Source organism: Strigops habroptila, chromosome 4 (assembly GCF_004027225.2).
Source record: "Strigops habroptila isolate Jane chromosome 4, bStrHab1.2.pri, whole genome shotgun sequence".
Lineage (NCBI taxonomy): Eukaryota > Metazoa > Chordata > Aves > Psittaciformes > Psittacidae > Strigops > Strigops habroptila.
The window spans coordinates 24244155-24532512 of NC_046358.1; the positions used below are offsets into that span (position 1 = coordinate 24244155).

General features: G+C 41.1%; 3 protein-coding genes and 1 long non-coding RNA gene across 16 annotated transcripts; 2 read left to right on the forward strand and 2 right to left on the reverse strand.

The window, feature by feature from the left end:
* Positions 1 to 776: 776 nt before the first annotated feature.
* On the forward strand, positions 777 to 2850 carry LOC115607296. Its single transcript, XR_003991172.1, has 2 exons — positions 777 to 1165; positions 1412 to 2850. It is a non-coding gene; the product is annotated as an uncharacterized LOC115607296 (long non-coding RNA).
* Positions 2851 to 4402: 1552 nt separating this feature from the next.
* Positions 4403 to 23369, forward strand: DEGS2 (delta 4-desaturase, sphingolipid 2). Its single transcript, XM_030482040.1, has 3 exons — positions 4403 to 4553; positions 13877 to 14619; positions 21097 to 23369. The coding sequence occupies exons 1-3, from the start codon at positions 4472 to 4474 to the stop codon at positions 21238 to 21240; spliced, it is 969 nt and encodes a 322-aa protein (XP_030337900.1). The 5' UTR covers positions 4403 to 4471; the 3' UTR covers positions 21241 to 23369.
* A 1787-nt stretch (positions 23370 to 25156) lies between these two features.
* On the reverse strand, positions 25157 to 176053 carry EVL (Enah/Vasp-like). 6 transcript variants are annotated; one of them, XM_030482036.1, is made up of 14 exons: positions 175631 to 175996; positions 96413 to 96581; positions 88785 to 88962; positions 45235 to 45298; positions 41630 to 41691; positions 37349 to 37578; positions 36575 to 36696; positions 33306 to 33366; positions 31207 to 31273; positions 29814 to 29880; positions 29644 to 29706; positions 27238 to 27304; positions 26802 to 26859; positions 25157 to 25765 (listed from the first exon to the last, which is right to left on the reverse strand). In XM_030482036.1, the coding sequence occupies exons 1-14, from the start codon at positions 175633 to 175635 to the stop codon at positions 25728 to 25730; spliced, it is 1251 nt and encodes a 416-aa protein (XP_030337896.1). In that variant the 5' UTR covers positions 175636 to 175996; the 3' UTR covers positions 25157 to 25727. The 6 variants fall into 6 exon arrangements, with proteins under 6 accessions (XP_030337896.1, XP_030337897.1, XP_030337894.1 ...); XM_030482037.1 differs by lacking the exon at positions 175631 to 175996 and adding an exon at positions 151172 to 151339; XM_030482034.1 differs by lacking the exon at positions 175631 to 175996 and adding an exon at positions 150704 to 150941.
* A 9476-nt stretch (positions 176054 to 185529) lies between these two features.
* EML1 (EMAP like 1) lies at positions 185530 to 278479 on the reverse strand. Of its 8 annotated transcripts, XM_030481667.1 has the most exons (25): positions 278033 to 278256; positions 242294 to 242476; positions 239315 to 239377; positions 236696 to 236828; positions 230987 to 231034; positions 227566 to 227700; positions 221640 to 221668; positions 220169 to 220195; positions 216856 to 216985; positions 212490 to 212639; positions 210888 to 210957; positions 208892 to 209002; positions 205238 to 205333; positions 204580 to 204714; positions 202998 to 203097; positions 200693 to 200847; positions 199370 to 199495; positions 198870 to 199001; positions 195866 to 195933; positions 194213 to 194301; positions 193626 to 193723; positions 193414 to 193501; positions 193119 to 193214; positions 187405 to 187535; positions 185530 to 187094 (listed from the first exon to the last, which is right to left on the reverse strand). In XM_030481667.1, the coding sequence occupies exons 1-25, from the start codon at positions 278097 to 278099 to the stop codon at positions 186969 to 186971; spliced, it is 2586 nt and encodes an 861-aa protein (XP_030337527.1). In that variant the 5' UTR covers positions 278100 to 278256; the 3' UTR covers positions 185530 to 186968. The 8 variants fall into 8 exon arrangements, with proteins under 8 accessions (XP_030337527.1, XP_030337520.1, XP_030337522.1 ...); XM_030481660.1 differs by lacking the exon at positions 239315 to 239377 and having other exon boundaries at positions 278033 to 278479; XM_030481662.1 differs by lacking the exons at positions 230987 to 231034; positions 239315 to 239377 and having other exon boundaries at positions 278033 to 278479.
* Between the last annotated feature and the right edge of the window lie 9879 nt (positions 278480 to 288358).

Genomic DNA, 288358 nt, shown 5'->3' on the forward strand with positions numbered 1-288358 from the left:
CTCAGAAGTGGTCCTTCTGAACACATTCGGTATTTGGTCTTACAGTGTCATTAATTACAGAAGGCCTGCATCTGCTAAACTTCGGTTGGACAGGCCTTTGATCAACCTGGTATAGTGGAAGGTGTCTCTCTCCATGGCAGGGAGTTGGAACTAGATGATCTTTAAGGTCCCTTCCAACCCAAACCATTCTATGATTCTATGATTTTAAAATTCCTTAAGCATGTATTCCTAAAGGAAGTGAGAACACCTGAGTGTGACCAACTCACATCTATCACTCCCGTGAGGTTAGCCCTTCCTCAGTTATAGTCTCCCATTTTGCTGGTTTCCATTGCATCCACAGGACAACGAGACTTGCTGGAATAAAAGATAACGCATAGCTGTTGCAAACGAAGCACACACAGCTTTACTACTCACTGCCCGGATGCCGTTTCTAGGCGATTCACCTCCAGGACCCCGCACACGCAGCACCTCCGGGTGGTCGCAGGGAAGGATGCCCTTGTGCGAGGCGCGGAGTGAGGGCAGGGCAGGGCAGGGCAGGGCAGCTCGTCGCCTGCTGCCTTCGCAGCGGGGCTCCGCCGGAGCTGGGCGCGCCCGGGCCCGCCGAGCCGCTGCAGTGGCGGCGCGGGGCCGGCAGGGGGCGGCCTGCACTCGCGGGAGCCGTTGGGCGGAGCATTGGCCGCGCCCCGTTAGCGGCGGTCCCGCCCGTGGGAGGGTGTCTCCAGGCCCGGCACACAGCGGTGGCTACAGCGCGGGGCCGGGCCGTGCGGAGGGCGGGCGGTGTGCGCAGCGCAGCGCGGGGCTGGGTGACAGCGAGGGAGGGCAGGGGTGGGCTGGTGGCGTAGGGAGCTGTTTATGCCTTGGAGCCTCACCTTTCAGTCCGGGAGCTCCCGGGCAGAGACGCCGTGAAGCAGCCTGCATCCAGCAGGGTTCGTTGAGCGCAGGGCAAATGCGGCTGTTGTGAGAACTGGAATGAAAGCTCCGTATTGCTAAAGGCCGGGTTACACGTAACAGGACTAAATGTATCTAACAGTTTACACTGGCAACAGGAAAACCTCCTCCTCCCCGTAAGATTCTGTTGCACCACCTCCGCAATACCTTTGCTCTGGTGTGGCATTAACCCAGCGGAAAAAGAAAAGCAGAATGGGCCAGGGAAGGGCTGGCAGAGGTAAGAAGGAAAACAGAAGATAGGCCTTGTTGGCAAATTATTTCCCCTGAGTGAACTCCGGTGGGAATGTGTGTTGATGACATGGCTCATTGACAAACTCTACTGCCTATGAAAATTTGACTTTGTGCAGTAGAGTACATCATGTTGTAAACCTTGTCGCTAGTTACATCAAGGCAGAGCATGACAATTCAAAATGACTGCAGGATGTTTTCTAAACAACTGAATATACAGCTATGTTTTCTGCAGGTGATCAACTATGAAGGCCGGTGCAACTTACACAGGCAGAGAAGAAACTAGCTAATGCAGGAACTGAAAATACAAGCTCATCCTCGGACATGGAGCTCTCTATTCAGAGGAGGAAATACTTATTCAGAGAAAAAATTGCTAGACAACTTTGTTTTACTTCCAGAACATCAACTTTAACAAAGTTTAATCTCTGGCAACCAGAAGAAGAGGAGTTAAGGCCTGCACGCCAGTGCAGAATTAAGATACCTCAAACACCAAGCCTGCTTTTTGGGCTGGCAGTAGCCACTGGGAAATGTGCAGGTGTTCCTGCCATGTTTACTGCATCACCTGTTCTTTTATATAAGCGGAAGGAGGAAGTTGCTGGGTTGCGTAGCAGAAATACATTCCTACTGGAAGCCAGCTGGTGGAAAGCCACCTTTGGGTGGAGAAGTGTGAGTCTGCCTGGCCATGTGGAAAAGAGGACCAGTAGTCTTGCTTCAGAGCTCCATATCATAGGTCATGTCCTCAGTGGAGCAAAGGATTTTTGTCTTTTTTTACCCTGGAAATTGCCAGCTGGGATGCTGGAGGTGTGTGTGATGTGTACTTGAAACAAGGTAAATGAGATATTTGATGGTACCTTGCATAGAGTCAGCAGTTGTGCTCCTTCTGTTGAGTGTGTTAGGAATTTCGGGTAGGCTTCCCAACAGTTAGACACCCTGAACAAGCACAGGAAATTGCTGAAGAAGGGAAGGCTAGAGCTGGGAGAACCTGACTGTATGAAGCACATTCAAATTGCCATAAAGTGTAGTGAGTATATGAATCTGTAGAGTTCACAGTCAGTATTCATCAAAAGGGCAATTATTGCCAGGTGACATTAAAATGCCCCTTCCTTTTCCTTTGTGAATGATTGTAAGCCTGTTTGCACTTTACTAGGGTGCTATAAAACTAAGAATGCTAAATGGTCAGAGCTGAGTGATAGTTCTTCCAACTCTAGAAGAGCCAGCATTTCTCATTTGTCTGGCATCCACAATTACTCTGAAATTAGTATAATTTGTTTGGCTTATTATAGAAAAGCATGAAATTCTATTCTCAAAAAGAGATGGCAACTCACTGGAGACAGAAAAGCTTTCTCTTCTTCTGATGTGGTTGGGCTGAGGCTATAGTAATAAGCTACATGAAGACAATGCCATTGCCTGCAAAGGAGATACTTAACTTTCCATGCCTAACTTACCATATGCAATAGCACTAGCCTATTGGATAAACTTTTGAGGATGAAGTCATGTTTGTTTTCTTTGCAACTGCATGGACTGCCCCACTAATTTGCCTTTTTAGTCACCTTGAACACTCCTGAGCAGGAAGTGACAGAAAGGTGTCATCACGTTCGCGTTGTCTTTGGCTTCTCCTCCGATACTGTCAACAAGCCAAAATATTTGAGCCAATTAAAGGTTTAGGCTGAGATACCCTAATTCATTCCTTTTAGAGACATGTAATAACCTTAACTTGGGTTAACAGTCCATTAACTGGGTTGGGCCGTGCAACTTTATGGGAAAACACCGACCTTGTGCTGGAGCAGAGGTGAAGAAACCATTGCACAGGTCAGAGAGCTGACCTGTAAAAGCAAAGTGGTTAAACTCCTGCTCTGGATAAAGCTGTTTACCTTTACCCATATTCCTTCCACTCAACCTGCTTTGGACCTTTAAGCATTCAAGGGTTTACATTTAGATCACTTCAGGGGAAAAAGAATAAATAATAAAATGAAAGAATCCTCCTAAATCTTTCTAGGAGTCAAGGGGCATTCAAGGGGCTTGGGGGTTGGTTGTTTGGTTAGTGGGTTTTAACCCATATCATTTCATGCGACTGTGCCACCAAGAAATCTTAACTATCTAAACTAGACTAAAGTGTGAGGTGATAGTATGACCAGTGTTTGCAGGCAAAAGTTATTGCTGGAAAATATTCACATTTGTAAGTCTGCATTGTTGCCCCTTTTAACTTCCAGATGCAACAGGCATTGGTATAGGTAAGAGGGTATGGAGGGGGCTAGAGAGATTCATAACAAACCAGTATGAAACAAAATTGTCTTCAGAGTGAGGAGCTGGTCCAAATGGGATGTTGTCGGTGGAAGGAATAATGATAGGGATAGTGAACACTGAAGATGGACAGTGGGTCAGGTATGGGCTTGCAAAAGAGCATAGTGGGAACAAGAGGAACATTTTAATTTTGGATTGGGTGTGTGGAGAAACATCACCATGTAACTCCTCTCTGTGAATCAGAGAGGCTAAAGAGGTTAGAAAGCTTGCCTTGGTTTTTAAAGTTAGCGAGTCCTTTGCCTGGCTTTGTTACCAGGGGATTTCCTGCTACTTCAGCCACGACGGTGCTGGACCTGGGAAATGGGCCACAGACTCCCAGGAGCGAAGCGTGACCCAGCCAACGGCTGGATGCTACTGGGACAGCTCACACAGGATTTGTCAGAGGGCCAAGGAAACGTGTGTCAGGCGTTGGTCATTTTTGCACCGTCCCAGGTCTTCCACACCTGGGAGGAGCTGACATGACTGGTCTTCGCCCTAAGTCATGTTCTGCTTAAGGCTGTGGCACTGGATTTATGGCACTTGGACTACCCTTGTTTTCCAAACGCCTTGCCTGGAAGTGCCTGGGGACGAGCCTGCACTGCTGGTGATCCCCGGCTCTCCGAGGCTGCCATGGGAGGGAATAGCTGCAGTAGCTATGTTGAGGCTCAATGGGCACCACGGTGTTAGCAGAAGCATGATGGGGTTCCTGCTGCCCTGCAAACCAGCGCCTACCCCGCACTCCTCGTTCGACTGCTTTCGGGACCCCCAAGGCACGGAGAACCTCGGTTGAGCATCCTCTGCCCCCAGAGCCAGTCCTGAGGCAGCCCCGATCCACGCACGCCCGAGTGGAGCCGCGCACCTGCCCCCGCGGCCGCCCCGTCGCGGCACAACTCCGGTGCCCGCCGGAGGCGAGAGGCAGCCGGCGGGGCGGAGGCAGGCGGCGGGCGGAGCCGCTCCTCCGCTGGGCGCGGAGCTATAAGGGCAGCGCGGAGCGGCGCGGAGGGCAGCTGGAGCCATGGGGAACCGTGTCACTCGCGACGACTTCGAGTGGGTCTACACGGAGCAGCCCCACACGCAGCGCAGGAAGGAGATCTTGGGTACGTCGAGGGGCTGGCGGCCGGGCTAGATTGCAGCCCTGGACGGGGAGGGGCGGGCGGAGCCGGGGGTCCAGCAGGGGTTCTTCCAGGTCGGTGCTGAGGGCGGCTTCGGGGCACTGGCTGGGCTGCGGAGAGGGGGGGTTGCAGCCCGGTGGGCTCGGAGGGGTGCTTTCCCCGGGGGTGCTACTCTCCCAAGCTCTCCCGGCGCCGCCTCACCTTACGGAGGCAGCGGAGCGGCACGGCGGGGGCGCCGGCGGCTGGACGGCGTCCTGCTGCGCCCCGCTGGCGCACGGCGGGGTGACACTGCGGGGCGACACTGCGGGGCGACACACTGCACCTGCGGCCGGGGCTGCGACCACCCTCCCCGCGCCTCGCCCCGGGCTGCCGGCCCCGCTCCCGGGTCTGCTCGGAGGGCGGCTGGGAGGCGCCCCGCAGGCAGGGTTACCCGGTGTCTTGGTAGTGCAATAAAACAAATGAAGACGTGGGTGAGTTTTTGCTACAGAAAGTCCCTGCTACTTGTCGGGGACGAGGTACTCTTGTATTTCCACGTTGTACACACAGTGATTAACTGTGCACATGAGTATGCAGGTTTGGGAGGTTTTCACTGTTGGGTTGGGGGTTTGTACTTTTCTGAAGATCATTTCTGAGAAGAACATTCAGAATGTTGCAGAGCATTGTTGCACATCTCCTGAAAATTCATTTTTGACATTTTATTAATAAAGATTTCTTTTTCTGTTTTTATTTGGGTTGTTTGCTTGGGCTTTGTCTTTCCTCTAATGAGTAGGATAAACTTCTAGAAGATCTTTTATAAAGGAAGGCACCAGAGCTTGTGGCTGAGGTGCTGCACAGGGTCTATGATAATTAGGTGTAGTTTTTTACCTCTCCACAATCTAATAGATTAACCCAGGATTAATCTAAGTTACAAAAATATTTCTGACATGGTGGTGGAATCTCCTGGTCTGTGTTTGAGTTACATCCAGGAAAATAATAATTATTTTACTATGCAATCATGATAGAGAGTCAAATGATGTAATTATATAAAATGGTGCTTCTTGGCATCATGCTACTCATCCTTCCAGTCAAGGGAACTATGTTTTGGTGAGCTACGGGTAGGGGTGTGTGTGGTGGGTCTCTCTCCTTGCTAATCTTTTGCTTTCCTGATCTTCTTGTAAAGTGGAGACTGCAAAACATGATGAAGTTGTACTGTAAAGAGGGACTGGAGTGGTTGGACTCCCTTACCCTTGCTGCAGCAAACTCTTTTTAGGACCTTTCAACTGCATACTTGCAGAGGTTTTGCACCCACTCTCTTTGGGTTCAGAACGAGCAATTGGAGCCAAGGTCCATCTCCTTCCTCACAGCCCCCGTCCCAGCTGTGGGAGCAGAAGGAAAGGCATAAAGAAATACAACATGGAAAGAGACATGGACGATGTGGGCGAGCAATCTGTATCTATGTCTGACAAGGCAGAATGGATCATCAAACTAGTGTCATGAGTACCAAATTGTTATGAGAAGTTATTGAAATGATCATAATATCCCATATGATGTTGGTATAATGGTCATCACTGTATTATACAAAGCCTGATGGTCAGCAAAGCCGTGGTATCTAGAGTATGAATTTGCTAAGGTGTTTAGTGTCTGTTGAGCTGGAGTGCACTGTAAGAATCTTACATACATATGAACAAGTATCTACAAATGTCCATGTGTGGTATATGTTTTTGTATATAGCAATGCCTTGGGGACAACATTCCATGCTGATAAAGGAAGTATTTCCCTCCCAATAGGTTAATGATTTAGTTGCTAGGCAGTGAAACTTGTTTTCTGTTTAGGCTGCAGCTTTTTGAAATGTTGTCGTCTCTCAGGCATGGCTACTTGATTTAAATGCTAATTGAAATTATCCATTAGGAAAAAAATATGGGCAAACACATAAGGCAGTTTCTTTCTACATAAGTGGTTTTTTCTTGAGCAAAGTTGAATGTTTCTACAGAGCAGCTGAGAGATAATAATTGTCCATCATGGAGTTGTGTGTCCTGGCTTGAGAGTTTGTAGCCCAGGTGTCTATAAGACTTTTGTAATTGGTCACAATATGTTCGAATGATAACTTTGAGACCAGTCCCCCTACCACGGCCAGGAACATCTTTCACTAGCTCAGATTGCTCAAAGGCCCGTCCAACCTGGCTTTGAACACTTCCAGGGTTGGGGCATCCACAACTTCTCTGTGAAACCTGTTCCAGGTGGGCAGCAGAGCTGTGAGCAGTGTATGTCAACTGGGCTGGCTGGCAGCTAGCTTATGGCAGGACATTGTGCACTAGATGAACCTATTAGGGATGTGATTCCTAATGGCAATAATTGTATCAGCAGACAGATCGACATTTTGTGCAAGGGAGAGGTGATACTTTCTTTCTTATCTCTTTGTAGTATCTTCCTCTTAGACTCTAGGTATGAAAATGTAGCTTGTGCTTGGTACTGTCTGGGTGCCAACTGCTTCTAAGTTACAGTGGAGATCTCTTGCCAAGCTGGCACTTCGCCCCCGATCATCTTATTCATGTTCCTGAACATGTTATTCATGCTTTTCAGTTTATGAAATGGAATTGTTTTGTTGCTGTTCTCTCACCCTCTTGTTTATGAAAAGCCTATTACTGTCTTGTGTCAGGGCTGAGATTTGTGCAGTTAGCAGTTAGCTGTGTTAGGGAAAAACCTGGTGAAAACTAATCTGATGGAAGAAAGTTTTTTCATCTGGATCTGCTTAGCCTTGCTGTATAGTTATACAAATGCTGTTAGAAGGAGTACAACAGAGAGAAGATAACTACTTCTAGTGTAGAATAAGTAATAGTAGAAATAGGGTTTCTACTTTAGTGGCAATAAGGGTCTGTTGGATTGAAACAGTTGGAGAACTGTGGACTTGCACAGTGTGAACTGTCTGTGTTTTTTTGGTCTTGAGAGAAGATGAAAAAATCATTGCTCAGATGCTGGAAACACCATAAGCACACAATGAGTGGTCATTTCACCTGCAAACAGTTTTCCAAATGCAAGCAATGGAAAGAATTAGATCTTATTTATGCTGTGGGTTGGATCTACCTTCCTAAAATTGCTGTAGGTTTGTCAGAAAATGTCTTGCCTCACAGGATCCTTAGGGAAGCACTTGTTTGCTGCTGAGGATGAGGGCTGAATCAGTGTTGTGAAAAGAGCATCCAAATATGATCTAACACCCAAGAATAATTATTAATTATATAATTGGTTCTTCGGCAAGTTATTTTGGAGTGGAGATGGTGCAAGCGTTTTATATGAGCTTTATCCTGTAGAGAAAGGCTGAGATGTTAGCCTATGGGGAGAGGAGGTAGAACAACTAAAGAAGCCCGAATATATTTTATTTTAGCATTTAGCTGATGTGAGTATAATAGCTTCCAGCTCTTCTCACTTAACTAAAAATTAGTCTGCTGTTTCTACCAGCTGACTCTTCTGTTGCCTGTTTAAGCATTACATTTATGAAAGTTCTGATAAATTGAACATACTGAAATGGTCAAGATGTGTATCTCCTTAGCTTAAATAAAAGCTCTGAATTACAGATGCTTCTGGTGAAGAAACTATGAGTTTGTTTCCCCTTTGTGTTGCAGTAGGTGGCCACAGTGCTGCTTTTGATGTGCATGTTTTCTGATGAGCGCATTCAGAATAGCTGCTATCTCATTGCTCACGCCAATTCCCTGTGGGGGTCACCTCTAAACTAAATCATATGAGTAGAAAGTTACTGTTTTAGGCACCTGTGGTCTTCTGCTGAAAACATACCGAATGCAGTTGAGGGCTTCAGCTTACACCATGCTGCAGGTTTTTGTTTCAGAGGGAGCTGGAAGCCCTCTTTCTAGCATTCCTACATCCCTTTACTCTGAAACAGCTAATAAACAGTGTAAACAAACAGGTCATAGCTGGTGTCATAGTGATGTGCTGACACCATCCATCTCTTTTGTCACCAGCAATGTGGCGCCACTGCAGTGCATTGCCTCTGGTGGCCACTTCTGAGTGATCCAGCTCCCTTGGGCCAGCTAGCACAAAGTGATTTAGGAGCTTGTGGGTGGCAAATACAAGATTAAGACCCTTGTCCTTTCACAGTGGATATATAAAACTTCAGTATGGTTAGTTGGGCCAAAAAGGTTTCTTAATAGTTTGCATAATGGAGTGGGCAGGATAATAGTTTGCATAATGGAGCTTTGCACAATGTGCAAAGCCAGAATCTTTTGTCATGCACATTGCCCTTTGTGTGTGTCCTACCTATGTCCTGGCTTACATATGGTTTGAATTAATCATAGAATAGTTTGGGTTGGAAGGGACCTTTAAAGGTCATCTAGTCCAACCCTCCCTGCAGTAAGCAAGGACATCTTCAACTAGATCAGAGCTCAGAACCCTGTCCAACCTGACCTTGGATATTTCCAGGGATGGGGCATCTACCACCTCTCTGGACAACCTGTCCCAGTGTTTCGTCACCCTCGTAAAAAACTTTCTTCCTTATATCTAGTCTAATCTAGCCATATTGCTACAGGACCTACTAAAAAATTTGGCCCCATCTTTCGTATAAGCCCCCTTTAAGTATATTAAAGGGCTGCAATAAGGTCTCCCTGGACCCTTCTCTTCTCTGGGCTGAACAACACCAACTCAGCTTGTCTTCCTAAGGAGAGGTGTTCCATCCCACTGATCATTTTTATGGCCCTTTTCTGGACCTGCTCCAACAGGTCCATATCTTTCCTGTGCTGAGGACGCAGGTGTGCTGTGCTGTTTATGAGCATGTTTGTGAGCTGAGCTGCTAAAAGGCAAAAGACTGTCATGTCAGCAAACTGACTTCTTTTGTTTTGTTTATTTTGGTACAAATACCAGCTCCAGCACAGGGCATGGCACAGTAAAGCTAACATCTTGTGCCTGGTGTCTCTTATTTGTTCTGGCAGGGACTTAGAGTTGATAGAACATAGTCCAGGGCAGCAGCATCACAAGATTCCCCACACCCCTTTCTCTTTAACAGGCCTAACATTCTTATACTGAGTACTATCTCCACTTTGACTATACTTGTATACTGCATTTGTGGTCAAAATAAAGGAAGATGAATAAATTAAATTTCTTCTCTTGGTACTACTAGATTCTCATGGATGTGGGCAGGGCTGCAGCTCCTTTAAATCTTCTTTACCCTTGTGTTTGTGGACAGCTCCTGCTCTTGCCCACATCCAAATCCCATGAATGTCAAAATGTGAGTGCTAAGTGTGTGGTGTCACATCAATGAGAAATTGTATCTGGTGCCATTGCTGGGGTCTAACTGGGTCTCTTCTCAGTCATCCCAGAAGCACTGTCAATAGGAATAGAGGATCAGTGAGGGTTCAGAACAAGATATTTTCTGTCTCCTGAGGAAGAGGAACACCAGGACCTAGCAACTGACAGCTTCTCAAGGAACCATTACTTCAGCCTTAGCTGAGGATCACTGTAGGGCTATGGTGAGCGCTCCTGAATCTCCAGAGAGGAGCACCAAGGTAAAAAATATGTAGTCAGAGTAATCTGTCAGTAGTGTTTCAAAGGGAGGCATGCCTCTAGAAAGGTGACTGGTGCTTACACGCAACAGTGGAGTGATCTCTCTGAAATGTTAATTCAGTAAATGAGTTGTTTCAGAATCATGAGCGATTTTGAAAATATAATCGCAGCATTTTTTGTCTCTTGACTGCTGTTCTTTCATCCACACTGTTGTATAAGTGCGAAATGCTGTCTTTCATTGTCATGGTACAGATTGCAGCTGCTCTGAGGTTATGGCGTAGAGACCATGGAGCTGGCTGGGCAGAGTTACTAACTATGTCTACCTGCTGTACTAAAGTGCCTGCACTGCTTTTGCAGTGTGCTGACCTTGGAGACAGAAAAGTCATGCTTCTTCACTGCTGTACATCTACACCAGTATCCCCACCCTCTCAATGGCACGATGGCTGAGTCAGGACAACTAGAGGCAGTGCATGTGGATACGCTATCTGCCAGACTGAGCTAATAGACTTTCTCAATAACCTGGAGGCTGGAAAATGTGCTGTGGAGGTAACAGAGTAGCTGGAGCTGTTCTGGTTCCGCCCCACCCCCCTCTATTCCTGTGCCCCTTCATGCCATGATTGCACGTAATGAAGAGCTCACTAGATTACATTTTATGCCCATCATCATGTATTAGCCTTGACCCAGTGCTTGTTGGGAAGCAGGGGACTCTGGCCGTATAGATCATCATTTTGTAATGGAAAAGTGCTCAGGAAGACCAACATGGAAGCAATTCAGGAAAGAGCAGCATGATGAAAATCTCTGCTCATATGCCTCACAGTGTGAAACTTTAGTAATTTCAAGAGTGAAGAGTAGGTGTTTGTTTACTTATCAAAGTGCAGGGTGTAGGAAACAAAGGTGGTCTTTATTGTGTGGCTGCCACAGGTCTGATAGTCCTTTATGGCTCCTGGTTCAGCACTGCACAATAGTCCTGTCTCTTCTTCTCTGTCGCCTTTGGGATGAGCAGATGGCTGATGTCTGGTTTGAGCAGCACCTGCAGACACTTGTCTCAGCAGCCTTGCAGGGTTGTCCAGGTTCTTCAACTGCAAGTGCTCTATCTTGTTTTACTAGCATTGCTTCAGCTAACTGCAAGGCATGAACATAAGGGAAAAATGAGATGCATACTGATGTCACATTTTTGTGTCAGCATGTTATATATAAACCACAGTCATGAGGATCACTTAATCTGATATTAAATATGTCTTGCTGAAGAGTACATGGCCTCAAGTTTTGAAAGGGTCAGCGTTCAACATTTTGCATGTGAAGTGCTCCTGAACCAAAAGGTCTGCCTACCAGCAGGCTACTCTACCAGTGGGGCTTTTAGCCTCCAGTGAGCCGAGCAGCCCCAGCTCTCCTAGCTCTCTGAGGTTCCCCCACGCCATGGAAACAGGAAGGTTTTATCAGTATTGATGATAAACAGACACAGTATTGTGGTTTAACCAGTATGCAAAAATTTACTGTTGGAGAGGAGTTAATCATGTGTTGAATTTAATATTAAACCCTGTCAAGTTACTTAATAGCTGTCACCTGTGATAAATGCAGCTTACCTGCATTGCTGCTTGCACACTGTTGCTGCCAGTTGGCAGTTATTAATCTGAAACCTTTTAAATCTAATCTGCTGTCCTTGTTAGCTGCCACAGAGAGAACTAGGTTGAAAACTTGCATTTCCCTCAAACTACGATATAAAGCATCTCTTAGTCATTTCCCCATCCCATTAAAACTATTTTTTTCCCCTCTTTTTTTGGTTAAAGCAGCCTCAATTTGACCAGGCTGAGGAACAGATTTGGTTAGTTTACATTTCTTCATCCCTTCTGGTGACTGCAGTAATTTATCTCCACCAACTGCATGACTGAAAAAATGAGGTGGCTTGATTTATTAAAGGGTTTTCAGGTTTTGGACAGATGCCCCTGCATCTGCCCCTGGATAAGCAGGATATTAAGCTACATAAAATTGTATTTCTGTAGCAGGTTTTCTAGCCAGGCCATTATATCAAGTTATTCTCTAGAGTGGATATACTAACACTTCGTGTAAAATTTTGGTACCTGTCTAGGTACCAGAGAACAATTTCTACTATGTTAGCATTTCTAGTGTGAAAACCATAGCTTCAAAAACTGTGAAAACAGGGACAAAACCAAAACAGCAAAACAAAAACCCTGGGCTTTCCAGAGATTTTATTAAAAAGCTTTCCCACTACTTAGGAAAATATCTTTCTTGCCTGAATACTCCTCATGGTGATTTTTGGCCCTTGTCCTCACAGGAGGAAAAGTTGAGAATATCTCTTTTCACATCATCTTCCACAGCATTCATCTCATCTTTATTGCGTGTAACCTCTGTCAAGCTGGGCTTGAAGTGGACCAAAAGGCTCAAAAGTTGTTGGAAGCATGAGCAGAGCATTACCACATCAACCTACTTCCTTAAGTAGTGCTTAATCTCTCTGGACTTCTGCAGACTTGTCAGGGTTTACTTCTATAAACAACCTTCTCTGGGTCAGGCACTCAGTACCTGCCACTGCCTGCAAGGTCACATGAAGTTATGTGTATTGTCTCCAGCGTTTGTTTATAAAATATACAGCTGCATAGATGAAAATCGTTATAATCCAATTTTATTGCATTGATACTATACTGTGACAGTCAGATGATATTTTCTATCATAAAATTCATAAAAATTTTCTAGTCATAAAATTGGTCCTTCATATTTACAGGGACACACTGTATAACCTCAGATTTCAGAATGAGTGACTTGTCCTACAGTCTTATCTGTGTAAGCTGTAATTACTGAGAAATGCAGTGTATGAGTTAAAGGAGGAAGGCTAATAGGGTGGCTAAAGGCCATAAAACAGTAGAAAAATTCATGTGCAAGTTAATACTGGAAGTGAGAAGTATGGGTTCGTAAAGAAGAGACCCAAAGCGATGAACAGCACCTGGAAGAGAAACTGTACTTCTGTGTATTTTCTTTTTCTTAAAAGGCCAAATGAATGGCCAGTAGAACCAAAGATCAGTAAACTGGTCCCGGCCTGACACAAGTCAAGCCAAGCCATGTCTCTCTGATGCTGTATTGTAGTGTTTGTGAAGCTGCATGGAGCTGTTGTGCTCTGCTGGACTTTCATGTGTAGTTTTGGTATGTGACTTGGGAACAGGCTAATGAATGGGAATAGAGAAAAATGTACTATGTCTTACAAATTCATGATAATTTTACTGACTATCTTGTGATATTACCATGTGTAAAGAGTTGTACATGTAAGCACTGGTGAACACTCAAATACTTAGGAATTTTTTTTTTTAATGCCCCATTTGTCATCTAACCACAGAGCAAAACCTGACAAGCCTGTTGTTCAGCCCTATTTCCTCCGCTGCACATCTGAAGCAACAGTGTGAAAAGGGCCACAAAGAAAGCAGTTGTATCCCTTTGTGGAAAATAGCATCTGGGCTGGGCAAAATACGAAAGGAAATTAAAAACTTACAGAAGGTTTTTATTAGAGCTTAAATCTGGTGGGTTTTGGCACATATTGACCATCAGGGTAATTTTTTTTATGTGTCTCTCTCTCTCTGTTTATATTTATCAATATCAACCACAATTGGACATGATGCTGGAAGTGGGAATGGAGCCCACGTATTAGTAAGGTTTTCACTGTATGGCAACCCCACTTTGGAATAGCCATTTGATAAAACTACTGAGGCCCTATAAAACTAGGGCCTCAAACATAGGGTGATGAAAATAGAGAGCCCAGTGGTGATTATGTATACCTGACTGTGTTCTAATGACATATTCATCTTTGTATTTCTGTTTAGCAAAGTATCCAGAAATCAAGACTCTGATGGGACCAGATCCTCATTTAAAGTGGATTGTATCTGGAATGGTTTTCCTGCAGTTTCTAGCATGCTACCTGGTGAAAGATTTATCTTGGAAATGGATTTTCTTCTGGGCTTATGCTTTTGGGGGTTGTATCAACCACTCACTGACCCTAGCCATCCATGATATTTCACACAACGTTGCCTTTGGGAACAAGCAGACCAAGTGGAACCGATGGTTTGCAGTCTTTGCCAACTTGCCTATTGGTGTCCCTTATTCTGCTTCCTTCAAGAAATACCACATCGACCATCATCGGTACCTTGGTGGGGACAGCCTGGATGTGGACATTCCCACAGACTTTGAAGGCTGGTTCTTCTGTACGCCGCTTCGGAAACTACTTTGGCTTTTCTTCCAGCCTCTGTTCTACAGTCTGAGACCACTATATGTGAACCCCAAAGCAATTACACAGATGGAAATTTTTAACGCTCTTGCCCAGTTTTCTATAGACCTTATAATTTATTACCTTTGGGGGCTCAAGCCTATTATTTATTTAATAGCAGGTTCAATTCTTTGCATGGGTTTACATCCCATTTCTGGGCACTTCATAGCAGAACACTACATGTTCTTAAAAGGGTATGAGACATACTCTTATTATGGACCTCTGAACTGGCTCACCTTTAATGTAGGCTACCACATGGAGCATCATGACTTCCCCAGCATTCCCGGATGCAGATTGCCAATGGTGAGTATGGCGTGAGCACAAGTGAATTGGATTTTTATAAAAGCTGCTAAACTGTCTCAAAGAAATCATCAAATCATAGAAATGGATCAGTTTTAAAAAGAAAAAAATACTTTATTTTTCATTTTTTTCTGATTCTTCCATTTCAAGCAGGAGATTGAGAGAAATGACTGCCAAACTGCTGTAATATTTAGTTTAGTTTATGGAAACAAGAACATCTGAGCCTTAGAGGGCTTGAGGAATACTTATTGCTTGATAAAACCCTCCAACAATGCTCTAGATTTCTTCATTTTCTTACCTTAGCCACCAGCTTTCATCTCTTGGAAAGTTTAGAGGCCTACCTAAAGGAAGGCAGGTGGCAATTACTACTTGAAATTTGTCTAATGATCAATTTGCTAATTATATTGCTTGATTAACATCAAACAAAAGTCTTTCTATATTTGAGATGGCATAAGTATTGAGGCATGTTCCAGCCTGACACAAATAGCACTAGAAAATAAAGCCCAGCTCTATATGACTTGTTTTAGCTCTGCTGCCCCACCCACAGAAACTGAGGATGCCGGATCTGTCATTGGGAAAGTGCTGTGGCTTTCCTCTTTTGAAAGTCAAGCCACTTTTTGTTTATGTTTTATCAGTTGTGGGAATCAAATTTGCAAAGCCCAGGTGTCTAGGAATGGTTTTCAATCTGCCTCCAGGTATGTAGCTGCTCTTCTGGCTTTTAATACGAGGGTTCCTCAGCAGGTGCTCTCAGTGTTAGAGGTACGTGACTTCAAAGTATTACTCCTACATACAAATCTTCTGGCATAGTAGGAAGGAAGCATCTTCTGTCGCTGTTCTGATGCAGAGTTGGGGGCTACATCCTCATGAGGCGGAGGTAGAGATGAGGAGTCTGAAGTTCAGGAGCTGTGACCTCCCACTCCTGTGTAACATGTACAACTTTTATGATGGTATATCCAGGCAACCTTGATTTATGGTTTAATGTTCTCCGTCACAGAAACATTGTCTGAGAGGAGATTCAAAACAAGAAGAGATTCATGGTGTAGAAGAGTGTGGGGAGCCTCTATCTAGCCTGTAGTTCTGTTTTAGCACACCTCCTTTACTGCTGGAAGTCTGTCCTGGAGAAGTTGGCCATTCCTGGCAGGGCTCAGAGCAGCTGGTAAAGCAGCCCATGTTCACACGTGAAGTTCTCCTGCCAGGCACTCCCATTGCTGATACACCTGATAGCTCAGTTAGGAAGTGCATGAGCTTAGCTTTAGTTTGAAATGTTCAAACTTGTTAGATAGGCTTAGATACTTAGATTACTGAAATGTAAATAGAAGAAAAGGTTAGCTCTGTATCTTACACAAGGGAGGTGAGTGACTAATTGAACTTGCTGGGACTGTTGCTCCAGACCTGATTGAGACCTGAAAAGCTCTTCCCCGCCCACCCCACAAATAGTTCAGCCTAATTCCTTGAGGCAGTGTAGCAGCTGGAAGTGTCTGCCTCCTGTCTAAAGAGGAAAGAGTTATTAGTTGAATTTGATGGGCTCATGTTCATGTGTTTCTCGCTCTTGGGCAACTGAGACTTGCACTGCTGGTGGAGGAGATATCAGGCTTGTCAATCATTGTTGCCTGACTGAACTATATGGAAAACTTTGAGTCTTTCATGAGTGATCAATCACAAGTGAGAATGTATTAGGAAGTGAAAATCCTTTGGCAAACAGTTACTGTAGAAAATCCTTTGTCCGTTAAAACAAGTTGGTTATTCTTTGCTACAAATTGAGAATAAAAATTCTCTGTCTTTTTGGTGGAAAGAGATAAGGGAACAGATTCTCTTGAGAGCTTTAAAGTTTGAACTCCGTAACAGGTAGGAGTAAAAACCTCCTCTTGCTTTCCTCTGCTTAACCTCCGAGCAAATTCCTCACTCAACAGAAGTCTAGTTTTTTCAGATGTAGTCTGTTATGCACTTCAACTTCTAATAGCTGAATTGTGTAATATGGATGACCTTTCAACATACATATTTTAATTTTTAATAATTGCAAGTAGAAAGTGGAATAAAGAGCTTTAGTTCCTGCAGGATTGAGAGCAGGGTAAAAAGACCATCAGAGAATAACTGGATCTTGGAAACTAACTGCCTCTTCCACTTGTTTATCAGAAAAGTAAATTCAGTTTTGTCCTTTGTTACAGGTGTGTCATTCAGAATGTTCTGAGTAATGTGTTTGCCACTGGAAAGACCTTTACCCTAGGAGTGTGACAGATTTGAAAGAGGAAGAGTTAGGCTGTGCTGTAAGCTTATAGATATGAAGGATGAGTGACATAAGGGTGCAGTAGGAACTTGTCCCACTAGTATAATAGAGATTACGCAAAAGACCATGAACTTTAACATTACAATGAAGGACCTGCTGTAAAAAAAAACACCAACCTACAGTCATAGGACTGGTTCAGTCTTTTCATGAAGACTTATAACTATAAAACATTGCATTGATTATGAAATGAGTAAAAGATCCATTCTTCGTTATCTGGAGGATTGAATATACTTATGGAGAGAGAGGACAGGAGAAGGAGAAACTCAGTACTTGTCCTACAAACTGCAATAAAAACTGCAGTATTACCAGAGGCAAACTAGTTACTCATTAAGCTTGTGGGAAAAGGAGAAGACATGGTATGAAACCAGATTTATTAGACAGACAAGACTGGAAAACATGGTAGATGTGCTGGTTTTGAATTGCAGATTGCATTAACCCTGTGATAGCCAGGAGGGCTAGCTTGAGTGCTCCCCTGATGGTCAAGGACTATAGAGTGAGCTTGTCATGTGCCTTCTAGTATTCTAAACATACTTTTTCGGTCTTGTCATAAGGTTATGTATAGCCCTAGGACAAAGGGTCTATAGCAGCTGTGGTGACATATTAGGTTGCATTTAACTTTTTTGCCTACCAGATACAATGGAGTTGGATTGGGGACCTGTTCTGTGCTCTACAAGCACAAAACCAGAAGCAAAGTTTCAGTCTAAAAGATGTGATTTCTTACCTACCACCTTGATCTGTTTGAAGAGGAGCCTCAAGATACCACATGCCAAGTGCCTGATAAGCTTCTTGCAGATTTTGTGATCTCGTTATCCTTCCGTGACAACTGACTTCCATCCACAAACTAGCAATGAGTGAAGACTTACAGCTGAGATCTGTAAGGAGGAAGGGAGGAACTGAAGCAAATGGACCCTCTCCAATGCAATATGGAGAGCTTGAGGGGGAAGTCAGGAGCAGGATTTAGGAATACTTTGTCACAGTGCAATCCTCTTTGAGACCATCTATAATCTGGCTGCAAAGTTTTCAATACAGAAACTGCAGTTTTTGTACTGCACCCAGAATGCAACATGGAGGATGACTCTTTCAGCCTCAAACATACTTAATAGATTTGGTTAAATGTTGTATTTAAAAGGGAATCTGCATTTAAACACGATTACTTTCTGCCACCCCCAGATTTTATGGTAGGTATGGAGGAGACAATAATTTGTTTTACATATGGAGATGCTGAAAGAAATTATAATAGATGAGCTGGTTTTGTTATGAAACTTTTGCATAGCTCCATTGTGAAACAGAAACCATTTTAAATATTCTTTCCTGCCATGTGATAGCAAAATGGGAACATACACCTGACAAACTTCCTTGTCTTTTCCATAAGAAAACTCTTCAGAAGTCCTCCCTCTAACTATATTAGTTAAATTTTCCCTTTTACCAATTCCTTTGTCACAAATATTTTACTGCAGTTTACCTTCTCCTTTCCATCATAGAATCATAGAATTATAGAATAGGTAGGGTTGGAAAGGACCTTAAGATCACCTAGTTCCAACCCCCCTGCCATGGGCAGGGACACTTCACACTAAAACGTATCACCCAAGGCTCTGTCCAACCTGGCCTTGAACACCGACAGGGATGGAGCATCCACAACTTCCTTGGGCAACCCGTTCCAGTGCTTCACCATCATTTCAGTACATCCCATACAACTGCCCTGTCCAGAGCACAGGGACCTTCTCAATGGTGGAAGTGTGGACTGCCTTCCTGCACAAGGAGCTGCTAGGCATAAAGCCAAGTAAAGCAAAGAACTGCTTCATGTAGGTGTGAATCACTATCCCACGGCTAATCTAGGGTGACACACTCCAGTGCAAGTCCCTGATTATCTCTTGTGGTTTCCATACTGACCTTCTCAGTCAGAATGAGCTGCCACCATACCCTGCAGGAAGGTGCTAAACAGACATACTTGGTGAACAAGCAACTCCTCCACCAGCTGATGCTTCAGCAGGCTGCCTGCTTCTAGAATATGATGTGTATGATCTTCAAAATTCACTGCTGGGTATTTTTATTAATCATCTGAAGTATCAAATAACACTTGTATTCTAGGTGCCAGTTTTAAATCTGTAATATAACTGCAGAATATGTGTATGGAATATATTTAAGTGCAACTTTCCAGACCTGCATGTTGTGTCTACCTGAGCTCTTCAGCACTATGCCCAGACTATACTGCTGCTCATGTTTGCTGAAAATGCAGGATCTATTGGGTTGAACATAGATGGGCTGTTTATTGGCCTCTTCTCGGAGTCCTTTATTTCCTGCTTCATCAATGGGGTAATTTTTAGTTAGCCTTTAGTGCCAGAGGGCACAGCCACTTCCTGAGACATTGTTCCTAGGAGATGAATTGGTTTCTGTTAATCTCCAGCCCTCTACTTCCATGTGCAAGGGGCAATACAGAAAGACTTTCTGAAGCCCTCATAGTCATCAGTCTAACTCGATCAAGACCTCTGCTGATAACATAACTAGCTGAGAAAATGTGTCTGGCTTAGAGCATTGTTTCTGTGAGCAAGAAATACATGGGGGGTCTGGAGAAGAAGGGAAGGGTGGACTTGCTAAATGAACTTGGCTAGTATGGATGAGGGCTAAACTACTGTTGCAAGTCGAAATTCAGGCAGAACTTCGAAAATGGAGGTAGGAGGGAAGGTCTGTAAGCAGCAGTGTGCTAGGGAACGACCATGTCAGAGCTGGAGTGAAGCTTTTGGGGCTTGGGTGTCTGAAACCTGCTTTGTGTTTGCAGCAGGCCTCGTTAGTGGCTCTCATTCAAGGAAGTTGAGGGAGCTTACAGAGCAACGCTTTAAAGCAGGATATAGGGAATTATTAGGAAGTCAGAGGTATTCAGTGAAAGGCAGAATACAACCAGACCTGAACTGAATCTTCCACCTCCAACACAGCACCACCATGCCACGAGCACAGGGAGTGCTTAGGGGCTGAGGTAACGAGGTAAAAGATCTTCATGAAACTTGTACGTTACCCAACCTACCTCACAAGGAAGTGTCTGCTAGGAAGCTGAATTACTGAGGTAACTAACAGTGAGGTGTACTGGCTTATAATTTAACTTCTGCTGGGATTCTTATCTTTTTATAGTTAAAATGCTGTGTGAAGATTCCACTGTTACAGCTCAGATGCTGACGAGACCCTCCCCCTGGATGACTATTTCTGTGTAACCCTTTTGCTCTTCACTGGAAGCCCACACTATGCTCAGCATAGCTGGCTTTAAAATTCTGCAGGATTTTTAAAGAGAGGAGTCATGCCATCCAGCAAGACAAACTATTTAGAATAGAGCTGTTTGTCTGGGAGGTGGAACTGCAATAAAACCATGCCCAAGCAGTTTATGTGCAAGTGTACAATAGTTAGCAGACTTCGCTGCTTTGTGTGTTCAAAAAGCAGAGCATCTAGCTAGAGCAAGGACTGCTGATAACTTGGGAATCCTCATAGTTCCCTGAACCTGCCAGGTTTGAAGCCTTTTTGTCCTCTGGTTCCAGCCTTACTCCCGCTACAAGCGCCACCCCCAATGATGCACAATGCTTCTCTGATGGCAACAGTCTTAAGGCTTGGGGATTTGTAAGAGGAATGAAATTTTATTAGACTTGTGACCTAATAATGAATCTTGCAGCATTTTTAACACCAGACTGAGGAGGACAGACCACCCCTACCATTTTCTCTGCCTGTTGGAGGAACCCATCTCTCAGGTTTGCATCATGGTAGCAGAATGGAGGAAAAAAGCCCCAAAGTGTAGGCAAGGCTGTGTCTGGTATTTTCTCAATTGGAATTTCTCTCCTACCCAGAATCCTCAGAAGACAAGTATTACGAGTGGTGAACAGGGCTTTAAATACAGCGTGTTGGAGTCTCAGCAATTTATAAGGTGGATTAGGCATCTTATTGTGGAGACCACCACCGAAATGAGACAAAATAGTTCTGACTGAAGGCAGTGATCCATCGTCTTTCAAATTCTGACATTGTGAGGCAAAGTTTACATCAGAAATCTGCTAAAAAGTATCTAAATGTGTTTAAGTACATCTCATTTGGCTGCACTTCAGAAGCTCACAAGCAATAACAAGTAACTTCAGCTTATGGCTGTGCTATCAGATCTAAATGTGAAGACTGAAACACACCTGACACTGCAGCTAAATAGCTCTTTCTCTCTCTTCTTCTTCCAGGTGAAGAAGATTGCAGCAGAATATTACGATAACCTTCCATATCACCAGTCCTGGATTCGAGTTCTGTGGGACTTTGTTTTTGATGACACTATTGGTCCTTATTCAAGGGTTAAGAGACTATGCAAGCTGGCAGAAGAAAGCTAATGGACTAGCTCTGCCTGCTGCATTGGTGTTTTGTTTGTTCATTTGAATAACTTCTCTGCAAAAGTAGGAGGATGTTTGTGTGTGCTGAATTAGCATTGGTGTGTGCTCCTTAGACCAAGAGGATGAGTGTGAAAATGAAGCAATTGGATGCACTATTTTAGGCTATTGATACTTTTTAATAGAGGATATCTGTGTATGTAACCTTGACAAAATAGATCAGAGTAAGCTATGATTATGTGAAACTTTGGCCTAGGCTTAGAATTAACTTCCTGGGCCACATGTGCCTATGCCTGAGTTTTGGCCTTATCGAATGCATGTATGTGTGAGCATGAGTGTGTGTAGTTTTGGACTGGTTTCTCTTCATGCCAGATAAGATGTAGATGCTCTGTGTGCACAGGACTGTGGAAGCACAGTAGTAAATGTGATGGAGGACTGTCACACAGTAGTAAATGATACTTTCTGGAGAATACAAGAGTGCCTTTAGTTCAATGTCTTATCTAGTCTAGTATCTTCTGGTAATTGCTGGTAGCAGAGATTTTGTATATGCAATGGAGTATGTGTATATTTTTGTACATTTGTATCATTATTTTAGTAGTTGCTGTTTGACCTTTATTCCAGGACTTTGTCTGAACCTTTTCTGAATGCATGTCTATTCTTTCTTTGGATATAACTCATTGTAGCTAACTGGCAGAGCTGAACTGTGGTGTGGAGAAACCCTTCCTTTAGTCTTCTGCTGGCTGCCTGATCAGCAGTATGGAAGTGCACATGGAGAAACTGGTCAGTCCTTTCTCACTCACCTTTTCAACAGTATTCAAAACTTTGTGTTTCTCATCCGTTTCCCCACTGTAAGTCTGTTTGGGAATGGAAGGGTTCTAGTTTTAATTGCTGCTTGCCAAGGTTGTTAACATTCCTGATCACCTTTCTTGGTCTTCTCTATATTCTATCCCTTTCTGTGCATAGGAGTTAGGAGTATGTGTCAGTGAAGACATGGAGACATTATGGTGGTATTTGTTCCTAACTGCTTTCAGGATAATTATGTGTTTTTTCCTCTGTCATTCAAGGCACACTGACTTGACATTTGGGAAGCATGTGATTCTCCAGCTCTTTAAAAGTTGCCAGTGATGATGTTAAAGAGATATACTTGGAGCTAGGGTTGTTTTTGTTTCTCTCCTTACATGTCTAACTTTGTGCTATTGACATCAGCCTTCACCTGTCATTTCCACCCACTGGAATAGTTAAATTGTCCTGCCTGAACTCTCCAACTATCAACTTCTGCTATAATCAATAATTCTGTATCACCAAAAACCTTAATCACCATATCTTTCTCCAAGCAGAACAGTATCTTGGGGGTCAGGAGTTCAGATGCCATCTAATAACTTTGCTCCATCCTGGAAAGATGACAATTTACTTCTATCCTCAGTAAATGGTTAAAAGAGTGGTCTGTAAAGGCCTTCTTATACTCTAACCCTCTAACAATCTAACTTTTATGTTTTCTCCTGGAAATCCATGTCTGTAACAAAGAATTATTAGACCTGGGAAGCCTGATTTCCTTAATATGCATAATTTCATTCTTTCATCCTACAGCACTGGATCCAGTAAGTCAGTCTGTTTGCTACCACCTGGCATACCAGGCAGCTGAGCTAGTCCGCTGCAATTTCTGTTCCTCCTCCTCCATTTCCCCTTTCTCCATTTTTCTCATCTGTCTCATGAATCTGGTGAATACACAGGTTTGCTTAGCAGTGCACGATCCTTTGTGATGCAAGGCTGGAATACCAGTTCATTCAGATACTGTTTTGGTCTGTGGGTTGTGCTTCTGGAAGAGGAAGAACGGGTCCTCTTCTGACACTTCGGACTTAACTGGTTCTTCAGTGAAGAACATACTTAAGATGTTACATCTTAATTATTAAAGCCTCTTTTCTCCCAAAGGAAGAGGCTTTGGTGTGGGAACCTCCAATAACTTTGTTGTATCAGTGCTCATGTCAGGGAGCTTCAGGCTTTTATTAATTCACTTCAGTGCTGCTGGCACTTCATGATCATGTGCTCAACTTCATGTGTCCTTCCTGAACTCTCTTGGCTGACTTAGCAAGTTAATATAAAAACCATAATAAAGATTATACTATCTTCCTCAACCTGACTATTGTCCTTCTCCTTTATGGCAAGTGACCTTTCTATAGTTCTTTACTCAGCTGTTTCATGATGCACTGATGTATGCGGTCTATAGATTACTAGCCTAGCGTGACACAGAGGCTATGCTGTAAACATGAGTTACCAACTTGGCAACTGTTTCTTATCCTGCCTCCCATCAATATTTCCATTATGGTCCCAGCTTGCTTCGCCTGGGTAGCTCCTGCTCTGTACTTTCCACCTCAGTGGGAATTTGAAGTGCCTGGAAGGCTGGTGCGGGCAGATGTACAGCGCAAGCTGAGTTTCAGTGTGTGTGGGTGCTGCTGGAGAAGGCTGTGATCCTGGCCTCTCCATGGGCACTTGTCCTGGCCACTACCAGTAATGTTGGCAGAAGGGTTTTTTTGATAACCACAGGGCATGTGGGTCTGGGTTAAAAGTACATTAGGGCTATGTATAGGTTTATTCTCTTCACTTAATAATAAATGCAGATCCTGTTAACTGTGTGGCCACATTAATGCTCTAGCAAGAGGAGACAGGGGTAACAAATTGCTGTATTGGAGTCAGGAGTGGAGGTTAATGCCCCCTTTGATTTCTGCTGTGTAAAATGCCTATGGCCTGCCCTTTTGTAGCGGCTCAACAAGCCCAGCATGAAGGGACACCCTTCTCCACAGAGGCAACAGACAACCTGACTTAGTGTCTGGGAGGGGAAATCCTCTGGCATTGCCACTACTGCAAATAAGCTATTCTGGGCACCCCTGTCCCCATAAGCTGGGAATCAGCAAAGCACTAGTGCTGCCAGGACTGCTCTCCTGCTCCTATCAGCTGAGCTCCCCCTTCCACTCGGGCACACCTTGCTCCTACAGCTATTAAGTGTCCCTGTGCAAACTTCAGCTTATTATGTCTTAATTATATGAGGCCTGCAAAGGCAGAAGCAGAATGTAAGAAAAACTCATTTACAGCAAGCGGCTGATGTTAACAGAGAGTACACCATACCCAGGGTGTACACTCAGCCCGAATTACAACATGGTTATTACTGACCTTAGGCATAATGCCACATTCCAAGGGAGAATGTGAACCATGCCAGGCCCCAACTTCCTAAAGCTTAATTAAGATTATGGGAGAGTTTCACAGAATGGTTGTGATTATCTGAGCGGCAGCGATTTTGAAAAGTACTCGACATTGTCAGGTATGCCATTAAATGGGTTTATAATTAAGAAACACATGAGCTACTGTATGAGATTTATGGAACAGACAATTATAATCTTTGCTATTACTGATGCTTGCCTGTGTTCTTCATACTGGAAAGGCTCCTTCTTGTGCTTCTGGGGTTGTTATATTGTGGTGCACATCAATGTCTGCCAGTTTTAATTCCTATGTGGAATCTTACCCCACTGCTTAACCTGTCTCTCACCTTCTGCTGGCATTAAACGGCTAACAGCCAACAGTCTGCAACTCACTGTTGCATTAAATTCAGACTTCTCCTGTATTTAATCTACAATAGACCCACATTGTGAAAACCAGACTGTCTTCTAAAAGGCAGACTGGCTTAATTCGAAGCGTGCTGAAGAGCAATCCCATGCTCCCCAAGCCAAAGCAAGTAACATTTTACAGCTAACTGCAAAGCACACCACACACTGCTTCTTCTCCTGGGTTTGCTCAGGCTCTCTCCTTGTGCTTTGTGTCTCAGTCACCTTCCTCTTGTCATCAACCCAAGTGACGTAAAAGTACATTGTACAAAAGTACGTAAAAGTACAGGAGCTCAATGTATGAATGACACAAAGAAAGGCAGGGCCATGTGGACAATAAACAGTTTATTACCAATATGAACACAGATACTGTGATGCACTGACGTACCATTTTTTTTATATTGTGATAACTCTGAGACAAAGAACTTGTTGGCTGACAACTAACATGTCTCTGTTTCTTCTCATGATGCCTCAATACATTTCTGTTGGCAAAGGATCTTCATTTACATTGCAGACTACTAGTAAAATTACTTTGAAGTCATCTATCAAAAGCAAATGGTTCACGTGTGTTCTTATCTACTACTAAAAAGAAAGGTAATACATTTAAATAAGCAAATACAAAATACAAAAAAGGCTGACAAATCCAATGTGCAGTGTCAGATGAAATCTAAAAAATCCAGAAATTTAAAATTTAATATTCTTTAGATTAAGACTTTTAAAATGAAGCGAATCCAAGGCAGCAGCAAGCTTCAAAGTGTGCTGAGTCTGCTAATAAAAAGGGTATAAGAACAAAGACAGTGCCGGTGTCCTCTCTCACCATCTTGCATGACCTTGGTACACTTAGAAATGATCCGATCTTCCTAGCATTCTTAGTACCGTCCAAATGCTTTGCAATCATTATGTTGTACTGATTCTACTCAACTCCTGCCGTATGGCTAGAAAACCAAATCAAAAGGTTAATGGATAATGTCATACCCAGTGTGATGGAAAATGCTAAGTATAGAGGTCGCAGAAAGTACACGCTGGTAAAAGGATGAGTGGAGGGTAAAAGGATGAGTAAGGGTAAGCAGCTGTTTGCTTGCAAACTGCAGTACTGGTGTAAGAAGTTGCATCTGTGGTTTATGTGAATGTCTTATTTTGCACTGGAATGAACTAGGGAGGCTCTGAGGGCCATGCTACTAGGACAGTAGCAAGGGTCTCCTCAACTGCAAACTGCCCCGAGGTTTTATGAGCACACAGGTCTAGGGCAAGGGGACAGGGCATGGATTTTAGCTGTTTTACAGTCTCCTCTCTTTCCCCTTCTGTGTGAATCTAAGATGGGGAGTGCAGGGTGTGGAAACACATCTTCATATGACCTAATGTGGGCTTCAGATAGGGATTTTGCAGTGCATTTCAATAATGGCCCTAAAAAATACATTTAGTTATATATTGCAGAGCAATTTGTAAAACAGTACTGATACATTTAGTACAGTTGTACTTTTCAGAGAATTATGAAAATACACAGCTATTTGGAAAGCTGGAATTGAATGAAGGTCTGAAATAGCTCTTCAAGAATAGGAAACCTACAGAAGATACTCAGGACAGATTTTCAGTTTGGTACCTTTGTCCCCTCCTCATCCCAACCTGTGTGGCTGGCTAGTTACAAGCGATGTCACGCTCCCTGATTGTGATAAATTGACATGCTACGGGAAGGCCCTCTCTCACCCTCTCACCTGTGAGAAACACCAGCCAGTGAATTTCTCACAGGCTGGGGGTGAAAATGCTCATCAACACCATAAAAATAAAGGATGTAAACACGGTGTCACGATCAGAGCTCACTTAAAGTAGATGCTTGTTCTTCAAACGTGTATATAAATCAGAGCTGCTCACAGAAGTCTGAAAACACCAGGGAACTCTCTGCAGTTCCTATCATCTTATCTATGGGAAATTAGTCATAAAGATGAGAAAAATAATAATTTTTCTCTTTCTTACCATCAATTATCTCCTCTTTCACTTTGTGTAACTCTCTTACAACTTCCTCCAATATTTCCTGATGAGACAAAACACAAGTCAGCTGCTCAGAATTTCCTTCTAACTGGTGGAAGAAAATGCAAGTTTAACATGGTTGTGCTTGTCCCCCGCCTCCTCTGATGATCAGAGCCTAGCGCTACTACCAGCTACGTCTGCACTCCCAGGCCAAGGATGCAGAAGATAACTGGCATATTTATTTGCACATTTTTGTACAGATATCTTGAAGAAATAGCAGTGAGATTGTGCTCTCTTGCTGCTCACCATCTAGCCCTCCTCTAAGCACCTAGTTGTAGAGGAAATCAGAAGACTGAACAGCTGTTTTGCTTGTACAGCGCATGCATGGGGGAAAATGGGTAGCTCGCCAAACCTCTGAGATGCGAAAGACCTTTTCACTCACCTGTTTCATTCGATCAAAATCTAAGGCATCCATAGCCACATCATTGCTGCTGCTCACTGGCTTCATCCTGGAGAAAGGAGAAAAGAGCATTAAAAAAGCCCATCAGTTCCTTGCAGTGGACATTAAGCTACACCTGCCTGACAGTGTCGATGAAATTCACCCCAGAGCAAGAGCACCCGTGTTCAATTGCTGAACCAGAGGCTCCCTACTGTGCCACTCAGGAGTGTTCGGCAGCTGGAGAGCAGCACTGCTCCTGTTTGCACAGCCTGACCCTCAAAGATGCTGCTTTCTCCTATCGCAGACATACTGGAAGGAGTGCAAAGACTGCACTGAAACTTAATTTACTGGGTGTTTTTTGATGTCGGGTGTCTCAATGATATCAGACTAGAAAATGCTGAGATGTCTTCAGGGGTAAAGCCTGTTTAACAGTGTGTTTTATTACAGCATTTGAAATCTGCAAGCTAGATGTCTGGTTTTCTCTCACAGTCTATTTTCTGTACAGCAATCCTGTCTTGGCCACCTAGACTTTAATTGGTGTTAAAGTAATAGCAGAAAACAAGTTAGAAAAATATTACAGGAAAAGTAATAACCCAGTAATCCTTTCCTTGGAAGGCCTGACTGAGTCAAGTGGAGATTGTTAACAGCACTATGTAGCACCGGTACTTTTTCTAGAGTCAGAAACAAAAGTAATCTGCCCTTAATAGCTAGTACACTTCAGTGTTATTGGTCTTCCAGGATGTTATTAAGTCAGTGGGCTGAACTCTGATGATGGCTGATAAAATAAATGAAGGAAGCAGAAGCTGCTTGACTTTCTCTTTTAATCAGTAACTCTAAAATATTTCAAAAATTAACTATGCTAACTGTAAAACATAGAAAAAGCTCCAAAAAACTTCACCATCATCTTTGGGCCCAAACTTGGGGCTGGTGGAGATTCTACCACTCCTGAGGGTATGCTTGGTCTAGCAACCCTTCCTCAGGAAATCTTAACAGGTCTCCTACCATCTCACACCTAAGCTGGCAGTTAAGACAGATACAAATGCCATCAAACTGAACAGGAATGGAAACAGGTCACTGCTGAGAGAGAGCTTTTGAAACCTGCCCTGCTTCCCCCACAGAAGTCATCTGAGCAAGCAAAGACTGTACGCCACTCCAGATGTTAAACTAAGAAAGGATTTTTTCCCACTGAACTACTCCTCCTCCCAGGATGGGACTGCATTATGGAAGCTAGCTGGTGAAAACTTGATGGCTGTTTTTAAATAGCCCATGTTTCATTCCCAATTGAAAGAAGGAATGGTCTTTCTATATTGAAACTTCATTTATTTCCTAGAACTAACATGCCTCATTCGTTTTAGGACAGCTGGAGAGACTATATTTTGTTCTCTTAACATTGATGCATCCCTCTGAATGTTTGGGCAGGGCATGTTCCAGCATCTTTAACACAACAGCAAGTACATGCAGATAGTTGCCATTGGCAACTTTCTCTCTGCAGACTATCAATTAGCACTGTCATATACATACTAGTGTAAACTAGAGGACACCTCTTCCAGTAAATGCTAAACATACATAAGCCTGTGTTCTACCTCCTTATTCAGCTTATCCATCCATTTCTGTGTCCACTATTGCAGTAACACTGGGTCATCCCAGATCAGCACTGGAAGAAAGTCTCTTTAGCTGTCCAACGTCAAACTTTATCTCATTCTTTGTGGTGATAAGAACATGGGCAGTGATACTGCAGTTTGGCTGTTCACATCGATGGGACATTTGGAGTGCTACTTTAGACTTCTTGGCTTTTGACACCTGCCAGCTTTTGTACCCTATATTTCTGAATGCCTTTTCTGTGGCTGGACTTTTTTACAGCCTGATGTTATTAATTTACTGCACCAAGCTTTGCTGTTCTTTCTTATGCACCCACTGCAGTTGCATAGATGCAGCTTCATCCTTATATACTTCCCTTCATCCTTAATAACTTCCCTTCTCCCAGCTGCAAGCTCCTCAGTTATTTCTGCCTTTGCTTTTGAATTTCTGCAAAAGTTGGACATTGAAGATCTCTTCTATTGGCAGGGTCATCCTGAACCTGCTGTACGAAGATGCTCCAAAACCTGCCTTCCACATGGCACAGTGCACTGCCAAGCTCATGCCTCTGCTTCATGAGCATGGATGCTTTAAGCACTTGCTTAAGTATGATTAATGTCTGTGATGCCTGTGCACACCCGAGCAGGGGGCTGTTTCCATAGAAGAAGCCTTTGACACGACACATTCTACCTTCACACTTTGTGCAGTGACAGACAAAGCAGAATGTAAGAGAATGAGTAAAAGACGTCACAGAAGACAAACATTAGTGCTGAATGATGGGATTAGCCAAAGGACAAGCCAAGATGGTTAAGAAGCCAGGCTGTTAGCCAGTACCTAGAAGACACGTGGGATTGTGTGGGGCTCTTAGCTTCACAGCTCTTCACCACTGATGGATTTCTACAGCAATGGAATGAAACGAGACATGAGTTGCGCACGTGCCACGGGACAGCGTGACCATCCCGATTGCTAGCCAGCCAGCCACAGGGACACCCCAAGCAGCTCACCTAGAAAGTAATGAAGATACAGGCTTTTCAACAGAATTGCTCCTTTCCCATGGCTTCTTCCCAGAGTCTGGAAAACAATAATGAAAAGTTACTGTTAATTATTTTTTCTCTAAAGATAAAAATATCCTGCAGTTGATTATCTTACACAGCTGCTTTCATTCAGCCAGGATGAGTGACTTAGAAAGATCCAGGAAAGCAGGATTGATGGAGTGAATGAATATTGAATGAATATAAGCAGTTGCCTATATTACAGAGAAAGCATTGGCAGAAATCTGCTTAGTGATCTCTTTAATTAGGGACTGGATAATTAAACAATATTAAAAAGACATGGAACTGGATCAGTATGAGGAAACACATAAATAATTTCTATTAAGAAATACAGGCTAATTGCTACAAGGCTTATTTTATTCAGTACAATACCTATTTATATTTTAAGTTAAAAAGTCTTAGATTTTTTTTGTCTGCATAGTTGGCAGAAAATATGGGTGTATCTAAAAAAAGACAGTGAGACCCCCACTATTCAAATCTCCATAGAAAATTTATTTAATGTTGTCTAGACTTCTGACTTGCAGAACATTCCTAAAAGCTGCACTATGCAAACTATTACTGAAAACGCTTACTGTCATTTCAATCTCCTCTAAAATAAAGTGAACTGTTTCAGAGACTTCAATAACATGCAACTTTATGCACAAGGGTTTGCTCCTCTGTGAGGTCCTAAAAAATTCCTTAAAAAAATTATGTCACTCTCAGGAAATGTCTAGATATCATTCCTCATTTAGATGCACCTTTCTCCTGGCTTCTTCACCTTCCCTTGCAAAGCACACAAATAGTGGCTTTGTTCCAAAAGGAAGCTGGTACGGTTAAATACTCATTCCCTTGGGAGAGGTTTCTTTTAGCACGTATGAAAGCCAAGGCTGATGCAAGAATGAATCTGACTGGCTTGCAGCTTATCTACTCAGAGACAGTCATTTCAACTCATCATAGGAAAAACATATTTTGGGGGCTCCTTAATTTCACCTAGCAACTCTCAGGATCAGGCTTACTGCAACAAGCTACCAAGACCCATACCCCAACTGTACCAACCAGGACAGCTACACTACGAAAAAGAAAATAATACAGCTTTTTTACTCTTAGAAGATTTCGATGCACAATGTTGAAGACACAGATCCTCAGCTACATGACTGGACCCCATTAACTAAACTGGCTGTACTGGCATTTTCTTGGCTGTGAAGCATATAAAATCACCATTTCTTGCTGAGTAGAGTTTTGAAAACAATAAGTATTTGAGAATTTTTCTCACAGTTGCATTCAGAAGTAGGATGATGAACTCAGAGTCTGGAAGTGGTGGAAAAGACTAGATTAAGAAGATAACTACAACAGCTTGATTTAATACCTGATGAATTTTGCTGCTGCTGGGTGGAACCTCGTGTACTGGGTGAAGGAGAGGTGCTAGCATCATCCTACAAAGAGAAAAAGAGGACATTACTGAATTCTGGAGATGAAGCAGAATCCTCTTCTGCTCTGTAGACCAGCTGCAGCACAGGTGGTACAAAAGCAAGTTTCCTCCAGGCATGTCTAACAGGCACTGCTGCCAAGGTATGGGCTCAAGTCCATTCAACCTTCCTCTCCCTTTAGTGTGGCAAAATACATACTTTTTAATTTTTGCTAATATGGACATCTTTCCATGATTCCACTGAATCACCCGCATCCCTGTGCACCAAACCAGGCTGAATTACCACTCTGAAGTTCTGGCTGCTGCTGTCTAAATGCAAATCACCTATTTCCCAAATTTAGAAACTCTCTGTGGTACGGGAACTGAGCTATTTGAAGGAACAGTACGTCAGGTCCCAGCCTTTTAGCCCAGGAGAGTCACTGGTATTAGCAAGAATAGCCCAGGTAGTAACAAAATGTATCTAAGTAATTAAATACTCCTCCTAAGTAGAAGATTAAACACTACATCACATATTTGAACTCTTTTTTCTGGGTTTTATATGACAGATCATAAAACATTCACCCATATATTTGATACATCAATATTATTTGGCAACCCTCAAAACACACTCAGGAAAAGCATTATTGTGCATTGTAAAATGGAATTGCACTCAGTTTGACAGAAAATGCCCCACCACAAAGCGTACTCAAGATACACATCAAACAGATGTTCTCTAAAACACATTTCTAAACAGTTTGCTGCTATCAAAAAGTTTGATTTAGGATGTAAACTAATGCAGAGCTTCAGGGAGAGAGTAGATGGGACAGAAAGACAGCAGAGGCTGAACAGTTAGAAGCTAAATGGTGCCTTTCATCTCCGAGTGTATGGTTCAAAACCAGCTTTGGGGCAAAATTAAGAGCAATGGTTGCATAGCGGGTTCAACAGGCAAATTCCATGCTTGAAGCATCCCTTGAGGAACAAGCAAAAATAGTTGCTTTTCTCCTTAAACACCGCAAAGTGCTTATCCCTGCTCTTGCTACGAACCTTTCAGACGGGGGTGAGACCTACATTTTCCAAGTGGATTTCCTACTGAGCAGCTGTTACTTTGTCTTTGGAGGCAGTATCTCTATATAGGTGATATGAGGCACACGATGCTTTATGAACTTGCAGCCATGGCAGAGAGCCTTCAGGAGGATGCTGGTTAGCAACAGGAATGCTGTATGAACAGCAGCCCAGAAAAGCACCACATGGGAAGGGACACAGTGTAAATCCTGGCGTCTCTTGAAACTGGAAAGATCTCCCATGCTTTACCAGTTCAGCGGGTAAAAAAAAGTTTTAATCTGCATGTTGAACTCAAAATTGGTGCATCAAGTTCAGCGTAAAGACTGAGTAAAATCAAACCTCTTAATTGCTTTTGTGGACAACATACAAACAGAACAGTTAAAAGAGAGATGAATCAATGTTCCACAAAGCTGTTCAAATTCTGTCTCATTTTAGTGTAGGTATCATGAACACATATTTTAACCTTTGAATGGTCTAATGGTTAATGCACTATTTCCCCTTCACCCCCCGAGACATGTTGTATATGCACTCTGGGGTCTGAAGCAAGTTGATCCTGGCTTTGCATGGAGGTTGGCAATCCAAAGTTACACTACACAGTTGATGATCCACTTCGGCTTAGCTGAAGCTGCAAATTTAAAGTAAGAATCGTGAACTTTATCTCAAGTTGACTTGCCAGAAGGTTCAGTGCATCTTCTGATGGGGCAAGAATCTACCATACCCTACAACACTTGGATCAGACCATGAGAAAGTGCCTATTAACCTAGTTTGAACAATACCTCACCTATGAATAAGGCAGCAGTTCTTGTTTATAGGGTGCTGTTCCCAGGAAAGGTGGAAGCATTTACATTTATCTTTTGACTGAATGTGCAAATCTATTCCCGGATCAGCACTGCTTGTCACTGCCTGCCACACACAGCGAATGAGCACAGGACTTTGGCTTACAAGGCAGCACATCAACATATTTGCAAGAGCAGAACAATGAAGAGTCTTTCACTTACATTTTGGCTTTCCTCTTCCTTTTTGTCAGCTGGCTTGTCTGACTGCGATGCTGCTTTCCTCCTTTGCAAAGGAACATGAGATAGGACATACAGTCAATCCTCTAGAAACATATCTTCCATGTGGGAAGGCTGATTCAGGCTCTGGTGGGAGTTATTATTTGCTTAGTTCATGCAAGGGAATGTGACAAAGGCTGGATGTGTTTCGTTGCATAGGATTAGGGTGGAGGGGAGGAATCCAAACCTTGGTGACACAACTCAGGGAGGGGGCAAAATTATGAGGTGGTGTTTAACAGAGGAACACAGGGTGCAGAGCATAAGGAAATGTGTTGAACTGGAGGAAGGGAGCACAGCTGGCTATGGAACTGGGTGAGAAAGGGATGGCTTCTCTGTAGGGCTTAGGAGGTGGTGGCTTCTGTGTCCTACACAGGAGGAAGAACCCAAACCACCAGGCTTTTCTGAGGACCAACCCAACCCTCCCCCAGGTGGCTCAGGTGGGTATTGCAGAGATGATACTATGTTCTCAGCCAGCTCCAGTATCATTTTGCTACCTGTCCTATATCCCCCCATCCCTATTCTCACCCAGAGAAAGGGCTATGGCAGTGATCCCATGTGATCACTGGGATGACAGTCAGAAAAACCCTTCAACGCACATCCATCCCCACTGGAAAAGATCAGGCACCATTTCTGCTCAGCCAAGACGCCTGCTCCCTTCAGGTTGGGAAAGCTCTGGCTGAAAACCAAAAGTCAGGAAACGAGTGCGCCAGCCTGGGTTTTCAAGTGCGTTTGGTGAGTGATGGGAGATTATTGCTGTCTCAAATACAATTCAAAGGCAGCAGAGCTCCTAAGCCCCATGGTCCCAGCACTGGCAGCGTTGGTGGTGCCTACAGTAGTTGAGTGAGGACCTGAGACCCTTGCACTGTCCTGCTTACTGAGGAGAGGCAAAACCTTCTGAGAAGCAGTGGCAAAGAGCTGCAGTCCATCCACTGGATCAATTGGACACGAGAATAAAGATGTTGGTTGTTAACCTTTGCAGAATACATGGTAAAACTTCTTGGGTGTTACCCATACTGGCTGAAGAAAACCAAATTCTTGATTTTCAAGCCCTGTTTAGGGTCTAAAGAGTACTCAAGTGTGCCAGGCACTGATTCTCTAGACATACAATTTCCCATTTTAGACGATTAGGGGAACTGCAGCTCTAGTCTCCACATGAACTTTGGTTGTGATGATCCTTATCCACCTGTGAACACTATCCTTAACAGATGTTTTTAAAACACCAAAACACCAATATGAAACGCTTTTCATTTAGTCTTGCTTCTGAAGTGGACAAAATTAATCTCACAGAAAAAAAAAGTAAAATCCCAATGGCACTTAGAAAGGATTCTGGGCTTCAAAACACTGGTACAAGTTTGCCAAAGGAGTTTTTTTTCATATCACTGCAAAAGAAAAGCCTCCCTGGATACACAAATTGGACGCTTTTATGTCAATTTGATAGAAAACTAGGAGCAAAACACATGCATGTGTTTGTAGGACACAGTGCTCTGTGGGAATTATCTCCAGATATTCAACTGCATTAATAATTTTATTGGATCAGTAATAATTTTTATATTCTTTTCCTAATATTTACTTGAGTCTTCTGAGGAAAAAACTTACAATGATTACAAACTTTAGTGAGGGAAATACTTGCCCGGGTGAGAGACCAGTGTTAGATTTATGTCCTGCAAGAAACTTAACTGGGCTAGAAAATGTAGTTTGTGAGAGAGTTCATTATTCTGCTTGCACTTCAGTCCTAAAGCAAACGGCTGTTCTCACAGGGGCCACTAATACTAGAGTGCAGTATTTTATACCACCTGATCTCTCAGAAGCGTTTTCCTCCATTACTTACCCAGCACTGGACACATTCCCTGCTCCTGAGCATGTGGTTTTCTGCTCAGAAAAGGGCCCCTGAAATCCCAGCCTCATCACTCAGTAATTTCTGTACTGAACATGCTCAATTTAAAGAAACCATCTTTTTACCTTCTGCCTGCCAGCTCGGTAAGAGCAACCTGAAACACAGTGCTAGGTTCTTCCCTTCTCTATGTCATCACAAATAAAAAGGGCTTTGCAGCCAAAAGAAATCCTCTCAGTATCAGTTTAACAGCATGTGCCCAGATTGCACCCATGGCTGAAAATTCATTACAATTCCATGGCTTTGTGAAGCAAAACTTAGGAGACAATTCTGTTGCTGTCAATGCCCTGTGAAAGGATTTGCAGCTTAATTATTTACAGAGTAGAGGCAGAACAGTACTCATGGTAGTGCAGGTGCTTTTGTTAAGATACTGAGACGATTTGACCCTGAATACCTGAAGATACCAGATCCCACTGTCAAAAGCCACACTGGAGTACATGTTAGACTAGAACCACAGAAATTAGCAGGATTTTTATATCCAAGCATATGAGATGTCTATTTAGCTTGTTTGCTTGAACAGGAGTTACCCCAGCATCTAGTCACCGAACCTTACTTTGCTTACAGACATCACTCAGTTCAGCAAAGTCAATCTTGATATGTAGCACTATACAACTGTACCTACTCTTCATTATTTTACTTATCGTTTTCTTTCACTATTCATATGTTTAAAAAAAAAATAGAGCTAAAAAGGAAACATCTAATACTAGGAGCTTGGGAGTCTGACAGAACATTATTGATGGAATTGAGGGAAAACAGAAAGAAAAAATAATTGGAATAATTGAGTGTCTTTTAACAGCGGTAGCTCGATATATCATGACTCGCGTTAGCTGAGAATAACTTGGCTAGCCTGTCTGAAATGCACTGAGAATCAATAACAATTCACCTGCCAAGATGTTGCCCTTTTATTGCACTTCTTTTCATGTTTTTAGGTTCAACATCCTGAATGTGCTGTATAAAGAGTAATTTATTTAAGCTCCTTTCATAGTTTACTCTATCTGAATACAGTAACTTTGAAATAGATCTGGTAAAATGGCAAAAGTCCAGAGGATATATTTGTCACCATCTCTGAAGGCTACCACACTGCAGGATTTGTTATAGCTGCTAAACTCTGCCAGCTATCATTGCTGCAACACCTACAGTTTCATATATATATATATATATGTACAGTTTCACCAGGCAATGCTGGTAACTAGCATCTATGCAGGACCAGTCAAATTGCAAAGAAGCACCAAAGTGACCCATTGCTAACCAAAACTGACAGCATCTTGTTCCGCAGCTTGCTGCAGACCTCATGCTAGTGCTTACTTGAAGTCTAAATACAAACCTTTTTGCCAGCAATTTATTCATTTCTTCCATTAGTCCTCCTCCGCCTCCTCCACTACTTGTTCGATTGGCATCGCTCTTAGAGACCCCACTGGGGCTGGACCCTCCTGAACCATCTTCTGGCTTAAGACAGAAATCAACATTGGAATTAATGAAAAGTTTCACTGGAATTAATGAAAAGTTTCATTTACAACCACACCCTTAATGATTAGTTTTCCTAATTATTAGGAAAATTGATCACCATCACAGCCCAAAACCAGAGATAGGGTGTGCTTTGCCTGGGAGTGAAGACCTTACTAAGACCAGGAGCTGTCTGAGTGAGGCAAATATATGGGCAAATGACGAAAAACTCCAGAGTGCTCTTTGTTCATGATCACGTTTATGCATGGTTATGCAACCTCTACCTAAGTGGACACCTACTGATGTGCGGCCTCAACAGTCTACTCTGGTTTTGGTAATCATGATGTAGTTTTAATCACTTATGACTGAAAACACTAACAGATAGTGCAATGGTGGCACTAGAAATCCTGGCAAACTGAGAACTTGCAGTGATTTGACAATTAATATTTCCTGAGGAGTAGAAATTCCACCAAACATCTCCTGCTCAGCTTTATTTGCACTACAAATTCACATTTAGAAGTTCACCTAAGGGGGGGCAGCTGAAGCGTGTTTCACCATGTTTCACACTGGATCTGCAGACCATTACACCAAGCTGCACCAGGCTTTCCTGCAGCAGAGAAGAGCCCCTGGGGGAGTCCCGGTGCCACCTCCTTACCCGTTGTACTCTCCTTAGTTTGGCACCAGCCAGAGCCGCTGCGAGCCCTGACACTGACCCATCTTCAGTGCCAACCCCTTGCCCGGCGCCTGCCGGCAGCGGGGGAGGTGGGGGGGGCGCAGCTCCCATGGGTGGTGGAGGGACTGGGGGGGGTGGCGGAGGTGGGGGCCCCCCGGACGAAGTGGGGATCACAGCAGCGCCACTGGGATGACCAGGAGGAAGTGCTGGGCCTGAAATGCAGAGAATATGAATTACGCTCGAGGTACAATCTCCTCCAGCCTGTACACAAGGTCATGTTTCTGCTCCCAGGGCATGACCTGGCTGCATGATGAGTGATCTATGCAAGGAAGCACCAAGAATGCAGAAGAATGGGAAACGGTGGTTGCATCAGTGGTCAATCAGCTACAATTGTGTCCTCCTGCAAGACCCTGTCACATAAACTAGCTTTCTCCCTCCTCTTCTCCCTGGCTGAGCTACTGTTTTATTCTGTGCTGAAATCAAAACACAGACAACACTTCCCAATTCATAAGTGACATCTCCTGCTTGTCTCATAGCTTTCTACGTGGAGATAATAAACTACATCAACCGATTCCATGGACTTTGGTTAACACCAGTTTTTCACCAGAATCGTGGACTACAGCAACACATCCTCCTTTCTGTTAACATTAGGTGTATGGCCTCAGCCAGTCTTGCAAAATAACAGGGAAGATCCAGCTCCAAGAAACCTGAGGTTCAGCAAAGCTCCTCAAGCAGCAGCCTGTTGGAGGGGCTGGTGGTGGGTAACTCCGGTGCACTGTTTTGCCTGCCTCTAACGGGTCAATTGAACAAATACACCTGCGCAAGGGTATTTCTCCACGTTACGTTCTCTCAGAACAGGCTGCTCCTGATACGTAATCACAGGTTCAGTTGTTCAGTAAGTGTTATTTTGAAAGATAGGCAGGTGTTGACTGAGAAACATTTGGAAACTGTATTTAACATCAACAGCCTGTTTTTCTCTTATCTAGGTTTTCTTACAATACTGCCTTATTTCTGTGGTTATTTCTGCTATTATTTCACACTCCCAATTCCATTCTTGAACTGAACCATAGCTGCTATTAGAAATACTTTAAACATTTCAACCCCTCTTTGGCTCATAAACATAATAGCTAGTAATTCATTGTGGGCACAGTTAATTGTAATTGCAAAACTACACCCACCTAATTAGAAGACAGCCTGAGGCAAAAATTGAACTGAGTCAAAATAATGGACTGATGTGAGCTTAAAATAACTTTATTGAACTAAGTAGATTTCAAGGGCTTGTATCAGCTGAAGGACTGAGCCTCTAGTGGTTGCAGTAGTATTTTTAGCAGAAAGTGAAAGGCAATGTCTCAGTTTTCTTCCTTTTCTAGGCACATCATTTAAGCATTATATGTGGCTATAGACAGGAATGGATTCGAGCCAAAAAACATATGATCTGAACTGCAAATAGGCATTACTTGTAACTGTTCTAACTCCACAGGATTTAGATGAGCACTAGAAATCAAGACCATATGCAAAGTGGCAGACCCAAGTTCTTGATCTGCCTGCCGTGAAAAAGGCTGGAATAGTTACAATGACAAGCCCTCTACTATAAATGCAGTTTTTACCAGGAAGTTACACAAGCACAGGGGATTCTATAACAAAATCATGTTACATCTTTTGCTAGTAACAGAAATACCACTGAAGAAAAAGAATAAAAATCACAACCTCTACCAGTACTGATACATGGACAAGTCTACTGCAGACCTGGCCTCCAGCTTCAGAAGAGCCCATCCACTACATTTGGACCAGCTGAACATAGGTTTTGTATGAAGTGCACTGCAAAATGCAATTTGACTCTGCTGAATAATAAAAATCTCCTTCGGGGCTAATACAGTAAGAATATGCATTGCAAGATCCCAGCTACAGGGCCCTGGTCCTGTAATTCTTTTCTGCCTTCCTTTTAGCTCAGAGGGTCCCTGGACCAGTCCTGAGTGGTTTTGGTACTTTACACCTTTCAGAAATCACATAAAGCAGAAGTAGCCTTTGGTCTCTCAGCTCTTTTTCTAGTGGTCACAGGCAGTGCCAATGGGGCTTTTTAAATAGCTGAAAGCTAAGGCTTTGTACAGGTCACAACTCATTCAAAATCAGTACTTACTCAAGTGGGCAATGGCTGATGAAGTCATGTAAGGAGGGGTCCTCCTGGGCATAGTCACCTCAGACACAGCAGCGTAAGGGGGAGGCAATGGAAGACAGTGTGACACGGGCTGATACCACTGCTGTGGAGGACGTGTTGATGGTTGGAAGGATGGGGAGGGAGCCTGGACAAAGCAGCTGGGGGGGCTGGTGATGGTGGGCAGTAGGGAAGAGGGTGCAGCTCCTAGGTGTGGAAAGAAGGGCCCGTCCACGCTTTTCACCTGGGTCCCAGAGGGGCCTAAAGCAATTTGTTCTTCAGGATGGCCTTTCAGAGGTATATTTGCCAAGGTCTCTTGGCTTGCTTTATCTGTGGGTCCCTTGACCTTCTCAGGCAGGGCAGGAATCAAAGGCAGGATGGTGGGACCTCGTGGCTGCAGGACATCGCCCCTCTGCACAGGTAGTGCATTTGTGGCAGAGGAAGCAGAAGACCAAGGAGAGCATGAAAGAGAAAGGCGCCTGAGAGGCTGGCGAGAGGCAAAGGGGAAGTGGGAAGGATGGGGAGGTGGTGGAGACAGTGAGGTTCGCCTGATGCCTGGCATTACAGTCCTGAGGTTTGGGCAGGCTGGAGGGGGGGAACCTGGGCTTATTGGCAGCTCGGAGGCTGAGTGCCTGTGCAGGAGCTGCGGTGTTTCTTTGGCTCTCCACAGGGGTCTGAAAGAGGATGGACTAGTGGGCTCACGGACAGCGGGTGCCGAAGAGACAGCGCTGGCATGAGGTGGTGGTGGGGTCACAGCACCAGAGGCAGGAGCACCGCAGTTACTGCAGGTGGGAGGAGGTGACTGGGGCTCTGAGGGGGGAGAGCACACGCTTATCTGACAGGTGAAAACTAAAAGAACAGAAAAGACAAATGAAAAGAATAAGATGGATAGGCAGCAGGAACGAAACCAAGGCAAAGCGGAACGGAGAAAAGGAACCGTGAAGTAAACGCAAACAGAAACTCAAACAAAGCAAAGAGGAGATGGTGCAGGCACCAGCTTGGGGGTTTCCAATCCTCAGCAGAACTGAGCCTGTGTGGAACAGGTCCCTGGCAGAACGGGATGGGTTGCGTGCTCCAGTGCCAGTGAGGCTCCTCCAACTCCCATGTGAATCTGAGTCAGGATCACGAGCATCACCCTTGCATCAGGGGAGCTGCAAGGGGCATGCTGAACACAGCAGTGGCCACCTTGTAGCCAGGGAGGGAACAGCCAGAAGCCCCTGGGAGCCACATCCTGCTCATCACAGATGCTGAGGCAAGATTTTGGCTATGTTCCCTAAGCAGAATAGTACTCAGTAACCTCTGTCGAAACAGAGGCCAACAACTTCTGTTGCTGACTAAGGTATGTGGGTATGTCTGAACTAGTTTCAAGCCAAAACCTAAAAAGTTGTAACAGCTGAGGGAAAACACTGCACTTATGTGGCCAGATTAACTGAAAAAAATTCCCCAAAACAAAAGCCCAAATACAAGATGGCCATCTTGGCTTGCTTGCTCTGCCTTCTTTCAGAGAGGCAAAGCCATACTTTGTTGTTATAATCTATTTCTGTCATCTCTCAGCTTAGTGCAACTTAATATGCTACAGAAGATTTCCATAAGCTCATTAAATATATATATTTTTTCCATTAAGCTCACAGAAGACTCCTCACTTCATGACCACAAAATCCCCACCAGCGAGCATCTATAGTTATACTTTCCTCTGTGCTGTAGTCTGCTGCGTGCTGCAGAGTGATGGGGAGCGCCTGACCTAGCACATCCAGCACATCAACTGCTGCGTGCTGACATCCCCTGGAAAGATGGAGTCAGCTATTGTGGTGGCTGTGTTACCTACTCTCCTCATGGGTGTAGAAGCAGCACAGCCCTTGGTATGCCTAAAATCCCCCTCAGCTGTACAAGTTTTGTCAAGTGAAAAACCTGCCAAGCTCCACCCGATGCCCTGTACATGAGCCTCTGTAAAACCATGCCCAAATGTAAGTCTCTAGCTGAAAATGATTTAAAATCTAATCATAGCTATAACCACTTGTAGCAGTCTAGCTCTTGTACAGCACCGCACAAAACCAACTACATCTAGAGGAGACAAGCAAGAAGAGACTATATCTGCTTGGTTTGATACGTGCCTGTGGTAGAGGTTCTTCTTTCCAGAGATTCCTGGCGCTGTTGCTGTTGCTCCATCACTTGTCTAAAACAGCAATGAAAAAACCCTCAGTTATTATGTATTCTTTATAATTTTGAGGGAAAGCTTTATACACTGACAAGCACTCAAACCGTATGTCTCGGGTGGTGTGAGCCAGTCCCTCACAGAGATGCTGATCCCTTGAGATGGAGGTGGGTTTGATTTCACTTGCCGTGGCTGCAGCGGTGCCACTGCACGCGTTGGGGAAGTATAACCAGGACATTGCCCTGCACCTGCTGGACACGATAGGGGTCAGTCGATCCATTTAAGATAACTCTTCAATGTGCTCTGTGCGAGGAGCAGTCAGTGCCCAAGGCCAGGAGAGCACAGCAGCCATGCGTGTTGTTAACTTGAAGTGCATGAGCATTGCAAGGAAAGCGTAAGGGGCATCTTGCATAAAATGACAGAGTCCTGCGTCTTTCATGATCAAGAGCCCAAAGGGCTTACAGTAAGAATGAAAACATAAGAAAGGTGTTAGGCGCCAATTGTACAACACTGGCTGCACATCCAAGCCCTATGCTGGTGTTGCCAGCCTGGCTGCCAGCCTGACACCCCCTGCCCCAGCACAACCTCCCCTGGACCACAACCACCCTGTTTCCTCCACAAGTGAAAAGCTGATCACATCATTGCAGTGCTGCTTTTTGGGCACCTTATTTCGCAGGAGCTACTAGCTCCTGTACTCCCCAGGCCTGGCGTCCCACAGGGAAACACACTGCCAAGCCTTTTCGCTGGCTCCGCTTCCCAGAGATGTGCAGTTCCCAGGGTCTATCAGCAGAGGTCTTCTGTCGCACGCTGCAACACTTCTGCAGAAGGAGCTGTACCTGACCCCTGCCACAAACCCTCCTTGTCATTTCTCTTGTTAAAAAGATTGATAGCTAAAACCTAGAATATTTGCCAGGCTTTTTGTCATGTGCATGGATGACAAAAGTGCATGGATGGACCACAGGTTTCAACAACACTAAACCAACTCTGACATTACCTTGCTGAAGCACTTGGTATTAGGGTTTCTTACTATTTTCTTCCATGGTTTCTAGGGTAAGCTTGCCTTGAATATATTTGATCCAGCCTTAACTGCATAGAAATTTCTTTCTTCTGCAACAGCTTTACTTCATGGTCTGTATAGTAAGGCAAGCTTAACTCTAAGCAACATTTTATTTTCACTCCTTACATAGTATTTTAGACAGATCTGTTTTAGTTTTTTTTACTTGTCTCACCCTCAGTCTGCAATTTTTAAAAAAATCTATCTTATTTACACACCAAGAGCAGCTTTTTAAAACAAAAAAAGTCCAGAAATATAAAGTTATATTAGGTAGGAAAAAAGAATGTCTTAATTTGCAAAACAAATTTCCCATATTTCAATTCTAATTCAATAGATGGGAAAGGAAAATCCATGATTTCACCGTGGAGGGATCAATCCTAAACTAGTTTTATGTTTAGGACACGCAATCCATCAAATGCAGGCAATTTCTACAAAACTATTCTAAGCATCTGAGAAAATTATTATATGTGTAAAGGGAGCACAGTTTTGAGAACAGTCTTAGTTGGCCAATTCAACTGGTTTCATTCCAGCTTTGACACTTTAAACCAAATAAATAGAAATCTTTACTTCAATACATATCCTGACTCTTATTTGAAAGTTATGGACTGAACACATGCAACAGCATCAACTGCACTGCTAAAATTTCAATTGTAAACACATGTACTAAGAATTTCCTAAGCATACCATCCCCTACCTTAGCTTGGCATTTATTAGTGAAATTTGATGATGAAAAACAACTTGACGTACAAATTTTCCATCTGAGACCTGACAGACTTGGAAAACCCCAGCCTGACAGGAAAGAAATGTGGGTAAGACATCTCCAAGTCATTACAGCTGCTGTAGAGCAGATATAGATGCAAGGTGCTCCCCAAAATAAGGGTGATCCACTGCCATCTGAAGTCATTGGGGTTCATGCCAGTCCTGTCTGCCCTTGGGCAGAAGCAGTTTATATGTGCCTCCCACTAAAGGAAAAAGGAGAAGTCCTAAAGTTTAGCACCAAAGAAGTGCTGAAAGGAGAAGTTCCTGCACTCTTAGGAAGTCAAATTTATTCCAGTGGAACTAAATAAAGCCTGCCATTGGCACAAGGCTGCTCAAGAAATATGCAAGGAGTAAAGTACAAGAGGGGACAAATTGCACTCTGACTTAAATATAAATATATTCTTCTAACATTTGTGTAAAGGTCTCTAAAACCCCTGTTAAACAGACAAATTTGCAGGGTAGTTACCATAACTTAATTTCCTTGCCTGCTTATAAAATGTTCAAAAAAAGCTAGGCCTAAAATTAGGTCTGCTCTCTGCTTATAGAAGGCATCAGCATAATTAAAGCTGAAAATCCTCTAGTGCAGAAGCAGTGCATCTACTGGCATAGCTTATTCCAGTCCAGTGGAGCAAAAGAGGCTTTCCCAGAACCATGTGCCCTGTAGCAGTCAGACAATACCTATGTAGAAGGCTTTTACTGCCTCTAAACAAAAAATAATTTTTATTTCTTTTTTTTTTTTTTTTTTTTTTACTAGTGTAGTTAAGCTGCTCACACTTTAAATGTACAGACCAGACACCTAAATTTGGGGTCTGAGCTACATATGGTCTGAAGAATCAGTGATTTCTACTGGTTAAATGAAGAGCTGGATGAGGCCTTTCAGCCAGGCAGCAGGGACAGGCAGCATCCCCCCACCTCTGGGTGAGCAGGGGCTCTCCTCTGACCTTTGTGATGGCTCTGCTGCCCTGAAGTAAATCTTACAAATCTCGAATGAAATATTATTATCCGTTGACCCATTTAATAGCCATATGTAAATCCCTACGAAACCTTAGTCTTGGGATACTGCTGCACCAGGTATTTCTATTGCTGCCACAGGAATCTGGCCTGAATCAGCAAAGCTGCCATGAGATGGGCCTCATAATTTCGTTATGGAGACTCCTGCCCACCGCCCCTTTGATGTCAAGAAGAACACTCTTAGCAGCTAGAGAAAGGGACATATGTGATAATGGCACTAAGTCTGATGTAAGTGTAAAGGTGAAGGGTATGACTTTACACTTTCATTTATTATTTTTGTTTAGAGCAAAACATTCATAAAAGGAACAGCATATGGTATAGGAAGTAACCACACACAAAATGTGCCTAAGCTATTACTCAGAGTGCATATAGTTCTTGCTCCTTGGGCAATATGACTGTCAACCACCAGCAGATGATCCAGAACAGGATAAGGTTAGGCTTTCTTAATGTGCTTGAGAAACACACACTCTACAAATATCTTTTAAATGTGTTTTGTCTTTAACTCTGAACATCACTTGCTTTTGAGCAAAGAGTTTACCTAGAGCTTCAGTTCACCTCACCTTTAAAAGCCAATACAGAATCATTAGCAATAATTGCAGAAAACATAGAATCAGCTTAAAATAGATACACGTAAAAAGAACAGTGCTTACTGGTGAGCAATAACTGCATGTTCATCCAAGTTACAAACTAGAACTCTATTGTTTAGAGTTCTCAAACTAGAATGCAATTGTTTAACCCACCTTCTCTGTGCTTCCATCTCATCTGGAGATGGCCCATTCTGGACCTGGCGCTGGGCAGCTGGACCTACAGAAAAAATGAAAGAATGCTATTAGGAGAGCAAATGCAGCTGACTTTTCCAAAAAGCAGTGCCACTCAAGAGTAATTGCTTCTCCACCTTACCATGAGAGAAACACCTCAAGAATTATTATCCTCTTTTTGATTTTTTTTTAATTAATTTTTTCCTATTACACAAATCATCGCCTCCTATAAATTTTTAGTCCCACTGGGAGAATCCGATTGCTAAACATGTGAGCAGATTTGCCCAGAAACTTGGCATAATAGAAGCCGTACTAACCCCTATGTAGAAGGCTACGTACTAACCCCTTGGAGATGGTGAAGACCCACAGTGTTGCAAGAGATGCCCTGTGGAAAGACAGTCCATCGCACTGGGATGCATTTCTAGCTTCTGCAGGGTTCAGATCTAGTTCAGATCCCTGGTTTATTCTGTGCTTGCACAGTGATTCAGCCACAGTACTGAGTTTATGAGCATACATGCTAACTAGTGCTGCTTTGATGCTGAGCTGGCTGATGCTGACGCTACCTGATGGAAGGTGTAAGGAAATGCAAAATTAAACAAGCATTGTACAAAGGCGGCTTTTCTTTTTACAATGCTGTCAGTCTTCTGCTTCTGCAGGATCCACATCAAACCCAACTATGCATGTCACCCTTTAAGTCACATCTCCTCTCTTGACTCTGATCATTTAATCCCTGTTCTTGGACATTTAATCAAGCATACTGACACTACGTGCTATTTTCAGAAAGAAATATTTATTCTGAAAATAACAATAATTCTTGGTAACATAAGATACAGCAATCTTGCATTTGGAGGAAGGAGGATTGTTCCATTGATTTGACAAGGTGGGTTTCAAGTGGGACGAAATAGATGAGAGTTCAATTAAATGCAACTGCAATTTTCCTGATAAAAAGCACTGAGAAATAGATCACTTATATGCTTGAAAGTATTATGTCTACTTTATTTCTTTCATTTTCAAATGTAAAGTTTCATGCTTTTAAGACTTATCCAACAAGAATTAAACACAAACCCAAATATGTCACTCACAAATCATTAAGGATATTTCTCTCCAATTTCTTTATATATTTCTGCCAGGCAGAATGTCATCTGAAAACAAATTTAGAAAGTATGACTGCGTGAAAACTGGCAAGATGGCAGAAATTCCAGAGCTGACTGATCCTGAAGAAATTATGCATATTTTTGAAATGTGTTTAAGGACTAACATTTGCAGAAAGGGAACACAGCATATTCTGAAAGTAGGGCCCACGTATTCCAGTTTTGGGTACCCCAAAAATGGAGCCAGTGACAACCACTGAGTCAAAAGTTCTGACATTTAAAAATACCTTTGGATTGGGTATGAAGTAAAGACAGTTCACTTCTTTTATGTCTCATGACTGACAACTTAATATCATTTGCCACAGGCCTTCAGCAAACTGTTTAGACAGAAATGCCACATTTTGTAAAGATCACAAGAAACGATGAAGGGGGGAGGTTGTTTTTTTTGGAAGCAAGCCTCAGGAAAGAAACTTTGCAGGTGTTCGAGAAGCACAGAGCAGGAGGCTCACATGTTTAAGGTGTTTAAGTTTAAGGCGTAACCAGGATGTCGTGTTACTACGTGAATGCTTGTACTGTGCATCTTCACCACTGAAGCGAAAGAAGGCCAGAGCTACCCCTGAGGAGCAGTTAACAGCGTCAATTTAAAAAACTTGTGAGTTCAGTAGGAAGACAGGTAAGGAATTGGTCCAGACTCCCCATAGTTATTAGTGTCACCGGTTTGGACCCTGGCTCTGGTGTGTGCAGGTAACACACACGTTCACATACACATACCTGTGAGATACTTCAATAAACAGACTTCTGGGTGAAGGATGTTCAAGGCTTAAGTCAGTTACACTTGCCTCACTGGGCAACAAATTCCACCACGAAAAGCCTTAGCCATGCTCATCACTGCATATGATTTCATCACAAAAGATTTCCTTTGTACAAAGACTCAGAGTATCATACAGAAGATGGCACCCTGCTTGGAAAGAGGGCTAAAAGTAGGCACCAACCTGAAAGGCCAGAGGATGACGCTGCAGAAACAACAATTATTCCCTGGCTATAAATCATGTCAAAGAGTATAGGACGCTCTAATGATGCCATCTTAATCCAGTACTTTGGCATGAGTCTTCTCTTGGGGCCAAATGCCAAAAAAAAATAAGGCAGTGTGGCCAGTTTGACTAACACTAGACACGCAAAAGGAATCAAAGACCAGACTATCAACACCACACAGAAAAATCCAACTTCTTTTTCTTGTGGGCACTATCATGAATTGGATACATAGGTTGAAAACCAAACAAATTCAACCAAAAAAAAAAGGAAAGAAGCTACTTAAGACCTGACTCAGTAAATAATTGAAATTCAAAAACACTTTGCATAAGTAGTGAAAAATTTGCAGATATTTTTATTTGCACATTAATTTAAAAAGCCAGACAACTTTTCAGATGCACAGGGTACATGAATGTACCCCCAAAATGCCTTAACTCTCTCATCAGTATCTTAAGCATGTGTAAGAGACTGAACCGAAATCAAACTCCACCATCCATTGTCTCAAAGATTGGTATGAGAAGCTGCGGTCCACTATCTTGAAGATGGGTGGGTGGAGCTAAGACTCCACTGTCCATTATCTCAAGGATTGGTGTGAGGAATGGCTGTCCATTATCTCAAGGGTTGCCACAGACATGTGCAGTTGAAGAGCTGGCTGCAAGACCAGCAAAACTGGTCCACCATGAGCATGCAGTACGTAACATCAAGAACAGAAGTACTCCCCCCAACACATAAATAAAAGGGGAAACAGGTAATCGCCGTGTGGGACACCCTCCACCAATGACAACTACGGACCCTGGGGAACTCCTACCACCGAAGACAATGACTATGAACCCTCGGGATGCCACTGGATCCACAGGATCTACTGGATCTACGCTCTGAATGATTGCTTAATTTCTGTCATTTGTTCCAATCTGTCCTATCACTATCTCTTTTTTATAATAATTTCTTTTTCTATAATAATTGTCATTTTATAATAAACAAACTGATCAATTGCGGTACTTGACCTCGTTTGCATCTTAATTTCACTCTGGGGATCATGAACGAAATGGGTCTGACACTGGGTCTTCTCCAGTCGGACCCTGACATGTAACAAGTTTTCTGAGTAATGACCAATTCCTCTTTTACAGGTTTAGATTTCTTACTTAAATCAACACACTGCAGTAAACTGCATTCATTTATTTAAATCTTTTCCAAACTCATTTTACTTCTATTTCACTAGTGACCAGTAGCGAGAAGTAAACTGTCTTCACTTCCTACCCCATCCTAAGGTATTTTTAATGTCTTCTTTTGCACATTAGTTTTGTTTAACACAATTTTCTTCTCAAGTACTTTAGCAGGGAAGTACATTGAAAAGGTTGAGAGGCAGAAAAAGGCAAGCATGAACAGAAGAGGAGGATTGAAGCTGTAACAGGCAGCTTGTCCTCTCTCCTGTGTAAAACAAGCAGCAGTGGAGTAAAAGTTGGTAAGATAATGCTACCTGAGGAAAAGCCTAGACCAGCTGCAGAGGCCAACCTCAGCCTGTGGGAACAGGGATACCTGTTTGTATTGATTGGAAATGGTTGGAAAAGAGTTTGAGGCAAGTTGCATGTGTATACAGGGTGTCCAGGGCAGTCACACCCAAGTGGATTTACAGCTCTTCTTGCCACCAGTGAGGAAACACACCAGTTCTGTTTGGCACTGGTTGTTTTACTTGAGTTACTCATGACTATAAGAAATAATTCCTTCCAGTACCCTGCTTGTGATTTTATTCAAATGAATACTTTTTCTATAGTAACATGAAACCTTAACTTGCAAACCCTAAAGAAAAAGGTTAGACGCTCTCTGTTTTGGCCTGCCCTGATTTTGCTGGAGGGTGGGAAATAAATCTAAAAGTCCAACCCAAGCTTTCAGGTCTGTTCATTGCCAGAAACATAAATTCTGCTAGACTTCCCTCCCATCCCAATCCTGACTTCTGAGCAGACCCAGGCACACTATCATCTGATGTGAATTCTGCAAACAACTTCAATCTCTGTAACGGTGGAGCTTCTTGTTTCTCTCATCCTTGAATTCACTTTTAGCATGCTTGGCCAAAGCTCATACTGATACTGAAAGGCAGGGTTTATTTTTATGCTTGGTTCTCTATGTGTATCCTCTGCAGTGCACATACAGCAGATACCTGTTTGACGGAGAGTTTTTTAAATGTGAGTGGATTTCTAGGTTTAACTCCTCTCCACATTTTTAGATATTTCTCAGACCTGAGCAGACATGAACAGTAAGTGCTCTTGGTGTTGGCATCCTTGCTTAAAGATGCTTCTCTAGTTCCCCTGTGAGCTGCTTCGGACCCTGACAGCCTTTGGGAACATTCTCAAAGAGAAAAGTGCTTCTCAGCACAATAACCAGGAGAGTCAGTTTGCTACTGACCCCTTTGCAGCTTCACAGGTATTGCAATCTACATTTTAGCAACTAATTAATGCAGGAGATATGCTGTGAATGTCTGTGTTTCCTCGCTTCCTTGCTTTGTAATAATTAACCACGTTTTTACATAAGCATCTTGTGATTCAGCTCAAGGCAGATTTTGGGAGCACACAGGCATTTTCCATGTTTGCTTTTTCCTCCTCCTGCTCTGCCACCCCAGCACTGGCTCTGCCAAAGCTGTCACCGAGGGAAAACCCATGCTCCGGTTTCCACTCTGGTGTAGCTGTGGCAGGAAGGCACAAGCAAGCAGGAACAATGTCATCATTTCTCTCCTGCTGAGGCAGCCCCAAGCAGCCTTTCTTTTTCCTCTTTTACTTATGCTACAACAGCAAGCACCAGTGTCTGCATGCACTCAAGAAAATGGCAAAGCTAGGCCCATTTCCATGAGGCACCAGGATTTTGTGCTCCTTCAATACAGAAGGTCCAATCTAGCCCATTTACAGATCTTTTATTCATTTTAGACACTGGATGCAGACCATAGGTAGGGTTTCTGCAATCCCTATAGCCTCCATGGTGCTTATGGACCAGACTGATGAATTTGGTGGCTAAGGAAAGGGTCCCAAGTCAGAGCCGAATAAGAAATGTATTTGAGCTTTAAATTCATGAGACGGAAAATTTTTATTCTACGTATGAACAGAACATGATGATTTTGTGTGAATGAAAAAAACTCCAGAGCAGACCATGGGATCAAAAGAGGTGAGAGACACACAGACAGCTCTCCTTCATTGCTTGATGGTTTCAGCATGTACTTGGATTGCAGGAGATTCAGGTTCAGGCACCAGGTCTGACCCCTTGTCATTTATATCCCAGGAACATGACAGAAGAAAATAATAGCATGTGAAAAGCATTTCTGACCAATGCTAATCCCAGTGTCCTTGTTCAGGTACCGCTTGGGCCATGGTTCCCCATGCCAGGGCATTGGGGATGAGCCCTGGCCAGGCAGCTGCCAGCTCCTGGGGCCAACCTGCAAACCCACACCAAGACTTGGCTGGGTGGTGCATTTTGCTGTCTTCACCATAACCTCTCCCCTTCACCACCACAAACTTGGGGGTGTTCCTTGGTACCGGCTGTGCTGCTGCCTGATCCCCCCCAAGCACCCCACAGCACCCACAGCCTTGCAATGTGTATGTGTGGTCAAGTGGGCTCCAGCCAGAGGGAGGGAAGTTATCTGCCCCTCCTTCACCATCACTTCCCTCTGTCCATAGCCTGGCTGTAATTTTAGCTCTCTTGCCGTTGTTGTTGGGAAATCACGCTGCTGCTGCCAAGACTCTGTCAGCACTTTGAACATCTGCCTCTGCCTCGAGGACCCCAACCTGCTCTTGGCCCCTTCGATCTGTCCTGGTGGGGACTGCACGTGCCAGAGACATCCTGGCATGGCCACATCCCACAATCAGTGCCCACAAAAGGAGCCAGCGCAGGAACCGGGTGCAACACAGCTGTGCTAGTGACACTGCGCTCCAACTCATTAGTAGAGACAATTACCCTGGACAAAGCACCAACCTAATTAGCCTAGATAAGCACATAGATACGCCTACACTACTTCTGGGGCCCAAGCTAGTACAACCAGAGTTAGATGACATGCAGGTCATGTAGACCTAAATTTCCACCGTGAGTTAAAGGACTTGGAAGAGGGATCGCCCTGCTCGCTGCGCCCCATCACTGCAGCTGGGCAGAGCCATGGGCCCCTCATGTGTCCTGCCACTGCGTTTCCATGCTAGGGGTTTGGACTCTACATGTCCTGCAGAGCGACTATAGGATCCTGTTGGATCATTCAATTCGTGGTAAGCAAAACCATCCCGGCAGAGAGAGAGAGGGAGCACACCCACTGAAGGGAGGGTCTGGGTGCAGTGCCACAAAGCCTCCTTTCAGGCAGTGTTTGCCTCATTCCTATTAAACATTAACTTGAACTAGAAAGAGTTTCAGAGTGTGTTATTCATAGGCTGGGTGCCTCCACAACATTTGTAACAGAGTACCTTAAATACCTTCTATAACATCATTTACACATGGACCAAACCTTTCCTCTGAGAACTGCAAAGAACTTTATCAGTCTTAATTAAGCTTCACCAATGCCGTAAGGCAGAAGTTAAGTGGCTCAATTACACCCAGACCATGTCTGCACACGTAAAATTTGTTTGCATCAATTTACCTACAGGTGAGATTTGCTACTGACACAGTTAAACCTATGCAAAAGGTCACCTAAGGCACTCTTATTCTGATGCAGACTAAATTTGGTTTGACCTATGGCAACAAGAGTGCACTGAAATGAGCATTTCCAGCTCTGTGCCAGAAAACTTCTCTACCTCCCTCCCTTGTCCCTTGGTGACCAACAGTGCTGCAAGTCTGTGGCAGTGCAAAGTAAACCACATCCTCTTAAAACTATCCCCTGCAATGTTTTATATAACCTCATTTTACCTTATACTACACTAGACAAGGAGCATTGTGTATCCAGGAAGCAACTCTTAGCAGAATTGTAGAACCCCCCATCTTAGCAGCTCTTAAAAGCACCATTCCCATTTTGTTTCACCTTTTACCTGTAAGATTACATTACTCTAACATGAAACAGGCCCTCCTTAAACTGAAATAAGGGTGTGAGCACAGGGGGTCTGTATGAATTCTGCTCACTTAAACTAAAAACTGATTTAACATTCACCACTAAAACTGTCTGATGTAGATAAGATTTAAGGACAGTGACAGAGCTGGAAAAACAAGCCTGGTATTTAACCTGGGAGTGCCCTACCCTATCATTAGTTCGTGTACATAGGTACAAGTGTGTGCACTGTGCACAGTCCCTTTTTTATCTTTTTAAGGAAAACCAACAAATGGAATTGCAGGGGTCCGTACATACACAGGCACACAGCTGTGCATGTGCACTGAGATGCAGAGAGGAGTTACTAAATAGAAAGGTCATGCAAAGATCCAGTGCTGCAAGATGATTAGAAATAATCTTCGAATCACTAGAAGTGCTACTGAACACATGAACATGAAACCAGTGTGCCTTTCACTCAACTGCTAAAGCTGTTAATTCAGTTATTTTGCATAAAATATGATAGCAATTGTTTGATCCTGGCTGTTTATCCATCATGGCACTGGCACAGCATTTGATAATTTTTCATGCTGGTGTCTTGGTTGAGCTGGAGGAGAAAAACTTATTTCTTTTAATTCTGAATGCAATAAAGATGAGACGATGCTAAAGCAGTTCCTGCAGTAAACAACTGCACTCTGACAGCAGGGATCATATTTAATATGTAAAGGATGTGGCTCTGGTGCATTTATCTCACCATCAGTGCCTCAGCTCAGGAGCACAGCTTGGTTTACTTCTCACATAAAAGATAGCATAACCAGCTCTAAAAGAAATTTAAAAATATATATAGGTGACTGTGCAAAAAGGAAGCCTTCCACAATGAAGTGGATCCAGGGCTGTCGGGGGTCAGAATGCAACCTGGCATGGCAGGACTGCATCCCCATGGTTAGAGCATGCAACAGGAGTGGGATGTCCATGTGTCTGGTCTGGACTCCCTGTATTTTATCCAGTGACTGATTAACATAAAAAATAAGAATTGCAGGAGAACTAGGAATTATTTTCCTATCAGCAACTCAGCCCTAACAGGAAGACAAAAACTGCACGCTGATCTAGAATAGCATGAACTCGTTGGGGTGGGGGGATGTGGGAAATGAAAGCTGCAGTTCCCTCTGGGCAGGGCAAGTGGCTGAACCCTGGTCCCCCACTTCCCAGGGAAGTGCTTCAAGCACAAGACCTTCAGGATGGCAACAAAGCAGAAGGTGATGCCTACACAGCTAACTGGATAGGGCCCCAGCGCTGCAGAGCCCAGTGAATGTGTCAGGGCAGAACCAGACCCTGTGCAGCGCCAGCTTTCCAAGAAACAGGGAGTATGGCCAGCAAGATGAGCACAGGAAATCTGCGTAGGGCAGGCGAAGGTGGAACTGGAGTATCCCAGAGGGATTCTGTTTGCCACGCTGAGCTCTGAGCAAGAAAGAACTAATGCAGCAACTGCTCAGTTATGCACTAACGAAATAGAGGCAGATAAGGCAGCCACCTGCCGTGCAGCACCGAGGGGGGACTACCAGCACCTCTCTCCTTTGCAGGGGCTGACGCTGGTGCTCTGCTGCATTTAGAGAAACAGCCTTGTTTCCACAGGCAGTTTCATGATAAGTAAGCATCTTCTTTAGTTGATGACCAATTGCTTTTGTTCTGGGAACTGCCTAATGGCTCTGAGAAAAATGGTATGTGCATGGAATGCTATGGGAATAGTTCTTTTTTATTTAATATTTTTTAAGGAAAAAAAGTTCTTGCTGTATTTCTAAGGGTGTGATTCCAGTGTAGCTGGCTTTATAAACACATACAGGGAAGGCGACGGGACAAGATGTCAACCAGTGCCATTAAGTGAAAAAAATAACCCATATGATTCAGGACCATAAGACTAGCTACAAAAAAAAAAAAAAGTATTAAATAAACCCCACAGTTACTAGTATTAAATAAACAAGCCCACAAGCACTTCAGTTCTCTTTTTTCCAGTCCTTTTTTGATTGATTTTTAGAATGTGCATCAAGCCTACTTTCCTGCACACTCACGTTTGAAACTCTTCAATAAAGGTTAAGATTAACTCATAATCTTGTGCCTTTAGGCAGCAATGGAGCTTCAAGGAAAATGGCAAATATCATCAGACTTTTGTTAAAATTGAAGCACTGGCCATACTGAGAAGCTGTCACCTCCCTACCACTGCATCGCGATCTAGTTAATGCCAGAGCCTAGGCAGTAGATGCTCTGAAGGAGCCGAGGGTGTAAATCGATACATACCATTTAAAATATAGCTTATATTGCAAAGATATTTTCCTGAATTTGGTTTTAATGAGGACATGAATTGTTTCACTCCAGTGACAGTTTGCCAGGCACTGTCCCAGCAAAGAAGGGACCACTGGCCATGCTGGCCTTGTGCTCTGCAGTAAGAAAATCACTGAGCTAAGAAAGCACTTTCCCATTGACATCTCGAGCCCCATGCAACTGTTACATGAAATATAAACTGGGTATCTTCCTTTATTAAGTGTGATCATGTGTGTATTTGCATGAATACATGCATACACTGGTTTATACCCACTTCATACTTACAATTCCTTACCTCAAATAAAAAGCAGGAATTCAAGCCTTTTTGGGGACAAATTGAATTCCTTAAGATCTCTGAAGCTACAGGGAAAAAGGGCATGTACAGGAGTTCAATCAGCTATTTATATACTTGGCTGGTCAAACATCATTTCTAGTTTTGTTTAACAATAAGACTTTTAACACATTAAATCAGAAAAATATAGCTACATAGTGTAGCCTGGTGCAGCACCTGAGATGCTTAGAGCACCACAGCCCAACTCCACATACAACCTTGCAAGTTTTTAAATGTTTCCTTCCTTTTCCACTCTCTGGTGAGACAGTAAACTCCTCAGGTCAGCCTTCTCCACAACAAGGAGAACAGCAGGGCCCATATGTGCACCAAAGCAACATGTACACATAGAAACTACCACATCACAATCACACAGTTTGCACCTAGTTAATGGTTACGATCCATTTTACCGAGATTTAAACCCAACACTGCTGTAAGATAACTAGGATGGGCACATGTACCTCGGCAGAGTGCTGGAAGGCAAAGGACTTTTGTAGAAAACATAACTAAATGAAGATATATTTGGGGATTTATGGGAAAAAAACCAAACCCAAACCCCATGAAAAACCATCATTAGAAATGGGCAGTACTCCTTGATAATAAACTCACAAGTCTAATAAATTCAATGGATAAACAACAATAACAAAAAATCAAATACAGCACCTGATCCCATTCATGCTTACACTGAAAGCCAAGGAAGTAAAAGTCCCAGTAAGCAGGAAGGTCCATAGTAAATCTACCCATTCTCCTTCAGCCTAATCGCCCAACCCTACACAACCCTGCAAATCTGCATTTCCAGAAAAGCTAATCGTGCTTGAATTTCACAGGCAGGTGATTATGGAGGAAAAAAAAAACCCCAGGTAAATATCCAGATAGCTACAGCAGGTATAAAATGCTGCCCTTGTTCATATCTATTTTTTTTAAACAAGTATCTATTCTGTGAGTACAGACGCTATTCATTAGTAAGTAAAGACAGAAGCAATCCAACACACTGATTCAGAAGTCATCATCCCATATTCTTGCTGTAATGACTTTCCCTGATTTAACAGCCCTGACTAATGCTAGTGCCATCTGAACCTAATGGGTCATTTCATAGAATCATAGTGAGCATCCTACTGCCCTCCTGCTGGAATCAAAAGCAAGAGAAAGACAATCCATCAATGAGCTACAACTGCAAACGATTTCCCAGCACAACTGGATAGCACATAGAACATTCCATGCAAAGCACCCTGGTGCAAACATCCCTTCCCCCTTCCCAGGACAGCTCCTGGCATGCAAAGGACGGGGCATGCAAGGCAGCAGGGAGGTTCCATCACCTACAAGACATTCGGCACAGGATGATGCAGTCACAGTGGCAGAGGCAGAAGCAGTGCCAAATCCATTCCCTGCTGACCATAGTATGGCAACAGCCTCCTCAGCACACTCCTCCCTGCACCTTCCTCATACCCAGCACTTACCAACCACCCTGCTGCAGACCAGGTTTCACCAGGTGTAATCTATCCACTGCTGCAGCAGCAAAGTGGGCCCGGCCACTTAAATATTTAATTGGATTCTCTTCCTCACCTATCACAACGCTTCAGGGTGTCTGAAGCCAGACTTCATTGTCTGGACTTTCACATAATACCGTACAAGTCATAAAGAAATTACATTTTCTGCCTCCTGCTCCAATCAGACCACCATATGTTTGCCTACATGCAAGTAATTACAATAAATGCAAAGTGTGAATAAGCAGAAAGTTAGCCTGACTGCAAATGAACATGCAAGATCAAGTTCAGTGGTGGTGTAGTTGCTGAAGTCAACGGGTTTACACCAGCAATGAATGCTGAGCACTAGTCTGAAAATTTAAGTGTGAACATGCTGTATTCAGAAATAGTATGTGTGGCTTAAAATCCCCATCTACTGGCTTCTAGTTATTTTAATCATCCCAGCATTCCTGATCTCCTGTGATCCCAACACTTTTCTCCCATTCTAGTTTGTCTGCTAACCACTTTTCTCTTCTATATGTAAGTACGGCAGGTCTTGCAGAGGCAATCAGGTTTAAGTTAATGAACTGTTTGTATGAAGAGGCTGGCTAAACAGTATTTATCCCTGTCACCTTTGCCTTATCACTAGTCCTTTGATCCATTTACTTCCCTTCTCCTTGAATTATTCTGTCTACAGTGGACTTCACACAGCCCAATCCTTCACACTCCCCAAGCAAAGTCATAGCTAGTTTAAGCAGATGTATCTCAGCAGCTCTCAGTGATACTACTCTGATTTAGACCGATTAATGTTTTGACCCACTGAACTCAGCAGGTAGGTCTTTTATCTAATATCTAATTTCTAGAATACACTGAATAAAAACTATAAGGCTCTTCCTATGGGTAGGGCAGGTGAAACCCCAGGTGGAGACAGGTTCATAACTACCTTGCAATATATCAGAACCATTCCTATCCTCAAACAACACATATTCAGCATAACTGAGTAGTTGCTCTCTCCCTGTACCTTGCCTCCTACAACATACTCAGAGTATTATTTGAGTGATATGTAGATATTCTAATAGCAAAGCTACTTATCATATGTTTTCTAATGCTTTTGCTATGAATTATTTATGTCCCATTTTAAGTCTACAATATTGATACCTCTTAGGTATGCTCCAGTATCAGATGCAGCAAAACAAATATTAACTATTCAATATTTGAGGCAGCAAAAGCTCTGCTAACAGCAAACTATCTTTTCTACTATGGCACACAGATGGTCTCAGTTCTACCTGCATATGCTCATTTTTTTCTGCTTGCTGGCTTATAAAGCTATTAGAGGCACATCAGAAAACAGGAATATTACATTCAAACCTGAGTGTAAATTCAGGCTCCCATAACCATAAATGCCAATGGTCTTCTGTAATTACTTTCTGAGGGTTTAAAAAAAATCCAGAAATACATTTAAATAAACAAATTGGCATAAAAATGGTAAAATTGTAGACTATGTTTTATCATCAGGATAGAGAAAAAGGTATGATCAAACCATTGCATTCTTAGTTTTGAGGACACTCCAAATCCTCTTTGTTCTCCTGTGCTTTCCTACTATATGTCACAATGAAGAGAAGCATCTAGCTAGTGTAAAATGTCCGCTCTGATCTCTGAAGCACTGACTTACCCTGCACCACCTCTAGAATCATCTGCTCTTTCAAAAGAAAATAGTACTACACAATGTAGGCAATTAGAAACAATATACCAAACTAATCTGTGAATCTGTAAACCCAGAGACATACAACTTCACTCCGTCATAAGAACGCATCTAACTCTTACAGTTACTTAGTTGGCCAAAACTATCTGATACCCCGTATTTTCTTTATTATTGTTTTACACACCTCCTACACAAAGATTGTGGTGTCTAAGGAGTTAAATATGCTCACGACTAATATAAAGCTGAAAAATATCCTTTGAGGCCAAACAGCATCTCAGTGAATCTCAGAGTGATCTAATACAGATTAACAAATTCCTGAAGATCCTTGTGCAGATTTACCACTGGCACAGGAAACACCCTGCCAACAAAGTCTGCCATGCAACAGGAAAATGCATGAGTGGGTAGGCTTACTTCTCCCTCTGCTTAACCCTAAAATTAACACAGTATTTTTATATAGCCCATTCAAACACAGAAACTGGCAGGAGAGCCAGTGTCACCAGGTGATTGAATGGCACAGCACGGCTTTAGATGATCTGCAAGGAAAGTATATATGGACAGGTTCCCCTAGGTACTCCACCATCACTTTTGACTCTAAAATGAAGACTGGGATCCACAATCACATCAGCCACAAAGTGACCCCTCAGAAGTGGGAAACAGCAGCATGGCCCACAGGAAAAATAACTAAAGAACCTGAGAAAGCAGCTGCCCCAGGAAGTATGATGTGTGCCACCACCTCTGCTTTCTACTTTGGACAAAGTTATGACTTTCTGGACACTCTCAGTGTTGGTCTAAGTTTGGGAAAAAATAATCCAGGTGTGGCTGAAAACACTGTGACCAAAAGTTTTTATAACACCTGTACTGGTATTCCTAAGCTGTGGCATATGTGCCACCAGCTATATGGAAGTCACTTCAAAGTGATACTCTGCTGTGCAGCATGTGGTACTGGGCATAAAAGCCCGCAAAACCTAATTTCTTACTATCATAATTTGACTCCTGTCTTCCCAAACATTTCAGCCAGCTTGCCTATGGCAGGACAGATGATCCATGAATGAGCAGCACTTGCAGATGTTGTGCACCTAAAGAGATTTTAAGTAACAACTCAATTGACCATCTAGTAGTCCTGCATAAAAACCAACAACCCTATTTTGAGCATGAACCAATACTAACTGGCAAAACCAGAAGGCAAACACTCCCTCAGCTAACTGTTCCTGTAATCCTTGAATCAGCAAATCAATCGTGCAAATTGCATTTTGACAAATATAAATCACTACTGAGTCTATAACAAAGGCTGACAAATCATCACCACTGAGTCTATAACAAAGGCTGACAAATCTTGATGCCCAGCGCTTACCTGGTGCAGCAGTCCTCTGAAAGGAGATGTGCTAGAAAAACGCTTATTTTTTCAAACAGAAGTTGGAAAAGTGTAATTCCACAATCTGCAGCAGTAAGAATAAAGGACAACTCTGATCCTGCAAGTGGTAGCAGGCAGGCAGGTGGCTCTCCTACATGAAGCCTTTTGCAGGAAGACTGTAATTATCTGTTTGAGCACCTACTGATTGTATCTGGAGACTGTGCATATAGAAGCCAATGTGCAGCTGATACAACTTGTGTCGTTCTACTTTCTGTACATTTTGACCTTAATTGAAAAGTTTGCTTTCCTTTTTTATTCCAAATATCTATTATCCATGCTTGGGGAGGCACTGAACGGCACATTTACACAGCTAAGAACTCAGAGGCTGTGCCAAAACTGAAGTAATACTGGGAAATGAACTGAGCGCTTGGTTTCCTTATTTTAGTAGTGTTTTTATCCACTGCCTCTCTGAGAAGGTCTGTACTCTAGAGAGCTCTGAAAACACTCAAGAAGGAGAACAATGAACTACTGTAAAATGCCATCATCATGCCATTGCCCAGATCACTGTAGTCCTGAAGAATGGAAACCAGATTCTTTTATTGAGCATCAGTGTCAAATATTTTGTTCTATCTATAGAAGCCAATTACACTGAATCAGGCTTAACTTGTCTTTCTCTACTCTTAACATCCATTTCCATTGTAACTTCCAAAGGACTCCTGGGTGCCATGCCAAGGAGAGCTCAAGTGTCTCCCACCAGTACATAGTCTACAGACACCACATTCACACACCCTAGCAATCTGCTTGGAGTAAGACTGTATGGAGCAGATTTAAGACTTGGGAGAAAGCACCCTACTCATCTTCACACTTTGTCTCTTTGGAGCTGCTCCCTGCACAGAGACCTTGGCTAAGTCTATACTGATGGATCCTCTCCCGAATTTCAGTATCTGCAATACCGGCACAAGGGAGTGAGACTGACCTAGGAATTCAGCATGTAACCTTCATTTCTTACACGGACAGCCCAGATTCAGCTGCCTGAACCAAGACTCATCTATGGGAGTGAGAAGACCCACCTGGCACAGCATCTATTTCAAAACTAGAACCTAATATATATTTCCAGGTACAAGCAATTTTAAATAGGATGCAAGACTGAAAGTTTCTGCAAGAAATAGAGAGCAAGAAGCATTCCAGGTAGATGCGAGTCTCACAGACTGTGTCCAGAAAACCCCCATCAACTCAAGTAAAGATTACAGCCACCAGAAATTTATCTGCATTGGAGCATCTTGTACTGGTGCCATTCTCTAATAATATCCTATGATTAAACTATATCAGTGTTTGTGGTACTAAACTGAACTATTTTTAAAAGACATGCTTGCACTTTACATATATTTTCTTTGCAGGGTACTGCTAGGGGCAAAATAGCTGCACAGGAAAGATGAAGGCTGGTAAGTCATTTCTGGTGACAGTTGCCCCACTTGCAAGTTATTTAAGCTGCAGCCTATCAGTAGCCCATAGCATGGTAACAATTAAATGGTAACTAGTAACATGCCTGTATTACAATATATTGCCTTCTAAATTGTCTTCTGCAAAAAAATCGCATTAATTTAACTGATTGGGAATTTTGAAGTCTATGCTACACTGCTATTAAGATCATTTGGTATAAAGGAAATACATGGTTTTGATACTTCTCAGAGGGCCTAACTTCAATTAATTTAAACTTGCAAATTGATTATGATTCACTTGAAAATGTTCAGAAAGTGCATTCTGTTCCCTGAGAATAAGAACAGGCATTTTGCAGGAGACTATGATGTATATTTCATATAATGCAGAAACCTGATATGCAAGAAAAAGCCCCAAACTCCCGTAAAGAGGCTAGCAAGCACAATTAAAAAATGTTTCAGCTTTGAAAACTTCTGGTTGCGTCACCAGCCTCCTAAAACCTCCTCAGCTATCAGTGCCAATCTGAAAGAGGAATGAATCCTCCCTGGCAGCGTGTCTCTCTGCTGATTACAGGAGGAGCCTGGGTGAGACTCCACGCCAGACTTCCAGTCACATAAATATAGCTGGGATGAGTCTAATCCTAAGAGACTAAGCCACAGACTCTACCAAAATACCCATAGATTCAGGGAGGGTTTAGAAAACAGAATGTCACTGCATTGTGGCTCACCATCCTGTGCACCGCTGGTGACTCACTGTTGGGTGTGCCAAAGCAAGCCTTGTGGGGGGCATGGTGTGCAAACGTTCCTCCTAGTGAGTAATAAATACCTGTTTGGCTCTGTTTTGCCATCCACACAATGGGATCACTTCTCCTAAACGAAACAGGCTTCCCTCCTCCCTGTTCATCCCCCCAAATGAGGAGTGGAGGTTTATTAATCACTGGGCTTGGGAGACCAACTTTCTGCCCTATTATCTGGCTTTCCTTATTGAAAAGAGGCTGACAAAGTTCATGGTTGTGAGACATCTCTGAAAATGTCTCACAGGCACATCTTTCCTGCCAGCACAGGGAAAAAAGACTTCCCAGAATGAAAGTTAAAAATAGCTGGTTTGCCTTAAAGGGCGTATTCACTTTGAAACACGGAAAACAAGTCTTAGCTGCCACCTCTAATATGACAGGCATCTTTAGCAGCTGGCTCTCTCTCAAAATACCTATTGCCCTGCTCTGTCTTCTTCTCCCTAAATTTTTACCATTTTGAATTGTAGGTGATTTTTACTACATTATGAGAAGCTTGGGGGAAGAGGGGGTGGATACTCCCTTCTAATTAAAACCAATCTTAATCACACCAAAAAGGCTCTTCAAGGTTATTTCTTGAAATCTAACAGAGCCCTGCCTTTCTTCCCACATTTCTTACAGCAGTGTTGTTTCAGATTCCCAGCATACTCCCATAGCCCCACTCTGCGCTGATCTCCCATGTGGAGGGCACATTGGCCACATCCTGCCCAGTGCTGAGATGACTGGACAGTCCGGTTTGGAAACTGCGTATCAGCATCAGCGAGGCAGGTGCCTGAGCTCAGTGCTCTCAGAGGCAAGGTGTATCCTTTCAGACACGGTATTTTATCAGTGATGGTAATGAGCCAGTTGGGAAAACTTAACTGGGGATGCGGTAGATTCTCATGCAGTTATTAAATCAAGACCGTGGCTTCCTAAAGTAAGCCTTTCTAGCACAAACAGAACATTACCTTCTTGGTAAAGAATTTATGGTCAGAACAGCATAGATTTGAACACAGAGGTTACAGTAGATGGCCTTAATGATCTCTTCTGACTCAAAAATCTAGGACTCTAGCATCATCTTATACCACTTTCTTTGCACCAAAGATCTCCTTGACTCTTCTGGGAATCCACTGAAGCTAAAAAGCCTGCCCAGCTGAGAAAAATACCATGGTATTTCCAGCTGCTTTCCCCAGAATTTTACAGTAATCCTTCCCCTGGCTCTGAGCAAGCCTTGCCACTTTTCTTATGAGCAGCTTGAGCAAGGATCATGGTTAGGTTGCTCCTCTATGGCTCCCTATGGGCTCCCCCCTCCCCATGTGTCCCCTCTCAGGTATGGCCAAGCCACTGAAGGAATCCAGAAGCTTCCCTTGCCTTCCCTAACATGCGTGTAAGAATTTCTTTGCATGTCTGGAAGCTGGCACCACAATTCATATTGAAGAAGCAGCTGACACGACCAAGCAGAGCCTCCCAGGCCTGCAAACAGCTTGCAGATTTAAGTGGTAGCCTAAATAAGAACCACTCTTGAATGTCATTCATAACAAAGCCGAAAAAACTAGCAACATCCCGCACTTTTCTCACATGCAGAAGTGCCAAGCAGGAGACAGCTCTTGCTATCTGGCTGCCAAGGACAGGACCTGGTTGAATACTCCCTCCCCACCCCCAGCACAGACTCATCTGAGCAACCGAGAAACGTGAGCAATTCTGCATCGTGCTGATGAAGTTCTTAATCTACATGTCACCCAAGCTGAACTGCAAAACACGGCTGCCTGCCCTAGTTATCAAATGACCTGAAATTCAGCACGATCATCTGCCGTAACAGCTGGTTCATTGACGATGAGAGAAACTCCTGCCTGGCTGCTGAACCAGAGCCAGCGCCAGGAGCCCAGGGACCCGGCATGCACATCCTCCAACACTGAGATGCTGCTCCCATCCCCCTGCATGGCATGGCCTCAAAATGTCTTGTGTTCTTCAAATTCTGCATGCTGACTTCTTCCTCTACATATTTATTTCTCACCTGTATCATTAAAAAGAGATTTCAGAGACCTGCCACTTCAAAGTGGGGGAAAATAATGAAACATCCTTCCCTAAGAATTAACGTGAAGGCGAAGCTGGATCTTGTCAGTTTTCTTTCTTTCTGCCTAGGGCGCTACGTAAAAAATAAACAGCACTAACAATTTTACTTCTTCTAAGTAGCAACTTATACAGGAACGTAGTACGAAACACTAAAATGATTGTCAAGAGTTAAGTATCCAAAACAGGCAAAGTTATGGAGCTAAATAACTTTGACAGATGTTATGAATTCTTTTTTAGGAATGACTCATGTTCAAACACAGTGATACTTTCTGAAGTTGCTTTGAGGTACGCCAAGTTATATTTTTCTATTCAATAGACAAAAAAATCTAATGACCTATTAGTATATTTTTACAGTTTTATTACTGTGAAAGGTATTATTAGTGATATTTATTACTCCTTAGTAGTGTAATGAGCAGAATTAGATGTTTGGACTATATCTTAAGATAGTTGCTTTTGCACTTCTTCCCCAAATAGGAATGAAGAATGAAAGCTGCACATACTAGCAGCCTTCCAATATCTGAATGGGGCCTACAAGGGTGCCAGAGAGGGACTCGTCATCAGAGACAGTAGCAATAAGACAAGGGGTAATGGGTTTAAACAGGGTAAGTTCAGGTTAGATACAAGGAAGAAGTTGTTTACTGTGAGGGTGGCGAGGCACTGGAATGGGTTGCCCAAAGAAGTGGTAAATGCTCCATCCCTGGCAGTGTTCAAGGCCAGGTTGGACAGAGCCTTGGGCAACATGGTCTAGTGTGAGGTGTCCCTGCCCATGGCAGCGGGTTGGAACTAGATGATCTTAAGGTCCTTTCCAACCCTAACCATTCAATGATTCTATGATGACGTTATTGAAAAACAGCGTTTCACGTGGAACTCAGTGGTACTCCCCTTTGAACCCAATGGACATGATTTCCTGCTGAATCGGACCTAGATGATGATGTTTTCTGTGCTGATGTGTCCTCTTGGGTAAAGAGCATTTTCCTGTTCCCTAGCTGAAATGAGAAATGAGGACTGCACATGTTCTGAATGTACTGTGTCTCAGCCCTTGAAAGTCTAGTAGTTTCACATTGCTAATGTTGTGCCTCAGCAGCATCTGCCCTTTGATTTTCACACACGTAGCTGGTTGTAGCTGTTGCTACAGTCCATATGTGCATAAGCAAGACCAAAGTTTGAGCTGAACATATGCCTTATTCTCTGTGTCTACTTCAAGGTAGGTTTCAGAATCTTTTCTTTAGCAGAGAGAACATACTGTGAGTGAGAATATAACCATGAATGTTGATTAGGGATATACAAAAAATCTGAAATCATATGATACCAAGACTTTAGCTAAAGTATGCATGAACAAAGAAAGCAATATTAAATGTATGTTTGTATTTTTCTTGTTCTGCAGTCTTGCCTGCACATAATCTTGAAAAACAAATAGAAACCCCACACTAAGCAGCATCAGACCTAATTGTAGTGCAATCAGACCTAATTATAGTGCAACACGTTTCTCCAATGAATTTCGGATTTTATATTTTCTCCTACAAATAGTGTTACCATGCTACTCAGTAAAAGCAGATTATTAATATATATGGGTAATTTATATTAAGACAATTATTTGGCTTAATATTCTGGTTGGAAAAAAGATTATGAAAATAAACATTTTTATCCATATTAATAAATCTTTTACTTGTGGGCTACTGTCAATGATGCCTTGGTTTTATTTTTAGATACTGTTTACTAGGTGATGACAAATACGTGCATGGAGTTACTCCCTGTCCTGGACTGATCCTAATCTAGGCAAGCAAGTCTTGATCTTCTAATAGAGGATTCCCATTTGCAATGCAGGGACACCCTCTGGCCATACTCCCATTAGGCAAGATCTGCCATCAGCCAGATGGGGAGGAGTGATGCCAAGTTCTGAGCCTTGTGGTGTCCTGAGCCTTTATCTGTGAGACAGGCACAAACACAAAATACACAAAGTGAAACCCAAAGCACAGGAGTCTTCCCACTTGGGGTGTTTGTGCTGCTCTGCAACCATAGGGAAATCCCTGCCTCTATGAATATCCTTGCTTTCATCTCATGGAAGAAAGCAATGGTGAAGACATTCCACAGTCATGTGCTTGTCTGATTTGGGACAATAGGCTTGAAGTGGTAGGTGAAGACCTAATTCTGCAAAGTGCTGAGTTCTGCAGAAGAGGAGCCAGCACCCAGGCTCTCCTGGCATTGCAAGGAGGCAAGAGAGCATGAAGTCAGCACCTTACTGTATAAATCCCTCCACAAGTACTCCTTGCCATTCATCTTAATCCTACCCAGAACTGTTTTAATATCTGGAGGATGTGTCACGAAAGCCTTTCCTTAAGCCCCTCTGTCATTCATTAGCTGTGCTCGAGCAGAAGCTGGAACACTGGTATTAGATAATTTAAAGTGTCCTGAAGGTTTATATCACTTTTTCACCTTTTTGGGGTATTTGTTAGACAATTCTTTCCATGGCTGAAGTCAGATCAGTTTAATTTGTCTTACGACTGTTAAAAAAAAAAAAAAAAAAAAAAAAAAAAAGCCCCTTTTTTTTTTTTTTGGCTGGTAATAGTAATAAAATTAAATTTATCATAAAGCTTTCTGCAGCAAAATCTTACTCAGTCTCTACGTGACATGCAATCTCAAAGTGTTGCTCTGTGAACTACAGACAGGCTACTTGGGAAATGCCAGATGAGGTATCTGGCTTTCAGCTCTATCGCAATGGACAGCTAATTAAATGCTTTGCTAATAATAGTATCCTATGTTTGAGGAGATAAGATAATTACTTGTTGAATTTCAGTGGAGTTCTGAAGACATGTCTGCATATTCCTGATAGCTAACCCAACTTTTGTTTTACAATACAGTTTGCTGTCATTCCTCTTTCTCTGGTTCAGATGTATCTTTCATAAACATAAAATGTCACTGGTGGAAAGAAATAAAGGAATCTGGTGCTTCTTAGCTAAAACTCCATTACTACACAAAAAATAACCATCAAGTCAATACAACAGCAGACTCTCATCACACAAAACCCCCAAGGGAAGTCAATGGAAAACCTTTTACTGATGTAAGGAGAAACAAGACAACACCTAAGATATTGTTGTAATTATAATATTATGTTTGCAATTCGCACGTAATCTATGGTCCCCACAATACTGACAAGTTCATTACTTTCAACATATAATTATCAACACTTTGACAGTGAGCAGGGAAACTAGAAGGCTCTTTGGTTCCCAGGTTCTTTGGGAAACACAAGACACTCCACACTCACAGCTGTGATTTGGAGCTATGGTGCATAGCCTACATTAAAAGAAATACTTCTTGTTCATGGAACAATAATGCCATTTGTTTCATCTCCTTAGGGCATGCCTACCCAACACAGCAGGGCCATGCCAAGGTGGCACGGCAACCCAGGCAAGCTACCTAGGTGCAGGGTAAGGGCACTACCCCACTGGGTGTGCTTCCATTCCCACACCAATTTCTGCACTGGGCCAGGGAGATGCTGACTCCTACCATGTTTCACAAGACTGAGCTTAATGTAGAAACATTTGTGTTTTGCTACTCTCGCCCTGACAAGATATTTTAAATACGGGCCTGGAAGGAGGACAGCTGAGATGAAAGGCAATATAACTCTTCTGCACCTAACTGGCCTTGAGTCAACTCTGCACCTCTAACACTGAGTCCAGCTCTGGACCCTAATACAAGAGAACCATTGACATAGTGCCATGATCCAGTGGAGGGTGATGAAGATGGCTGGGGGATGCAAATGGCACATGCAAAGGGGCCAGGAGTGTTGTCTTGTTCAGCTCAGAGAAGGGAAAGTTGAGGAACAATCTCACTGCTGGTGCACATGCTTAGGTGGCGCATGACAGCAAAGGCACAGCCCTGGAACAAGGGCCTGGCCATGTGAAGTCCCCATCCTTGGCAATGCTCACTGGGAAAAGGCCTTGAGCAACCTCATCAAATTCTGAATTTAGCCTTGCTTTAAGCAGTCGCTTGGAGTAGATGATCTCCAGAGATTCCTAAATAGCTGTCTGAAGACACTGAGGAAATTAAGGAAGTAAGTATCACTGGTCTCCGCAGCATATGGAGAGCAAATAAAGGAACTTCATCTGAACATGTTTTTTATTGCAAAATGAGTTATCTCCCGATGCCCTGGGGTCCACTAAGCAGCTTTTAGATCTTAATTAAGGTAGCTACTTCAAAGATAATTCAGCATTTAATACATGAGTATATTTAATATTCTCCTAAATGATTTCCTGAAGTTAAGCTCTCCTGTTATGGATGACCTCATACGAAACAAGGGACCAAAAAGTAGGATGCTGACTTAGTATTAAAATTCCTAAAAGACACAATACTATTCTATATGCTACAACAAAGTAGTCCAAGCCACAAGATCTATGTTCATTTAATAATAAATAATTTCATGAGACTGTGACAACTCAGAATCTTTGACCGGGAACACTGTTTGCAAACTTCAGAATTCCCAAATGAGGTTAAGTGAGCTAAATGATGACAGTTCCTCCAATGCTACTCTAAATCTTTCTGTGTCAAAGAAGAGTTCTTCTAAGTTATGATTGCTCTTGTAATTAAAAGGGGGTTCTAGTACAGATAAGGGCCTGTGCTGCAAAACAGCACTCATATTTGGAAAGGAAAAGAAAAACACAGAGCTAAAATTGATAGTGGTAAGAAAAGGGAAAGAGATACTGAAAAAACCAGAACAGCAAGTGGCTTAATGAAACTTGACTTTGAGCTGCATAAAGAAACACATCTACAGCTTCTTGCAGCATTTGGGAAAATGCCCTGAGCACATGCAATGCAGCGGTTACCATGGCAATTTACACACAGTCATATGTGAGGCAGATCCTGTAGCTGTTTTCCAGTTTAAACTCCCAACTAAAAATATAGGACTAGGCACAAACAAGCAAATCTCTTGTCCATGTTGGTGAGAGATTATTCACGTGTGTACCTCCACAGATGCCAACTCACAACCTGTGGTGAGTGACCACCCTCCGTATGCGGAGGGGTTTGCAGTCTGGAGTAGCTGGTTGCTCTATATCTCTACTCTGACAATTAAAAACCAAGTGTGTGTGTGTATGGAGTACTGCATAGCAAACCTCCTTTCTGTAAGGGATGTGGCTGAATACAACACACGGATGCTCTTTCTTTCTACCCCTGCCACCTTTTTGCATGGAATCCTATTTCATGGCAATGTGCAGCAGCTCCTGTAAACCTTCGTATTGCACCATGTCTCCAGCACTGCTCATTGCACCTGCAACTTAGCATTGGAGAATCAGCTGTAATGCTTTGTGCCTGCTTGGATGCCCAGCATGCCCAGCCTTGCCCAAGCCCTTCCTGTCCAAAATTAGGTAAGAGGGGGGCAGAGTAAGGGAAGCTGGGGAGCAGCTGCAAGACTGAAATGGCAGAAGAACCTTCCTGTCCTGTGCCTCTCCCCTTGCGTATCCTCACCAGCTGACTGGGCAACACTGCTCCCTGTTTGAAGATGAACTGAAGAGGCAAGCACGTGTCAAGCTCACGGAGGTGATACAGGCTGCAGGGCCAAGAACGGTGAGAGTCAAGGAAGGAGGCATCCATCACTGTGACTGGCAGGTGATGCTCCACTGATTTGGGTTGCCTGGGAGCCTGCCTGGATGTGCAGCTGGCAGTGCTGGAGTCCAGGTATCCCAGCCGTGAACACCCCAAACAGCCCTGCAATAGCTTGAGAGGGGATGCATGCAAAGACTGTGACCCAGGGACAGCACAAGAAGAAAGAGTCAATACATCTGGACATGCTCTGAAAGGATGAAAAGACTAAAAAAAAGATGTTATTCTCAGGTCTATGTCCAGAGGAAAATTAAGAAGCAAAATGGTTAGGGCTCTCAGCTGCCAGGGCCGTTAACAGACAGAGACAACAGGATAGGTGAGGGATTGGGTGCTGCAGATGGGAACTGCGGCTGTGAAGGATCTCAATGTCTCTCAAGGGCATCCTTCCTTGTGGTCTTTCATTCTGACAGATAAACACGCTGTGTGCAGCTATAATGCTGGTGTGTGATATCTTGAGGAATAAACAAAGGTATGTTCGACTGAAGATGGGAACAAGAAGAAACAACAAATGACAAGGAAATGCAGAATCAAAAGCTCCCCTGATGACAAAGGTCTCTATCCACTAGAGATCACACTCTCCTCTGTAACACCGCACAATGGCTGAGGCCATGATTTCACTCTTAATGAAACACTTCTATAAACTGCTTCTTACCTGTGATAATGCAATTATGCCCTGAACGGCAGAGCTTGTGGCAACAGCGTGCTGTATGGCCTTTCTGGAGATGAGATCTCCTGGCCCAAATCCTTCCTGCCTCAAGGGTTTAGGAAACTTGGGAAAAAAGTTGGCAGCATAGTGAGTCCTCTCAAAACTCCCAATGCCAACACTCTCCTCTTCCGCACTGTGATACTACACCACCATTTGGAATCCTACCACAACAAGTAGGCGAACACATGCTTAAACAGAAATCTGAACTGTTGCATTTGACAACTAAGCAAACACTCAGCTGCAGTCCTGAAACTGGGCTGGAGGGAATACATAGAAGTGATGCATTTTAACAGCAGACCTGGAAGCATCATTATATTGTGCTTCCACTTTAACAATTGAAAATAATTAATTTTCAGAATATAGATGTCTGAAAGACTATATGTTGCTTCTGTGCCAAAGCACAAGATGTTTTGTCAGACTTTCTCTACCTGCCATCATTTACTGTCCTAAAAAAGGCACAAATTAAAGAGGAAAATATTTCTCATTCCTTGGTCTCTTTTCAGTTCATAAGGAATCTTTCAATATCATTTAGAAAATGAAATTATACTCTTTCCCCCCTCAGACTGGGAATTTTAAATCAAACAAACTTCAGCAGAATAATAAATCTATTTCTTATTTTTTCTAAAACATCTAGTGCTTTTAGGATGATTGAACTAAAAGCGGGGAAACCAAAGCCTATCCTCTTCTCGTTGACAAGGTTTGATTTGGAGAGGCTGAATACATTTCTGCTTCCTGACCAGCTGATATGCTTTACTCATGGTTTCCATTTAAAAAGAAAAAAGAAAAAAGAAAAAAGAAAAGAGAAAAGAGAGGAGAGGAGAGGAGAGGAGAGGAGAGGAGAGGAAAGGAAAGGAAAGGAAAGGAAAGGAAAGGAAAGGAAAGGAAAGGAAAGGAAAGGAAAGGAAAGGAAAGGAAAGGAAAGGAAAGGAAAGGAAAGGAAAGGAAAGGAAAGGAAAGGAAAGGAAAGGAAAGGAAAGGAAAGGAAAGGAAAGGAAAGGAAAAAGAAAAGAAAAATCTACAACAATGGGCAATCAGGAAAATCCACAAGACAGGCTCTTTGGCTTCAATTCAGAGACCAACAGAGACAGCTTTTTGGATACACAGCCTGGACCAGCTGGAACCAGTGGACAGCCAGTACTTGTAGGCTCTCAAAAAGGCAAACAGAGTTTGCTTTTGAAGGACATGAAGATTTTTTAACTCCCAGAGACAGCACAGAGCACTGAGCTGCTCAGGACTTCTCATATAGCTGCATATCAGTCACTTGCTCACTCCTGAACTGGACTTCTGTCTTGAATGGAATTAGAACAAGAGAACAAAGGAAGAAAAAAACCCAAGAAAAGTGCCTCATCCTCCTGCTAGTCCCCTCAGCAGTTACTCGCTCCATCCTGTCAGACATTATACACACGTAACCAATACACTACACATACATGACTGAGCTTGCTTTAAATGGTGTCACAAACACATCCTCACTTCTGCAGAAAGCACGAGGAGAGAAAATGCTACTAGAGCCCACAGCAGGCCTGCTGCCAGCTTGCTACAAAAATATCACGATATTCTAATAAACCAACTATTAAAGCTAACTTGTCCTGTTAAACTTGCAATATGCACTTGTTCTAAGCTGGCACTATAAATCACTACCAATTCTCATTGTTGAGATATTCTATCCCTTCTGCTTGGATCTTCTCAGAAAAAAAAAGAAAAAAAAATAAAGAAAGAAGCAAAAATACCACACTTTACAGCTGGAAAATATAACAAAATATAGGTATAATTACACATTTGCCTTCTGTTACGCTGAAATTAATTCTATAATGGCTCTGTGAATCTCTTCACAAAGCTCAACTGCAAGCGAAAGGTGAAGGTGAGCAGAGGTCAGCTGAATTAGCAAGCAGAGAAAGCTGCTCACTCAAGCCACATTAAAACAGGCCATTCAGAAAAAAACATGCATGCTATGATCATTTCATGTATTACACTCACTCTTCAATAGGAATAGAGACAGCGTTTTATAAACCTGTTAGTCTCAACAGATTTGGCTTCCACCAAATGTGAAAATCAGAAGATACTACACAAAGGCAATGCATGGTACAAACCTGTAATTTCTTTGAAATAAAAATCTGTGTGAATATGGAACATTATTCACATACACAATGCAAAGCCTATTTTTATATCCATTCCAAATACAAAAGGATATTAATGAATGGGAGCAGGCACTTTCATCTGATAATATGTCACTGCAATTCAACATAGAAATCCATCAGAAAAGCGCGTACCTCTCATAACTGCATTTAATTCACAGAGGGAATAGCACAGGACCTTAATCTGACATGCAAATGAACATAAATCCTTAAATAATACTCTTTCTACATAGTCATCATTGTAAACTTGTCCTCATCTTCACTACCCCAAAACAAAGATCTATTCTGAGAAGACAAAGCCCTGCCAATAACTCCTGAAAGTCAGCTAATGAAAGACTTTCATGAAAGACAGTCATGACAAACGGCTTCTTTCCTTAATCTCTGCAAGGCATTTCAAGCCCACAAGGTGCAGCTGTTATTCCTCTTTTAGAGACAGTTTCATACCAAGGACTCCTGGCTATTAGATTGTTTGTCCATTTGACTGATTCGGGGGATTTAATTCTTTTCCAAGAATTACAAGTGTACAAGCCGTGTACACTGAGCCCTATAAAAATGTACCACCTGATTCCTAGCAGCGGAAGCATCTCCTTTAAGGAGAACTGTATATACCATGAAAAAATACCACCCCAAAACAGCAGTTTCATTTTTTCCTTTTTTTAATGCTGTGCACAAAGAAGCCAGCTCAGATGCTGTGCTTCATCCTACCAACAAGTTGAATCTGGGGTTTGCTCTCTTTTAAATAAAAAGCCATTGACAACATGACCACAACACTTAAGTAAAAGCACTGGAAGTCCATTCTCTATGAGTGACAAGGAGAAAAAAAAGGCTGATTTAAATTTGCCCGGGCCAACCACCTCTGTTGACAAACCCATTGCAGAGGACAAACTCTGAACAACTCGGGTTGTGATGGCAGAAACCTAGAGGCTACAGTTCATCCTTAAATGCTTACATTAATAGGAACTTGCATGAAGGGAAAAACATGCTTAAACTGAAAAAATGGAAGAAAATGACTTCAGTATGCACTGAGCTCAGTGAGAAGGCTGAAATGTGGTGAGGAAAGCCCAGGTAAAAACATTTCAAAATCTCTGACCAAGGTTAAGTTGAAAATAACCCAAATCCACTTAATATTAAAGTATATATGAAACAGAAAACAGAGACATCGTTATCTCTTTCGCAGTGCTGCAGAACAAGGAAAATGAAACCCATAAATCAGCTGATTAGAACAACTGCTTATAAGGAACACAGGAGGAAACAGCCCCAGAAACGATGCCTTAAAATAATGCGTTTCCATCCATTCTGCACCCAGAAATAGGAAGGCCAGTAACAGGGACAACCCAGGGCAGGCACATGCGGGCATGGCCAGAAGGCAAGGGCAAGGACTACTGGCTTTTACAGCTTTCTATTCCTTATATCCACACTCCTTCAGATTTTATGTATATATTTGCTTAATTTTATATTAGCAACATATTTTATGTATATAGTATTTTATATTTTATATTGCAAGTTTCTCCTCAAAGCCACCAATGAAAAAAGACGCCATTTCAGAACCATTTAGACAGATAAAAAAACCAAACACCCTGCTATATCTGTTTCTCATGTAATTTGAGAAAATGCTGGTTTAATTTATGTAGTGTGAAAGCTGACAATATGTTTTGCAGTTTTGTTTAAATAGCTAATGTTCTCACATTAGCTGCAAATGAATATTATTGCTAAAAATAACCTGTTAATAAAAATAATGTGAAATCCAGCAATCCAAGATACTGCTGACCAGGAATCATTACTGCATTGCTGTTTCTAGTGTAGCAGTGAAAAAGGAATTTACTGTAAAATTTTGGGATTTAATTTAAAAATTTAACTTAAAGACAATTTGTGAATTTGCATAGAATTGTGCAGGGTTTGATTTTGAGTAAAAGATATTCCTTTTCTTTAAAAATATCACAATCTTTCATTTCAGCTTTAAAAAAAACCAAAACAACAAAACAGGTCTTTTCATGTTTTTGTAATTTACCTTGAATTTGAGCTTTAAAATGGAAACACAAAATAATGATTAGCTTGAATTTCTCGTTCTTTTGAATCAGAAAGCTGGGATTTTGTTATTGCTTTCAAGATAACCATTATTTGCATTTGAAAAGAAAAGTGAAGCAAAAGGTAATTTCAGAATGAAAAATATGTACTTTATCTTCTTAGGAAGGTCAAAAGTTCCATTTTGATTTTACTAAAATAAAAAGTACAAATAGATATAACATGTTTCTAGGGAAAAGTTTTGGTTTCCGTTAAGAGAACCTTGAAAACCACTGAGAACAATTTTCCCAGCACTGATGAAATGATGACTTAAGCACCCACCTCATGCCTGGTGTAGACCTTTTGGTGAGTTCCTCAGGCTTGATGTGCCTCAAGAATGCTCCAGAAGAAATACACAAATTTGCTGCTGTAGCTGTAATTTAACTTCAAAAGCTGAAGAGAAACTAGAATGAACATAAGCTGTGGCACTGAAATGCATGAGAAAACCTGCCTACGAAACAGACTTCGGAGCAGCGCTTGCATACTCAGCCCCCACTTTTGGGCCCAATACACTGATGCTGACCTTCACAGTATGGTCAAAATACATCTGTGCGCTGCTGAGGTTTTTGCATAGTTTCTTAATGTATCACTGTAAAAATAGTCTCCTTGTGTATTAAGGGTTGCTGACCAACCCGTCTGCCCCCAACTCTTAACAGCTGAATTCGGTTGTCACCTGCCTACAACTTTCTGCACCATTTGCAGTGTCAGGGAAAACATTATTTAAAAATACAGCGGTGTTGAACGATCTAACTGCAAAATAATCGTATCTAAGACAAGAAATATATACTGCACGACCCTAGCTGGGCAATTTCTGGACACGCCAGTAAACTCTGATAAGCAAGAAGAATGCGGTTTGGGGGTGCACTCTCAGGCTGATGAGACAATGAAAAGCCACCCAGAGGCAATTTCATCTGCAAGAAAATCATTGCAAGAACAGTCAAAAAAATACAGTTACTCTGGACTTACAGGAATGTTACAGCAGATAGCAAAAAAAGGAATCAAATGCCAGCTCGCCTGAAGAGCAATACATCTATGTTTATTGTTCAATCTTAAGCCTGGAAGTCTAAATATTAGATTTAGAGTGATCAGAAAGGTCAGAGAACTGAAGAATGAAATAACAGAAAGCATGAGGCATTCTTCCCTTTGGATTCTCCTTTGTTACACTTTTCAAACCCTTCTTCCTTTCACAAACCAAGGGTAAATTCCTCACTTATCTCAAAGAATCAGGACTTTTGCTGCCAACTCCTACAGGGACCAAGCTTTTTCCCAGTGCTTCCTGCCTCTGCTGCATATCCAGAAACCTCTCCACACTTTGGCCACGTGTCTCCAGAGTGCTGCAGGGAGCAGTTCACATGCTGCCATTGCCCTTTGGCTCCCTACATCCACCCACCCCTCTGTCCCTGTGCAAGGGTCCCCCTCCTGTGGTGTTGTGCATGCCAGCCTTTGCATTACGTGTGCCACCCTTGTTAGTCATCATCAGCACTTAGTGATTTGGCAGGCTCTGGAGGACACTGAAAGGCTTGTTTCTTTTTGTCTGAGTTCAGTTAGCCTTGCTGTTTTGCTGATTCAAAGTGTTTTCTTTTGCATCTAGCAAGGATCCCGTAAGATTTGCTGGCAAAGCATTCTGAGAAGTGAAATTGAAATGTATGTATTTGTAAATGATGCAGGGGCATCAGATCTAAATGCGCAAAAAGCACTCAGATCTAAATGTGCAGAGTCATTTCTATTGTGGATGACAATACCGATTGCCTATGGTATACCAGAAAAAGAAAAAACAAATATCTGTAAACTAGAATGGCTTAGAACTGAACATCCATTAAAGTTCAGGTCAATCCATATTCAAATGGATTTTTGCCAATATCCAACCTTCTGAACATCCTCCTGCCCTGTCCACAAAACACCAAGCTGGCATGTGGGTAGCTGCAGTCCTGCTCGTCTCTGCCATGCTGCAGAAAATGCTCCGTTTCTTTACAAGAACAAGCAAATTACATTTAGTGAGTTCAAGCAGTCAAAAGGTGACAATCTCAATTACTTGGGATCATGTGTTCATTTTTAAAGGTGTGAGAAAAGCCAAGGTATTCCTCCCAGTGAACACCCAAGTAGGCTGTATGTACAAACACCATCAACTTGCATGTATCACCTGCTGCAAAGACGCTACCACACCGTATGTCGACTTTTGTGTTGCAATGGCTACATCGACAGCACTGAGAGAAGCCACACAACCAGCTATATGTGTACTAAGCCTGCTCCTTCCCAGAATGATACCTCTGGGCTTCGTACCCTGGGAAGGGTACCAGCTTCCACCAGCTTCTACCAGCTTCCACTTCTTGTAAGTTTGAGTGAGAGGCTGAATTTACCGTCTGAAGCCTACGACCACAGAAGACAAAAGTCTGAGGAAGTGTGGAGCAAGACCTTTGCCTGCATTGGCCAGGAAGAAGGATTTTGGAAACATTAACTTACCATAGCTAGCTTTGGGGATCCAGGCCCTTTTGAAAATAGCAACAGTTCCCTAATGTCTATATGGCTGGCTCCCTCCCACCTCACCATTCCTAACCTCCACACTCTTTCAGGAGAAACAAGATATGAATGTCAGATTGAGACATCCTACACCTCTTCCAGTTCTCCCAGCATATGTCTCTAGCTGTCAAACCTTTAGATGGCAACTTTCTCAACATGGCCAATGCATATATTGTTAGTTCAAATACTAATACAACAACAGATTTATCCCTAACAATGTTTTATTTGCAATTATTCATTGCATTCCTTCCAGAAAGCCATTTACAATAGTTAAACTAATTTGCTCAGACAACATTATACAAGAGAGCACTTGCAGATGACAAATCACAGCTCATTGCAAACAACTGATTCTAAAATTTCTGCTTTACAAAAGACACTGAGATTGTCTCTCTTGCACTGTCTCCTGAGCAGTACTTTAGAAGCCCACAGCCTCCATCTGCGATGCAGTTTTACAGCTGCGCTTCTGTTTAACTCCTGCAGTTGACAGTGGGGGCATGTTTTTGAAAAGCACCACTAAGCCAGCTGCCTCCCAGCTTCCCCACAGCAGCATTCTGCCAATTTGCAGAGCACCACTAGAAAATGAGAAGAATTAAATTTGTAATTCCTTTCGCTCCTTCTCATGTCCTTCGAATCTGGTGTAAGATCAGAATGAAAAGGACTTCCATACATTGAATTATGCATGGTCTTAGAGTCAAATAAAGTTATATTCCCATTGTAAAAGAGTAATAGCTCCACTGATTATGTATTAAAATATAATCCCCTCGGTATCTATTGCCTGGATGGTTGTGGTACATCAGGCCTCTGTAATCACCGGCCTCAAATTCACTCCTACACAGAGCTGAAACAATCTACCTTTCCCATAATCTGGGTTTTTGCAAAGTACAAAATTTGGCTAATTGTATCGCTGGGATAGGATGCCATTAGTACTGCAATAGTCCCTTCATGGATGCCTCTGTCAATGCATATTCCCCTCTTTTACTGGACCTTCAGATGAGAAGCAGCGGTGGATCAGGGTGCTCAGTGCCTACCTGCAGACCAGAGGCGAATAGCCTTTGGGGCTTGTCATTGCTTAAGGTAAGGGAAGATATTAGTATATATTCTTGTTTATGGAAATGCTGAAGCTTTTCTGCTGTCTCCATAAAGGAGGAAGGGAGACAGACATAAAAAAGAAAGAAAGGACTCAGAGGAATGCACTGGAGATGGGAGCAAAAAGCACTGAGGTATCCCTCACAGGGTATCAGATCTACTGACTACGAAATATCAGCTCTCTGGCCCATGTATAAGGATTAGTTTCCAGCCAACATCGTTTAGTCTGGAAGCCACGGGTGCTTTCTCAGAGGATTCAGAAGCGTTTGGATAAACCACAGATACCTGCAGCACATACACAGAGGGTGTTCACTGCTTCAGAGACAAGCAAAGAAATGGAGCACTGCTTTGCAGACGCACAGAGGAGGATGCTTCTTCACATGTCCAAGCGAGGGTAAAAGCACAGGCATTGAGCATGTACTTGTGCCAACAAAGGCAATGCTGCTGGAAGGCCACCATCCACCCCACAACCCTTGGATCTCACTAACCAGAACTGGGAGCAGAGGGACCAGTCCTGAATTTTATTTTGATCGGGCACTAAGCTGTCACCTCAGTGAGATTCTGGGAAAATTAAGAAAAGCACAAGATGGGTCTGTTATGAAAGAGTTACTCAATGTTGGAAAACTGGGCTTATTTACGCACTCGATTCTCTCCCTTAGCATAGACTATAGGCTTGCATCAAAATAGCGCAAAACCAGTACAGTAAGTAATTATTGTTAATTTCCTTCCATTTAGAGAATAAATAAATGTAATTTTCTCCCTCACATTGCTGTGCCTGCAGGATCTACCCTTATTACTGAGCTACGTAGCACAGACGAAGATGTACAGAGTTTTCAGCCGCTGCACTAACCAGCAGAGGGAGTCCCTGGAAACCAGCAGTGGACGGAATGGAATTAAAACTGATGTTTTCTATAGAGCACTCTGGAATACTAATCAAGATCAACAGATAAAGCAATCCATGAAAATCAGACTGACGGTGATTGCTCTGCAGGGTTTGTCTTTTTTATCGGTAGAATTGGAGCAGATTTTGAAATGCACCTTCAAGGCCTGAATCACACTGCCTTCTCCTTGCTGTGCAGCTGAGCACGTACAAGTGAAAAGGCTAGGTGCTTTGTGAACTGAAATCATCTATTAGCAGATTACTTCCTTCCTGAACTGCAGGACGACCCAAGATTGTTCCATTTTATCACAGTTGTGGACTGCTCCCTGCTGTGTCACAGGGACTGTGCGGCTTGTAGAGCTACCAGCCAGCAGCACAGGACTATATCCACACTCACTAGGCAAGCTGTCCTTGCTCCACGGAGTGGAAAGGAATCTATACAATTATTGTAAACTAGATGCCTAGCATCTAAATGGCTGAAGTTCAATTAAATGAATCCTATTTTCAGCTGCACTGCTTCATTAGGATTAACTGGAGAAATTACAATAGTCATTGCCATAAGGGTCTGAGATGCTGCTTGTAGAATGCCACACAACCTAGAGCTTTTGGGTCCCTGGCTGTGGAAAAGTAAGATGCTGGATGACCGCATGGAGTCATCTAAGCAGGCAATTAATAGACTTTGTGTGAGCTCCTGGGGATTACCAGCCAGCAGCAGAAGCTGCTCTACATGCTTTGCTGGCAGCAGCATATGGCGATTCACTCGGTAGGTTGGAATTAAGCAGTAGACTTTCCCCTCAGCTGAGCCTGCCTCTGGAGAGGGCTGCAGAGCTGTGTCCTCCCTCCTCAGCTGCACCACTGGCTGTGCCCGCTCAGCTCTCTGGTCCTAAACACTGTGTATTTTGACCAGGGACACGTTTTTAGCGAATGTTGTTCATACAGTGTCCTATGGCACATAATGAAAGCAGAGTTTAAAAACAAAATTCAAAACACTATCAATTTTACTTTGATTACATGTTAAAAATCCTCCCAACCCAGCAACTTATTCCTGACTTCTATCTATATACGTGTGAATTCCTTGCCGAGTTCACTCGTGGTATAAATTTGCATGTACAAAGACCTTTGGTTTGCAGAGCTCAGGCAGTTGGAGAAGTGATAATCTGATGTGCATTGCTCGTGTGAACACACAAATAAGGACACGCACAATACACGTATTCCTGTGGGTTCTCACTAACTTTCCCAGGGAAATCCATGCAGCATCATGAAAAATACAGCTTATACGCATTATTTTCCATGTCCCTAATTTATTATTATTAAACTAGAGGTTTAATTATTATTGCCATTACAAATTAATTATAGCATAATTAGGAGTAATTAATCCATTAATTAGAAAGTTTGGAAGAGTATCATAGCAAAATTTTCATGAACCAAAGAAGGGTTCTTAGCAGCAATCCTTTACAGTCAGCGATGAAAAAGAGAAGAAAAACAGGCTGAATTTTGCCTAGAGCTGCTGTGATAGAGACACTTAAAATATGTAACCGACTGTCCCAGGAGCATCTGTTACTGTTCCTTGGCCGCACACAGAGCCCAGCTCAGGTACAAAACCCTGTACTACAGATGCCCACCTTTCTACTATCGTTAATAGGATGATTGCGGTCACACAATTACGACTTGTTTGGAGTGGGATCACAGCTAGGGGAGTGTATGAATTATTGCGTAGAGACAAACTATTATAAGGTCTGGCTCTTAGCTAGGATCCTGGGAAGTCTACTACATAAAAAAAGGAACCAAGTTTATTGCCAGTTCAGCAATTAATAACCCAAACCTATCTTAATCCCTACACATTTGGGTATCTCATCTCAAGTTAATCACTGGTATAAATTAGCTAGTACCCAAAAATTAGCACAGGGTACCCATGAATAGTATAAGTAAGGGGGAGGGCTAAGACTAAAATTAGATATCATTGTCATTACCGGAAGGCACCATTTCTGTAAGATGATTTAAAATGAATACAACATGCATTCCTGCATTATGTATATTTGGATACTTATTAACGCAGTAGAAAGCTGCAGATGTCACTTTCCATACGATCTCTTAGAAGTTTCTACAGTTTACGTTTCAGAAAATAAAGTGTATTTGGAGGAGCACAGCGCCATCATAAAAATCAATCCGGTTTAGCTGATTCAGGTTAGAAGTGCCTATCAGTAGTTATCACTCTTTGCACATCTGGATCTGTGTAACTATCATCACAGCACAACACCTGGTCATTTTTTTCTTTTAAGAATGAGGGAATCCCTTACAGAATTTAAAATAGTGGATTTATTTTCAATATTCTTTCTCCTCTTTTCTCCTAGTGAGAAAAACTGTACAGAATGCTCTTTCAACTTATTCTATGACATTATATATTATGAACTATACCAATACTTAACTTTAAGAATGGTGTGAATCAATCTGAAGAGTGGGGTGAGATGTCCATGTATGTACAGAGGTACTAACAGAGCATTGTTCTGTGTGGAATTACAGCACCTCTAACTCATGTATGGTCTGAAAAGGAAGACAAACTGTCTTACAAAAAAACAATTCTTGTTCTGACACAAATGAAGTCATGTTATTTTAGAGACTACCCCAAGACACCAAAAATCAAAGCACTTTCAGAATGGCAGAAAAGGAACATAAGATGGAAAGAAGGTTTGTTAAAAAATCAAATCTCTTCCAAGAAGCAATTTCTCTTTCACTGGAAGAAATCAGATGCCCAATCAATAAATAAATGTCCCATAGACTATTACTGTTGAGCAAAACAAAATATACTGCGACTCAACACGCCGAAGTATGACATTGGAAAAGGTAAAGGGAAAAATACTGTTCTCCTCACAAAAAGCCATTTGCTTTCCATATGCTTCAGATTTCTGAAGAGCTGTGGCAGAGACTGTGGGCTCATGCAGGATGTAAGAAGGCACGCTGGGGTGTAAACGCACCCCTTTGCTCATTGCCTGCACAGGTCAAAGGAGCAGAGTCAGGCACAGTTTCAGAAAAAGAGGGTTTGAGGGCAACAGTGCTAGGGAATCTCCCTAGCAGAGGTCTTCACTCTCAGTATGCACAAGACTCTCTTAAATCTCTCAACAGTTTTCTCCTCACACAGTTTCCTTCCTGAAGCGGTTTTCATTTAGTGGAGAAGAATTCAGCAAAGCAAAAAACATCAGCGAGAGACTCAAGAGCTATTTGATTTGTTATGCTCTTCAAAGAACAGAGGCACCTTTTGTTGTTCCAGACATGCGACAGCAGCTCCAGCGCTGCTGCTGCTACTCTAAGCAGGGGTATAATAGAAAAATCAGAAAAATGGCTAAGATGCGTACAAGCAACATGCCATGGGTTTTTATTTGCATAACACTGGGAGAGCACTTCACTGCCCTGGAAAAATTTCTGCCGTGGATCCTGTCCATTGGAGGAATTGAAAAACTGATTAGAAAAAAATGATGCCTACTTCTATAGAGCAGAATAATTAAATAACGGTTTGAGGCTTCCTGACAGACGAATAATAGGAACGATATTTACAGTTCTAACACTGAAAGGAGTCTGTAATCCCAGTTTATCTATTCACGAGTGAAGCAATTCACCTCCTGTGCTCCAGTCAGCTGGTGCCAAGCTAATGCGGAAGATTAACCAGTTTTACTGCTGCTTCTGGCTGGGACAGCTTCTTCCAGTTCTGGTTTTAAATATGCTTCTCTTAATGTGAACTCAACTTATGAAGTGTGCCCAGGTTCTTAGAAATGTCATATATCCACCTCAGGAAACCCAGGTTAACCTGAGAAGAGGGCACTGAGCCGTTTTGCAGGCAGGGGAGGTTTGCAAGAAAAGAGCCCATAATTCCAGGAGGAGAAGTGTTGGTTGATTTGGAAACACGGGCAGTGGGCTTCTTTGAGGACTGTCTTCCTCACCAGCATAGTAAGAGCCTTGGGAGCATGACACAACAAGCGATACTATGGCCTGAGCTGATGTTTTTCAGCTGGGGTCACAAGGGACTTATTCCCTCAGAGGGTCAGGCAGAGGGGGATGCACTGAGCACGTGGCAGGGATTCACACCTAGTTTGCTGAGTAACAGCTCATCTCTGTCTAGTTCACAAGAAATTTATTCCTACAGTAAGCAATATACTAAAAGATTATTTATAAGTCAAGTGGATTTTTTCTAGAACAGTTCCAGTGATAAAGCAATGCAGCAGATGAACAGAAAAAACTCATAATCTCACTTGAATTTTCCCTCCCTCTTCATTGACTTACAAAGCGCAGTAAGTTAGATCAGAAACTGCCCTATCTGCAGAGCATTTCTGAGCAACCAAAGTTTATATAGAAACTGGAGTAGGCATGAGGCTGGAAAAACTGTGAAATTCATTTCTCTAAACCTTTCTCTGGTGCTTTTGGAACATGTCAGTTGGGAAAGATTTATTCCCCTGGGAAAGCTGCTCTGTTTTCTAAAGAGGCAAAAGCTTTTTGTACTTTTAACATGCACCCAATTAACCATTGCCTGTGGGTGGCTATTTTGGCTAGCACTAGGTGTCTGACCACATGGATCATATTTATACTAGTAAGTTTAAACATTTGTTATTTACAAGTTCTCAGCCTGCATTATAAATAGGAGCAACTTCTGGGATGATTTGGTTAAAAGACCTGCAGCAGAATGACATGCTTACAGTCCTGCATTGCCTACACAGTATGAAGTTACACAAGCCTTTAAATACTGTTAGCACACTTAGAAGTACAACATGCACAGAATATACCACCTCAGTGGTTTATAATCTGCACCAACACACCTGATAGCGTGGGAAATGAGTCCGCAGCACAGTATGTGAAGCGCCTTGCATGCAGCACAGATCTCTTTACACCAGCACAGTTTTGGAACCAGCTGGCTGCAAGTGGGCATTGTGTTCTGTGGTGGGTCCTGTCCATTATTGATGAGTTATTTTATGTATTATGCAGTACTGTAATGAAGATGCAGTCTTTTGTCTTTCCACATTGTGTCCTCTGTGGTGCTGGGAAGTCTTGGGGCAATATCATCAAATAAAACAGTCGCTGCATTGTCGAAGATGAATGCAGCTGACTGACTTTCCCAGCAGTTACACTTTAGTGCCACTGAAATACAGAGAGATGGAAAAATTCTAAAGAAAAATGAACTGAACATAACATCCCAAAATTATAAAAAAAATTGTGTAGACTATAATCTGAAATCCAGTGCACCATACACAGCCTGCACTGACACAAACCTTGCAAACACTTAGGGCATCTAACTTGGAGAGCTAATGTATGCTATATGCTGCCAGTTTATCTGCTGTTTGATGAATCAATGCTTTATTCTTCTATTTCTCCCCTTATTTTGGAGGGCTCAAAGTGCTTTCCAAGGAATTTCCTCCCAGCAATACAGAAATGCAGTCATTTCTGGATGAGAGTAAGAGCAGAATGTCTGAAGGAATGGAAAAAGATCTCAAACTCTGAAGAACTTAATCAAATCCTTCTATGGGAAAGAGGTCTGGAGAAATACATGTCAAATAATTCACAGTGGTGGAAAAGCCAGCAGATCTGCTAATCAGAAGAAGAGGAGTGAGAAGCAATCCTTCTGAGTGCCAGAACGACATCCCTGTAGTTAAAGCTGGGTCTGTGAAGCCCTGTGTCAGAAAGCACAGGGCTGAACTCTGCACCCTCTATGACCTACATGTCTGTATTACGTGGTCTGTAAGCCAGAAAAAGAAAATGGCTATCTTACAAGCAAAAAAAAAAAAAAAAAAAAAAAAAAAAAAAAAAAAAAAATCACTATTCATTTTCTTCGAACCTCTCTCCTACTATTTCATCCTTGCCTCCAACTTCTCCCTTCTTAGTCAGACAGCTGACCTCTTTAACTAACTCTGCAGCAATAAGGCTTTCTAGCATGTAGTATTTACATTTTAAATTATGGGGTTTTTTGCATTGCAAGTCAACAATAACTATCCAAGTCCCCAGGGCAAAGACATTAAAAGAAAAGCAAAAGTCCATGATATGTTATATTCACTATGCCATAAACAGCATTTACTAGTAGGTTGTATAGATCAGACTCTCACATCTTCTCCAAGAGATACCAAGCCTGTAAGCCATGGAAGCCCAAGATGCCCTCAGAGCTCACCATGCCAAGCCATGAAGCCAAACCACTGCCTCCTTCTGTGGCACGGAACCATACAAGTGCTGTCAGGGCCCGGCAGGGAAGCAAGGACAGTGTTTGAAGTGAGCAAATAAGGAAGGGAAGAAATGAACCCATTCCTTTGCCTGTCCCTAGCAATCCGGGAAGCAAGAAAGGAGAGAAAATAGTCTCAATCTCCCCGTCAGGGAAGTGTAACCACTTACTGGCAGACACACAGTGTGTATAGGCTCTGTTAAGCCCCACAGAAAGAGTTACCTTCATCACAGGCACCAACAGCTTTTCTACAGAATTATGCCAGGGAAGAACTTACCCACTTTACCTTACTGATTTCCTCACCTTATGTCCTACTTCAATAACCATGCTGTGCTGCCACAGGTCATTGCATTCGCTCAATCTAAGAGGATATAAGCCCTGAAGAACATGAACCTTGTCTGCTTACCAAACATCAAACAGCCTGCGGGCAGGATCTGTGCAAAATGCCTTTCCTGCAGTATCAAGAAAGAGTGATGCTCTGTCCCTAGTGTAACCTGGCTGCTGGTGACAAGGTAAGCTGGTGACAATCCTTGCATCAGGTAACTTACACCGATAAAAAGTCTGGCTTCACAAAGTGGACACGCGTGAAAGAAAAGCAATTTAATGGTGAAGTCATTTGTCATATTAATGCTCTTACTAAATGACACACACCATTAAAGAACCATAAGCAAGAGACTGGTAATGAGCAAGTCAATGTTATCATTTGCTCTCATATTACAGGCTGGCTCAGGACCAATTCTTCATTTTTTCTTGCAAAGGAGAACAGATTAAAGAGACTTATAAGGAAATCAAAGTTATTTGGCATATAAACAAGCTGGTAGGTAAACAATTGTGATTCAGTGAGGCAAGTGTCAACCTTCAAAGGAAGGATGGTGCACATTTGTACTATTATTTCTTGTTAGTCTTTTTTTATCTCATTTCAGAATACTCCTAACATGATCATTAACATCATTACAAAGCACAAGACTGAGCTGAGTATGTGTTTAGCTCCTGCACTGCAGGGCTTGCTTCACCCCACTCTGAGGATGCACACTGGGAGAGGCTCCCATCACAGCACTGAGAACTTGGCCACATGTCATATGGCCAGCCCTCCCCATGGGTAAGAGTATGAGTTCATCCACTGCAGAAATACAACTACACACCAAGTTGAGACTACGGCTTTTTTCCCAGCTTTCTCAAACTTTGGGATATCAGACTCCTGGGAAGAATCCCTCCCCAGGGATCCCCATGATCTTGACACGCAACACAGGTTAACACAGGCTGGATATAGGATGTGATTCAGCCATTTAACCGTAGGCATTTAACAAAACACTCAGTTTAGTTTTCACTAGTGCCCCATGTAATCAGCACAGAAAGATCAGCACCTTCAGTGAATGATCTCGGATATTGTAGTTTCTTGTGAGGAAGTGGGACAGTGACAGTAATTCTCAATGCTAGTTCATAACTGTATATTCATTTGAAGTGACTCATTCATTTGAAAGTCAGCATGGCCTTAAAATTATTTCCAGCTCCCCAAAACATGGACTGCTATAATTTCTTTTAAACTAATTCAGCTTAACACACCATTCAAAAACCCCCACCACTGCTCTGCAACCGAGACTAGTTATTTTCCCAAATGTTACAGAACCCTGACTCCACATCTGCTGAAGGTATGATGCAGTCTCAGATATTCTGCTGTAGCCTACCATGATTAATTTTAGTCTATGCAAGTGGGTGGTAGAATGAAAGGAGAAGCAGCCATGGAAGCCAGAATCTGTATCCAACTATGGGAAGATTTGCAGTACCTAAACACAGTAATATCTCAGCAGGGAATATATGAAACAAGTAAACATTAGAAATATCACATCCCAAATAGTGCGTGTAGCACATCCCAGTCTGTAGAGCTAGCAGATAGATAGGGTATTCTGTACTATGAATGTGCCAGAGGGAACCTCTATTTAACTCTCTGAGTTTGATTGAAGGTATTATTAGTGTGTAAGCTGTTCTGTGTGTACAAAAGCACTCCTTAAAGCCCCCATCCATGTGCATAAGCACATGAGCAACTTTAATACATGGGTGCGTAGATATAATAAATACTTTCTTCCCTAATGATTTTTCCATGCGAAAAAGCAAACCCTAATGCACCATGTAGGCAGCAGAATGGATGAAGTATGCAGGCAGTGGCAGTGCCTGAAAAAATATACGTGTATGTGTGTTTGTGTGAATTCCTATTTGCATTAATTCATGGCCACAAAAGCTTATGGGCTGTATGAGCCTAGAAGAGCAGATCTTCTAGGCTCTTCTGAAAAAACATTTTATACCTTATATCCGTTACGTATTTTTGCTGTCAACTCGCATGCTGAGATCATTGCAATAACCGGGAAATTTATGAGGATATAAAGGTTCTCAATATGATCTATTCTCAATGTGTAGCTAATATAATTTTAAAGATAAATATTTATGTAAATAAATTTTATTGTTTTATACAATTGATAAATATTAATATTTTGTGAATTTGTTTTATTGAATTAGAGGGTTTTTTAAAAAAAACCACAAAAGCCAAAATTCCCTTTAAAGCAAATTTCAGTTTTTCACAAGCTCAGCTATTAAGACTGAGACAACTTTCAATCTTTGAAACTTTTAATACTTTATGTATGAGAGAAAAGAGGTTGTTAAAGACTGAATGTTCATATGACCCTTTTTTTTTTCTAGAAAGAAAGTAGAAAATTTTTTCATCTGTGCCCCACTTCACTTTTGTCTATGTGACAACTACAAGCTTTAAATGCAAGCTCTTCAGCATAGGCTGGATCTTATGTCTGTAAAGCATCTAACATACTTGCTGTGTAAATGAATAAAAGAATACCCCAAAAATGCAAATTATCATTTGCTTTATATTCATAACAAAATCTAATAGGATTTTCAAGTACTCAAAAATACTTTCTTAAAAATACCTGTTGTTTTTTACTGGAGTAGGTAACATAACTAAAGTATCCACTTTAAGATAGTTTCTTTCATTTTTAGCCTAACAGCAAAAAATTCTTATTTTGACACTTCAAAGGGAAAACAGGGCTGTGGTGTGTATTTTACTGGAAAAAAGACATCACACAGGATTCTGTTCCCAGCCCAGGAGCTGCAGAGAGGTCACAGGTGTATAACTGAGGACAGAACTTCATCCAGATACTGCAGACCAGAAACTGGTTTCCACTGAGAAACGAGGACTTTATTCTGGGCCCTCCTCAAGCTACTGCAATGACAATTTCATAGAACAGTAAATTTCACCACAAACTTCAACTACAGTCAATATAGTACTTAGGAACAACATCAGTCAATGTCCAGGGGCCAAACCTTTGCATTTTACCTTATGAAATAACTGAGATGCTGCACACTCCTCTTTTTGAATGTCAGCTCACAAGAGCCAATGGCTATAGCTAACACTGAACACACTGGAAATATCAGCTCTGAGTCCTACCCTATAAAATGTTGCTAATTTAACTCTAGGTTCTGTTTATTGAAAGCTGTATTCTGCCATCTTACATGTAACACAATGCACACGCAGATACGCATAAATCAGTGGGCTACCTGCCTGCTGAGGCATTCCCAAGTAACTATTGATTTCCTATCATGAGTTAAGGCAACCATGAAAAATTGGAAGGGAGGTGCAAAACCTGAACACATGTACAATTCATACCACAGCAAATGCTGATCTAAAGGCTGTCTACCAGAGACGAACTTTTTTATTATAACGTGTTTTATAATGGCATACTATGCAAGACAACTGTGCCACGTGATTGGTAACAAGCACTGCAAAATGTCACAGATTAATAAAGAGCATAGTGGATGCTAACTTACCTCCATCTTGTGAGTTCATGATATTCAGAGCAAATAGCATTGCATTGGAGAAAGTGGTGGCCTCTTCTTTGCTTGCAAAATTCAAGCCATAGACCTGCCGTGCGTCGCGCCATTGATGAAAGGTAGGTGTTGCTTGATTGTACTTCAATCCTTTCACAATTGAGTAATTAATCACTACCTGTGATTTGAAACAGAGGAGCGAAAATTAAAAATAGTTCTGTCTTCAGTGGAGAAAAACCCCAACCCTTTGGTAAAGGTTAATTAAATTGGTAGAGGCAATTCGTATGGTAGCTCCTACACAGCTGTATGGTAAGGCAGACTGTGTTTCGATGACAGAAGACCACATCTGGGGGTGAGATTTACAACGGTTCAATTCAGCCTCAGGGATTTGCAAGCTAGTTTTGCAAAATCTATTACCTGACTGTGTTTTCTACAGCATCTCTGCAAGATACAGCTGTGCGAATACTGCAGACATATGTCAGCAGCCAGTGTCAGCAGCTGTTGCCTTCTTTTGGAGGATGATCATGCACAATTGTCAGAAAAAGAGCCAGAGAGAGCTCTTGGCACTAACCCTGCCATACAGCAGATAAACGTTTGACTCATTGCACCAGCTCTGCTTTTCTCCTCTCAAGTGTCTGATCACCACCAACTTCTTATGATGAGAGATTTTTTTTTCTCAAATCAGATAGACCATGACAAAACTAGACAACAAAATATTTCCTCTCCCACCTCTTCCCTTGGTGTACACGCTATTAATTCCAGGTAAGAGGTGACTGAGATAGAAGGATGCTTCTGCACATTTTGATTTAATCTGATAAATACAATGCCCTGTTTATCCTTGGCAAGGCACATGGGACACCTGAGATCTGACCAGAAACCCCCAATGCAGGAAGCCTAAGCTGCTCTAGCTGAAGGTGGAGAGGCAGAAGTGTCCACTGCACCACTAAGAAGCCAGAAGGACCCACAGCAGAGACAGCACCCCTGAGATACCCCTCTATGGACTGACAATGGCACTCTGTCGTGATGCAAATTTAAGAAACAAAATGCCAACAGAAGGGATCATAATTATTCTCATAAACAGGCACAGAGCACTTGAAAATAGAGAAGAAATAGGAAATGGAGGCTACCTCTTCTTCAGCCAACACAGGCTGGGGGCAGAAGGGAACCAGGGACAGAGAAATTTAAAATTATGAGCAGGGACAGTCTCAAGTTCATTAGTCAAACACAGCAAATCTGGTTTTCAATATTCGAGATTGTCTCTACAAATGGAGTTATTTTGACGGGAGTTTTACCAAAGCCAGAACAATCCCACAATTTCTGGTCCTTGCTGAAAGCCAATCAATCAAAATCTAACTAGTCTGTATGGCTCATTTGTAAACTAGACAGCCTGGACAGTGATATTAGGAGGAGGAAGTAGAGGTAGGCAGGAGAAGGAAGAGGGACCTTGGTGCACACTGTCAGGGAGCTCATTCTTACTGCAAATCTCACCATCCTGGACTTGGTAAGATGGGAGCAAAAACTGAAGACAAGGGAATGTGAGCCAGTAATGAATGAATAAATGCTATACACAGTATTTACGGTTACAGGTGGATACCACACACCAGAAAACTTACCAGTACATCTCTTTTGCAGTTTGATTAACCAATACTTTGGAAAGTTTTCTGTTAGTACTATTACTGCATCCAAAAAACTCCAACATATGTATTTAGATTAACAATATTTTTGCTAGATGACTGATAACTCTTCTCAATTATAAAAGCTAGTTTTAAAACTAATTTTGAAGATGAATGACTCCTAGCTCTGAGTTTTGACTTTCCAGTGGATTGCTAATTTAAACTGGCAGAAAAGCATTAGACAAACACCTAACACAAAAGGAGCAAATTGTTCATCACACATTCCTATTTTTGAAGGATGATGTCTCATTGATATAGTTAATATGTTTGATAACTATACTAGATTAACATATAAAAAATATAGAAACCAGCAATGAAGCCACTACACTAGCAGATAATTACAGATTATTTCTATAATGCATTTACTTACTTACCTGACCCAGCATTAAACAGTGACAGCAGATAGTCTTTGAATATTTGGTCTAGCTTTAGGTATAAATTATCCTGATGGTTATTGAACATCCAAGTATCTGGTCCAAGTGTTGCTCTCAAACCAATTAAATTCCCATGTAAATGAACTGGGCAGCAATCAGACCTACACTGGGGTTTTTTGCAACGTTTCATAGAGAGATTCCTGACCTGTGATCCAAAGGGAAGATGCAGACCAGTCTATATTTGGTACGCAGGTTCCTAAACAGTTGGTCCCCGAAAGCGGGAACCACATCGCCAGCATGCTGCATGGAAAGCCACCCACACCAACCAGAACGATGTGGAAACCACCTTGCTCTGATCACTGAGCAAAGCCGTGAACTCACTCTTACAGCTGTCAGCTTAGATAGCCCTTTTCTCTTGAAAAATGGTGACATCACCCCCATTCTAACACTGAGCACTGGGAGAGCCTGGATCGATGTTGTTCACAATCAAAAGATCTTTGGAGTATCAAGTAGACTCATGCCTGGATTACCAACCCAACAGTTTTAACATATACCGATTTTTAAGTCTTCCAATCATTTCTGAGTAGCTTAAGCAAGGGAAGGCACGGCTAGTATCTTTGAGGAAATGTTTAGAAAGACTGCGAGCTTCTACCAGGCTTCGCAAAGTAAGTATTTCTCACCTACTAAAAGAATCTTCTGTTTCAAAGGACAGCACTGTTAAAGTCCAAAGAGCACAAGAAGGTGTAGTGTAGTTTTATAATGAAAAACAAAAATTGTAAAAATCTATGCCAAAAACTTTTTGACAGCAGTCAGCTAAACTGTTCAAAATTTGCTTTCCCAGAACACCAACTCAAGGAACTGAGAGAATCCACTCTCTTCTGAGGGTTTGATCCCTTCAGTTTAATAGAGACAGAATTTGAATATTGACCTTCAATAATCATCAGGATGCCTACACATGTAATATCTTGTTTTCAAACTCAAAACAGAGAGTTTAAAAACAGGAAATAAAACATAACATAGCCAGAATCTCATGTTATCTCCTTTGGCCAATGCTTCTAGAACACAGGAAAAAGAGGAGGGCTGCTTCTGCTGTTGTTAAGAATGAATGCACAACAGTATCTCGTACAGATGGTGTGGAGACTCTGCAAGGCACATGATGATAAATAAGCGCTTCAGAACAGTAATTAAAATAAAGAAGGTCTCCCTATTTGGATCATAGGAGGTTTTTTACAGGTGTTTCTAAGGGATCTTTACTCTAAAGCTTATATGTTAGCACGATAGCATCTGCCATGCTGAGCAGACGAACAATTCATCTGTTAATATTCAGCCGTAGTCTGTAATAGATGAATTGGAGAAACTTACTGGAAATCTTGCAGAAATAAGTAATGGATTTGTCTACAACAAACACTTCTTCTTATAATCTTCACCCAGAGTTTGTCTTAAAAGAGGAAACATGACATTTTATGTGCCTATTTTTTTCTTTTCCAACCCCTTTTAGTATTTTCTATCCTGAAACACAGTATTCTCACTACCCATAGAAATGTCTGCGTTGTTTTGAAACCTGTTAAGTTCTGGATTTCAATGATCTTGTATGGCAAGGAGTTTTACAGACCAGTTGTGCATAGTATTAATATTTTGACACCTTTCAACATTCCCATCAATATAATGCTAAAAAAACATTTGCTTCACTTCTCCCCAGTACTATCCTTCACCCTTTCATCTCAGTTTCAAACACAGGCTCTCTGGGGCCAGCAGGGAATTTTGGGATCTATTAAAAAGCTCAAAACCAAGAAGCCCTTCACTTTGACTGCAGTCCGTAGACTGCTGAGTTGGAAACTGTCAGCAGCAATGATGGTGGTGGTTGACAGGACTCACAAGAATGGGGCTAGAAGGGATCAAGTGGGCCTCAGGTCTGTATCTGAGGTGTAACCACAACCAAGATCACAGGAAGAGCTCTCACACAAGTCTTACCACCCATACTCTTGTTTATTGAACCGGAACAAGACATTTGCCTGTTTCTCCAGAGCATGCAATGGTTCAGAAGTTTCTTGTAAGCTTGGGGCCTGCTGCATTGCCAGGGGTCAGACTCCTCTCATGGGGAGCAGTATTATGGCTCCTAAAACAGGGAAGATATGGTGTAGCAGCTAAAACCTGCTACAGTTGATACCAGAGTCTTTATTTCTGTAAGCAGGCCCAAACCTGACCAACTTCTGATAAGTCACAGCAGTGATTAATTGGTTCTTTATTTTTCAAAAAACGTGGTTTAGTTTATATCTCAAGAATGCTGTCCCTGTTTCAATTTTGGCTTCAGCTCAAATGTAAAATGTCCTACCTTCCCCAAGGCCTTGTTTTTACATTCGCTTCTTAGCCATATCAGTACACCAAACCCTCGGGAGGAGGTATGATTCACTTTTGACTTGCACCCTCTTCCCCGCCTATTTGTTCAGCACCTGCCTTTCGGTGATGAGATCATGCTGAGCTGAAGTCACTTGATGTAAAACCATAATTTTAAACCCTCAGTTGATCAGGACTCTGAACTGGGGAGGTACTGCTTGTCAGTTAAGCCATAAAGATGGGCCACTTGCATGTTTTTAGTTTTGTGAACTTCTTGCATGATGACTGAAGCTTCACCTTTACAACAGGCAAGGACAGCTGGCAAGTTGCAACATGAGGGTGAATCACTTGCGACTGTTGGGCTTCGAGAAAACAAAGGCTGCAAGGAAACATCAAAGCTCATGATATGAAATGATTGTAGCACTGATCTGGCCTTAGCTTCAAACCAGTTCTGGCCTCTATGGCTACTTCAAAGATTCAAAAGTCTATTTCTGGTTTTCTGAAGATTACCATTCATGTCAGCATGAGTCTATGCAAATGTGCACATTTGTGCAGAGCAGAAAAGGGAATTCATGTATCACTGGTCTGTGACGGAGCTGCTGTTGCATGCAAGCACACGATGAGCATGTCACCCGCATACATAGGGAGAACAAGAGGTCAGGTGACCACTTCCTGGTGGTGAGAATGATGCTCAAATTCTAGCACTCTGAAAACCAGATTTCTTTGCAGTGAACTTTTTAGACACTGTCAGCTAGAGATGAAGAGAAACACAGATAAAGTAAGCAGAATGCGAAGACAGTATCATAAACTCCAACACGTGCACCAAAAAAGGGCTAGAAAACATAAAGGCAGCTAGACAAAGACAACAAAAGGAGTCTACAGAAAAAGATATGTGGGGGGGGGGGGGGGGGGAAGAGATGAAAGTTAAAGAGTGGGGTATAATATAAACTAACAAAAATTAAAAGGGAGTCATTAAAGGCAGGCAAGGGTGAAGTCATGAAGATTACTCTAGTCTGCACCTCGCCAAACAATATGAACAGTATGTAATAACTTAAAATTGTTCCTTTGTGGTATTGTTGTGTTACGTATTTTAAACCAGTTGCTCAACTCTTGAAAATCTGTGTAGCTTCATTATAGGCCAAATCACATATGATTGGTCCTTTTCAGAAAAATACAGCTTTCCTGGCAAAGCAACAGCTTTGACTGAAACCTCATTTTCAGTGTGATTTAGCACAACCTGAGAGCAAGCATGAAATAGCTTGCACAGAGAATTATTTTAACTTAAATTCATTTTTGTTCTCATTAAATGCAAATGCTTAGCAAGCTTATGATTCTATGTGAGACTCATATAAAATATATTACGTTCTGATTCTTGAGACTTTCAGAATGTTCCTTTTAATACTACTATGCTATGCTGTCTTGAATTCATGATACTGGGGTTTTTTTGTAATCATATTTAAGGTGTATACTTTCTCTTAGACAGTTTTAAGTGACTATGATAAACTGTTCGAGGCAGGAATTTTAGTCTTTAAAGTCTAGAAAAACAGAAATTCCTTCTGAATTGAGATGATTTTTAGATGGCATGCAGCCTCTTCATAAGTAGGAATGCTTGCAAGCAAATGTAATGTTACAGTTAATGCAAAACATGTTTAAAGTACAGATGCAGATTTGATTTTTTAATATATACCACTTTTAAAATTGTATACGTTGATGAAGACAGACCTTTGGTACATAGTATCCCTTACATATATATGTGGACTTCATGACTTTTGCTTGTTTTACACTGGCTAGTCAGACCCATCTTAGATTGTAGTCACATGAAAATCATTTACATTCACCTGCTGGCTATGTAAAATGAACAGCTAGCCTGTTACAAAGCAGTACTGGCTTTCACAACTCACTAAGCAGCCCCTGTATTTCATTTATTGTTCAAAATATTTTCTATTTTTGAAATGGGACTACATTAATATACTGTCTCTACTGAGAAGGATAAAAGCAGTTGCAAAAGATATGGCAGACGTTTCAAAAGTGCACTGCAAGGATCTGAAAACCAATGTGCTCAGAATCCCCACCTATTTCTATTCTGCTTTTCCTTTCTCAAAATGATGACTCTGTATAGGGACAGCATAGCAGTCATTAACACTTCTAGTAAGCAACCTAACTTATATAGTTGGCCCAAGTACCATTACAGCTGTGGGACATCATCTGCATTTCCATGAGCCGATAAGTCAATTCAACACCTGTGGCAGATGAGAGGTGGTAGTGCCCTGGCTCCAGCGCTCTGGCTTGGCTCGGCTTGCCCTGCCCCTGCGTGTCTCACACTGATGGCAGTGCTCATCACACCTTCCCAGGAAACGACACCACTCTCTGAACCAACAGGAAATCAGCTGCCCGTTGTTTTCTGATTCTTCTACCAGGTTGAGGGCTCAAGGTGAGCACAAAAGGCAGGCAGCCTGGGCAGGCTGGGCTGTCACCACTGTACGGGCCCCAAGCCAACATAAAGAGGGAGTCCCTGACTCCAACATTTATGCTCTAAAATGCAAATGGCACTATGTATAGTGCTGCTACTCCACTGTAATTCAGTGTCTAAGCACGTCTTTTGATTACAGAGCTTCTGATGGCACGTACTGCCCAGCAAACCTGCAAGCCAGGCTGCCCAGAGCCATGCCATGGCAGCCCCAGGCTGAGCGCAGTGCTTTGGTGGCTGAGGGGGGCCTGATCCCAGTTCTGATAATCTAAATCCCATATAACTCCTTTAATGCCTAATGAGGCCTCGCAGACTTAGGCTGCCATAAATCAGATCACAGTGTGCACCTAGGATTTTAAAATGCATTACAAGGAACTAATTGCTTATCACAGCAATGTAACAATCACACTTTATGAGACTGCAGTGCAGAACAATTGTTTTTTTCTTTTATGGTACAAAAACAGAGCAGAAAGTAAGTTACATGGAGTTGAGAGCAAAACCTGCAGAATGAAATAAGACTCATTTCACAAGCAAAAATGGAGGGGGAATAGAATTAAAATCTCTGGCATATACTAAAAGTTCTGTTTACAAAAAAGCACCAGTAAATTGTGATACATTCTATGTGCAAAAAACTATACAAAATCCGAGTAAGTGCTGTAAACAGACTCATAGGCACCTTGCAGGGAACAGGAAATGTTGCTAGACTTCATTAAGCACAAAACTGATGGTATGAAATGAGATCAAAGGTTAATTTACAGGAAACTCAATACGGTTACTCACTTGTTGATCTTGCAGTTTAACTCCAACTACCCTGAAGGTGTTAGTGGCCGTGTTGTGGTATATGTTGATTCTGCTGAATCCCTGCTGTCCAGGTTTGATTGGCACCCATTTCTTACTGGTATCGTCATAGACCATAACTGAAGCTCGGGCTTGGCAAATACTCTGTTCACTGGAGAGCAAAAATAACAAAATCAGGAAAAAAAAAAGCAGTGAATTTGCTGTATACTACTGAAAACATCTAAAGGAAAAGAAACCAACAGAAATTGACACAACTGCTTACAACATATGTTTCATAAGAGATCTGCTAATCCTTTGAGTGCAATCTCTCTGCTAAAGCTGGCTTTTATGTGTTCATAGACTTAAAAACCCTCCAGTATGCTGCTGTTTTGAACTGATAATCTATTTTATATAAAAATATTAGGCCCTGAGGAATAACCTGTATCACATAAACATTATGAAAACTGTCCAACAGTACGAATGCTCCATTTATTTTATGTGCCTACTGGCAAGTGAAGCCTTCTGCATTTGCATGAAAACTTAGCAATATTTTACAGCTTACTGGAAAAATAAACACGACATCCACAGCTGAGTTACACATTTAAAACTGGAAGCAAGCAGACCTTGAACCAAAAGCCATGTTAGGTAAACTGAAGAAATCAATTATGTTAATCCAGCTAACGCCTAATACCCAGACACACTGACGCACTTAGAAGTCCCGGAATACACGGTGCAAAACACACAGGAACTCTTTTTTCCTTTACCCCAGTAGCAAAGAAAGTGGGAAAGGGGTATCCACAAATGCCTGCATTATTTTGTATAGCATTAATAACTGTTTTTCTTCTGTTGACTCACAGAAATTCATCAGTTCTTCACCTCTTGCTTGCGTATTCGTGACTAACACACCTATACTTGATTCATGCTAAAACACACCCTGCATGTGCAAGAAATGCCACTGGCAAATACTGTTGAGCTGACATGTCAATATGGATCAGGATTTCAAATTTCCACTCTCCTGACTTCCCAGCCACTTTTCTTATACTAGAGGATACAGGAGTTCCTTATACATAGAAAAAATGAATCCTCCAAACTTTGGAGATTTGAGGTCTTCCAATATAACAGAGATTTTCACCAAGGAAATAGCGCATCTTAGGGCTAAATAAAACTGTTAAGATTTATGACCTGCAAAAATCATGACCATCCTATTAACTTTAGACCTATATATTTACATACACCTGCCTTCCTTAGCCCAAGCCGTATTAAATCATTTTCAGCAATGCAATGTCAAGCGGTAATCCGCTTTGCACAAAAATCCCTTTTTTCCCCTCTCTTGCATATACACCTTTGTTTTGGTTTTGCCTCAGTAATGCCTCACTAACATACAAAGAAATGAATTAGAAGCTCCTGGTTGGTGCTAAACTGTTGTCCTGGCTGCACTGCCGCCATGCCAAATTATACCACTTGTAATTTATACCAACTGCTGCAAACCCAAACCCACCCAACCTCATCACTGTCATCATTTTAATGAAAGGGAGCACATTACTGTCAGTATTAAGAGGATCTGGGTAGATTACAGCAGCAATTTACAATATTTTCTGATTTGTGGGTCTCAAAAAAAATTTCCAAGGCAGATGCATTCCCCATTTTACAAACTAAAGCCTACTGACTCTGTCTTGTTTTTTCAGTCACTTCGCATAGCCTCCAGGCAGCCCACAGACCTCCTCCAGGCTGTGGGTAAGAGCCTGAAAACTCTTCACAGTGTTTACTGAGGGAGCAACTATGCTGACAATCATCTCCCTAAAGAAGAAGGTAAGAAAATTCAGAATAAATTGTATTTTTATCACATAGCATGGAAACTGCTAGATTCTGGTACTGGAACAATATACCCAGATCAGAAAGACTAAACATTATTTTATTATAGTCTTCAGAATTTGTAAAAGCAAGCTCATCCACTGGTTGCTGTTGCTTTGTTACACAAGATAACTGGAGAACAGCTGTGCCTTTGCTGATGTACTTACCCAGAAAATACCTCTCCCTCCCTTTTTTAAGGTAAACTAATGTCTTGTGGCAGCTTCTACATATCTGAAATTAGCAGCTGAGGGATTTGACCTCACTCCAATCTGCCTAATCCTCCAACTGGTGCAAGAACCACAGACTGGCAGCAGCAGCAGCACTGCCTGCATCCTCCAGACATGCCCAGGGATGCTCAGTCAGCCTTGGATTCACAGATGGGGAGGATAGGAGAGACATGCACCATCAAAAAGGCAAGTACATGGGATTAGCTTGTCATGTGGAAGTGCAATGGTCAAAAATAATCTCTGGTGTGGTCCTGTGGCCGGATGGTGCCCACCTGCCTGTGCTATCAGGTGTCTCATGCCACCTCCAGCACCAGAGCTGGAGGAGGGATCAGCTGCCGAGGCCACAGCAACCCCCTGCCCAGCAAGCGTAAAGGCTCCCAGGAAACATAGTTACTTGGAGAGTCACACTTGGTCAGCGTGACACCACATCCTTCTCCTCAAGCCTTGCTGGTTACTAAGCCTCACTGTACTGAAGCAACCAAGAGCATATCACTGGTGTCATCAGAGCAAGCCTGGAACTCAATGTTGTCTCCATTTCAGATTAATTTTGGAACCCACAATTACCATGGGCTCCTTAATTAGTCAAAATTAATTAAATTATCCTTACTTACAACAAAGAGAATGCACCTAACCATACAGACATTATGGGCTTATTGTGATGTTATTCATAATGCCATATCCAGATTCCAGTAGATCCAGCAACTTCGCCTTCAAACTTCGCTGTCACTAAAAACTGCAGCAAAGAACCCCCTTACAACCCCATGGTTGAAATATGGATATAGACCCCAGCAGTAATATTTAATGCATGACAACCAATTGTTACTGTAACACAAAGCAACACATCATGCTCCATCCCTGCTCTCCCTGCAGTCAATGGAAGTTTTTCATCATTCATTTAAATGGAAACAGGATTAAGCCTGTTACTTGGCCTCCAGTAAAATAACAGAAAGGAAAACACAACAAGTACAGTACAAGGGGAGTCCTTTCCTGCAAAGCACTTTATCAATCTTTCAAAACCTAAAATGCTCCCAGAAACCCATTGCTAGCTTGCTGTCTCACCCTAAATGGAGGTGTAACTGTATGTCTGAAGACTATTTACTCGTCCTACCCACAAAAAGGACAACTGTTGCACTGCCACTTCAAGGGACTTCCCTGAAAACAGCCCAGAAAAGCTTCCTCTTGCGAAGGTCAGGGAGGATCTCTCTCTGACTCTCTGTGGAGTCTACAATTTTAAATGTAATCCAGCAAGAGTGGTTTCAGGAAGATCCAGCAAAATTGTCTGTTATTTTTGGGACCATACACCATTGATACTTATGCCAACTCCATACAACAGGTAATAAATATGGGGTTTAGTCAAACTATTGTTCATAGCCACATGCCTTCATGAGAAGAGTTTGGCAGGTATTAGCGTTCATACACAAAATCATTATTGTAGACTTCTAGAAGTTGCTTTATTTTCCTAAGAATACACAAAAGTTACTGAAAAATAGATGTGTGTTGGAGAAGATCCATCAAGTTCCACATACCATGCCAAATATTACTAACTCCCTTGCTTCTTTGTTATGTTACATTAACATGCAAGTGGTCAGGCTCATCCACTGAATTTCCACTACAGGCAATTATGTGTAAAAAAGATAAAAATTGCATTTCAAAGGGAACTTAATTACATCATTGCTCAGGTTTGTGCATAACATCCACTCCGACATACTACACTTTGCTCTAGGGCAGATTTAAGACATTTAAATGTGGAGGGAAAGGGGTTCTTCCTAGCGATGCCTTACTTACGATTCCTAACACCCACCCTTATTTATTCTGAAAGCAGTTTTTCCTTAGCGCTTTACATCTGTGGGATGGCAAACCTCTGCACCAGGACCACTTGTGTGCCTGAAGTTAAAGCAAATCTGCTTAACTTCCTATCTGATAGAAGCAGGCTGCACTGGGAAATCCTTCGTTCACAGCTGGCACCTAAAACAGAGCATTCATTGTTGAGATTTATAGAATATTGTTTCAATATTACAAAACTATAAATTAAAAAAGAGAAGTGTTTGCACGTAATACTGTTTGCTTCATTTTGTGTAACCCATTTTGACAGTCTCTTCTGTTCAGGATCTGTCTTCACAAATTAGCAGCTTAGCTGATCTGGAGTTAATCCTTCTTGGAAGGGTCAGCTTTGACCCTTCTTGCCCAGCCCTGGTGAGAGTGGGCAGACAAGCATATGCTGGCCACACAGATTTGTTTTATCCTCCTTGTATTGCCAGCTACAGCACTAGCAGGACTTCCAGCCCCAAATGAGTCACATCAAGCTTAAAGGTTCCAGTTGAGATACAGAGACTGCTGCATTTGGGAGAGCAGTCAGGGGCAGCAGCAAGGCTGCACTTCAAGACAATGCTGCAATGAAGATGGCTTCATCCAGAAATGTCTCTTCTCTTCCATCTTTGTAGAACCTGAAAAATGCAGTTATTTCTTTCTGGTTTTTAGTACATTTCTCATTACCAAGCTCTAATAGCCAAAACGGAGCCACCAAGGAGTATAGAAAAGATAACACAGGGAGTCTTAGGGAAAATACCTGTATTTTTGAGGAATTATCATGACGCTTGATGGGGTTGCTTGGCTGACTGCAAGTAATTAAGAGGAAAAAACATAGTGGGGCATGAAATGACAGAAATGATTGTGGAGGCTGGAAGTGGGGAAGCCATGGTTTAGGGCTAACTAATCAACTTCAGAGTTGAATGCCAAATTCTGTGGGCTCTACTCAGGCATGCCAGCTGGACCAGGAGACTTCCACTACCCTTTGTATTTACAGACACAACCATTTCCTTGGGGCAGACATTCACTTAGCATTGTGAAAGCTCCCCTGATAGAAATCAAGCTATCATGCTTTGAACCTATTATAGATTTACTTTGTTTCAAGCTGCTCATGATTCTCTCACCTTCAAACAAGCTGTTTTCCGGTATTCTTAGCTGTTTTTACATTTACCTTATTTTTTATTTCCATCTCCCACTCATCCACCCCTCCAATCTTTAAATGATTAATAACTATATTTTTTGGGGGACTTATCTAGTAATCCTTATTGGTGTCATAAGTTGATAATAACATAATACAATTATTAAAGTATAATAATATTCACACAGAACATGTGAGGTAATTCACAAACCATTTAACACATCTCACTCTACTTGTCCACTGAGTCTGCCTACAGAAAGTCACAGTTGTGACTTTTTTAAACCACACAGTTGTGTGGTTAAACCTGGTGTGCAAGAAATAGGTGCTGATGCTGATTTACGAAGCTGACAGAATTCTCTCAATGTCAGCTTAAACAGCTAACATAAATACAAAAGCTGGAATAGAGAGATGTGTGGTCTGTGCTAACCTCGAAATGAGTAAGCTGTAAGTCATGTTCCTGGAGCATTTAAAGAGTACTGCAAACTCTAATGGGCTAATTTGCTAAACGTTTTCATCAGTTTCACTACAGTAAATACAATAATGGCTAGGATGCGGGGAAAGTGTTTCAGGAGTAGTCTTAATAGAAACAGGTAGACATTTCTCTCTGACAACTGGATTTACAGAACAAAAAAGCCCGGGAGACCCTCTGAACACAAGTCAGTCAGGTCACCCAGGCTTGTATAGATCGTATCTGAGATTCAAGCTCATTATAGATAAAACCTGATGTAGTGCAGTGGCTCTCCAGCTTTCCCACCAGATTCATGGCCAGCTTTCCTCATGACCCCACTTCTCTTTGGGAGTGTCATTTCTCCAACACATCATCAGTCATACTTGTGACTCCTTCTGGGACCTCCTTTTTCAAAGTCTACTTCCCTCTCCAAGCAAACTGCAGGACAGTCGGTGTCACCATCGTTCACTCTACCTCTGCCCCAGAGCACTGAAGAACTTACACCCTCAGCAACTCAGCAAAACCTCATAGTGAAACAACAGCACCCAGCCACTTGATCACTCTAAAGTACAGCAGAAGCCCATAGGGACTTTACATCCAGATAGGAGCTTTTAACCCTCAGTGACATGCAGACTCCTGAACATTGTCTCACAGACATACAGAAAAATAGCAGTCACATTTTCGTATATAATATGTAGGTGCCACAATGACTACCTCCATTTGCTTTTCTGAGTCCCATTTCCTGGGACCCTTGAAAAACCAACCCATGGAACCAGTGGTCACAAGTCCTCAGTTTGCACTCATTCCTAGTTGCCTGCCTGTGCTGCCCTTGCCCCAATTAGCCTGAAGTGAAGCTCAGTTCCCAAGGGAGCTGCTATTTTTTTTTGTCTCCTGCTCATCTTGCATGTACACATTGCAGACCTGCCTTTGGTGCTGGGCTTTGGCTGCACTACCAGTGGGAGATGAGTGTTTTGCACTGAGCATCTGCTGCAGGTGACTGGTCATCACCCTTCTCCACTGTTAAACTCCAGCATCCAAACAGTTTAATACTAAATAATTACAAGAAAATAGTACAAATACAAAGCCTCCTTCATAAGCAGCTCTCAAAAAAGACTGATGCTGTTAAATAAATTCATGACACACCTGCAAGATAAATACATATTTTACAGAGCAGGAAATGGAAATACTGGTACCTACAGCATTAAGAGGAGCAATATGAACACCAGTTCACCTCCAAAAGGAAGAGTATCTATGAGTTACTCTTCTTTCTGCTAATAATGAGACATTCATTTTGAATTCTCCCTTATTACACTGGCATACCCAGTGGGAATTCCCATGTCCAGTATCTGTTGTAGACATCTATTGCAGATATTTCAGTTGCAAACCTGAAAAGAGACAATTTGTGCAGCACCCAGGTCTCACACTAAACCAGGACTTTGGGAGATGACTTGCTAAATTTGGGAACATGCATGCAATCCTGGCATGTCCAGAGAAACTTGCATAACCTTCTGTCACCTCTCAGTGCTCTTGAGCATGGGAGAAATGAGTAGAAATACAAAAATCAAGTATGCAAAACGATAGCGCAGGGAAAGAGATGTTCCACCTGGGCCTGAGTGTCAGTCCAGAACAGCTCTGACCTCAGCACCACCAGTGAAAGTCCACAGAGAGCCCTGACCTCTTGGTGTCCGCTGTGGCATGTAAATAGCACATCTGCCAATTAGCGGAGATTTAGGGCCAGCAGGGTGGCCGCAGATTGATGCCCTTGTAAGCCAGCACATCTGCTTAGGTTATGTTGCTGAGATTTTGAAACTAGGCAATGGAGTTAATTTTAACCCATCACTTTTCTGGTAGGTTTTGCAAACTGAACCGTAAGAATGCAAATGATTGTAAGGGGAACTCCAGCCATCAGTATCTCAACTCAATACATTAAAAACATGCTATAAGGGAACTACTTTGCAAAAGGCACTTCATGGAGGAAGTGTAGTGGTTCTGAGAAGGCTCCCAGAGCCATGCCATGCTCCAGAAAACATTCCCTTCAGCTCCACCTGCTCCAATAAGGTAGGGTCACTGCTGTCTCCTAATGGAGAAACTCCACTGCTCCAGTAATGCTTTGATTCACACAACATTTCTTTCTGCAGTGAAGTGTGGTTCACTTTCAGATTTTGCATACCACCTTGAAGATATACTTTGGGAGTTCCTAAAAATAAAACCCAAGTAAATATTTAGAATTTCCTAAAAATTAATCTAGCAAATGGCCTGGGGAAAGACCATCAACCTAATTAATCAAAACCAGTAAAAAAGCAACTTGACTAGATCAGGTTGCTACTAATATAAGCTATTTCCCCTCACCCTTAAATTACAGAAATAAAACCAAGAAGTAACTAATCTTCTAAAATACACATTATGCAAAACCAGAAACTGAACTGTCAAGTGAAAATACATGACTTAGGGCTCTCACTCATGGGCTAGCCATACCCATATTTCAAGAGAACAGTACCTTAAACAAAGGTTTTGAAAGATCATAATCATAAGTAATAATCAGGAGAGGCAGACTCGTACATGAATACAGGAAATCAACATAAACGTCTTTCATTAAAGCTGGATTTGCTTTGCTTTGGTTTCCCTTCAATCCCAGAAGAAATGCAAATAAACCTGGACAATTCCCCTGGAGCTGACGGAGGCAGACCAGGAATGAAAGAGGATCACTCTGTCAAGTCAACCTTTCCCTCACTGCTAGGGGATGCATATTAATGTAGCATTGCCACAAAAGCTTAATTACCATTTTACACAGTTATAAATTATCCTATGAGGCCATAACCAAAACACAGACCTTCTGTATTTATGACATACATCCTCTCCTTCCCATCCAGTCACATTAACAGTGGTCAACAAATTCCCTGCCACCCTGCTCAGTCCCCCGATACTTACGTGCCTGCCATTTGAGGAAGACCTGATCAGGTAATCCTGCAGGAGTATGTGCTCAAAGCCAGCACGTGTGGTTAAATCAAAATAGGCTATTTCACCTGATTACTGAGCAGAAGACAAATTTGGCAGGGATACAAACCAGGAGTCTCTATGAAGGCTTATAACCAAAACAGGAAAGGGAAGCGCTACTGAGAGAGCAGAAGGGCAGGAAGTAATGCTTGTGCAGCAGGGGCGGGGAAGGGACTTTAAAGAAGAAATGTATTCTTTCTTACAGCTGATTTACCAAGTAAAAGTCCAAACAATATAGATTAAGATTAGATGCACTGCCTTTGCCTCATTGGCGGCATGGATATTAAAAACATTTCGCTTATTTTCTCAAGGCACAGGTTCACTGTCCAAGAGAAACCAAAAGCAAACAAATCCCAGACAGAAAAAATCGCTATTATTCATTTATTGCATGGGCGTTTGCATGGTGCAGAACCAAACCCAGGGGCCCCGGTGGTACCGAGGGCCCCGTCCTGCCTTGCAGCCAACCTGGCACTGCCCAACAGCTGGCTGGGGGCCACTTCCAGCCCAAAAACTTGAATTGGTGCCTCACAGTACCCAGGATACTGCATGCTGACTTTCATCTCTCATGAGATGAGACGGGAGCTGCCTTACACCTGGATAACTCAAGGCCCAGCCAGAGCAAAAGCTTTTTTTTTGTTGCTCTTCAGTCCTAACATCCTACTTGGGGCATCACCATAAATACAGAAACTAAGAAACACATCTTCACGGAAGGAGGTCATAGCCATAAGCAGGAGGATACCTTATCTTACAGCTTCTGCTGTAGAAGATGTGCCATCCACTGCTATCTTTCAGACAATTCTGTCTACCATCTGTCTTTTTTAATGGACTGCCTTGCAAAACTTAAGCCTCCTTGAGCATTTTGTGCTCACAGGAGACCCCTGAGAGACTACAAACCTTTGTATCAATCCTGCCATGAGCTGCCCACACAGGTGCTTGCATGCATCTACATTCTCTATAACAAGGAGGTCGGGTTGTCCCTGCAATAATGCTTCCATCTCCTTTGCTATCTCTACAGGCTCTTGTTTGCTTGCTTTGCTACTCCATTAACTGGGTATTGCCATTTAGCTGTGACAGAAAGATGGCCTAGTGACACAAATTGAAACATTGCAAATTTGCATCCTTCACCTTAATAGCACTTTTTAAAGACATTAGTTAAGAAAACACTTCTCCCATGCTGCTACTTGAGGCACTCCATGATGTGACCCAAGGAAGGTAGTGCAGGATCAGCATGTGGAAGGAGGAAGGAGGGTTTGCACCCACTTCTGTGTCTCTGCAGCATTTTGCTGAGCCACTTTGTGCCCACCCGGACATTGCACAAACCAGAAACAGGCACGTTACCTAATCTGAACAGAGTTTCCCTAATCGCAATGCAAATTAACCACCTCCCTTTTCTAAACCCTTGCACAAAATCTTATCTTTCTCACCTACTTTGATGCCTTTTGCCCATCTGCCCGAACTTGACCTGGAGCAGGGGCACACAGAGTGTTGACACCAGGTAACCTCCCAGAGCACCCCACAAACTGCAGAGCTGCTCAGCTCTTGAAGGCCTGATGGAAACACAGCAAGGACCTGTGGCTTTACCACGGAGGCAGCATGTAGCATCCCATGCGCACAGGCTGTCCCTGGGACTCAGCACTGAAGGCTCTGAAGTCGCCACTAATGAGAGCAAAACCTGAAGAGCCCAGAGAAGACCAGTCCTCAGGATATCACACAATCCCTCACGTCCTTGCAGTGGTTTCAGAGTGCAACATACATGTGAATTTCCATTTAATATAGCAAGAAGAGAGGAGTGTACGAAATAGGCTGAATTTGGCAAGGCACACCAGCTACATAAACACTTCAGCTCAGTTTCTGCTGGGGAGAAAGGGCTGCAAATGACACTCTACCTGAGCAGAGGAGCAGAGTGCTTTTCATGTTTGCTGGTTTTCCTGTTACAAAAGATTGCTTTCATGGTCCGACTGAACGACATGCAGAAACTTTTGGTGAAATGGCAGCTAGTAAAAACATGGGTGTTAAAATCTGCTTGATCTCAGAGTTGCTAGTCCATCACTTGTTCAGCTGCAGCTTCTGATTCCTCTGCAGTAAATCTCTGTATGACTGAAGGGTTTCAGTTTTCAACTGATGGGGGAAGTTTAAAACCCAACAAGAAATAAAGTTCTCACTGACATTTAAGTAATGCTTATTCTGTTGTGCCTTTTTTTTTAATGTCTTTTTTTCTTTTTCTTCTGTTTAATGAAGCATTTTATTATAATTTCAACTTGCCAAGTGGCAGTTCCTCTGTATAGCTCATACACTGCTTAGACTATTACTGTAAAGTTTGTCTGTGTACATAGTACTTTACTGCATGTCTTAGAAAACAAGGACATAACCTGAAAAATGCATCTCCAAATACTTGTCGACTCAAATCACTAATTGCCCAGATCAGCTCCAATGTTCTAGGCAGACAGATGCAGGAAAATGGACTAAGGAAAGATCTGAGCAGCCTTTTTATTTCTCTGATTTCATGTGTCTGGGATAGACATGGTCACCGATTTTGGGCAAGGAGACAGCACTTTCTTGTCAGAATAGTTTTCCTGCTAAACCAAGCAGATATGATTCTTCTTACACATACAAGTACCAGCTACAATAATATCAGCTAGAATAATCTGGGTTTAAAGATTCAGTTCTCCTGGAAATAAATACACATTTGAAAACTCCCAACCTCCCCCCAGCTCCTGCTAGCACTGTGCATGCCTGAAGCACAGCAAAGAGCAGGTCACTACTGACACATCCAATGTCACGCTGGGAAACAGTGACAGTGAGTGGGACAAAGCCCAGCGCTGTCTCTCAGTGCCCCCGTCATAAGCCAAATTAATTTCATTAAGTGCTACAGCATACATTCCAGCAGAAGTGCTTCTAATCACCTCTTTGCATTGCTAAAATGCCTCCATTGCTCTGGACTAGAAAGGGAGCACTTAGAAGGAAACAGCACTCTGGGACAAATGATAAATAAGACTCAGTAGCTGATTTTTATCCAGTCCTCACAAAGGACCATATGTTGGATAAACAGATTATTTCAGTCATGTGTTGAGATCTGTGTGAGAAGATCAGGATTCCTGAACACAGAAGCAAGGCTTTAGTTGCAAGTATGTGAATATTCCCATAGGTTTCCGAGCAGCACGTCTGCTCGCCACATACTAGGCTTTCATTTTCCAAAGACATCCAAGTACTGCATTTGCTTTTTTTTTTTTGAGAGTTTCATTGCCAGATGAAACATGATTTGTGTACGACACTAACATTACATATTTTAAATCCTTAGAGCTATAAGCTGAACCCGGAAAGGTGAGCATCTCAGCCACAAAAATGACTCATCTCCAAATACAATGATTTGGAGATGCACTGTAGAATGTGTTGTGTGTACTCTAAAAAGACTATTACAGACATAGTACAAAAATAATACTGTAACCACCTAAGAGCTATTTGAAGGCCGACATGATTAAAACATTCTTTTCTTAATAAGCATATATTTCACACCTTAAATTAACTTTTATACATGTATATCTCTTGGTTTTAATTCACTGTTACTCCCCAAAGGCATCTTATTATATTGCACAAAATTACAAATTTGAATATGGCAAAGTCTTTCATTTAATGACCTCATGATTAAGAAATCTGAAAGTTCACACTGAAACTGTACACTCGGATTTCATAAATTACAAGGCAATTGTATGAATATATGCACAAATGCTACATAAAAGCATAAAATATGCGGTTCAGATTTGTAAATATATTCAGATTTGCAAAACTAATTTCACAGCTGTTAATAGCCTCTGAATATAAGACATTTCTGTATACACTGAGATTTGCAACTGCTAAACATGCTGATGAGACAAAAAAAATCCCTTGCCCTCAGAAGTTTAACCCTGTACATTAATATATGCTATTCCTTTCTCAAATCTATTTTTTTTTTTTTCATGCTCTCCACTCATTTTAAAGGAGCAGGAGAGATACTGGAGAGTAGAATACACTTATTTAGTACTACAAGAGTTAAAAATGTGAATGAGGTAAGGTGCTAACTGCCACTTTGACAGCAAAACAATTATTCGTGTGTTGAGCATATTTTACACAAGAGTCTTCCTGATACTATTAATTTAGGATGCAATCCCACCACTGCTGAGGTCCAAGGAAGTTTTGCATGGACTTAAGAGGGACAAGACTTAACCCTTGGTATAGATCCATTCAAGTAGTGATAAACCAATATATGGCAGGAAAAAAAATAGATATTTATACCCAATCTTTTAAAGGGCTTGAGTTATGCAAGATTTGGGGAGTCCTATCTGTTCTTATCAGGAAGACCCTGACTCTCAGCTCATGCAGTGCCCTTTTCTAAGATGATTTCATCTCCACCCCTCACTCTGCAGAGGGAACAGTCAGGACTCACCTGCTTTCAAGGGGACTCTTTTAGCTGATGCAAACAGCTTAGGTCTTGCATTAAGGAAATAACTGTATTGCAAAGAATTAACTCTGTGGCTGCCTTCAATTTTCCTCCCTATAAATTGTGATGAGCAATGGGCAGTAAGCCCAGACCCCACGTTAAGCAGCACGGAACAAGTTATAGACCATATGGAGAGAAATAAACTGCCACTTCATACACAGGATATCTGTAATGCTTTTTTGCTTGAGTCAGCTAATTGCACATCCGCAAATCAGCACATTTATAACAAATGGAGCGTTATGATATCATAGGAAATTTATTTAATATGATCAAAGTTTGCCAGAAAAGTTCCCCTGAAAGTATGAAAGTACTTAACAGTCCTGAGTGCCTGGGACATTTTACGGTCTGTATTAAACAAACACTTCCATGTTGTTTCATGACAGCCAGTGGTACAAAGGACTGTATCTTCTAAGCCTCCATGTATCTTCTAATCTCACTGCAGCCACCAGCACAGGCATCTCCCTGCAGCAGGCAGAAGGTATCTCCTTGCTCATAGAAGCAGCCACACCTGCTCTAGAAGCAGGTAAAGATCAGTTACTGCTCCCATCAGTCTCAGATGAAGCTATGATCTCCTGTCTTTTCCAAAGGCTGTGAATTATAGTATAGACTGTTATAAACCCTCTTCTGTACTGCAAATTTTAAGAGGTGGACTTAGCTTTTCCACATATTTTTATTTTTATGTTAAAGCAAAGCAATGACCTTGATCTGAAGAGCTATTAACAATGATCTGAGTGTCAATACAAACTTAGTGGGGTTATCAGCTGAAAAACATTTTCGTGTTTATGCCACCAAACATATGCTATCGCCCAACATCGTTCCACAGCAGATGTATTTTCATTTTCAGCTTTCGTTTTTCCTTATACTTTAGTAAACAGATTATCACAAGTGGTTTCAGCAGCTGTAGGCAGTGGTGATTTGAACTGCATACATTATTTTTGTTGCTCCTAATTTATGGGGAGGTCACATAAATTTCTGGGATTTGAATGTGAAACAAGAAATACCAACTTTACCATAGTCTTAAAGAGAGGTTAGGAGGTTCTCACTCCAAACCAGCACTTGTTCAGTTCTAGTACTAACCTTTATTATTTAATGCTATCCACCAGTAAGTAATGTAATTGAAACGTCATGTTTTACTGAACAGATAAGATACTTGCATCGTGAGATACCTCTATAGCATGCTGTGGGCACTGTAACCCAGTGGAAGTATTTTTATCATAAGTCTTTTAGAGGTTCATGGATGGGTGAGGTACAGCCTAGCAGGTGTGAAGATAAGGAGAGGTTTTCCAGTGTAAGGGATGCTGGAGTGAAGAGAAGGCATGTAAAAACAGCTTAAGAGATTGGAGGGCAAGAAACTCACAAAAAATTATCAGAACTTACATTTAACTGCATTTTTATTACTTGAAGTTCTCTGAAGACATATGCCTCCCTGATGTTCAGGTTGCCACACTGAGAACATTTGATATTCATTGGGAAAGCACTTTTCAGGACAGTAACACCATCCCTTAAAAGTCAGGGCTCAAAGCACAACAGCAAAGTGAAGGCCGTGCTGTGCAGGATGGCTGCAGAAGCTGGTGATCTCTACTGCTTAGGGAAGAAAGATGCGCTAGGATGGCATTTGTTAAGACTACAGGAGGACAAGAGACTGCTTCACACCATGATGAAAAATGGCCTTGTGTCTACCCTTGTTTCTGATATTTGTGCTTCTTGGAATAGGACAGGTTGGAAACAGTAGTCTGAAGGGAAACTTCAACTTGCAGAAGGATCCCTGAAGGTGGAATGGGTACAGCCAGCAGTTTGTCATGTCAACTCACCACATCCTTCACCACCATGCAACACACTGTGGTGAGCACACACAGGGAAGCTGTCTCTTATAACAACAGTAGAGCATCCATATTCCTTCCGCCTTTACCTTGTCTTATAGTAGATAAATAGTAGCTCTTACAATACTCCCTTGTAACATTTAACAGGATGTTGAGCTAGTTTTATGTGACTTGATACCTGCTCTATCCTTGCTGAAGTTGGTGGGAAAATTCAGCTCCAGCAGAAATTTATCTTTCGTATCATCTGTGTATTTGCAGGTATGCTTCAGCAAGGAAGAATAACAGATTATGCCTGGGCACAAAAAACAGTGTGCAACTAAGTCATAGTATGGTTTTTGATTAAGTATCTTCATTCTGATAAAAAGTGAACATTGCAGGTCTGATCATTTGTAGATTTACAGCATGGAAAAGGTACAGCCCTCTTCAAGGTGGGCATAAACCAGCAGCAAATGTAAATAAACTGTACTAAAAAAATCTGTATATTAACACGCTGTAATCAGAGTGTGTCCCTAATTTCACAAGAATGATTTTCAGACTATTTTAGTAAAAATAAACACTAGGAAAGCCAGTGAACAGAGATGTACAGTAAGAAAATTCCTTGTCCAAAACTACTGACAATACTTAACAAACAAAAATCATCCTGGCAGCCCCTTCCTTCCCAGCTTCCCTCCTTCCATTATTTCTTGGCAAAGATTTGTCCCCGTTGCCTGGCAGATAAAAATATTTTATGAAAGCCAAAATTGAAACAGGATCCCTGAGCACATTTGTGCACCAGACTTGTTTGTGTGCAATGTTTGTCAAATAATGGCAGAAGTATTCCTGCTTTCCCATGATTTTTCCCTTTTCCCCCTAGCAACCTTCCTTACTTCTTCTAAAATGATGTTCTTGACTTTGATATGTCCCCTGTGACATTCCCATCCTGCAGATACACCGTACAGCAACACTTCTCAGGGGTTACGTTCCTACTAAATGGCCAGCTACACAACACATATAGGTTGGCAGCAAGTGGCTGGTCAACTAGACCATGTGCTGCCTTTACCTCAGGATGAGCTTCAGTTTGAATCATTCTCTTCTCCACTCACTTGCTGAGTATCACAAACCAGTGAGACTTTTATTCCTTTGTCAAACTAGACTGACGCTTCTGAGTCTGCTGCTCAGCTACTGGGACAGTGGTAGAGAGATCAAAAAGGATGTAACAGACATAAAATTGAAGCTACTGCATAAGCCTTATTTCCTTCAGAGAGCAATCTAAAGAGAGGTTGGTAGTAAGGGCCTCCCAAAGAATTGCTGATCACCCCCGCCTATGCTCTCAGCTCCTACACCTGCAGCCAACAACTGCCAAAGCCTCCACAATGGCATGCACAGTCCCTTTTAAAATCAGCTTCAGGCTATTGCCAAATACAATATAATTTCACTGCTGATGTTTATGTGTAATAGTATCCAAGACTAAATTTCTACTAAAAGCACTTCAGGCAGTAAATTTAGGCATTTTGGCTACACGTAGCCTGCTGATCATTTCATTAAATCTTATGAAAGCAATCCCCTGTAACGAACATGTTACAGGATGTAACAAATCCCCTGTAATGAAAACGTGGGGTTTTTTGACCCCACACTCCTATCAGAAAAAACTTCATGCACCCCAATATATATTTCTTTATAAATTATATTCAGGTACTACTGAAGTTTTAGTATCTTCTTCCCATACTCCAGTGGATTGTCTCATGCACACCTCACTTTGAGACCATTGCATGGTAAGACAACAAATAATACAGACCCTTACCTCAGCCCTAAGAGAAAGCAGGTCTAGAAAAATGTCAAGACTTTGTGAAGCAGGATTCTCTATTTCTACTGAGCCACAGTGTCCAGCAAAGTGAAATACAACATGACTGGAAATTAAAAAATTAAGGCGAAGCAATTATCTGTAAAAGTTCCAAAATTGTAAACTAGAAATTTAAAGTCCTTCTGCCAATCAGGAAAGGTATAACAATCTAAAAGAAGGGGGATGGAATGATTTTTCCTCAAGTTAATGCTGATTAAGAAAAATAAAGAACCAAATCATCTTTGAATAACCACGAGACATGGAAGACTCGCTTATTCTGTAGTGCTGAGCTGTAAAAAAAGACCGCATAAATTCCTTTGACTGCAAATTTACACTCGCTACGTTGCAGCAAACACAGTTACATCTTATAAGGGTGAAAGTTCATTATAGTTCCTATATTCTCTGTCTTGTCCTCTCCTTTGTTATTGGGAATTACACGCTTTTTCAAAAGTAGTATAACTTTCTAGTTCTCTGACATTTTTTTACTGCCTAACACATGCAATATTTTTACCAGCACTCCAGACAGAGATGCCAAAAGATAACCCTTCCAGCTTAATATAGAAGTTCAGCCCTTGAGCCAATATACAGACTGGGAGTGTTTGTTCAACAGCCTTTGTGTCAAGATGTGCTTTTCATAATAGCACCCTGGTTTTATTATAACAGCACTGAAGCATTTAGAACTGTTCTTTTGCATAACTGATACAATGTTTTGAAAAAAAAAATAAAGAGAACAAAAAATTACTCACAAGTCAACAGGATACAGAAAGGAGAGGTGGATACAGAGAGCAGGAAAGTTTCAAAAGTAATTCAACTCTCCTTTCCTGCCAATACCTTCCTGAACTTTCCAAAGCTCCATCATCTCCCAAGATAACAAATTCAGGAGGGCTGAGATGAGGTGGTGGAGGATTTATAAGAAGGAGCAACATACTACCTGCAGTATATCTTCCACCTGGCCAGTGCTAAGGTAGCCCAGCCTCTACAGTAATGCTAACAGCCATGGCCAGGTGGGGTCAAAAGGCAAATTCCTCTTTCAGGTGCAGCAACCATTTCTCATCCCCAACAAGAATATGGAAATCAGCATCCAAAGCTGTACTATGATTAAATTGTTAATAAAAAACCCCAAAACAAAAACCAAAAAACTAAAACCAAACCAAAACACACAAGACTTTTTGAAATATTTAATAAATTGCCATAACCTCCAACATCTTCCCTCTACATCCATGCTGCCGCCTTTCTACACGCTGAAAAGCTTACCAAAACCAGAATTGATGCAGAAACCTTCAGCTAGTTCACAGCAGGATCTCTCACAGTGAACTTATAATTGCTGTGTTATTAGCTGAGCAACGTTTCAGCATTATTTGGTCTGCTGAAACCAACTCCCCAAAGTGCAAACATAATACAAATCAGGCAAAGCTCTGAATCATCTCTTGGGCTGCATATTCAGTTTAGGCAGTTACAGCTTAATGGATAAAACACTGACCTCTGAGACCCCTATTCAAATCCAGCTTGTGTTCCCGTGATGGGCACTGGAACTGGGTTAGGGAGCATAGTTTCAAAGAATCATTTTCCTCAGTACTGTCTGCATTTTTTGCCACAAGCCTTTCTCTTCAATATTTCTGCCTGTCCTTGCCTGTCTCATCTCTTTCTGCCTAGGCTGACTGGCTTCTAACACCCAGAGAATGGTCCTTATTTACTTAATAATACAACCACAGCTGGAACTCAGACCGTGAATTTGGGGAATGCTCCTCTGAAATACGTGATGTGTGAAAACAAAACTGCCCTGCCTCACTGATGGTTATGGTAACCTGCGCAGGGAATGGTTTCCAGCTTGTAGCTTGATGTTACACAGCTAGTGGACTCCTTAGTATCTGTCTGGTTTTCCATCTTTCCCCCATATTTCTCCTGGATAGCAGCATTTTGCTCTTCAGGACTCCTTCCGCCTGCCCCAGAACAAGAGAAAAGGCTAAACAGAATAGAACAACATCTATTAATTGATGTGCCATATGCCTCATTGCGCTCAGTCTCTCACTTTCACTGCCAGTTAGTTAAGTCCACACCATTTTAAGAAAATAAGGATAAGAATAAGAATAAGGAATACGAATAAGAACAAGAACAAGAACAAGAATAAGAATAAGAATAAGAATAAGAATAAGAATAAGAATAGGAGTAAGACCTGCTGATACATGAGGTTTTCTATGTCTTGGTTTCTGTGCAGGCTCTGTTGGTCTGTGACATGCCTGAGGCAGGTATTGCCAAGCCCTTGCCATGCACATTGCCATACTCACTGCTGTCATGCTCAGTGCCTGGCTCTGTCTTTGGAGTCTTAAGGAACTGCATGGAGTAGCGTGAAAGCCATTACTACAGGGTGAGGGAGAGAAAGAAATGCCTCCTGCTGAGCAGGGGTACCAGCAAATAATCAGGGTACAAACGGTGTGTGAGCTGTGGAAACCCGTATTTCCAAAACAACAAAGCTCCCCAGCTCATTCCTAAAGGTACTGGCCAATGTGGTAGCCATCTGTGACCCTCTCTGAGCCTCCTTTGTTCAGGAGTGCAGAGAGCATCACTTAACCAAGAGCCAGAAGAGCCCACAGGCCATACTTGTACTGAGCCAATATAAGCCAAAGTATACAAACTAAGAAACTAGTTATACTTATGCATGATCTCCATGTAAAACTTATTTTACACACAAACAAAAGAAAAAATTATTTCATCCTTTTCATTTGCAGTATTTTGATGCACATATAAGGACAATCTTATTCTAAAAGAAAAAAAAAAGGAAATAGTATACCTTAGTCCTTCAACTTATATTCGATAAGAAGTGGAAAACCTAACTAAAAGACATAAATTGATACATCTGTCCTACAGTAATGAAAACAAATTAAGCCTGATTCAGTTATTTCAGTTCTGTTTGTTTTTTAGTGATAAGACTGGGATTTCTTAAAGTACGCTAGATACCACTCTAAAATCCAAGGGAGACTTGGCACCTGGCATCCTCTGCCTGAGCTTCTTTATAGGAGCAGTATTTATAATACTGGAAAAGTGTTGAATAGTTTAATTTCAGCCTACTGAAGAGCAGCCCCCAGGTCATAGATCTGCTGCAGTTAACTTGGCAGAAGCAGCACTGTCTCTTCAGAGAAGGGCATCATAAATTTGGAGTACAGCTTCTCTCTGGGAGGATGAAGAGCTTTCATTTTCTATATTACAATGGTCACTGAGCAAATGCAGAAAAAACCAAACCAAACCAAACAAAAAATTTCAAGGAGCCATGGTAGTAAAGCACAGGTGACAAATGGAAGACCACCCCTCTGTAGAAGCCCCAGCTCCCGCGAGGCAGCATGCCAGCATGATGCTGAGGGGGCATAGCAGAAAGGGAGAAGAGACTTTTTTGACTGAGACACTGCAAGCAATTGCAGGTTCTCACGTACCAGTTCCGTGTGTGATGAGTCCAGGAGAAAGGAAACACAAGTCATTGTGCCAAATGCTAATAAGAGCATAGAACAGAGAAACCAGGCCCAAACCATCCATTGTCTGTTTGTCCTAGGCACTGTTCAACATGCCTTTCTTAAGGAGGAAAGAGAGTGTGACCTTCTGTCTACTGCTGTCACTCACCTTCCAGAGAAACGACTAGCCAGATTAAAGTAGCTCATGTCTGTGTTAGCTCATTTGACTAAGGAAAAATCCTGCAGTTCTGAAACCTGAGAATTTCCACTGGAGACTCACCAACTACTTATCCACCAAAAACCAAGATCACAGAAATAAAAATATTATTTTAAAAATTAATTTATTTAAATATATTTTAAAACATTTTAAAATTATTTTGTATAAAAAAATGCTAAACCCAATGTCTAGTTTAAAATACTTTTCCATCTATTTCCATAATGCTACAGGCAATTTCAGTGAGCAAGATATGTACTGCATTGAAAGAGAAGCAATCAAAGACTGTCAGAAAAACAAATGTGATAAACTGTAAATAGCAATCACATCTTTCAGATATTCAAGATGGTCAGTACTAGTTTCTTGGTCTTAAATGGAAGATTTATCATTATGGAAGTGGTGCTAAGTTCTACTCAAAAACAAATGAGAAAAGGCAAAACCAAACTGGTGCCTCCAGTAGAGTACTGGAATGAGGACAATCATGGCAATTTTGCTTTGCATCATTTAACAGAAAACAGTTTTAAATGACAGCACTATATTTCTCTACCTTCATAAGCTTCTACAGCTCACAGTAATACTGGCATTTAAAGCATCTCTGAGCACATACATTTCTTGTATTTGAACAGAACGAAATCAATGCAGGTCAGACCTGCAGTGAGCTGGCACTGCTGGGGAAGGTTTGCTTTGCAGCTCAGGTGGAGGGCTGAGCGGGTTGAGGGACAACCTCTTTTATGTATTTCCCTTTCTGCATAAAGCAAAAATGCCCCGCTCTGAAAAACAGCATTTGTAGGTTGTCACGGGATAAAACAAACCTTAAAAAAAAATCCAGTTTAACAAAGGGGCTGCTTCTTAACATGGCTAATGGCTCAGGTTCCTCTACAGACAAAGACACTGTTTGACCTACTGCTCTAATTAGAGGAGTAGTGATGTTGACATTTACATTGTATAAAGCGGACATGTTAACAGCCAAAGGGAAAGCTGTCAGTGCCTCTAAAGATCACAGCATTCATGGTGATGCACAATGCAGCCTTTAAATATTCAAATAATCAATTCAATGCTCAACTTCTTTCAGTGATTACAAGAAACAACCTCCAAATCCCAAAAAAACAACCCCAACTTCAGTCAGTGCTAATGCTGAAAGATTAAGAGGCAATACATGAATCAGTTTTATTCTGCCAAGTATAGTATTTCCTTCCAGATTGTATGTAATCCAGTTTTGCCACGAAGAAACACAAGCAATTTGTTCTCTCTGGGTTTTTCACTTAAAATTATGACAACCACTAGAGACTGTGGTTCATACATTTGCATGTGTCAAATTCTCCTAAGCATGGAAACAGATACCTCTGCTCATTTATACACAAAGTGAGTTTTAATTTAACTCTGATCTATTGCATAATATTCCCTTGACATGAGCCGCACCATTGCTACAGACGGGCACTTCACATTTTACAGATCAAAATCCCTGCAGGAAATCCTCTCTGTGCAGCACCCAAGTACCCTAGAACAATGGAGAGCCCTTAACACTGCAGCTCAATTAGCTAGGAGCCCCCCTCAGATATTTTCCCCAACATATGATGTTCTCAAGCCCACTTTTACTCAAGGCAAAGCAGAATATTAAGTACAACAGACTGACAGGAGGTTTCCTACTGAAGTTCAAGACCGAAGCTCTCCATTTTCACCTCCTGTATCCTGAGGAAAGAAGTCTCCTACAGGTACAGAGATGGAGAGAGACTCAGCATCACTCATCACATCCCACAGTATGCTGCTGGATGGACACAACCTATCCTGGACACTTTTAGAGCCTGTTTTGTAATTAATTTCTGTAAGTGGATAATTTACTCATTAAGCTGAATTAGAGCAATATGATAATGCACAAACCAAAAATGTAATTCTTATTTATCTTACTCTTTGGTCCAGCCTTCAAAACCACTGCTGCTGTCAATGATTTCTGAAGGAAACAATTTAACCTGGTAGGCACCATGCTGTCCAAGCTTAAAAAATTAAGACTATGTAGTATGTAGATTACACCAAATGCCTCCCATTCTTTTACGAATACTTTCAATTTTTCCCCGGCTTTTTAAGTCTGTTCCGCTTTGCTTTGCCTGGCATCCCATGTGGCCAGCATTGCTCTAAGGGAAGGCACACGAAGTTCATGTTTTTTCCATGCAGCTCCAAATGCACCACGTGGATGTATATATATGAAAGGTAACGAGATGATCTTAAAACACATTATGGTGAAAGGACTTGTGAGCCCGCGAACATGGTTGAAAGGCCGATTATGAGAAGACATTCCCCTATGAATGGCAGAAAAGTTTTGCATTGCTTCAATACAGTGAAATCGGCACCTTGTTTGTTGATAATAAAGAAAAATCAAGCCTGAGATGACACTCGTATATAAACAAAATAAGGAAACAGGGCCACAGTACACTATACATTGCAGCAGGGGAGAGAAAGTTAGGTTCATGTCATTCACTCTTCACTGCACAACTGCTGCTAGTCCCTATTGATCTCCCCAGTAATTGTAAGCAGCCACAGAAAGCCATTTCCACCACCAGGACAGTGCTTTCCAGCAGCAGTTTAGCTGTTTACAATACTTCGGGGAAAAAGACAGAGGAATGTGGAGGAAAGGAGGAGATTCTTCTCCCTCAAATTCATTTTATACTGGCAGAAATCCACTGATCTTCTAGAATTTTTTTTCTCATTTGCAAGGACATATCCTTCCATTCCTTGAAATTCTCTGCTCCAAAAATCAGACCATTTAAGCATAAACTGGGGCACTAAAGGCAGGTACCACAAACACCAGAGGAAAGGGTAGACATACACATAGCAGCATCAAGATACTAGGACACAGGAGGTGCAGCTGCTACTGGTGGATCAAGAGAAGGGAGCCAAGGCGGGTGATGCAGCAGGTATATCGGCATCAAAGAGGAGAGCTGCCCCAGGTAAGAACCTGACCTAAGAAGGATGAGTTCAGAAATGCAAAGCTCCTGATGCCATCCATGGAGTCATTCATCTGCTCACAGAGAACGGTCTCCTGAAGAACAGAGCTGACACTATGTCTTTGGAGAAGAGGGCAAAAGCAATATTTTAGAGGCAACAGACAGAAGATTTGTGTGGAAGGTTGTAGATGAACATTGCAATAGAGAAACTGAGGATGGTGTAAACACACTCCCCAAGCATTTCCGGGGAGTAGTCTGTGAGAGGACAAAACTGACCTGTATAACACCATCATGCGTGCTTTAGTTCATGGTTAGATGGTGTTATGGTGGCATTCAAAGTCCAAGACCCACTTCCCACATCACCAGTCAGATTTGTCATAGCATGGGAGATGACTTTTCCTTTCCACCACATCCTCCTTTTTCAGGAGGAAAGCAGCTTTGCCACAGCAGACTCAGAGCTAGCAAAGGAACAAGCTATATTTATCCTAGAACATTTGCAACTCCTGATGGATCTAGAACATACCATGGTAAAAAGAAATAAATGCTACTTTCCGGTATTGCTGTCAGCACTTGCACAAGCCAAGCGTTACAAAACAGCATCTGATATGACAGTGCTTTACATAGTCCCTGCAGGGACAAACCACCATGTGGAAGAAAACAGGGAAGAATCAAGCCCTTTATTAATAGGAGGCCCAAAAGACTGATATCTCAGTGAGAAAGTTTTGCAAATTTATTGTACAAATTTGTACTGTTTTCTCTTTATCTGTTTAGCATGTGACTGGCACACAATTTCCAAACATTACTATAAAGCAATTTATTTCTCCAGACAATAGGAGAGAGCAGAAAGTTCCTCCAGAACCAGTCCTGCTCCTGCTTTTAAGCCTGGCTAAACGCAACCATTGCAGACTATGGCAGCTGCCAGGACCAGCCACAGAGCCTGCTGTGAATTACTGTTAACAAACACATTTGGTTTTATTAAGCCTTTTTTCTTCCTCCAAGTGTTATAGTTGTGGTTTCTGGAGTAATCACAGGCTCTGTTTAGAAACATCCTGGGAATGAGTGCTTGAAAAGCCCTCGCGAAGTTCACCTCAAAGATGCAGAGCATCGGTTTCACTGGCTGCAGCCTACAGGGTCTAATGCTTCATGGAGGGATCAGTCTCAACTCCACAGTCCCCAGATGCTTCACCCAGGGTTCCCCCTTTCCCTGCCAGGTTCCCACCCTTCCTCCCTACCCTTGCAATAGGTCTTCCTGGACAGAAATCAACATTAAAATTCAGATTAATGTATCAGAGCAGCACTTCCTACTGTGCATGCTTTCAGACCAGATAAACTATTAAGCAGGGACCACATATGAAGAGAGACCCAGTATCTGCAGCTGAGTGGGAAGGCAGTGGGGGGAACACAGAGGAAGACACAACTTTCAGGGATTCAGATCCAAACTTTCGTCCGGAGGGGCTGGACCAGACCACAACTTCCCCATAACACCAGTCACATACGTGAAGTAGTAGTGTTCACAGCTCTTAGGATTTCCACTGGGAAATCTATGAGCTCTTTTCATTTCCAGTATTCTTAATGGGACCATGCCTATGGTGAGGGGGAGGGCTGTGTAAAGGATGCTGCAGGAACTCACATCAGGAAACCAGTGTTTCAACAGAATTACATGCTCACAAGCCACCATCGGGGTTTGGCCTAAGCAGTCACCAGCAGATAGGGCTGAGGAGAAGGGACCAGTGCTGCCAGATGGGGTGTAGGGTGACAGCAGCATGTAGGTCAAGTTTTCAAGAGGCCTCCAAAGTCAGACAATAAGTTTTGCATGTGCTGAGCCTGCCATGGCGAGAAGGGATGTTACTTCACAGCTGCTGAGGCTGTGAGCCTACTGGCCTGCAAATGGATCTGCTTCTTCCATTGTCCTCCTGAAATTCCAGGCTTGGCTCACATCATGTTTAATTCAGGTATTAAGCTTTGAAGCTTTCTTTATTTTTTTTTTCCCTCCAAAAACCCAATACTGAATAATAACATTTCTGATTAGCCAGCAAAAGAGATGACTATGCTACTGGACTGAAAGCTATAAGGCATCCATAAAGTCTCAAAAGCTACCAACCTGGGTACCAGTCTAATGCAATAGAGGAAAACATGTAATTGCAGGCTTATAGACTATGGATCCAAAGCAAATGACCTGTTGATGATGTCTTTATAACACTGATGCTGGGGGTGGAGGGATGGTTGCCAAATGGAAACTTGTTCAGCCTTGGGAACCAACTGATGTTCCCATACCCAGGAATCATGTTGTAGATACTCACAGCAGATGGAAATTGATGGCTGTAATCTCCATGAGGAGGATGCTGGCTGCACTAAGGCAACCCTGCTACCAACCCCGTGTGGCATGACCAGCAATCTGATGTGTGTAATTAGCACAATTCAAGGTTGCAGACCATTGCTGGAGAAATAAAAAATCCAAAATGAGCAATTGCTGAGGGAAGCAGAGAGAGAGGATGGCAATTTTTGTCCATTCACTGGATGAAGATATGACCCTTGAGCAGCTCTAAAGTTAACACATGGGTATTACAGGGACACACATACGTTTCTGTTCCTATAGCTACACAGCGTGGTTCTCTGCCTGCCTAGTCTCAAGCATCAGTGCAGTTTTTACAATGCTGGGCCATGTAAAGAGAGAACAATGATAATGGAGATGACCTTTAGTGTAATAGTGAATTTAGTGAAATACCATTCAGCTCAGTGCAAAATCAGTTCTGTGAGGTACTGACGTTATGAAGAATGATGGCTGGTGCTATGCAGGGAGCGTTGCGTGCTCCATCCAGCTGCACCAGCAAGCGGAGCACACCCACACACCCCATGGTTGGCACTGCTGGTTCAGGGGGCTCAGGGCTGCCTTTGTCTCTCTGACTTTCTGGAAAAGATAGAATCAGGACAACTAACTTTTCGCTATGTGCCACATTTACTGCCAGCAGATTTTCTAGCATGTGCACAGCCACAGCAGCAGCCAGATCTTGTGTTGGCTTCCCCACCCTCCCCCCCATATCTCCATGGCTAAGTAACCTACGATACATGAAGATAAATTTATCTTGGGTGTAACTTCTGGAATAGCACTGTGGCAAGAACAGAATTATGTGGGCCATAGTACAGATGAAACCGTGTCACTGGGGAAAATAATTTCAGATGCATTTCTCCCACAATTAATAGCCCATAACTTTTTTAGAGGAAAGAAATGTTGAGAATTTTTTACTAAATGCAAATTTAAAAGAAAATAGAACATTGATTTTGGAGAATAATTTTCAAATGCTTGTAATGATAAAATGTTCTTCTAATACATAGTTCACAAAGATAACCCCAGGCCAGGGTAGGTGGAGACTAAAAATATTGATTTCATTGAAGCAGAAAGAGTATGCATCAGTTTGAAAGCTGGCCTTAACATTTTCCTTCTTTCAGTCAGTAGCAGAATGGCATAATAGGAAAGCATTTTTTAAAATATCCACTGTGGCTGATACTGTTGAAAACATGCTCTGAAACAGCTCGGATGACATAGAGAGTGACAGAAAGTGGCACTTAGGTTATAGCATGGCTTACACAGACATCCCTATTAGAACAAGAGTTACTTCTTAAGACACATTCATCCTATAATGATTTACTGCAATTCTTAAATTAGAAATAAACAGGAAAAAAAAACCACTTAGAAGCCCATAATACAACACACAGTTGTGTTTATGTTCTTTCATTTTTGTGTTGGTAGACACTGCTGCAGTGCGCTTCCTATCATAAGAAGATATCTTGTCTTTTCTCCCAAGCCTAGCCATAGGGGCACATTCTATTTCAACTAATTTTCTTTGCTTTTAAAAAGGAATATGAAGGAACTAGAGAAAGCCAAATCAGCTGGTCCTGAGCACTGCTTTGTAGTGAAAATCTGCCCTCCAATTTCATTGAGATGCTGTGATTGAACCTCCTCCAGTGTCATCCTCCACAGAGCAGTCCCACTGCCAGGGTTGGAGGATCTTGCTTTCCATGCCCAGAACCAGGTGCAGCGTCAAACCCAACACATTATTCAGCTACCAGATTTCACTGCAGATTTGCTAAGGCACAAGGGTTATGCAGCACACATTATTGCTTAGGAATCATCTGCCTATTCATAGCACATCATTTACATTTTCTGGAGTTTTTAGCAAGGTTGCCCTAGGCACAGTAGATACTACAATAAAACATTCAATACACATTGAAAAGTCACCAGTTCTTCTTTTATTTCTGCAGATTGAAGAGTCAATTTCAAAGAAGTAGACGTGTAATTTTTGATTTCTTGTAGTAGTCTCAAAGAAAGAGTGAATAACTATTCTTTAAATCTGATGGCAAACTCTCTCCAACAACAAAGATATCCCTTCTGCATCAGAGGCATTTCTGAGGATTTTGCAATATATCCCTATCTCTGCCTTTTCTATACCCACTTCTTCCTCTTAGAGATCCTTTTGCCCATCTCAAACATTCATTCTGCAGCCACATCACACATCCACACCAAATCCAGAGTCTGAACCTGCACCACGGATTCAAGTCAACAGAAAGGCTCTCCTCCTCCCCCAGAACAAGGGATATTGTTAGTTTCCATTGACTTAAATGTATGTAAGTAGAAATTTTAGATATAAAGCGACAAATGAAAAGCCCAGAAAGAAAGACACAATGGTGCAGCATCATCGTGAGGTGTGCAGACTAGGCCCAAACTGATAAAAGCTGTTGTTGTAGAGATTGAGTCCTTTTTGCAAACGAGAAAGTAAAATCTACATAACCCTACCAAACAAAAAACAATAAAAAAACCCAACCCAAAACCAAACACCCCCACCCTCCCAGTTTGTCCTGTGACAGAAAGGAGAAACTAATTCTCCTTGTTTTTCTTGTCATTTCATGTATGCTGTCCTCTCCATATGGGCTCTGACACTTTGTGTAAGGGTTTACTGCTGCCTCGCATACCATCAGAGTGCCCTAAGTTTTCAGCAAAGCAGGGATTCTACCACCAGAAATCTTTTTCTAGATGTGAAACCTTTCCAAGTGCCCAGTGGCCTTCTAGAGCTTTTCCTTTGGAGCTGAGTGGAGTGAGAACAAGCCACTTCTGCCACACACAGCCTCAATTTTTCATTTCTGTTTGAATTAAATTGAGATCATCACCACAACACTCCTATAACATCTTCCAGAAACAGGGAATGGAACAGAGAAGAGAATCATTCTCCCTCCCCCAAAGGCACCACTGTCCATGAGACAGAACCCCTCTCTGTTGACTTCTCTCTCAAGGACACAGTATTGGAGTGCTTTTAATTATTTGCCTCTTGGCTGATGTGCTACAAACTTTGCTTAGGAAAAGCAGGTAAAGAAGCATGGGAGGCAACTTATATGGTTTGTGGTAGTTCTTTCTTAGCATGTTGGTTTTACTGAGGGTTTTTTGTTTGTTTTTGTTTGGGTTTTTTTCTGTCTCGCTGTCAGCAATGAAGCAAGTCTTCCTGCACAGAAAGCCCAAATTTTCCATCGCACAGAAACATCAGCACAGATGCTGCACCACCCAAGACTAAATGCTACCTTGCAGTTATTTCCAGTTGGTGATGACAGAAAACTCACCCAAAGGCACCATGCAGGTGAGCAGCAAAGCCAGAATCAGACAAGGACCTCCAGACCAGACTGCATCACACTTCCTCCTCTGCTCACTCTTTTCACGCAAACCCTTACACTTACAGGGAACCTCACCCCAAGCCCTAGACAGCTACATATGGCAGAAGGAGAAAGAAAAATGAGAAATAACAGTAGTAGCAGGAGACAACTACAATCTCTAAATTTTCACCATTTGCATGCTGTACTTCCTAACAAGGCACCTCCATAAAAAGAAAAGCCTTTTTAACAAGGCTGAGGATTAAACCCCAGTCAAATACGACAAAGAAAAGCTTATTCAGAAACTCTGATTTACTTCTTGGGGATTAATGACACTTGAAAGCAGAACAAACCATCGCACTACAATAAACAACCGTAAGGAGAAATCAGCACATAATGGTGATTTCTTTCTTTTACAGAAAACAGAAAAATTGAACTATTATGGATGAACTGAATAAAAACTATCATTTTTGGCTACAATATCCTTTTATTCTAGAAACTAAACATTGCTTTCCAATTTGGGATACTTTAAAACCTTTCTAATAAAAGCAAAGGCTAGTTTCATAAGGGGACTTAAGAGCATGATTTCACAACCACTGCGGAAGCTGCCTTGGGTCTGCGCCGCAGGTCTCTGTCCTGGCCAACTCTCTTTCCTGGCCGTGAGAAATGCTTGCAGAGATGCAGTGAGCTGGGGTGGGTGCTGCTGCCCAGGATCCTTCTGAGCTCCTTCCCCACTGCCCAGGCTCCTTCTGAGCCCACCACCTTCATCTCCATGGGGGCCTGCAGGTTGTTCTTGCAAAAGCAATAAGTACATGGGTTGACTGATATTAATTATGATTTAAATCAATAAGATCAATTAAAACAGTGTTTCCTGCATGTCCATTTTGGTTTGCATTTTTGCTTTTTTAAGCTATTTTCCCAAAGGAAACTCTTATTGGTTAGAAGAAACTTTGTGCTTTCTTAGGTGATCAGGAGAATACATTATTCTGTATCTAAATGCAATAAGGAATTACATAGATTAAACATACATTTATTTAGAATTTTTACATTAACTTAGGCAAAAGTGAATTATGTACAATTTGCCTTTTTTTTTCTGGTTTTGATTTGCCACACTATGTAGTGATAGAAATTTGAATTTTAATTCACAACATAGAAAAATAAGCCTACATAACACCTTAAGTGCCATCTAAAAATTAACTTTAAAAATATTACCAAATAAAGATAAAATAACATCTGCCATCACATTGAACTGACAGACTTTAAGCTTGGTCTCCTCCACAGCTTTAGAGCTAACAGTTCTCCTTGATTACATTTTTACTCATAATTAAAACACTGGGGGGGAAGGAAAAACAAACTAAACAAAAACCCCAAACCCTGACTTTATGTTTATTCTATTCAGTTTCCAAATTTTGAATTTGCATTATTCAACTGATGTAGGTGAACTAACAAGAATGAATGCAGCGCGCTCTGACCTTCTGGAGGAAGAGGTAATGGTGGTTTAACACTTAAACACAAACTACTTTCAGCCTGCCACCTTTTCTGTAAGTAGATATTCTGTATAACTTCAAGAGCCAGCGTGTAGCACTGACTATAAAATATCCTAAAGTGAAGTCAGATTTTAACAATTCTTTTTTAAAGGTACAAAAAAAGCAAGCAAGCAAAAACCTTCAGCCAAGCAATGAGCTGTGGCACACACTGACGAAGGCTCTCAGACTAAAAGAAGTATAAAATACAGTTTAGATATTGCCTTTTATATATTTGAGGTTTATTAAAGATAAAACCCAACCCCTAAGTCCTTCTGCTGGGCTGCCGCCTTGTATTGGTTTTCCACCTTGGGTGAATTTGCATATTACTTAGTTTTAACAATAGCATATGTTCAATAAAAGCTTTCCCTCTTGTTTTGGAATGAGACCTACACACTAATTTCATTTCCATAGTTCACATTTACAGGGGTACTGATTTCTGATTTCATTCTTAATTTACCACCAGATGCTGCTTCTAATCAAGTATCAGGCAAAGAACCTTCTCCCAGCCTCTGAAGCTGCTCATCCATGCATTGACATGTAGCTAAAGTATGTCATCACTCGTAGCAAGACTTCAAGGAGAAAGTGTGTCTCTTACATCTCTCACCTTCTGCAAACAGTGTTCAGAATAATGACCAGGTAATCAGATCCATTAATGGCAGAATATAATCTAATAATGGTTTTCTCAGCCTACAATTCTTCCAACACCTGTTTTTCCTGCCGTGTTTCCTATTTCAAAGCTCTTTTTAAATAAAAGTAAGTGCTATTTGCTTCAAGTCCTCATTTTAACCAAGCCTGCTGAGTATGCCATTATTAAAGTCCCACTAATAGAGACACCAGGATAAATAAATAATTACAAGCACACTATTCAAGATCAATTTTAATCCCCAGTTAACTCCATTACTTTCTCTATTTGTTTCACATTTAGCTGTCTTCTTTAACTGTCTGCTCGTATTTTTATCCAATTAAAAAAATCCTGAGAATAAAGCATTTTGCTATTTATTTCTTAACTCAGCCAACACTAGGATGGTGATACCCTCCCATCTAAGACTTCTCTGCTGGCTTACAAGACACTCTTTTTGCAGCAATACACTTCACAGACATGCAAGATGGTTGCACCTGGAAGAGCTCGAATGGGTCCTCCACTAGGACTTGTAGATAGAATTTCACCCCCAGAAGGCAAATGTCCAGCTGGCACATGCAGTCCAGGAACAAGACCTGCCAAGGGACTGCTGCAGGGTCTTGTGCTTCTCAAGCTCTTCCTAACCTCACACGCAGCCCAGCTTCACAGGATCACTCCTGCAGTGCCAGACCAACGCTTCTCCTATGCAACTTGCTAGTGCCAGCACAGCTGCTGTATGCATGTGTCATAGAAGTTCACCTGCCTCATGGCGGTTTTCCACCAGCCTTTTGCAAAACTAAAGGCAGTATTTGCTTCCTGGAATATCGAAGTGGCAAGAAGGCAAAATTGTTCTTGAGCTACCCCAGCCAAGTGACTGGACTCATAGGTCTGCTCCCCACAGCAGGAGGGAGAAGGGAGAAGATCAGGAAAAGGGAGATGGGGAAAGATGCAGCAAGAAGGGGCAGGGTAGATTGCTGAGAGTCAGAAAAGAAGGGGACATTGCTTGATAGAAAGAAAACAAGTGAGGCTTTTTGGGTTTGCATTAATCTAGTTGTCCTGGGTCAAATCCAGAGGAGGCTAGCCAGCTTCCATTAGCTAAGCAGCCAGCCCACTGTATATTCCGCTTGGGGATTGCTGTCTCATTTCTAGAGGCCTTAAAGACACCTGCTAGAGCTCTCTGCTACCATGGCCAAACATTGCGTACAACTACAAATATGCTTTGTTTGTTTAAAAGAAACTTTTAACAGACTGTAGGGCCTGTGGGCCGATGTCAACAGCAGTGAATCCCTGTTTACCCACACAACAGGTGCAATGAAAGCAAGGGCACTTCCCTTCCCTCCCTTGGCATGTAGCAGGGCGCTGGCAGCAGAAGGAAAGGGAAAAGCCCCCAAGATAAGAGATAGCAGGTCTGAAGGATCAAGAAGGCCAAGAGGGAAAGATTTCAATCTCCCTTCCCCAGGTCCTTGCTATCCCAGAGGATGAGATCCCACATTCACCCTTGACCGTGAGATAAGATGATGCTCCTTTTGCATTAAGATCTTGCTAAGTGACACATTTTTAGGATATTTTCCAGAAGTCTTCTTCTGGATCACACCCTGGCATTTGTCCTGCTCCACGGCCCCGCACTCAAGCCGTGCTGGGCAGTTGGTCACTGACCAGCTGCAACTGTGGGATCCCAAGCTGCGAGGAGCCCTGTAGCACAGCTCTGTAGGCATGTGAGATGCGGCACAGCTGCAGGGAAGTGTGAAATGGGTGTCCAAAGCATGAGTCACATGTTCCCGGTCCAGGCTGCACACTAGGGAGATAGGCCAGTCCTGCTTCTTCTTTTTAACCATTGCATTCACCCTCTGCTGTTTGGAGGCAGCTACCTCTTCCACACTTAGCCAGTATACCTCGCTCAGAGATAAAGCATGCTGGCTGACAACTGATATGTTTGGGAGGAAGTGGAAGAGCAAGAAGTCTCATCTTGCAAAGAAGACTCTGTGAGTTTAGTTCATTCCCCCAACATGAGCATTTGGAGAGAAACACAAGTCCAGAGACTCCAAGTCCGGTCCTTTTTAGACAAAAAGCCAAGGAGATCCTGGGAGCAAGGTGCCACGGCTGGCAAATCAGACCAAGGGTTCCAGGAAGAAAGAACAGAGGCTGTGTGTGTCCTCACAACACCAAATACAATCCACACAAGACTCTAAACCACATTAGAGCAAGAATATGAATAGATATTTAAATAGACTCTTGTCATCTAGTACATCTCACAAATCTAATCAGAAGTAACTAATACTGCAAAAAGCCTCTTCCAATGGCACCAGATGTAGCACTGAACAGTCAACTTGCAAAGGCTATCGGCACAGCTGATGTGTTTAGCTGATGTTTCTCATGAGATCCTGCTCCTGTCCCAGTCCATATTCACTTCCATTTGTGACCAAAGGGACACCTCTCTCTGTTTCCCATTTCCCCTTTTCTTTCACCTACATCTGCAGGGTGTTTCTTTACTCACAGTGTTGGACTGTGGCAGCTGCGCATCTCTCAAAGTAAATACAAAATACCACCAAGTATCTGGATAGGCAAATGTGCTTACCCAACCTCTATCACCTAACCTCGTCATTACAGTGAGCTTCTCCACAAGTCTTCGGGGTTGCATACTCTCCATATCAGATTCATGGAGCAGGACCCTGAGTTAACAAACCTGTCCAAAAGAAGAGTAACTCTTCTCAGCTAGCACTGGCTTCACGGAGGCCAATTGATCAGCTGAAGAGTAAGACTAGCAGGATTTGCAAAATCAGGATCAGATCCCCTACTTCTCCAGGACAAAGCGGCTCAATTCATTAGTGTGAGAGGTACTCAAATACAAATCTAATGGAGGCAGTGAGAAATCTCAAAGCTTAACATTAAACAGGATGATTTGCTGGCAAGTCAAGAAATCTTTACCTAAACTGCTGCTGTGCCCCATGAGAACATTTGCAGACAGAACACGGTAGTAGTAATAACAATTACTTGTAAGCAGGAAGACTCACAGGAAATGTTAAGACACACTTTCAGATGAGTGTACAGTTAGGGACTTGCTACAAAGCCTGCTGAAGATAACGGGTTTGAGAACAGTCTCAGAACCCCGAATTTAGGTACCCTATTAAAAATATATATATAATGGATGTATTTGTGATCCATGATTGAATACAGCTAAAGGAAACTGGTTTTCCTAATTATATTTATGTGGAGAATCTTTTTGATTTTAACAGTGGCATAGTTGTAACAATGTTATCTAATTTTGGCAGAGGAGAATAGAGTAGACTGACTAAAATTAGGTTTGCAAACACGCACAAAGAGATACAAGGCTACACATGACTCATCTACTTCTCTAACAGCATCCCTGATAGACTAATGGAGGAATCCTCGACAAGGATAATAATTTTCTCAGTAAAGACAGAAGATTTAAAGTAACTGTGTTATGAGCAATTAAGAAGATACCGTGTTTGCCTGGAGGTAGCACTTTCATTTTGAAGACATCTAGCAATAGAAAACCTCTTATCTGGAGAAAGTACTTTTAAATATTTTCATGGTAAGGTAGTTAAATTTGAATTAATGTGTTAAAGTCTGTAACTCCGCACCTCCTGCCACAGATGGGCTTTTCTGGAGAGTCACATTATAAAGCGGTGTGACATGTAAATACACAAGTAACTTTGTCCAGGAGGGGATATCCAAAAGAAAAACGCCTAAGTAGAAGCTATTTCCTGAAGAAGAGTGCCTCAACCTTAGTAGGTTTACACCCCAGAAGTCTCACTAGCCCCATTTTGCAGACAGTGAATCTTGTTTTGCCCAAAGTCGTCCCAGTGCTAGCACACACCTAGGAAGAAACCCCAGGTTTCCCAAGGCCCTGCTCCAAACCACTCATCATATCCCACCATCTCCTTTCTGAAACCTATCCTGACTCTAGGTCTCTGTAACAAGAGTGGGAATCAGAATAAATTCAACAATGTTCTGCAGTAAAATGCTGAAGTTGCTGAGATCAATACTTTCTACCTTAGCTCTTCAAACTCAGAGAAGAGCTCCTAGATGCTACACATGCCTCATGTTCTCCAAAGGCTGGGCCAAGACACAACACTTCTAGAACAAGGCTCTTATCAGTGCCTCCAAGACCATTCAAGCAGACAGCAAGATTATGATAATGTCAGACACAGAGGTGCTCTCTCTGATGATATATTCTGGAAAATGTGACCAGTTAATCAAAACAACATTGGATGACGCACATTGGTGGTGGAAAGACAAATTGTTTCACAGACAAGGATGGCAGAAGGACAAATACTGCGCCTCTCCTGCAAACAAGAGGCGTGACTTCAAGTTCTGTGCTTACAACTCAGTTAAAATTTATCCCGGCACTAATAAAGCTGTGATCACACCAATGCACATGCTAAGTTCAGGTTAGTTGGGTGCTATCTGTCCAGATGAGTTTCATAGTCTCTGCACAACCCCACACTGCTGTGGAGCATCAGACAACAGCCTACTGATACATAGGTAACCACATCCCCACTGACAGCTGCAGAAGGTCTCCACAGGGCTTTTGAAGTCAATGATAGATAGCTGACAGGCAGGGAAGGTAGGTAGGAATGATAGCCCTGGGGGTAAAAGTGATGAACTGACAGCTGGCAGGGTTCAGGGATGGATAAAAAATGATCCCCACCAAGGGAGGAAGCCATGAAGGCTGAGAGGTGAGGCCATGGAAGAAGACGGAATGTTTTCCTACTTTCAAAACAATTTAGAAGTCCTAGATGAAACTTTTCATGCCACTTACCTACCTACCAACCATTTCTGACAAGACTCATAGGTCTTTATTCCGGTAATGGCTTTGAAATGGTGAGCCAGAAGAGAGAATGGGAGAATACCCACAATTGCTCTTTGTACTATACTCCCACAGGTTCAGCTGCTCTGGTGCCCCTAGTCCTCCCTTTTCCCACAAGCTCTTGGGCGCCTTCTGTGCGGAGCTCTCACCTTGGGAACAAGGCAATATGAAACTGCCCTGGTCTTTGAACTGTGAGGGCAGGCTATAAAGAGCTCCTGAAGTTGGAGGCTGCAAAAGAGAACAGACCAGTACAAAGTAGGGGTGTTGTGATAAGAAGGAAAGTTACTGTTTAATTGATTTAATCGGTGTAACTGGAGACACCATGCCTCTTTTTATTGTTATAGGAATATGAAATAGTTACATCTCATTTTGTCTCCCACCTTACAGAAACATAACAGCACCAACATTTCATTTACTGGGAATAACTCCATTTTCACTGCAAGCAAAAAGTCAAGGAACTTTGTATTTTTAAAAATGAAAACTGAGATTAGACTTGACGTTTAGAAGCTTCCAGAATTGGCAGGCCCTAGGGCCAGAGACTTTGCAGTCCTGTGCAATTTCACGGCAGCTGTGCAATTTCAAAGAAATGAAGTGCAAGGAAATTGCATAAGTTGACCTCCTCTTCTGCAGCAGGGAGAGAAAGCTCAACATGCCCATGCTTCACTGGGCAGGTATTCACGAAGATGAGTAAAATATTGTAATAAAAAGCCCAGTCTTCACTAGGCAACTCACTGAGGGAGCTGGTCTCCATCCCAGCCTAAGAATTCGACTCTAGTGGCCTCTGTAGAGAAGGATCCTGACACAAGCACGTTACCTTCAGCTTTCTTTTCTTCTATGACTTCACAACCCTTCTTATGTCTTTAGATGAATAAAACCTCTTTGCATAGCCACTGTCATTACACTTGCAGACTTAGGCACCACCTTGCAGTGGGGAATTGAATCCAGCAAGCCAGTGAATGCATCTTTCTTTCTGAAGGAAGTGCAATACAGCATTAATTGGTAGAGATCAGGTCAATACAGTCAATGGAGTTGAGAAAGGAATTCATATTATCCTAAAGCAGACAGCCATACACTTTAGACTCCACTGCCTGTATTGACTTCCATTTCTTAAAATGGAAATCCACAATCCTATGTCAGAAGTAGATGGCTAACCATGTAGACATCAAATTTCAGTGTGAGGAATCCCACCTCTGCTTTTAAGTCTTGAACAAGTGCAGCATTTTCATTCATATCAGTCTCTATATAAATCATAGAATCATAGAATCATAGAATCGTAAGGGTTGGAAAGGACCTTAAGATCATCTAGTTCCAAACCCCCTGCCACGGGCAGGGACACCTCACACTAGACCATGTCGCCCAAGGCTCTGTCCAACCTGGCCTTGAACACCGCCAGGGATGGAACATTCACAACTTCCTTGGGCAACCCATTCCAGTGCCTCACCACCCTCACAGTAAAGAACTTCTTCCTTATATCTAATCTAAACTCCCCCTGTTTAAGTTTGAACCCATTACCTCTTGTCCTACCACTACAGTCCCTAAGGAAGAGTCCCTCCCCAGCATCCTTATAGGCCCCCTCCAGGTACTGGAAGGCTGCTAGGAGGTCTCCACGCAGCCTTCTCTTCTCCAGACTGAACAGTCCCAACTTCCTCAGCCTGTCTTCATACGGGAGGTGCTCCAGCCCTCTTATCATCCTCGTGGCCCTCCTCTGGACTCACTCCAACAGCTCCATGTCCTTTTTATGTTGAGGACACCAGAACTGTACGCAGTACTCCAAGTGGGGTCTCACAAGAGCAGAGTAGAGGGGCAGGATCACCTCCTTCGACCTGCTGGTCATGCTACTTTTGATGCAGCCCAGGATACAGTTGGCTTTCTGGGCTATAAGTGCACACTGCCGGCTCATGTTAAGCTTCTCATCAACCAACACCCCCAAGGCCTTCTCTGCAGGGCTGCGCTGAATCTCTTCTCCACCCAACTGGTAGCTGTGCCTGGGATTGCCCTGACCCAGGTGTAGGACCCTGAACTTGGCTTGGTTAAATTTCATAAGGTTGGCATCAGCCCACCTCACGAGCGTGTTCAGGTCCCTCTGGATGGCATCCCTTCCCTCCAGCGCGTCAAACGAACCACGCAGCTTGGTGTTGTCGGCAAAGTTGCTGAGGGCGCACTCAATCCCACTGCCCATGTTGCCAACAAAGATGTTGAACAAGACAGATCCCTGAGGGACACCAGTTGTTACTGTAAATGCTGGAATGCAGGTTTCTTCATGTTGCAGACCAGCTGGTTACCCAGGAAAGTCTACACTAACATACAGTAGCCTTTTTTGAGGCAAGTTTGAAACAAATAATTCGCAGTCAAGGACTTTGTCTCTGTAAACCCAAAGCATGGCTTTTCAATGAAAGGAACTTTTAGCGAAATCTTTCACTTAGGCCTATTATATTATCCTCCTCTTTATATGTCCAAGTAGGCCTCTTACAGAAGGTTTCTAGTAAGCTTTCTTCCTTAATATTACAACAAAACTGTAGAAGTTCTGAAACTCACAAAGATTTTTCTTGCAGAGATCCAGCCTTTTAGTTGATTAAAATAGACTTTAGGCAGGAGTTTATACTTTGGGTAATACTAATGACTATTTCATTTCAATTTAAGAAAGAGTAATTGCTTCTTGTAATTAAAAAAAGAGTATTTTTATAGAAAATATTTTATTACTGAAAGAGCAATTTCAGTATTGTACTGAAAGAGGGTAGGTTTAGATTAGATATAAGGAAGAACTTCTTTACTGTGAGGGTGGTAATACACCGGAACACGTTTCCCAGAGATGTTGAGGTCTCATCCCTGGCAGTGTTCAAGGCCAGGTTGAACAGGGCTTTGAGCAATCTGGTCTAGTAGAAGGTGTTCCTGCCATGGCAGGGGGGTTGGAACAACATGATCTTTAAAGTCCTTTCCAACCCAAACCATTCTATGATTCTATGAAGTCTACGATTTTCTGCTAGAAAAAAGGCTTGATTGTGCAGCACCTTTTGAACACATGCTTACAGAACAAAAATATCTGGCACTATAATTAACGGTAGGGTGCTTAACTAAATGTTTTGGTTTTTTTTGTCAGCCATTCAATTTTAAATGAAAGTTTGTTGCCACATTATGCCATTTTAATATTGGATTGCCTCAACCAGAACACCTGTGTATTTAACCAGCTGCTTTAAACAACTGCTGCCTTTAAATTAAACAGATTATGTGTTTTATTATAGCCAAATTTCACTGTGAAGTTCATTCTCTCCCATGCCATAACTGGCAAGAAGAGAACTATCAATTCTTTTCTAAATTAAACAAAAAGCAAAAAACCAAACGAAAGGGACAGCAACTATTTCATTATAACTGCGATAAAGATGTTAGTACAGTAACATTAAAAATTATTTATATATTCATCTGCTTAATATTTAATTAGACAGTTGGAAGCATGCTCCAGTAAACACTCAAGTTCAGTCACTGAAGCTGGCAAGAACAGGGGAGGAAAAGATCAGCTCCTGGGACGCATAGGTAGCTGTAGCCTGCAGTTCAACATAAGCTCGGTTGGTGTAACTATTGGCTTAGGATATTCACATGCATTTTTCAAAGCATGGCAGCATCTCTCAGATTAGTGAGATGCAGAAGCTTAGTCAGGTGTAAGAAGGGATATAGGATTTTTTCTCCCAGAGCTCAACTTTTGAAACAGAGAGTTATCAGTTATCCTTGTGAGAAAGGATTTAAAATGTTACCTGGATGTAATGAGGCCACCTGCCCAAGTTTTCAGAAAGCATGAGCCATGTTCAAGATCCACGCTTAAGCTGTATGCTTTCATTATTCCTTGTTATTGCACTGGTTAATTAATTGTAACCCAGACCCAGTACAGGAATAAAGTAGTACTGCGTGGAGAAGATCCCCAGCTATTCTACACAAAACACAACAATTTGAGACTTTGACAAGATGATGACAACAGGAGCACAGGGATTATTTTCTTGAAGCAAATTTCCTTAGTGTTTGGGAAGTAGTGCACCAGTGAAACTGGGCTGGTCTAGGATGACATTAAAAACAAAACACTTCAGAAAAACAAGTGGTTTCAGGCAAATGTCAGCTATCCCACTTCATTAACTAATTGATTCAAAGCAGAAAGACAGCAACACCCAACTGGTATTACAACAGATACAGATTGCCAGTGTAAGTCACAGACCAAGAGAAGCTCAGCTTACGCTTTGACATATCCACTTTTATATTTCGGTTGTTTACTACACCAAGAACCTTCTTAAATCCCCTTCAATTCTCTCCACAACTTCTCCACCACCCCAATGAGCAGGTAAATAGATCATGAAGGAAGCTATTCTCAGAGTCTTCCTCATGTGGATAGGTTTTACTACCCAGGCACAGGTAGCTCTTTGGACTTTTAAATAGAGACATTTCAGTGGTTTAGGTGCTATTACACATCCAAAATAGAGCCAAAGCACAAAAAATGCTGGCAAACTACAAGGCACATCATACAACTTAGCACAGAGGGAGGGCTTTTTATAAATAGTCTATGTGAATAAATAAGGACATGCAAGATCAGTTAGGATAAATTAACCTGAGAATATTGATGTAGTAGGGCTTCAGGTACCCCCATAAAGGTGGTCTTCAGATGCCTGCATAAGCACCACAGACACTCCATTAGAAATGTATTCCAAGGAGAATTTAAAGTAAACTTAAAGAACAAGAACATCCTTGGGGATGTGGTAAGCATCAGAGAAACAAAGGACAGAACTGCTAAATGTTCACTACAAGAGAGCAGTAGGCGATCTTGTTCAAAGAGGTGCAATCAGAGCTGCATGAAACATCCCAAGTAACACTGAAGCCATTCTGTATTTGTCTGATTGTACCCCAATCACAAGCCAAGTTCTGTCTTGACTAGCACCACATTTTACAAGGGAGCTTATTTACTCAATTTCCTGAAATAAAAAGATTCATTCAAGCAATAAACCTAATTCAAAGCTGTGATATCACCCAAGTCAATGAGACAGTATCTGGGTCATTCCCATGTCTGTACTGTAACTATAGTTAAAGCTAATGGACATTAAAACACATGGGCCACAAGCTGGAGTAAAGATTATAAGAAAATTAAAGTGCCACATGCAAACCCCCGCTAAACTGCTGTAAGCCACAGTTTGGGCCAGATGATGTATTAGAGCCACTTACACTGTCCTGAGTTCTGCTTCACCTCACCCACTGCGGACATCCTCTAAGTTTCAGTTCATCATCTGGACTCCATTAAAATCAGGAGTAACAAAAGTGTTTCTAGAGCATGCTTCATCTACTCCTAAAGTAGGTAGTTAAAACAGGTCAGACGAATCACGTTAGCAGCAGCTTCTTCTCTCCATTGATTACACAAGGAGCCTACAGGGGGCAGGTCGGATGTAGACATTCAGAGTTAGGGGAAATGAAGCCCATCTCAGACATTTGCAAAACTGCATCCACAGCATTGCTTATTCTCTCATGGCTGAAAGTGGGGCTAGTTTCCACTGCAGAAAAAAGTCAAAAGCAGAAGGCAACCAGCTTTCTGAAGAGTGACCTCAAATCTCAATTCCCAACATGGCAGGGGCTTTCTTTCCATTTCAAACATTTGAATTAAGACTATGGTTTGAAAGAATCTGAGTCATGATCCCTATTCCCAGCACTACATCTAGTGTGGAATCTGACCTTTGGCATGTCATTTAACCTCATTTTTCCTACTACCTGCAAAGCAGGGATAATTACAACAATTTCGCGAGAACACTGAATCTTAATGGATGAACATCTTTAAAGTGTTCTGGGATTCCAGTGCCCCTCATCAAAACAGAGACACTGTTATGAACACTATCATGATTACCATTACAAAGTCAGCATTTATCTGAAATTTACCTTTAAAAGAGCTGAACTTGATTTGCATGTGTGGGTTTTTGTGGGGTTTTTTTTTTTTTTTGGGTAGTCCTTGTCAGCGGTATTCACATGCTTATTTCTCTGGGATTTGTATCTTTTGATCTGACACTTTACAAGTTTACCAACATATTCCCTTTTTTGTTGCCTGTTAAAATCATGTACTAATGGAAAAAAGCAGTCTTTGCTTTCTGCCTAAATACAACTATATATAAATAGATCTATATATTTACATAAAAGCCCACACATTGTGATACTAAGCTTAGCAGACAAATAGATTTGAATTTTGGTAATGTAAACAAATCTGCAGCCTTTTGTCAAATCTAATGGACAAATACGAATAATTCCTGTCTAGAAGCCACACTTGATTCACTGTACACAGTAACTTGAGCTAGAAATCAAAATAAAGTATCATTGTCTCCATCTTCTAATTCTGACGACTGCAGCAAGGAAAGCTCAAGGAAAGTGCTTACAAACACTTTCATTTTAATCTGAAAATGGCTTCCATATACAGCACAATGTAGAAATACACACACAAAAATATACAGACATGTAAGTATGTATATGTATATATACACACATACAGTCTTGTTTCAGAGGGAAGGTATGCTTGGACCAGAGAGACTCACGGCAGGGCCACTGGAGCCAGGACCTCACTCGTCAGTGCCTCTCTCAGGATTTAGGACACACTGTACCTTCAGTTCTCTGGCTTTAACATATGGGTAAATAACCTCCCTTTTCTTTGACATTTATGGTTGAAAACATCTCTGCTCATTTTAATTACTGCCCCACAGTACCACTCCCTGGGAAAAGCCATGGGACTGATCCTACACACACCCCAGCACCTTGTGCAAAGCAAAGAGGGGGAGTTCCTGTGGCTTGCTAAAAGCCTGGGGCACCCCATCAAGGCAGGCTGCTGGCTGCACATTGCCACGTTGAGGGGAAGAAGACAGCAAGGAAAACTTTTGGAGGGGCATGGGTGCCAAGGCAGACTGCTGCAACCACACTCATGGCATGAAGGATACATGCTGCAGTGAAAGCAGCGTGCTGACAGCAACTGAGACCAATTTCAGCCCAGGTACTCACAGCCGTCAGACACCAATTTCCCCCTGTCCTCAAAAAGCTGTGATCACATCACTGCTGTGCTGCCCTTTTTTGTTTGAACGGAGGCCCCCAATCCCTGAAAGCTTCCAGCCCTCGTGCAGGGCTGTCCTCAGCGAGGGGCAGGCCGAACTCCTGGCAGGTACCTGCTGCGGTGCTTGTGGCCTGAAGCACAGTGCCGCATGTCCGCAAGCGCACATGTACCATTTCTGGTAGCATCTACACTAAACCTCAGCATTAGAGACAAATCTTCAGTTCTCTGGCTCAACCACCACTGTCCGATTTGATCTCCTTTCGCGGTTACAGAGATTTTGGACTGAAGACTAGAGTCTGCACACAAAACACTGATTATGAAAACCAGATGACTCCTCCGGCCCATGTTCTTGGATGAACGGTTTCCAGTGACGTGCATTTCGGGGGTTACAGCAAGCACCGGTGTGAGAGGCTGTGATTCCAGCCAGGTCAGTGCACCTGCCCCTCCTCTCTTGTCCACCAGCTCTGTCCCCGCTTGCCTCAGCTTGCTTGAACATCAAAGTAAAACTCAAAGTGACAAGCAGCACCTGTTTCCACAGCTATTTTCTGCACCCAGCTACATCTAATCCTTGCTTCATTGCCTCCTTTAAAGTTTAATAATGGCTTCAGTGAGCAGTCTGAGTCAAGTTTCTGACTTTTTTACTTAATGCTTCCATGGCTGATGTCAGACATCTGAAGGAATCTGGGTTTAAGTAATCTGCTCAACACAGAAAGCCCTGGAAATACGCTTTCTACTCATCATCATCTTGAACCACAGATGCAAAGCTGCAGTACGGTGTGTATTTTTTCCACCGTAGCAGCACAATGGCAGGGTTTTGCTTCCATTGCATTGGATTTTCTCAACAGCTCCTCTACCAGATGGACTCAAAGTATAAAACGGGATGCATGTCTCAAAATCCATTCTTAAAATTCAAGTTTCTATTCATGGTACCTACTAAAATGCTCTGTATCATCCTTTGAAAGTACTGAGAAACAACTAAAAGACCTGACTGTGTTCATAGATTAGTTGTTTTAATTTATACACATTCAATTTGCAGATAAAGAAACCTCAGAGGTCCTGAGAAAGCACCAGAAACTTTAATTTGCTGAATGACCGAGTGCTGTATTTGGATCGCAACACATACTGGTGAAACTGATGGAGGGGGAAAGCCCAAGAAGTAAAATCATAGCAGGCTCTCTGACCTTGGTGGGATCCCGAACATGGCAATCCCTGTGCAAGGCAGCAAGGAAGCAGCTGCCCAGCTCCTGCCTGAGCCCCTGCGCTGGGGCTGCTATCCTTGGCATTGCCTGGCCAACCAGACTGAACTCAGATACTGCAGACAGAACAAACCAGAAAAAAGCAAAGTAAAACAACATTCCAGACCTCAGAAGCCAAATTGTGCATCCACAGGGAAAACTGGTCCGTATTTGACCCCCTTCTCTCCCCTCGCCTACATGTGCAATGGCAGCCAGCTGAAATCCCCAGGTGAAATCCCAGAAGTTACCCTGACAGTAGACCCAGAGTCACGCAAGAGTGGCCAGAGCTCAGAAGGGACGTGGGAAGCTTCAGTGACTGAGCTCACACCCACACCCAGCACTTGTGCACTCAGAAGCATAGATGTGACCCTTTTGGGGGGTGGGGAGAATTGTACCTGAAAGGAGTGCAACTGCAGCAGGAACAAAGGCAATGCCAAGCACACTGCGTTTCCCCTCAAGGAAACCCTCCATCTCCTAAATCTCAGAGCTAGGAAATCACATTGTATTTCAGAATTGATTTTCTCTTACTGCAACCTTCAAACCTAAGATGTTGTTGCATCTTTGTCAGCAATGCCAGGATTTTCCACAGCTAATCAGACATCTTTTTCATGTAAAATTATCTAGATAACCTAAATGTGCTGCACCCTGCAGGTACTTCATTTTCACCTTCTTCTGTAATAGGACATTTTCTTTCTCCTCCTTTCCAAACTGCACTTTATAAATAGTTTACATAAATGCCTATCTTTGTTTAATTAGCCTGTGCTCTCTGAGTGAGTTTTGAAAATACCATTAGTTACATGGAGTAGCTAATAATGACTATAGGGGAACTATTGACATAAATGTGTTACCTATTATTAGCACCAAATATCTTGTCTAACAAGCCAGTACAGTCTTTGAAGTGTCATCCTCAAGCTCAGAGGGCGATCCTTTTCCAAAGGTGGTGGTGGATTTTTCCCCACACCCTTTGTATTTCTAAGTACTTCAGATTCCTAAATCATTTGCTGTTTCTCTTGCAACGGAAGTGTCCCAATACCGTAACAGGATGAGTCCAGTTGCCCTGCACAGCACACCTACATTTGACTTAACAGCTGCCTTACTCACGTTAAAACATGATGAAGCTTGGGCTGTATTTTCTATTTTCAAATGATGTATAGTGATGGTGCAATTATCTGGCTTACCTGGGACATGCATTTATTTATGCCCAAGCGGTACTGTTACTGTGTGTAACCTAAGGCATAGGCTCTAGGCAAGAACCTCTTTCTCTGGTAACAAGGTCACAAACAAAATGCATTTCATTTGCTCTAACAGCACCCTTCTGGCTTACAAGTGAATTTTTTCTTGACTTTGTCCCTCTCATATATGCTGCTGAAAAGGCTTTGACCACCATTGCTCACCTATACTGCTCCATCAATCACAAACATATACTGATACATCTTAGTGATGATGTAGAAATCACATAGGAGATGTTATAGCTTGCCAGTTTTAGTGTGTTCCTGTGGAAGAAGTCTTAATCTATTAGACTTATTTTCCTGCAACACGATGCACTGAAAAATCACAGATGTAAGAAAATAGCAGCTTCTATAATGTTCTGTAGCTGCTCCCTCCATTCTGCAATATACGCAGACAAGTTTGAATCACATTTCCCACATTGTTTAGCACTGAAAAACAAACATAAATTTTCAAATAATTCAAATAGTTCACATCTATGCGAGCCTTTAAAGACAAAGGCCAATTTTCTATGTAAATAGCATCCAGCTGATCCTCCTCCCTGGAATAATCAGAGCAGTCTAAGGCTTTACGCTATTGCTAATAATTGATACTTTAATGAAAAGAGAAGTCGAAGTTTTACTTCAGAGAATTATCCTTCTCTGGGTGACTTTGATACTTTTTTCTTTGTTTGAATCTTCCATTTCAGATCTGCAAAGGGCTTGCATAACCATAAGCTTCCCTTTTTTTGCCAATTATAGAAGTTGGTTTAGTAAGAGATATTCCCTCTCCTCTTGAACACTGCCTCATTTATATCATTCGACCATGACCACTACAACAGCACTTCACTAGCATGTTTTATGGAAATACATTGGTTTCCATAAAGACAGCACAATTTCTCACGCTCTGTAGCGAAATGCGTAAGACACTTGCCTAGGATGTGGAGAATTGAGATTTAAAACAAACTCTGTGTGATTTTAAGAACAGTTTGTCATCCAGAATCCGGCAAAGTAGAATTCTAAGTCTTCATATCCTGAGCCAAGACAGGTACAGCATGCACCCGATCCACTCCAAAGCAATCGTACTACAATGGACAGTGTCAAAGTGCATATTTTCACCAAAAAAGAGCTGGAAAAGCTTTATTATCATTCAGTTTCAGACTCAAATCCTCAACTCTACATCTGTGAAACAGAGCCATCATCCTCGAGCCTAGCCTAGCAATCATCTTTGCTGTACCATAACCCCCCAAACTTCATGGCATTTCACAGTATCAACTCCATCTGCTATATGCATCTTTTACCTGGGAAAGTTTTCCTCTACATTTCTCTCATCCTTTCTTCTTCAGAACTCAGCTTTGCTAACATTGCATTTAGATAGAAAGAAATGGGCTATTTTCACTCTCCTCACCTTTCCCACTCTAACACCAGCTGCAACAAAGAAAAACCAAGTGTCAGCTTTCTCTAACTGATTTTGAAAGGTAATATAGCAAACACCCAATGAACAATTTTTTCTTCTCATATCCTTACTTGAGCCACGTTAGTGTCTAGCAGGAGGCAGCAATGGTTTCTAAGGGAGAGAGACCCAGCTGTGCTATGCAGTCCAAAGCATGAAACTAAACCCATGATCTCCCTGGGTGGCATGAAGAAGCTCTCCAGCTGCTGGTCAGCTAGTACTCTGCAAATATAGATATTACCTTAAAGGGAAGAAACTCTAAACATTTATTTTAATTCTGTGTAATCTCATAAGCAAACACAGCAGCATATCGATATGAAGAAACTTCAACATTTGTTTTGAACTTTGATATTTCATCTGTCCTGTTGGCTCCTTTTTTTTTTTCCTCCTGTGTGTGTTTTAACAAACCTTCATGAAGCTTTGTATGAATCACTTAAATCATGGGGGTTTCAACCTCATTTTACAGGCAGCTGATCTAAAACACACAAGGTTGTATGATCCCGAGCAGAATAAGTGAATATATACACCTTACCCAGAAAGTCTCCAAGGACACAAGGCCCCATGCTTGCAAAACTCTTAAAGCTAAAGGAGGGTTTGAGATATAGCTCTGTGCAGAGGCTCTTGTGTAGGAATGGCAGGGAGCAACTTCTCCTAGTTTCTGCCTGTTCTCACACAAAATCCCAATAGGACAGTCAAAGGTTCATTCTTTAAGGGTACACTGAGGTCTTCAGATGAAAAGTGCTTCTAATAACACAGCATCACCTTTAGTGTCAGTGTTTTTTTTCCCATAAGCACCATATCTTCTCCACCTTTAGCTGACGAACATAAAGCTTATGAGGATAGGGTCTGAGCTGATGCTATCATCTGTTGTCAGCTTCTGCTAGCAGCAGATGTTGTGAGGTCCTACCCTCCCTCCTGCGTAAAAAGACAGAGGCATGGCTCACCCCGTCCAGCTCTGTACTCCTGATTCCTGCAGGAATCAACTAAATTCTGAGGAGAACAAGGTCAGCAGTCCATGCTAGAATAAGTAGAAAAAGAAGTTTTCCCCTTCAAAGACAGTGATGACCTTTAAGAACTAAAATGCTTCTGTATCCTGCATCTACCTTACAAATAGCAAAAATAGCAAGACCAGCAATTTGACCTGTTTGGCCTTGCTGCACGAAAAAAGGCAAGAGGGAAGTCGGACATCCATGACATCATGCAGCTGAAGTTAAGGACAGGAACAGAGATAATCGGCATCTCTGGAAGACACTACAGTAGCAAAATCAAGCATCCAGCCCTAAGAAGCTGGCAATGCAGTAAGAAGCAGTGGGGAGCAGCTGTTTTCCATGAAAGTTCAGCTAACATGCTTCAAACCTTTACAGACTTTACACTAAGGCTTAAAAGAGGCAGACAGGACCAAGAACAACTTGTTATAGTGGATGCCCATAGATGCATTTAAAAATTATCATAAATTCTGTTCTTTAAAGAAACCATCTGTACTTGTGTGTTTGTTTTCATTTTAAAGACTAACATCAATTTCCATGTGTCTTCATAAGTAGCTTCAATTCTGAAAAGTGTGCCTGGATCCTCATCAAGCAACAACAGCCACTTCTTGTTTGTGAGTATTACTGCAAGGATGGCTAAAAAAAGGGGATGGGGCGATAAATACGTATAGGAGATGAGAGATAAAACAGAAGAATGCAAAACCAGGTTACCACGCCTAGAACGCAAAGGAACAGAGAAGAAATTTCTTGGTTTCGCAAACGAATTCTACTGCAGTAGATCTCAGGTAGTCAAACTCAGCCTTTGGCACCAGTGAGGCTGTTGTTCTGTAGGGTATACAGTTGGATCAGGGAAAAGATGGGAATACTTGATAATTCCACAGACAGCCCCACATTTCAGGCACCAAATACACACCCCACAATTTACACTGATTTTAATGTTACTGGAAACTACCTCCTAACATGAACACCAGAGCTCCTCTAATCCAGTGAATATCCTGGGATAAATCTTTCATGTTTATATCTGGGATAAGATTATACTCCCAGGCATCGGAATATTTTCCCCTTAAAATCTGGCCAAACCTAACTCCACCATCAATAACAAAGAGTCTCTAGCTATCTTCCTCTTCAGCAGAAATATTACAACATAGCCACTATGAGACTAGTAGGTGTTTATCTTTATTCCCAGCAATGGTATTCTCACATTACACCCTTAGAAGTATTTCCCTCCTTCTCCTCAAATGTCTCTGTGCTAAACAACTGAAATATGTGGCAACTGCAGTGTCAGTTGTCACAGGGAAAAATATGTCAGCAAAAATATTTGATTCAATCTGCTGTTTAAGGAAGCCACATTTCCTCAGGGTGTATGGTTTGTGTGGATAAATAACAACTGTCCAAAAATAAAGGCTCTAAAATCAATTTCAAATACCAAAGGGCAGATTTCAGGCAACTACCTTGAGCAAAAGAAAAATGCAAAACTGGTTCCTTTTCCTCCTTTTTAAATTTAGTGCAAGTTTGTCTCAGAACAAACCCACAGCATTTAGCTTCTTGGTCACAAACCAAAGGGTGAACTCTCAAGAGACAAATGATGCAAAGGGTATTTATGGATCTACAGGAACCATAACTTGCTCCCCCCAGCCACATGCATTTTCTCTGATGAGATACATTGTATGGAATATTCACAATTTGCCATGTGAATGAGGCTTGCCAATTCCTGTGTGCAATCCAAAGCTTCTGTCTCAACAATGTATTTTTATCAGGTTTTGTATCAATTTCCCTGTATCCACCTAAGGACAAAAGAGAGGAACACAGCCAGCTGGTTCGCTGGTAGAGGTAGTCCACCAAAAACGAAGCATTGAGCAAGCAGAGAGTGGGCAGGCCTGCAGCATCACTTGCCTGCTGAAGCTGGGCTGGCCGCTTTAAGCTTTTGTTCACACATTTCTGGCTACTTATTAAGCACTTGCAGGATATTTTAAACATGACAATGCAATTGGTGAGTTCAGCAATGCAAGTTAGAAGGGGCTGAGATACTGATTTTGGTTTGCCAAAATACTGCCCTTGGGTTTTCTCAATTTTAAACTTGTTTTCTCCCTTTTGTTTTAACACCTTTTGACTTCAGCAACAATTACTCCCTGATTCTTTTTCCCTCTTGTCAGAAAAGACTAACTGCACTATTTGGCATGTTTTTCACTAGCTGCTCCATCTAACCTGGCAGGTCAAAATCGCCGACTTGGAACAACAATTTGTTCCACTTCTCTGTAGTGCTGCAACCCCATTACCCCTCTCCACAAAAGCTGCTCTCTTGTAGCAACCAGAATACTCTTTTGGTAACTCTTGTGATGCCTCTTGCTTATCAATATGATCATATTTCTTGTAGAAAAGAACAGCAATCTTTTAATGTTGTTTTTAAAGAGCAATTCATGACACAACCAAATCCCTTCAAGTGCTTCTCCTACAGCTTCCTAAAGTTGCTTGTCTATTCAGACTGCAGAAGTTGCACTTCTGAAAATTAGTTTATTTAAAAGGCCCCCTTCTTAGGAATTTTCAGCAGGAAAAGCCACAGGAGACAGTCCTGCATCCCTTTGGAGCACCAGCCTTTTGTCCCTTCCATAAATCATCTTGTTATTTCTTTGGGGGAGAGAGAAGGAAAAGACACCTGCATTTATGTTTTAATGTCATGTCCACTTTCACAAAATGATCATGCTCGCCCTTTATACTGTTCTTTAATAAATGTGCCACCTACCCTGGAGGTACCTGAACTGTTGGCTGTGATGCTGTGAATGCTGCAGCCAAAGTCAGAGCAGGCATCTGATGGGCGCCTGCCACAAGAATTCAATTTGCAGAATCATATTAAAACCAGAATTCTTCACTAATTTGGGGTATTCAGTTTTTCAAAGAATCACAGAACAGAATCAGGTTGGAAGGCACCTCAAGGATCATCTGCCTGGATCCTCCAACCTTTCTTGGCAAAAGCAGTCTGGACAAGATGGTCCAGCTGAACCTTGAAAGTATTCAGAAGGTACCAGAATTCCTGGGTGCTGATCTAGTTCTGCAGCTAATCTCAATCAAGAAATGTTTATAGTTAAGGTAAACTCAACGCCTGCATTTCCTCAAAGACACAGGGGATCACCTACTCCCAGGAGGCACCACCTGACTGCTACTTTGGAGACCAGCAGGTGAGAGGTGCCACGTATGCCACTCTTCATTTTGAACTTTGCTTTCTATTCATCAGCAGGTTTCTTTTTCTCTGCTCATAGCCAGCTTACTTTGAGAGACTCATTTTCCTTCCTGTAGCATTCTCAGTTTTGCTCAGTGGACGGAGGAATAGAAGATGCAGTTAAAAATACTGCGATGCTATGGTGGGCGGTGTAGCAGAAATAGACAGACACTAGCTCACTGCAAAGAATACCAAGTAATATCCCAGAAAGATAAAGGCATGGCAACAACAAAAGAGAAAATTCATTTGTGTTCTGTTGCTGGAGAGCTAAATTTGGACTGAAGATACCAAATGAGGGGTGCTGCTTGTGGCCAACTGTACAATGCTCCGGTTGGCTTCATGTGCAAAGTCATCTTACAACAGAGTGGTCAGCAGGGGCTCATGAAATTGTGGCTGATGAGCAATCTTACCTCCAATTATAAACAAAATGTACGTGAGCTTTGGGGTTTTACGAAGATGGAGCAGGAAATCAGTAAGGAAATGGACCCAACTGGTATCACATAGAAACCAGGGCCCTGTATAAACTCAGAATGGGCTTAACTCCTTTAACCCTCCCTTTAAAAGCAACTGAAGTTTTTCAGGGGATATTAGGTTGTTCTCAAGAGGAAGATAAACCAAGCTTGGCTGATACAAGGAAGTATGAGATTATTTGATGGATTTACCCACTGTTTTTTTCTGAGGGTGAAGTCTCTGTTTATCCAGCCAGTAACTGCAGGACTAGTATTTCATCCCAAAGGGCTTTACAAATAAGTGTTTCACAAACAGCACACCAGGGTCACATATAGCCCTTAAGTGAGACACTTCTGCAGGGAGATCCAGCGACTGCTTAACACTTCACAAAAATACCCCAGCACTGTTTCACTGGGGAAGTGAAAAAAACTACATCAAACTGAAACCACTGGGGAACTCGGGCAGCCAGGCTGTGGTGACACCTTCTGGCACTGGGCCAGGGTGCCACAGCCCCCACCACCCATACAGGGAGTCCTGCAGGTCTTTAAGGCCCGTGTGAAGGCAGAAAGGAAAATGTAGGATAGCACATACTGAAATGATGTGCAGGGATTTGCATGAGCAGGCACCAGTGGGGCCACCGCTTCTCTAGATACTTGGGTACTCAAGCCCCGCAACTGCACTGAAAGATGGAAACAGCCGCATTTCTGCAGCATGCACATGAGCACCAGCTCCACGTTAAAGTCAAGATGAGAGAGAAGTGCAAGCTTATGTTTCATGCACATGGAAAATGGCACCTGTAAAGAACATGGGGCCACCAAGGAGCTGGGTCCATCAGTCCAGAGAAGAGTGCCATCTACTGCTCCATCAACTTTGCTTCCAGGAGCCCATGGGACTGAGACTTACACCCCACTGCTCTAATAGACCTTTCTTTTCCTTCATCTTGCAAGTTATGTTTTGAACCCATCAAAATGTAATATAGCCACAGGCATGAGAATAATCATACCATAAAAGAACCATCAATATGCAGATACAACCTTAAGAAAACACCATGGAAATGCCTAATAAAATAAATGCCATTTAAACACTGCTATACAGAAACCACAGCCCTACCAGTTGAGATTTAAAAGAAAATGTCTACCAGTCTGCACATCAAATGTTAATACTATTTTCAATTCAAATCTAAGAGAGGACGACAAGTAATTTAATAAGCCTAATGGGTGTGTAATCAGCATTTGGCCATTCTTGCCATGAAAGTAGGTGTCTTCCTGCCCCAAGATGCCTAGGAAAGCCACGGAAAGACAGCTAAAGCTTTTAAAACAGAATTTTTAAAACACCTTTTTTCTTCTTGTATAGATTTATTGAGAGTTTCACTCTATTAAGAATAAGACCCAACCAACTGGGTGAAATACGAATGACTCTGTGGGCATAGTAAATGGTACAGTAAGTTTGGGGCCCATTTGCGGATTAATTTACTGCCAACAATCAGCTATGTCAAGATTTCAAGCATCTCCTGACAGCCCTATGACAACTGCAGTTACACAGCATTATCTGGTCTTCCAGTAAAATCTTTTCCCTCAGACAGCATCATACTGCATTTCACAACAGATGTAGACATGATCAGCCTGTATCTCCCCAGCTCCTCTTAGGGCTGGAATCAGGACATTTGGGTGGGTGGGGGGTGCCTTGTACCTGCTTTTACTGCTTTTGACACCACTTACTTCCACATAGAAGTGATCACCAAATCACAAGATAAGAGAAATTGCCAACATATTAAATGCTTTAACAAAAGGTAGAAATAATGTTAGTAATATCTCATCTGAGGTTAGAATGTTTCATTTGAAAATATTTGGTAGAGAATGCTCATTGTATATACATTGCATATACAGAAAGAATTCATCCTCTCCTCTAGTTACACACTTGGCCAAATAATCTCTTTTTCTGAATCAAAAAGGAAAGGGTATTTTTAAGATACATTATAATAATGATATACAGACAAACATATAATGAGGTGATCCCTAATGCTGTTACAACCTTGTCACCATTTTATCTGGACAATTTTATAACATGAGTTACAAGAACTGAACATACTAAACAAAATAAATAAAAAAAAAAGTGAGACCTACCCCCTACCCCATAGTTACTGACCAGAATTTTTTCAAGTCCAGTAATGTTTTATTGCAGATAAAATAATCACCTCTGGTAGTGAGGGCAGAAATTCTGTTTCATGTCTTAAAAAATTTGTTATGGTTTTAAGAGACCTCAATACTTGCATAAGGATGGAGTTATATTGGGGGTGGGGATGGAGGAGGAGAGGGGGCAGAGGCAATACTGAGCAGAACCAATATCAAATAAAAGGTGCTAATTTTATATCCTAACAACCACAGTTGCTCAAATGTTTGCAAACAACAAACCAACCCCAACAAACTTAACCATATTGTTATTTTAAACTCAAAGAATTCTGCAGCTACAAGATTATGAAAAAGACATGTATACTCTGCAGCAGCATAAAATATAATCCTATATACAATCCAAACATCAAATTTCTCTTCTCAATCACAATCGGTATTCTATCTCAAATGAGCATCTGCCAGATTCTCCAGAACCAAAACCAGCAAAGACCCCTTTAAAAGAGAACAGTTTCTGGTTTATATTTATAACTACACTGTACTCGCTGCTTCTGGCTGCACAGCGACGAAACCCGTGCAAGATATAATCAATTACCCAGCTTTGCACTTCATCATGCGGTTAGCTACCGTTACCTGCATCCTATCCCTCAAGCACTTCTCCCCATGCATAGGGTAGAGATTTTAAAACGCAAGAAATATTTGCACATGAAGAACTCACTGTAGAACTGACTGACATTACACAGCAAAATCCTTGTGAGAACAAAAACCAAGCACACTGATGTATAAAACAGAGAGCCTACCTGAATTCTTCAAATGCATACATGGCCTAGTAACTACACAAATGCTCTGAAATTTAAAATAATCTTCTTAACGTGCAGGAGGACCATTTAGTTTGTCAAACTGCAGCAAAATGCATAATGACGAGACAGTATATTTGAAATATTCTGAAGAGAAAGGGTATGCAGATACTGGCCTGCAGCCTACAGCTCAGCCAGCTGCTGACAAGCAGCAGCTAACAGGAAAAGGCGATAGAGTACCATGTGATCACTCCTGCAAGTCTGATTAATGCAGTATACTCCAAGAATACAGGCTGATATCTTTATTATTCAAACCAAATAAGTCAAAAACTGTTCATGACAGGCTCCACGGCTAAATTATCATTCACATGCTAAATCAAAATCAGTAAATGCAAGTAGAGGATACTAAAAACCTCAGTATATATCGTAACCAAAGAGATTAATTAGGCCCGTTCAAGCTGATTTTCTTACCTTGCAGTGATATTTTAGTCTGTTTTTATTCATATAAACCATCAGTGATGGAACAAAAGACTGCAGGCACAAACCTCCCCTTCCATGAATGCCAGAACATTTTAAGTAGTTTATCTGCTAGAAATCATTTCCTCTGTAGTCTATACCCAACCACTTTAACTCCTTCAGCCCTGAATTCGTTGCCATAAATCCTGTTTGCAGTGCCATACGGGCTTTTTAGGGTTTACAGGGTTAACACCACGAAATCACAGCGGTGCAACTGAATGAAGCGGGATAAGAGCCAAAGGAGTCATAGCTGTGAAATCAAAGAAGGGAGACAGCAATGAGGAAAGTTGAGAATTTCGTGGCATTGCAGTGTGCAAGTGAAGATGCTTCAGCTGCCTAGCAACAGCGCACGCAATCTCCATGGTAACAGCGCAGCGAGCGCTGGGCTCAGAGCATCACTGCTGCACACACCCCCAGGGGTGATAAACCAGAGCCAACCTCCCCCAGGCCAGGCACAGCACCCCTGTGCCGGGCACCCTGCACCAGCAGGTCCAGCCCCAGTGCCCGCAGAGAGAACTGGGAGCAACAAGGCACCCCAGGCTCAGGGGTGAAGTTTGCACCTACTCTATGTAGGGCAGGCCCACTGAAGTGGAGGATGGAAGCAGATGGGCATGCTCCTGGAATAGCTCAGCAATGGACAATGCATCTGCTCCTCTGAAATAATGTGGCCTGGCAGTGTTGTACACCCTGGTTGAATAAACACAGCTCACAGTGCAGGGGAGCAGACCCGAAACACCAGGAGCCAGCGCTCACCATCCCCACAGCAAGACCCTTGGAAATTTTGGATGTATAAGACTCACAGGCCAGATGAATGCCATTACCCATTCGTTTAGGGATTGAATGGGTCTTATTCATGGGAGAGACTGGGAAGACTTTGCCAAGGCTGCCAACAGCCCCAGCTGAATCTCCACAGTGGTGCTCAGGAGAGGCAGGAGGAGGTTTTACCATGTAGTTGTGCACCCCCTATCTTAGCCTCAGTATCTCTGCCACGACAGTGTGCAGCCACCTAAGGATGCCAGCATAGGTCAGGCAGAAGGGGAACATGGTCTGCCACTTGGCTGCTGGATAGAGAGCAGATTAAGGGAGAGGATTGCTGGAAACGACAGAGATTCAAATCCTGGGAAATCAACCCCTCACCTGGGTGGGAGAGATAATGGGGGAGTGGGAAAACACCTATCCTCTGGGGCTGCTCCCCACCTTGACTTGCCTCTTTCTTTTACTGCTAGGGCTGGTTTCCAGTACAAGGAAGTGGTTTCTCATATGGAGGATTTTGGCTGGAGTCTGAAACATCCAGGCCCAACTACAGCGCCTGAGGTTCACCCTGTTTTAGGGCAGTGGCTGCCTCGCTGAGCTATGGGATTCAGAGACTGGAAAAGCGTTTGAAGTACAGCCAACCACATCTCCTGGACACAGTGATCGTTGAAAGGCAGAAAGGGCTGGAGTGAAAGGAAAAGGCATTCATGGCAAAAAAACCCACCAGCACTGGAAACAAAGAAAATCTGCATTTATGTGGGACATGCGGTTTTAATGTAGAAGTGACCTTGGGTTTTGTTTTATTTCCTTTTAAACAAATGTGATAGTGTTAAGTGACAATAAAGGCACGCTGTAGGAACACCAAAACACATGCAGTCACACCATCTGACAGAAATTAATTATTCCATAAGCATCCAGGAAGAGAAGGACTGCTAGGTAGGTGCTTCTGGCTACAGGTTAATAAAAGATTACAACTAGCAGAGAGGAGAAAAATACAACTGGCAAGAAAAGTCATCTTCCATATTTAGGCTGAACTTCACCAGAAATATGCTTACTGTACGCAGTACCCAAGCAGCTGGACATGGGTGAAGTGGTCCCTGTCAAGCAAGTGTTCTGCTACTGGCTTAGTAGGAAACAAGGTTTTACCTTCAAAGTCAGAGCTAGCCAAGATTCCTCATGGGTGAACAAGGAAAGTCTGGTCTTCTGTTTTCTTGTTCACCCCAATCTTCCTCTAGCTTGAATTCAAGTGGAGGAAGGCTGGTTTTTACTTGAAATGTGTTTATTTTTCATGCTAGCTAAAATAAAAACCCTTCTATAGAATTAACAGCAAATGTACTGTTTCCCCTAAGCATTCATTCTTCGTGAAACACAGTTGACAAAATCACAGTCTGGTCTTCCAATTTCTGCAATTTCTTAAGAGCCACTATGCAAATAAATAGTCAACTGTTCAAGTCAAGGCTTCCATCATCAATGAGTTCACTGTGAAGGACTTGAAAGGCAAACATCCTCCAAAAAGCTTTTCTATTCAGTAGAGGTCAGCTGCTGAAAGGTTTCAGTACGATAACTTTTTTTAACTTAATTTTTTCAGCCAGCATTTTTGAAACACCCCATAGCACTACAGACAGCAAGAGAAGGGCTCCTGTCCTGCGAGATAACTGGTAGTGTCACTTCTGGTTAATTAATTACTAGGATTACCATATTAGACGGTAAGATCTGAGACCATCATGTCATATTGTTGACACGAATGAGGCTCAGCATGCAATTAGCTAACAGAACCCACAGAGGCTTCAGAAAGTCACATGAACACATGCAGTGGCAAAACACATAAATAAATACAGGATTATAATACCTTCTTATGACCTTTTAGCAAAGATGACTGTAACTTCTCATGCCCTGAGCCAGACTGAAGGTCTCCAGAAGCAGACAGAAACCACAATCAGCAATGAAATTTCTTACAAGAAGGAGTTGTTTATTCCCTGCCTGGCTGTATAATCAGCCCAGACCTTTGGTGAAAAGTGTCCCACACTTTACCACAAAACCAAATTATGTCAAAGAAAATTAAAATGACACTAAACATTGGGTGGGACGGTTCATGTAATGGGAACTGTAGGACCCAGATCCCCCTTCTGATCCAAGGCCACATAGATGTGACAATGAGGGCTCCCTCCCACATAAGATGACCAGTAGCTTTTGGAAAACATATTGCAGATGCAATTCCAGGCTCTAACAAACAAGTGTGACTGTGACAGAAGTTGTTGTCCTTGATGAAAGCTTGACAAAGAAGCAAAGGATATAAAGAAAGCCTGGAAATAGACAAATCACAACAAAGCAGAGGATAACAGTGAAATTTCTGGCTTTAGCTAGTATTTAAGTGGCCCTTGTATGCCACTTAAATACTACAGAGTATTATGATACTTATGCAGGGTATCAACACATCAACAGGTGTGTGTTGACACCCTGCGTAAGAACCTTGTTTCTACAAGAATAACATCTTGCATTATTGGTATTCAGTGTATCTGTGTATCAGTATTGGTCCTTTTGAGCTGAGATTCCACCAAAGCCTTGGTCAGATGCTAGATGACACTATCAGATTACAAGCAGACTGAGGTATTTTAATAAGGTAACTATTTCTTCCCTTGCTGAAGCGGGAAAAAGCCGCTAACAGACTGGACTTCTGTCATTAAGCCTGTATTATCATTATGCTGAAGTGATACCTAGACCACTCTAAAAAAAAACCAAAACCCACAACTGCACTGGAAAATCCAGTATTTACTTCCATTCTTGAGGAAGAAAACAGAAAGGAGAAGGGAAATGAGCCAACAAGAGCACATATCATCGGTATACATCCACCGCAGCACAAACATTTCTGCATAGTGGAGGATAGGGTGATCACAGGCAGCATCCAAGAATATGCTGAAAAATCTCTTTTCAATAGGATTGTCTCTGAGTTCAAAAGTCCTTCTTGGTCTTAAGAAAATAAGATTTATAAGGATTATTGCAATAGAAGACAGAATGGCTACCTTAGTTTGTGGAAAGTTGTAGAAATAATTACAGTGCCCTAAAGTTTATTAAGCAATGGTATATTCAATATTGGAGTATTAACTCAAACCTTCAGCTGTTAAAGGAAAGGGTGGGTGGGGCAGAAATGAACATTATTTTTCCTCATTTCATCAATGTGATTTCTGTTATATGTTGCCTTAAAATACTATGTGAATTTTGATACACAAGAATAGTCTGATCCACATTTCAGACTGGTCTGTTCACTCTCTGGTCTCCAGTTTGACCACTAAAGTTTGATTTAGTGATGTTAACCTTCACCAAAAATATCCTGCCTATGTTCCATCCTCATTTATATAGCATGAAAGTATCACAGCACATGCATATTTGCCCAGCAAAAATTATATTTGTCCCAAATATGACTTATGCCTTGCAACTCTTGAGGCTTGGCCTGACCTCAGGACAGCTGACGTGAGGTCTTCCCCATGTTTTTCTTCCACAGCTTTACTCTTATCATACTGGGAGTAACACATACCATTTTCATTAGCAGATACTCTATACCAGGTGCAGATGAGCATGCAGCATCTCAAAGTGCTAAAATGGGATGTTTTTCCAAATACAGCCCCATCTGCCTTATTCTAGTGCTTAAGGGAAAATGCACTGAAGTGAACTAGAGAGAATGGGATTCTTACTGATTTTCTAATCAGCCTTTGGGGATAGCACCAAGTCACAACTTGCAGTCCAACAGAACTGAGCCAGTCAGGATGAAAACTAAAAGCTCTATATGGATTGCTAACTCATTGATCACTGCAATGGTGCCTGAAATATCCAGGCAACTTTATGACTGTATGGTGCTGATTGCCATATAAAGCTGAAAATGGAAAAGTTCCCTAGCACTTTACATAGACAAGACGTAACAGCCAGCAACAGACAAGGCTATTTGAGATAAATGTCAAATTAGTAAACGAAGAAATATGGTCAAAGCACCAAACATCCAAAAACTAAGATTCAGTCTGTATAGGTTGCAAATATTAGTTGATATGACCAAGACTTGGGTATTCCTGCCTGCTTATGAAAAATTATTTCAAAGCATACAGCATCCCTTCCATGGTAAGATACAGGGCTAGACGAATATGAAGTGCAAGGCAGTAATGTATTATTTATTCCAGTTATCAACCATAGCCTTTTCAATGCAGCACAGATTAATTTGAATCGCACTGCACATGGAAGTCCCCTTAGCAATTATGAATTACGCTACCTCAATATTCACCTGATAGCTACACCATCTTATACCTTCTACATCTTTGCTGAATAGTATCTTAATCTCTACAAGCACAAAGCAGAAGACATAGAGGACTCTTTCCATTTGGAAACTTCCTTCGAGGTAGTTGTAATCAGTCAATTTGATTTTTTCCAAGTTGTGAGGGATTAAGTGCAAAAAAAAGAGAAGTGGGAGGCTGAAACTAAACTTACATTATCACCACTATCAAATGAAATGTTAACGGATATGAAAGCAGTATCTGAATAAACCACGGTCATCTACTGAAGCACACATTGGATATTTGTGTGGCTTGTATACATCATATATCAACAAACACAAACCTGTGTACTTTAGACATGAATACAAATAAAGTTTTTCACATACTACCATAAACACCTTAACTTCTTGCCATTTTCCAGTGAGTCAATGGCCTAGATCTTACTAACATTTAAATTATACAGTGGCATGTTTGTAGTGAAAAGTAGCAGCCAACATCAACCAAGCAACTTCCCACACACAGACAAGCACATTAATGCCTACTGAACTGGAGACTCATTATCACATATATTGGCAGGCCAGAACTTATTCTGCATGGCAAATATCAGCATCTACTTGACCTCTTCTCTGGTAAACATTAGAAGAGTACTCCTAGTAACAGCTGAGTCTTCTTATGCCTCTGCACTCTCTAGTTAAATGGTAGAACATAGACAGGAGAGAAATCAAGGTTAAGTTTTATAGTTCTGCTTCTGTCTGCCAAAAGTAACTTCACACCATAGTCGATAACACTCTATGGTTACCACGAATCTGTTGAGCAAGCTCTTTGCAGCACAAGATCACAGCACCAAGGTCTTATGTGCTCTTAGCTTACACGGATTTTATATGGACATATGTCAAAGCTCAGATCAGAACATGGCCCAGAATTTCACCAGGGACATATAAGGGTGGAAGACACTGATGGTGAAGAATTTGCCAAAACTTAGCTGCACTACTATCGCATGAAGATGTACACTGCCTCTGCTTCCAACAAAAAAAAGAATTAATTTTTCTTTCCCTTGCAACTGACACAAAAGATGTTAGAATAAACGTGTGAAGTAATTATTCATTATATACTGTGGAAGTCTTTGTTCAGAAACAGCTTCTGGCAGCAGCACCGGACATAAGCCATGGCAGTTTCAGAACATAATTTGCTCACTCCCATGAGAACATACAAAAGTTTTGATTCCTCAAGGTCCATCAGCAGTTTTACACACTAACCCATTGCTGGCAGGAAGGAGATGCTAGTGGTGTGATGTTAGTGGAGCTATGCTTCTACCCAGACAAAGGTGACACCATCACTTGACACAGGTCAAATTCTGGCCTACTCTGCATCAACAAGTCTTGACTCCAGTAAGGCTTTTGACAGTGCCTCCCATCACATCCTTATAGACTCCATTCATCACTGTGTAAAAATACATGACGGGAGAGTAAAGAAGACTCTCCTCAGAGGTGACAGGACAAGAGGTAGAGAGCACAAATTTTGAAATACAAGAAATCCAATTCAAACATAAGAAGAAACTTTCTACCATGAGGGTGGTCAAACACTGGCACAGGTTGCCCAGAGAGGTTGTGGCATCACCATCTTGGGATATATTCAAAACTCAACTGGACAAGGTCCTGAGCAGGGGTTGGATTAGGTGACTTCCAGATGTCCCTGCCAATTTCCACAGCTCTGTGTGATTCTGAGCAGGACGTTCCCATCCCTTGGGCATAGCACAGCTTGTTCCCAAAGTGTGCCTGGCTGCTCCAGCAGCTGCTGCATGAGAAACAGGAGGTCATTCCCACAACCTCTTCCTTTTGTGGTCTCTCTCATGGGATTTACTTACTGACAAGGCATGCTCCCTAAGCGAAGAACACATAGTGGAGGAAGATTATACATAATCATTAACAAGAACCACCAATGCATTCAGACTACAACTTTGAAACTTCATACCGCCTTCTTCCTATAAGGCTGGAGGAAAGTTACAGGTGGCCATGAGTACATTCTACAACACAGGAGGCAGCTCAGGGATGCTCTTCTCTGAAATGCACATGGGTTGGCCACACTGTGCTCTGCAAAGGGTCAGTACAGCGAAGGTGTGGGTTTCTGCCAGCTTTACCTATTTCTTTGCAAAGCACCAGCAAGACCCAATGTTTTTGAGCCAACTAAAGCAAAGAGATATATTTTATGACATTCCATGGCAAATCAAAACTATAGCAGGCAGTTTAAGTTGCAAAGTATTGTTCTGAATGTCATGTGTGTATCCCTTTTTCTTCAGATAAAGAAAAACTGAAGATTGAAAAACTGAATTTTTATTATTTTTTTTAAGAACCTGAGAACTATCACAACTCCTGCTCTTTGCTGCTCCCGCAGGACTCCTGGAGGGGCTCCACTGGTTTCCTCAGTGAAACAGTATTAGGTCTGACACTTTAATTAAAGGAGGTATCAAAATGAACACAGAAGAATCTTTTTTACATATGTTACATGTTACTCTTTAGAGTCAAACTCATCTAAATTATAAAAACAGCAAAAGCCATTACACTATCCATGAAACCAGGCAGCTTTCAGGACCCTGTATCATCTGAACATCATCACTTCTCTAGTTTCCAATGGTAGCGGAGACGAGATTCATCTTCCTAACAAAAAGATAAACACTAACATTCACAAAGAAGCAAACAGTAACACAGACCCCATGGTTGGGGCACCTTGCTTTGCTTTCTATGCCCATACCTCTCCTAATTTTCTTGTGACATATTTAATAAGATCAAGATTTCTGAGGTGGGGAATGGAAGAGTCAGGGAAGTCACGCTGCTTGCTTCAGGACTGTGTAGTAAAGTTACTGTTGAAAACTGAACTCTCATTTTGGCTTTGCCAACTCCCAGACCTCTGCTCAATGCATAGTGGTGCACTAAGGGTAGCTTCAACAAATCAAACCAGTACTGCAACCTGTCCCAGTGGCCCCCAAGCTGTGGCCATCCACCACTACTGTTCAAGACCTACTGATGTTTCTTGCTGCCAGAAGAAACCAGGAGAGCTTGGGAACGAGAGCAGAGTAGGAGGTCACACATATGTGCTTCTTGCCAGCAATAATTCTATAGCTTGTCATTTGTCAACTGAATGATCCCATTTTCTCTATCTTTAAAAAACCACCTACTTAGGCTATACAACTGTAATTAGCTACCTATGGTAGAGCTAGCAGCATTTTTACAGCCAAGTAAGGAGCAGCAATACAAACTGCCCTACACTATAATGAATCAAGCTTAGTACAACACCTATTGCCTCCCTATCTGTGCTGAGTGTGTCCTTTTCATCCCTCAGGCTGGACTACCAGGCATCCCACGCAGAATACATCCAGTCTGTCTCACAACTGAGTTGCAACCTTGGGAAAAGTAATCGGATACACTTTTGTCCATTTCAAAACTGCACAAAGAAGGAGTAGAGGTCCAGGAAAGGGCAGAAGGGGAAATCAGGAGTGGGATTTGCAATCAGAGTGGTCTTGGCTCTAGATCCACTGACTCATATTTGTACACCAAACACCAGAGCAATCTGCAGCAAACAAAAGCTTTTTTCTCCCAACTGTACTCCCTGCTGTAACATTGCATAGTCTCACTGCCATCCTCCCCAGCATTGCTTGGGGTTCAAACCAGTTGCCTAAACCCAAGTGTCCAAGCACATATACAGTGTCCGGCATCCGGCTGGGCTCTGGTGTCCCACAGGTCATGACCATCAGCCACCCATCTACCACTTGTATATTCCAGATCATCTGAAATGGAGCTGGGCAGCAATGCAGTTTAGACAACAGACTCATATCTTTGAGTATTAAATACTTATTCATGAGCCAAATCGTACTTCTCTCATCTTTGGAGGCAAAAAAGAGGTGAGCATGACCTGTCCTTTAACAAGAGATACATTTGTCTTTCCAAGTACGAATGACTTCCTGAAGGAAATGGTCAGGTCATCATAGATAAACATCCCAGTCGAATCCTGGCTTAGCTAATTTCTAATGAATGAAGCTACGAAGCAGTCAGTGCATCCCAGTGACCTTGGAATGGAAGACAGAAATAGCAAGGCTCTGGAAATGAATTCCCGAGACTCATAAAATGAGAGATAATCACAAAACCTCAAATACTATCCAAAACTTACTCCTCTTGCTCACAAAATTCCTACTAAGTTTCCAGCCACAGACAGGCATTCTTCCACATTTTGAACTCACATTACTATCTCAGAGCACTGCAGATCAGCCTGTCCCTGATGCCTGCTCCTTCCAGCCTCACATTCCTAACTGCATTCGCCATATAGGCTGCAAATAGCTCCAGCTCTCTTTAAGTTACAAGTATCTTGTTTTCCCATCCACTGCCATGGGTACTACCACTCTTTGCTACCTCAGACTGCTATTAGATGAGCATAATATTAAGTGACATTAGTATTATCATACAGTGTTGGTGCCTGGTAGGTACAAGCAATGATGGACCCTTGGGCTGTCTCTGCTGCAGGCTCACCACCTCCCTCCACCTGCCCTTTCTCCAAATACATACCAGCACTAGCTCAATACTATCTTGGGCACTATAGTGGTAGGGCTGTATGAGAACAGATCAAAGGAAACCTAGTGAGGATAGTGGAGGAGAGGATCTGATATCCTAGGGAGGTACGTACCCTTCATGGTATGTAAAATCTGATGAATAAGTACTAGTCCCACAGCCAGACTGTGTTGCCTCACCCTCTGTCCCTTGACTTCTCAACCTCTCCAAAAACTAGTATTATTTAACAGTATCATTGATGCTTGAGAGTGCCCTTTCTGGTATCAGTTTCATGACAGATTCATATGATGTTGCTCACTGTTTTGCCCCAGGTCTCCAACGTCAGTGTGGATGCCTCTAAAATACCCAATCTTCCCTCAGGATTTCACTAAACTGTGCATCTTAAGTCTCTGCAATATTTTTATATGCCACTGTTTCATCATATGGACAGGAGATTTAGCAACAGCCACAGTGATTTTTAGCTTATAATCACAACTTTCTTCTCTAATCCCTACTTCTCTTTCAACTACCTCTTCTGAAACCATTTGGAAATGCTGCTGTGATAATCTTCTCTCTTCTCTCTCGGTCTCTCCATACAACTCCAAGTCTAAAGTGCTTCTGTCTCTGACACCTTCCCTTCAGTTTATTATTAATCTTTATCATGCAGGCTCTTTTATCCCCCCACAGTTCCCAAAGTGTCAGGAACATAAAGGAAACATTCCCAAGGAGTGTAAGGAGCAAAAGGGTGATGGCAGACTGGATTATTTCTAAACAATCCCACACTTACATAAACAGAAGGTAGCACTCAGCAAATGAGTAGTGAAAAAAAAAAGAAGGGTATAGAGGAATAATTATGATAAAAACATCTGTGAATCTGCTCAGGGATACTGAAATACCAGGAATTTTTCCGTTTACCTTTGAAAACCTACATACTCTGGACCAGACAGAATCCAAAGGGGTCTTTGGCCTTTTTTGACCAACATACTGAGTTCTCCTCCAGCAGATATTCCTGGGGAGGGGAAAAAAGGCACACAACAATTGCAAGTTATCGGTGCAGAAACACAGGAGATTCCTTGCTGAAGAACCGTGTAAATGAAACTGTCACAGAGCCAAAATATTCTCTTGTGACAGCCAAGTTTCTTGCAACTTTCCAAATAAGGCCATGACTTTAAAGAGCATGTCTTTTCAAAGCCTCATTGATTTTCACTGCCTTATGAAGAAGCACATTGTTTATGTGTCTGGGTGTGCTGATACTAAAACAGGATGAGATGGGCACAGGTCGGTGGTTTCAAAGCCTGCTTTCCAGACAGAACGAACCAAATAATCACAGGAAGGTTCTAGAGGCCAACAGCACCCCTTTGGCTACTATTTTGGAGTGATTCCTTGCGCAAGTTGAAACTAGGAGGTGTGAATCATACAATCATGGAATCATCTAGGTCAGAAAAGACCTTTAAGATCATCGACTTCAACTGTTAACCCAGCACTGCCAAGTCCACCACCGAACCACGTCCCTAAGTGCCACATCTACACGTCTTTTAAATACCTCCCGGGATGGTGACTCCACCACTTCCCTGGGCAGCCTGTTCCAATGCTTGACAACCCCTTTGGGGGAGGAATTTTTCCTAATATCCAAGTTAAACCTCCCCTGATACAGGGGATACAGTGATAGAGTGTGAAGCCATTTCCTCTTGTCTTGTCACTTGTTGCTTGGGAGAAGAGACCAACACCCACCTTGCTACAACCTCCTTTCAGGTAGTTGGAGAGAATGATAAGGTGTCCCCTCAGCCTCCTTTTCTCTAGGCTGAACAACCCCAGTTCCCTTAGCTGCTCCTCATAAGACTTGTGCTCTAGACCTTTCACCAGCTTTGCTGCCCTTTGGACATGCTCTGTCATCTCAGGATCTTTCTGGTAGTGAGGGGTCCAAAACTGAACACAGTCTTGGAGGTGCAGCCTCACCACTGCTGAGCACAGGGGAGCGATCACTTCCCTAATCCTGCTGGCCACACTATTTCTGGTACGAGCCAGGATGTTATTGGGCTGAAGATGCTAACAGGGACAGCCAGCTTTTCCTAGTGCTCTGGGGATAGATTTCAGGCAAATTTTGAAGCACAACATTGTATTCCTTCCAGTCTCCCAAAGTTGAAAGACTTTTGCATCAAATTTGGAGTTCATGTTAAAGTTCAGGCCAGGTTTCAGGTCATTACTCTACTTTTCAAATACTAGTTTACTCATCTTCAGAGAAAGAAAAAAAAGTTATGGCATTAGATCAATTTTGCTGTATCTAGTTCATACTTATTATCCATTTTCCCCCTGAAGCCTCTTCAATAGTTGCAAAAATGATCAGGTGCTTCAGTTCTGCTACTTGTTTTACACTTGAAGCACAGCACTATGAAATCAGAATTTTTTTTGGTAGTTCTTTGAAAATAAAACGACTCTTTAAAAAACACCATATGCAAAAACTTGCAGGTCTCAGCCATTCCACTTATCCCATCTTTGCAATTATGTGTCTATTCCTATAATAATCATATGGAAAAAAATATACTCACAGAACTTTAAAGCGAGGGACAGAAGAGAAAGTAAAGCAGTAAGAAAGTGGGTCAGTAGAGCTTGTGTATATTGAAAGCACAAGATACTTAGGTGAATGCTATTCAAAAGGTACATGCTGTAGTACTATGTAGGCACAAAGGAAAGAAAAAGCCAAAGAAAAACAGTACAAGCCAGAGCCAAGTAATACATGACAGTTGCACCTAAACACAGAGCAAATCAAACTTGGTGGTATTTGACTTCAAGCAACTGCAGCAAGACTCATCACTTCTTCCAGTATCTCATATGCTATGCAACCCAACAGAGAGTGAACTTGCAGCATATGAGCAGTGCTGGAAGCAGGGTGTCTCTTGCACAGAGGGTTGACCTGAGGTGAAATGAGTCCCCGCCTCTCCACCTTGATTACACATTCACAGTCCTGCCTTTACCCTGTGGAGCACCATGCAACCACAAACCAGGTCAAAAGCTGTCTGATCCAACGGAAAATTGATGAATTTTCTCTGGCTGGATTAACAAGGCATCCCACAGCAAAATGCTCATGAAGTCCCACACAAGGAGAGTGGTGGGAAGGTCATTCTAGAGCCAGGAGGAATAAACACACAATTACACCAGTTTAGGCATAACAAATAAACTGCCCTGTAGGGTTTATCTACATGAGAAAACTCTAGAAAGGTAATCTGAATTAACATTTCTGTGATGAATCAAACCACATCAGATCCCTGCAGACACACTCATTATTAATTAAATCAACCCTATTTCATATTTAGTACAATTTGCTTTGATGTGAATTAAGCTTAATCAAGGTCACTTGAATGCTGAATCAGAGAATATATACAATGGTTTAATTTAGTTTACCTAATTTACTTTACATTCACATTTTAGGTGATTTGGATTCATTTTCCTTCACATCCTTGTGCAGGCAGCTTTAGAACAGAGAGCGAGAGCAGAGAACAGAAGAGATGCTGGAAAAGTCCCCCCAAAATCTACAGTTTTGAGCTGTCAAAGAATTAAATCCCCAGGAAAGGGGTACTAGAAGCTGTGTATCCTGCTGATGACACACTGGCAGGGCTTACTCTCCATGAAGGCTCTCCCCCGTCTCTCCATCTTTACTAAAGATCTTCTGGAGCCCAGAGGCTGGAGAGAGAGAATCAGACTGCGAGTCCTCTCCATCCTCCTGCATTTGCAATAGCTGGACAGATGCTGATGGGTCACAAGAAATGCATGTCTTGAAGAAAACTGAGGCAATCCTCAAGGAAGCTGAGGTATTTCATGTGGTTATCTTTTAAACAGCAGGGCACTAAAGTATTTGACATGTTTTGTACTATTAGGAAAACACAGCAGTTACTGAAGTTGTTGTTCTTCACAAAATAACAAAGATCATAAAAGTGCTTCTTCAGGCAGATGTGTTAAAATTACTTGCCATGATTATTCACAGTTTTAAGATCTTGTTCTACTTTTACTTACTCTGCTTCAACACTTCTAAAGTCACCAAGTCTTCTAGCACACTCTCTGCACATTCCTCTTATGTGACTATGCTTTTTACCATTAAAGAGATCTCTCTGTATACACAGATGTGTAGACAAATGCACTCTGTCGTATTTAGGGCACTAGTCATCTAATATTTTCTGCGATGCAAGTACCATCTGTGAAGCTGAACTGCAATTCAGGAATATCATACTGACATGGGTGTTGGGGAATCAAAGATGGAAATTGATATTAGATTATAATCCCACTGCCTTCAAATAGAAGATGAGGACTCCAGCAAGGTCAGGCTTAACCATAGCCTCTAAAATACCCAAGCACAACTCTAAAATGTTTATTCAGGGAACTCTTAGCTGTGTTGTTTGTTTTGCAGTGTCCACTCAGTATTATCATCTTTTAAGGGTCACAAAAGGTGTCCAATCCTTTGAAGCAAAAGGATGATGAACAAATACTGATGGCAATAACAGATGACAGCTGGTATCAGGGTGCAACTAAGTCTGAAGTGACAGATTTTGACCAAAGTGACAAAGACATCAAAGACTGGAGACCAGTGTCAAGAATAAGAAGCCATAGAAAGCATTCCTGAGTAAGGAATTCAGCATGGCAATCCTTACCAAACCACTGGGTTAATCAGACCATGCAGTGATTTAAATTTGAGCTCCGGAAGCATGAAGTCACCACCGAGAGGAGGGTTTGACATGGAGCATCATTTCCACGGGGGCTGCCCTGATTTGCCCTGGCCTCACCACAGCCTTCCCTCCCATGCCCTGCAGCACCACTGGTGTGATATTGACATTTATACACCTCCATGGTGAACTAGTTCAGGGGATGGAGCCAGCTGAAAACAACACTCTGCTTTCAGTCTGGGAGCACTGACTAAACCAGACCCACACCAGTAGCGACACCAGAGCCCCCACCATGCTCAAGGCAGTGGTAACAGCTAAATGCATGATGCAAGGCATTCACCCTGCACACTTCTGAACAAGCTTTGTGGCTTGAGACATGTTTATTGCTCTTACAAACTCATTTCCATTTCCCTAGCTTGCTGCCTGGCTCCGTCTCCCCTCTGCTATTTCTGTAACACTCATATTTAATACCATGAAATTTTAAAATAGTCTGCTGGCTCAGGGTTTTGAGATCCTGCAAAGGGTTGCAGTCACGCAGCTCTGGCACTATTTTGATTTAGCAAGGCAGGACAGAAGAGACAAGCAGGCCCTTGAACTTCATCCCTGGATGACATCTTGAAGACTGCAGAATGTTCCCTGTGGTTAACACGACAGGCGCAGTGGGACCCCCACCACACACACACACATTCCTCGGTTATGTTAAACGCTCTGCTCATCCTCCTGTTCTCTTCTCACTTTCATTTGTGTTCATGAACCCCCAAAAGGGAAGGACTCACCTCACCTGCCTCACCGGGATGGCTCCACCAGCCCCAGCCCTCCCTAAAGCTTCTCAGCACACCTTGTACAATGCGCCTGCCTCCTCCTCTCCCTCGAGGGCAAGGGCTGGTTTTGACTTACTGCCAGGTTTTCAATTAATAATTGTTTATTTGGGGAGGGAATATTCTAAACAAGAGGTGCTTATGTTCCTATTTGCCTATGTTAAAAATGAGGATTTCCATATGAAGGACAGGAATAGAGTAGCCTTTGGCCCCCTTCCTAAAAGCTACAGTATTTTCCCTGCTGCACTCTGCCCTCAAATGAAGAAGTAAGCCTTTGCTGCTCCATCAGACCCCAATTCTGTCAATACTTGCACATGTACTTACATTTATTACGGTCAGTGGTCTTATCACAACAGTCATTAGGTTCACAAACATCAAGGATGCTGTTCCCAGTAATAAGGTCAAGACTGTGCACAAGTCTTTTCAAGATTAGAACCTTAATGCCATAGCATCAGCTGGCTTTCCTCCTGCTTCCAGCATCAGATGCGGGCAGCTGAAACACTCATGGATAGAGGGGGATGGCCATCTCCAGGCTGACCTGCAGGCAGAGCAAGGCACTGCTCTGGTCTGCTCCGCTCCTGGATGTGCAATAAACTAGAGGGCCCTGGGGATCACCACTCACCACAGCAATCTGGGTGGCAGTTGTATGTGATTCATATGCTGGGAACTCATTTTTAACAGCCTAACGTCAATTAAAACAAATAAATACAAAGGCAAGAGTTGGCACGTCAGGCTCTGGGAGAATCCATCACAACACCAGGCTACCAGGGGAGGCACAGGGAGGACTCATCACAACGCTGAGCTACCAGTGGAGTCATAAAAAAATGTTGTGCGTTATGGATCACTTTGGCAGCAGCTGACGAAGCAGCACTTCCACAAACTCCTCTAGTGGAAAACACTGAACATGCCAAAGCACAATGAAGGGACATAACTCCTCGTTTCACCTACTCACAGATGGTTCTTACTACCAGACAAGCAAAACAACAGACGGGGACAGATAAAAAGGCGTTTTATTAAGCATATAGGTAAAATGAATATATAAGTCCATGTTTTCTCTTTTCCACTTATCTGACAAGTGAAAGAAATTAATTGCCTGAGAATAGCAAGGCTGATTGACCTGGGTGATTCAAACCCTTACTTCTCAATGTAACAAATGTGCGATCAAAAATTGACTTAGGTTCACCTACATGATGTATTCAGTTATTTAATAGAAAGATTAGCATGCAAATGTATTGCAGCACTTAACACTAATTCATGATGAAGTCATAATATTAAAGTTACCCCATTCTGTCAAAATACGCTAGTCCAGTATTTCTCTCATTTTAAATCACAAATCCTTTTCAAAAAGCATTTCACAGATTATCTCAAATCCCAGTACTGTTTGGCAGGTGGGAAAGTGAGTGACAGACAAAACAGTCATTTAATAAAATGATGATTTTAGTATCAAAAATATTTGAACTGTAATAGAACAGTAAGGAACTAATGGACACAGGTACATACATAGAAACTGTATGAAAATATGCACACATGTGGATGATTTTAGTTTCTTTGTTTCTGATTTTTAAAGGCTTTTGTAGGCATTTTTGAACTATTTTGATGTCCTCTGGACCACAAACCACAAGTTGAGAGCGCTGGGCTAGTCCGTGCTAAAGACTTATTCCTACTCATCCAGCACACATGTAACAGCCTTATCTCCAATTAAGTCTTTTCCACTTGAATTTACTTATTTACGCTAACCTTTTATCATGAGCATTCACAGTCCTCGTTGTATTTAGCTGTTCCTGCTGTATGCAAACATACGCTCGTGGAACACCCATGCAGCCAATCTCCTGATCTGTGTACAGCTACAGAAAAAAAGGATACAGCATGCAATTAAAGGGATTATGGTGACCATGGCCCTGCTTCTGGCTAATACCATTTCAGTGTATTTTCTGGATCTCCTCGTTACTGAGGGAGTGGCTTACTGATGAGGGATAAAGGAAGGAAGCATAGGAAGGAAGCAATGCACATGCTGACTAAGAAGAAGCAGCGAATGTTGGGAAAGGGAAAAGAAAGGGGAGGAGGGAATGAATGGATGGCAATACACAAGGAACTATACTGTAATGCTTAGCACTTAGTACAAATGTGCTTGTCATCCTCAGAAATGCTTTTTGAACAGGAGACTCCATACTAGCAAAGCAAGGACTTCAACAGGACCAAGCTTAAGCATACCCTTAAATCCTGTGCTAGGCTGAGGCCTAGCTACTTTAATCATCTTAACTCCCTCTCAAGTGAGTATTGCCATCCTCCAGCAGATAACGAAATGCAGCCAAAAAGGTAAAGAGATTTAGCAGCCGCAGACTGGCTGAGGAAGCACAGCGTGTCTTCACCGTGGAGCTCACTACACTGACAAGGACCAGGCCTGAACAGCCTTGCTGCAAAACTGCTATGTCCTCCTTGCTGGAGCATCTACCCATGCCTGCACTGGTGGCACACTATGGTTCATGGTACTACATTAAGCTGAGTTGCTCTATGAAGCTTACTTTCTTTTTTCTTTTCAGTAAATCACAGAAATGATCCATCCTGGCATTATGTAAATCTGAAGAAAGACAGAAGAAACCTATGAGATCTCAAGTTGCAGGAATGACACCTACTGCCTGAGAAATGAATTGCTCACCTAAATGAGATCTGCACTCAACGGTGAGTGGCTTCCAGAGAATAAACCAGCACATGGACATGACCCAGCAGTGTGTGCTCACAGCCAAGAAAGCCAACCGTGTGCTGAGCTGCATCAAAAGCAGTGTGACCAGGTTGAGGGAGGTGATACTCCCCCTCCACTCTGCTCTTGTGAGACCCCACCTGCAGTATTGCATTCAGCTCTGGGACCTGCAACAGAAGAGGGACGTGGAGCTGTTGGAGTGAGTCCAGAGGAGACCATGAAGATGACGAGAGGGCTGGAGCACCTCTCCTATAAAGACAGGCTGAGTTGCCTGGAGAATAAAAGGCTCCATGGAGACCTGAATATAGCCTTTCAGTACTTAAAGGGGGCTTATAAGAAAGATGGGGGCTTTTTTACTGTAGTGACAGGAGAAGGGGGAATGGCTTTAAACTGAAAGGACAGGGAACATGGTCAGCATTTAGAAAATGCTCATCCATACTACCAGCAAGGCTACTGAGTTTGTAGTGCAAGCACTGGGAAGCCTGAGTTAGGAAGTCTGCAGTCAGTAAGAGGAAGAGCAGGAGTAGCATCTCAGTAAAAGCCAAATTTTAATTTGTAGTAATAGCATTCCCTGGAGAAAAAGTTTCATGAGCATTTCTGGTGGTTCCAGGGAGCACTGCCTCAACCTTTCAGCCTCCTGCTTGCTCCTACCCTGTATATACACCCTTTGCATATGGAAAGTGTGGATTTTCTTTTCTTCTGTCTTTGTATGTAAAGACTTCATGATCTGGTTCTCCCTACCAAACCACAAATGGCTAAGTTGGCATAGCTGAGGGGAGCAGGACTGAGAACTCAGAAGAAATGTATAAACTAACATGGAACTTGAAACAAATGTAAGGCTTGAATGCCAACATCAAGAAGGAAAATCAAAAGTTTCTGGCCCCCACATGTCTCTCCCACTCCAGGACTGTGAAATGTCCTGTGAAATGTAATGCTTCTCTAGTTGCTGTGATGTTAGAGAATGGCACTTTGAATAATCAGAAATATGAAGGAGGTTTCCCAGCTCAAATTTCTGGTAAAGACTTGTCCAGTCTGTCTTCTCTGATTAAGAGTTCTAACACTCTTAGAACTCTCAAGTAAAGAATAGTTTCGGAAAGACTGTCAATACCATCCTCAGGGTTTGCTCAATGCAAAAATGCAAAGTCTCATAGGAAGAAACATTTGCAGTGCTAAATACCTAAGAAATTAAAAAGAAAAAAAAAAAGAAAGACCTAATTTGAACTGTTTTCAATTTCACACAGTCACAACCCAGGCTGAAACACATTTTGAGTGCTACTGGGTGATGTACCCATGAACACAGCCATTACCAGGGGAACGGGCTGGATGAACCATCATGTTACTCCACTTCCTACGACGCAGGCTAGAAACGTTCCCGCTGGGCCAGGCAGTGGGAAACAGCCTACACTGCAAAGCTCCCCGTGGGCTAATTAGCCAGGAGCGAGGTAGATGAACCCAAGCAAGGCTGTGTGCTGCCATGACTTTTACATCCCAGGGGCCTGACGGCAGCCTGCCTGGGGGTCTGGTGTCTTCTCCCTGGGCTGCATTACAGCCGTACTGCTGAAAGGATGGGGCTTTGCAAGGCTCAGATGCATCTTGGTGGAAGCTCTGAGCTGTAGTAGGGTGGCTTTCGGTTGCTTCCCCTCATTACAGTGCATTAGATCAAAAGGCAGATGAAGTGGAAGTCTTGGGTAGGTGACTGCGGATGAAAACTAAGGGCAAACAACAGGGTGAGGTGAAGAAACAGTGGCAGATATTCCACCTCTCCTCCCTGCTCCTCGGAAACTGAACCTGGGTGGGAGGCTGAGAAAAAGGGGGGTAAGCACATGGATCCCTTGTGTTCTGCAATGGCTGTGAAGAAAACAGAAAATATATCCCAAAACTCCCCATCCTCTTGTAGAATTGATACCAGTGTACACTGGAGCAGCTTTTACTGCTTATCTACTGCAATGAAGAACAACGCTGAAGCAGCAGCTAGTATTTTCTCCTTTTTTTGAGTAAATAGAAAGCAGATGAGATAATACTAACATTGAGATTCAGCAAAGAAACTTGAAATAGCTATAGTGACCTTCTCAGATAAAGAAAATCTATAGCTCATTCAATTTATTTTAATTCTGTAATTATTAGGATAGAACATTACTCAGGATTCATTTTATTTTGGCAGCAGCTTCAGAAATCTCTCCTGAGGAGGTTCACTATTGCTCCTTACACAGTGCCCAGAACTGGAAGTATGACAGATAGTAAGATAAAAAGGAAAAATCACAAAGATGCTAACTTGCAAGATACGGGAAATTATTTGAAACTGAACTGTGCACTTTTTTTGGGGGAAAAAAATGGTTTCTTACAAGAAATACTTACAAATACATAAATACTTACACAAAGAGAAGTGTTAGCCCATCCAAAGGAAGCACCTATCCAAGAAAGACTATGCAGACACCTTTAACCATGGAACGCTTCTAACGGAGCTGTTCTGCATTAGGGTGTCTGTTGTTCAACACAGTCTGGGTGATTTGAGAAAGGACGGAAGTGAAACACCACGCAAAACCACAATACTTTACTTAGTTAAACAGACCTGCACACACTTGAAAGATTACCTTCAGCCTCAATTATACCACTACAAGAATAAAAGACAAAATACTCCACAACAGAGGAAACGCACAAAAAGTTATCCAGAGTTTATGCTTTTTTTCAGAGAGGGGAAAATAAGCTAATTTTTTAAGTATACAGAATAACAATCCGCATGAGGGAGGTACAACTGGGCTGCCTACTCATACATCCTTACAGGAAGGGTATGTTGATGGAAACCCATCATCGCTTGGTTCCCAGTGAACCACTGCTGCTGCCTTCGCGTGGCCTTAGCCAGCATGGTGTGACCTTCAGCAGAGTCCAACATTTGCTGACAGAGGAGTTTGTCTGCAGCTAGAGCTAAACTACCCCTCTATGGATCTAAGCTGAGCTAACAAAAGCAATTTTCTGTCAGCAGCAGTGTCCACACTTGGGATTTTGCTGATGAAACTGTGACAGCCAAAGGGCTGGGTGACACCAGCAGAACTGCCTAGCACAGATTCAGCTTGAGAGGCTGCAAACCTAAATGTACCCAAAGGCATGACTGCAAAATGGGGTGTGACAACTCCTGACCACCCCCAGGAACCCACAGCCGTGCACACCATGATGCCAAGGCACACAGCAGGAGTTAGAACATGGCAGGACATTAAGCAAAAATCAGCTAAGCTACAAGTATACAGCTCCAGCTCAGAATAAAGTTACTAAGTTTCAATGAAACTTTATAGACAACTCGATTTTATTATCCATCTCAGGGGATGCTACTGTTTTCCTGCAGGAGACAGTACACTGGGCTACACAGGCCACCAGCCCAGTGAGGTCAGCAGCCCTCAGTTCTGGCAACATTATAAACACAAATAACACTCTATTTTGTTACAAATGCAAACAGAAACAAACACTAAAGAAAAAGACAACTTAGAAAATAACACTTCATACATACAACTCCAGTTGCCCTCCAAGCAAACTAAGTGCACTGGCAAAACTCTTGAGTTATGTCATGAACTGCTTAATGAACAGAAAATGTGGAAGATGATGAAATACTCGATACATTGCGTTTATTGGAACAAATTCAAAGATGTTGCTTGCTTATGTCTGAAAACAAAAGGTTTAAGAATGATGTACATATGCTTCCTGTTATTAGAACAGGTTTATACTATGAATATTCAGTTCTCTTTTTCTGAGGGTGTTGCTCCATCCCTTTAAATTAGGGCTAAATATGACAGCTTTTCAGGATTTCCAGTTGGCAGCTATACAGCAATGTCAGAACAAAAAGACATTGTAGAATTTAGCTAGTGAATTCTACAAACGTGAAGGTGCTAAGGGACAGGGTTGTCCCCAGCAAGTTCTGAAGTCCTTACCTTGGGTTGGATTAAAGCACGTGTTACCACAAAAGAGTAAGGAAGTAATAGTTTTAACCTGAATAATCCTGTTGAGAGGTTGTTTCCATCTCTGGATATTCACTGTATGTTCCGTTCAGAAAAAAACAAAAGTGCTTAAAGCAGGAGGCTTTCCCCTGCTTTGCTGTCTCGGGACCACAGTGCAGAGAGCCAACTTACACTCACCACAGTCATGGCAAGGAGAGGGAAGGAAGATTTCTTTCAGGGATACACCCAAAAAGCTGCAGCTGGTTTTTATTTTTAAAAGCAGAGACCACTGAAACACAGATGCCTATAAACTACATGTATGAGTAAGAAATGCGAGGTTACACCTCTGTGGACAGACGTAAAAAAATCTTTATTTTCATCTATGGCAATTTTCACAGACATTTTCCCAAATATGAGCTAATTCTGTTGCTTCCATGAATAAATATCTGCTGTAGAATAACCTCAACATTTGTTGTACCAAAGCAGTATTTTTAACACTAAGAAGTAATTACACCTCTGCTCTTTAGCATCTTCCACCCAGGAATCCTAACCCATTTTTGAGATAGAACATCTACTATAATCTGTTTTATTACTAAGACCTCTGGTACACCCACTATGCACACACTTTATACCTTTGAAGTGAAGGCATAAAGAAATTATCAAAAAATGGAAACCATCACATAAATGTAATCGTGCAAAGAATAGCACTGTAATCTATTCACCACAAAAAACAATATAAATAAAAGACACATGGCTTATATAGCCTGCCAGCGTCTTTTGGAATTATATAGCCTGTATTTATTGAACAAGAATTGTTACTTAAAAATATTTTAGGTGATTTGCAGACATATATTTACTGATAAGTACAATCTATTCAGAAATATCTGTATATGCAAGGGGAAAAAGTCAGTAATGGAAACCTTTAAAAACAGGAATTCATTCAAAAAAAAAAAACCCCAAAACCAAGCAGGTATGTTAAAGTGTACAAGTGGCATTAATAAGAAAAAAATACTGTAAGTGTGACACACCTGCGGATGCCAAGCATCATACAGAGAAAACAGGGAATGGCACTGTACAAAGCCATTCACACACAGCAGCACATGCAGACCAGCTCTGGGTGCTAGCTCCCCCATCTAGACCAGACACAGCCCGGCATTAGCCTCATCAGCCTCAAAAGTGAGGACATGAGGAAGTCCTGAAGCCCCTCCTGGAGTTAAGCTGCTTTTTCTTTCCAAAACTCCTGTAGCTCACACCTTCTCTGAGAGCACCCTAGCTCTCATGGTAGGGATTACTTTGGGTACATTACAGTACCCTAATTCACAGCCTATCTTTGTGGGTCTCTCTTTTTCCTGCTACCTCTTCCAACAAAAAGCACAACCACCAACTGCAGAAGTTCATGTAGAGCATGGGACCTTCAATGGGAGAAACTCAAAATTGTTGCAGCCTTCCAACTAGCGCGTGGTGCCTCCTCAGGGGTGAAAGATGTGGTAAGAGTCAGAAAGTCAGCCTCCCATCCTCATGGGCAAGAGCTCTACCAACCCTTCTTCATGGGGGAAGAGCTCTACCAACTCTTCATCGTGGTGAAGAGCTCTACCAACTGGGCTACTAACTAATGGGAGGGAGCAAGGGAAAACTTCACTGCCATCTGTTGTGTTTGATGACTTATCACTGGAGGTCTCTGAGCAGCATCATGATCAGACAAGGGTAGACTGATGCAGATATCCCTTCTGTGTGGAGATCAGAGGGGTCTAGGCCACCAGTCACACCACGACACTCTTGGCTTATGGGCTTTTGCCCCTTCCCAAGAAGATAATTTTAAGCAACTCAAGAAAACCAATGATAACATAAATGACTAAATAAATCAGTGTAGCTCCAAGCCCTTCACACACATAGTGTCCCGGGTAACTGTAAATGCAGGCGAGGGCTTTTAGACTTCCAATGTGCATCCTAGGAGCAACACCAACTTTGAAATACAGGGATCAGGCACCACGGAAAGGTAACTGGCTTCAAACTGTTATTTCCATTTTTAAGCTGTTTTACTTTACTAAAGATAATAACTAAGTGGAAAGAAGCACTAGTATTAGAAAATGAATCAGAGGCTAGGTTGCTCCGAGATACTGACAGCTCCAGTGAACTCTTGAATAAATGAGGGAAGAGAGAGATTTGGAAGAGTATGAACTAAAATAAATAATGTCTTCCTTCCTTCCTTCCTTCCTTCTTTCCACCAGGCACTTCACTGGCTGCAGGAAATCTGTGGGTTGGTTTTGTTGGGGGTATTTTTGTTGTTTTGCTTTTCACATTCACAACAGACAAACTGACCTCGGTCAAACTACGAGCTGGAGCACCCGCTGCCTGCCGAGGGAGAGGCTCCGGGAGAGCCGGCACGACCTGTGCTGGATGCTCGGGAGCAGCCTCGCCCGCTCTCGCCTCCGGAGCTCCCCGCACAGCCCCAGTGCCGCCCGAAGCTCCCCGCCCGGGGTGCCCGGCCGTGCACCGCAGCACCGCTCCCGCAGCGCTCACAGCCCCCTGCAACCGCCCCGATTATCTGTCACTCGGATTTAGGCACCGGCAGTCAAACGCGCCAGAAATGTCACCACCCACTCGCATTATCCATCCGGTGGAGGACTAGGAAGCGCCGCATTGCCTAACCTCTCCTCCGCCTTCTCCTCGCACAGGAAATCCCCACCCCCCGCGGCGTGACACCAGCGCGGGGGGACCCGCGGCACCCCCGGCCGCGGGCAGGCTGTGCGCTCCGCATCCCCCGGCCGCCCGCACTCACCTCATCTTCCCGACGGGGCGCGGCGGCCGCGGCCGGGGACTGGCGGCGGGGTGCGGGGTGCGGGCTCTGGCGGCGGCGCCGCCCCACTCGCAGCGCCGGGCCCCGCGGCGCTAACCGGGCAGCGCGGCGGCGGCGGGCAGCCCCTCCGCCGGCCCGGCCATGTTGCCGGCTCCCGCCCGGCTGCTGCGTGTGTCTGTGTGTGCGTGTGGGCAGGACAAAGCGCCGCCGCCACCGCCCGCCCCGCGCCGCTCCGCTCCGCTCCCACGCGCGGCGGGGCCGCGGCGCCGCCCCACCCCGCCCCGCGCAGCCTCCGCGGGCGGAACGCGGGGGGAGCCCGGCGCGGTCCCCCGCGGGCAGCGCAGGTGAGGCGGGGCGGGGGGCGGCCGCGCACCCAGCGTGGCACCGAGCGGCGGCTCCGGGCTCATCGGGCGCGGCGCGGCCCGGGAAACTGGCGGTGCCGCGTCCCGGACCGTTCCCGGCTGGAGCAGGGGCAGTGCCGCGGAGGCAGACCTCTCCTCTGCAAAGTGCTATAGGGGTCCTGTGTGCCAGCGCTAAAAACCGCTGCTGTTTTGGGTGGAACCAAGGGCAGAAACTCAATTTCCAGCTGGAATTGCGGGGAGCTGAGTTTTCTGCCCGTTCACCCTTCCCACTTGCCTCAGAAGAGTTTCCCACCGAGGTCTCTTACTGCTGCCAGCCACGTCCATCCTCTGTACCCACCTTTCTCCCTACGCCGGGGTGCCCTGGGCTGGCTCCCTGCCCTGCTGCTTCCTCCGTGGCAGCTCTCCTACCCCACTCCACATCCCAGCCCTCTGCTTTTCTTCCAGTTACCTCCTCTGGTGCAGCCCGAAGCACACGGTGATGATCTCCACTAGTGGGAACAGCTTCTTTATCGGTCCAGAAACTAGAGCTTCTCCTGCCCCTCTCCACATCCCTTTGCTTCTTCCCATGCACCACCCATTAGAAAAAGATGATACTGAAAATGGTGTTGCTTGGTTATCCTCAAGAATGTGGCACAATAAGGGACCAAACACTGGAGTTGTTTCTCGGGTCTTTCATAGGTCATTATAATTTTATTGGCACTTCTCAAGAGTAAAGGCTCTTCAGACTGACAGTCTGTGGGTTCCTCTCCCACAGATCTCCCCCAGTTCTGCATCATCCAGTTTGGACACAAAAACCCTCCCCCCAAAAACACAAACTAGCAACCATGTAATCTCACAGCAAGCAGTGGGTTTCCAGGCAGCCAGCAAGTGTGTGCACAGTGTGTCTGGAACAGAAGAGATTTCTGTCCCCCTCCCTCCCTCCATGCATCTGTGCCCCAATTAACACTGCTCCGATCGCTCCCTGAGACCCACCTCCACTTGCTCATGCAGTGCAGAGCAAGGAGGCCAAAGCCCTTCTCGCTGTGTGCAGTGGCAGTTTCAGTGAGATGGGCTATGGGCAGCATGTACTCCTGGAAAGCTGGGCCAGGTCTTGGGAATGTGCCCATGATGCAGAGCAAGCAGAGAGTGGGACTGCGCTGGAGGCGATTGGGCACAGCACAGCCTGTGAAGGGGGTACGGAGCAAAGCTGTGGGGGCCATTTTTAATATAAATACTTTGTGTTTTCATTTCTGTTTCTCTGAAAAGTTAAAGTTTCCAAATATTCAAACCAATATAACACTTGTTTTTACTGTAATAGCAGCCTATGCCACTAGAATAAATGTTACAAAAATCAAGCCCATGGATTTGATGCCCTAGAGACCTATTTCACTATTGGCTTGTCAAGCCTTGCTGCTGCCTATGGCAGCTCCATTCTGAATGAAAATATACTACAACAATAACAACAACAATAATACGACAACAACAAAACCCCTGGCAGCAATAATGTCTATGCCTTTTATTCAAGGCCATGCTTGTTTCTTGGTAGCTAATGCAAATCTGATAATTGCTGTTTTCAATGACCATTAAGATGGTAAAAGAGGACAGAGTTACTGAAGGGCCCCCACCCCTTCTGCACCTCCTCATTAGCACAGAGTCCCATTGCAGGTATGGGCCATCCTCTTCCCAAGTCACCCCGCCAATTAATCCAGGCTCACTTTAGACAGAGAAGGTCTCTCCTGAGGAACCAGCTCCCCCAAGGGGCCTCCTCATTTGTTTGAAACTAAAGCTTATAGTCCTAAATTTCCTAGAAGGCACAATAGGTGTTGTTTGTATAAATAAATAAATGTGCCAGACCACAGATCTGATATGCAGTCTCCCCTGAGTGACAGTGGCTTGGAGAAACTCACCCAGATAATTTGTGATGGGGCTGCTGAAGATAGCAAGCTTACAAAGAAATAATGAGCAAAAATAAAACCTATTTTCTCATTACTGTCATCTGACTAATCCTTTAGAGTGTGGGTCACTGACCAGCGCATGCAACATATGGGAGACAGCATAAGGCAAGGAAGATGCTTATTAAACTAGAAAGTTTCATGATAATTGTACTAGAATTTAAAACACTATTAAAAGAGCAAATCCACATGTGAGTTCACTGATAATGTGGGGTTTTTTAAATGTAATGTCTTTAAGCAAGGTTTATAAGAGGCACAAATCAAATAGGCAACAAAATGTACATAAATCATGCCATGGTTATAAAACTAGAGTAAGCAAAACGGTCTTCTGCAAAGACTTTTATTTGGGCACCTGATGCTGCAGAGAGACAGGATCCTGAGTCTTTACAAAGAGCTAAAACTACACCCACTGCACGCCCTAGTGCTGACACATACAGGTGCCCACAGGGGACTGCAAACAACCGGGCAGGGCACCAGCACTTGCAGCTCTGTACCTGTGCTGCCTCCCGAGAAGAGGTACTGTCCTTGGGCAAGTTGCAACACCTCTCCGGCTATAAACTTGTGCAATGTCTACCCTTGCAAAGGCCTGGGAGCCTTAATTGCCTATGAGGTGGTTTGAGAACTGGTGCAGAAATGTAGAATGTGTAAAGTTAATGGTCAGTTATATTGGCTGCTTTATTTATTCTTATATAAAGAAGTAAGAGAGAAAAAGAGAAGAAAATTTATGTAGTTACACATGTCAATCTTGCTGGCCACTAATGGCACAGAAATAGGGCAGCAGTGTGGATACAACAAATCTCTGTTGTATCAGATTCCACAGGCTTCTTCATAAATGTTCGTGGGTTCAAGTGTCCACCAGATCACTGCATTGATAGAAATTCATGACTGAACCATGTAATAATTGTTTTGCTGGGACAAATCTGACACTGTATCGCTATAAGAACTGTAAGACTTCTAAGAGACTTTAAGCTGTTCATTTGTATGAACACATGTATAATTCCAGACGTAGTCCTGTCAGTTCACCTGCTCTTTGCCCACGGTGAACTGCTGACCCAGCAGGGTGTATCTTCATCCATTGGCCTTCCTGCTTCCCCTCGCACCCCTAATTGCAAATCCTCCTGCAGAGCTGACAAAAACCTGCCCAAGCAAACTGCTGTCCCCAGGGTGTGTCTTTCCTGGCTGAGACCCCCTGCATGGCAAACCCTGATGGATTTTTCCCCTCAGGGTCCGGCTGCAGCAACTGCCTGTTGCTACTTCAGAGATTTCATTGTAAGAGGAGGAGGAGGACACCCTCCTTAAACAGTCATGCAGCCGTGGGGCAACATCCTCTGTAAATATCCTCATATCAGGAGCTCAGGGTCATCCAGCTGTTCTTCTCAGTGAGCCAATGCCATGTGCAGAACTACATGCCAGTGCAGCAAGAGTCTTGTAGGAATTTTTTTCCCACTGAATTTGTCCAGCTCAGAGCTTTCTCTTGAAACTCTCAAGCTTTTCTGTGGGCTTGTCCACAAAAATATCTAGCTCTTTTCAAGGAAAGTAAACGTCCACAATAACTTGTTTTACATGCCTTTTTTGGAAGGCTTTTCCTAAACATAGACGATTTAGCCTTATGGAAGTCACCCTTGAGAGGAATTCATTATACCAATTCATTATATTATGTCCAGCAATACACAGACACATTTATTTCTAAACAGTTGTTCCTCAGACATGAGCAACATGACTTACAACTCTGCCAAAGCTGAAGTTTGGTTTCAGTTGCACAATTTCATGGGCACCTAGATGGGGCAGAAAGAACACAACCACCGAATTCAGGCACAAAGTGAGATTCAGTGATTCCCAAAACTCAGAGGGTTCAGTTCAGTTTCCACCTATCACCATGCCTGTGTGCTTGGCCACTTAAACATTCCCTGTGATCTTCAGCACCATTTGACAAAGGTCTAGGTCCCACCTCTGATCTGTTACAGGAGCCCAAAGGGCAGCCCTGGTGAGGCCCTGGCAGCGAGGCAGTGCACATCACCCACTGCTGCACAGGCAGCCAGTGTGGCCCATGCTGCGGGGACTGCAAAGAAAGCTGCAACCAGAGAGTCCCCCAAACCTAGATTTCTTTAGCAGTGCTTCATCCAGTCTTGGGGTGAGGAGGAAAGACCAAGAAGAGGCTGGAACAAAGTGAAGAAGATTCTGGCAGGAGGTAAAGGGAATAAGAGAACTGAGACTAGAAAAAATGAGGGAAATACAGAGGTTTGGGATTCTTTTACAAGGAGAGAAAAGGAAATTAGATGAAAAGGGCTAAAATGAGGAAAGAATAAAGAAGGGAAAGAAGGCAAGAAGGGGGAGTGGCATAGGAAAAGGCAGAGAATAAGTACGAAAAAATACATTGTTTATATACTTTAATTCTACATTTTATTATACTTCCTCAAGTGAGGATGGGAGCCAACGAAAGGAAGGGTCCAAACTGTGCTCTCGGTGTGGTGGGGGGGATAGTCAGTACCTTCTCTTGGAAAAGGAGGAGCCCACTGGCACTTCTATTTTTCCCATTTTACCTTGGGAAAGCAGGGTTTACAATCGCTAGGGAAGCCAAAGCAGGAAGCAGCAGCCGGGAGGAGCTCTGCTCTGCAGGCAGGCCCTGGGGACCTGGTGCGGTCTTATCTGTTCAAGGCCATCTGTGATTTTTCCTTAGCAAAAGCAGCAGTGTTCTCACCCAAAACTAGTCGGAAAGATCCCAGCACAGAGGCGATGCTGTGCTCCTGAAGTTGGGACTCTCCAAGCTGCTGAACTGCGTGTGGCCAGATTTGCTGCTGAACAGGAGCCGTGCATACGGGAAATGCCAGAGGGCTTTTCACTTAAACTGAGCCTCCTGTCAGCTTGCTCTCCAACTGTTCGAGCCGTACACAGACACTCTCAGAGCTCAGTTTCTGCTCTTTCTTAGGTGCTGTAAGGAGGCCAAAACACTTGAACCTCTGGTGTAATAACCTCCCCTGTGGTTATACACTGATGTCATGAATTCGGAATTATGATGTCAATGAAAGCTGCTGAAAAGGAGAAGCTGGGCAGGAAGGAAGGAGCCCTAAAATGTTGACATTTATCTTAATGAGAAACTGAATCCAGAACAAACAGCCAAGGCAACTGATTTTGTAGAGAGAGGCGTTCTCTTCAGGCTGCCTCAAGCAGACAGTTCCCTCTTCAGCACGCCTCTGCAGTGCAAGGGCAATGCAAGGCAACGGCAAATTACAATAATCTAATGTGGCTGCAGAACTCATCCAGCCTTTTTAATTTTTGCTTTCTAACCATAATGACTGAACAGCCTGAAGGAGATTTCTTTAGCCTACAATCTGGAATCTGGAGGAAACGTAGCTCGCGTAGCATTGATAGCCAGAATCCACAGAGCTGTTGAATTTGCTTCCCTCTGGCTACATGTTTATTTTAGGCAATTCCATGGGTCAGATTTAAAAATGTTCATCTCTTAGAAGCTCCTACTAAAAACCCGTTCACTTGCACAGAGACCCAGAAAACAGGTCGCTGTTCTCATGGTTATAACCTCAGCACCTCAGACTAGACCCAAAGAGGCAGCCTTTAAGGTCCATATACGTCCACTACAAATTAATGGAAATGTCTACATTAATTTAACATAGTTTGTAGATAGCCAAAGGTGATAAAACCAAGCCTGTGCTGAGCTGGGACTGTGGAGCTGGTGGGGAGGAACCACTTTTCATGGAATCCAAGATCCCAAGCTTTCATAACAACACAGACAAAATGCAAGAAGTGCCTACAGAATCTGGCGACACTAACCGCATAGCAGCTCTGTCAAAGGAGGCATCTTCTTACAGTTCCACATTTGGCAGGAGACCAAGTGGAACCCAAAACGCTGCAAAACATCTTGGCTGACAAAGGTTCCTCAAGTGGCTTTCACAGATGAGCCCACTGATATTATTACCACTGACACAAATCAGGTCTACCAGACTTAGTGTGAGATGGCAGTTTTGGCTGAGCTGTCTTCAATGCCTCCATGTAAATTATCACATAGTCTTCTACAATTATTTAATGAATTCAGGGAGCAAAGTTGTTCCATTAGGAAAAATGAAATTACCACAGAACTGCATGACTAAGGAAAAACATTAATCTTTCCCACCAAAAGCATGAACCACTAATGTACTCACTCATCCAGCATCCAGCAGCCTCCGCCAAAGAGCAGACAGATCTGGGTGCAATTCTGTCCTTCCCCTCAAGAGTCGGTTCCTCATCTCCCATTTTCTGGGCTAGGAGATGCTCTGGCTTGGGGCAAGTCTTCTGAAGGGAAGCCTGTGGCAGCCAAAGCAGCACAGCCATGATCAGACTGCTCCAGCATGGCTCTGAATCCTAGCCAGCAATGGAAGAAAGATTTCTGTTTAGGCTTCTCCTAAGTCTGTTCTTTTCACTAGTAATTAGAGTGACATTTTCTCTGCCATCTGTAGGATTTTTGAGGATGCAATCGAGTGATCTCTCAGCAGCCCTAGTTCGAGGGATGGAGGAGAAAACACAGCAAAAAGACCGCCTGCTTCTCTGAGCAGAACCTGTAGAAATGAAAAATGCCAACCCTTGCAAAAAAGGTTCTGTTTGTCCTTGGACATTCTTGCCACATGAATAATTTTGAAGGGAAATATCCTCTAATCTTAATTCTTTGGAAGAATAAATCTCCCCCAAACTTTTCACATAGGAAATATTACCTTGTATTAATTAGAAGAGTGAAAAATGCATTTTAACAAAATTGATTTGCTTTGTGAGAGGGTTTTTTTAATAATTTGAAACGGTGTGGCTTTTTTTTTTAAATTCAATAGCATTGAAAAACTACTTCCTCTCGCACTTCTTGCTTCACTGCTATTTTTTTACTTTATTTGTTTTAATACAGTGACTGCTTTCTGTAGAGCTCATTTGCTGGAAATTAACACCTGTCAGGTTTCAACAACCTGTCAAAACCAAGCACTACCAGGAGTATCTCTGTAATAATCGTCAATAATCAAAGGTAGTAATGCAAATAGTACATAGAGAATTAAGTTGAAAAAGGCTGTAGTTTTGATATAATACAAATATGTGTCCTTTAGGACATAAATATATGAAAACAGGCAGAAGTAAACAAAATCACAAAAAGCCTCTACTTGAAAATGGGCAATGATCCTAAAAGCAGGTTAAGTCTTTATTGTATAAGCATATAGAAGAGAGCAGAAGTCTTTTTAAAGCGTATGTATTGTTTTCTGAATAATTTAAGACTTAGATACTATCAACTTCAGCAGCTAATCACTTTGAGTATCCTGATGCAGAAGGGTTACCTGAATACATATGCTCATTATTTTGGAAAAGCATGACAGTTGTACTGTTGCAGTGAGTGTAGGATCACAAAATCCCATTGCTAAACTCCCTAAAGCAACAGAGAAAAAAATCCCTACCCTAAAAATATTTCAAAATCTAAGATTGTGTGTCCTGGGCTCAGCTGTAACAGTTTTGGGTTTTTTCCTTCCTAGAAGCTGGTGCAGTGCTGTGCTTTGGTTTTAGTCTGAGAACAATGCTGGTAACACACCGATGTTTTAGTCATTGCTAAGTAATGCTTACCCCGATTACAGACTTTTCAGTCTCATGCTCTGCCAGTGAGGAGGGGCACGGGAAGCTGGGAGGAAGCAGAGACAGGACACCTGACCCAAACTAGCCAAAGGGGTATTCCATACCACAGCACGTCATGCCCAGTATGTAAACTGGGGGGAGTTACCCAGAACGGGCAGATCGCTGCTTGGGTCAGGCTGGGCATCAGTCGGTGGGTGGGGAGCAGTTGTACTGTGTATTGCCGCTGTTTATTGTTTTTTAACTTTTCCCTTTTAGTTTTCAGTACACAAGACACATGGAGAGATGAGTCTCTGAGCAATGTTACAGCCAAGATATGGGGAGGGAAGGAGCAGAAGCAGCAGCCTGGCTGTATCTCCAACTACAGACTTGAGAACCACCCTTATGCTCCATGGAAGGGCAGGAAAAGACAACTGCTACAGTCAGAGCATCAGGTGAAAGAGTCCCAGGTGCTGCTAAGGGGATGAAATATGCCAAGTTCAGGAATAACTCTTTCTTCTTCCCCACACCATTCCCCCCCCCTTCTTTTTTTTCTCTTTTAAAGTATAAAAGAGAACACTCCCAAGAAAACAAATAAATGCAAGTGCCAAGGAACAAGGGTGGAAGTGGAGAGAGCTGAAGACTATATATAACAATGGCAAAATTGTGTAGTATTTCCTGGGTAAAGACAGAAGAATCACTTTAACAGTCATCAAATGAATATTTGGCTCAAGACATTACCCACCATTTCCCAATTCAGTTAATACGTTTATCATGTCTTCATAGAGGAACAAAGATACATTTAACAGCAAAAGTTAGAAACGGAGGAGCAGCAGAGGCACATATGGGATGGGATTGTTGAAAATCCCTTTTGATCATTAGCCCTAGGGATGAACATGCAGGATTCCTCATCTTTTTCTTGTAAGGGATAATAGTTTAAAATGAAGAAAGGGATCACAAATACATTATCACATCCCAAGAGTAGCACCATGGGAGAAGGATGAAAAGGAAATGACCCAACCCAATTTACAGCTTCTGTTTTCTCTGTTGCAAGTAATGACAAATCACCTACAGTTCTGAAAGCAGAAAACCTGAAAGCACCCCATTTGCAAAAGCAAATAAATAAATAAATTAATAAATGGAAGGTATCATGGCATAATCTACAAAATATCCAGGCAAGATGAGAACCTGTCACTTGCGTATTAAAACCTCTCAAGATTGGATTAACCGTAGAAATGGTACGGATATTATGCCTTAGTTTCACACACTTCATGCAGAGGGAGATTGCCATCGCCATCAGAACTTGTGCCAGTGCTCCTCTGTCCATTTATTATTTTTCTGTGCTCAGTATGAGCGCTGATACAGCTGCACAGTTAAATCAGACAAGAAAACTGAGGACAAGGAGGATTTTCTCTGTTGTTGTAGTTGTTTAGTTGCCCTTTTTTATTTATTTCCCCTGAAGTCTTTTTAACCTGGGTCCATCTCCCAGCTGGGTTCTCCTTATGGTCACAACAACTCTTGTGCTGCTGCATGGGATGGGAATAAGCAGCTGGGGGCAAGACCTCTTTCTTCAGTGACAGTGCTAGATAATGTCACGTTAAAATGACCCTAAAACCCTGGCCTTGAAAAGCCTTGCCTAAGGACAAGTTCCTAACACAGGAGCTCTTGCGATGAGCATAACCCTGTGCTCTGCAATGACACTCCTCCACCAGCTGAATGCTCAGAAATAAGTGATGTGTACTAGGAGGCAGAACTAAGGTAGTCTGCAGGTGAAAGCATGCAGCCTGTCCTTCCCTGCTGTGGAGTTTCACCCTCTAGGTGTGCATTAGGGATCACATTCCCAGCATCATGTTCACGCATTATGTACCCCAAAAATCTAGTTTTTATTCCCAAATATTTTCAAGTACAGCTCTAATAGAGAAATTACAAATGTGAGTCATAAAGTAAAGCCCTCTCTTCTATAAGTAGTTCATGTTGAAACAAAGATATTTTACTAAACAGGAAGAATGCATTGAAAATACACTTTAATACATGTTTATTGGTGTCCTGCACTTTCAGTGTAGGAGGTTGGAGATGTAATTAAAAAAAAAAAAAAAAAAATCAAAATTTATTGATTCCATTTCGTTTAAATCACTCTAAACAACCAGTGCTTTAGAGTTCAGAGAATTAGCGTTTACTGTCCATTACAAGCAAAATTTTAATATCACCTTTTTTGAGAGTGCTTAAAACTCCTCTTTTAAAATTCTTCAGATACATTCCTCAAAGTAAACAATACATTTCAATCTGTGTCACAATCAACATTGATAAGGCCTTCTTAACCATTTTATACCACCTCCACTATTACTTCATTGCAAAACACAATCTTATTTCGTACTATAAATATCCATCCATGCACAAAACACAGGGGCCAGAAGTTACACATTAATATCTCATGTAGGCTTCCAAGACTTCTTTTACCCTCTGCAGGTTTATGGTACACTTAAAAAGATATCTTTAGACTTGGTCTACTTGGTCTTAAAATACAAATATACAATATCCATAAGCATAAAAAAGTAAAGCTAGATTGCCTTACCATTTGTTATGAACTGCTAAAATCTTATACATGTACAATATAGCATCATGCTGATTAATATACATATTAGTTAAATACAGCAACCAATAATGGGGATGTGGACAAGCTTTTCTGTTTTGTTTTCAAAAAGAAATTGTTCATATACACGTAAAAAGACTTTTAATTTAAACTCATATGGAATACCTGAACCACATAGACATCTGTAAACCCTGCTGAGATATTCAGGTCAAACTGGGGCATAACCTGCTGATTCACTTAAAAGGGAACAGAGCTCCTCAGAGGTGACTTCCAAGGTGTGCTGTTCCCAAGAGAATGCAAACTTACCAGCATTCGCATTTTCAGGTCTAGAACACTAGTTTTTGCATCTTACATCTCAGTTTATACTATTTGCATCTACTCTTCATCCTCCATCAGGAACAATTCGGTACCTTGACATTGTAATAGATTTTTCTAAATAAGTAGATATACAGTACAAAGTGTAGATAGTGAAACAAGTAAGCACATATATACAGTCTTTGAAAGGCATTTTTGTGACCATTTTAGCAGTGTTTATAGAAAACATTTAAGATAGTCACATTCTGCTGATACCACTGTATTGCAAACTGTCAAGCCACATTTCTTATATTAAACTTGTACTGTATTGTGTATTGTACAACAGAAAACGATCATTCTTAAGGTGTGACACAATGAAAAAAAAAATATAAATCACTAGACTGAGTAAGATAACCAGCACAGGGCTTCATTTTCCTGAGGTTTGTAAGAATTTTTTAAACAAAAATCACAGTGACCAGGCTAAACTGCAAACATACTGTTAAGTTTTAAATATACAGTTTATACATAAGTTCTGTGCATGGTCGACTCAACTGTGTATGTTCACACTGATGTTTCCTTTAAATAACTCGCCACTGCATAATACTTGTATCTTTTCCGCCTGTGGAGATGAGATGGGTGTCTTCACAGAGAAAATCTACATTAGTTACATGACTACTATGTCCACCGTACACATGGCTTGGAGCCTAGAAAACACCATATTAGTGAGACTATAAGCTGTCATAAAAACATACCGTTATAACATTCATACAACAGTGAAACCAAGGTATCACATCATTCCCTTAAAGTATTTTGATATTAAGTTAAACTTTAAATTTAATTGTAGTCTCAATTAATCCTAAGTAAATCCCTTAGGCATAAACATATTCCCATTCTTTTGTTTGGGGAGTGGGGTTGTATATTTTTTTGTTGTTTGGGGGTTTTGTTGTACATGGGAAAACAACGCTTAATGCACTTTTGCAAATTACACGAGTAAATTTTTTGGAAATACCTTACCCTAAACTGCGAACATGGATATGAGAAGAGATGTACTTTGCCAAAATCATCCCCTGTTGATAGCAGTTTTCTGCCATGTGATCGACAGACAGCATTGATATCTGTTCCATCTGAACCTTCAGGCCATACACCTGAAATACAGAGGGACTAATTAAAGGTTTTCATAAAGGAAATAGAAGTGACAGCTTAAGTTTTTGTTAAAATATTAATAAAGGATTACTTGTTAAAAAAAAAAAAAAAAGATAAAACTATAAAAATAACTGCTGTTGAGCCACTACGTGTACTTCCGTACCAGCAAAAGACCAGATATTAACAGGAAATCAAGCACATAAACAAATACTGTATTTCCTCTAGTCAAAGTGCTTCTTACTCTGAAAAAAAATTCTGCTGAATTATGGCCATGTGTCTGAGCCTAAAAGAATTCTCATATGTTTATGTAGAAAAAATAAGTTACTGCTTTTATTTTCCCTTCTGCTTATGTATGAGCTAACATACTTTATACTACTGTAGTCTGAAAAACTACCTATGTGTGATTCAACATACTTTTCATACTGCTAAAGTCTAAAATCTCTGAAACAAGAATTTATATGGATTAAAATGTTTTTCATAATCAATAGATCCCTCAAAAAGAAACTGAACCTACCATGAATTTTTGAAATGCTTCTGCTTTGCTGTAATTCTCATCGTTCCTCACATACTCTACTTGCTGGTCTTGCACAAAGTGGTGTTCTAAAATTAAACTGTAAGCTCACCAATGCAAGGACCAAATCTGTGCACCACATCTTTAAAGCCTCTGAATACCTGCCTGTAATAAATTGGAATTGTAATAAAATCCAACCAGTTATTGCAATTTCATTTTATGTATGCAGTACTGTGGTGGCTTGCTTTTTTTAAATCATTTTTGTAATTCAGATTTTATCTAATCCCTACCCAACGTAACTGATACCTAGCTTTCAGAGACCACTGACATAATCAGTTAACATGTGTGTTCTGCCATTATGATTTGGCAAAAACCCCACCTTGTGTTGGCATTACAACTTTCAATGACAGTCCCTATGTCACACATCCTCTGCAGTGTCCCCTGTCAGTTCCACCACTTGAGTGCATGCTCTCTGTTGTTATTACAGGTCAGGGTGACTGAGTTGCTACTCCCCTTGCTTGCCCTCCCATCTCCTGGAAGGATGCCTAAGCCTGTGAGCAGGGCAGGCACACTCCAGCTTCTCCTTCTTTGGGCTAGTCGTAACACCAAAGCAGGCATCTGCCTTGCACTGTGGAAAGAACTTGCCTTCAATCTGCATGGGATTCTGCCCATATACAGTCTTTGTATCATTGCACTTTATCATTGTATTCAAAAGCACTGAGGAAGTGACTCCATGCCTTTATAAGGAACTACAATTTGTAGTAAATAAAATGAAACACAAAGCACTGATTTGTGGACTGCCCATAACTCTCCTGATGTGTATGGAATCCTCTTTGCTAGATCAAGGACAGTAGAAAAGAGGCTTAAAGGAAGGTACAAAGAAGAAACATGGTAATTGTTACTTGCAGAGTTATGAACACGGACAATGAAGACACAGAGAAAAGCTGTTTTAAATAACTGTTTTGACAAAATGGAAGCTGTATGAACATCAGATGCTAGCTGCAAAGAGGCAGGAGTCTTCTCAAGAGGTCACTATGACAAGCTGGAGATAAAGGAAATGGTTTAAGAAACAAGACTGCCATTTTGAAATGGGGAAGGGATCATATCAGGGATTTCAAGACTCTGCTCTTTCAAAATTTATTCTAGTGCCTTACAGTCAGGTTTTTTTAATATGTAAAGTGAATCCTCTTTGCTGAAAAATTAGTCCATTTTTTCCCCATTCTCTGCAGACACAGAAAAAAAACAACTTCCTTTTTCTCATTTGAAAACTGATGCCATGCTTTTCTTCTTCTCCTCATCTCTAAAATGCATTTATTACATCTTTTCTCCCAGAACAGTATTTAGATGGATAATTATTCCGCACATTATCTGTTGGTCCAATGTGTAAAAACCAGAAGCAGCTATTCCAGCTGTGACTGGAGCAGATACTGATAAATGGATGATTACTTCACATTTTGCATGGTATCCTTTTTTCATTACACATCCCACTAATGCATCTGCCTCTCCTAGAACAGCATAATGCTGTTGACTCATGTTCAGCTTGCAAAAGTAATCTGATCTTTCTGTGCAGATCTCCTCTCTTGCCTTCTTTCCTCCTTTCTGTATTTGCACAACTGGGTTCTGCTGTTCAAGTGAATAACCTCCTATTTCTCTGTTGAATTGCCTCTTTTTTTTCATACCAATCCTCTATTTCTCGAGACAATTTGCTAATCCCACAGCTTCCAACACCTACAAATTATATACACTGTAATTATATACATGACATTAATAAATATATTCAAACATAATATTAAATGTACAGTCTTCTAGTTGATTTTGAATGCAACCAGTCTGAGCTCTGCTCTGCTTGCAGTGTTGTCTGGCTTTGCATAGCATCTTACATTTCTTCTGTTCCTGTTCTTCACCCTCAAATATTAATTTTTCCAAAACAGGGCATGTGATATAAACTGATGCCTTAGCTGTGTATCCTGCAGCCCATGGCTCTTGCAAAGACATACAGATCAGTAAGTGTCTTAAAGTCTTTAGTCCTTCCCATTTACATGTGTTTGTATCATTAAGATATCCTCCCCTCAATACACTTTGTTACATGCTGTTGATTTTCAGTTGAATTGTCTCTAAACATTTCCAGGCTGACTAATCAGCCCCCATGCTTGAAGTCAGGTGTTCAAAAGACCAATATTCTTTCCCCCCTCCACTGGTGACGTTAATCTGCTAGTGCTATGCATGCTATTTGTGATTTTTAGGTGGTTCTACTAAAGTGAGAAAACATCCCTAGTTTCAGTCAGCCAGCAGCTACTGAAAAATCAACATAATAGAAGCCTCATATCCTTGACGATGTGATTACTTCTTCTGTGTCCAGTGGGGCAATACTGGCAAGCATTTGAAGACCGGTCATACTAGCTGCTCTGAGGCCCCAAAGTACTGAATAGTAGAGTGATTTCCAACATTACTGGACTGGTTTTCAATTTATAATTTATGAGCTTCTTCAATGTATTATTTTAGCCACTAACTTTGCACTTTATCCTCTCCATATGGGCTTTGAAGGTAAGTATATGATTCTGCAGATATTGCATTCGTTATTCTCCATTTTTCCAGTACTCAGCCTGTTCTCTACAAAATAAATACTAATGGTCTTGAGATTATGCTAACCAGTTGTTTTTACAGATAGAACAAGGTTCCTCACACTCAGATAAAACTTTCCAATGTACTCCTTCCCTACTGAAAGCAGAGGTTATCCTTTCGTTACTGGCACTAACTGTGTTAGCATCAGATTGCAGTAAGTCTTCTAATAAAGATGTATTAAAATAGAAAAAGAAGTGTTAGGGTTTTTTTTAACACTTCAGCCTTAACAGCATCCTATCTCTCTCCTCTCTGCATAACAGACCAATATTGTCACTGGTCCTTCTGTTATTTCTGTGCTTGAGACGTATGCATTTATGTTTAAGCTTTGATTACATGTCTCCTTGGTCCTGCAACAGCTTCTGCTTTCTGCATTCCTCTGCATTTTAGGAAAAGGCAACAACAGTTTAACCAAATTTACGTTTTGCTGTCACGCCTATCTTTCCTCTGGGCTGGCAGAGTTTGTGCACTTCATACCATCTAAGGAACTACCACATCTCACCTTTTCTCCAACTTCAGATCTTTCCTAACAGGGCTTTGGATTTCTGCAGTTTGCCTCCTTCAAGTCCATTATTTTCGTTTAGTTGCTCTTTTTGCTTCCTATACTAAGGATCACACCTCCTATTTCCACAGTCGTTCCTACACATGATGCATTCACATTCTCAGCAAATTCCTTCCAAATCCCCAGAATCAAATCTGGAAGAAATTCCCCTTTATGTGCTTATTTCTTTCCTGTATCAGAAGAATTTTGAGAACTTGCTGGTTAGCCACTATACTGCAATTCCTTTCCCAAAAGAGACTGGAATAGTTAAAATCTCACATCCTCAGCAATTCCTGCGATTTGACTGATTCTGATAGCTATTAAAAAAAATTCCCTTCATTTTATTGTTCTGGAATGATGGACAACAGTACAACCCTGGCACCATTTCATCTATAATTATTATGCATTATTTTTGCAACTTCCCAGTCTGAACCTCTATAGCTATGAATCCTCAGTACATATGGTACCATATTCTCTTCTTATGCATTGCATATCCTTTCTAAGTTATATCCGTTTATTTTAGAATTCCATTCTTTTGATGAACATCCTCACAATCTCTATGGAATTACTAAATGGTAACTGTGATAATTATTAAAACTTAGCAGCTACTTTTACTTATTCCTTATCCTTGTTGCTTTAGCTTACAATAAACCAGTTCAGCATGGAGGACTAGAAGTATAACAATGTATATGCAGTTTCCACAAGTTCTCCATTGGCCCAAGAGATCATTTTGTTCCACAGTCTGGCTCCAAAAGCTGATTTGTTGCAAGGGGGAAAAACCCTTCTCAGGTGTGACACTCTTCTATGACTCTCTATGCACCAAAAGCAGCCCCATATTCTAATACCTCTATATTTTGCATGAATCCAAATCATAAGGTAAGGAATACTCAATGTATTTAGTATCTCAGAATATCTGAACCTGTAACGCTAAATGCAAAGACTTCATAGCTCTGTAACTGTGTGTCACATACATATACTCAAACCCCAGGAATATCTTAAAACTTCTAAGATAAGGGCCTTCATCCTTCATATGAGAAACACATTATGCCAACATGCAGCCAAGTCTCCTGGGATTTCCTCCTGTTACTCAATCTGCATGTTGTAGTGATACCCAAGCATTGCTTGTCAGTTAAATGATACAAAATCTCAATGTGTCTTCCCAGCATATTGCTACTGCTATCCCATCTTTAGGCTCTTAAAACATGTCCTTTCTGGCTGCCTTCAAAAACATTACTGCATCTATCCTAGTTGAAACATGGGTGAAAACCACACTCTCCTCTGAACTCTACCACTGCTTCCTATTTTATCTATCTTGAGGACTTAAGAATGGAAGCTTGTTGTATGATCTGTCTAGCTCTGCAATGCATAGTGTAATGACGCTCTGTGCTCTGCACGAAAGAGAAGTCCCATGCAAACAAACTATCCTGATTTTGTTACATTTTTCTTGTTTCTTCTTGCATTCTTTTCACCTAAATGCTACGTAGTGTATCAAAATACATTGTAAGCACTTAATGACAGAGACTTGTCACTGTTTTATGTTCGTACAGTAACTAGCGCAAGCAAAACTGATTCTGGCAAGGGGATTTGGCACAGCAGCTGCCTAAATAATTCCACAGAACTGGTACTTTGAATTAAAAATTATGAGAAGTAACTCTAGTGTGACAGAAAGGGCAGTGTGCGATTTCTTCCTTGTCTCCCACCTTCATTGTAATTTAAAATTTGTACTTGAAGCTAGCAATAATATTAAATCAGAGTCTTTCTGGATTGAAATAAGAGGACAGATTGTAATAAAAATGGCATAACAGAAGTTCTGTATTTTTTCCTGAAATATGAATAGTCATGTTTCATAAGAAAAAGTTGGCAATCCAAGTGTTTGTTAATAACAAGAATGGTAAGAGATTGTAAGATACTTACCAAAAACATGGAATCCTAAAGTACAGGTGTAAGTGGCCCATTCTATGTCTCTGGTTGTTTCAACACTCACCACTTGTTTACAAGCAGAGGGGATCCCTACAAAAGGAAAAAAAAAAAAAAAAAATCAACAACCAGATGATAACACTTTTAATTCTCAAATGGTATAGATTTTTGATTGTACGGATGAATTAAAACATATGGTCTATCCTGGCAGTTATATGGTCTCATTTAAACTTTAATCTGTATTAGACTGCCTGAACTTTGCACAAAAGGACTAAATATAATTCTTACTCACAGTATAAGATTTCATAGTCTCCTGAATTAGACACAAGATATTGTGAATTAACAGACCAATCCAGATGAGTAATGAAGCTGGAATGACCCTACAAAGAGAAAAATATTGGATTAGCTGCACTAACAGTATCTCTAAATGTGACAGTATTAATACAGTGCTACAAAACATGCTTAAGTTACTAATATTGAACTAGGAGAAAAAACGCTACCTACCGAACATTTGCCAATTCTTGTGTACTTTCTTCCATTTTCACTTATACCATATATATAAATACAGTTGTCATGGGAACCTATCGCCAAGAAGTTTCCATCTATAAGCAAAAAAGTGAACTGTAATTATTTCTGTAAGAAAGAACTTAGGAAAAGTTAGTGTGTCATGGGCAAGAGGAACTGCTCTATTTTTTCTTTTTCAGATGCATATTGATGCATGTTTAAAGTTTACAAAAGAGCAAGTTTATACAGCAAGTATTACTCTACTCTTAAAACCACATGACACTTCTGGAAGAAGCCACAGTCCATTTAGAACTAACCTGATTGCAACAACCTGTGCAGTTAAATCATATTCAGTTTTTTTCTTCCCAGTGAAACCATACTGAATATGTGTGGGAGGGAGGGAAGGAAAAGAAAACTAGAGCTTAAGACACCACCCATTCAGTGCTGCCAGTGTTTCACGGCATATTTATTTTCAACTTCAGTATGACAAGTGGAGAATTATTTGGGGTTGGTTTGTTTTAAAATTCAATTAAAAAAAAAAAATTCAACACTTTTTTTTTTCCTCCAGTAAATAAATGCTCTCAAACCTGGTGAGTAACGCATTACAGACAGCTGTTCGTTTCCATCTGTGTGTACAGTGACCAAGTCTTTTGTTTCTGTGTCGAACACAAACCACCTGTTGTAAATACAGAAAGAGGCCAATAAATCATTCCATAAGGCATTTAAATCTACTGTAATCTTGACCAACTTTTCTTCTGTCAAAATAGCATAAGTTTTACACCAAAAAAAGAAAAACATCAACTGCTACTTTGTTTGGTTTGTTTTTACTTTAAGACAAGGATAGTTTCTTTCTCATGTTTTTTAATCAGAAAAACAATCAGACATTGACCTTAATATCAATCTTCAGATTTTAGTCTGTTTTACTAAGTCACACACTAGAATAAAGTAATCATTACAAATAATGACCCTTCTCCTTTAATGCCCCCCCTCTATGCTATGCTGATGTTTAAATTGATGCCTACATTAAATCCTAGGGCAAAGGAAAACACAAGCCATAATCAGGACCATACTCTTTAGTTGAAAGACTGGCTTTTTTTCTTAATTTATTTTTAAGTTGATTTATTATTTTTTTAATTCATTTAATTAATTGCAATGAATTAAAATTTAATTTGTGGAAATGTATAGACAGGATAAAGATAAAATTTGCATTCACTACTTGCATCAAATTACTAAAGACAAAGTAAAAATTCCCCTCAGAGCTTCTCCTTTTGATTTACTTTACCTAATAACTAAAGTAAATCCTTTATTTAGGATTGATATACAGTCCAAAACAATCTTGGCTCATAACCTCTAAGCATCCTGTATGTTCTCAGTTAAGTGGAACTGTTTTCAATACTAACAGCAAAGTCTGCCCTCAAGTGACATGAAAGGGGAGGATGAAGTTACAGCAAAGGCACTCCCTCTTTTGCCATAGACCTCCAAGGTTATGCCCAGGACCTGCTGTTGACCCACTATGTGACTAAGGGCTCAATTGGCCCTGTAAAATGAAGATACTGTCTGTCACCTCAGTTTTGTCTGTCTTGTTTATGCCTCACATTTTTCAGGCAGAACAAGTCTCCTAATATGCATTTTTACACTGTGTCTAGCACAGTAGAACATTTGCCAAATTTTTGTTACAGCCTCTGGTTGTCACTGCATTAGAGATAATAAACCACTTGCTAAATTTTCCAACGAGTAACTTCTTTCATATGCCATTTCCTCTACACTGCCCTACAGGCCTCAGAGGAGATCTCTAAATGCATCTGAAAAGTTAACACATTATTTCAAACTAACTCCTTCTTTAGCCTCTCCTTTGCCACAATGGACACAAAGATTTAACATTTAGGTCACTTATGGTGACAGCACCTCACATGCATGACCCACTGCGAACCTAGACGTCTTGCCCTGTCCAAATCCACCTCCTCCCACTGATCTTAGATTGCTGCTCTCCCAGGGCAGAAACCACTTCTCTTTCTTCTGTGCTCATGCAATGCTCAGCAAACACCAGTACTGGTCTAAGGCTAGGGTTTCTAGGCACTAAGGCAACATAAATAAATTTCACTTCGAAGTTCAACAGAAATCAATAGGGGATAAATACATGTCACGCATATATCTGCAAAAAAAGAACATGAACTTGGATGTGATCTGGAAAAATCATGTAGTGTTTGTTGATGCCCCAGGTGTAGTTCTGCACATCTTACCTTCCAGTCAGCGTCCCTACTGCAACAACAGATGCTGAGGGATGAAAACCTGAAGATTGTGCTGGATCCTAAAATGTTTCAGAAGGAAGAACACTTTTTTACAAGTCCAAGTTATAACAAAAACACAGTTCAATTATCTGTCTCAGGAGCAGAGTAAGTCTGTCTTGTTTGTTTTGGGATTTGGTGCTTTGTTTTTGTTGTTGTTGTTTGTTTGTTAGTCTTTTTTTTCCTCTTAAATACAATCTTAAGAGAAAAAAGCATTTTTAACTGATTGAACTATTACCCAATAGATTCCCCTCCCCCTCCATACAAGGCCATTGTTTTCCTTTCTTCACTACCTAAAAATAACTCGGCAAGTGATTTCATAACAATAACATTGGCAAAGGCAGCTTCTCAACAAATCACAAACAAGTAAGAGATAAAAATAACTTATTAAATTAGAGCTGAACTAAGAATTAAGTACCAAAGCTGCAGTTCACCTACTGTCCAAAGGACAAGCAAGTACATTATTCAACAAAGGTATGTACCACTTTGTGTGGAGGGGTAAAGCCTAGCTTCTACACACACCACCACCTTTTTCAGTACTTGCCAGTTGCAGCTTAGTGGGAGATTAAGGACATAAACTGGGTTTCTTATTTTGATATGTGATTTTAAAACATTTTACTTTGTATAGTGTATTATTATGGAGACAGAATTGCAGTATTATTATGGAGGTAGAATTGCAGTATTTTTCTTACAATTCAAACATATGCCTAGAAAACAGGTAAGCATTTTCTTTCTAATACTTGTTCAGTTACAAAGAACGAGCTCCAGAACTCTTCAGGTTATTGCAGAAAGTGCCAAAATAAACAGCTTATTTTTTCTGATGCATTTTAAAGTTATTTTTGGCAGGTAAAAAAGAAAAAATTAAAAAAAATCCAGCAATATATCTCACAGAAACACTTACCTCCTTGATTTTCTATATTCTAAAACAGTATCACATTGTAGCCCTTTTAGTAAATCTGTTCGCATTTCTACCAGTTTATAATTGCTAGCCCTAGAGGCTAGGTATAAGGGATATTCTCATTAATTTTAAACAAGTGACTAATTTCAAGTCATTACTAACACTGAAGAAATTTCAGAGAATTGCCAAGATGCAGGATTTCTATATGCCTGTTCTAAACCACTTCAGTAGTTCAGGAAGGAAAGTTTGTTAATTTTTTAAAAGTATAATTTCATAGTGAATGCTAAAATATTCTCTTGAATAAACTGGAGATTCAAACAGTGAATGTAATCTGAGCAGTAACTTGTACTCATAACCACATTAAAAAGATTTTACATAGATCTCTATGACAAAAATAGGTTAACATGAAATGATTTATTTACTCTAGATAATCAGTGGCTGATTTATGAAACAGTCTCAGACATTTCAAGTGGTTAATAAGGAGATTATTGTTAAGACTGATAATAGAAATCTTGTCTTAATGAACCAGTGTATACTTGGAGGGGAAAAGAAATATATCTAAAAGTCTAGCTTAATAGTCCTACTGCTGTTGCCATCAACCTTTTAAAAGAATCAAGGTAAATAAGGCAGTTTCTTAATTGTTTCAATAACAACAGTTTCTTAGAGAGTGCCTTATATTTGCAAAACCACAGCTAAGTATTAATTGAAGCTCCCTGTAAGTCATAATCAGCTAAATTCCAGCTCTGTTTTTCAGAGGACATGAAGGATAAAACAATGGAAATTATGTCCTTTTTTGAGTTGATGATTACTTAAGTAACTTTATTTCTGAGACAGCAGCTTATCTGATTTATTCCTGTTCCACAGTGGTTTTGAGCATGTTTCTAAATAATCAAATTAAGTCTCCACAAAAAAAACCCTATGCTGAAAACCAGAAAGGTCTATATAAGTTTCCAGTTGTATCTTTGTTTGAGTCACTCTGAATTGCATGTGAAGAATTTCTACAATCCAGTGTGTTTATATTCCTTACTGTACAATAGTGTACTATTATTGCTGTATTTCGAAACAAAAAAGGCATGGGGTTATCTTTTCTTAGAGAGTTTACCAAGAAAGGTCCAGGAAAATTTGGTTTGTAACTGCTCACTATTTCTAATAATATGTTTTATTATTGAAGTTTGTAACCTAAGTGTGCTGGTATCTATTCGATCTTGCATTTGACATCCTGGTAGCAGTTCAAGAGATTTGCAAGCACATTAAGATTTTGGTGCATCTCAAGGTTTGACCATTTCCCTGAGGCCCAACTACAGTATTCTTAAAGAATGAAGGGGAGAGAGTTTATTTTTAAGTCCAAATCACATTAACATATCTTAAACCCTAAAATTATTAGGAAGTAGGAAAATGCAATTATCTGCCTGATTCTTAGGCCAAGCCCTTGATTGATTTCCTTTTTTTTTTAAGAATGAACGAACTACTTTTATTTTCCTTTCTATTAAGTTCTTATGCTACAGACCAATCTGTCTTTATAACTAAGGCACTGAACTGCGGAAACATGGCTCCATCTGTGGGGCAGGAGAACTGTTGATTTGGTCTCTCCAATTAATTTAGAACTCAGCAAAAGCATGGACCTTAGAACATATGACCTTGGTTAGACAGATAAATTCAATTTTCCACATTCACCAAGCAAGGATGTTTTAACAAGTGTATATCACTGGACTAGGATACTATGAAAGATGGTTTGGCAAATGCTCTTCTGTTAAGACTGCTTCAACCTGGTGCAGCAGCATACACTTCTTGCAGATGTGTTGTATTCAGAAAGTCTTATCAACACCAGTTTTAAGGCCCCAAAACCACACCTCTATATAATATAGCACATGGATCCATATAACTTAAGGTTATAATTTTTGGTTTTAAGAGTTTTACATCCATTTTCAGAAAGATAAATTTTATGACTCTCATTTTTTTTCCCCTCAATACTTGAAGATATTTTTAATCAATTATTTTTTGAAAAAACTAAATTACTTGAGAAGTTCTATCAGAGTAGAGTTGTGTTTAATAAATTTATACCTCTATAATCTTGTTCCAGATAGGATGATGAGTGGTTGCATCCCAGAGAGTAATGTGTTTGTCATGTCCACAAGTGAAGAACTGAGGTTTGGAGGAATGGACTGCAAGTCCCCAAAGCTCATCAGTGTGACCCTAAACAAGCAGAAATAGTTCTTGACAAGAAGGACGGCACCATCAAAACTAAACATGTTTAAACAGGATTAAAATTACTGTATATTTTATAGCTATAAAATATATATAGTTCTATATAATTATAAAAATATATAAAAATATACATAGTTATAAAATATACATAGTTACTGTATATTTATACTTATAAATAACTATATATTAAAGCATTAGAAAAATATCTTGGCTTAGATAGATGTATATTTATAATATTATTTATTGCCAAAAGTACTGAAATAATGAATCAAATAGATGCATGTCTATGAAACTTAACTTTAAGCAGTTTACTGCTATTATTCACTTTGAAAGGTTTTTGTAAGGCAACAGCTTACCTGGGTAATTGGGAAAAAATCTCCTGATAGTGTGCCCTGCAGGACGAAGTTTCTGGTGGTTCCTATTAATACAACGTCCCCTTTTCCCTCTGCTACAGTTCTTACTGGACCAAACTGCTCTGGAATCTGTGCTCATAACAGACAAACAGATAAGTCAGACAATTTGTCAAGTGTTCCTATTTTTAAAGATATATGGCCTAGCAAATGCATTTTAATAAATGCTGCACAGAGAAGAAAACAAATTAATGGATGAACATATATGTCTGACTTTCAAAAGTTTGTAACAACTTGCACCAGCTCAATAACGATCTTTATAACACTACAAGAAAAGACAACCTTATCTACAGAACACTCTGTTTGTACAGACAAACCAAGTACTTAAAAAAACAGAAAAAGTTCCTTCATGCTGTGTTAACTCGATCCTGTTTTAATTGCAGCTGTGATATCAGACTAAACATTTCTACTCAGAGATAATGTCAGGCTTTGTATCACTAGTACTTTCCTGCAAGGAATGTTTCTTTAATTGCAGCCTATGTTCTGAAAGAGCCAGTGCCAATCTCCAATATAAAATTTTACATCTTCCCTTGAACTTAAAATAAGGAATACCACTGTATGAATGTATGAACGAGTAAGAGAAAAAGAAGGATGCCATGGTTAGAAACAGCACAACAAGCACATACTTTGTGCTGTGTTAAAAACTGAATTACCAAAACAGACATGCCCTTCCAGCTGCACATATATTTGCAACATTCAATACCATAGAGTTGAAACCCTTCCTCAGAGTTTTATGCTGATTGTTCTCTTACATTCAGTATGTAAACAGCCGTATAGTTCTGCCCAAACAAATTCTGCTTTAGTATTTTAAGTTTCGATATAACAACTGAATTCATTTTTGGAATTTCTTTTTAAATAAAACCCAACACTAACCAAGAAATTATTGAAAAAAATGTAACTACTAAAACCTCAAAAAAATCCTCACATCATTTTAGAAAAGACAAAAACATTTTGCTGTTGTAATACCCTGAAGTGAAAAATTATCTCACCTTATTAATTGCAGAGAAAGGAAGAAATAATATGAAAAAGTATGAATACAAGATTTGTTTTCCAATTACCACAGATCTTAAAAAGGAAACACTATGTTAATGAATAGGCTATCACAGGAATCACCTTATGACTCAAATGATATTGCACTTTCCCATTGATTTGCTTTCCCACAGAACACACACCCATAAGAAAAAAAAAAATTATTTAAAAAGCTCTCTTCAGAAGACAGCTAAAATTTCATTTTGAGCAATGGAATAATTTCAATATAGATGATATCACCTCAGTTTTATGAAGTTTTTGGTAATTTCCATTCCAAGATATCAGCTTTCTGTCTTTTCCACCTCCTGATACTAACGTGCCATCTCGCAGCATACACAGCGCAAATATTCCACCCTCATGTGCCCCTTGAACTGCGTGGCTTATTCTGTTGGTACCTGGATAGAAGGAAAAAAGACATTGCTACTGAAATACTCAGCTTAATAGCTCATTTTTCCCTTCCTCCCCCACCCCACCCTGTTTCTTTACTACCTGACAAGGATTGTATTTAAACAATAATAATGGTGGGCATGGAGTGTTGCACCAAAATGTGCAGACCCACAGAAGAGACTGAACTAGTACATCTTAAGAGCACATTCCGCCAGTCTCAAAATTTAAAAGCATACACACTCAGTGTAGTTCAAACACAAAGTAAAACAAGTTCATTTAAACCTTTTTGTGGGTGTTTAAGCTAAATCGTTAGACATCTGCTACTGCAGTAGCACTATGCACCTTATCAACAAAGAAACCACAACCCAGTCACTTGTTATCTTCCTAGGATATTCCACGGCCTTCAAACGCCAAGCTTGCACCAAAACCCAACTAAGCTAAAGGTCTTTGTACATCTGGCAGAAAGTGCTGAATCACTCTCTGAAAGAGCCTGGATTTCTTTACTGATGAACACAGCTTTTTCAGGTATGTTCTTAGACTCAAAACACTTTCAAAACCAGCTACATTAGATTAAACATCTCTGATGAAACATTACTATTACAAAGTATAAGGAAATGGTTACTGATGATTCTGTTACTGAAATATGCACCTTGCATCAAAGCTTGGCTTACTATGTTTAGCACAAGTGAGGAGCTGATGCAAGTTAGGAAGAAACAACTCCTTTTTCCTTTATAAATCCCACTTGTTTCTATCCACATCTGTGGATATAATGTGTCAGTTACAAGTTTTTGCTAAGGGTACTCTGACCTGGTGGAAGCAGCCCCAACTTCAATATAGAAATCTGAGTCAAAAGTATTGAAGACATAGAAAGTACGCTGTACTAAGATACAAAACCAAGAACAACATTTGCTCAACTCGAAAGAACCAGCAGAGGTGAGATGTTGAGAGGAAGAGCAGAAGAGGCTGCTTGCAGTCAAGGCAGAAATTAGTCTACCAGCATGAAGGCAAACTGGCCCCAGAGCAGTGCACTGACCCTGCCATGCCAGCAGCTGCCACTATCTCCCTTGGCTGCTGGCAGTCTGAAATAACAACCGAGAACAGGGAGATGGGGCTATGCAATTTCTACACTCTGTTTGGAAGGAAAAGTGTTCAAGTGTCTTGTGTTAAACTATGATAGGAAAAAGAAAAGGGAATTAAGAGAGGAGCTGAGTTACGAACACTACATCCACCCCTTTCCTCAACAGTAGTGTGTTGGTCAAAAGCACAAGGAGATAATTGGCTGATAGGTCTTGGACGGAAAAAATCTACAAAACCAGCCCAGTAAGGCTCAACTGTGTAACTGATTCACCATGTTGCTTCCTGGTTCTTACATCCTTTGAGTATCATGGGAGAAGGCACTGAGTAAATAAGCAGCTGTCACTCATATCCCTTCTCTCTTTACTAATAAGGCCTGCTTTAGGGGATTCTCCTTATTCCTGTGCATGGCATCTTATTCATTAAGTAAACGTTTAGGATGTTGCTGCTGTTTGCCTTCCAGCAGGCACTGCCTTCTGCTACCTAAAAAAAAAGTCTTCTCTTACTAGAAAACACTTTTTAGGAAGTTTGTCCTATCCATCTGTTCTTTTGAAATAAAGCTGAGGAATTCAATTAGATCTGCATATATTTTAGCTTGACTTCATAGGAGAACAAATACAGCTATTCATTGTCCTTTTTTAAAGTGTATGTCAATAGGCATAATTTTTGCAAACTCTGGAGTGACAGTATAGGAGACTGGAGATCATCATTTACGTTAACAGTGCTTCTCGCTATCACATCGATTAAGGAAAAGAACTCTTCCTGCATTTCTTATATCAGTAAAAGCCATACATGCTGCCATCGCTCTACGATTAAACATTTGACCATAGGGAACACATTCTACAGGATTTTGTTCTCTAGCAGGTGTTTGTCAGTTCTTTAGGTGCTTATAGAAGAGAATCCAGATAGTGTTTGTCAGTTCTTTAGGTGCTTATATAGGAGAATCCAGACATAATCTGCCAAATTAGTCTTGGGAAAGAACTCAAGATAAACAAAACTTATTCTTCTGAAAATGAGGCTGCACTCATGTAAAAATTCACAGTATTGTATTAAAATTTCACTAATAACTTCAATCTTGTCTTACCTTTCCCCCAAACCAAAATGTTTCCACTTGAGTCTCCTGTAATAGTATCACCATTTTCAGAAAAGGTCACACACAGGACAAACTTTGGCTTCTCTTGTTTCTGCACGGTTATGAAAAATATACACTCACAGCAACACACAACCCATTTATTTTAACAGTATGCATTTGAGTAACTTAGTTTAGTCTTATACAGCTCTATTATTACTTAAATATCTACACAGAAGTTAAACACATTTCTATAGCCTAAACAGTTATCCTTGCAAGGGCAAAAGATGCATCAGCTGAGGTTGGTGGCCCAGTCCTGCAACCTTTAATTACAAGTTCCAGAAAGAGCAAGTGAGAAGGCCTGACAACTTTGAACACAAGATCAGTAATGCTCTGGGATGAACCAAATCCCCCAAATCATGCATAACCCTAAAGGCTTTAAGTATTTAGAAATGGCCAAAGATGCAAACAAGCTTTATTACTGTAATTTTTAACTCCAAAGTTTCTAGGAGAAGAATATTATTAGAGAGTTTGGCTGTAGATAAAAATTAAGAAATCATCTTATGAAAGAATCTTAAGGCTCAGTAATGGAAACATTGCTTCAAGACCCTGCATTTAAGATACTGACGGCAACAAAACAGTGCAATGCAGAGTGAGGAAAGAAAATTCACTAGCTAGTAGCTTCTAAAGATATTACTTACAATGTTTGTTGGCAACCACTGTGTGTAGCCTCTCTCTCCCTCAAACTAAGAACTGTTCTCAGCTAGGGCCACCACACTTCTCCAATAGCAACAACTATCGAGAATAACAGAGCCATAACAGAGGCAGAAATCTGCCCAAGTAGCTTCAGAGTTAAAAATGAATAAAAATTAAAATAAAATATAACAAAATTTAAATACATTATCTCAGCATCTCCTCCTGATTTCACACAGAGTGTATTAATTGACATTGCAAAATAGTTCCTTCGACTATTCTTGCGAGCCACGACTTCACAAGCAATTAACTAAGACCTATTCGAGTTATCTGCAGTCACTACACACATCTTTACTTGTGCATGCAACTGCTGTAGAGCTTCATCTATATTTAAGAACAAAACCAACTCAGGACCTTGAAATTAGTTACCTTTACCAAATAGTGGGCAGCTCAACCTTTATTTGAATTACATATGTGTACGTATCTGAGCAGAACAGAGGAAAAGGTAAGAATATTCATACAGAATATTCATATTCCCAAAACTTATATGGTTTTGCAAGTCTTTCCTTTGACAAAATAAAAAAATAAAATAAAAAAATAAAAAAAAAAAAAAGAAAATCTGAGGTAATTTTATTTTATGTAGGGGAGAATAGGACAGGACAGGATGGACGGGGGCGACCTGCCATAAAGAGTATAGGAAAAAGAATGCAAGGAACAAAATGGTAATTGTATTTCAAAACTTCATTGTGGAAGTTTTACCTGTGGAAAAGTTCTCTGTGCCATACCATGAATACAACCTGAGCTTCTGCAAAATTTCAGGGTTAATAATGATCAGTTGTTATTAGCCCTTACTTCTGCATGACTACACCATTACTATTAACATAAAATTAAGGAAATATTTTACCTCAAATAATCCTTGCTTCTTAATAAGGGAATTCCCTTCTAGTGTCCAAAAATAAAGGTGTGACTTTCCACAAGTAACTATTATATTTGTATCAGTAGGGTGAAAATCTGCAGCAAATACAGCCTCATTAGAGCACTTGGAAGGAAAAAGAAAAACATTGTATCAAAATTTAAAACTCACAGAAAAACAGTATTAAATGGTTCTCTATATAAAGTGATACTCTTGGTACAATACAAATTCTGAGCTATTAATTCATTAACACTGTATAATTTGATAGAATACTTTGAAGTCAGAAGATTTTAGGGTTTTATAAGTTAGAATCACAAGTTATCCTTCAAAACCATCTCAGATAATGAAAAGTTCAGTTTAACAGATTTAAAGATTAGTTTAAGATATTTCATTTATGCACATGCTCTTATCATTGCTGCCTAGACTTTATGAATCAATTCTAAAATGACAACAATAGCAAAATTAAAAAAAAAACCAACCCAAACTATTGGGATAATCTCAGAGAGAAAATATTCCCTTCTTTCATGTTCTTTGCCTTTTATAAGGTGGAAGTTTTAAAAAGGCACAGGAAGTTAAAGATAGAAACATTTTAGACAAGAAATCCAGATCTACATACAAGCAAGTAGTACTAAATATCTTATTGCAACACCTTGACATCTGCCAGCTTTTCTTCTTTCTGCCAGTCCCACACAGAGAGTACATGGTCATTTGAATCATCCACAGAGCACAGGCTACTTCCTCCATTCTGAGGAAAAACATGGAAAATATTAATGCATAGCCCAACCAACATGAGAAACAAAGAAATACACATTAAAAATAATACTTTGGTGTAGGTGAAAATATTTATACTTATTTTCACTTCAACTGTTATACTTGTAAGTTATCCCATAGATTTCCATGAAATATAATAATTTATAAGGTCATTCAAAAATAGGGCTAAAAAGGTATCTAGAAGAGGAACTCTTGCAAACTGCAGACAGTCTTTGTCAGGAATGAGGTAGGTATCTCTTTTGAGACATCCAGTGATAGAAATTCCAAAGGCAAATGACACAGCATTATTCTATTTAGAAAGCTTTTTCTGATAATTATATTGAGTTTCTTTCTTTGCAATTTAATCTATAGCCAAAATTAATTAATTTTGGCTACGGAACTGATGGACAGGGGCAGAGCAGTTGACGTCATCTACCTGGACTTGTGCAAAGCGTTCAACACTGTCCCACACGACATCCTTGTCTCTAAATTGGAGAGACATCAATTTGATAGATGGACCACCCGGTGGATAAAGAACTGGCTGGATGGCCATATGCAAAGAGTTGTGGTAAACGGCTTGATGTCCAGTTGGAAAACAGTAATGAGTGGTGTCCCTCAGGGGTCGGTGCTGGGACCGGTCCTGTTCAACGTCTTTGTCGGTGACATGGGCAGTGGGATTGAGTGCGCCCTCAGCAAGTTTGCCAACGACACCAAGCTGTGTGGTTCGGTTGATAGGCTGGAGGGAAGGGATGCCATCCAGAGGGACCTGGACACGCTTGTGAGGTGGGCCGATGCCAACCTTATGAAGTTTAACCAAGACAAGTGCAAGGTCCTACACCTGGGTCGGGGCAATCCCAGGCACTGCTACAGGTTGGGCAGAGAAGAGATTCAGAGCAGACCTGCAGAAAAGGACTTGGGGGTGTTGGTTGATGAGAAGCTTAACATGAGCCGGCTTCAGTGTGCGCTTGCAGCCCAGAAAGCCAACCGTATCCTGGGCTGCATCAAAAGAAGCGTGACCAGCAGGTCAAAGGAGGTGATCCTGCCCCTCTACTCTGCTCTCGTGAGACCTCACTTGGAGTATTGCGTACAGTTCTGGTGACCTCAACATAAAAAGGACACAGAGCTGTTGGAGCAAGTCCAGAGGAGGGCCACGAGGATGATAAGAGGGCTGGAGCACCTCCCTTACGAAGACAGGCTGAGAAAATTGGGGCTGTTCAGTCTGGAGAAGAGAAGGCTGCGTGGAGACCTCCTAGCAGCCTTCCAGTATCTGGAGGGGGCCTATAAGGATGCTGGAGAGGGACTCTTCCTTAGGGACTGTAGTGGTACGACAAGGGGTAACGGGTTCAAACTTAAACAGGGGAAGTTTAGATTAGATATAAGGAAGAAGATCTTTACAGTGAGGGTGGTGAGGCACTGGAATGGGTTGCCCAAGGAAGTTGTGAATGTTCCATCCCTGGCGGTGTTCAAGGCCAGGTTGGACAGAGCCTTGGGCAACATGGTTTAGTGCGAGGTGTCCCTGCCCATGGCAGGGGGGTTGGAACTAGACGATCTTAAGGTCCTTTCCAACCCTAACTATTCTATGATTCTATGCTTCTATAATCCAATTATTTCTTCTCAGATCTGGAATGGACACAGGGAAAATCATTACTCTTCATATAGGAATAATTGATCGAAGTCAGGGAACATGGCAAAAAATTAGAAAACAACTTATTCCTGACAGGTATCTTTTTTATAGTTATGTCTATTATCAGTCTTTCTAATCTTAATGACCCTAATTACTTTAATCTTTCTTCATGCACCATATTTCCTAGACATTTTCAAGTTGCACCCATTTTTCAGATCTGTGAATCCAAAGGTTGGATGAGGAACTCCAACTGTGATTTCTACCTGAACTGAGGGAGAATGACTGACATCAGTCTCACTAGTGATGGGAACTGCTGTACAATCATCAGATTTTTTTTTTTCCAAACAGTAGGTATCTGGAAGGTACTTTTTGGACCATTTTTCCCAATTTCTTTTGGTGTTCACTCCTAGCTGCGTGTCTACAGTGGAATAAACCATCAAGTAATGTCTAACTACTTTCCAACCCATTCAAATATGATTTTTGTAGCCTCCTGGCATCAGCTACATTAGTTTTGACTGCAGATGAGCTTGCTGGAACAGTTGAGGCTGTGGTTACACAAGCACTCCTTTGGCAGCAAACAGTTCTTCCTCTGCTATCTACAGCACAGCCACTTGCTGCTGCCTCTTGAGCTAGGGCACCACAAAAGTCTGGGCTATCATAGAGTGAGCCTGTGTGGGGAACAGATAAATGTTAGGAGAAAAGAAGACCAAAGCAAAGTCTGCTTCATTTTGTTTCTGTATGAGGATGCTTGATCGTTTTCCTGATGAATGAGGCCCCTAATACACATTTCAGACACAGCTACAAAAATAACTGTGCCAAGGCAACTCAAGAGGTGGGACAGAGACAGCACTAAGTACCTGAATAGAGGGCTGTCTAGAATGAGATAAGCAGCACTGCTACAGGATGGGAAATGATGCTCAAGACTGGCTGAGCTACAACTGTGAAGTCACAGCAGAAAGAAAATATATTAAACATTTTCTTCTGGCATCTACCAGGAGGAATCCTCCATTAAGTAACTATTTGTTTCTCCAGGGAGATATTTATACAGTATTTCCTTGCTACTACTTTTTATTTATCCTTCAGAGGTGATCTTGAACTGTGTTGGCTTAAACCTTTGTATTCTTAACCAACTCCCCTAGTTCACTCCTTTCTTTTCTACTTTCTATATAATATTGTCATCAGTAGACTTCAATTAATTGTGGAAACTTTTACTGAAGTACATTTTGCCTAGGGAATACACCATTTAGCCCTCTCCTTTTTAAAAGTGCTGCCGAGACAATTGGACATCACCACATACACTGCTTATGGATTCTGTTCTACGTGGAGGGCTTCTAGACTTGCAGATTGAGGTTACAGACTCATGTTCTCATATGAGACTTGAATGCTGCCTATGCCATCTTTTTTTACCTCCCTGATAGACTAGAGTTCAAAGGATGGCGCCAAGAGGCCAAAACCAAGATTCTAATCCTTTACAATCCTTTGTCCATATGCCTTTGCTGCTTTCAAGCAAAAGATTTTACTTCTCCTATGGGAGCTCCCATTTTTAAAATCCAAAATCAGTGGTACATGCCATTCTATAGGTCTTTCATCAGTCATTTTTAGGCACAGTGAGGGGATTAAAAGATGCAGATAGAGTAAATAGTAAGGATACTGAAATTTCAAGAACACAAGTCTTTTTGCAACTCTGTGTCCTTGAAAAAATTAACTGCATATTACGAAAAGCACAACGCCGATCTCTGAGACTGCTGAGATATCGCTAACTTTAATAGCATTATAAACTCTTGGAAACAATTGGGTTGCAAGCTCTCCTCCTCTAAAGATGAAGCTAAGAGAAAAGAGTTTGTTTTGATCAAGGAAGCTAAATTTGAAAGACTTCAAAGACCTTTTCAGCAAGGATTCTTTATATGACTATTCATTTACTTTACTTACAGATTTAGAAAAAGCAATGCAAGTGACAGCTCGGTCAAAAAACCCCATTCCGATGACATGCAATGTATTCAGAGTTACAGAATCCCAGACACGCACATGTGGTGGCAATTGCTATAAAACAGACAGAAAGAAACAGCTGAAATAATGGCAAAAAACCCCATCAAGATTTTAAAAAATAGTAATGCATCCAAAAAAACCCATTTCATCACAATTTAAGATACAAAAATTATCATAAGTCCTCTGGATTCACTCATGTAAGCACAGATACACTATAATTGATTTACTGATTACTGTGCCTAGGACCAGTATCTTGGACTGACTATCCAGAGCATACAGCATGTCAGGTCTCAGCGATCTCAGTTAGTTCACTGAAGTTAATGGGCATTGAGACATTCTTCATTAAGTGAAAATTGTTGATGAACTTGCATCATGAGATTTACTTGTAGGTCCAGGATCATCAGTTTAAACTGTAGCAACCAAAATAACTCTAGTCAATGTCAAAGAGGAAATGTAAAAAGAAGCTTAAGAATTTCTAAAACGTAATTAATTTCCATGTCCTAAAAATGGCTGTGAAAAGGAACTGTATCTTCAGATGCTTCTCTACAACTGTAATCAGAACGAGACTGCTGTTTGTACATAAAATTCAAGTAAGTTATACATAATGGCCCAAGATCAACTCCTTATGAAAGCTACATGGTTCCTCCTCCCCTCTATCTTTGACTTGTACACCACAGAGCCTCACACCAGCTCAAACTCGTGGAGGCAGAAATGCTTCTCAAGTCCACTAGAGGGAACCCCAGGAAGGACTTGCTGATAAAAGTTTTATTTTAAAAACAGGAATTTAACACAGTGTCATCAACCTTTGCAGAAAAACAAGGGCCGTGTTTTATTTCCCCTTTTTTCCCTACCCTTTCAAATAAAATGGAATTGTTTTATTACAATGTCAGGAAAAAACAAAACAAAACACAACAGCCATCAGTCTTTCTTGCTCATAAGTAGTGAAATTGCTCTTTAACGTAAATAAACATATGGAAAAAAAAAAAATTCAAGGCCACTCCAGTACCTCCGTTATATAAATGGCTTTTATAAAAACTTCCCTATTTACCACATTCTCCTCAAGCATAAATATCAAGCCTGTAGATTTTATTTCACAAATAAAATGGTAATTATATTTATGAAGTTAAAAAAAATAAATATCAGTGACTTCTCCTACACACAATAAAATTAAACAGTTTATGTTAGTCTACTAAATTATCTTTGCATAAACCTTATATTGCACAACTGAGATTTTGTTTTTCTCATTTAAAGTAGTTTTTATCCTAAAATTCTTCTTTGACATCTACCAAAAAAATCACAATAGTTTGGCTGTGACATCAGCTGCATACTCTGCTTTCCTCATCCATTTCCTGCCTCTGCTTGCACCCAATTCTTTCTCGCTTGTCTTAGCTCTTTGGAGCAATTTTCATATTACTCTGTTCAAATAAATTCCTAGCCTACAGCTAAGCTTTACAATAATACAGGTAATAACAGAGAGAAAAATATTCTTGCCTAGATGGTGGCAAGAATTTCATTTTTTTTCCAGCAAACAACCCAAAGCCATCCTTATTTATCTTTTGGTTTTGGTAGCTGTGGTAAGAAATGAAGTTGTATACTGTACAGTTTAATCTCTGCTCCTCTCCTTCCTTTTCCCCATATCTATCTGATCTCTCAAGTCTCTTTTGTAGCCTCACCCTTTTATGTCTCTTTTGGAGACCATCTCCAAGTTTACCTTCAGTCTGTGTAAGTAATGGAACCAGAAACCACTGACCAATCTTGATAATGGAACTGGGTAACTGATAGTGTGCAATAGGCACTCTCAAATCAATTTTTCCTTGCGTTCAGTCCTAAAATGTAAGACCAATTTAACCACAACATGAAAAAAATATAGCATGTATCTTCTCAATAACATATTCTTATGAAATAGAAACAACTATATGTCAGCAAAAGAATCACTCACTTTTCCGTCCTTGGATGTCCCTGCAACTTGACCTGTTGCTATAGTGATCCTATCAGGATGGACCGCCAGGCTAAAAAAGGAGAGAGGCCAAACTTAACGCCATTTATTATCTCTTTCATCAATTTTTTATATAAGCTTATAATAAATAGCCCTACTTTAGTTATATAAAGCACATAGAAGACATGTAAGCATTTTAAAAATATGGACCCAGAACTGACAAAGTAATTTTAATGCTCTTTTATTCAGAAAACTCTTCTTCCCTTAGGAACAAGACAGTAATTTCAGTCCTAATACCTGAAAAGATGTATCAAACAAGCCCCAGTCTCACTCATGTTGGGATTCATCTCACCAAGATTTAAATGACTGGAGTTTATTTTACCAGGAGTTTATAATTTGAGCTAGTTATCTAATTTCAGTCATCTCTAATCAGAGGTTGCAGAGATCTGGTCAGTACACTCAATGCCTAAACCATGACAGCTGTCTAGTGACAATGTTCCAGAGCAAACAGATGTATCCACTCAAACACTGTTCTTCAGACTGTATTGATCAGATACACTCAGTGACTTTTATAGGGAGATACCAAATTCCCTTAATACTTTTCAGGTAAAAAAAGTCCTTCAGTAAGCAAGAACAGGATACAGAAATTAGGAATTTGGATTCTAAAATTAAACTGATATTTTAAAACTGTGATCAATGTTAACTTATGTCTCCTAGAAAAAGCAACCTAAAATTTGTATTAAAGCCTGGAGTACAGTCTATTTTTGCCCTAAATCCTCTCAATTATTTTTTCACTACAGCTGCTTTGCATACAGTTCTAGAGGCCAAGTGCCCTGCAAAATGAACTGTGGCAATAATACATTCAGCTTTATAATGCAGAAAGGTATCCTCTTTCCAATAAATCTGAAAGCTTTGAAATAATCTAAGGAATCAGAAAATTTGAAAGAAATGAGATGGAACAGGTCCAAGTTTAAAATCTCCTTGTAAAACAACCAGAATATACAAATAATTCAATTTTATGAAACATGCTCACAAGATTATCAGGTCTATATTTGGCTTTGAGGGACAACAGGTGTTTCATAATGCTTAATCTGAAGAAGGGATGTCAAAGTCATTTCATACATTAAACCTATCGTATAATCTGGGTACTCTTTTTCAGCACTGATACTGTCAAGATAAACCATATGTTTATTTAGATTTCAATTTAATGATACTGGTATTTCCTGATATCTAGTATCCTCTAAGCTTCGACACAGCTAAATCACTTTGAAGCTGAAGCTGGCATGTCTGCATGGCAGCAGACAAACCAGGCTGCTCAGGACTAGTTTACAAGGTATCTGCCATGATGCGGATATGCCTGAAGACTACAAGGAAGACTGCAGATGAGATTAAAACTGTTTCATTGTTTAGACTGATCCTAAAGGACCTCTATCTGGAATCCAGACCCAGGTGAAGATGATTAATTCAATCCCACTTAAAAAAGGGAAGGAGAAAAGTTTGAAGAAGTTAATGTTAAATCATCCTAAAAGCACAGTAATGAAAATGAGTAGATCTACCCTCAATACTGTTTTGTTAAGAAAAAAGAATGATTATTAGGTGACTTACCACTTCACATCATCATTATGACCAGTGTAATGTCTCTGCAGTTGCTCCTCAACATTGTATAACACAACTACAGATGCGATGAAGTATACAGTTTCGCCCGTTGGAAGAAGATAAAGATTACTGCGACAGTCCCGACCCCTATATCCATAGCTAGCATGTTGGTCAAGCTGCAATAACATTATCTACCAATGAAGAATGTTAAAAATAATGAAAACAAAAATGGATTCTCCGCCCCTCTACTTCCTGAAGTCTGCAGCTCTTGGCTTGAGCACAGCTTTATCACTTGCCAGCCTTCACAACTCCCTCCCTTACTAGAATAGAGACCTAATGAGTTACTGAAAACCTACTTTTCCTACAGAAAATACATGGTAAACAAGACAGGAATTTGTAGACATACTATCCCCTTTCACTATCCTCTGGAATTTGCTAAATGCCAGACTAAGGCAATATTAATTTTGTCCCAAGTGTATTTACTATTTACACTGCTTGACTAATTAAAATCAAAATTTAGACTTGATGGAAACGCTAATAAGTCATTCAGTACATCTCCCTGCATTACATTAGGATTACTTGCATTATCCTGTGTGCAGGTTGATTGATTTCATTATTCTGGGCATCACCAGCCAGATGGATACAAAACCGTGAAAGGGTTACATCACCCCTTCCAATTTATTTTTGTAGTACTTAAAATGCAGCAGCCCAGATTCTGATGTTAGTCATATCAACATTAATCTAAAATTAATCCAATGAAATAACTGGAATTAATCCAGAAATAATTTCATTTAGACTGAATGTTAATTCAGCCAAATTATGTAGTTTTATTCTTCTGAAGAGTCATCAGGGATTAAAACTATTTTGGCTTTCCTATTTTACAGGAACAGAGAGAAACAGCATTAGCAGAATTCTGGCAAAACAGGACTGCATTCTAATTCAGCCAGTATGGAGAAACTTGCTGTGATAAATATATGGAGAAGTACTGAAACCCCAATTATATGATATTAAGAAGACACTTGCGCATTATTCTCTGTGGTCAATAATAACTCAGTCAAGCTAAAATTCTCATGTTAATGTTATCCAAGAAGCAAAGTCAATAGTTATCTTATTTAAATTTAGAAGTGACAGCTTGCTGTTTTTTTCCAGTAAATGCAGTAGAAGTTGTGCTGCATACCAACCATTAAGATGTGCATTCAAAAATACAGCTTATGGACTCACAAATTGAAATACTTCAGCCAAAGTTCCCTCAAGTTTGAGATATTAAAATTTGAAGACATGGAAACAGCAACATCTTCAAACTACAAAGCATTCACTATCAATTTTGAATCTGTCTGTAAAGGTTAGAGTTACTACTCTAGATTGCTGGACAACACTTTATTTGTTAAATTTATTTTTCTCTGTAAGGCCAGATACCATTACCAACTGAAGCCAACATAAAATACCTATAATTCAATAATATATAATCAAGTTTATAATGAACAAGCAGTTGGAGTTAGTGTAAGAAATTGAACTTTTTAAAAAAGTGAAGTAAAAACATTATACAGACATTCATAAGGAACAAATCTCACTGCATAAAAATAGCTATTAAATGGGAAAGATTACATTCTTTAGGGAAAATCTCCTTTCTTTACAATTCTTCCTGAGGGGAACAATGGTGCATTCAACCCTTCGCATGATTGCTGTTGTCAAACAGTCAGTTTCTTTCTATCAGCCTTTTTTCTCAGATGCAAACTCCTGGGGCTGATCTCTCCTTCTCCTCACCATTTCCCACACTCTGATTCAGTGGCTTCAACTTCAATTTGTTGAGTTCGGACTTCAGAGAATGTTATCTTGACCTTTTATTTTCATTTGGCCTGCAGCTTTTGTTTCAAACCTCCTACTGGCCAAATGGATCTGTGCAGACTACTGCTCCCACCCTGATGTTCCCAGTGCTGATTTCTCACTCAGATTTTACCACCTCTGCTCCAGCCCTCATGCTTCATCACTCAGCATTTCTGTTTCTTCATGTCTGATTATATCTGATGTGCCCTGAACCTTTTTTGGCTTACCTAGATACCTGCTAACATGACCGTAAAACCCTTTTATGGTTCAGGTATGCCCTGAAATCTATACACTTTAGATTTTCATCCTTCTGTTTCTCATCACAGTCTGCTTTGCCCTTTCCATTTGTCCATCTCACCTTCAACATCTTGTTTTTCTATCCCCATTTTTACATTATAAAGCATTTCTGGCTGTAATCCCACAGCCAGGCTGATTTGTCTACTACAAATATGTTTTATCCAACTCCACTTCAGTTACCATCCAATCAAACAGCTTAGCTTCCCCAATTTAACTGGAATGAATGTCTGCAATATTGGTAGGTTTTCTGCAGTCTTCATCTTCCTCCTGTAAATTATTTCATGCTTCTCTCCCCAGCTTTTCTTCTTACCATCGTAGTCAGTAAATTGGACATGATTTTTTTTCTCTCTCATTTTTTTGGTTTTTTTTTGTGGTGATTTGCTTTATTTTGTTGTTGGTTGCTTGGGGTTTTTGTTTGGGGTTTTCTTTGTTTGTTTGTTGGGTTTTGGTTTTTTTTTTTTTACATCTTTCATATATCCATACCTTCCATATACCTTTTATACACCTTTACATTGGGCATAAGTTTTAAGTATGGATATCATGATTGGGTATAACTGCAAATAAATTAAAATCTGAAAGTTTGCATGGTATGTTTGGAAAAATATGTATCCTCCTCAGTAACCATTTAGGGTTAGTTAGATCATTTTATTAATTCATACCTTCTTTATTCACAGACAACCTTTATATATAGGATTCTGCTGGGTATACAGATACACACCAGAAAGGACATATGAACATTTAAACTAATAATAGTACTCCATCTGGCAAATATTCAGTTATTTAAGTAAGCTTAAGTGAGAAACTAATGAGACTGAAATTATGACCTACTCTAATTATCACTTCTTATAATAGTCTGAAATATTAACTTCAGCTTCCACCTACACACTGCTAATGACAATCTGTTTTGTTTCTTGGTTGGTTTTTTGCTGTTTCAGCAAGCATCATGACACCTTCTCCTGTATCATCCTTAGGTCCCCTAAACAAGGTGCCCCTTGTAAGTATAAAAAGACATCATTCAATTCTGTTGTTATATATGGAGCGAGCCTGTACAACAATTAGATGGTAAAGTGCTGCATGCAGTATTTATCATTCTAATCTCAGCTGTTTTATGAATTTTGTGGATTTTTGGGGGGGGGGGGGGGTTAACTAATCTTCAGTTATTTCTGTATGCATTATCTATGCAGTTCCAGCAGAGTGGGGTAGAACCCACAGGCTCAGCTGCAATAGAAATAACAAGAATGGTTACTAAATCTGTCATTAATCTCTTGTGAATACAATGGGACTTTTGGAAACTCTGTGTGCATTCTGAAACCACATGCAGTTCTATTTATACAACTCCAAAAAAGACTATATGCAGCCTGTCTTCTTTTTTGTGAAGACAAAGCAACTTCCTATTTGCACTGTTAGGGACCAAAAGAAAGTCTTTTTCTTAAAATAGAAAACCTTATGAAGACTTCATTTCTCTAAAGATAGCAGATATTATAAATAGACTCAGATGTTGTGTTCATAGTTTATCTTGGATAATCTATTACTAAGATTATACAAAGCTGAAATGTCATTTCTTTTTTCAATAAAGAATGTATTTTCTTATTACATTTAAAAGTGAAATGTGAAGATTTCTGTATGTAATGAAACACATTTCTTACAAGTCTGTAATTATGTGCACTCATAGAAGTCAGTGGAAAATTCTGGTTGTTCATTGTTTATGGTGCTTAAACACAGTTTAAAATCTAAATTCAAATATTATTTTATATATGATATCTTATGAATTTTATTGCTAAGCACCTATCAGTTGCAAAGCACTCTTCAATTCAGGGCTTATTCAAGTACTGAAGTTGATTATAGCTTCCTCTAAAGGACAATGGTGCATATTTTATAAAACACAGTTTAAGATGATAAATTACTGCTGAGAATCAGCAAAAAACCTGAGCTTGTTTTATGCATACTATAATTAATAATCACAGCTCACTACATCCTTGCAATATGACTAGCTTAATCTGTAGCTAATTGGCATGCTTCAGACTTAACCTTCAGGCAACATTTAAGCAAAATCTTTAAGCTGCCACCCTTTACTTCACAAAGGTACAGAACTGCAGCCTCAAGAAATTAATACGTATTTTCAACGGAATGTTGCTTCACTAATGAAATGAACCCCATGATCTTAATTTTGTTACATTTCAGCTTGAATAGTTATTTGAAACAAATCATTAAGAAATTACTGATTTCCAGTAGTCCTCTAGCACAGAAAGGATACACCCATTCCAGCTTAAGCCTCTTGGCTGGTAGTTCTACTTTTGCTTCCAAATTGTAAGATTCCACTTGCTCTTTGGGCATGTACATGGTAACAGGACGTCCACGAAGAAACATTTTTACGTATCCTTCCTCTACAAAAGGTCAGAAATGTTTAATGTTACACAAAAAACCCATTAGTGGAGAACTCCAGTGCTCCTCCATCCCTTCCCACTTAACAGTTTGGTGTGTTACAATTACAGAACAACATGCAATCTCAAACTTAGAAATTAAGCAGTACTTATTTTTTCCTAAATCATAATCACTAAGCAGAATTTATTTTTTTTTAATATTCAAAGTTCCTTTTTTTTCTAAATATTTTGAGCAGCAGAATTAGAACTAAACAATGTCATGAAGGACTACAAAACTGAAAGGATTGAAAGCAAAACTTTTTTGGTGAAAAATAATGTTACAATATTACTTTTTTAAATATTACAAATGAAAGGGAAAACATCAAAGATTACAATTAACGCAGAAATGCCACTTAAATTAATTTTATTTTTTAATTGATCTTTACAGTTGAGCATCAGCATCTAAAGTATTTTCCAACACCCAGTCGCATTCTTTGCATCTCAGTGTAAAGATATACTTTACACTTGATGATACAGTGTTAGAGATACATTCGAGATAAGGAACACAAACGATTAGTAAAAGGAACCATGCTGATGTACATGCAGAAAAGACACATGCTTTAAGAATTACTAAACATTGAAAAAAGGAATGACAACATTGACAGCACATTAAAAGAAAGGAAAATGACATACAGGAGAGAAGCTACAAAAACTGAATTGGCTGACAGAAGTGAACAGTTCTAGAAGAAAATACTAGAAGTAATGTGTTGAACTGGTAAGAAATATTTTTGGGGGAGAAAAGCAGGGATTAATAACAGATCTGGAAGTACTGACTTGGGGACTTCATGGGGCTTATAAAACTAGGAGATCTGGGAAATGCCATGAAGGTCTGACTAGGACTTTTGGGAACTGGCAAGGCCAAAGTGGGTGTCCTGTGAACTTCTGGTGAAGTTTGTCCAGATTCAGAACGTGCTGGCTCTTGCTGCTCCATCGGCAGATCAAGGGGTTCAGCCTTGTTCTCATGCGAATCAAGCAGTTTTGGAGTCAGTGACATCTGTAGAGTTACTAGACAGAATAATCATGGGCACAGAGGAAATGGAAGGGCAAAAGTAACAAAATCACGTAAATGAAAAAAAAATATACAATTTAGGACTGCTAAAATTATGCTATGAATTGTTAAGTATCATTACAACTATACGACTAGTTTTTTAATTTGAAAACTAAGACTTTATTTTAATTGGAAATACGCATACTCTACAAATCCTGACTAAATTAATAAAAATTATTGGTTGAACAAATAAACATCATAGCTATGCTCTAATACCTAAATACATGTGTATTTTGCCTTGAGACCAATTCATTTGGGAAAGAGATCTACCTGATCTGTCACAGTAAGGTTACAGCTAGGGCTTTCTAGTTTCATTTACAGAATTCATACATATAACGAAAACAACAGAAAACTGAATGCTGAAAAGAAGCAGTGATGATGATGAAATAATAGTGACAGATGGTTGGAGCTTAAGATGCCTGTTAAAATGCTAGAATACTGGAACTGTTTTTAAAAATCTACTCTAATAGATCTGTATTGGAAAATAAAACAGAGGGTAAAGCATTAAATAGCAGAGCATTACAGCACTGTTTGTATGCGCATGCAACATCTATTTAATGAGCTTGAAACACATGCCAATACTACTGACACTGGTGCACTGGAAGGCAAGAGATTTTCAGCACTGACAACCACTGACTGTGCTTGTCAAAGTCTAGGAATGAACAAAAGCTTAATTGATTGAACTGCTTTTCTCACCTGAAACTTATGGGACTCAAAACTTGCATTTAGCCATCTACAGTGAAAGTATTTGACCTAGTCACTCAAAATTCTGTATTAGAGTAAATAGAGAGAAATGGGTACTTTTGGACAAATTAATCACATTTTAAAGCAGACGTCCAAAAGCAAGTATGGTAAATTATACCAAGCATATAAATACCTTCAGAATGCCTCTCTCTCTCCCGTAACTATAAAGAGGAACTTAGGCTGACTAGGTTAGGCATAGAAATATATAGTGCGTATTTATTTCAAACTTTTGGTAATATTAATTCCATCTGTACTTATTTTTGGCACTAATCCAGATGTATTATCTACATAATCAACGTACATACTTCTCTTTGTACTTTTCTTAACTAAGTTTTTAAGACAGCGAAGTTCTAAATGTGAAGATATAGATGTAAGGACAGACAACCATTAAACTACAAAGACAGACCAATAGTGAAACTTTCAGACAAATGTATCCTTTACATCTGCAACTTTGTAAATTTGAAATTGTTGTGGAAAATAACTGAAAAGCTTAACAGTTACTGAACTGAACTAAGAACGCACGTGAATGCCAGTACGATCTGCAAAGGAGACCACTACTGCTTGCAGGCATAAAATTGTACAAAGAATACACATAGGCAGAGACTCTTTAAAAGACTTTGCCTTGAGAACAAACACTCTTTGCTATGTGAAATTTTAGATTTGCTGCAAAGCTGAAAGATGCTGATTAGTGGAAAAACTGTTAGGATCTAGTTATCTCTAAAAGGCAAGATAAATCTGCGGTTCTATCACAGACATAAACATGCATCAAAATGTGCACATTTACACTAAAATTAACTAAAGCTTTAGAAAACAATACAGTATGCTTACCAAATGTACCTCTACTTTATCACACTAAGCAAAAAGCACTGGGAAATTAGTTGGAGGCCTAGGTCTGTTTATTCAACGTTCAGAAAAATCTAGAGTCTACTCAGTAAGAAAAAGCAAGGGAAAAACCAAGGCTTCTATAATCATGTTAGGCTAACAGCAGAACAGCCAACAAAGGGGCAAATTCTATACGATTTTCAGCAGAAGTGCAGAACGCCATTTCAAACACAGTGAACATCCATGTGTTGCCATATAGCTCTCTCAACATTATTTTTCTAATTCAAATTCTTTGGAATAAGTCCACAGGAATCTAATTATAACCCATTATTATTACTAAAGTGCACCTGAGGGTTATAATTCAGCAGACTATTATAGATGGCATAATATTTTTGTTTCATTGAGAAGAACCAGAAAAGTTTGAATATTGCAAAATGTGCGCAAGTTAGAAAATAGATGTTTATGCATTGAGCTTTTATCCCACCAGCACCATTTTGCTTTGAGAGCTATGAGGTTTTGGAATTGAAGCCTACCTTTGCAGTGTGTCACACGGCGCTTCCCTTGTGATTACAGAGACAGAGACAGAAGGGCTAGATAAAGATGTGTTTGAATACAATAAACTCACTAAACACTTGCTCTACAGGCTGTCCGGTTATATTCTGCTGGAGGCTAACCTAGTGCTTGACATAACCCTGAGCCATACTCCATGCCACAAAGTGGGTAATTACAGCCAAAACCACCTTCCTCCAGCTAAGGGGCTCTGTTTAGTTCTTCTATCATTAAAATACTAGCTTAGGCTCCATTATGCAACTATATGCTTAAAGTAGGTAAAATGCCAAGTATAACTTTCTCAGGAAAGAACCCCACAACATTAATTTCAGTAGGAATTTCATCTAGGTGAGAAAGGTATTAATAATGTCACATCTGTTTAATTACTGATCTTTATCTATGGGGAAAGTGCCAGAATACCTTTCCAAATATCTTTGCTTATATGGTGCAAGGGAAGGAGAAATGTTACACAAGAAAACTACGTTCTGTGCAAATCAGTTTTCTTTTTCTAAACCAACAGTTTTCATGAAAGGGACATGAACCGTGATTGTATTCTCACAAGAGACTTAAGTATGTACTTAGTTTTATATATTACTGAGTTCAAAATCAATTACACTAAATCCTGAAGTTTGGCTTAAGAGCTTTGTTGGATGATGATCAATCTGTACTAAACAGAAGATTTTCTACTTTTTCAGCTTAATGTATGAAGAACTGTATGATTACTGTCACAGAACTATACACAAAATAATATACCTGATAAATCAACAGGGTTTTTTTCCTTCCTAATTCTGTTAAAAGATTAGTTGTCCTTGGTTTTTCAGAACAAAAGTAACAGTTACATATACACTACTCAGCTTCATATCTTTATCACAATTGTTCAAAACTTTGTAACTGTCTAATGACAAGGACGAACTGCTTTCACTTATACCTACAGTTTAATTTTCAGTATCTGTTTGCAAGGATAATATGTAAGTGGGCAAAAATGAAGTGACTTTCAAATTAAAGATAGATTTCCAAAACTGTAGTAACAAAACACCTTTTTTATTTGTAATCTGACAAATTTTGTTATAAGGCACTGGGACAGATGTGGCATTCTTTAACAGTAGTTGAGGGCTTCCTTTTATGACTAAATTAACATGACTGCATCATAGCTGGAACTTGGCATATGCCGTAACTAACAGAACCTTCATATTGCTTTGAAAGGGATGACATATTTGGGGTAAGAAGACATGGCCTTTTTCTACTATACAACTATATAATAAACTTTTACATTGGGCCAATAAAAACTAGTGCAAAATAATCAAGTTTTTTAAAAATATGTCATCATCAGCCTGTAAGTATCATGTTTAGATTCCCAATTACAGTTTCTAGGCATCCACAGAAAACAAAACAAAACCCCAAAATTATTATATCATCACAGTTGTTATCTGCTTAAAAATTTTAAAAAGTTCCTACCTGCACTGAACATTGGTTCCTTGGGTTTGCTGTGAAAATAGTGAAGAAATGTCTATTTTAAAAAGCATGCACATATAGTCTGCATATATAAAGGCAACAACAGAAAATTAAAAATGTAATACAAATGATATATTTTTGTGTGTGTACACAGAAATAAAACTACTTTTTCAATTCAACCATTTACAAGGTAAATCCCCAGGCAGACACAGTTAAAACCAGTATACACTGTGGCTCCTTGATGGCAGATGTTAAAACTTCCGTGTTCAATTCTCCTTGTGTTCTCAAAACTATAGATTTTCCTTCACTAACTACCAAATCCTCCTCTTCTGCAAAGTTATTCCAGTTATAAGAGAACACAGACACTAGCCATGAGCAGCTGCATTAGTTTTGGCTTCTGTTGTGGTTTAAACCGAGCCAGCAAACATAGCTGCTCACTCACCCCCTTGCCTTCCCCCCTTCCCGGGCGGGACGGGGAGGAGAATCAGAAGAATGTAAATCTACGGATTGAGATAAGAACAGTTTAATAACTAAGATAAAGTACAATATAATATTAATAAGGATAAGGGAAATAACAAGGAGAGAGATATAGAACTAAAAGAGGAAAGAAGAAACAAACAAGTGAAGCACAATTGCTCACCACTCTCTGATCGACACACAGCCCAACCCAAACAGCAAACAGTCTCTTCCGGGTAACACCCCCAGTTTACATACTGGGCATGACGTGCTGTGGTATGGAATACCCCTTTGGCTAGTTTGGATCAGGTGTCCTGTCTCTGCTCCCTCCCAGCTCCTTGTGCCCCTCCTCACTGGCAGAGCAGGAGAGACTGAAAAGTCCTCAATCAGGGTAAGCATTACTTAGCAACAACTAAAACATCGGTGTGTTACCAGCATTGTTCTCAGACTAAAGCCAAAACACAGCACTGCGCCAGCTTCTAGGAAGAAAATTAACTCTATGCCAGATGAAACCAGGACAGTCAGTGAGATTTGTTACTCCAAAGCAGTCTGCAATTGTAATAAAAAGCAAGGAATACATTCTTAACTACAATGTCTCTCTGCATATGAAGATGAGTGGAAGTACTGTATCACTGCACGTTCACTTACTTCATGTCTTTGTTTCTCTCTGGATTTAAGGAGCAAAACAAAGCTCGAATCCTGCTTTTCCAAAAAGTTTATATAAAACACAGAAATACTCAATTGTTTCTTGGTGAATGACAGAACTTGGTAAAACTCAAAAAGCACATAACCATCATGATTAAAACATCTTCTCTTTCTCACTGCACTGCTGCCTGAAAGACAATCTGAGATCAGATTGCCTTTCTGTCTTGAGAAAACATTTGGCACAACTTCAGGGGAAAAAACATGAAGTGTGTGGAGAAAGAAGAGACAGAAAAGCTGAGGAGCTCTCTGGATAGTACTACCCTGGCCAGAAAGAAGCAGTCTTCTTCAAGACATGGCAGTCATTTGTTTTCTTTGTCCTTTGCCTCTGTATAATCAGGCTTGAGGGTGTTGTTTCTGATGAAGCATGAAAGGGACACAAAGCTATATTATGCTCTTGTGAGACCCCACTCGGGAGTACTGTGCACATTTCTGGTGTCCTCAACGTAAGAAGGACATGGGGCTGTTGGAGCAAGTCCAGAGGAGGGCCACAAGGATGATAAGAGGGCTGGAGCACCTCCCATATGAAGACAGGCTGAGAAAGTTGGGGCTGTTCAGCCTGGAGAAGAGGAGGCTGCGTGGAGACCTCATAGCAGCCTTCCAGTATCTGAAGGGGGCCTACAAGGATGCTGGAGAGGGACTCTTCATCAGGGACCATAGTGACAGAACAAGGGGCAACGGGTTCAAACATAAACAGGGGAAGTTCAGGTTGGATGTAAGGAAGAAGTTCTTTGTCCTGGGTTCAGCTGTAGCAGTCATTTTTTTCCTTCTTAGCAGTTGTTGCAGTGCTGTGTTTTCGACTTCAGTCTGAGAACAATGCTGATAACACACTGATGTTTTAGTTGTGGCTAAGTAATGCTTACTCCGATCACAGACTTTTCTCATGCTCTGCCAGTGAGGAGGGGCACAGGAAGCCGGGAGGAAGCAGAGACAGGACACCTGACCCAAGCTAGCCAAAGGGGTATTCCATAGCACAGCATGTCATGCCCAGTATACAAACGGGGGATAGTTACCTGGAATGGGCAGATCGCTGCTCGGGTCGGGCTGGGTATCGATTGGCGGGTTGTGAGCAATTGTATCCTCTCCCCTTGTTATTTCCCTTATCATTATTATTATTGGTGGTAGCAGTAGTAGTTCTGTATTATACCTTAGTTACTGGACTGCTCTTATCTCAACCCGTGGGAGTTACATTCTTTTGATTCTCCTCCCCATCCCTCTGGGAGTGAGTGAGCAGCTGCGTGGTTCTGAGTTACCGGCTGGGCTTAAACCATGACATTCTTTACACGGAGGGTGGTGAGGCACTGGAACAGGTTGCCCAAAGAAGTTGCAAATGCTCCATCCCTGGCAGTGTTCAAGGCCAGGCTGGACAGAGCCTTAAGTGACATGGTGTCGCCCAAGTATGTATGAGGTGTCCCCACCCTGTCCCTGCCCATGTCCTAGTATGAGGTGTCCCTGCCCATGGCAGGGGGTTGGAACTAGATGATCCTAAGGTCCTTTCCAACCCTATCTATTGTATGATTCTATGATTTCTTTTGCCTTGATTTGACAGGTACGTTGAGAATAATACATTTACTTAGTGATAAAACCAAAACAACAAATAAGAATTCTACTGATCCTACCCACCGATTTACCAACTTTTCATCATATCAGTATTAATCATGCAACAAAATTCATGCTTCAAGCTGGTGTGCACAGCCAATCTCATCTATATAAATAGCATGATGTGTTGCCATTGTTAACACCAAGATTAACATCTTCTCTTATGAAGATATTTTTAGAAAATAAAAAGCTTTGTAAGACGGAGTACTAGTCAGAAATGCTGCCATGTTAGAGACAAAGTGTCCCTAGCTCTGAACAGACCATGCTGACCTATCAAGCTAATCAAGTTAATGTGAAAGACTGATTCATGTCAGTAATGAAACAAATCATGTGCACTTTTTAATTATGCAAACCCTAACCACACAACAGCTCAGAGCTCTGACTAGCCTTTTTCATTAACTTGTGTCACTTCCTACTTATCTAACCCTTCGGAGGGCTTACCCCTGGCTCATAGCTGGGACACACCAGAGTAGCATGGGAGATTACAGCCATTTCCTTACTCCTTATGCTTAAAGCTTCTAAAAATAGCTTTCTATAGCATAATGGCTTTGTGTAACAGACTACAAGTCTATATACTTTGAAAAACAATAATTTCATGATTGCCTTTTTAGATTCCTGGCGTGCATTCTGCTTTAAGCTTCATCTAGAGACCAGAGGCAGAATACCTCAAGTTGGAAGGAACCCATAAGGATCAAGGATACAAAGAATAAGGTTGTGAGTAGATGGTTAACTAACTCCCTCTTCCTCTTTGATACGTATAGTTAGCTTTAGGAGGACAGCCTTAGCTCCCTAGGTCTTAGCATATAGAATTATGCCCATTTCCCTCTAATCCCATGACTCTTGCTTTATATTTTGCACAGTGGCCCAGCTTCAACAGGAAACATGAGGCAAGTCTTTAGCTAGCCTCTTCCACAGGATAAGGACACTCTTGGAGGAGGCAAGAAATGTGGGGCTGAACACCTTCAGGCTAATGTGTGACAGAAACCAGGGAAAACTCTCTAATCATACAATGGTTGTTCCCATAGTGGCATCAACATGGCTAGGTCCAGCTAAGGCAATCTAACACATGCTTTCAAGTAGTTCCTTGGGATACTTGCACATTATGTAAGCACTGCATCACTTGTGTGCTGGACCTCTCCCTTCAGTCCAAAGTAAGTGGTATCTGATCAATGTTGTTGCTCAACCCTTTGTGGCTTAAAAACTGCAGAATGACATAACCATTGGATTTCTGTTACAATAGTACGAAAAAATTAAAAAATTTTAATTAAAAAAATTAAAAACTTTAGAGCAGAAGCAAAACCATTTTGCAGATAATCATTATGTCATAATGTTGTTATTTCTTATCTACTTCAGAATCCATTTTTCAAGTGTATAGTACCTCCATGCAGCTACTAGAAGTCTTATCTTTCCTTAATTTAAATGAACAAACTAATTAATGTTCTCACCTTATGTCTATAGTAGCTTTAACATATTACTAATTTCAGATAATTATCACCTTATGTGGGTAGCAGGAACTCAGGGATATCTTCAAAAAAACAGATTTTGCAAAGTACTGTGTTTAGATTTTGACAGGTATATTTTCCACTGCACAACACACACAGAATTCACCTTCTGGAGACTTGATCTATTGAAATTTTTTATACAAGATAAAATACTCAGAGAAAGGACACTGCAGGACCGTCATATGTTTGTTAGAAACTTCTTCAAAAACTACAGCAAATTACTACAGTAAATTGGAAATGTAATGACATTCACCACTGGCAGGTGAAATATTCCTGTTCATATTCCAGAAACAAGTCTACCCTTTAGTCCTGCAGAATTCTGTCAACTTATAAAAAGCTCCTTCGTATGCATGGATACACAGTACCAATAAGATTTACCTGGCTCAATTTTTAGTTTGTATAAATATTATCTTTTCCTTAGTTACAATTTTATAACCTTTTGTCTAATTGTATTCTTAATTTTTCCATTATTCCCATAATTTGCTAAGCCTCTCACAAGTTTCATAAGCTTTGCACACTTGCTCTCTTGCTTCATAGCTGAAAACATAAGCCAGAAAACAAACTATTAATAACATAATCACCCATATTTAGGCTGTCCATTAGTACACAACAGCCTCAGTCACTCCTTACATCAAGCAAAGACACTGAAGAGATGAAAAGAAAGGGATGCTTTGTGCCGTACCATCAGCTTATGAGCAGCTCATTGACTCCTATGATTGCACTGATGCCCAGACAGAGCAGGTAAATAAGGTTATTATGTGATCTTCATTAACACTGTGTTTCTATAGTCACATCATCTGTGAGACAGTGAAACAGCACCATCAACATCACTTTTTGCATAGGAAACTGGGATAGGACCAGTTAAATGAAACGGCCAAGACTAAAATCTGTCTGGGAAATACAGGAAATAACCAGTTGACCAATACTGACAAACCTCAATGAATCACCTATTTGTTCAAGACCATCATAAGTCTGAAACCCTTGGACAAGTACCATCAGAGATACACAGAGATAGGCATCACTCTATTCTATTTCTTTGGTTAGTACTTGCATGGGAACCTCTCTCTCCATTTCTCTTTAATCTGACCACCAGACCAAGGCAGTCATGCCCAGAGACTTGCTGGGCATCAGTCTACATGTGGGAGGTGATGAGTGATTGCTTTCCATCACTTGTTTATTCTTCCTCTTTCCTTCACTTATTAAACTGCCTTTATCTTGACCTATGAGTTTTCTCACTTTGGCTGTTCCTGCTCTCTTTCCCCCATCCTGCTGGGGGAGAGAGAGTGGTTATGCGGTGCTTAGCTACCAGCTGGGGTCAATGCACCACAACCAGGAACTTGAAGAAGTACACGTCAGGAACTTGAACACCACAGGAAATCACTAAGATAATGGAAAAGAGCATGTTTAATAATTATGAACTTTTCCAGGCAACTTGAATTTTCTCACATTGTTTATGGTTTGGAAATGAGGCAAATAAATGCCATCTAAATTTGAAAACCTATTTTATTTGAAATGTTTTAAAATAAACTTTTGTCCAACTGTTGGAGCTTAAAAAAATTAGAAAAGCTCCCAATATTTGCAAAACTAGAGAAACTAATTTCACTAAAGAAACCACTTTCATTATTAGGGCAATAGGCAGAGAAAGGAGATAGATACTTAGATAACATTACCTTTCACTGTTCTTTTTACCGCTAGATGAACTGCTGGTGGATCCAGTGCGGTTGCGACTCCCTTTGGAATCTCCATAACTTTCCCTCCGACCGCCTGGGGACACACGCTCAGTTGAACTGGTTCTCTTAATGGTGCTAATAAAAACAGGAGCAAGTTTTACAGTGGCATTGTAAAAGCACTTACGTCTATGACAAATATTTTTGAAAAATGTATCTTGGAGAATGATGACCCTAAAAGTAAGTACACCTTTGTTTTTAATCATAGCTTGATTTGTTAAAAAGAGTTTTGCTGAGTACCTGGTGCAACAAACATACTGCTTTTTCCTTAATCATGAAATAGAAGATGGGCTAAACCAGTATCATAGAGTAAGTTTCAATACCTGTTTTCCAGGTTGCATTTCAAATCTCTGAACTACTCCATAGTTCTGGACTTTCTTAATCAGAAAGTGAAAGATTTGAAGAGAAAGCATATTACCTGACAACTCCAAGCAGACTACAGAGAATGCCAAAAGTAGGTCAAAATTTGAGCACCAGCAAGCTAACTTTGTGTCTTCATTCAGTATCAACTGTTCTGTGGTTCAAAGCTAGCTTTAACATAGCCCAAAGTTCAATTAATGGTGAACAAGCCTGCATTTTTTATTACCTTGTCAAAAAAGTGTGCTTCCTACTTACATGTATAAATAGATTTCCCACATCTCCTGACAAGGGATTTCTCAAAGGCTTAAAGCTTGCCTTATCTCTTCAACCATCCTTCCTGCCAAGATAGCTATCAGGGAGCTCTTGTATGACTTTATGGCACCCCTTAGACATCCAGCTTTCTCTGATGAGAAAACATGAGCCAAACCAGAAGTATTACTTAGTACGTGAAAGAGAAGCCCACTCAAAGCTTACACCTAATAGGAGATAAATTACTATGGTTACTCTTTAGTCCAAAGCACTTCTCCCTAAAGCAGTGCTTCCTAGCAGGAGAGGGAGCAGCTAAAGGTAAGGCCACGAACTGAATGATGCTTTTTACTTTGCTGCGCTCCATGTGCAGCAGACAGACGCAGGCAGCGTTACTCAGTCTGAGGCAGGAATCATCCCCGACAGCCGTGCCTGAATGACAGGACTCAGTGTCAGGGTCTCATTACGCCTTACCCCAATCCTGTGCTGTTTTCTCCCTTTCAAAGAGCAGAACAGAAATGTCCTTTACCTGTAACATCCCTGTAACTAAATGACCACCTTCAGCAGCTCTCTCACCCCAGAAGCTATGGACACCAATGACAGCTTTCAAGCTCACAGCCTTCTACCCAAATCCCAATCTCAAACTCGCTCCCTCCCTCTGTGAAAACTTCAGTTCTTTCTGTTCTCACTCCTTCAAGACCCAGTCTCATTCCAGTCACCCCTTTTACCAGTTCCAGCCAGCTCCCCCTTGACCTCCGTACACCTCCAGGGATGCTTTGCTTCCCATAAGGCTCATCTCAAGCACCCCTGAGGACTATTCCAAACCTCCCCATTAGCCTCTAACAACTATCCCTACTCTGTTATCTCAGTCAGCTTCTCAGGCTCTGTCCCACTTTATATGTGGTGTAAGAGAGGCACTGGCTCTTCATAAGTAAAAGAAATGAGATATAGACTTTTCTTTCTAGTCAAAAAAAATTCAGCTTATCAAATGTACACCACCGCTGATACAGTTTTAAAAAGGGCAAAACCAAATTAAACCCTACAAATATATTCCTGCTCCCTCATGTCTTTTTACGAGCATGGAGAGGCATGTTTCAACACCTCAGCTGAAGCTCAGATACAGAAACTGTGGGAGCAACCGAATCAGAGTCTTTCTGCAAAGCAACTGGCTTTCTGAAACAAAGGAAGCCCCCATCCAAGGGGAGCTCAACAGAGCAGGCAAATGTTAAGATGCAGCTCGGACAGCTTGACAAAAAACTTTCTAGAACATGTGATGGTAGGCCAGATGTTGAGTGCTTCATTTTTGTATTAAAAATAAGCACGATTCAAATGATTAAGCTGATATTTTAAAAAAATAGTGTTTCTGTGGAGAGAGCAATGTAAGAGAGCAAGCAGAATGCAAAGTTACACACAGGCACAGAACAAACTACATTCCTAGGAGAAGGGAAAAGGTAGTAAAAAGAATTCTGTCTCCATTTCAGAAATAAGTGTCTCCTACACTAGCCTAACATCATCCAAGTCATCTCAATGTCAAATGCATGAAAAAACCTCCGTTAGTAAATCAAATAATTTACTGTTAACATTTAACTGTTTTCCCTGCATCTTGTAACATCATCCAATTTAATACTATTCCAGTTAAAAAAAAGTCTTGATACTGAAAATGTTTACTCCAAATAAAATAGCTTTATTAGCATGAGTCTTTCCACTACTTTATATACAGTCCTTGCAAAAACATTCTCTCTGTGTGATTTTGCAGGATCAGACCTTTATTTTGGTATCTTTTCCTGGTTAAGGAAAAGAATAGGCAATATCAGCCTACACTGAAATCAAAGTAAGGAAATCACCAAATTATATTAATGTTAGAAAAAAAATTCAGTTACAGAAGCAATTTTAAACTAATTTCAATGTTGCTTGGGGTTTTATTTTTATAGCTATCAACATTCAGAAGATGAATTGGTGGATAAAAACCCCCAAATGGGTGGGACTAAAGCTTAAAAGCGCAATGCTATCTTCTTTCTGAATAATGAAGTCTCATATCAGTATAAAAACTACTTTTACCACAAGAACAAAATTCTTTTAAACTTTTTTGGCTTACATCCATTACTGCTTAAACTAATTAGCAATGTTATCTTCTGACAAATTTTATTTTAAACTCTCAACAACAATAACAATAGCCCAGTGAGAAGTATTAGCAGGAGGTAGGAAAAGAGGATTATAACTCCATTATATTAACTCAGTTTTGGCATATACACACTTTGGTAGCTGTAGTGTTAAACACCACTGATTATATCCATGGCTACAGTAGAAACACTGTCATATGAGGAGGAATTTAAAATGATGGAAAAATGTTCATTTAACTTACAGGTTTGTAAGACTATAACTGGATTCCAGCACTTGGCTTCCACTTTAGTGATATGAAAGGAGAGCATTTTCAATTGTTTAAAAAGATAACATTTGGTATCACAATTTTTAACATAAAACAGCAATGTGGTCTAATGAAACACCCCTATAATAAAAATTATGTTAGTTATGGTATCTGCATTATCTCATGCTAAAATTATCAAAATTTTGCAATGCATTTATCAATGATGAGAAAGTTTGAAACATGTACTTCTGAAAATGTTAAAAATGGGAATAATAATTACAGTTCTACCATATTAATGCTTGTATTAAACCAGCCACTTTCTATGTGGTTAACTGAAATGGAAAGGAAAAACAATAGCTTTGTAGTGTTGAAGCTCAGTTAAGGATCCCTCACCTTAGAGCAGGCTTTTTCAGTTTGCATGCATTGAGAAGATTCACAGACCTGCTTAATCCAGATTGAGAGGTGCGTAAACAAAGCAGAATAAAAAGTGAATGCAACAATAAAATGTGGAAACAAGACATTTAAACCAAACTTACATTAAGAGACACAACTGCATGCTTTCAAGATATGAAGTCACGTGCAAGAGTAAACAACACAGTGCTTATCGACTCAGTTAGATGTTTGATCATTTCAAACCATACATTTAAGAACACCAATGTATCTTTGAATGACAAATCTCAGCAATGCTGGAATACACCAACCATTTGTAAAGCCACTCAAAACAAGAAAAAAAAGAAAATCAAAGAGGCTAGCTGAAGAAACAAGACAGATGATCTGGCTAGAAGACAAAGACTTTTAAAAAAGCAACAATAAAGACAAGAAAATAAATCCTCATATATACATACATATACCACTGCATAACATGAATGTTTCAGATGGTTGCATTACTGAATTGTGGTGAACAAATCTGGCCAAAATTAAAAAAAATATATACTGAATTACTAATTAAAAAAAAAAAGCTTTTTAATAAAATTAAAAAATAGTATAATCATCTTAAGACAGTAACTGATATTAATTTTTTGAAACTTGTCTAGCACTCTTTCTGACCCTCATTTAAATCAATTAGAATAAATTCAAGAATAACATATGACTTCAATTTCATTATGCCTTTGAGCAAAATGCGCTAACAACTTTAATTGTTAGAGATACAGTGAAGTGGCATAATAGTTCTGCCACTCGAAGTTCAGTGGAGAGGGATTTCCTTTTTCATTTATATTCTGTTTATTTTAAAACATTTTCTTTGAGAGTGTTAAATAGGAGACTTAATTGAAGGTTCGATATAGAGTTCGTGTATGTGCCAGTTACAAACTATCACTACCCTCAGAACAGAACACAGAACATTAATTCCAGGCGACTGAACAATTTCTTAGGGTCCATGTGTTTAGAGTTTAGAAGATCAGGAATTTATCATATTAAAGTATTTTATTCTCCCTACAAACAAAGCTCTTTATGTTTTCTTTGTTCCAGCTTCTTCCTTTTGATCTCCATTGTCAGAGTTTTGCATCATTGTACTACTTTGCAGTCTGCTGGGGGAGGAAGAATGACTGATTGTCTCCTTTTGAAAGGCAAAGTATGTGCTAGCCTGCAGCCTGCAGCAGCATCCCTACTGGGAAAGGTACTGTCTGCATTCTCCTCCCTCATTTTTTTTTTTTCTTTCCTTTTTCCCCCTCAACTCTTGGAAACAAAGCTATCCTAGATGAGTCACAAACCCCTAGATTTTATTAGGGAACACAAAACATTACTACTGTGCACTGGCCGAATTCCAAAGACAAATTTAGTGTTAAGCAGTGAACTTCAAGCCACATTACATGCAAAAGGAAGAGTGCAGGGGGAAGGGAAAGTTCTGCTCATGATACACAAAGCTCATCTTATTCTGAATGAAAATTTCAAATAATTATTCTAAGCACAAAGTTCAGAATAAAAATATGGCAGCATTTAAAAGCTGGTACTCAAAATAGCTTATACGCTTCTACAACAAAAATAGTAATAAGTTCAAAATCAAATCCTCTGAGCAAAGGCTTTTTGCAAAGACTACTTGGAAACACTTAACAGAGACAGGAAACTTGATTCTCTGTGTCAGGTGATTACCCAGCCCATCACAAAATCACTTCAGCTCTGCATTAGCTGGCTTGCACCTGGAAGCTGCCCAGCTGTGTTTACAGGGCACCCAGCTCCTGAGTACAGCAGCGCCTGCTGGTGCTGGACCAGAATTTTTGGTCCCACTATCACCAGCCTTTCTGTCTTGCATTGTATTACCATCATATAGTTTTATAGTCCAATTCACCTATGTTTTGGATTTGTGCTTTTGCTCTATTTGGATTATTTCATTCCTTCCATAACTTGGATAATTGGGTGTTGACTATATGAGATATGAATGCTGAAGGAGGGTTTGGTGCCCTCGATTCTAATTGAAGTCAGAGTCAGTTGAGGTTACTCAACACTCTGCAAGATCTGGATCTAATTATCACATTAAGCATATAACAACCTACTGATATCCAGAGATACATGGTTTACATATGGAAAACCAATATGCATAGAGGTTAAATGATTTGCATAAGGTCATTGAGAGAATTTGCGGCAGAACACAAATAAAAGCCTGCTAGTTCCACCCTTTCAGCCTCGAGCCTTTTTTATTACCTCCAATTTTATATTCCTGCCAGAAGAAGTCATTTCCATTTCAAATATTAAATGGGAAATCAGAAAATGTAGTGACCTCTGAACCGCATCTCCTTGGTAATCCAGCAAGGCAGATAAACCATATACCAACCTGTGGGTTCAAATGAGTTAACCAACACATTTAAATACAGCTATTGTATGAAATGAGATTGTGTCTGCAGACATACAAGGTACATCTGCTTCTAAGCAGAGGAATGTATGGATGCACAGTTGGTCCCCACATACATTATTTGCATGTATTTATATAAATACACGTGACATCCTGTTTCAAGGGACAGACATTTCAATAGGACATCACACACTTCCTAATCTAAATGGTGAAAGTAGCAGAGAATGGAGGAATCAGAAGTTATTTGTTTGTAATCCCCCTTTTCATAAGGCTGTTCGGTAAAATATTTGGGAAGGACTCCATTTCACCTGGATGTTTGCCTGTGTTGAAAATACGGTCACAGGTAAGAAAAAATTGAAGACGATATTTTCTACTGTAGTAATCTGAGCAGATACTTGTAATTCCCAACAGCAGACCAAAGGTTTAGAAGATGACTTGGGGGAATAAAAAAAAAAAAAGAAAATGCTTTCTTTTTTTTTAATTTCTTTCACTTTTCAAATTTTACCTTGTTCATATTTTGAAAAAGTTCTTTTTTTCCAATTCTACACCTATGTTGTACAGGAAAACTATTAAAAGCATCCAAGCAGAAATTAAGTTTTAAAACATCTGTGAACGATACTATTTAGAGCTGCTCTGCCACATCACTACATTTAGGACTAAAGAAGACCTACACTGCAAAGAAGCAGTACTTTTGGAATCAGTTTATATGAAAAGAGTACTATAAAAAATGACTGCTTAGCAGAAATCAGAACTAAAAAAATTATTCAAAATTACATATCATCTATAAACTGTTCAACACCAAGTGAAGATTCTAACACAAATAAACAAGTCCTACATCTTAAAAATAAAGAAGCTATTTGATCTTGCTGGTGTATTTCCATTACTGTTTTATGCATACACATGTACAGTTCCTGAAGGTAAAATGGTCCAGTATGAATACAAAGCATGAATGAGTTCATCTTAATGGATGCAAAATGGATTAATCTATTTGACTATTTGCAAGAAAGCTATTTGGAACACTCAATACATCATAGAATCATAGAATGATTTAGGTTGGAAGGGACTTTAAATATCATCTAGTTCCAACTCCCCTCCCCTCTTTGAATACTGAATATTTGGAGCATGATTTTTTTATAAAAACATGAAACCCCACCAGTTATTTTAATGTTCATTATCAAATGAGAAGAGTAGAGATTAATTTACAAAAAAACATTTTGTACAGTAATTCATTGGCGAGGTCATTACCATTTTACTCTCTTCCTCGTGAAGTATACTTATAGGCAAGGCACAGAAATATAATTTACTATAATTTGTAAAAAATAAAATTAAAGAACAACATTTGCATATTAAAGTAAATAAATACAGATTTTTATGGCATTTGAAGGGAATGGGGATTTCACAGCACCTGGATTTATAACTGCTGTTTTCAGGACATGGAATAACTCCAACTCTCCTGAGCACTCTTTAAGTGTCCACCTATTTCAGCAAAAGTGCCCATTTGTATTTTTCTTTTCCAAAACCGAATATACATCTTCATACTGCAGATTTAAAGCACCTTCGGTCTAGCCTCTTCAGCAAAGAGAAAGGATAAAGCATAATGAAGGCACATTAAATCCTTATCCTGTGGAAGACTCTCTCATACAGGATCCAAGACAGTCCAAAAATGCTCCCTAATGATGCTCCCTAAAGACTTCTCCCTGGCACTCCAGGTATCCAGACTGCATATGGATCAGGTGGAAGGCCTGTAGAGTGTCACTTATCTACAGGGATCCTGAGCTAGGATAACACCTACAGGCTACAGCAATACTTGATGGACCACATGAATTACGCAAAGGATGCTCCTACTACAGAAAGCACGAGTATGATCTTGACCTGCATTTCATCCACCCTGCTCTGGGGCAGAAAGCGCTACGCTGAACCTTAGGGATGGAGTGTGGAGTCTCAGGAATCACACCCTCTATACACAAGTAAAGTATGCCAACTCTTGTGCTCTCTCATGTGTTTCATAATTATCACTTGAAACTTTATTAGTGAGATTGAAATTATGAGAATGAAGGAAAAACATAACTCATAAAGAACAAATTTCTTTAAAAATTCAGCATATACAAAAAAGTATTCCTTCCTTCTTGAACACTAATTTTGCACACATTTTCAAAATTCTCATAATATAATTCTGATAATGGTATATATACTGTTCATACAGTATTTGCCTTCATCATCTTAAGGGCTGATTCAGGCCAACCTGCCAAAACCTACAGCTGCAGTGATCCCAGTTCATAGGAGCTCACAGGACTTCTTGTTTGTGCGACACAAACAAATATGGTATTTTCCCATTTTGATTGTGCACAGCACAGCTTCTCTGCAATAACAAAACATGAAGTTTCCTGGAAAATCAGTCCCCTTCATCACAGTAACAAAGAGTGATGTATCTTTAGTCACCATCTCTCCTTTAAGGAAAAATTCTCTTTACAAAAGAGACCTCAGATCTTAGATTAATGCTCTCATCTCCACAACTTGCCCTCCTCAGAGCTGACAGCATCATCACTACAAGAAGCTGAGGATGACACACAATAGTGTAAAAAAATAAAAAACCTCCACACTATTATCGTTTATAGGCAAACCATACAGCAGATTAGGACCACAATAACTGTCACATGTAACCTGAACTTGCTGCACCCAACCCACTGCATTCCCATAACTTAGATCTACCAAACACCTAGCCCACTTAAAAACAACTACAGACACACAGAGCAAATTGAGACAGAGTAGTAATTTTTAAAAGGACTTAAATACATACTAATGGTAAAATATCTAAAGATGGATGTTTTCATTTGCATAAATGTGTTAGGCGCAGAATTTTCCTCCTCCCTGAGATGCTTCTAACCTTGCACATGCAGTTTCTATGATAATTTTTAGTGAGAGAAAACCACCAAAGGTAACATACTGATTTGTAACAATAGCAATTTCTCTAAACTATACATTTTCTACTATCTACTAAAAGAATTCTTGCACTACTTTTCATGTCATGTGCAACAGCACAGTAGAAATGCTTTATTCTTTATATGCTAGACTGTATTAGCAAGAACACAAACCAGCAGACCAAGCATTATGCGTTCTTTCAATATTCATGGCAAAACTTTAATTCTAAGTAGAACAAATAAGTTTAAAGCCTCAGAATGAAACCCATCTCTCCTCTTCTTTCCAAACTAAACATTTAGACCATTAGTTTGCAAGTAAGAAAATCCACACATCTAAAAGCTTAGAAGAGGAGATATACCACCAATTTTGCAATTATAAGGTTTCTGATAGATGCATACCTTTTTACTGCTGGGGATGCAGTTTCCTTTCTGGTTCCTGATGGGGAAGGTAAAGAGCCACTTGGTTTCTTTGGTAATACAGTTCCATTATTAACAGTAGTCCTTAAAGGCAGGGTTTGTACCAGCGGTCTTGCTGTAAAACAAGCATAAGATGGAGTCATTGTTTTAATTTGCCTTTTTTTTCCCCAAACAACATTAGAATATTTTAAAGCATCACTTTTGTTTCACTATTGCCATATTCACCATAGATGATAAGTATAACAAGGAGGATTTTTATTAATATTAGTCACATAAAGCAAATCATCTGCATATGGCTTAAGCACACAATTCTATAACCTTTCTCATCTGTAAAACTCTTGTCGTAGCTCAAGGAGTTTACAGGTGAATGCAAAGGCAATGCATTGCCACCAAAACCAATCCTGCTCTCTTAAAGAGTGTTAGTCTCTTGCCCTCCTGGATAGAATTCAGAGGTTTGCTAGAAATGAAGGCAGGTTGGCATCCCAGAAACACCTGCTCTTCACCCGTCAATGTTCTTCCAGGTTTTTCACAAGCAAATTATCTATTAAGAAATCCCTATTCCTCCAAAAGGTTTTCTTTCAAAGAACGTGGGCTTGTGTTTGACAGAAGGAATTTTACGCGTTAGTCAGAAAGTGATCGAAGTCAGCAAGTGATCGAAGTCAGCACAACAGTGGACTTAATGAGCTGACATTATCTACCCAAGTTCTTCTGATCAAACATTGGCTCAAAAAAGCATACACATGTCATACGTATAATTAATATTAGAATAACAGAAAAGTCCCATTCAAGCACATTAGAAATTAGTTACAAAACCAACAGTGGTTAAACCTGCAAGCAATGAGTACAAACACGAAAACCACAGTGGACCATAGCCTGAAAACAGACACAAACGTGACTACTGCTCTCTCTACAGCAGGGAAAAAAGCTGGAACCACTTGAAATTTGATAGAACTTTGTATCACAAGCCAGCTTTCTAAAGATGCCAAAAGTCTCTGGGTTCAGAGAAACAACACCTGAGAGAAGGCAGCAGTCACAAGTCACAAGTCCTTGAGCAGTCATTCTAGGAACATAAGATAAAATTTCACTGAAGTTGGAGAGGATCACAGAGAGAACACCTACAAATACTCTTCAAAAACAGATTGCTGAGGATAAATAATCTAAAAAGCGAAACTGAAACATTAACAGTTGTATACAGTCCTAGATTATATTATAACACCTTAATGTAGCACTGACGGCAAGCATTCATTGACTTGTTTACTTGAAGTTTTCATATATTGAACTAAAGAAGATAGATGTGAAAGCCTGTGCCTTGAGAAGATTAGGTCAGTGAATACAGGGAATGCAACTTTCAAGACAAACTTTGCCTTGAAACTTTGTCAGAATAAACACTTACTTGTTACATATTCATTTATTTGTTCAGAGGAAAGAAATTTAGAAAACAACCTACAAGGAAATATTGCAGGAACGGGGTTTGTTTGGCTCAGAAGACTGAAGAATGACATGAAAACAAGACAAAGAAAACAAAGAAGAAATTTTTCTCCAGGCTCACTGAGGATCCGAGAGCCTATAACCATAGAAGATCGATAAGAGTGAGACAGTATCGATCTTAGCAAGGATGGGAAGAGCAAGGGCTCTCTGATTTTATGGGAAGCTTTACAGAAAACCTAACCATAATTCATGGTGCCATTGAGCCGTGGCTTCCATGATCTATTTTAGCAGACTAATGCTGTCTTTAGAGCTTATACAAAACACCTAAATCCTACTGTACTTTGGCTTCTCATGTCTCTCTATTTTTAGTTTCTAATTAAGGGATTCAGGTATCATGATCCTATCTACTGCTACAGTATTCATTCTTCCAAATCAAATTATTTCTGTAGTTTAGTGGTGGACACTCTAGTGCTTGTTTCCTGACTAATTGCTGCAAAATCATAATTAATCTGTATGTACTGATTCTGTAGTATGCAACTGATTTTGTTGCATACCACAGAATCACAGATAGCTATAGTTGAGCAGTTGTGGACTTGTTTCCTGACCAGATCTCTGTAGCCCACAAAACTTTAACAAAGCTTTAAGATCACAAATTAGAACAACAATTAAAGTTAAAGTTAAATAAACAAGTAATTAAAATATTTTCCTTCTTTGTAGTTCTATAAAAAAATGCCTATTAAAAATTAAGCTGGAATGAACTAGCTGGAATCTGTTTACTCTCCTAACCTTAGGAAATCGAAACTAGCAGCAGCCAGGAATAACACCTGCAACTTTTAACAGAGGTTTGGTTCAAATCCAGCACCAACCCAGAACCCGCACTTCTGGAACTAGAGATTTCAAGATCTAGCCCTATGGTCAGCTAGTGTAGAAAGCAACACCATGAATCTCTCACATGACACACAGAAAAACTATACATTATTCAATTAATCCACTATTTACTCTGGAGCTGTTTAGTTTTATTTACAACAGCTAGTTCACACCAGTGGTAACTGACATAACGGTCAAACAACCCCAAACATGTCATTGCTGTTAGAAGTCAGTAACTGGAACAAATCAGTATTATTGCTTTGTCAGTAACATTTATTTTGGAAGTTCTGTGCTTCAAGGTCTTACCTGTGGTAGTAGGACTGACATGTTTATCAGCCTCAGCAGCAGCTTTTTTAATCATACTCTGATCTATGGATTAATAGGGCTGTTAAGTTTACAAACAAACTAATAATCGCAAAAGGAAAAAACAACAAACACAAGTAAAACAAAGGCAGGAAGCCATACTGAACTCCACCAAGTAGCTGAATTAAATAAGGAACAGCGGAGGAAAAAAACCAAACCAAAACAAACAAAACCCCAAATCACCATTAGTGAAGGGGCTCCACAAACGGACAAGATAAGCAGCTCGCTTTCCGTGACGTACGCTGCTTTTAAGCTGCCTAGCTCAAGTCTAGAACAAGAACACACACAACGACTGAAAACAAGCTCAAGCGTTTTTCCATTATAGGTTTACAAGCTTGACACTTGAAATACTGAAATAAATTTTTAAATCTGAAGTACTCAGAAATGTAGTCTTCTGTCCCATGAAGCTTATTGTTCCAGACTTTAAACAGTACATTGGGGATGCTGTTTTTCCAAAGGCACGAGCCTCCCCTGACACACACACACTTTTAATCCTGATCTACTTCACCTATAGATCAAATAAAAGAAGGAGCATACAATATGCTTCAAATCCCTGTTTTTATACACAAGATCTTTATGACACATTGTGAGATCAACTTCCATTTTTTACAATTCTAAATGTGGAATTAGTCATTAAATGATAAATGGGAAGAAACCAGATTGAGTCCATGGAACCCAAGTGGTAAAACACGAAAGGCTACCACTCCAGTTTTGCCCATGTCTAAGCAAGCCCCTCTCTTAACAGTCTCCCCCAGGAGCCTCCATAATGCTATTCCAAGTTAAAATACTGAAATTCAGCTTCATCTCAGGCTAAGTAATTGCATGCTATTTGTTATAAACTAGTTGTGCCTACTAGGAAAAATAGGCCATCATATTTTACATAACAGCTGGAAGAAACAAATGATAAGAATACTTCAGATTCTGTTTCATGTTACAGAGTATGCTTAATACAGCTGACCACACACTAATGATACAACTGATATATAGCAAAATTAAAGTTCTTTGCATAAATTGTTACAGTAGCAATTATTTGCAGAAATTAAGTGAATTTAGTTGGCAATTATCAGGACTCATTTCAGTAATTTGTAATGGAAGAGCAACTGACATTTGTAGTCATTCATTTGCATTTTTACAGTAAAACTTCTTACACTGTCATTTCACACATTCATTAGGAAGTATCTATGCTATATACACTTCTAAAACAAAACAAACAAACAAAAAACCCACACAACACCCCCCCCTCCAAAAGAGCCATAGAAGACAGACAGATAGGCTTACAGCAGCTTTTCTTCAATGTACATTGAACTATGGCTTTAACGATCTGCCACAACCAAGAAAGCATCTCCTGATTTAGAGTTCAACTCTGCTCAGAGAATCCATGAAAATCTGGTCTGTGTTTTTGCTAAGTAAAGCCAGCAGGCAAGACGAACAGATTCGGTTACAACCTAGTAGTAATTACTAGACTTTATTTCCTCCATGCACCACTTAATATCTATTTTACAGGCAACATAAAGCCTCTGAATCCCTTGTACAACCAGATTTGGCGGAACATTTTATTGTAGCGGAGGCTATCTTTAGTAACATTTAACTTATCTGATTTTTTTTTTTTTATCAAAGACAAAATGAGGAGAATACAGCAGAAAGCAAAAAGAACAAGAAAACAAGATCACAGACATTTACTGCGTCTTCTGTCCAACAACTAAGCATGATGTACAATCAACGAATTTGGCTCTGTAATTCTGTCCCTTTCTCCTTTCCTCATCTCCAGGCACAAAGCATGATAACAAACACAACACCTCAGTTCAGCAAATTAATTAAGTAGTTCCTTACCTATTCTTTTAAATCAATGCCTAAAAGTAAATATCTGTTGCAGTCACAAATAAATGAGTTGATAGGAAGTCCTAATTTCCAACTGAGAAAATTATGAATCTGTAATTACATATTATATTTCCAGTGTGAATTTAGCTTTAAATGTATATTAATACATATCAGGACCCCATAAGAAACAATTTCTTAACTTACCCAACAGAGAGCCTGTAAAGTCAGCCATACTTTCTGCATCTAGGTTGCCACCACTCTTACTCCTAGGGCTACCCAAAAATACCTCCTGCATTCTGTTGAACTGGAGATACAGAGTCTCCCAGACTTTTGCAGCCACAAAGACTACAGTAAATCACACTGGTTGGGTTCTAATAAACCTTTACTACTGCAAAGCACCGGATAGTCAACTCCAGCTTTTCCGATTCACATACAGACAACCTATTCTTGCAGAGCAGGAACCAAGACAGACCACAGTGCAGCACTGCAAAGTATATCGCCGAATGGCAATGAATGTCACACCTGCCACCTTGCTGGCCCTGGATCTGCTGCTCTGAGTCAGGCACCAGCCACAGCTCTACCTTTCTTTCATAGCTGAGCAGCTGGTGTTGCATCATCTCCTTGGTCATGTCATCTCTGTGTTAGCTTACAGCTTTGTCTTTGGCTATGTCTGCCAGAAGACACTTAAGACATTTTTAATTACACTGAAATTACATTTGACTTAAATTTATGTTTCTGGATTTAAAACCAAAACAAAACTATTAGGCCTTTCACCCACAGAAGATGACGCATTCTCTAAAGAGTTCAGAAACTAATCAAGATCAAAAGTCAGGAAGTGGTAGCTACGGTTAAATGTAGATAGTGGATTAAGCACTAAGAACACACGAATGCTTTGCTTGTTCATGGGAACTGTAGAAGGCTCACAGATTTAACCACTTGGATTTTTATGTGTTCTCTTTAACAGGTTAAATTTCAAATGTATTTTATTTTGAGTTTGATTTGTTGATTTTGAGTATTTAAAGATCTACAGAATAACCTATATTAATACATATAAAACACTCATTGAATTGCACTACTTATTTTACAGATATCTGAAATGCAAACCTTTGGTAGGTCCTTTCTTGTTCTGCATGGCCTGCTGCTCCTCTGTAATATTCAAGCGTCGAACCACATCAGCAAGGGCAGATTTGAGCAGCTGGATGTCGTCTTCCTGCATCTGGACACGTTGCTCCAGAGAGGCAATGCGATCCGTTACCTCCATGCTGCTTGCAGCAGAGGCACTGTCATCTAAGTAAAACAGCAGAAAAAGATGCATTATCAGCACTGTATAACCATCAAGGAATACTTTATATAACTGGCTGCACATAAAAAACAAGGTTTTTCTCAGACCTGATGACCTCTTGAGGAATAAAATTTTTAAGTGACCAAAAGGAAGAGATGGAAATAAATAAATAAATAAATAACCAGGTAAATAAATAAATAAATGAAATAGGACGAGTGCTTAAGTAAGATGTGATGATGAAGTTGGCTTCAGGGCTACTTATTGTTAATTGGGCCCCACTGTCAATTACCTACATGTCTGAATGGGAGTGATCAACCATCACCCTTCACCGTTCTGCTCAACACAACATTCTGGCACTGGCAGCATTCAGGCAGAGAGCTCTACTTTCTGATATGTGACACACCCTTTCAGATTTTTCTTTCTCACATATGTGATAGAATGTGTACATTAGACATAGATAAGCAACCTACAGGCTTACACTTTTTGAAGTTATTGTCCATAGACTGGAGAACAGATATTAACCCCATCTGCTAATTCCTGATTTATACCAGCAGCTTTATGAGAACATTCCCTCTGACTGAAATAGAAACATTAAATAAATTCAGAATTACTCAGTAATTGTGCTCTTAGCTCTGCAGTTTTTAAAAGGGTCATTACTTTGCATACAATTTACCCACTATTTGGAAATAAACCACAGAAGCTTAAAACCTGCAGCTCCCTGATGAGGACTACACATTCTTTCCACCCAAAACTAGTAATAAGAATATTTTTCCTAAATGAGCACTTTTGTTCCACTGCAGTTCCTATCACATAGAAACATCGTAATTTCTTACAATATTAATTAGGAAACAGAAGAAAGGAAGACAAAAGCAAGGCCAAAGATGTCAAAGTCAGTATCTGTTAGTTGTGCAGTTTTTAAAGCGAATTGCAAGGTTTTATTTAACTAGGTGGATTTGAAACCTAAAAAAAAAAATTAAAAAAAATTAGTTATTAACTTACTGGATAATTTGAAGTAATGTTAGTCAAGTGATGAGTCGAGTATAGCTTTCATTTAAAGACTTAATAAGTTATCGTTTAGAAAACACGGATATTTATGCTACTATGTACAATCATAATTGACGTCTCCCTCATTCCCAACACAAGTCCACAGCACATATTTCTTCTGTTAAAGATGACTTCTCTTTGTGAAAAAGCTGGTATTTGTTTTCATTTCTTGTGTATTCTCCATTCCAAACCAGTTTTCAACTTCTTTCATACAAGGGCATAAAATGAAAGTCAACTGGCTTGTGCATAATAATAACTAATATTAAATTTTAAAACAAAGTGTTGTTTCAAACAGGAAAACAACAGCTTCTAAGTGCACTTAAATGCATGTAGAAGCATATCCAAAAATGTTAATACATATAAACTTCTAATCAGAAGGGTCTGGGAAAAAATTGCATTTAAAATGAAAAGAAAAAAAAAAAAATCTATTATCTCAATACAAATTGGTTTTGAAATCTGTTCATAAGTTGCATTTTGGCTTCCTTACCCCTCACACCCCCAAGAGCCATCTGTGGTTACCAAAAGCTGAATTAGAAACAACTCAGAAACAAAGACTATAACCATATTGAGAGTCCATAAATAGCTATAGGCTAATATAGTTTAGATTGCTTGTTAATTGTGTTACAGGATTTTCAGAGCATATTTAAAATATCAACATCAGGATATTATTAAACTGAACACAATGGTAATGTAAGTATCTGGTTCTGAACGAGCTAAATCAGAACTCAAGTTCCTAAAAAATGATGAAAAACTTTCCCCATGACAAAGCTTTCCAAACTTTGGCCTAATCAGACTTCTGCTCAGCACAGGGCCCTGTGCTGCAGCTGTTACAGGTAATTAATCCCCAAACTCAGATTAGCAGCCATTCTGGCAGCAGTATGACCTGACTGCAGAACTTAACCTCTCCTTGTACAAACAAAAGGCCCACGCTGCTCTAATGACTTTACACTTTTACTCAGCTGGAAATAACATGGATTAGCATACTGGACAATAGGCAACCAAATCAAAAGCTTGGTCTAACCAATACAAGCCAAATTCAAACTTCAGCTGTTCTGCCAAATCCGATGCGATAGGGCATAGTTTTCTTCTGAATTCAGTCAACAAGAAATAGCCAATTCCCAAATTCAGGGCAGAGAAGTAAACCCAGAGAAAAATCGGCTGGTGTTAAAACAATCTAGCCCTTGTTACAAAAGAAAACATCCTCATGAAAGTATCACTTTCGCTAATTTTAAGTGTGTAGAAACAGTATTTTTGCCCAAACATAAATCTTCAAGTAGTAAATCAGTGTCATTGGTTTACTTACAACCCCATAGACATCACTCCCACTAATAACTACAAAGATAGACATCTCTTTCTTCTTCTCCCTTCTCTCAGCTGCCACTGTGACTCTTCCCCTCACATCCTCACTGACCAACAGGCACCAGCGAACCAGCAAACCTTTGGACACAGCGTGTCTGCACCTTTCGCCACCACTATTCTTCCCAGTCCTTGGGAATGTAACCACATAACCCTCATCCTTGCTGCAACCTACAACTTGCTTTTTTATGGTGGTTACCTCACTGGACACAGCTCCCTTACAAGGACGCAGAAAAGAATAGGATTTGTAACAACTTTCACTGAGATTGCAACTGAAGACAAGATTATTCTTATGAGTCCAGTCACACTTCTACCTTCCTTTTGCATACATAAACAAAATATAACAAAATATAACAAATGAAGGATGAAAGTTCAATTATAAAATAAGCATAACCTGTTCATTATGCAAGTAGAGGACGGAATGTTCTTGCTGTTGAGATCATTACATCCAAGTATGTTGAGCAATAAAGTTGCAACTTCAACACAGCCAAATAAGCAAAGCGGTATGGTATCAGAAAAAAATTAATAATGAGATAATCTAACCAAACAACAACAACAACAAAAAGCCAAAACAGATGTCATCTACTCTGCCCACAAGAGCAAAAGCTATATTGTTAGCCTAACTTGTGATCTGCCTGTGCGGTACGCAGCAGCAAAGAACACTCATCGTCACAGCAAAGAACATTTGCAAGGAAATTTCGAGCACACATTTGTAATGCAATTTAGTCTCCGAGTAGAGCCACCGTCTTATTATTGTTCCCAAGCCAGTATTAAAGTGACTATACGTTTTATAGCACCTAGTTGTACGTTTTCTCATGGATAAAGCATACCCTCAAGGACCTCGCACAGAACGGGCTGAGAGAGGAGCACAGGGGTTTGGAGGAAGGTGGCTCTTGGGTGACAAGAGGCCACTGACTGCTGTGCCCTGGGGTGGTCCAGCCTGAGCAGAGTTTTCCCTCACAGGGTCCACACATGCACTCACACAGCAGCTGGGTTACATGTGCTCTTTGGCTGTACAGTTACAGGAACTGAGAGAAAAGCGCTTTACACTAATGATGTAAAGGTCCTCAAAACACTCCAGGAGAATCCAAGAAAATAAAAAGCATGCTTTTAAAAGAAATCCATGGAGAAAGAAATTTGCAGTAATAATACAGAAACCTTTCTGCAGTTTTACAATACAAGAATACCATTATGTCAGTATTTGCTACTTTCTGCAATACTAAATGCAGTAACATTAACTCCTCCTTAACAGTGTCAATATACTTATATTTGGTGACCTCTTTACAGTCTAGCTGACTGCCCATGGACAGACAGCGCAGACATCTACCTATAGGTATCAGCTACCTATGGGTAGCATCGATAGCATGTCAGACTTAATCATTGCCTCTCTTTCATCAATAGAAAGAAAAAGGACTTTTGAAGTGAAATTTATGCAATCTGTTTTCAGAACTCTGAAGTGAATCACTTTCTACAAGTGTTCATTTCTTTTTATGGATTATAATACAAGTCTAAATCACTGTCTCGAACATGTATATGTACATCTCATGAGATAAATGCCACCTACAACTTCTGAAATCAGATGAAATGAGGAGGTATCAATTCAGATGTCTGATTTTGCATCGTAATACATATTTGCGGTAAAGCTTGGAAAGAAGAGTCATTTGTCATTTATGCTTTGCTGAGATTTTACAGGTTTCAAAGAGAAGGCAGCAAAAAAAAGGAATGCTCTTCATGCCTCTCTTTAAATTTTCCGACCAGCTAATCCATGATCTCATAGATTGGAAAGATTTCTTGTGGCAAAGTAAAAGACAATACTGAGTCAGATGATTAATCTGCTTCCAGAGTGTCTCCCAGTTTTTCAGCAATTTATTACTTGAACTTAGCCAAATGTGAAGAAACATCTGAAGCAAAGCCAACAACAGGATGTGTATGCTGTTTACAAGAATGATTTCAATATTAATTCATTATATGTAGGCTAAAGCAAAATGACATACATACACTATTAGTCAGAAGGAAGTATATGAAAATGCAGACTATTTTCTATATATTTTACCTGCAGGAAAACCTGAATTGTACATTAATGGTATAGGAATACATTAAAATAAGCTTGGCATTTTCCCTCCAGAAGAACTACTTCATTTAACATATTCCACCTTTGCTTATGCTGACATTAATTTTGAAGCTATCCCATCCAGCTCAGACCCTAGCAGCTGATTAAGCAGTGGAAACATTAGGTACTGATTCTCAAAAGACTGGCAAACTAATGTGAGCTTATTCAATGTACATGGTCTCTTTGGAGCACCAATTAACAGGATCAAGTTGTAAAGAAAGTACTTCGAAAACTTTTCAGGATGTAATCATCATGTAATGCTTTATATGTTTGTGAAGTACCTAGCACAATGGGGGTCTCAGTGCTAGACACTATTATAATACACTTTAAAAGCAGTGTCTTCTTCAGTCTTCATCAGAGTTGTCCCTGAAGACACTGCAGAACATCAGAAAAGAAAGTCTAAGCCTTCTGGGGATAGCAAATTCCAGCAGTGGTCTCCAGCAAAAATTACAGACAATCCACATGATGGAAAACATGGCAAAGGATGGCAGTGAAAAGGCCGCATCACCTGCACACAGATGCCCTTTTTCTAGCATAGAGCGTGCCAACACACTTGAATTGAGATCAACTAGTGGGAATACTTTCCGTCATTGAGATATCGGTAAGTGTATCACACTCTGCACTTCACCTGAAATTAATTGGTACAAGTATTTACATTCCTTGGAAATCTCTATGAACTTCAGGACCATTACTAGAGACTATTTAAACATGGACAGAAAGGAATTCTCCACCCCCAGCATTCAGCCAACTGTACGGCCGAACACAGTAGCTGTTGAGAAAGCCCATGACACACCGAAGGAGAGAAACTTGAGAATAGCAGTTACTAAAAAATAAGCACACAAAAAAGCAAAATACCACAGCTGAATTTAGATAGGGAGAACTATAGACTGGATTTGACCGTACATACTAGAAAGCAGGTAAGAACATTGAAGATGCTGCACTTCCAGAAACACTTTTCCACTAGTAAAGGCCCGTGTTTTTTGGGCTTCACTAGTTCTGCAAAACTGTCAGATGTGACACATGTCACTTGGCACACATTTGGCAACTTCCCCTTCTGCTCACATCATCACCGAGATCTCATGCAAGTAATTGAGTTACTTAAACTATTTCCTTCAAGCTCCCTGGGAGTTACACTACCACTAACTTTCAAATGACCTCTCCGCTTCACCTCTCCCAATGCCATCTGTTCAGCTTGAAACTCTAATAGAGCAGAAAAACATCCCTCTGTGGCAGGCATCTCCTATGTCTTCAAAATCCTGTCCTCCCTTTTTGGTTCATTTCATGCATCTTTGAGTCTGGAGCACAGAAGTCAGACAGACAACCTATTTGATAGATACAGTCTGAACTGACAGCAACAAAGAGAAAAAAAAAAGAGAATTAGGAAGAGACACCCATCCACGTTTTAAAATGGACATAAGCAATTTGCTATGGCACATAAACAGGGAAATGCAGCCATGACACCCATTGCCAGGCTTAGATGCAAGATCCGGAAAGTACCAAGTATTCTCCGTGTAGCAATTTCTGTGGCATAATGTCAACAGTCTTTTGCAGACCAAAAGACTCTCTGTGCAAGAGAACAACAGGAAAATAAAACAGCAGGTTTAGTTTCCTTTGACAACACCAAGCCAAGCTCCTTTGTTTAAAAGATTAGTGTCGACAGTATTTCACAGACTAAATATCTTTTCTCCATCCACTTTTCTAATGCAAAACATTGTACCATACCTGAAAACGCAGCAGCAGCTTTCCAGGCTTGTCTCCTGGGGACAATGACAACACATATGGGCAACAGCTTATCATAAAGTCTGGTACATACTGGACTGGTCTGCTAGACCCTGATTTGATGAGATTAGAGCTTTCCACTGTGAGAAGCAAGTGGATTTAAAGCCCAACATAGTGTTATCCTATTTAATCTTGTTATTTTGTGTGGTTAGGGAAGTAACAGACAGAAATTTTTATCTACAGATAAAACTATAAAACCATGTTGCATTACCTGAAGTTTTGGAAATCAAAACTGGTTGTCAGCTGAACACTAAAGGAATGTCCTTTATTATGTCAAATGCTCTAACTGTGTTTTCTTATAAAAGTATATATAATAGGATAAAAGCGCAAGCACCATATACGCTTTTTTAGCTGGAAAACTTTGATTGTGAGAAACAAGAAATCACATCTAATCTTTAAACCTGATAGCTATAGGAACAATGCCATGCCTATGTATAAGCTTATATGTGCATATATGCTTACAGTCTCTGAACAGGTGGGACAACTTTTCAGCTCGATCCCTATTCTAATGCATGTATCTAAGATAAGAGTGAGTAACATGGCAAGGAGGTGCCCTAGTTTGGAACAATCAGGTACATTTCAGAGTAAGTAACCTGGACAGACAGATTAGTTTCTCCATGTCCTGACAAGGTATGTATGTGTTGGAGAAAATGGGAAGAAGACAACTCTATCCCACACATCCGCCTAAGGCCATACTCTGGACTGCACTGGGAACCCAAGAGCTAGGTGACCACACTAACAGCAACGTAAAGCATAATCTTGTGATAACAGACCACTTTTAAACCATTCTAATAAACAAATAAATAAATAAAAATGTAATCCAAATATTTATTCATCTACCATATATGGACTACAGATGGTTATTTTTGTGAACAGTATTTGCCCTCCTCTAATATAGCTAGCTATTGTAGTCCAGCATTTATAAAATCTTATTACTGTATTTCCAAACATTCACTGAGGAATAACTTGTCCTTTTACAGTTCTACTGCTAGAAACTAAAGATGAGGAATATAATTTCCTCGAACCAGAGGCAGAATTTGAAAGGATAAATCCATAATAGCAATCATCACTCAGAGCCTCACAGCTGGGTGCACTGTATTCATTAACAAAATGGGAGAGAAGAAAATGATCTTAAGAGAAGATTCTCAGAAAGTTCCTTGTGACTAATTAGTCAGCAATCACTGTAGCAAAATTATAAGCATGTGCCCTTGACCCGCCTGTAGCAGTCAAGCTATAACCAGCAGCTTACTGTTCTTTCTCTGGCAGATGGTAGATGAGATTCTATTTGGAAATCAACCAGTTAAAAATTCTCTTCCCCAGTGGTGCTTAAGTGGAGGATGGAAGGATTTTTTTTGACACATCAATAAATTAGAGGAATTTTTCCCAGAAGAGGTCTATCAATGTAAACTCTTTACAGTTCCGAATTACCATGCTGGTGCTACTGAGTACAGAAATCAATAGCAAATGTTTTAACAAATTATCATTTCTTCACATTATGCTGGGATTAGTCTGTACCATAAAAAAATAACACTGTGAACAAAAGCCAGGAGAGTAAAGACAACCTTCTATAGCATAATATTAATGCAAGGATAGTAATTTGAAAAAAGTAACACCATGGGATCTGCCTGGAGTTAAAAAAGCTGAAGATACAGCAGAACGCAAACTCGTAAAGCGTAATTAATCAAAGCATCCCAGGGCAGAAGAGCTGGGCTGTTTTTTACCATCCTCTCCATGACGTGTTGAGGATGTGCCTGTATCACACCCTTAAGAGCAAGAGAAAAACAGATTGTGGAACATGGAAGAACATTTACAAGAACTCTCATCTCCACATCATAGCTATGGCCCAACATCCAAGTCATCCTACAAAAGCTAGCAAAGCATGAATTCAAATTCATCACATGATGTACGCTAATAAGATTTCAGCTCTTGATTAGCACCATTAGACAAAAAGAACCAACTGAACCAACTTAAATGCAAGATTTTCTTCTCCTAACTGCGTTTTAAACCACATTTTCAGTACTTAGATCAATATATTTTCACTGCCTTTTGAAAAAAAAAAAAAAAAGGCAGAAAGATTTACTTCTCCTTGCAGTCAGGACAGATTTAAAAGGCAAGAAAATGGATTTAAAACATCTTTTAAAAGTTACTGATAGTTTTATTTTATCCTGTTTGTGTGTACTACTTATTTTCCTAGAGAAAAGTTTATTCACACTAGCAAGAAACCACTAAGACAGATCAGCCACTAGTTGATTCGCAATTAAGTGCTGCCTTTACACTACATTAAAGCTAGCACTATATAAACACTTAAACTATTTACGTTAGCATATATTTCTTCACTTTCCTAATTCCCATATTCAATATTAGAATGGCAAAACTGATACCCAAATCACTTGGACAATTAACTTTTTACTTACAATTTCTTAAAATCTGTATTTTAGTTAAAATTATAATCATATATAAATAAGGTTGTAAAAAAACTATACTGAAAACGCTATTAAAATTAAGAAATACATAAACAAAACCCCACTTTTTCCATTTAAGAAATTAAAGATTTACTGAGACTACATCAGTAGCAAGTAATCCATAATTATCAATTTGAAAGAGTTTGTGTTTCGTCTTATTTCAAAGATGTATCCTTTGAGAATTAAGAACTGAAAAATCTCAGCCTCTAACCAATAGCATTTATTTGTAAGATAACACTCCCATCATTCTGCATTCACATTTCTTAAAGGGCTATCTGATTTTTAATTGTTTTCTGTAGATTCAAACTAAGTAACACAATACAAAAAGAACAAAACATCCCACATGCACCTGCACAAGCGGTTATTGAGGTCAAAAGTAGATATCTATCACTTCTGCAAACTCTGGTTACTTGTTCTCAGCTAATAGCTTCACTTCCAGCAGTGCTCTGACTTTTCTTCAGAACTCTGTACCTTGTGAATATTTCACTTTCTGTAATTAATGCAGTATAACATTAGATTTCATTACAGGTTGTCATAAAGACAAATCACAATCTAAATATTTAAAGGAAAAAAATTATTTCAAATTTAGAAAACTATTTTAAGTCTTCTTTTGAAACCCATCTTGTTCAGTACTGTCTTTCACCATAAGGTACAATTTTTTCACTATTGCCAGTTACTCTAGCGCTCATGAGAAGTATCTGAATTAACTACCAACAGCCTTGCTTGGATGGGAGAGGAAAACAAGCAGAGGATGCCCAAAATAGACTGGAATTTTTCCCTTATTGTCCATCTTCATCTTCAATTAGGGTTAAGTCTTCCTTTCATTTAACTGACAGATACACTAATATAATTAACAGCAATATAATTTTTTATTCTAAAAGCTTCAAATCACACATTCCCACTCTCCAGCAAAAAATCTTTACTGATGTTAATGCAGAAAGAACAAACTGCCCTTGCCAAGGACTCAAACACAGCCAGAGACACTGCATTTCATGGAGTGTTAGGTGTCCTGGTAATAATAAGGAAAATGTCTGGTTTAGGGCTTTTTAGGATACAGAGAAGAAACAAAATCTCTTATTAGGTATACCCTATCCTTAAAAAAAAAAGTATTTCAGGTTTCTTTCAGGAAACAGAGAAACATACATCATCTGAAAACTTATTTGGTTTAAAATGCAACTCCTCTAATTGAAGACAATTTGCATTCTTTTTATTTTTAACTGGATTCCCTAGCATGAGATCATATTCTTATTTTTACCACAGTGGTGTGCATAGCATTGTCACAAACTTCACCCAGCTGCAATGCCATTCCCAGCACACTGCGCAAGTGTGGCCCTGCCATCCTGTGAGAGCTAGAGTTGTACTCCAAGGCTTGCCCCATCCTCTGCAGTATTTGGCAATACTTTAACAACACACATGTTGCCTATTTTTAAAAGGAATTCAGGTTTTCATGGAGGCAGAGACGAAGAAGGAGACAGAGGTAATCTGTTTTATAGCTTTTATCTTTGTCAAAAGAAGTTTATAAATATGCTTTGTCCAACTAATGCAGTATTTTGTCTCCCCAAGGCTACACAAAAGAGTCCTCAGCAAAAGGGAGAGTGCCAGCTGATGCCTGATCCGCCCTCGGCTGGGAACAAGCCCAAGGCCAAGGTCCAAGCAGAGCCTGGCTCATGACTGTTCCTCTCCCTGAAGGACTTTCTGGGACTGATTTCCTTCTGGCGGCAGTCAGTACTTCTCCTGCATGAGTTTCACCCAAGAGATTTGATGGGCAAAGGCGGTGCAGAGGAAATACTTTTCCAAAAGCCATCTCCTAATAGCACTGAGCTGAAGTACTAGTGTGAAACAAACCCTGCAGAAAGTCTGGCTGATACAGCTCTTGTAGCCCCGTGACTACCAATTATCTGAGCCTCAACCTTCATGATGAGGTGGAGCTTACCAGCAAAGTCAAAGCTTTAAGGCTTTGTATGGCTCTTAAAGCCATACAGCTTTAGAGCAAAAGCTTTCTTATGCTTTCTTAGCTCTGGATGCGGGTGGACCTCACATAAGCCAGACCTCTGTATCCAAGACGCTAGGTAGGGAAGTATAGCCAACTGAACTAAATTAATTTAATATTTTCAGGGTTCTCACTTGTGAACCTGGAATTTATTTATTTACTTATTTCTCTTCCTCTCTTTGATCCCTTCTTTTTTTTTTTTTTTTTTTGTTTTGTTGTTTTGTAGGCTACAACTTCAGAAATCAAATTCAAAACATGCCAGGACACCATTTAACATTACAATCTCGCGTACAATTCAAACAGACATGTTTTTAAAAGTAGTCCTGACCACAGATCAGTGGTCTCCAAGCATGTAAAGATTATTTCAGTGATAAGATTTGCCCAAAACAGCACCCAGGTACAGTAAACTTCCTCAACACAGCACAGAGCAGTGACCTCCATGGGCAGTAAGCCAAGCAACATACTCAACTTGGAAATCACTAAATTTATAGGAGGTGAGAAAAAGGCTGAAATTGACTGGAAAACATTTCTCCCTACTGCACAGAAGAGACAGTTCATAAAACAGTTTCTGCTCACAGCACACCAATTTTGTAAGCCAGACAAGGCAAGCAGGAGATGCCTTTTTCAAAATACCTTTCAGTTTAGCAGAAAACAGACAAGAGTAAAGCCTAGTACAGAAACGCTTCAGCATTAAAATACTTAGTTATGCAGAAGACAAAAACATAATAATCTCATGGTAAGACCCACAGATCAGAAGGTCATATTCCCAAAATTTAACATGACCATTTAGGAAAGCCCCCAGAAACCAGACTCTCTCCATGGCAGAGAAGTCTCACCCTCAGGGCTACAGCTTCCATGAGTCAGTGACCAAACTCTTCACACTCAAGGGTCTTATTTGTAACAGTTTCTAAATGTTGATTCCTCACCAAAACCTAGCATTTCATATGCAAGTCAAAAGTTGAAATGAAAAGGCTTCCCTACTGAAGCCAACAAGCAACAGCTCTAGCAATGAGTGTCCTTAAGGCAAACGAGTCACACACTTGAGCAACTATATTCTATTCACACCTCACTTTATTTTTATTTTTTAAATGGAAACAAGAGTACATTTTGAGTAGTCATTCACAGAATGGGAAAGTTCCCACTTCCCTATTCATTAAAAGAAAAATTCCTAGGAAAATATCATTAATTTTTATATATATTTTTTACTGTATTGCAAGTACTTCAATGCCTCACTAGCTCTCCTTGACAGAAAAAGAGAGGCTTTTGAACTGGATATCAAATTTAATGGCTTTATATTTACTGGATTTCAAATTTACATTAAATACATTTACTGGATTTATTAGACTCAGGAAAAGTCTGTCTTGTGAAATGATTGAGACACAATTTCTATGAAAATTATAGGGGGTGAAGAAGTAATTATAAAATCTTGTAACACATGAATAAAACAGTTGTGTTTTAAGCTTCATTATGCAGCCTTAGTTCTAACATTTTCTAACTTCCCAGAGCTTAGAAAGGAAAACTTAATAATTTTCCTATTTTTGCCATAAGTGTTGGAACTTTCTAGCTGCTTGCTACTTCATCCATGGAAAGAACCAACAGCAAGAAGAGTGTATAAACATTGTGGATCTGTACCAGAAGGTAAAAGGATTTTTTTTTTCATAGACAACTGCCTACAGCAGAGTAAAGAAGACCCAAAAAAATCTGCATTTCCTTACAAACTCTGCAGGGGACTACGGTGCAGGTTCTGGAGGCTTTTGCTCTTCAATCTCCTCAGTGTCTGGTGAGTGGAGTAGGATTGGAACAGGTTGCCCAGACAAGCTGTGGATGCCCCATCATTAGAAGTGCTCAAGATCAGGCTGGACAGGGCTTTGAACAACCCGATCTAGTGAAAGATACTGCCTGTGTCAATCATAGGTAAAAAAAGTCTACCCAGTCCTACCCCTGCAGCCTCAGTCAGGGTCTCCTTAGCTATTTTGTGGGGCTAAAGAAGACTACAGAATCAGGTGGGGCAAAAGCTGGAGAACATTCACTTGTGCTGCTGAGACCTCTATATGAAGCCTAATGAACATCAGTGCTATGAGAAACAACAGCACACAGAGCAGAAACATCATCTGCTGTTTTGCCAGCTCACATCTGATTTCTAAAGGACTAGCAGCCTGTCAAACAGGACAGAGCAGCAGTGTGGTGGGAAAAGGGTCCCCTCAACAGCGCTGAGTCCTCCAGAATGCAGCCTGCTATTCTCTCAAGAAATCAAAATGGTGCTTATTTGCAGAGAAAATGGTATCTAAAAATTGGCAGCATGGACCTGGCCCTCACAATTGCTTCCTGACTGCCCACGGACAAGTCCCAGCAACACACACAGCTGTTGCTGCTACTATATGGAAGAGATTGCCCTGTATCTCAAGTCAATACATGCAGGGACACAATTACCTCTGCAAGCTGCGTTCAGGAATCAAGAGTCCCAGGGTGTGGGGCAAGTGCCTCCCACCAGCAGTTATTGCAGAGGGCTAGGAGCTCAGGGCGTGTCAGGAGATAGAAGTGGGTCGCTGTCTGTTGTGGGAAGGAGCTGGGATCCAGTGTGCAGGTGAAAAGTATGGAATTAGGCTCCCAGCGGGCACAATACCCAGAACATGCAATAAAACCCAAAGCATGCAATAAAACCCAAAGCATGCAGACAGAAACGGGGTAAAAAGAGAGGGGGCAATTGCCACTACCTGAACCCAATTCTGCTACCACCACCACCTTTGACAGCTGACGATATCCTGCCAAAGGGTAAGTTGGATGTCCCAAAATCCCACAGGAATACTAAATGCCATGTATTTTCTTTTATCTTGTGCATATCTCTCCATAGTCCATTTTCCTGTGGAGTAATTATAAAATTCTTAATATATAGCTCTCTCTATATATATATGCGCAGCAACTATAGCTGCATCAAGCCACTGCTTCATCTTCCTTCCCTCTGTCCATTCCTCCTCCTCAGCACAAACTACAAAACCCTTCGTCAGTTGTTCCTTTCTGCACCCTCAATAGGATGTAAAGGCAGGAAGGGTAATGCTTAAAATAAACAGTGCAAGAAAAAGGTTATTATTCCAGAAAGTTAATATGAAAGTGAACAAATAAGACACTGGGTGTAACTGGAAGGTAAGGCACACAGTTCTAAGAATATACACATAATATGATGTATTAAGAACTTCTTACCTAAACAAAGGAGCTATTCAGAAATAGAAATGAGAGTGCCAGGAGGTTTCTCCAGATTCTCTTGGATTATTTCAAACGGATACAATCTGTTTTCACTCTAAAACCTCTGCTTTACACAACTGTTCAGAGGGCTTCATCTTCAGTGCAGCATTGCTTAAAGAAAAATGCATAGGAACTTGCATATCATTCATCTCTCATGCCTTGCCAACCCACGCCTTTTTACTATCTAATTATCAAGTGGAAGCCTGTCAAAAGTGTCAAAAGCTTTTTTTTTTTCCTGAAGCTGTTACTCTTATCATAAAAAAAAAAAAAAAAAGGAAGAAAATTTCTGAGAGACATAGTCACTTCAACAACGCTCATTTGTTTTCCAAGGTGTGTGCCTACAAAAGGTTGGAAGAATCCCCTTCCTTGCACCCTGCACCAGCCACCTTAGGAGGAGCCTTGAGAGACTGAGCTTATTTGACTGCCTCAAGTTTCTACTCCCACAGTGATGGATGTGGGAATTCAGCTCATAGAGATTGCAATATATGATAACTGAAGTTTAGTATGCAGCTCTTAACCATAGCACACTAAAGGACAAGTAACAGGGACTTGTAAGAGCAGCAACGTATCAATTCTTCCTGGTTATAACTGGGGAAAAAGAGAAAAGATTTCACAACCATGCAAGTTGCTGACTTGTCAAGGGAGTCACAGAATTGCTGTTTCCAGCACAGATTGATTTTAAACTTTTATACAGGTCTAACACTTAATTTTAGTACGACAAATGGCTGTGAATGAAGAGAGACTGAATAAGTATCTATGCACAGAACAAAAGATACTACAATAAACTGCAAGTAAAAATGGATCATTTAGACTATTCAGATAAATGAAGTTTCTACTAAAAAACGTACTACTACAATTACATAATGACAAAGCTTCCACAGTGCACAGAAGTCATGACAACAAAGACAGATATTTTTCCTTGGCTTACGAAATGAAGTTTCACTTCCTGGACATCAGGTATCAGTAAGGACTGATTAAACAACTTTGATTCAGAACCCCAACAAGCTGCCTTGCTCAACCTGGAACCAAATAGTCCAAATTAAACAAACTGAGGTCTGGAAAACCTTGGTGCCTCTGCAGAGCACCATGGGGCATGCTCCCCTTGTTGCATGGGGTTTGTGCCCTAGACTACAGTTGAAATGACACCACATGCCACTGGGATATCTGCAGTAGACGAACCCAGACAGCCTGGTAAACTGAGCAATGACACTAATAGTTTTTAAATCACCTTCTGTATTTTAGCCAATACTAAACCTAGTAATCCTCATTAATACTAATCTGAGCAGGGTAGGAAGTGCTCTATGCCACAGCTGGGAACAGCCAAACAGAAAGACCTTCACACTGCCAGAGTCAAGATGTTGAAATAGTTTTCTTTTCCTCCCTGATCTATTTGTCCTACTTCTAACCCATCCCTCAAGACACTCTTTTTAAGGGAGCCAGACTGGAAAAACTTAGGAATAGGCAGGAGAAGGTGGGCAATATGAATTTTATTCTCGGGGGAAGTACATGAGCAGTTCTGAGACAACATCTGAAAAGCCTTGCTAGGAAAGGTTGAAGGCAGAGGAATTTTTATCTATGCTTGCTGTTTGGGGTATAGACTGCCATGGACTTTGCACATGTTTGCTCGCTACGATGAGTAGGGGACTAGCCGACATTATGTAGAACCAGAATTACAAAGATCCACAATCTTGTGTTGTTTTCTCAAATACCTTTCCTCACCTTTCCTGGTTGTCAATGGTCCATGGTGTTAGCCGAGAGAAGAACACATAACCACTCTAAGGAGGTTATATGTGGTGCTTTATTCCGAGGCCCCGGGAACCAGGGGTACCCACCCAAATCTGGTTCCGAAGACCGTTACAACGTGCTCACAATTTATCCTGTAAAGTATTACATATGCATCACCTTTCCCACTATGCTGATACATATTCATGACCTATCCCCGCTTCGTATTATAATGAGTACAAAAGTCATTTCCATATGTTCTGCGCTTGCGCAGTGCCTCCTGATGGTCGTGGGCAGGGGTCTCAAGATGAAGTAAGTAGTCTTCCTCAGATGAAGTAAGACGTCTTCCTCGCTGTGTACTTTTCACCTTTTGAGTCCTGGATAGGTTCCAACGATGATGCTTTCACCAGCATTCTTCTTATCTCTTTCTGACTGGTACTGGTATGCATCTTCGTTTCTTATCTTAAAGGTTCTGCTTTGAAGTAACCTGGGGAGTACTGCTTCGCCTGGGGAGTACTGCTTCGCTTGGATAGTCTCATATATTTATCTCCACATCCTAGTTACCAAACTTTCCAGTAGCCTTGAGTGCAGACACCCAGCTCGGCCAAGGTCTGTCTTTGCTGTCAGGACTTTTTATGCGGTACTAAAAAACTCAGCAAGTTTCAAACTGTTAGCAACAGGCTTAACGGAACATAAATCAAGCAACTCACAAGTCTAATTACTTTAAAGCAACTCACAAGTCTAATTACTCTATATATCTAACATTTCCCCCCTTTGAAAATACTTCATCTTTTGCAAGTATTTTCACTCATGTAGTAGTTTCCTGATAGGTAAGAGGAGGAGTTATTGGGTGTCGTGGATATTCTCGAGTCACTGCTCCAATGATTTTATGTGTCCAACTGGTATTCCGGGTTATTTCTCTTTGAATACAAAAATATACCAAATAGATTACGAGGAACACAAGCAATAGGGTAAACACTGTCTCTATGAGGGAATGAATCCACCCAGTAAGGTGAATTCCCAATCCATCAAATAATGCTCCTACCCAATTTTGACTTATTTCTTCCTTTTCCTTTTCAGCTTCCTTTTCAATTTTCCCTAATTGAGCAATGTCATATTCTATATCTGCAGTTACGTTTGGTATATGCACACAGCAGTGATCGGCTCTATCCTTGAGATATCCACAAACACCATGTTCTTTCAACAACCATTTCACTGTTTCTTTAGCCTGATTGATGAGACAGGGAGAGGCTTCTGGCCATCCAGAAAAAGTGTCAACCCCTACTAACAAGTATCGATATCCCTGTATCTTGGGTAATTCCACAAAATCAATTTGCCAATAGTCACCCGGCTCTATACCTACTCTGATATTTCCCATTTCTACTTTCCTTTTGACTACTGGATTGTTTTTCAAACAAATTTCGCATTTAGATCCTATGGATTTTGCCATTGTTAACATCTGTGTAGAGATCATTCCTCGTTTTAAATATGTTACCAATGCTTCTGCCCCCCAATGACATTTTTGATGTTCAATTTGTAGAATCGTTCGCATGATAGCAGGTGGTACCACCACTTGTCCAGTAGTGGTTACGTACCATCCTTTCGAGTTCAATCGGGCCTTTACTAATTCAGCCAATTTAACATCTTCTTCTGAATATCTTGGTTTTTGGTTCATATAATTCTGTAATGGGCTTACCTTCGTTGGTATCAGAGCCATAACTGTCCGTACCTGTCGTGCAATTCGTCTAGCCATCCGATCCGCAAATGTATTTCCTTCGGCTATCTTAGAACTTCCTCATTGATGCGCTTTACAGTGCATGATAGCCACCTGTTTTGGTAATTGCACAGCAGTTATCAAATTCAGAATTTCCTCTTGATATTTTATGTTTGTCCCTTGTGAGGACAGGAGTCCTCGTTCCTTTCATAGAGCTCCATGTATATGGGCCACACCGAATGCATATTTCGAATCGGTCCATATATTTACCCGCTTTCCTTTGCTCAGTTCTAAAGCTCTGGTGAGAGCTATTATCTCTGCCCGTTGTGCTGAAGTCCCTGGGGGCAAAGCTTTTGCTTCTATTAGGGCGTTTTGTGTAGTTACTGCATACCCAGCATAACGGACCCCACCTTCCACAAAACTGCTTCCATCAGTAAAAAGTTCCTGATCAGGTTGCTCAAGTGGGGCATCCTTCAAATCGGCCCTCGTCGCATATGTATATTCAATCGTCTCCACACAATCGTGTTCTAATATGCCGTCCTCTGTGTTTGTACCTAGAAAAGCTGCTGGATTCAACAAGTTAGTCGTCTTTAGAGTCACATCATCTTGCTCAGTTAATACCGCCTGGTATTTCATCATCCGACTTGGGGATAGCCAGTACCCCCCTTTTTGTTCTAAGACAGTCATTACCATGTGTGGCACATATACATCAATATGTTTTCCTAAGGTCAATTTTCTTACTTCTTGTATTAATGTCACTGTTGCTGCTACTGCTCGTAGGCACGATGGCCATCCAGCACTTACCGGATCCAGCTGTTTGGAGAAGTATCCCACTGGTCGCTTCCAGCTTCCCAGTCTCTGCGTCAGAACTCCCAATGCCAATCTCTGTCTCTCGTGCACAAACAGCTGGAAGTCCTTGGTTAAATCCGGTAATCCCAGGGCGGGTGCTTTTATTAACACTTCTTTTAGCTTCTTAAAAGCTTCCTTTTGGGACCCTTCCCAAATGAAGGTCTGAGATTTCTGTGCCTCATATAAAGGTTTAGCTATCAGTCCATAGTCCGATATCCATAACCTGCACCAACCCGCCATTCCAAGGAATGTTCTCAGTTCATGTAAATTCCGAGGCTCTGGAATAGCACAAATTGCCTTTATACGATCAATTCCCAACCTCCGTTGTCCCTGGGAGATTTCACAGCCCAAATACATTACAGTAGTGCAGGCAATCTGGGCTTTCTCCCTCGAAACCTTATACCCATTTAGTCCCAATTGATTCAGGATCTCTATTGTTACTTGTACACACAGTGATTCTTGTTCAGTTGCAATGAATATATCATCTACATATTGCAATAAGAGATATTGTGTTCTTGGTACCTGAATTTTCCTTTGAGTTACCCAGAGTTCCAATTCTTTCGCCAGCTGATTTCCAAAAAGCATCGGGCTATTCTTGAATCCTTGTGGGAGTCTCGTCCAGGTTAACTGAGTCTTACGTCCATTGTGCGGGTTTTCCCATTCAAAGGCAAAGAGTTTCCTACTACCTTTGTCAAGGGGGATGCAGAAGAAAGCATCTTTTAAATCAATTACTGTGAACCATTTATATTTCTCCTTTACAGATGTCAACAATGTATATGGATTAGCCACTACCGGATAGATATCCTTTGTTATTTCATTTATTGCCCTTAGGTCCTGTACTAACCTGTATTCACCATTCGGTTTCTTTACTGGAAAAATTGGTGTGTTATATTCTGATTCACATTCTTCTAAAATTCCAAACTTTAAAAATTTCTCAATCGTTTTAACTATCCCATATCGTGCCTCCAATTTTATGGGATATTGTTTTATCCGCACCTGTCTTGCCCCTTCTTTCAATTCCACTACTACCGGCTGAGCCATCTTTGATTTTCCCGGAATTTCTGTCTCCCAAACTGTGGGAATCACTGCTTCCTCTACTTCCCTAGGTATTCGGGCATTTGGACTGTTCTTTAACACTAGTATCTGTCCGGATTGTGATTCCGGTACCTGCATAATCAATTCCCCATTTTCAAAAATAATTTTAGCGTTTAATTTTGATAATAAATCTCGTCCCAACAGGGAAACAGGACAGTCCGGCATGTATAGAAACTCATGTATCAATTCCTTTCCCCCAAACCGTAATTCCAGGGGTCGCATGAATGACCGCACCTCCTCTCTCCCTGTGGCCCCTATTATTGTGGTAGTCTTATCCCCTATTTTCCCATACAGGTCATTTAACACAGAATAAGTTGCACCAGTATCGACTAAAAATTGTACCTCCTCTCCCCCCAGCCTTATTTTTACTAGTGGTTCACCCTTTTCCGATTCTAGTCAGCTCTGACTCCCATATTCTCCCAGAACCATGGCTTTTGCCACCTCGGATTCCCGAAGGAGTATCCAGATTGCGGGTTCTGTCTCAGTCTCTGAGGGCATTCATTTTTCCAATGCCCCTCCTGTTTACAATAGGCACATTGATTAATGCCTAATCTGCCTGATCCTGACCTTGGATTATTAAATGTTCCAAATCCTCTTCCTCGCCCACGCATTATTCCTCTACCTCTTCCCCTATTACCTGGGGTACCTTGTCCTCTGCCTTGTATTATAGCCAATAAATTTCGCTGCTGCCTCTGAGCACCGTCTTTTTCTCGGTTATTATACACTTTCCAAGCTGTTTCCAGCAGCTTAGCTAAATCACGTAACTCAGCACCCTCTAATTTCTGCAATTTCTTCCTGATATTATCCTGAGATTGCCCTAGGAAAATTAGAGCCAGCTGAGCCTTAGCCTGTTCCGTTTCTACATCCAGATCCGTATATTTCCTGGCCACTTCTTTAAGTTGCTCCAAAAACACGGACGGAGATTCTGTCCTTTCCTGTCTGACATTATATAACTTTGACCAATTTATTGTTCTTGGCATAAGCCCCAGTGGATTGTTTCCAAAGCACCAAATCTCCCGGAGAAAAAAAGAACTTTAACATACACAGGTCCCTCTGTACCTACTCCCTGATGGAGCGGCGCCAATAACACACTAGACGTTTGAATTCTTGCCTCTTTACCCTGCATATCTTGCTGTCGGGTCCGATGTGAAACCGGGGTGAAGGGACATTCCCGTTCTTTTCTACATTCACATCCTTTATTTACTTCTAGGTTCTCATCATCACTGTCATCCCTTACTTTCCTGCTTCTTAAGGCAGGTGGGATTGACGGAGTTGGTGGGGCTATCAACAAATCAGAATCATCATCATCTTTCTGAAATGTTGAACTTGCCCACCTCGGCGCTGCTCACCCTGCCGCTGCCGCTCTTTTGTCCTTGGCGGCGGGGCTCGCCGCGCCTGCGGAGGTGGGAGGCGACGTCAGTTGCCGCAGCCGGCGCCGCGCCGCGGACACGTCACGTGGCCCAGGCGCGCGGGGCGGGGGGGCGCGCGCGGACAAAGGTGGGACCCGCGGCGGGGTGGGGGGGGGGCGCAGTGTGTGTGGGACGGGGCACGGGACGTGAGCGCTGCCGCTGCCACGGCCTGCTCCGAACGCCGCGGACACGGCGGAGCTACCGGCACCGCCGCGCCCTCCCGACACACCCCCCCACCCCCGATAGCGGGGCGCAGACTGATGCAACACCGGCGGGCGACTGTCACACCGCCGGACGGCGCCTCCCGCGCCGGGGCCGCCTCTGTGTTTACCTCCCCTCTTCCTCACCGGCGACACCGGGCATCCCCGGCGCTTTCAATGGGAAAATGCAAACCGGTCGCGGGACATCACCGCGCCGCAGCCGCTCGGGGTTTTTCCATCCCGGCGGCGTGTCCCTGGGCGCACCTGCCACCGCGTGTCCCGGTGGAGCACGGTGGGACTGGGCGGCAAGGTGGGGGGCTTCCGCCGGTAAAGGCTGCGCCCTGGAAGTCGCCCCGTTCTTCCTGCCGCGCCGTACCTTCTCCACAAGGTCCGGAAAGCAAAACATTATTCACAGCCATGCATCCCATACATTTCTTCTCACCCACACAGCCTTTACATTGTTCACTCGATTTTGCACTAACAACCATTATTCCACACGCCTTTCTCCATTCATCATTGTCTCTTAACATAAAGAACAGTTCCACATATGGGACCTCGTCCCATTTTCCTTCCCGTTTGCAAAATAACATTAATTGCATAATCGTATCATAATCTAAAGTTCCATTCTCCGGCCAGCGGACTTGATCCTCTAATTCATATTGCATCCACCACACATTACAGTAATCAATTAATTTCCCTTTTTGCATCCCTTGTCCAAACCGCCCCTCCTTCCAGTGACTCAAAATACACCCTAACGGCGACGACTTTGGTATTGATGACATTCCAAGCTTATTTCAATACAGGCTAATACAGACAAATTCGATTTCAAAATATGAAAGTATACCAAATACTTTACCAGACCATGAAAGTATACCAAATACTTTACCAGACCACTGTTTGCCTGAACCTGCAGGCTTTATACCAAATAGTTTACCAGACCAGACCACTGTTGCCGAACCTGCAGGGCTTTCGCCACTGTCTGACGGACGGCGCCTAGGCTTCCCCTGGAGCTCCGTAGCCCAACCACGCACAGCTTTCGCCGTGTCTAACAGGCAGGCTTTTACCAGACCAGGAAATGGTACCAATACCAAATAATAAAGCACCGTCTCTTACCAATGCCGTTGGTCCGTCGAGAGCACCGGAGGTCGGTCGCGGTCGATGGCTCCCCGAGAATCACTCGGTGCCGGCTGGAGCTGGATCGATGCGCGAGCCGCCTCAGCAATGCCCGCGAGGTCCCATCTGGGTCGCCAAAACTGTTAGCCGAGAGAAGAACACATAACCACTCTAAGGAGGTTATATGTGGTGCTTTATTCCGAGGCCCCGGGAACCAGGGGTACCCACCCAAATCTGGTTCCGAAGACCGTTACAACGTGCTCACAATTTATCCTGTAAAGTATTACATATGCATCACCTTTCCCACTATGCTGATACATATTCATGACCTATCCCCGCTTCGTATTATAATGAGTACAAAAGTCATTTCCATATGTTCTGCGCTTGCGCAGTGCCTCCTGATGGTCGTGGGCAGGGGTCTCAAGATGAAGTAAGTAGTCTTCCTCAGATGAAGTAAGACGTCTTCCTCGCTGTGTACTTTTCACCTTTTGAGTCCTGGATAGGTTCCAACGATGATGCTTTCACCAGCATTCTTCTTATCTCTTTCTGACTGGTACTGGTATGCATCTTCGTTTCTTATCTTAAAGGTTCTGCTTTGAAGTAACCTGGGGAGTACTGCTTCGCCTGGGGAGTACTGCTTCGCTTGGATAGTCTCATATATTTATCTCCACATCCTAGTTACCAAACTTTCCAGTAGCCTTGAGTGCAGACACCCAGCTCGGCCAAGGTCTGTCTTTGCTGTCAGGACTTTTTATGCGGTACTAAAAAACTCAGCAAGTTTCAAACTGTTAGCAACAGGCTTAACGGAACATAAATCAAGCAACTCACAAGTCTAATTACTTTAAAGCAACTCACAAGTCTAATTACTCTATATATCTAACAATGGGGCATCACATAAGAAAACTGGGCAGTAACAAAATATCTCCCCCTTAAATCTCATGTTCCGTTTCTTAAATGGATTAACTAGCCCCTAATGGTAGATACTAAAACTCTGACAAAAAAAAAAAAAAAGTGGTTTTCCCCTCCATCAATTTTAGCAATTGTTCCATATTAAAGCCACACCATGAAAGACACACAGTCTTTGCAGTTCTGTAATTTTAGGGTCTTTACTAAAAATAAGCCATTTCGCTTTTTCCTGTGCTAAAATATCTACATGCTAGAAAGAAATAAAATGTCAAAAGCACAAACTTTATTATCCTTCTCCCTGCCCCCAAGAGAGGCTTCAGCCAGGCAGCAGTTACTTCAAAGCTTTATATTGCGCATGCCTAGAGACTTAAACCAAGAGAAGCAACTGCCAAATTCAGGAGGCGGTAAAAGGCTTAGATTTAGAAGGCTCCCCGAGGCTAAACATTTTTTTAAATTAAAAACTAGAAAGGAGGAAAAACCCTGAGGTTACCCCTCCTGGAACAATATGCACACAAATCTCTCAACCTTCTGAGTCACAGCTACCAGGGTTAATAACCCAGCATCAACCAGATAATTTCTGGGCTTTGCAAAATCCACAGAGCCTTGCAAGAATCACTGGAGGTGCTTTAGGCTTACTTCAACTTTTTGGAAGCAAAGAAGAGTGAACAAACCGGGGGGGACAACTGCTGTCTCCAGAGTAAGGCTTTTAATACAGGCCTTCATAAACAGGACCACTGATGACTGCTAGCTCCTGCAAAAGTATATTTGTTTAACATCCTCAACAGACAAGAGATCTCGTGGATCTTTCTCTTCCCCTTGCAACCAATTTGCTGTATTCAAAAGAAATGCTTCAGCTGCAGTTAGCCAGACTTGATTTCGAGAACAGAGCGACAGCATCACACTGATGACATTTGCTTCTGATTAATTCTGGGTTTAGGTCGTGTTTTTTTCCTGCAAAGTTGTGGAAGAATCTGATCAACATGCCCATGAAACCAGTATGTTCCCAAGAAAGACAATACAAGAAAGAAGAGATCATTGTTCTTTTGATAGAAATTCTACTTCTCTCTAAAAAGTACAAAATTAAATTCTAAGGAAAACATCGTTAAAAAGTTTTAAAGTGCAATAAAAAAGTAGATTATCTGCAACCAGGAATTAAAATTTCTGTGTATAAAAATACTGTGAGTATACCAGTGTGCCTGGGGCACAGTATGATTTTTTTTTTTTTAATCAAATGTGATGTCATATTCTGCAAAGAACATAAGAAGAATTTCAAAAAAGATTGATATTCACAGCTTCCAGTGAGGAAAAAAGAAAAAACAAAACCCACAAAACACACACAGACACACATGAAAGCAACCATGAAAGCTAAACATTCACCAAAGAAATGCAGGTATCTCAAGGGTAAAAAAAATATGTTATGCCACTCTACTCTGAATAGGTAACTGGATTGAAAATGAAATTGATGATGCATTATGTAATTTTCCACCTCTATGACCTTTTAATTTAGTTATAAATCATATTTGTAGCAGTCAAAAATTACTTTTCTTCTTTATTAGTCTTCTAGTGGCTGCCTGCCTCTCCCCGGTATTGCCTTACATGTTGTTTCAAAACTTTGGCTATCATCACTACACCTGGCACAACACAGAAAAAAAGGAATCTTTTCTACCTGCTACAATATGAAACAGATGGGTATCACTTCTAATTTGGATTAATTTATTGATGCCGTGCAACACATGGTGCCACAAGCAGCTGCAATGACAAAAGCAAGGGTCCAGTTCCACAAGACACAATGGCCAATCTAGAAGGCCCCAGTCTGCCTGCAGCACCCGCTCCTCCTATAATGAATCTTATCCTGCCTCTGGAAGCTGATTTAATTCTCCAACCTGGCAGAAAACTAATCCAGCAAAAGCAAAACCAAAGTACCACACGCAAACACTGCATAGATTTTTTTTCTGTTGGGTTAGCATGTTAAATTAACTCTGACAAATTAGTCTGTCAAGTGGTGAGTGGGTAAAACCACAGAGAGCAAAAGAGGGAAGGGGAAGCGAGACCTTCCTCCCAAGCAGCTGCACAGTGTATGTTAACTTAACTGCCCAAGCTACTGCAGCCTGAAAATGGGAATGGATGGCTGAGAGGGGGATGCCATCAGGTTTGCCCCCAAGACTAGAATCCACTTAACCTCAGTCTCCTGAATTTTATGCTGTTACTTTCCAGCTCCCACAGCTCTCTGGTTTATTAACCTTTACTCCTGAGCAACCCTATACACCCTCTTACTACGTAAGAACTGAAGGATCAGGCCTGTCATCTTTAACATAACTTATTCAGTCACTCCCATCTATATTACATCATATCCTTTCATTTAATTGAAAACAAACAAACACCAAAACCAAACAAAAATAACTAGCTGTTAGTGTTACTCATCTTCAAAGTTAGTAGAATGATTTTTTTACACCAGTATGTATCAGAAAGGTAAATTTTAGGGAAGTGGTAAGTTACGCTGGTATTGACTCCCCCTGTTTAAACAAATTTTACAAATAAGCATATCAGTCACCCAGGAGCATAAATTCATGTAAGGTTAGGGTCCCAGCAAGATTATCCTACTTAGGAATGACAGCTACAGAATGGAATCTCTCAAATAACTTACACATGAGAAAATGCTGGAATAAACCACACTACTCTGTTCACTGCTGTAAAGTTTCACCTTAATGCCTTACAACTGTGAACTCCATTAAAAAAAATGAGTATATACAGATATATTGCTCTTGGGAGACCATATCAACAAACATATTTTCCAGCTTCCATGAATTTTAGTTATAATTTTAGTTTAGTTATATAACACAGCAGCAAACATTTTTCAATCCCACAGCCGAACATTTAATCCCAACGACTCAGTTTCCTAACTGTTTCCAAAACCCAAACAAAGCACCTAGGTCATAAAAGACAGCCGAAATACAGTACAGATAAATAATGATTTAATTCAGCTATAAATTTGTTCTGAAAGACAGATAGTGTGATAAAAAGATTTTTTCAGACTGGTGCAGATAACATACGTATTCTAAGTCTTTCAGATAACAGACTGACAAATGTAGCAAAAACAATCTAAGCAAAACCCACCATGCAGCAATCAATAACACTGGGGAAGGAGGGGAATCCCTTAACCAAAAAAACCTTATTATATCTATCCTGTTTATTCATCTTTAAAAATAGAGGTGGAAACACTGAGCTACTAAATAATAAAAAAGCCAAGCCATAAACTGCTACACGCCCAAAATGACTGGGCTTGGATCTTTCAATAAAGCAGAACTGTTGTAAATGTAAGGCCTTGATTTTAGTTCATCTGATCCATTAGACTTTGCTCAAAAGAAGTCAAGAGTTTTTAATTTTCAATTCTGAACATGATGTCCATAATAAGCTTTTTTTTTTTTTTAATAAACAAATCATTAATAAATCTTCAGACCTATAGAAGTGCTCAAGCCCAACACAAATCCTATGGTCCCTTGTTCACGATATTAAGAATCTCTTCTCAAGAAAAACAGAGTGGAACAAGTGAGTAGCTTTTCAGGAGCTACTCATGTTTCTTCCCAAATTAGAAGGAACGACGGTAAGAGACCAGAGACTGGGAGACAACATCTCTTAAAGACAACTACAGCACAACTACCCCAGCTGTAGCTGCGCCAGCAGCACTGCCTGCTAACTTTGACAACCACTGGCTCCCTGTGCATATTTGAGTTTGGACCCAGAGGGTGCTCATGCAGTGATCATCACCAATCACCCCTCTGGCTTATGTCACAGCCAAATCTTGGAACTGCACTCCAGGAGCGTACTGGGAGCACTTGAGTGCTGATGTGTGTTTGTGTGTTTGTCTGGCGCATGGCATCAGGTTAGAGCCAGTCCACAGTAAATGCAGAGACATACGGATAACCGAGTCCTCACCGTGAACTGTTTTGCTTTACAGACTTCTTCCTCTTATCCCACACTTCCTGCTAATGTAGACACAGCGCTAAAATACATCTTAGAGCTAGTGCATTTTATATGTATCTCTTTTAAAGCATTGTGCCCTTCAGCTGCAGATCCTGCAGCATACCATTCGAGGAAAGGTTTATCTGCATGCCACCAGTAGCTGACCCCAGCCTACACGTCTGCCAGAACACAGCAAGTCTCCAAATGTTAAAAATGGATCTTTTCTCATTTCTCAGTACAGGAAAGCCTCGAGCCTTGCAAAACATATAAATGCTTAACTTAGAAATTGTATGTATAAAATCTTTTGTCCCAAAGGATCCCTAATTAGTTCATTAAAACATCTGAACACAGAGGAAATTACTTATTTCCAAACTGAAATACAGCCACCACAGGGATCTCACTCACACACACAGAGTCTAGCATAAAAGGGAGAAAAAGAAAAATCCTGCCTTCACACCTCCCTCCACGCATGGCATTAATCAGAGTTAGCTAAATTACAGCGGTGTATATTTTTTACTGTGAGACCCAAAATTTCTAAGAATCCTCACTTGCTCAGACACAAGTGGAATTTGCCATGAGGGTTTCCAGAGTTTGAAATTGCAGTCCTACTGAAGTCCGCAGCCAAACTCCTACTGGCTGCAGAGCATCAGGATTTCATCTCTCATCCCAAATCACATCAGCTATTGTTTACTGTGTTACACTAGGCTGTTTTATATATGGTTTGTATCCATGCCTCATACAATCCACGGTCATAAACTCCTTAAATTAAATTTTAAAATTCAATTTAAAATTCAATTTTTAGGTTCACAGTTAGGAACCTAAAAAAGATGGCCTAATTTTTCAGGTAACTTGCACAGAGTCCTGGCTGTTGCTGCCTTACTATTTTGGCCTATATTTGGAAAATGCAAAGCAAAAAGGCAGCAGTGCAGACTGCTTTGAATAAAGGCTGGCCTGAGCCTCAGGATATGCTAATGACTGGAAGGTTTTTTAGCAGTTTAGATAAAGGCCCCCTTGCCCCCTGCGGCCCAGCCAGCCTTGCCAGACCACCCATCTAGCCACAGACCTTGCTCACCTCCAAGAAGCCATCCTCTGTCAGTGCGCAATTCATCAGACACTGAGCGGTAGGACCATGTCATATAACACATTAAGCCTGATGGGCTTACTTCAGGGTCAGGAGGAGGACTCACCTGCTGGACCCTGCAAGCTGTTTAAAGCAGCATCTCCATTTGGGAAATGGAAGGATGCTTCCTAGGCAACAATAGGTCTATATAAAACAGTTGGAGAAATGCTGGACAGAGAAGGAGAAAGGAAGCAACAGAATAGTAATTACTTTTAGTAAATATAAAATAAACATGAAACTGTCAGCATCTTTCTCAGGTTTGAGGATGATTTTTTTTCCCCAAGGGGAAACAAACAAACAAACAAGCAAACAAACAACCTTTTCCTAATGCTGCTGACTTCAGAGTACAAAAACCTTCCACAGCCTCAGGGAAATTCTAGACACCACTGTCCTGTCATCCCCACTTGGGTATACAGAGCTGCAACTGGAAATCTCAAAAGCTGTTTACGTTTATTGTGTTTTTTCAGCACAGTTGTAAGAAAAAGAAACATCCAGTTTTCATGAAATACAAGGTTATTTACAAAGTTTTCATTTTAAAAAATATTTGCCTTTACTAGCTTGAAACAATTACTGTTTCTGTAATGTTTCTATTTATATATTGAAATGTGCTCATCTATCTTGTATCTTTAGAACCTCACATTTCAAATCGCAGGTTAGGCTCCTGTTCACACATATTTAAATCAAAAAATTCAATTAGTTTCTACATTCTACTGTATCTAAAAACACTACTAGAGACATCCCATACTAGTTTTCAAATGAGTATATTATACTTATTCAATAATTAGTCATTTCAAAGCAAGACAAGAAAATGATGGACCATGTCAGATTTCACTCTTTGGAAGTAATGGAGTGAGGACAATCTCACTTAATTACTTTCCAAAGAATTAATTTAGTGAAATCATGTTAACATATCATTATCCCCACCCCATCTCCCTAAAAAACCTCAGGGAGCTACTTCCACATTTTAATTATATAATGGACGAACATTTTAAATTGCGTTTCATGGAAGAAGAGCATCATCCATAGTTCCTCCCGCACTCCCTTTAAGCTTTCACAATTCCTTATGGTTGCCCAATTAGAGTCATTTGAGAAAAGCAAGCACCCCATAAAAATGTAGTCATTATACCATTTCACAACACGTTCCTATTTATTCTCTCACATCTTCCTCAAGATTTTAATGATCAAAAGACAGGTTCTTCATTACAGCTTTGCAAAATTTCTCTTGACAAAAGAACTTCAACGTCAACTTTAAAATCTTCATCTTAAATTTCGAAGGAAAGGAGAAACAGGAGGGAAGTCAGGATACAACCTATTAAAATGTATGTCGCTGACTGGTGTACTCCACTGCCTCCTGATGTATTCACTTTTTAATAATGTACTTCTAATATAATTTTAATCCTTATTTGAATTGTTTGCATGTGGTTTAAGCTTCAAGAAAGAATCTGAGTTTTGCTATTCTTAATTAGACCTTAAAACACATATTTTATCAGCTCAGTAAAGTATTATTGAATTTTTAAAAACTCCTTGAAGATCAGATAAAGCATGTTTTCCTGCTGAGAGCCCAATGCTTTAATTTGCAATTCTGTATGTTGTTTTATTCATGATAAAATACTTGATACTTGTAGTTTCTCTCCATGCTGCTAACACTGACACAGATTCTCTATTGAGCTTTGACTGTTACTGAAAGCTTCTCTCATGACTGGTCTATATTTTCATTTGTTTTTAAAAGCTTAGTTTAAAAAAAAAAAAAAAAGGAAAAAAATTAATTCCAGTAACTGCAATTAACAGTATTCATTACTAAAATGAGCTTTAATATTTCATTATTTGGAAATACATAGCTAATTAAAGGGCAACAAATTCTTTTTACTTATATAGTGTCTTATTAAAAATAATAGTCTAAGCTTTAATAGGCTAACAATATATATTGTGAAAGTGTCCATTACAGCAAGTTATTTTTATTTTGTAGCGTACTGATCTATCCTGCATTCAATTACTGCATGTACAAGAAAATGTGTTTCTGTATGCTACCCCTCCCCTTTATCCCAGGACAGAAGAAAATAAGTTCTAGAAGAAAGTTGATAAAAGAAATCCATTTATATTCTACATTGTCCCAAAACACATGGAACAGACACTTAATGTAGAGTCCAATCCAGCATTACATTTGAGAGTTCAATTGTAAGAACCACAACAAATTTCAATGAAAGAATTAAAAAAAAAAAAAAAAAAAAAAAGGATAAAAAAAAGAAAATGCTGTCCAAACAGCTCCAGGTAGTAAAATCTTTTTCTGTCCTACAAAACTGGCATAAGCTTCATGTAGCGCATCTCCTTCACTCCAGTGTTCAAAACCCACTGCTGTCCTGGGCAGAACAGGTCTAGAGGTGTGTCCTAGTTTAAGCCTTGTTTGTCTGCCCATCTCTGTTGTTACAGAATTTTGAGAAAAACAACAAATAAGTGTAATGCTATTAACATGTTTGCAATGTCTTTGTGAGCATGCTTGTAACATCTTCTCATACACACAGCGCGTGAATCTGCCCAGTGAGAAGCAAATTAAACCTAATTTCACTTTGCATTATTCCTAGGAAGTTATCACACTAAAACAAATGACAGTCTCTTCCAACCCTCGACAGATTTGAATTAGTGACCCGAAAACTATAAGGCTGAACTTGGCATTGTTCCCTCCCTAATCCATACTATACTATGTGATTTGGGTCCAGCTGTAGGAAGAGGGTAACTGAATGTGTTTGGCAAAGTTAGGAGAGGAAGTGAGAGAATCAAATGGGAAAGAAAAGCTGACTCCAGAATAATACTGTTCATAAAGGTTTCCTGTTTGTGGCATTCACTTCCTCAATGACAAGGCATCACTCCACTTGTAGATACATGAGTCGGAGAGAAAAGGTATGTCTATTCGATTTATTTTCTGGAATGGTCATTAATTACAGAAGCATAAGATTGAAAGTGGAAATAAACTGAGCAGAACTAGTATATGGACTGATTCACACAATTTACTTTTCATGACTCAAAAGAAATAGTGACTGATGGTTATCAAAACTATTACCTATCAAAAATCTTAATAATATGATTTGGTGATTTGGGAGGGGAGGAGGGGAGTAAAACGGAACTGTCACTTTTTAAGAAGGTTGGGGTTTCTAGCATAAACAGTAATATAGCTGGTATCACTTGAAAATTTTCTCAAACTCTAAATTTTTCTGCTAGCAATTACACTTCAGGTAATCAGTTAAATAGAACTGTAATTAATATTATCGAATCCCTTGCCAAAGAAACCAATTTCATTAAGAAAGAATTTGTTAAACACTTTTTTTACTGCTTTACCTAGATACTCTACATTTGAGGTTTCTGACAAGCAAGGCATCTCTCGTTGCAGGAATAGCCATTTGGCAGCTAAAATTTTCCCACTAGCCAAGTGGGATGGCTAAAAAGATGCTAAAAGTTGTAAATGGATCAAGGATAAATTCACATTTCTGTCTCCTAGTCCACACAGGCATTTTGCAGAGCACAGGAATCACAGATTTTAGCCTTTACATTCTACATTCCTAATAATCCTGCCTACAGCCATTAGCGCAGTGAAGGCCATGTTTACTAAGTCATTGTTATGGCTTTAAATTGATACAGAATTGTGGTCAGAGGACCCACAAACCTCTGCCCACACTCTATATGCCTCCCCAAGCTGCCTATAATCACTCTTGTGATTATACTGATCACTCTTGTGGCTCAATAAATCAGCTGGAGGTGAGATGAGCACTGTCTTTAATTCCAGTATGTCCCTTGTTCTGCAGAGTTTCATGTCCAGCATGGTCCTCTCAGTCAGTTTTTAAGCAGATGCTATCTTGCCTTATCTTGCCTCATCTTGCCTCATCGCTATCTTGCCTTATCAGTATTCTACCACTTTCATCTTCAGCTTAAATAACACATTACTAATACCCTGATTGATTGTAGATAAACATAATGGCTTTTTACCCAAGAACTACATAAAAGTTAAATCAATACTAAGGAAGGCATCTATAACCAAGCTTTACTTTTCAACACGCAAAGTAAGCCAACAATGGTCTTCATTACCTAGAAAGTGAGATTTAAGTTGAGAACTGTCCTTAGACAGGCATTAAGAGGAGTTATTTTAGTGCCTTCCTTAAAAAACAATCAAACAAACAAACGGAATAGGCACAACAACTAGCAAAACATTTTGTGCATCTGAAGAGACTGTCCTCTGAAAATCACGTGGGAGATTTCAAACGAATGCAATAAACTCCTCCAAACTAGGTAAGTACTTTCCTCTGAGTTTACAACTAAGGCAACAAGAATGAAATTACTTACCTAAAAACACATGCAAGTTTGTATTTCTTGCTTTGATGCTATCTCAGACTGACACCTGTGCTCATTAACACAACACTTCTCAAACACCAACCCTACCCTCACTGTTCTGTAAAAGAGTTGAAGTAAGTAGGTGTCTTTGAACTAGCTGTGCTAAATATTTGCCCTAGATTTTAGACATGCAGCTCAAAATGAACATATTTTCCTCACCTTTTTTCTTCTCTTTCTTGTTCTCCATTTACCACATTTATTTTTTTTTTTGCAAGCCATAAAAATATATTACTAAACAATCACGCAGACTAGATCTGCATACAAGTAAAGAAGGGAGAGGGGAAAAAAAAAAGATCCAAATTCTTCTCCTGAACCCTATGTCCTTTCTAGAGAGAAAGGGAGGCTTTAATTCTTAAAGGGCATAAGTTTTCCCCCATATTACTCCTTTCCTTGCTGTCTTCCAATAGCAAAGATCCTACTCCCTCATCCCCATCACAACCTCCTGCCCACCACTGCTCCCTTCCTCCCCCGTCCCCTCTGTGGCTGTTCCACCCCAAGCAGGCAGAAGGCACCGGGAAGTGGGAGAAACTGCAGCCACCCTTGGGCCCAGGCTAGAGCTCAGTCGCTGCCATACAGGTGATCCACAGTTCAAAGAGCAGGCTTTGTATCCTGATCTTTCCAAACACAATACAACCTCTTTACGATTTCTTCTGGTTTAGACCATCAGAAAATTCCACCATGTCCTTACTTGTAGAACTAAAATTAATCCCTTCTTCTGTTCTGTTCAGAACAGAAAAACTTACAGGATACAGCTATGATCACTTTAAGTGCTTACCAGCCATTTCTGTATTTCACATTACCCTATACTAAAATCGTATTTTCTTTCACATCTCCACTACTTCCTAGCTCTGTTTGGTTCTTCTTTATGTCTGTCCACTCCCAACTTCACATCGTCTTTCATGCTACCCATTAGACTTGCAAACCCTTTCCACATACCTGTAAAGTAACCTTCTTTTCCTTTTCCAACCTCAAAATCTTCACTGGCACCCTCTATGTGTATTTTTTCTCTTCATGGGTCATGTGTGTCTGTGTGAAATATCTGATCACCTCAAGGCAGCACACAAAGGCTTGATTCTCTTGTTCTTACTCATCTCATCTAATATAGTCTCACTGAAAGTTCACTCATAAAAGGAAAGGTTTCTGTATTCAACCACTTTCTTTTATAAACACAGAATAATACAAGTTTACAACAGCCCTTGAGCTCACTATCTGCAATGAGATGACATCTAGGTAAGTGATCTCGTCAGTAATGTTCTAGAACATAATATATTTAAGGATTAACTAAGATTTTAAAACCTATGTACAACATAAATACATACGGCTTATTTCCATCACGTATAATAGGTGCTCGGAGTTACAAAATCAACATGAGTGACTGTTCTCAGAAATAAGCAACTCTGATTGTTCAAGCTATTCAGAAAGTGCTGCTACTCCTACTGTTCCCCCATGCATGCTACTACCATGAACACTGTAAAAGGCGAAGCCCGGAGATTTTGGTAGGAAGAGAGCTTGCTTATAAATGGGTTAGAAACTTCAAAATACATTGTTGTATTGTTTGGGGTTTGGTTTTTTTAAAATACTTACAATGAAATATTTATTAAGTTTAGGCAAAACAAGCATCTGCTATGAGTGTACAACCCCCATACATAGTCATAGTTTTCTCTCCTGAAGAGCTCTGAGAATATGGTGTCACCACACAATGCACAGCCCACACACGTAACTCCTCATGCTCTGAAAAATTGCTCCTACAGTCTCAAGGTCTACAAGTATTAGAGTTTTCTGCTAACCTGTCCTTTTCCTGCATAACATCACAAAAAAAAGAAAAAAAAGAAAAAGAAAAAGAAAAAGAAAAAGAAAAAGAAAAAGAAAAAGAAAAAGAAAAAGAAAAGAAAAAGAAAAAGAAAAAGAAAAAGAAAAAGAAAAAGAAAAAGAAAAAGAAAAAGAACCCCATAAAATTTATCATCTTCATTTCTTCCAAGAGAAGAGGCAGCTACATTTGATGCCATTGCTGTCATGAAGTAATTTAATAGGAACCTGACTCCAGCTGTTCAGATAGCAATAGAAAGCCAGACTACTACTAAAATCTGGAGGAATAAGAGATCCACAAATCAATTTTCTATTAAATACAAGATTGTGAATGCTGGCAATTTTTGCTGCTAGAAAGCAATAACTAGAATCCAAATGAAGTGTTCCGAGTTTAAAGTTTACCATGAAGAACTCTTTGTAACACTTAGGATAGCAGATTCCCCCCCCCCCCCAATAACAGTAAAAGCCAGCTAGTAGAATAATCCCAAATACTGTGGAGTCCAATCTCCAAATACCTCCTCTGAGGGCAGTTCCTCACCTCCTTCTTCCTTTTTTACAACCCGCCACTGCAGCCCAGCAGCTCCCCTGTCACGCTGCCACCCAGGTGACACCACCACCCCAATAACCCCTACCTTAAGAAACAACAGAAAGATATATCTACAACTGCAGGCTAACTACCTTAACTCCACGCAGGAATCCGACACCTAAGAACTGTCCTTCGCTGGTGTGGACAGCCCCTGGGTGGGCTCCCCCGGGAAGGGAGCGGAGCAGAGCGGGGCGGTGCGGGGGGCGGAAAGACAGTGCGCGGCTCAGGGTCACATACGTGCGCCCGCAGCTCGGTCGCGCACATACATGTGTGTATATATATCTCTGTATGTAAGTATGTTCATTGGCATACGCGCATCGGAGACACGCAGCGGTGGGTGATCGCCTGGGCTACCAGATCGGCCTTGGAGGCAGATGCACACACACGCCTATAGGAGATACGTACGCACACATATCTATACATATTCCCATGAAGGAGGTGCAGAAGTTGCTCACAGGGGCACGCCGGCGCCGAGGCTGGCAGGTTTCCCGCTGTATAACGGGGGAGGCTGAGGGGGGTGAAGTTTCCTCCCTCCTCCTCCTCCTCTCCCCGAGTTACGCTGCGGAGCCCGGCGGCCCTGGGCGGCGGAGACGCCACCGGCAGCCTCCGGCAGGCCCGCTCCCGGCGCTGCCTTCCCCGCGCCGGCCTCCGTCTCCGCCCCGCCGGGGCTCCGGGACCCCGCCGCTCGCCGGGGCGGCCACGGCAGGCGGCTCCCGCCCTTACCGTTGCAGAACTGGAGCAGTGAGGAGGTGTCGTAGAGGCTGCTGTAGCTGGAGAAGCCGTCCTCCATCCTGCCGCTGCGCTCCCGGCCTCCCCTCGGCTGTCCCGGCGGCCGCCCGCTGCCTCTTCGCCCACACGCTGCGGAGCGGAGGCGGCTGGGGCCGCGGCGGCCTGCTGCCTGCCTCACTCAGTTGCCATGGCAACCCATTCACTCCGCCGCGGATGGGGCGGCGGCCGCTCCGCCGCCGAGGCGAGGGTGGACACTCGCGGGGCGGGACGGGGCGGGGCGAGGCGCCGTCACGGCGGGGCGGGCGGGGGTCGCTCCCCTCACGGGCGGAGGGGTCGGTCCCCCGCTCGGCGGCGGCTCGTTGTGCGGCTCTCCGGCGGGCGGCGCGGCCTCCGCCCCGCGGCTCGCAGGCGGAGGGGAGGTCGCGGCGGCGGAGCGCTGTCAGAGCACGGCCGGCGGGATCTCGCGTGAAGGGAGCCGCTGGGCGGGCGGCGGGAGGGCGCGGCGGTGAGGCCCGAGGCACTGCTGGCTCGAGCGGGCGGACGAGGTTTCGGCCGGCGCAGCCGTTTCTCCCCAGCCGCCCCGCCAAGGTCCCGTACCGGGGCAGGCGGCCCCTGCGCCGGCGACACCCGGCCCCCGGCTGAAAGAGGGGCGAGCCCCGGTTCCCCATGCCGCGACGAGGGGCCCTGCCTCCCGCCTGACCGCGGTACCCAGCCCGGCGGAGCGTTCTCAGGACATCTTCCTTGCGGAGGGGAACACCCGCCGAGTGGCCCTGGGCGTTGAGGCAGAAGTACACCCCGCCACCAGACAGATGGGAATGGGGCTGGATTCGGGGCCGAAGTTGTGCAGTAGCGTTGGGGCAGCCTGTCGGCTGGAGAGCGCAGTGCACGGTCTCAGCATCCCCCCCCACCCGCCGCAGCAACGCTGCTCATCGCGGGTTTGGCTGAAGCTCCTGTCGCTTCATCCACTGAAGCAACAGACTGCATGTAACTGCACCTCGTGTCCTCCTCCACTGATTGCAGTGGCGAGTCAGCTGGCTACAGGACAGAGCCGTCAAGATAATATTGCGATTATTACTCTTACAATAACAAAAAAAGATACTGTAGTTTGCTATGGCGTTTTGTACAGTTTTAACTACTTTGAAGTATATTATACACTTTTCCAGTATAGGACACTAAAATAATTTCAATTGGTTTTAAAATTTTTGTCTAGGTATAATGTCCATTCATGGTCAGATGAGAGCAGTGGCACAAAACTGCTGGCTAGTAATACTGCAAAATTATTTTACAGGCTTCAGTTTCTGTGCTAGGGATGTTGAAGTGTCCAGTGACCGAAAGGCATTTTTATTTCAAGCCTTTCCAAGTACACAAGAAAAATAGTGCATTGCATATCTATAGCACCTTTCATCTTGAAAAATGCCAAAGCACTTAACAAAGCATTTCTTCAGGTCTCAGTCCTTTCAGCAGCTTTTTGTAAGGCAGTTGCATCATGTGGGTCCCTTTACAGGCATGGGGTCGGTATACATGAGTCTTTTCACCAACCACTAAGCCATGGTAGTGCTAACACAAAAAATATGCTATAAAATTAGGCAGAGATATCAGTTCCATGTTAAAGCGGAGTGAAAAGTGCTCCCTTCTGAATTGCCAGTGCCAACATCGGTGGAGTTGAAGTCATCTCCAGCACAAGTACTTACGCAGCCTGATGGTGCTTAACTTGTATCTGACAAAAACAACTGCATTTTATAGCCATGGGCTATAAAATAACAGAAATTCGTGATAGTTTAACTATGTAAAAAACCCCAAAGAAGCATGGAAGAGAAAATGAGTTCAAAAATACTAAAGATAATAGATTTTCTTAACGTTTTAAATGAGCCATGATTCTTTCTCTTCTTTAAAATTAACACAGAGCCCTTAGGTTTTCTCATGACCTTTTCATTCATAAGCCATCAAACTTCTCACAGATGCCATATTGTTCTAAAAACCTGTACACACATCAACACATATATGCATGGGATTTGGGGCATACAAGTTACAATAATAGAAAAATGAAGGTCATTTTTCATACAAAGTTTAATTAAGCATTTCCTTAATTTTAAAACAGTATTGCCATCCATGATTAGGCTATTCTTTTTGAGGTTGAGAGTGTTTAAATATGCTAATTTTCCACCAGCTAGGAACAGTTTCAGCACAAATAATGTGCTTGCCATAAGATGTGAATGTTGGCTTAACCTAAGCCTCCTTCAGATGTGCAAGTTTAGGCAAATCTGTGAAATCTATGCTATCTGAAAGTATTATGTCTGTAGTAAAAAATGTGTTCTTAGTGAGAATGCCACAAAGGCAAGAGGAGTAAACGCCCAATAACATTTACAACATCTGCCAAAGCAGAAGAAAGGACAAAAAGGGGCAACTCAGCTCTGTTTTGGCAAGGAGAAATTAAAAGTCACTTAGAAACTCAAATCTAAACCTGAGCTGAACACGGCATCGTTAAAGGAAGATACAACATCTAAAACCTTAAGGATAGATTACCCACTGAAATTAGTTGCAAAGGTGTCGGTGGAGCCTATCAATCAGCTCACCGTGCTGCAAATCAGCTCAGTGATGTGACAGAAAGTGATCTCAGCTCCGGTCTGAGATCATATCATGCTGCTATGATGCCATTATATTCTGAGGGCAAGGGTTAGAAAAGGAAAACAGTTTCATAATTTAATTGCAATGATTTCAAGACCTGTTTCAATCTTATTACACTAAACTGCACCACAAGGCAGAAAATGAAAAAGAAATTCTGCCTGGATATGGGAACAATGAGACAATGGATTGGAAGCACGCAGTAATGTGTCTGGGAATTCTGCTGGTGTGGTGAAGCAATGAAAACACTTTATTGTCCATTTTTCAGTAAACCACAGCTTTAATCATTTGTACAGATCAAAGCTGGTGCATCAGAAAATGGGAGATCATATAGATGGGAACATGGCATCCTGAGCAATATAGTGGGACTGATGTATACAGAGGAGAGTTGCTGCTGTACATTTGTGCACACTTACTGTTGGCAGCATCAGAAAGTCTATATGGTGTTACATTTTTGAAAGCTGTATTTTGTAACAATTCAAATTTTGATGTATTGAGTAGTGTAATACATATTCCTATTTACTAAGTGAGAACAAAAGAGCTTTTACCCATCCCTAACTGAATTTTCAGGAGTTAGTTCTCCAATTTTAGGATAAAGAAGCCTTGCTTTCACCCAATGTTAGCAGGCTATGGTCAAATAATTTTGATGTTTTATGTATTCCTGTTCCTTTTTTAATTCTATTTCTTTTGCATTACTAATACATGCAAAAAATACCCTGTAGCAGGTTCATATCAGAAGTATGGTAGTTCATAACTCTCAACAGTGTAGATATAGAGTATTATAATACAGCACTATAGCTAACAATACTCTTAAGTTTAGAGCGAGCTGTCCCAGTCACCATATCAATATGAAACAAAGAAATCTGAGTTACAGTATCCTCTTAAAATCCACTAGAATAGCAGACACTGATTAGATAAATCTTACCCCTGTACTGCTTGCGTTTACCTATAATTCTGAGAGAAAAAACCCAATACAAGCATGTTTCACCTGGCTGGTAGAGAAGAACTTTTGAAGAGAGACTTTCCCTTCTGGATCATTTCTGTGTCTTTCTTATTTGACAGCATCAGGCTGTTTTCACTGTGTGGTGATAGCTTGAACAGTGCCCTTCATACTTGGGTACGTGGGTCTGTGCTGAACACCACTGCCTTCAGCGGGCTTGTTCAGGGAGTGGGGATGATGGCACTTGGTAGGGAAAGGGCATTGGGATCTGACTGTCAGTGGAAAAGCCTGCTGTGCGAAGCTGCTGATGGTATCAGATGTAGGGGGCCCTTCTTTGCAGAGTTTACAGATGCTGAGGGCTTGGTTCACCACAGATGCTGGAAGGTTCCTTCAGGTCAGTGCAATGCATGTCTGCTGAACAGATTGGGAAAGCTTGCATGCTGCACACACAAAACGTATTTTGTAACTAGAGAAATCATTGGGCAAAGCATCTAGCACCATCAGCAAATGTGCTGGTTTTGCTAAAATTTATCAGTGGATAATTATAGCATTTATTTTACCGTGACTAACTTTTGAAGAGCCCCTCAAGCTCTTTAGCAATCATTTGATAGGTCACATTTACTGCAGCATGATCAAAGGGAGCAGAGCTCAGTTCTGTAGCTCACTACGTTACCATTGAAGACATAAGAGTTCATTTCACCATCTACATTCTTACTTAATGCAGCAGTCAGTCTCTGCTTGAGCCTGGAAGGTTTTAAATTGTGTGTTTGTTCAAGTTTTGCTTTTCCTCTGTGAGTCAGAGGTTTCATCCACTAAGGAGCAGAAGCACTGCAACACTTGGTGCCTGGATCCAGACTACAATCCAAAACACAAGGTATTATGCATGTGCTTCTCCTGAATCATCTCTCACTCATTCAAGACAGAAGAAATGGGCACATCTTCCAGCCATTCATCACCAGCGCTGGGAGTTTGGTGGTCTGAAAGCTGGCATCAGAGCACACACCTTGTTTCACAGGCGTGGTGCTCTGCCTCAGTGTTGGAGGTCATGGTGCTTGGGCAGGAGCCAGGGGGCCTGCGCTAGGCAGTGGCAGCACCAGCAGCAGGCTACACACCGCAGCAGCCCTGGGAAGGAAGACCCAGTGCCTGGGTTTTAGGCACTTGCTGGATGAGATCAGAATTTAGCAGAGATGGGGTCTGGGGTTAACTTCTGGATTTAGCTGCCTAAAGTCGGCTGAAATCCTGATTTAGACAGTTTTTGTTGGGTTAGATTGTTTTGGAGTTTTTTTGGTTTGTCCTTTCTCTTCAGTGAGCAGCAGCAGAGATTGTTTGATTTTTTTAAGATAATTTCATGCAGTGAATAAATTGTCTTCGTTCTTCAGAAGTGGATTTTCTTCACTGCTAGCCTATCTCCAGGTATTAGAGTGGGGTTCTCTGTCAGGGTCCTATCATAGGCTCAAATAAGGATTTCCTCTCCTACTGTGGTGTAGAAAAGGAAGAAGTGCCTTGCCGCCCAGTCTTCTTTGTGAAAACACTTCAGCCACTGGAATAATTGTTCATTCTAAATAGCAGGACTCCAGCTTTCAACCACAGCAGGGGTCTTCATGAATGTCACTACAAAGCATGCTTCATGCTTGTGGGAAAGATGGGGTATAAGGGGAGGATCACCATTATGCCAGCACAGTCTGAGCACATTAAAAATACAGTATAACAAATGTGGGATGAAACCATCAAAGGTATTCATGTTTTACAATCCAAATGAAAATATGTTGCAATATGTCTGTACACATGATGTTTCAAGTGACATATATTGGAATTGTGGAATTTTTCCTATAATTAATAAGAATATTCTTAATCATGATGCCCAGGAGAAAAAAAAAATATTGCTTTGCAGATTGATTAATTTGTAAATACAAAGAGAAGGCTTTGAAGATGAAAAGCATAATGCTTTGCATGTCTATGACTCTCCCACTCAAAGCTGGGAGGCTGCTCGCAAACAGTGGTGCTTTCAGACTTGCAACGCCTTATTGAACTAAATGTTGTCTTTATTTTGCTTATTTGGAAAATGAGAGGGAAAACATGACACAGCCAAAGTCACACAGGGAAGTCAGTGACAGAACCAAACCAGAATAACTACCTGTTGAGTAGTTATTCTCAAACCATTAGACTACCCTGCCTGCAAACACTGAAGGTATTACTTGTAAGGTTTATTATGAAGTGCTTTCAAGCATAGTGCCTGCAATAGAAAAACCTTTATTTTTGTAAGGTCCCCTAGCAAGTTAGGTTCAGTGCACATCAATGTATGTAAAGGCCATCTGCAGACTTGTTACATCCACAGATAGAATATTATGATACCAAACTGATGAGAAGCAAAAATTCACTACACACTACAGACACATAGGAATGCAACTCCTTTTCCTCCTTCTGTGCAATCTGTGCTGATGGGAACAGCGTTTCAGATATATTAATACTCTGAGAGATTGATGCGCAGAGGCACAATGACGGATGGCATTATGTGAAGAAATTATCTATATCTGCTCTTCGATATTACTCCTAGAAAGTTTTCAATTCTAGCTCAGCTCTACAAGCCTATTTTTGGTGGCTTCAGCCCTCAGTAGAGGCTGAAGGCTTCCAATAGCAAGCTCTCTGAGATCTGTGTGTTCAGGGACACGAACCCTACCTCCTGTGGGAGTGGCTTCTCTGGTTTCAGGTACACCAGGTTCACCAGTTCACTATCCAGGGCACAGAAGGGTCATCCCTACCAGGTCTGTCTCACACCCCACAGGGAATTCCCTCTCATCAGAAGCACCTTTCTTGCACCCACTGAAACCCTGGGGAGTCCCAGGCATGTAGGTATCGACAAATGCTTTCAGCAAGAACAAAAAAAAAGATGCTTTTGTGTGGCTAGCACCGCATCAACCCTCCTCCTGCACATGGCCAAGATCACTGATTTTGTTTCAACTTTTATGTTATGAATAGAAAGATGTTACTGTGGCAAGAAATACTGCAGAGGTCTATTTCATGCATGTATTTAAGTCATACTTTTTTACAATTTAACATTGTTTACACAAAACCACAGCAATATAAATCTATACCTTCTGAATTATATTGCAGGAGAATAAGACTAGAAAAAACTATAATGTAGATATACTTTTTTTAAAATGGTACTTAAATAACAACATAGCAAATTGTTCATTTAAGATGTACACAAAAATCGCCGCTTTTTCACAAAGTGGTGCTAAAATAGTCATTCTATTAAATTTTTAGAATTAACACTTTGATTTGACTGTAATCGTTTACAAGAATGTGTAAAATCCAGAAGCAGAAAACAGGATGTATGCCCAAAGGATGTATGTCAGCTACCCTGTGAGAGAGAGGTCTCTCTCCTCTGCAGATACCCACAGCGCCTGTGAACAGAGGGAGGTATCTCAGTGCTTGTTTCATGTTCTCTGATCAGTAGGATGGTGTTTAAAGTTGTGCCTTATTAAAACTCATATTCGTAATTTCCTGCATTTCCATGTCACTGTTTCATTGTTTTGAGGATCCAGCACAATTAAGGGCATCTCACGGGAACTGATAGATACTAGGAAAATTTACTGTCAGCCATGTAAATAATAAAGGACACATAAAAATGTATGTGCAAGATGAAGAACCACTTCCTTTCAATATGTTAGTGCTAGAAAGGCCTAGCCAATCTCATGTCACTTTCTACATTTGCAATAAAAGCTAAAATTGATATTTTATGTTACTGGAAATTTGCCCAGATGTGGAAAATGACCTATGGCAAGTGTCTTCTGAGAGGCAGTTGGAAAAAATACTGCATTTCTTTAGTGATTTCACATGTTACACTTGCTTTTAGTTAGGGGTTTATTGGGAAAGCTAATTTGTGCTACTAAACAAGTCGTAGAAAATAGTTGCAGAGAGTTTACCTGTAATCTTAACTCCTGTCACATATGCCCATTTACTGCCTCTACTAACCTAGCTTCATGTTTTGCTTATCCACCTCCTGTATCTTTCATCAAATACAGTATTAATTATACCAAAAGAGGTAGGGGAAGAAAGAAGAGAAGGTTCCATCTGTACAGTGGGGCTTATTTCTGCAGGGGACAATAGAAACTCACTGAATTTACATGAGCTTTTCCTGAGCGGGTGGAGGAGCAAGAGGGTGGAAGGCAGGGTGACCTACAAGGGATAGGCAGGAAATTCAGCCCACTACACTCACAGATTTCTTTGATATCTGCTGGAGCCCAAGACCACCTACATTGAGACCTTCATCCCTGCACTGCTTTTGCTGCCTCAGCCCATTTCTGCTTTCCCAGTACAAGATCCTAAGACACAACCTGGGAATAGAAAAAAATGGTTAAATCATCGACTAATGTAAACTTGGCTGGCTCAAGGAAAAAGCGATAGGCAACAATCCTTTCCTACAGTTTTTAGCATTACTTTACCCTAGTTTCCAGCATGGACTATAGCTTTTATTCTTGTGGGTTACTATAGCTTTGTTTTGAATTAAAGTTTTTTATTTATTTTGGAACAGAATTTGGCTTGGAAGAAACTTTTTTGTTCTGGTCTGTGGAATCACCCAAGGCCCACAGTGTGATCAAAGTGATTTTGTGTTACATGTGTTTTTTCAAAGTATTTTCTTTCTACAGATTCATAGCAAGTGTATCCAGAAATTTAGATAAATCCCACTTTTCATTTTGTTTTGACTTAAAAAATAAAATGCACCAAAGTAAGTGGTTGAAGCAAAGAAGCCTTCGCTGAATTGCCCAGGAGCATCAATAGACATCGGGGTTTAAATTGCAGGATCAGATCCAGATAGTAATAAAATATTTGGCTTTTTGGGAAAAGAATGCTGTTTGTTCTTACAACACCTCTGCCAGCTAGTGCAAGGTGTAGGATTACTAATCCTCCTCAGGGGAAGCCATGCGTGGCATTCTTCTCTTTGGTGGTGGCATTCAAGAGAGTCCTGGACAGAGGAAAAAGTAATAGGAGCAATAATGACAGTCTCTGAATGAGGCCCTGAGAAATAGCCCAGGCCCTGCTGCCCGGCTGCCTTCATCCAAGCATGAAGAACAATTGTGCATTTGTTTCAGATACCAAGTTACCTAATATTAAAAACACTTCCTTTAATTCTTAAGTATTTCACCACCTGAAGTTTCTGTCTGAAGCTTTCAAAGAAGCAAGAAAAAACAAGAACTACAGATAAGGGAAAGGAGGAAAACTAAAAGGAGTTTGTCGTTAGTGCAGTCATAATTCAAGGAAGAAAGGGCATGAAGATAAGTTCTTTTCAACTTTTTGATGCCTGATAACACCTCCTTGTTCCACCACTTTCTGTTAGAATAAATTCTGGAATAAAGAATAGAATGAATCTCAAAAGAAAAATATGTATTGTGTGCCATAAATTATACAAGCAGATGCAGCCATGAACGAAAGAATTAAGGACATAAAATGCCTGCAGTGTGCACTGGCTCATGAAGGGCTGGAGGATGCCAAGGGACACTGTGTGACCACTGTGCAGTCCAAGCTAGGATCTTGCTCTAAACATCAGCCTTCAGCCTTGTCATGCAGGGACTTGCTACCTTTCCCTTCTCACTATTCTTCTTAAATAGCTCTTTTACATATCACTAGTTTGCAGTTTAATTAATGTTTTGGCCATAACCAGCTTGTGGTATATTTTCCAGATGTCCATGAAATCTTGCAATGAAGAATTTTACATCTTTTCCCCAAAACATCCCTTCAGACAAATATTCTCACATGAATGTGAATGAGTCCCTCTAGACTAAGGAATGGGTAGAATAGGCCAAGGGACAAGTCTTCATCTGCTGTAACGTTGCAGAGCACTTTCAGCTACAGCTGAAGTCTTGATTTCATTAATTTTTATTTGTTAGAAAAAGTGTTATATAGCTTTATGGTGCTATATACAGAAATAATTACGAATAACCTAGCTAGCTGCTTAATGCTCATCAGAGACTTCATTCAACTGAACAGTTTTTTGGCAAAGTCAAAACTCTTCATACAGATTTTTCAGATTTACATGTCTATAATGTCTCCCCATTCCTTCCTGGCATTTTTTATTTCAAGACATCAGCAGCTATTTTCTTATTCAGCAATCAATTCAGCAGGGAAAAAAAGCTTAACAACATTGATGCAATTTAGTGTCATATGACCAATTAAGAAAAAAATGCATTTCAAACAAGTTGATGGCATTCATTTCATATCTGTAAGATGTTTTAAAGAAAACCTGTATAAGACTCTGTAAAAGGACATCTTGCCAGCTTCAGTATTTTAAATGTCATTTGGTGACCATCCAAGAATAAGGAGTAAATAATACTTTATGCTGGAAAAGAATACATATGACTCATGATTTTCAGCTGTTATACATGTGAACTTGTGGAAAATGATGCCATTAGAGATCAGAAGCAGAGCAAAATAGCTGTTTACATTCAGCTATGCTGAGCAGATCAGAACTGCTGGAGGACTGCAGAAAAAATGTCCTTTTCTCTCTTGCTCGTGTCCTCCATGGGCTATGTCCTGCTTAGAGTTGCTTCATATTCAAGCAATACAATTAGGGGAGAGTTCTGATAGGATTTAGTATTTTGTACTTTTTCCATTTGTCTAATGAAGAGTGATTGCTCTGTCATTCGTTCACCATTTCCTTCCATGTGAAAGTAGGAAATATGGCATATGAAGACTGAAACCCAGGGTTTTTCCATCCCTGCATGTTTTCCCTTTGAGTGCAGAAACTCAGGTTATCCCAG

What these genes read in the sequence shown, in the direction of transcription:
- DEGS2 (XM_030482040.1), top strand. Translation starts at nt 4,472, where the DNA reads ATGGGGAACCGTGTCACTCGCGACGACTTCGAGTGGGTCTACACGGAG. An exon ending in GCGCAGGAAGGAGATCTTGG is followed by an intron (nt 4,554 to 13,876) that starts GTACGTCGAGGG and finishes ATTTCTGTTTAG; the next exon opens with CAAAGTATCCAGAAATCAAG. An exon ending in CCGGATGCAGATTGCCAATG is followed by an intron (nt 14,620 to 21,096) that starts GTGAGTATGGCG and finishes TTCTTCTTCCAG; the next exon opens with GTGAAGAAGATTGCAGCAGA.
- EVL (XM_030482034.1), bottom strand. Translation starts at nt 150,726, where the DNA reads ATGTATGCATTTGAAGAATTCAG. An exon ending in TATGCATTTGAAGAATTCAG is followed by an intron (nt 96,582 to 150,703) that starts GTAGGCTCTCTG and finishes TTTGCTCTCCAG; the next exon opens with TGAACAGAGTATTTGCCAAG. An exon ending in TTAAACTGCAAGATCAACAA is followed by an intron (nt 88,963 to 96,412) that starts GTGAGTAACCGT and finishes TTCAAATCACAG; the next exon opens with GTAGTGATTAATTACTCAAT.
- EML1 (XM_030481667.1), bottom strand. Translation starts at nt 278,099, where the DNA reads ATGGAGGACGGCTTCTCCAGCTACAGCAGCCTCTACGACACCTCCTCA. An exon ending in CCGTGTGACACACTGCAAAG is followed by an intron (nt 216,986 to 220,168) that starts GTAGGCTTCAAT and finishes GACCTTTTGTAG; the next exon opens with AGGAAGGATACGTAAAAATG. An exon ending in AGACTATGAAATCTTATACT is followed by an intron (nt 193,215 to 193,413) that starts GTGAGTAAGAAT and finishes TTCCTTTTGTAG; the next exon opens with GGATCCCCTCTGCTTGTAAA.